Source organism: Ascidia mentula, chromosome 9 (assembly GCF_947561715.1).
Source record: "Ascidia mentula chromosome 9, kaAscMent1.1, whole genome shotgun sequence".
Taxonomy (NCBI): domain Eukaryota; kingdom Metazoa; phylum Chordata; class Ascidiacea; order Phlebobranchia; family Ascidiidae; genus Ascidia; species Ascidia mentula.
In genome coordinates, this window is record NC_138574.1 from 12,064,583 (window position 1) to 12,306,091 (window position 241,509).

Genomic DNA, 241,509 nt, shown 5'->3' on the forward strand with positions numbered 1-241,509 from the left:
GCAAAGTTTATTACACTTTTGGAAACCAACAACCGAGTCTATACTGTTCCTCAGACGAACAGTGGCCTTTACCGCTAGTGTTTAGGAAAAACGATACTTTGATTGACATAACGTAATAAAGCCGTTATGTCATGATTGACCAAATATAATGTTGAACAATACAAGACTTCCGTTTTTTTGTTTTCAAATGCGCTTCTGTATTTTGGTGACGAAAACCCGTGCTACGAGCAGCGCCCAGAACTATAATACGATGTTAGACCACCGGGATTTTGCTAAAATCGCAACGGTATTTTCGTCACGTTTTGTTCAATCGTGGTGATAAACCAATAGCAAAAACGACTACACCAGTTCTCGTAGCGTTATAAGCAGTGTGCTACCGTTATTGGTCATGCGAAAAAGACAAAAACTTTGGCGGTTGTATCACACAACCATATTATGCTTTAATAAATATTCGCATACGAATCTTGCGCAATATTCGGGTTAGCACGAATATGAAATCTGTGCTAATATTCGGCGAATCTATTTGGGTTCGGGTTCGCCTTGGCACATCCCTAGTTAAGACCAAGTAAACACCTTGAAAATGGGTATGAGTTTCACCCACATGAACAAGCCGATCACACTTAGTCCAACGTGGTAAAACGTTTCCTCACAATCTCCCACAGCTAAAACTTAACCCCTGTATATTTTGTTTCGGGTATTGTGAATTAAAGCGACGGAAATAAAGTACCATGTGGCATTGTAACAATTTAGTTTGAAACTGTTAATAAGTGGACATAGGAATTCACTGGTTAAGCTTTTTCTCCGCTGTTTTCACCATCAACAAGGGTCGTCTGTAAACTAAACCTATTACTTTCCGGTTTGTCTTTTGTTGTGTTATAGGGTGTAAAACTATAATTCCTTTTAGTGCTAGGATATTATACATACATATTTGAAAAAACGAATTCATGTCGAATAGCAGACCACTGAATCCAATTTTGAACGCTGCAACGCATTGTGTAAGATTGGATCGTAAAACGGTATTGAAACCATGCAAAGCAAACTAGGTAACCGCAAGGTGGGGCTAAAGTGGAAGGAGGGAGACAGCGTATTGGAAGATCCGCAAATAAAATTTTAATTAATTTAATCTTTTTGTTAGCAAGGTTCGGTTTTAATTAATACAAATTAGCGAAATTTCTACCCACCTTCGAAATGCTTTATGTACATGTGCAGTAACAGAGTGGCTGAACATAATATCGGCAATGTATACCTAGTTCGTGGCATTAGTTCAATATTTAAGCACAAATTATAGTCAATTTCGATTTCTTTTGAGGAAAAAAGAGCATTTCTTGTTTAGCAAATACAAAACCCTTGTCTTCGACACAAACAGAAAATCATGTATTTTGGTTGGTCATGGAAATATAATGTTTGGATAAGGTTGTTATGCTTGCTTGTAAACCAACTTTGTTTTAGCATCGATATATTAATGATAAATAGATCAGCACTCTCCGAAGTGGAATGTAAGATAGAAGGTTGAAGAAAAGGAAAAAAGGTATCGAAAATACAAGAAGATAAAGAATCTAGGACAGAAATCGACACAAAAACGACCTTTTTGTAGGTATCGTATATGTTATATTTACAATCGTGCTGTCTACTACAGCATATAATAAATTGTAGTAAACTGCAAAAAGTGAAAATTTATTTTATGCAAACACACCGAAAATTCCCAACCTTGCAAATGTTGCATTAAAAAAATTAAAAAAATAGAAACAGTAAACACCACATAACTGATGCTGTTAACATTTAGGTATATTCAATGAGGAGACTGCGCTTGAAAACGTTGCACTTTCTTGGCCTCATTTGTGTAAGCTTCTGTGCCCTCTGGCTGTTATACGCAACGATGCAAGTCTTCGGCTTCAAACAGGAATGTGGAACGCGCCGTAAATTGGGTCGACAGCACCCAGTGCAAGCGTTGTCACGTGACTTGATTGTAAGGCGGGAAAGCAATGCTGATTCTTTTTCTTCCTTTCTGCCGGCCTTCCCTTCTAAACGCATTTTCTAGCTTTTTTTCTACATTCACGTCGATTTTAGCTAAAACAAATGTAAAGACAATCATGTTCACGACTTTTTGGACATCCTCAAAATTATGCTAGTTAATGGTAATTATCAAATTATGCATTTGAAAGGTGACGTTTTCTAACTTTTTTTATACCTATTTGAAAGAATAATTCACAAAGGCTTTCATAAGCAATCAAATTTGAGCGCTTTTATATTCATTGGTTAAGTGCTTATCTAGAATTGACAAAAGTTCACAGATTCAGTGTAGATATTTTGCATTCGGAAATTCTGCAACACTAAAGAATGCGGACAAACTGCCTTAACGCCATTCTTGTGATACAGATTGATTACGCTTATGGCGGTATTCCAACACGTTCCTTTGTACATAATCAAGGCAGCGGCGTACAACTTCCAAACTATATTTCAGCCAATGTGCATTTTCTACTTTCATGCACTCAAATCAGAGGTAAGGTCCCGGAAACTAAAATTTAAAGTCAGAATCAATCATTACCTGCGGATAAATGAGTAACTTTTAGATAAACTATGTTGGTCATGCCTAATTTTCCGTTGATCGTTCTCCTACGCTGATTGCATTGCTACATTGAAATATGTACAATGTATTTTGATTTTTAGAGAAATTCCTCGAAGAAAGTCGGAACACTGGCCCGGAATGCCAGCTGTAGGTAATTCCAGCATCACTGGGAGCATCATTTCACGTTGATCGCTTCGACGGTTTTGTCGCTGTTTCCATGCGTCCTCAAAAAACGGGTGTTCGCTAAAGAATGCTATAAGATATTGGTGCCTTACATGTTAAAAACATGAGGTAATATTTTCCATACCAACCTCGTGGCAGTGATAAAGCTCATATTGCGAACATTCATTCCTCTGGTTTTCGTCATAGCTCAGTAGGCACAGTTCACGCATCATCGGTTTCGTGGCGAAGTCCTGAGAGAAAAGAGAAACACTACAAGAAGCAACATTAGGACCATAGGCTCCGACGCATTTGGAGGGTCGCGTGCACTCCACGCCAGAGTGCAACTGGAATGGGGGGAATGAGGCCCCCTTGGTGGAGCGCGACCCCGTCGCATTCTTCACGTTTCAATGGAAATTTGGCACTCCGCGTACTTCGTGCGTTTGCGTGTTTTCGTTCAAGGGCCTTGCGTGAAAACACTTTATGGAAGTCAACGTGGGGATTTCAATTCCCCTTCTAAAGAATTTCATTTGTTTAGTGAAGATCATGAGGTCAAATTCTTACTTCAGTATAGCTTTAAAGATTTACTCAAATCTGAATTTATCTAAAGCGAAATCTAAAGCGAAGTCAGAAAGCTATAACATTTAAGTTTCTGCTGATGATGAATGAAAAGCTTTCGATTTGCTTTCCGGTGTCTTTAATGAAATACTTTTCTACGTCATGTCATGCAAAGTATTTCTAAATTTCCTATGACATTACTGCGTTTCTGTAGTATATATTATCAAAGTTAAAAGCATTGCTGCACTTCATGTTGCACGATTTCTATACTGCAACAGCTAAATCATGACGTGGAAGCCGGGGGAAATCACCACGTAAAGTGTACGGCATCTTAGTACATGCATGACTGCGGAGAGGGTGTTTTGAAAAGAAAAATTGTCCAATTCAACGTTGCAGCCTTTCGCACGCGATGCCAAAATCCCCTTAAAAAAGAATCACAGGATAAAACGTCAACCTGGCCAAAACTCTTTTACAGACAATTCTTCAAAATGTTTTTGAAATCGAAATTGATGTATCGGATTTCCCGATGCTCAAATAACAATTACCACATTAGACTTATAAGGCAATTACTTAAAAATTCTCAAAAATAGCATCGAAAATTTCCGTAAAGTTTATAAATTGATTTCCTATGCTTAAAGACAACATCTACAAGAGCTTGAGTGATGGAATACATTTATTTTTGGATTGGATATCTACGTCTTAATCATGTATTGTCAGACGACTGCCGCTCCTGTTTTTTTTAAAACTAAACATATTAATTACACAGTGGGAAGCAGTGTCGTGTAGCAGTGAAACCACAACATTTTCGAAATAAAAATAAACATGAAGGACAGAGCTGTGTGGGAGTGTTGGTGGCTGCGTTGTTTCCAGACGTGATCGACAAATAAGCGCGGTATTTTTTACACAAGTACGCAAGTTTCACATTAAACAATAAGTTTCGGTGTTCAGAGATGTGGGAATGAACCACAGAGTTAAGTTTAAAAAGTTTATTAAACCACGAAAGCACGAACGAAGCTGACAGGCTAACATAAACAAGTATGAGGAAAACAGACAGCTTGCTGCACATAATCATACATTTTTACCAAGATTTACTTTCAGACAAATGCAAACATCTTTTAAGTAACCATGGAGACAATAATATGAATTTTGTAAGATGCATTAACATGGCCACTGTTTGCCACTGACCTTCTAGTTCGAAGTAGTGGCGATTTGTATACAAACATGTTTATGTAACGAACAGTTGAGTAAAAACTTAACGTCTGACAGTAAGATCATGTTCCTTGATTTTGAAGGGTTATAAAAAGTGGGCATCATTCCATGTCGAGTCGCTGCAACAGTCGCAAGCTGTGGGCCGCGCGTTAGGTGACAAGCGGCCGAATTGGTCGTCATGACGCATTCCCTTCCTGTCGGGCAAACCATCAGATCGAGCGCGCAACGCGCTTGCTCAGAGCGTTACAGCACTATGAATGCATGAATACTTTGGTGTCCTAAATTCCGGCGGCACGAAGCCATTTCCGTACAGTGCGACGCACACAATGCACACAATTGACTCGGGAAGAGATTACTGTAGCATTCTCATGTTGCAGTCCGCTTGCGTGGCGCCCGGTCGCACATAACAAACGGCGAAGTAGGGTTCCTGCGGCGTGTCTATTCATACGTGGCAGCTAGGTGTATGAATTGCCAGCGTGCAGTTTGCTTCTGTTTGATGCATTCCAGACGAGCACCGTATTGGAGAAGAAGCGTGCAACTGCCGAAAGGCTGAAGGCAAAAGGTACAAGAGTTTTTGATCAGAGTGGGCAGCTTGCCTTAGTAACTACATGGACTTCAGGACAACCGCACGGGTGGTGATTTCTTGCATTATGAATTAGATATGCCCAGGTTGTTTTTTTGCTGAGTTGTTAAGCGCATATGGAGCTTTACAATCGTATCTACATGCTGATGATACTTCCCAATGCATCAGAAAGTAATTACAACTGATATCATTCCACATAAATCAAAACACACACAGTAAATATTATTAAACTTCTGCATCGTTCAGGTGTACGTAGCTTATTAACAGGTCTGCTTTGTCTTGATTCTCGGAGTGCAGTCGCTATTGGAACTGTGACGTCACAATCAGCGTTTGCATTCTACAACGATGACGACGCGACTCGACCGCTTGCTCCCGCAGCCTAAATGGAACGTCGGGCCCGTGCGAATGCTGCAACGGATCCCTGTATGCAAAGTTCCTTACGCAGGTATTGTGGCTTCTTTTGTTCAACGGCGTTAACAAACGAACGTGCCTTATGCACAGGTCTGACCGAGCCTAGTTTGTATGTAATATACCGTCTGGACCGGAGAACGCAATTTGAATAGGCCCAGATATAGCTCCTCCCCATTCGCGTGTAGCAAATGTGTAGACGTGGTTATTGGAAATCGCCTATTCATGCGCGTTTGCAACAGTGTTGTTATGCAAACATTCTACTTTACAAGCTGGTAACGCACTTTGTTTAACTATTAGAACAAAAAATGCACACAATTTTATTGCAATATTTTTGTATTTACTACTGTGTAAAAGGCAGGTGTGTCTTTGTATATTTGATATTCTTGATTGATTCTGGATTTCAACTAATCCGTAACTATTGGAGAAATAAGGATAAACAACACTGTAAGCAGACCATTCACTGCAGCGAAATAACGGATACGTGATCCGATACCGACTATTGATTTTGACGATACCGCGGTCTATAGTGTCGCATGAGTGAAATACAAAATAGAGTTTCCCTTAAAACACCTAAATAAGCTGGTATGCAAGGCGCGATTTGTTTGGCGAAGTTCCATGGCGCAGGCATGCAATGGCAAGAGGTTCGAAGTCCTTTTGAACGATACTTTGCATTGGAGCACTTATGCTCATACTCACTGTGGATATGTTGTTTGCCAGTGCAGATAGAGTGCTGGTTCCATGCACCGCTTTATCGCATTGTTGCGTTTCAAAGGTCAACGAACGGACGTGGCCGTAAATTTTGGATGTTTTGTTTTGTCAATCAAAGGCCAATCGCCGGTTTTAGTTGCTGATAATTTCGAATGTGGAACTATGAATTATTGCTGTTGGCAAATCGAAGCGGTAAATTTTGTTACCACTGCAATTTGTTTATTTGCAATTACAAACAAACAAACAGTGCAAAAAAGTATGGGACCTTCGGCCAATATTGCACGCACTTTTGTCAATCAGAACCGAAAAAGTTATTTTTCGGCGTAGTTCAATTTTTCGCACCAGATTTTACATAATGTTTCCTCGCAGCGTTCCTGGCAACTGAGGCAGCGTTGTTTGCACTGGAAAGGTTCTTATCTTCTGTGCAAACCTTAAGCATTGCACAGCGATTAGGTTGTAGTTAATCATGTATCAGATCCCTGATCGGGCTTAATTAACTCGCGTTCGATAACTTTATATGGGAACTTCACGCCCAGTGCAAACAGTCGCCGATGTGCTCGCGTTTTGGGAAGTGGTTTTTATCACAGTCAATTCCTGTTTGATTTTGATTGGCGCAGCTGCGTGCTGAAAGTCGCGTTATTCTGGAGAGATGGCGTGATTTTTTTTGCAGCGCTTTAGTCATAGTAAGTCTTGGGATACTTCCAAATATTAATAATGATGAAGGAATTGTGATTGGTGCAGAGCGTTACCACATATCATAGCTTCGTTCTTATGCACAGGTTCATTTCGTTGAGAAGTTTTGTACTTTGTTGCATAAACGAATTGGATTCTTTTCAATCGCGTTTGGAAATCGAACAGGCAATAGCCATATACATATGCGTACAGGTGGCGATAAAAAGGTATACGAAGGCTGCGCTATACGTAACTGAGGCAGCTGTAATCATAAATATTTCCCACCATATCAAATGACGTAACAATTCCGCTTTTGCCTGGGTAACTTAAACAAGTACGTTTTTTGCGCTACAACAGGTCTTCCATTTCATTGGAACGTTTATTTTCTGTCTTGCGAGCGTCGGTTGTTGTTTGCCTCCGCTTCGCAGATCAGCGTCATACAGTTTATGAAGGCATCAGGAGGTCATTTCTGTGCCATTCCTTTTACACCAAGCGCTTGATTGGTCACCAGTATCTGCCGACAGGAATTTTGACGGAACGGGTTGCAGGTCGTTCGGCGCGCAATTGTCAGTAAGGTCGCGCGCTGACACTCCAGTGATAAAACCATTCGCGTCTGGTTAGTTCAAAAACCGAGCAATGTCCGCCTTTGAAATTTACCATCGATGTTCAACACTTGACCTCACTTAATTCAGAGGACCGGTGCCGCCCGACGCCGACGCCGACGCCGATCATCAAGGATTCCAAGTTGAAATTCCTTTATGATTACCTTGGACCACGTTAGCCAATGAGAAACGTGGATCAAGAATCCGCGGTTGTTGTACTACAGTCTTAAAATGTAGTCCATGTTTGCAACCTATAAACCACTGATGTATAGTTGTGAAAAGATCTAACTTCCGGTGCGGGTGTGAGCACAATTCTATCCTCGTATGGAAATATCTATAAGACAGTAGAACCAAACTTTCACTTGCATTGAAGCTTTTTGCTGCTGGTGTTGAAGTATTCGTGTCATGGAACGTAAAACGCAACGCAGATTTTCGATTGCCCTAAATTTACTCGTTATTCAGTGACAGGCATTACGTAAGTTTCCTGCGCCGAGCAGAACCTGGAGTTACCGAACGGAGAATTGCATCAAAAAAAGGTATTGTAAGCGCAACGATGGGCCAGCTCTGCGAGAGAATGGAAAGAGAAAGGCCGAGGAAAGAATGGAAAATTCGCCTCGCGCCGTTTGACCTCATGGGTCAAAGAACCCGGAAAAAAGGGCGATGGCTTCCCAACGAGAAGTCTGCCACACATTCCCTACAATCTATGGCAGGCACCTTTTGGGAGTAAAACCACTCAGTTGCGTAATTACGTCAGGTTAAGTTTAGTTATGAAACTTTGCTTGCAAGGTTAGCAGGAAATTAGCGGGTATTTGTTTGGGAATATCGTTACCGCAAAGTTTTTGTTGTGCAAACATTGCAAAGATCAGTCAGTCTCGACAATCGCATTTGATGTGAAATGCTTTCGAAATCACCACGATCGTGAAAATATGACAGCGCTTGCGCCCCACGTGGTGTAATTTTGTTGTCACACTGGATAGTTGTAATTGTCGAAAATAACGTAACACATGAAGTTTTTAAACACTTTGAAAAGTGTCTTTTTGCAGCTTGCGATTTTTGATATCGTGGCAAGCTGTCAAGGTCTTTGTACGCAAACAAAGTTTTTTGTAGACTTTAACGGTCAGTTTTAATTTCAACGTAGACATGATACGACACAAACAGAAACTGAAGTAATTTCATGTTCGTGGCATTTTATTTAAACTCACTGGAAAGAACACGATGTTCGAGGTTTTTTTTTGTTTCGTCCTTGGAGGACTTCTGCTTCGCTAATTTCCAAACTTTGTTGTCCCCTTTCCCTTTGCGGCGCGTGGAAACCAGCCTGCGTATTTGCCGGGACCCGGCATGTTTACTAAACAGAAGAAAACTCGATCGCAATCGATGGTCGGGAAAGCCGCGTGACGTCACTCCCTGCGTATGGAGTGTTACGGTCACCTGTCCGTGACGTCATATTGTCGGTTTCGCGACTGATCTTCGTAAGAGGGAGAAAGTCGAACAGACCTTTGTTTTGTATCGTTTACTTCCGATAGTTTGAAACGGTGAAAGAGGCGCCAAAATGTGATATAATTTTCTGTGCACTCAAATCAGTACAAAAGATGTAGGCATGACAAGTAGGAAAGGGCCGATATGGAGTTTTTTTAGCGCATCGGGTCAAGTACATTTGCCCCAAAATGGGCTCCCCCGACAGCAATTGTATCGAAGTATTGTGATAGTTGATTGATAGCATGGTAATTCTACACATTGGTGAGAAATTGTGATACCGTGGTAATGCTGCCGAGCGAATGTGAATTGAATGCGGAATATTAATGGATGTCTGCAGGACAAAGCCGGTTGATGACACCGCTTGATAAGATTGCGCTCTGTGGTTGAAACACTTGAATTGTCGTCCGTGGGTGATTGTTACATCGTAGAGATCTGCTCACAACTGTGTTGGTAAGGGTCAATGATTTTGGTGCAAATTATCAGTGATATTACCGATCGTTTTGTTGCGTGGATGTGCAAAAAGGCAGATTTTCTGGAATAGGTTTGACGTTGTTCAGAATTCCCATCTTGTGGTAATGTGCATTTTGATTTATGCCACCGCTGTCACTTAGTTTCGCATTAAAATGGCACACAAACGTATCGACAACCCAAAACGTTTTTAATTATGCGTTGTTGTGCAACTTCAACTATTTTCTGTTAGCCTGCAACTATACCTCGGCGAAACAATTGCAACTTCAAATTAACCTCATTATGAAACGCGAAGAGGCGACGCAATATCATCTCGAGTTCAGGTCTGCGTTTTCCAAGCGTTCAGGCCCCGAGGCTGACCGGAGCTGTGGGAAGACACGCCGCAATTTAAAAGTTCTGGCGTGGGACCAGGAGTTTCAGAAAGCGCTTCATCGGGTTGTGTTTAAAAGTTTTCCTCAGTGCTGTTGGCGGCGATGTTTTGTGCCTCAGCTCGCTGCTGCTGCTGCAAACCTACCATGCGTGCGAATGCGGTTGGGCGGGTTTAGGAATTTGCTCTCCAACGAGCAAAATGCCGTCGGGTTGCATTGCACGCAAGTACGACTTTGAGCTTATTGTAAGGCACAAACGCCCACCGCCTTTAATGAGACGCCACTGTTAAAGATCTGCTTTTGTTTTCAATTTAGGGGATGCATTTCCAAATGGTCTCTGAATTTTTTTCCTATTTTTCGCAATGCAATAAAGTGTTACGTTAGTTGGGGACCATTCCCCAACAGCTACCAAACAAATGCGTTAAAAAGAAGAAAACTTACGTCGATTACCCAAAAATCAAAATAAAACCAAACGTAATACAAGGGTATTTCGTTATCCTCTAGTTTAAACTCATTTTTATTGGCCTAATTATGTCAGAAGGGCATATTGACAAACTGTTTCAAAACAGTCCCAACTATTCAAATTTAATTCAACATTTGTGTCGCAAGTTTTCCAGCCACTCCAAAAACCAACTGCTGGATTCACGCGACCGCCGCACGCTGTTACCTGATCCGCTGTAATCGCGCCCAACCCTCGAGGGGCGAAATACCAGGAATGCGGCGTCTTGCTCGGGCCGGTGACCTGGTGGGCTGTTGCGCAACGGCCTTGCTTGTACTTGGAGCGCAAGGATACGCTTTATAGACAAGCTTAGTCGGAAACCGGGTCCACGCGTGCAGTGCGCGTTTGCAAACCGACCGAACCGGAATAGGAGTTGGAATGTCACTCCCAAAGATCGAAAAAAAGTAAGCTCTAGGGCTTGTAGGTTGGTACTGCTTCATGTCGCACAGGAAAGTACGATCAGATGCTGTCGTGCGCAAAAACGCCTAAAAGTTTTGCAGAAATTCACATCAGTCCTTTTGCCCATTACACTGTTTTGGAACAAGGCTTGGGTAGTGTTATGAATCGTTTTTTATTTAGTTTTATAAATCGAAATTGCGCTCCTTTTGCAAAACTTTGCCCAGGAATAAATAATTGTGATCAAAATGAACACCGTTATAAATAAAAATATATATATATTAAAAACTGAAGTTTTTGAAAAAGCAAAACTTTTAGTTATAATTGCAAGATACCATAACATGGGAATCCCCACTAAAAGTAGGTCAAGATACAGTTGTTGGTTTTCATGGTGAGCGATTCACCGCATACTTATGCGTTGAAAGAACACACCCTAATGCAAAGGTGCCGCCTCTTCAATTGTCTGCATAGAAATTTAGGCGCTCATTTTGTCCTAGGATGCAGGCCCACGGACTAGGTAAAACAAAAGCGAATCATGCACTCCCAAGCCAGTCAGTGGCATCCTGCGGGCCCTCGGGGCACGTCAAGCCCGGGCCGAGGTAATGACGCCCTTTTATTGCGTCCATTGTGGCGGCGTTGAAAAGCCAAACGTTATTTATTTTCGCTTTTTATTGCTGGAATCGCTCCGAGCCGTGCGACAAACCCTCGTTGTCGCTCCCATCGCCGGTCCAGGGTCGTAAGGTATCGTCGCAGAGGGCTCGTAACCGGCTATTGCCGAGAGTTACTTGCTTCACTACTGCCGGTTCTTCCAAGTCGACGACTTCTCAGTGACCCGCGGCCAGAGCATAAGATAGACAAGAGAGGCAGGCGGCGTTTGGAAAAAATGCGCACGCAGCGTTACGATGGTGGTGTGTGTGAGGTTTTCAACTTGACCTTGCGTGCTGCGGTGTGCAAAAACTTGGTGGAATGTAGTATGCAGCCGCTCACACTGTGATGAGCAAATTGGTGGGTAGATTGTTTCAGCCGTTGGATGCGTGTTTCTTGTAGGGTAAAGTATATGTGAAGTTCACCATGCTTTGTAACTTAGTTAATTTCCACATGATTTTAGAGAAAGTTGATATACTTTGTGAGAAAGATAAAACTGTAAAGCGTAATGTGATAGTATTAGATAGGAGAGGACACTTAAAGAAGGTGGCAGTACGTTGTTTTGTGGCAGTGAAAAGTGTGGCTTAGATTCCCCATTACTTCATCTGTTGTGAAGTAGTTTTTGCCGCAATAGTTAAATATGGATCGTTGCGACCTTTCGGACATGTCGTCATGGCATGCTAGGCATGTTGGAAGAATTTCCGGCCGTTTGATGCGTTCCAGGGCATTGAATCAGAGCCTCGGGGACACGCCATTTTTCCATAAGGGCGGTTAGCACACGTAAATACGAACTCTCATAACTCGGTTAGGGGTCATAACAGATGTGCCAGGGCCATGAATCGACAATTTCGCGCCGGAGTTGGGACTTTTGGGCGAATTAGCTTCAACGCGTGCCATGTTCCACGGCATGGACCCTCGCGTGACAATACTTAATGCCGTTTTGTGATCGTTTCGGGGTATCCATGCCTTTACTTTTTCGTGCCAGAGGCTGATGTCTTATTGTCGAGCCGAGAATCCTTCGTGGAAAAACGCATGCTCGAAATAGGAAGAATTCGCCACGGACAGATGGAATTGTGCGGATCTGATCTCCGAATTTAATTGTGGGATTTTCGAAGTCTAAAACGGTTGTTGATCGGTGATTTATTAATTATTTCTGAACCCATTTTCCAACATTTTCCGCGCTTTTGGATGCATTCTGTTTCCATAAACACCATAATGGCTTTTGTAACCAAATCGTTTGGTATTGAAATATATATGTAAACCTTGTAATGAACAAGGAAAATGTAGTATGTTACGTGCGAATCGCAACAACCATTATTTTTATAATTTCCTGTCTAGATTTTCAAGGAAAACTTTTCACAGTCCTGTGAACTTTAAGGCGTAAAAGGTTGGCACATTTGCTAAGGCCTCTCAATACCGCATCACGTCGTTCCCATTAAGGCGAAAAGTCGTGACGCAATATCTGTAGCTTTCCCAACTTCATCAAGCACGTTGCTTCCTAGAAATAGGACAAGGTTAATTGAAGGCCAACTTCGCCTTTATGGCCAAACAATTTAGGGAGCATTGTGTTTTTTTGTTTAAGAGCTTTCTCGAAAATTTTCGGTTAAAAAGTTGCGTGTGGTTGAGTATAGGATTCAACGTAGCATGAATTTCTGGTACAAGAGGTATATTTTCAAGGAGGGAAAAATATCCCTATATGACAAACTTTTGAAAAGGAAGCACAATTCTCACGCAAATCATACATGCACCATAGTTAACAGTACGTTTTAATTTCCTGCCGCTTTCTACTGCCAAATGCAAGCGCATCAAAACTTACTCTTTTTTTAATAAACGCATCTTAGCACTTGCAGCTCGTGGCCAATTCCCTTGTAACCATTGCCGGAACGGTTTATTCCTGTGACATTAACGTAATAGTTATCGGTTTCGGGAAACGGCGGTTCGATCGAAATCGTTTCATTATCTCCTTGCAATCCACGCCGTTTCACAAACTGCTTTGGTGCCAAATGCCAATTAGACCCCCAGATTGTTCCCAGAAGCAATTTGGCGCAGCGTCATAGAAATATTATCTCGGGCCGATGAGAGCGGACCCTAAACGAACTCTGCGGCCTTTTTTCCAACAGGAAGCTTTGACGCGTAACTTTGATACGTCGCTAGCCAGACAGGTGGACGCACATTAATTTAAATTTGCTTACGCATGTTCGGTCGTGCTATTCTGCTCGCCACACCTACAAAGTGCAAAAGGCTTCCGTAGCGGCGCAAAATGCAAATCGTTATCGCGCTTTAAATGCAACTTGGAAAGGCCGATAGTTCGCCACAGTTACCCGAAAGTTGCAAGCATGCATGCTGTAGAGACAGAGGGTTAACCGAGGAAAGGTAAAGTTTCAGCAGGATTAGTGGTCAATTTGATTGACCATCCGTTAGTAACTTACCAAGACTGACAGATTTCAGCCTGAAACTAAAATGTGTCGGATAATGGACATCCGTTAGTTGTCAATTTGTACAGACATGGAAAGTGAAGTGTCACATTTGCTTTGTGGGCGTGCACAGAAATATGTACTTTTATTCTCCCGTGGGGACAGTTTCAAATTAAGTGGCAGAGGAACGCTGGTGGAAAATGCGTTTTTGTGACAGCCTAAAAAACTGTTTTCCTGCATTTGTTTTTTTCCAACGTAAGCTATGGCAGCTGGGACATTCCTGTTGGTTGGTTGTTTTATCTGCCGTGGTTGGTTGTTTATAAGGCGACAATGTGTTTTAACGAATTTTGCCAACGCAATTCCGAAATCACGGGTTAATAAGATTGCACTAACGTTACCCTGTTGACGAAGCAGATCTGTGTATGTTTCGTTGCCGCTTCTTTGTGTGGAAAAACGATTACCGATTCCGATTATTAGCTGACCAATCAGAGCGCGGTTCGCGTGTGCGCCACGTCAGGGAAAAACCGGAACACCCTTAAACGGAATTTTCCCGAAGTAGAGCTGATGGTGCTTTGATGGCATTGTAGCGTCAGCTTAGCCAAAAAAGTAATTCCGGAAACCGATCGACAGGGAGTTGATAAAGTGATAAACTAAGCTCCTCGCCCCACAATTAAACCGAATCACTTTGAAGTTATTTTTAAACCCAGGATGCGTATTATTTGCTTGCGAGATATTGGAAATTTTTCTTTCAAAAAAAATTAAAAGATTGAAAGGTTGGAATTTCAAACGCCATACGAAAGTGGATAATAGCCATATCCGTATATATATTAAAGCCTATATACGTAAACTGACATTTGACGCAATTGAAAAGCATTGCGGCTGGGTTTACCTAGACACGCGGTGTAAGTTGCACGTAGATTATAAATCGCTATGCACACACACACTTTGCCAGTACAACGCCACCGTTTGAGTTGGACCAAAAATTGTCCCTTCGCCAACTCTTCGTGCCTTTACGCAGGGGCGTGTACGTCGTTTGGCTCCCTGTTTCCCACTAGAAGGCAGGCAGGGCGCCTCTTCCATCATATCCTGATTACCACGCGCACGATCCCCCGCAATCGATCTTGTCTCGTTTTTTTCCATCGTCGTTTCCTCCGCAGTTAACGTGAACGCACTGCATAGACACCCCATGCCCACTGTTTACATAAACTCGCGGCCAGCCGCTGATTATGATTATGCGACGCCCCGCGTGGACAGATTTCAATTGTGTCTCGATTGTTTCAACGCGCCACAGCCCATAAGCATTGTCAGCACCTGGCCAGCGCTGACCACTTGTAAGGGGACGAGTTGGAATGGTACAAGTTTTTTGGCTATGAAAAGGTAGCTTTAAATTGTGGCATCGCAGGGCGTGGCAATGTGGCTGGAAGGACGAGAATAAACATCTTCTATTTTCTCATATACCTCAAGAGGCTGCCCAGATTACAGCGAGTTTCGGATAGGCGGAAGGAATTTGCATAAAATTGTTAGAAGGAAAAATGAAAAGGGATTTGTTTTGCTTGAAAAGCTTATAGTTAGATGCTACGCATATTGTTTATCTATTTGACGCTTTGAGTCGCGATTTTAGTTATACGTATGCAAAAAAGAACGATTACTATTTTCTTAGTTCTTAAACATCAAAGGGACGTTTTTTTTTCATTTCTGCGATGTCGCTTTAGATAGTTCCAATTAATACGATAATGACGCCCGATTTTTTGCGGACAGAATTTACACCCATTGTTATTAAAGCATCCACCACAAGTATAAACAAATGGTGTTTCGTGGTTGTTTCGTTGAATCGTGTAGTCCCAGCACAAGAATCTATTTACAACAAACCCATGCGAAACTCGCGTTGATGACATAACTAGAAACCACCATCGGGAGAGTTGTTGCCCGACGTACCCAGAAATCGGTTCTTATACAGTAAGCTATTACATAACGTTTTTATCTCAAAACAAAATTACATATGGGTGCGCCCGCGTTGCCTTAACCTAAACTTCCCGCATGCAACTGCATGTACCAGGCCAAACCAAACGGCATATCCTTTTACCACGTCGAAGGTGATCTTACTCGCTGGCGGAACGGGCCTGTGGATGTTTCTAAGTTCACAACAAACAATGTTGGTCCCGCTGGCCGCTCATCCGGGATGTCGGGTTGTTGCGCTATGGACTCGCCGTTCGATCGCTGGGTGTGTGCTTTACTCACTACGGTGATGATGCCTTCTGCGCACGCACTGTAGTGTGGCTTCCAGACTTCATTTATTTAGACAGTAGTCGAAAATGACTTAAGTTGTGTAACCGACGTGAGAATTTATTGCCAAATGTTGACACTTTATTTCCGGTAACGCAAAAGCATTGATTTTGTAACGTGTCGGAAATTTTTTGTAAATGTTTTCGTTGAGCGACAAACGCATAAGAACCAAACCCAAAAAAATAACATTAATTTAAAGTTTTTGGGTGTCTCGTCAACTTAAATAAGATTGCAGTGTGCGGCGAAGAAAAAGTTTGTGAAACACTGAAATGTCCGCATAGCTTGACGTGCGATTGTCGGTTCACCGAAATGTCATTCCCCTTTGGCACTTGGATCACTAGTGGGAATTCGTGGAGGAAAAGGCGGCCTTCTAGGAATGTGCGCTTGAAGCGTGGTCGATACCGGCACGCATTTCGTCTGTAAAACCATTCTTGAGCCAGACAACTGGGGACAGAATGGGCCTTCCGGGCTCCAGCCCAAAACATTGGGCTCTTTTCCATCTCTTCTCACGACATTGGCTTGATTGTGTTCGTTTGGAAAACGTGCAATTCGGACGTGAGTACCTCGAAAAATAGTACTGACGACTTAAGTGAGAAAATAAAACATTCAATGCTTATATAATACAGTGTAGCCAATGTATCCGTTATCCCGTTTCGTGCAGATACATTGCAGCCGTACGAATATAGGCGTTTTTGTCCGATGACCAAATGTTCGCATGATAACAATAATTGTCTGTTTCGTCAACAAACCTCCATTCTTCACGTAAAATGCAACAGGAAAACATAGCGTCGTTCGAACGCAGCTCTGCTTCGTCACTCAAAAGCGACGCGCAACGAAACGAACAACAATCGTTCATGAGTGGTTTTGTGGCGTTTTGTTGTGCAAAAACCGCCTTTCGTGCATCCGTGCAGTGTCCAGACAGGCAAGCCTGCAATGCCGCGTTCTCAGAGGGCAACAATGCTTTGCCTGTAGAAGTTCAAAACTCCTTTCGATGAATATTAGGGGCCCTGAAGTGTACTTTCGGAGACCTATTTATTGCACAAGACATTGGGCCAGTTAGAAAGGCGGTTTGTGTCGCCACAGGAAAAGAATTATTCTTGTGCAGTTGCGGGGAAATGATAGTATAACAATATTTGCGTTGTAAATGAACCAAATGTACTGATTTACTAACAACGTCACTGTGAGCATATGACAACGCAGCCCTAAAAGGGATAAGCTGCCTTATAAAGCAGTGAATAGTATCCGCAGCTTATACTTTCGTATGTTAAATACTCGCATTATGCATATGCTCGTTAAAACGTATGAAGCGGTCATTACGAGTGTATATGCGCTGTGCTGCAGAAATACGATCGTTTGCCAACAGAAAAACGTTCTTTCCTTCCGTTGCGAAGTGTTTCGGGCATGCAACAGTTTGGAAATGCGCAATAATGTGCTCTGTGCCGCTCAGGATAAAGCAGCAATTTGCGGTCGTTATATTTGCTCTATGGGTGTGTTTTGCCTCACATAGAGTACCAAGTGTATTATCCTCAGTGGTGATGTTTGATGACCTTGTTAGAGTGTGTTTGTCGGGAACTTGTAAATGAAACAGGTGTTTCTGAGGCAAGTGAAATTTTCAGGGAAGAGCAGATGTTGCTTACTTTCTTATCTTAGAAAAATATGCCTATCATAAAACACAGAATTAAGTATTATATCGCATGAAATGTGTTTGTGGTTGAAGGGCAGCCCTGTTTAAATTGTTTTTGTAATTGTTAATTGGATTCATCAAAAATACCCTGTGTTTTGTTACATTTCACCTCTGAAAAAACAGCTATTGTAACCGTTTTGTCCTTGATGTAGTCTGTTGCAGCGGGTTTCTTTCATTCCTAGCGAACGATTCCCATGTTGGTGCTCTTTCAAAAGCCGGAGGGCGTGTTGTCCACCAATTCCCATGCATTTTACCACGTCGCCACGCCAACTGCGGGCGTGTCAGGCACCGCAGCAGCAGTTGGGAACATGGGACAAGAGTAGGGCTCGTGTGCAATTACAGAAGTCCCATAGTGCAGGTGCAAAAGGCGAGACGCGCTCCGCGACTACCCTCCGGCAATTCGTTGTTCGTCTTTCGCAATTTGCACAAGGAATTCGTTGGGTTTCCAGCTCTAGCGGTTTGCGGTGTGTCTCTTAGTAGGAAATTTCAATCTGGTGATTCAGTTTCATAACAATTTGTGTCGCTCATACGTGGGTGTCGTGTTTTTCGTCAGGTTCATACTACAGACTTGGATTGGGCATATGATGTGCAGTGTCATGAGAAAGAAATAAGAGTAGAGTATATATAAGTAGCTTCACATGTAAGCGTTTTCACTTATTTGAGGATGTGTTTAACTATTTTCGTTTCTCATTGTTTAGAATATTTCTATTAGTTGTAGGTATAGTAGGTTATTATTGTTTTTGTAATGTTCCACATTGGTGTTTGAAAAGGAAGTTGGATACATATATAAACTGGAAAGTAAGAAAACAGTTGCACGCATTGAAAGTATTCAATAGTTTACTAATCTGACATTTACAACAAAATGCCATGTTTCAATTAACTAACATACAAAAGTAGGCATTTTTGTTACAGTCTAGCAGTTAACGGAAAATCAAAATGGCGCTTAGCGCCAAGAGCCGTGCACCCGCAAATCTCTTTAAAAAAACGTGCCTTCTAAAGTATCGAACGCGGCCATTGTTAGGCATTGTTACTAGTAAGAAATGGCATTATGGCGAAACAATGGTCCTGTGTCTTATGTTGACAGAAGCCGGTGTGATGCCTGCGGCTAGCATGGAGGCAAGCAATCCTACAGATCCAAATGATGTCAATTCCGACTCCGCACCTCACGACACGTCACTGTCCAATGACCTAGACGCCTGGAAGGGCCCTGACAGCGAGGTGACGTCACCGCCTCGTGACACGCCGAACGCAGAAAGTAAGAAATTGTGAAAAAAATTAAGATGTCTTTAAAGAATTGCCGTGCTCCACAATTTGCTATTGGGATTTACCGTGTGAAGGTGCAAACACAATTTCTATATTTTATTTTGCTTGTGCCGAGCAGGCGTTGCGAGTTACTTGTAATCGAAGGGGATATGTTACTGTTTAGTGGTGCCAACTGTTACGTTCAAAAGTAAGATTTTTAAACGCGTATCTGGTTACTCGTCCCGTTTCTTTTCTTGAGATTAAATTTACGAGAAATAAAAATCTTGCTACGTTGCGGTTTAAAGGTAAGCGACAAAAACTTAGCTTTTTGTCAGAATTGATTCAGGGTTTTCATCACGACCAACTGTTTGGCATTGGCATTTATTAACGACTTTAAATGCCCGACCAATTTTTTACTTGTAGTGCGTCATGCAGTTCGTCCGCTCAATCGCGTTGCATGGAACGCATGCGGCGGCGAGCGCTGTTTTCGTGTATGATCGATAGCAAGTATCCGCTGTTCTATTGCTCGCATGGAAGTGCTCGCAGATCTAATCGATCACTGTAGACTGGTAGCGCAACTCCGTATTACAAAGGGCGGATAGCTGACTGAAGGTCGCTCGTTCTTGGAATCGACATTTTGTGATTTATTCGCGAACAACGACATGAACGCTCGCGTTAGACGCCAAACTAGGAACGTTAAAGTCGAGAAGAATGATCGGAACCGACTCCCAGCCCCTCTCTCTCGCAATCTCTGCCTAATTAAACCAACATGTTACAAATTGATTGCCTGTCTGTTGGGATAACTTAACCGATAATGGAAACGCCAATAACCTCTGCTTGGCATCTATCGCCTATTATTATTCCGAACGCCCTCGTTTAAGAAGAACTGTAACGACATCAGCCACGCGTTCTAATAGAGATTGGATTACTTTTGGGTCATGACTTGACAGTCGAGTTTGACTGTTTTTCATCCATAAAAAATGTAGCTGCCAGCGAGAGAAGCTCAATATTATAAATCTCTTCGTTGACATATAAATAACAGGGATAAATCCCCTTCAATCTGTTTGTTTCCAAATGAAAATAAATAACACGTCATGTCCAAGAATCACACAAAGCTACATAACAAAACACAAAAGTCCCTGAATTATGAAAAAAACCTAATGTTCTATTTCTTCCAAGGCGATGAACAGCAGGATTGTAAACAAGAGCAAGGGAGCCCCACATCCGAACAAACAGACCGCACTTCTGCCCCACGTTTCACCCAGTCACCAACAATGGGATCGCCAAGCAACCTAAACCGGTCCCTTCAAACCGCCAGCCCTTCACAACTCTCAGCAGGTGAGAGGGCATTTAGCAACTTGCACATAGGTACTATTTATACCGTGTTATTAAAAGAGTGCGGTATCTGATACAAAGACATGTTCCTTTTTACAGATTTCGTGTGGTATAGGTTTAGAAAACTGCTTGCCCAACGCAGTCCAATAAGCGATTAGGAACGCGATAGACCTATGTTCCCTAAACACTTTGGCATCAACAAAATGACAACACGCAACAAAAAACAGGCTTTTGCTTTTACGTAAACACGCCAAAAAACGCGCCGGAACTTCATCACTAATACGTATTTGTGGAGGACTCTGGCTGTTTAGGACGAGCTCCCCTATGTTATGATGTCGCAATTTTAGCTTCAAAACACGAAGGGAAGTTGTTGCTTGGATTAAGCGAACTTCCGCTCGTTCGACGCTCATCCATTGCAAGTGACGTCATCCAAAATTCCGCCCGCACAATAACAATACCTCTGCGGTACTCCAAAGTGAGAGGCTTAAAAGTTGTCCGCTGTGAAGTCATCGCAATTAATTTGGCGGCAAACTTGACCGATTGTCTGCGTAGTTGGGTGGTTTGCTGACGCAGGGGTGGCGCAAACTGACTGGTAAAGTGTGGTAACATCTTGTTTAAGAAAAATAAATTCGCAGACAGTTCAGCGTCGTAAGTGCTTTTAACACAAAACTTCAAAGACAACATTGGTTTCGTAATAATGGCCTTTGATGGTAGCGCAATTTCTGTAGACATTTTCTCGGCTATTGGAGCTTTAGACTTTTTTGGAAAAAGAGCGTCCCAATCTATGATGTAATATATATAATATAGTTTATTATTAGACTTTTCTGATCACCTGTACCTATATAGGTGGTTCGAAAATAACACAAAAACCTTCGAACCAGATAATTGCGGCAGGTAATTCCAGTTTGTCCCGTTACGACGAACCCCGCTTTTCTCGTGCCTTCGTGTATCGTCATGCAGAAAAACAACCATACCGGGAAATTCATTGTCCGTCCTTAATCTCAACTCAACAACATCTATTCGAACTCGGGCGGCACAGAAATTCCACCAAAACAGGCACTGACGCGTCACCTGATGCTATAGTTGCACCGCGGCCGCAGACTTAAATCCACGTGTAAAGAGAATGGAGGGAGAGCACCTGATTTTTGAGTATTGAGAATTTTCTCCAGTTGTAAGATCGTGAAATCATCGAAAGACGCCTGATAATTTCACGTACAATTCTCCCCGCCGCGTAATGTTGCAACACAATGCTTACGATAAATATACAAATATGTATAGATCGAATGTTGGATCTAACTTTCCGTTTTCGGTATGGTCTCGAATTTTCTGTCAATATTTTTAATTGTCGTTGACTGTGGCATTTCAAAACAAGGATGCAGGAATATTAATTTCTTGTCAGAAAAGCAGTTTGCTGCTGAACGCAACTTCTCACAGTCAATCCAACAGTAACCTAGGGGTATTTACACATTTTGTGTATAAATACATTGCAAATTAGGTAAAGTTGTAAGGATTGGCTTTCTTTCCAGTATGCTTAATAGCAAATGTGTCAACTCACGTACGGACTATGCAGTTTTTACACAACTTTTAACAAAGCAGCCACATATACAACCATTGGTACAATCCAGCAGCCAGGGAAATGCTCAGTAACTGGGACTTCATGTTAGTGAACCCGAACGTTGGCGCTGGCCGTCGGCGTCCTGTGCAGCAGTTTTGTCACTGTTTACGCTAAAGCGATGAGTTAAGGGAAGTCTTCCTACCCTAGCGCTGTGCCTTAATTAATTTGGGCTCTGCCTCGCTTTGTCGTCAGCCCAGTTTCTGGAAGAGGGCAGGAATGTTTATGTTTCGTACGTTAACTCACGGGAAATCGGCTTCACGCCTCAAGCAAGGGTTTGCAGTGTTGTTTTGCTTGCTCTTTTTGCGGACGCGGTTGATGCTTTTTTATGGCGTTTGTGAGTCGGTTTGTGCTGCCCATTATTTTTGTTGGGATATATTTAATTTGTTAAACCACTGTACCAAATGATCACTCACGCTCAGCTGTCAAACTTTACGTATTTGTGTGCCATCAAAAAAGCGCACATTGGCTAGGCGCCCAATGACTAACCAATGAAAACAGTTTCCAACCTGTCAGCAGAGTTTGGCCGGCGGCGCACAATGGTCGCAATGTATGTGATTCACCCTTCCTAACATTATATTCGCCCCGCTGCTGTTCCGGACTATTGGCGAGTTTATAACGTGTGCAAAGTCCTCCAATGTTGTTGTGAATTAATCAATCAACCAATCAACCTGTTTGGTCAACTAGGTGTATAACATGTACGTAGAACCAAGCTTTTAGCGTGCACAACTCATTTATTTTCAAAACAATCTTTTTTTTTTAGTGGAAGCGAAAACGTTTTGACACCATTGCCTTAAACAAAGCTTGAAAATCAGATCACCTGGTCATATCGGAACTCGCGTGAAATGAACCAAAACGTTTTTTTCATCATGACTATGGCATGAACACATTCAAAATATGACACATAAATAATGAAATTTGCCTTGATTTATTTTTCTATGTGGTTTTCCAGTATCTTTATGTTTTCCCATTTTGTTCGTTTTAATATCCAGCGCGCTTTTATGAATATTCAATTATTCAGTTACTAAAAATAGATTAGGCATTAGTGTCCTATACTTCTTGTATTAAACGCAATAAAACTGCAGCTTGCTACGTGGCAAGTTTCAATTGAGGCACCTGGAAGTAAAGGGCCTCGCGGGTTCAAAGTTGCTCGTCGGTGTTCGCACAAATCCAGGATTAACCCATGTCCTTTCTGTTCTCGTACAGGCTCGGCGACAAGCACAGGCACTTCTGAGTCGAAATCGCAAGCTAGGAACCTTAATCTGATCACTTGTGAGGAATGCGGCTTGATTTGTGCTGGCCAGAGTCATTATCAGGTCCACATCAGGTCGCACACTGGTAGGTTCCAAAGTTGCATTTCCTTACCACGTTTATTACGATTAAGATTGGGAACTGCTACATAATTATGGCTAAATAATTTAAATACAAAAGGAAAAGTGTTCTTTCATTTATAATTAATGGCGCTTAATGCATATATACATTTTTTAGATAGAAGTATTCAATGTTAAATGCCAAAAATTAGGCACAATTTAAAACTCTGCAAGATTCCATTTGAATAGGAAACTGATCATGCATTTTGTTTCATACAATTACGACCCAATGTTGCATAGTGTTGCTTTATGTTCACACTACACTATGCAAAAAAACAGCCTTGTCAAACGTTTAAAGTCAAATGGCTATTTCAGGCGAGCGCCCATTCAAATGCAACATCTGCGGCGTGGCGTTCACCCAGAAGGGAAACCTCCGGAGACACTACAAGATTCACTCTGAAGAGAAACCGTACCAATGTCCCGTGTGTTCGTACAGGTGCCGTCGAAGGGACGCGTTGAACGGCCACATGAGAATCCATTCAGGTTCGTTTATATCTAGGCCTAATTTAAACAGGGCAATAAACAGTCCGTCTGTTTAATCGGTAACTTGCTTTCTGAAACCAATCTTGAATTGGCAATGGAAAGAAATGTTAGTATTGTTTTAAAACATCAATTGATAGAATAAATTTTGACGTAAACGTAAAAGCATTATTTGTCGATACCCAAAAAGAACTATTCTCAGCCAAACAGGTATTGCGTTTGCAACATTTAACTTGATATATAGCGTTTATCCATTTAACAGTAGATTTCAAAAGGTCAACTGCTTCGAAAACGACTGTAGCAAACCAATAAGCACGTGTAAGACCCAAATTAAGTAGAAAACAACGTGGCTTCACATGAGGCGCTCTTGAGTGCGTAATTGGACCATATCTCACTGTAGCTTGGTCCATATTGTAGCATTGTAATGTGGACATTTATTTTCGCGTTTTAGACGTTCGTCCATACCGGTGCGTTTATTGTGCAAGAAGCTACAAGTCTCGGCAATCGCTGAAAGAGCATGAGTATCAATGTCCATACAAGAATGACCCTGTTTCGCAAGGTACGACGTGATAAAATGCTTATTATTTATCCAAGTCTTCTGTTAACTTAACTTGATATTTCAAGGAAGAAAAAGCCCTCATGGGTTAGATTAATTTGTTCTGGTACAATTTTGTTTATTACCTTTTTCAGGTCAGCATTATGATGCATTTTAACAAAAACACTGCTGTTTATAAACACCTGTTGACCTTATCTTTTACGATATTATCCAACATTTTGCGCTACGCCTTGTTAAAAGTTTTAAAGTATAACTATATAGGTGCTTATAATGGGTTGCTTAGTGAGTTTAAATCGTAAAGCATCGTTCATGTCACATTGCAAACCGCTAATTACACAATACATTGCAATTTTTATTCCACAATGTGAAGTGTGAAATTACACACTGCAGTCCCGCATTTAACCATAAAGGCTAGTTGCAGTGCAAATTTATGTGCGGGAATTTAAAGCCCAAAGTACTTCAGTTTGAAACAGTATTAATGCGCGTGCAGGCTTAGGCTTTCGGTAAACGGGAAACAAAAGTAGGGTCTTAGCCGGTTGCTTTGATGTCATTATATGCTGCACAGCAGGAAGACAGGTCGTTAGGCGGCCAAAATCCATTTGCGACCCTGTGACCATCCTATGTGTAGCTTTATTTAGCCTATAAGTTGTGGTCAACACACTGTGGAGTGAGCAACACTCGGTTGACATTATAAAGAGCTTTAATTAGGCTAAAGTTGCCCTATTAATTGCCACGGTTTTGATGGCGCTCAAGTGAGGATAAATTACTTTTTGTGGATAGGAACGACGATTTATGATTTGTATCAATGACGGCAATATTGTTAGTAGAACTAATTGCAACGTTCTTTTTGCCCGCTTAACTTGCATTGTGGGTTTTGTAGCAGTATAGTGAATAAGTGTACCAATGTTATTGTTTTTGCTTGGTTGTGTCCACATTTCCTTTCTTTGGTAGTTTTACGCCGCATCTCTTCGAATCTGTGACTCCATTACTGTCAATAAGTAGATTAATTCCCGTGTACTTACATTAGTCACAACCGAGGCAACCACCATCGTTTTTTTAACTTATTCGATTGATCATTACACCTTAAACAGCGAGTGTAAGCTATCAATAAAAAAAAAACACTACGGGATGGGATTAAAATATGTTCATTTACATGTTCAGGTCAACAAAGCAATTCTGCCTCGCCGGCCAAGAATACCGACAAAATATCGAACAAGCATTCTCCAATTCACTCGTCATACAGTCAGCAGGCACAGGCTTTACAGAGGATCCTTCCAGCCGTGATGCCTACAGCGTTGCAAAGTCAACAGCAACTGATGGGTTTAAGCGCTGCTACCTCCTTCATGCAACAAGGTTCTGGATCAGCGCCAAGCAGCAGCGGGAAAAGGAAAGCTTCCAACCCGCAGAAGTTTACAAGATTTCGCGAGACTCCAACTTCAACTGAGACGCCGAAGCCAACCAATCAGGGATTTATGGGAAATTCTGTTGCAAGTGCCCTGCAGTTTATGCCCTCGCTACTTAGCACCATGATGCAACAGCGTCAACTACAGGAGAACTTATCGAGACTCGATTCTGAGGTTGGTGTTTAAATTTAATTTTATGTCAGTATAAATACCGCAGAGGGCATTATCATTTATCTTTATTTATGTAACGCAGGAAAGAATGTCACCTCAACAAGATGTGGCAATCGATTTTTCGGCGAAAAGGCCCTACATTAACGGTAAACATCTGCCAAACCCTTGGCTATATAATTATTGCATGAATTTTGTTAACTGTTTCCGCCGTAAGAAACATAGAAATCTTACGCGTTGCACGCCTTCTCATTTTTTGCCTGACCCTTGACCCTAAGTTTGCTTGTGCACTCGAGCAGCTCCCGTCGCCAACTCCAGCGAAGCGGAGGCGATACCTAGCACCACCAAGCGGCCGCGCATCGACGGCGAGTTCGTGTTGGCGACCACGGATTCGAACGATCAGCAAAACGGCCGAATTACACCGATTGAAGCCGTGAAGAGTGCATTTACCGCTTATAGCAGCGCCAAAGGTTTCATTTACGTTGCTTTCTGCATTTTTGTTGTTTTCATTATTTGGTGACGTACTTGTTTTGTTGCTAGCTGCTGAATGAATGAGAATGTGATTGTTTTGATAAAATGTTCCTAAGATATTTGAGATAACGCAATGCTACATGTACCTATATTAGCCCTAAAAAATTAAACGAATAAGTACCACAGTTTATCTTCTGTAAAACATGCGTCCTCTTCGTAATGTTGTTGCCAATTGCCGTGTTTTGTGCAACAAACGTTAAAATTTTTACAAACACTCCTCAATATTTCCTTCACAGATGTGGGGAGTTACCTTAGCAGCATCTATGCGAACGCAGAGTCCAACTTTCAAAACAGCAACTATGGTGAAAAGCTCTCGGGCAGCGCGAAGCGAAAGCGTCCACGCTACATGACCGAACGTGTTCCCGGCATTAGAGAAACAAGCCACGGCCTGGATATAAAGGAGGTGCGCATAGCAAAGTCTTGATACTATAAATGAGTGCAAATGAACACTGGAGACATTAGTCTCAGAGACATTGAGAGACATTAGTTAACTTTCATGTAAACAACTGATGTGTTTTAGTAACATCGTATCCCTTTACACAGTTTAAGTGGTTGAGAAGGTCTATGAATCGTTTTGTCATATTTTGTTAATTCAGTGACGTATTATCTATGTGTAAAAGCAGTCTTGTTTGTCTCTTCAGACTGAGAATGGTTATTATAATTCCAAACCATCACCTGGAAGAGGCAACCAATCAACGGTTAGAATGCCTCGTTACGTCAGCAGCCCCGGTTCGACGTCACTTGACCTTTCGACCGAGAGATTGGGCAAGAGGGAGGAACTGATGTCAGGCGTGAAGCAGGAAGGAAGCAACGCTAGATCCACGGGAAACCTGAAGATGGGAGATGCATCCCGTTCCGGCATCAGCATCTTCATGACTCCTGAAGCAGACGGAGACATCCAGGAACTGAAAGCTTACGTGTGTTCCCATTGTCACTGTCTCTTCCTCGATCACGTGATGTTTGCGATCCACGCCGGTTGCCATGGTTTCCACGAACCGCTCGAGTGCAATGTCTGCGGATACCGCGCGTCGGACCGTTACCAATTTCAGTCGCATTTGGCTCGCGGTGATCATCTCATGTCGAGTCTTGGCGGCGCCAGCGCGGAGTCTGACGATCCCGACGCCGCGCTTTCGTCGAAAACAAGCGATGTGGGCGACAGAGGCGACGGGACGTCGATGGGAAGAGGAGAAGAAACCCCGCTTGCTCTAACCACGATGTCGAAGTCCGAAAGTCTTCTGGTGCACCGGTTTCCGACCAAGGCGATTGTGAGGTAATAATTCGGTCGCCTTTGTGTTATTGTTACGTCATATTGACGCAAGTGGACAGCTTTGTTTGTATCCCTAGGACGTTTGAAGTGGGGCCATGAAAACCTTGGCCCAAAGCTCGATTGTAATTTAGCCTGATTATCCCATCATACGTTTTTACATTTGGTTCTTTTTGATCGGTACATTTGCTTTTGAACGTTTTACGCATTCAGGCATAAAACACTGATTGTGCCCCTGTAGTAGCTGGTACATTTCCGTGTTCCTTCACACCAGCCTTATTTCGCTTATTCGCAATATCCTATTATTCCAGACATTGCGTATATGCTTTGCCGTGGTAACGACGTTACCCCAGCCACTACATTACCGCTCATGTATGTTTCAATTTACGCGTCCAGTGTTGTTAGCACTCAAACCTACCTCCGTGCACTTAAGTATCCGCGTCATTTTGTTCCGTGGAATATAACACTTTTTAGGATATGCGACCCATAGCGGACCACGCTCAACTGTTGGACATACGAGTACATTTTCAGTAAGATTTTGGAGTCGATTCTGAAGGTTCTAGAAAACAACGAAGCAAACACTCACTTTCTATCTGCCGTGTGTAGTTGTATGGTCTTAAACCTTTGTACGCTGCCCACATCTAAGGTACTAATCACGACCAATAAATATGAAATAAAACGGTGGGTTGGTCCCCCTTGACGTGCTTGGCATCTTTTACCTACGATCTTTTCCCGACCCCCTAACCTATTAATACGTCATTGACGTTACCTTATCGCAGTCTCGAATATTTTTTTACCCATCACTTCACGCAGTCTTATGATCAGCTCGCTAAAATTGGCTCTGCGTCGCTAAGTGGCAGATATTTTTTAGTCGCAGTAGTCGTTGTGTGGCGCTCTTTGCTACCAGGAAATTCAATAGTTTTAGACCTCTTACATGCATCATGCTCATAATTTATGCAATCAACAATATGCAATCACCGCGTCCTTGCCCACCACAAGCAGCCTTTAGTTTTTCGAGCGTGAAGTTTTTTGCGCCAATGCAGTTTAACTGCTGAAAATTGTTACAGGGGTCTCGTAAATGCTCTTTGTGCATTAGAAACGTGCGTATCGGTAGTCGAGTGTTGGCAGTGTTTGATCAAGATAGTACATTCGCTACCTACGCGTATTTGAATGTGTTGCTTTTTTATTATTTAGTTTCGTATTTTTGATGACTTCGTGTTAATTTCCTGGATAGTAATTATATATGTTGTTGGATTAGCGAAGCACCAGTTAACACGCGTGCTACCGCTGCTGAAAACACCACATGTTTCTCCTACGAAACGGTGTAGACCAGATGGTAATTGTGTTACGTATTTGCTTACACTTTGTGTAAATCAAATACCTAAAACTGGCAACTGCACGTTTTGTTGGGGTGCGATTAATTCCCCTTTTTATATACCTTGGCGCTGTGCTTTGGCCCTTTTTTACGTCGAATATTAATTGGTGTATTATTTTTATGGCTCCAAGTGCAATTTTGCTGCGACGAACGCTTGTAATTTTTTCGCATACCGTCCGATACTCACGCTGCGACAGTCAATTAACGCACCTCATCTAAAGAGCCCTTTTGCTATGTAACCACGAGATTGGCCTTTGCCTATTTAACCCTTTGTTATGTGTTTTGTTTATTTTCTGATTTTGGGCGTCAGCACTTACAAGCTCTTGCATAAGACAATCCTTCGTTCCCCTGTATTACGCAACCTAGTACAACAAGAATAAGGAATGGTAGCGGATAAACATCTGCAACAATTTTAGTCCACTGTCGAGAGACTAGTACAAACCTTTCCACTATTTCCTCCCGTGAAGTGTTTTTCCCAAACCTTTTCAAACAGTAGAGAAAAACATCAAAGTTTTAATTTCAGTTAAAAAGTATTAGTACACAAGACAGTTGTTGTTTTGGGTAAAAAGTAAATTATGTGTGTTTAGAATTGGATGGATTTGGCCTGGCATCTACAAATTATTATTCACGTAATTGTGCACAAACTTGCCCATGTGACATTTTTCTTCATTCCGACGAAATTTCCTCACAATGCGCATTTAATTTTTGCTTGTTTTTTGTGACTGTCATTGTAATAATACAGTGCCTTGCTTGCAACAAATGTGTTTCTTGGAACGAAAACAAATTTTCACAGTATTTGTTAAAACCATTGTTAATTTCCACGATTTATTGTAGCAATATTTATGGCAAAGCATTGGGCCCTGACTGATAAGGAACTGTCAAAGATTAGTTCTCAGTCCATACTTTTATACTAAGATTATGGATCTATTACAGCATCCTGGAATGTTGAAATGGCGAAAGGCTATGCCCCTTGTCCATATGTTTGTGAAGTCGCTTTTGTAACCTCAAGGAGTTGGGTTTCACGATTGTCCGGAATCAATTGTGCTTCTTCATTGTTTTGTCTCCTTGTAAAACACGCCCAATTGCAAAAGGTGAAATGAATTGGTTTAGTGCGATACTATGTTCAGTAGACAGATCACCATACTTTAGATGGAAGTTTTTGTAATAATGCAAAACATTTTCAAAGCTCTAAACACATTAGAATTAAACAATATCACAGTATTATTTGCAAAAAACAACCTTGCACAAAAGGATAAGTGTAGGAAGAAATATAAAAACACATGGTGCTTTTGTGTACATATTTTTGTTAAAAAAAAATATGTACAATAAACAGGCTCTCATACACTTGGGGAACTTCTAGATGAAAACATGCCATTACGTCCTATCAGTAACTACTTTTGAGAGGTACCATAATTAAAAAAACTAGCAATACAGGGAACCACATACGCCTGTTTACTCTGTGGTCGACTCCGAAATGGTTTTAAGTTGTTCATTGAAGCCTTTGGTTGCATGTTTTCCCTTTCGTTTTGCCAAATCAGTGGGTGCTGACTGACTTGGGTCATGTTTTACAGTGTCATTTACATTGCCTGCAGTGTTTGGTTCATTAGTAGCAGCAGGCTTTCCAGAACTCACACTTTGTCTGTTTTCACTAAGACGCTGTAGCATTTTGACCACCTTGATCTGTTCTGAAAAGTGCTGGTTTATCATGTTCAACTTGTCTATGTAAGACATTTCAGAAAGAGGTGGCCAGTGTCTTGTATGGCACGAATCGGACAGGTTGTTTATTGCCATTGTAATGCGACCTATTTCACCCACTAGGCTGCGATGGGAGAGAGATGTGTCACCAGCTTCTTGTTCAAGACGTTTTACACGCTGTGTCAAGGACTCCTGGTATGTCTGCAGCTCTGACATTTGACTGTTGATCACAAGTTTTTGCCTTACTCGTTCTTGTTTCATCTCCTCAAGTTCATGTTGTCCACTTTCAATCTCTGCAGTCATTTGCACATTTCGCTGCACTAAGTTCGAGTGAGTTGCAGCAAGACCCTCATATCGCTGAATTACACTCTGTATCATGTTGTCTCCAGTCATTTCAAGGTAATTTTCTGGTAGAACATCAATGACTCTCATCATATAGTCTTCGTATTTCTTGTAGCTTTCCAACTTCTTTATTAAAGCAGCTTTACTGTCTTTTGTTTTCTCCAAATCACCCTTTATCTCTTGGAGTTCCTTGGTTTTAACTTTGTTATCTTTGACCTCCAGTTGATATTTGCGAAGAGCCCGGGCACGTTTAGCATCGTTTTCTTTCAAGAAACGATCAAACTTTGTCACACGATCTTTGATTTTTTCCTGCCTCTTTTTTAAAGATTCTTCTTTGGCCTTGTTCTCAGCCATTCTTTTTCTAAATTCTTCCCTCTTAATTGAAAGTTCCTGATCAATTTCCTCAACTTCCACAGCTTTGCGGAGCAGTGAAGTCTTCTGCAAGGTGTTAATGCCTGTGTGCAGAAGTTTATCTGCAGTTTCCTTGACAACTGGAAATCGTCTGATATCATCATCTACAAATATTAAGTATAAATACAGCATATCTACGGAACTTTACTAACAGTATAATATTTGTGTAAGGCACACAAAATCGATTAAAATATTTTTAATAAATACATGTGTTTTAATTTTTAGGACTTAGCAATGTGGCTGGTACCAACAAGAGGTGATTTATATACCTTCAATGGGTTGTTCATTGAGCTGAGTAACAAAGACATTTCTCTTTTGCTGATCCAGGTTAAGTTGGTATGAACGATTTTCTGTGCTTGATAAAGGCATTGTTACCGATTTATTATTTCCTAATTATTCCAAAGCCTGCACAATTTTTGCATATTAAAGGGAATAAATAGGTATTGCAAATAACATGTTATGTCGGAATTACATGTTATTATGTCACAAATTCGGAGATATGATTTTTGTGGATCTGTATATTACACAACAAATCTGTCAATTCTATGCCAGTAAAACATGTTAGTTTTATTTGTGAACATGATTGTACGTGTTAGATATGCAGTAATAAATCTGTAAAATTCACACATTTTCTTTTATTCAAACATCATCATTCTTTGGTTTTGCAGACCTTGCATAGAGTACAACCATTGGTTTGCCAATAAGTTGGTAACCATTGACACATTTTAATGCCTGTTTGGCCTTTTCAATACTTGGCATGCCAACAAATGCTTGTCCTTTCATGCGGCCCTGGGTCATCACACGTACATCGAACATATTCGCCTCCTCCTCATTGTTAAAGTCAATAAATCCACCAAAAATATATCTGATATCCTTGTCCGTTACCTTTTTTGAAAGGTTTTTAATGTACAAGCGACAGGATGGCTCTCCGGGACGATAGTTTGTAAACAATGAATTTGATGACATTTCTTTTGAACTCAACCTTCCAGATTCTAGTTGTTTACGTGTCATGAAGTCAAATGATACATTGTAGTCACCACTGCCTTGATTTTCTGCTGAAGATTCTTCCTGGTGCTTTGGCATAATGCGACCGAATCCAGTATTGTCATCTTCATTTGCAACATCTGACTGTACAAAATTGTCTGGGTTTTCCATGGTTAAAGGCAGTTTCATCGTAATTGATTTACCAGCAGTTGTATCAAACTTTTCAAATGGTTCTTCTGAAGATATTTTGTTATGGCTCACGCTGACAAGGTGGGTGTCTGGATCTTTAAACCTGGCAAGTTTCCTCCTTGGTGATTTTGAAATGGACTTTTGTTTTCTTTTCAAAGTCTTTATAATCTTTTCTGGAGGCAAAATGTCTAGATTGAACCCGTTCCTTTCATCTTCACTGCTTTCATACTCTGATTCATCATTTATAGTTTCAATATCTTCTTTGTATTGCATAGCAGGGTCAAAAGTTTCAACACCCAATGAATGTTTAATGTGTTCAACCAGTATGGGTGGTATGTTCGTTGCAGGAGAAAATGGACAAAACATGTTTAACTTGTTCATCAGATGCAAAACCTGTGTGTAAAACTTTGGTACAGTTACGAGGGCTGCGCAGATGTTCAAAAGAATGTTGGAGTTTGGCTCGGGGTACAAGTATTTTAAACCAGGATTCAATGGATATTCAAGTCCATATTCAGGTGCAACCGGAGGCAATCTTTGACAAAACTTACATCTTTTGCTGATTTTTGAGGCAGTTTCTTTAGAGTCCTCAGATTTCTTCTGTTCTTCTGATTTTCTTCCTTCATTATCTGTGTCAATTTTTAAATAACTGTCGTGCGATTTTTTTGCAAATTCGACGCAAAGGACGTAGTCTAGTATTTCTAATTGATGCAATCTGGTCAAAGCCTCTTTAGTATCCTCGGAAGAGGCAAACGTGACGAAAGCAGAGTTCTTAAAGCGACCATGGTCTGGCATAATTCGAATATCTTTGGCACCAAATAACTCAAACAACCTTATCTTCTCTTCGCGATTAAGTCCTGGCGGTAGATTTTTCACAAACAGTGTATGTTTTTTTTCAGACATTGCTCGTAAATGAATTAAATATCCGTTCTAGCGTAAAATTAAACAACAAAATTGCGACAACTTGCCGCCCCAACCACTTTACTTTCATTTGAAAACAATTCTCTCAAATTAGTCTTGTTTATATTAATCCGTTGCATTTGACTCAAAACTAGCAAACATTTTCTTCTACATACACCACAGTGTGCATTGTTTTAATGATAATGTTAGTTTATAAGCCAAACGACATATTTTAAAACAAACGTAACATAAAAGGTCAAGTAAGAACACAAAAGTTAAGTGAAAAGTTGCGGATTAATTAAATATTTTGATTGATTTATTTTTCACAAGGGGAATTTTGTTCATAGAAATCAAAACCCGTTTACCATGACAACAGAATAGGTTTTTATTATTATTTATTTATATGCAATAGACAATTCTATGTATACATTTGATCTACATTCTATATTATACATTTCTTTATTTTTTTAGTTGCTGTAGTTTAAGTAAAAGGTTGACTAAATCATTTGCAATGTTTTCCTTGAAAAACTACTGTTTTGGAAAAAATAACTTACTGGTTGATCAAAGACATAACGAAATATAAATTGAAACGAAAAAGATTTAAGAAACAACAAAAAATAAACATTTAAGTGGTTCAACTGCGGGCAAAACCTAGGAAATTAACTGTTGAGCTGTTTGTTTGATTGAACGCACCCAGCAGATATCCGCAAACGCCTCGGTTGATCAACAGTTTTTTGAACGTGCTATCGATAAAGTTCCTTACAGCAGATTTGTCACGTCTGGGTGGAGGCAATTCGTCACCGTGGCGCAACTGAAAATTTTCGGAAACTTGTGTTTGCCTACTAGAAGCGGGTTACGAGCCTGGCAGGATGTACGTTTTCCTATTATCCTAACGTCAGGTCCGCAGGCGGCAACAGAGGGTTTCATTTGCGTCCAGTGGATTTTCCAGAAGGTTTAAGAAGTTGGTGTTATAGTTTTGTTTTAGGGTGTAGTAAAACAAATGGCCCGGATTTTAAGCGTACTGCGAGGTATGCAGACCTATATGTTGCACTGATCGGAGGTAAAAGGAAATACATATTTGTGGTCAAGGACCTTCTGATTGAGGTGCGTTCTTAGCTATAAAATCTGGCTAATTACACAAAATATTACGCTATAAAGAAACTATACGCATGCCACAGTTGCACGTGTACAATGCAGTCAATTTTAATTCGTTCTAATCTTATACACTTAACACATTCCTTACGCTGAAGTAAGCCTTCCGCAAGAGTGCGGTCTTTTCCTCGTTGCTTTAACTTCTGGGAAAGGTTATGTAAGGTCAGGAATCAGGCGTGCGTGGGTAACATTATACGGTTTGGAGCCAAATAACCTGAAACTTTAAGGAATTTCTTCCTGTAACACGTTGCCGTCTAAACTCTTGTGAACTCGCACAGTTTGTGTGCGGTAAGATCGCTTTACAAACGTGCAATGACGATGTTGTGTTTTTATTATAAGGCAAACAACCGCCTGATTTGAAGACCAAATGCAAGCTGACGGGTTGTAATTCATGTAGGGTTCTGCCTTTTAAATGCCACATAGAAGTATTTTTACCGGCTGTGGTCACAGTACCTATACAATATTATATACATACACTGTATACATCGCATGAAATATAACTGAAGGATATGTGCAAAAAAAGCCATAATATTGCAAAGCTGACACCCTGTCTGCAGCTTTGCAATAACTGAAGGAATTTAACAAAACTTGTAACCCGAATAATTTGTGACAAAACGGTGCTGATTTTGAAAATTATTTTTCGAACAAATTTTTGCCGGAAATTCGTGACTTCGGTCTTCATGATTAAAATGTCAATACCTTTCGAGAAACCTCGTTTTTTGCCAATGACGTTTAGTTTGTTTTGACAATGTGAAGCTCCGGGAGCCGACAATATCTTCGCCCCCTACGTATAGGAAATGCTCTTTTGCGACAGTTGGATGTTGTGATGAAACGGCTCGTGATCATATTGACGACAGTATATACGCGCCAAATGGAAGTTGCCGCTTAACCTACGCAACAAGTCGAATTTAATTTCCCATGTATAGTTTTCTATAATGTGGCAATGTGCTTGGAATGAAATTAAATGTGGGCACTTAAATCTTTTTTAGTTAGGTAATCTGTTTTGTCACAGCGAAAAAATCCGTTTTAATTTTTGTATGTACAGCTTTTTAGACAAACGGTAAACCAATCAAACATGTAATTACTAGTGACAGTGGTGCGCATTGCTTAGCATAATTACAAGGGCTTAAACTAATTGAGAACTGTTCAAACATTGCGGGTTACTCCAGAATTTGCTTGGACGATTCATTGTTGGCATAAGGAAGTTAAACTTCTCACGATAAAATTGCGTTGTACGACGGCTAAGTCCTAACTGCCTTAACTAGGCTACCGACCTATTGTCCGGAAGGATCAGTTTACAATATAGGCGAGCCCATATTGAGGAACGTTGTCTCAGTTAGCATACATGTCCTGCAGGGCTGGTCACATATTAAAAGATACGCATTATTCATTTTGTCTTCTGTCGCAGTAAGTTGTTATCTGCTATATAAGAGTTGGTGAAGAGACGTGTCTTGGCACACATCAAAAAACTTTGTCGAGACTGACAATAATAAGACTATGCCACATTTCGCTGCCCTGCGCTGTTAATGAAATAGCATATGCGACGTTGCCCGCGTTTGGCAGGAAAATTTTAAGGTAGTTATGTGTTTACTACATATCCGGGTCGAGGGGATCTAGCTGGGGTGACCTCACAGTCAGGAAGTTAGCTGCTGGTCATTTGGCTAGCATAGGCTGATTCATAGCGTTACACCGGAACAGGGTTTATGTGCTGCAATTACTGCACGCAAGAGTATGACAGCAATCTGCAAGGGCCTTAACCACGTATCAAGGAACCATCGGAAATAGGAAAATTTGTTAAATATATTGCAGAAAATGTTGAGACAGAACCAGTGTTGTTTGAATATTTCAGATAATGTTAGAAATAGTTGAGGTACAAACAGTTGTAGAGGGTGAAAGTGCGATCTGAGGTCACGCAAAAGCACGCGTACATGAAAAGGCAACATGCACGCTCAAATCCGCTGTGAAGCTGTGACAAACACCATACTTCCCTTTTCGAGGCATTTCAATCGCGACAGAATATGTTTCTTTCGTTGCTCTCTTTTCTGCTAACAAATCGTACCTGCTACGTTTGTGCAATGTTTTTCGGAACAGTTCGACCCTGTGGTGGCGGTTACCATTTTATTGTTTATGATTGTGTCGACAAGCCCGTATGACGTAGTTTACCTCTGTTTGTCAAGTAGTTAATGGACTGCATTGGGTTAGGCGGTCACAGTTAGTGTTTGGCAGTGTATTGGAAAGGCAAACTTTCACTTCGGAACGGACCGACATCGTTACACAGCCTCGCAGCAACCGTTGTGTGGAATGTGTGTGATGCCAAAGGCACGCACTTTAACGCGAAACCTTGAAATTTGCGGAGATAAAAACAAGGTTGCAAAAAAAATCTTATCACAACTGCCATCTGTTGCGCATCAAGCAGTTGACGTCTGTTGCGTCACTATGATCTGACCGAAGCGGGACGTTGTATTGCTTTGTACCTTGGGGTAGTAGTGATTCATCAAAACAGCGCTTTCGTTACTAGATGGCTGCATTTGCAGCGAACTTTCTTCGCTGCTTCCGGCGCATCGCGAAGTACTTCTGCCTGCCCCGACTGCTGGGGTTTTCATTGAGATGGAAACGAGTGGAGCAAGTTCTGCTGATACTGCTGGTTTTAAAGTTGTAATAGCTGGCAGCTGCTTGTATGGAATCGCCTACGTATTGGTTCTGTTCCTGTGTTGGCAGCATACGTACGGTTTGTTGAGTTCCAAGCACTGTGGTTTGCGGGAAGCAAGTGCGACGTGTGTGGTATCCTGTCGCTGCTCAGGCACCATAGATATAGTACACTGTTTCTGGTTAGACTCGTATATGCAAATGTATGTAGGTATGTATTTTTCAGACAGAAGGCGTTGGGCGCTCCTAATTGTACAGTGTTCGTTAGAGTGAGAAGCATTTACACAAATTTAATGGTGCTTGCCTTGAACGCTCCATGTTGACACACCATTATCTGTCTGTGACTTTAGCGTCGAGGGAATTCAGTGACCACAGGGTCAATGACCACACACCGTGCGCTGAACGGCTGAAAAAGGTATTGTCGGTCCGAATCTGTGGTCTTTATACTGCGCTTGTCTCGGTGCGTTCACAATCGTTCGTTTGTCAACAACTGCTTCAGTATTGTGGGTAAAATTATCACTCACTAGGGGAGTGTATCAAAACAGAATGACAGTGCGATATCGCCGAAAGAAGCAGCGCCGCTGCAAAGTGGCTGCAGTCCAATATTTGTGGTTGCACCCTGCAGTCAAATATTACCCCATTATTTAGAGTGTTCATCAAAGGTTTTGCAGGCACCTAATACAAAATACATTGTATTGAAGCGTGCCGGTGACTAAACCAATTGCTTTTTAGTAGGCCACCGGACTGCGTGCAGCGCGATGCACACAGACTCGCGGTGCGCAGTGCAGTGTTTCTGTTTATCTTCTCATTAACGGCGATATATTTTCTTGTCAGCCAGGACTTTTACCAACGCAGACGCGCGCTAGCGTAAATTTTGATGTTTGCCCACAAGGTGAAACTTTAACTGCTGTAAAATGACCACCGCCGTAACTGAGCTGTTACTAAGCCAGCGAAATCAATCACAGCTGGGAACGTATGAAGGATGTCCGTACAACTGCACGAACTTCAACGAGTCAAACCCGTACGAGGGCCAGTGCAAATGGAATGGCATGAACACTGCCTTGATGTCATCACTTGTCATAACTCTGTTGTTGAACGTCTTTGCATCGGTGATTCTGTTCCGTGTTCCCCTGGTAACTGTACGGGGGCGCAGCAACCCAGTTTACCTATGCATACGATTTTTGAACATTAGTGACGTTGCCCAGGTGGGTTTTGTAATTGTTACATTTGTGTTACCATTTCCATATTAAACTACTCCTATTTTCTATTCAGAATTACCCAATGAACATCTATCTAGTAAAACCCGCTTTTTGTGTTCACTGTCCATAATTTAGACAAGTTTGAATGTAATTGTAGCAAAACAATTTTTGTAGAGTTTGCTGCTTCTCGTAATGCCTGCATTTGCCGATCCCGATTGTAACTGGTTTGGAGGAAGTATCAGCTGCAGCATCATGGGATTCATGGCTTTGTTCCTACTCCTGGCATCACCGCTCATCACCATACTTATGGCATTTGACCGGGTAATAGCCTTGTACCAGCCATTCAAGTACAGAAGCCATCTGGGCCTTAAGGTAACGACACAGGGTTCGGAGTGTTTATCAAACTAGGATTTTGTATGATCTAAATAATTTAGTGTCCCCAATGATGATTTACCCTTTAATGAACACGAAGCTGTGTTTCATGGGTATCATATGTCCGTGGCTTTTAATGTTGCTGACATTCCCAAAACGGTACTCATAGCCATAAAACAATCTGGCGGTGACAAAGCTTCCTACAAAGTTGGTTTGAATCCGTGTGGGTAAGAAATAGGGGGGTGGCCCCGTGTGCGGGGACTAGTTCGCCTCTCAGTAACCGGTTTATTAGCTAACGTTTTCCTGTTGTTTTTTCGCGCCATTTGTGCAGCATCTGGCACTCGGCTGTGTGTGACGTAGTATTAATATTGCAAAGGTATTGCGAAGTTCCCGTTTAAAGTTGCTCAGATGCGCTGCAAGTAGTTATATTCGACGTTGTAGTATCAAGCGAATCGCTGTGGTGTAGGAGAATATGCCGTTTGCCTAAAACAGGCATATTTGTGGTAAACTCGTGTTTATTAATACACTTGCAAGGGCTTTGGTCCTTGTAACATAACGCATTATGTACGTTTCTCCTATCCAGCGTAAACAGGTTGACTCTTGAATGCGGCACAAAGCCAAAAGTTTTGCGACGGTGACCGGTGTATGTTCTAAGGTCACTGCCGGATGTCTGACTTTAAATTGCCTTCCTTGCCTATGCATATTGGAGGCTTCAAGATTTCGGTTTTTCAATTGTCCCTTCGCCTTGAAGACCTTATCTTGCAATTGTGGGTTTTAAAAGAAAACTAAACTTCGGGTATTTTAATGAAGCAACGAGCCTCGGTTTGATGTCAGCTGATTTATTAATTGGAAACCAAGCTATAGGTCTGATAACTCGGAGGTAACTTTGGATGTCCATCGGCTTAAGAACAGAGTCTCTTGTCATGGGCAGAAAACAAGACAACACGGTTTCAACTTTGATTGCAAACGAAAAAAATTTGATAAGCAATGTAGAGGCAAAAATATGAATTGTGTAAGCAGCAAACAGATGGCCACTGTTTCGACCTTTTAGGTCTATCAGACGACTTTGCTGACCAAACGGCCAAACAAAAAAATTTACATAATTCGAACCTTTTAACCTCAAAAGGTTTTGCACTACGACGACCATAACTACTAATATAACAATACAAAACATCCCCAGCATGGTTGGCGTAGATGCATATGCGATAGGCGGCAATACTTCATGCATCCTTGGCACATGTTCGCTGTCCCACGCCCCGACACCTCACATGTCTCTGGAAGGAAGTAGTTGTGCGATTTACGGGCGCATTTCGGGCCATTTCTGTCAGGGTCGCGGTCCTGGTGAGTGTGAAAATCTCGGCCCCCCTGACACCTCGCACCCGCCCGACGGCGGATCGGGTCGTGGACGCCGTGTTGGCGCCCGGTGCAGCGCGAAGGGCCGACGCCGATACGTGTAGTTTTTCACTAGGTACATGTGTTTCGGTGTGTCATTGGAAGCAATTAGCGTGCGAGTGACCCTAAACTTTACCAGAGGGAAATATGTAAAAGATCACGCACGTTATGCACTCTATTTGAATGTGAACAAGTTCGAAATAATTTCTTTTCGAACGCTGTTGCTATTGCGCAAGGGAATTCTTTGCATTAGCATCACAGCTTTGCGGCGAACCCCAGGGTTTACAGACACAACCGCACATTTACACCCAACAAACAGATGCAGAATCCATTACCTTCATCCCCTTAAATAACTCACGCGGTCACGACAACCAATTTCCAACGACGTGAAAGATATTGCCGCCCGCAGCCGACGACGGTTTTGACCGGACCGACCACATTATTACTCGCGATACGTCGTAACGCGCAATATCAAATATGCTTCGATGCCGCAGAGGTTCTCAGCTGATCCAAGCAGAAGGGCTGGTTATAATTGCTTCCAATGAGACCGTCGCCACCAGCTACGTGTCCGGGGAAAATCTGCCTGCCAAGTCACCGCGCTTTTTCGTTTTGTTCTCCCACGGTTGAGCCTCGTCGTGTGACGTTCAGTGCTTGCTTTGAACTTGCTCCAAAACGCTAGTCGTTGACCTATTGTCTTTTATTGGATGGACGCGCTTTTGTAATTACGTGCATTCCCCTGGAGATGTATTACGTACGTATGTCGTGTAAGTCATAAATAATCTTCGATTTCTTCCAAAAAGCGAATAGGATTGTGGTTTCTTTTGTATTGTATTGCAACATATAATGCCTTTGTCAAAAAATGGAAGCAAATGTAGAATTCAAATGTAGAATACTTAAGTATTTTTCTTTATTGTCTCCGGCTCTTCGTTGATATGTAACGCAAATATTAAATCAGGTAAAATGATTAATTCGACGTTATGGTAATTGCGTGGGGTTAGTAGTACCATATAGTGTAGCGACTTGTGTTCCATTAATATCAATAGTCTTAATTTACTATCAGCAGTGAAACGTTTTTTGGTAATTGACATTAGAATTAAAATAAACGGAACATCGCTCTAATTTGTCAATTAATGCCTAATTCTGCTTTAAAAAAGATTGCTTAAAAGGTTGTGCTTAAATGGTCGTGCCATTAAACTTCCTCACTGTTACTACACCGTTGATCGCGTGCGTACTCCAAGTTGTTGCACTCTCTGGGGCGTGGGAGTCCTTCGAAACATACGATAACTCGATGTAACCAAGTCGGCGAAAGCTGTTCATTAGCCGCCCGATCAAATACCCTCCGGATACGACCTACAAGTCCGGGGCCGCAGAATTGGCCGCCGACAGGCACATGTGGGAGGCATTGTCGTTCAAAACGAGCGGGAAGCCTTTCTAGGTTTGCAGTAACCGAAATTGCCACAATTGACACGGGCAATGTTGGTGGCACTGGGCCATTTATATAGCTCCAAACTGTTGTTATACATTTGCTGTCCATATATGCTCAGATACTTTTCAATTCCCGTGGCTTTGGGCTTTGTGTTGTTTACGTTGTAAGTGCATGCAGAAAAACAGTGAATTTGTGATTGAAAAAGGTTCGCTAGGCTGAAGTTTTTCTCGCCGTTTAAATGAACCAAAAGTTTCGCATGTCATTACGTCACGTTTTTCTCTTCCCATAAAGACAAAACACTAAACAGCCACAAACATGTTGACTTGGAAAACCGCTCGAACACCCCCTGAGAATGCATCACTCGCTAACATGTGGCTATCTTCAGTGTGGTTAGCGGGATAAGGCCCAAACACCATATGAAGCTGATTTATCAACTGTCAATCAACGGCTGTTTGTGTGGTCCCGATGTGTGGGAAGCCTGTAGACATCTCTGTGTTTATTTATAACGTACATCTGGCTAAAACTGCCACAATAATTGCACAATGAGAAGGGGGACGCAAAGCTGCAAAGCTGCATATTCTACACCAGTACTTTACCGTTTTGTTGATATTACCAGCACAAAAACCGAATGGATAAAGTAGGTGCAATAATGTCAACAACTAACTGAAGTTTCGTATTTTATGAGGGAAATGACGTCACTGGCTCCCAACGTTTAGTTTAAACTTAAAAAGAGAAGCATTTAATTCCTTTTTGTTTCTTCATCCTCCAGATGCTGAAGGTTCTCCTCCCGTCTGCTTGCGGTTTCGTCTTTGTCATCACTATGCTCCCTATCTTCGGGGTCGGCGAGTATCACGTTGTACGCGGAAGACGGATGTGTCTTCTGGATACCATAACCGGTGAGTAGGGGAGGCTGACTGGAAAAAGGTGGCGGGGCTATTTCTGCATAAAAATTAAGTGTGTTGTTAATGTTGCATAAAAATGTGTCGGAAATGTTCAATTTAGAATTTGTCTTTCATTTTTTGCAGTTGGTCCCTCACATTCAACTAATATTTCTAGTTGTTTTTAGGCTATTAAACTTGTCTTAACGTTTATAGACGACCCTGTGGACCAGGTTTACGTCCTTGTGGTTCATTGTATCTTCCTCGTCGCCCTCGTGTTCATGGCAGCTTGCACCGTCACATTTCAAATCAAGCTCTTCCGCATGTCGTTTGACAAGAAAGTAAGTTAAACCTTCCTTGACTTTGCGCTTATACCTTGTAAGTGTCGCGAGAACGTTGGCATATTACATGTAGCTAATACGTTATCTTCCATAAGCTATCAATCAACGCCAGGATACAACGTTTTCAGGCCAACTCAAAGTTGTGTTGGGCATTTGACAAAATGTTACGTTGAACCATCATGGTTACAAACTTCTATAGTACTACTCGAGTCCCTTACTATACGCTGTGACGACGGAGACACAAATGTTCCCCTTGTTTATTTCAACGAGACGAATTTTCTTGCTTGTTGGGAAATAACAAAACGAAAAAAGTGACGTATGTTTCTCTCCGCGATGTTCACCGATATGAAATTTAACTAAAACGATTGTGACAGTGCTTATGCAGTGCCGATTCATGTTGGGGCATAGTATAGTAGGCCAGGGTTTTTTCAAACCTGTTGGTATAGGCATATTACATTTGAAGGTAATTTTCACAGCATTTAACACATTAAGTAAAACTACAACGAAAAGAAGCTAAATCCAGCTTGGTTGCCTGGCTCATTAAACCACGCCCACGTTGACTGGGACGCGCACGTTTCTAATCACTTACTGTCCCCCACAGCCAATTACTCCCCAAGTAACCATGGCAACTCTCGGATAGGTGACGTTTTTCGTGCGTCACTCTGATATACCTTATCGCCGAATTTGGGGTCAAAGATGTTTTGTTTTAGTCGCAAATGGGTTTGCCAGGCAGGAAATGGCTGGTGTTTGTAAGCAGTAGTCTTACTGCGCACGAAACCACGTTGTGGGTCGTGAATTTCCGCGGTCTATTGTTGCGCACGTGTTTTGGCATCTTTCCGGTGTTGTTGTTAATGGTAATAGCGCTGTATGCTTATAACCAAATCATGTTTCTTATCCGTCAGATTCCACTGCCTTCTGCCCCACGTTAGATATGAACGCCAGTCAATTAGGAACCGTTTAGGGTAACACGCAAAATGTCCTAATAATTAACTTAGTTAACATCTCCCAGATTACCAATGATGGTGTCCAGTCGCTAGATTCCAGCAAGGCGGTAAACTGGTTGCTCCAGTGACGCAGCGCATTTTCATTTGCAACGCCAGAATGCATGTGGTTGCTCGTCGATTGCTTGTACCTTGACGCGCCAGCGACCTCCCCAATCGTATTCGCGATTTCGAAAATAGAATCGCGTGTCTCGTCAACACAGAATAGGGGTCGCGACGAGGGTTCCTACAGTAAACAAGATTTGCATGTTCTGCTCTACGTGCGTCGCTACACACGTTAAGTACATGGGGTTTTCGCGTATAAAGGGGCGTGGCACCTTCTATTGCCTTGCATGCAAATGGCTGTGTCCTTGGCGAATTGATCGTTAGTATCTGATATTTCATTTTTGGGGGCTTTTAACAAGTTCGACCGGGCCTACTCGTGCTATTGTGGCAAGTCCGTTTCTTGGAACCTTGTTTAGGAACTAAAATTAAAGGACACTTTTTATAGATGCCTTGCATCGTATTTCTAAGTATCGAAACATGCGCCTGCAATGCGTACGTCAGACCTCGTGTAAAATTCTCTGTCAAAATGTCGACAGGTTTGTGAAATTTTTGACGAAAATCGGTTTTATCACAAGAGGCAAAACGGGTAAACCGGATCACGAACGGCATTGCAGTATTATTCCTTTATAATATCTCCCTCTGTAAACGCGCGAATCCATGTCCTGAGGTGAAACATTATAAAACGAAATATGAATTGGGGCCACGAGATGTTTCTACTCACAATTATAAACGATTTGTCTCCGAAAAAAGGAAACGGGTGACATTTTAGTCGCACAATATACATCATGCTCCAGCAACATGCGCATACAATGTAAACCTCTGTGTAATTTTGTCGCGCGTCAACAACTTGCGGGGGTGGGCTGTGTTGTGTCCCTATAAACAAAACAAAGTTCTGTAAAGAGTGGCCTCACATCCTGCAATACACGTCGAATGACCAAAAACATTGATCACCGACGTGATAAAACGTCTGTAAAGTTGGGTCTGATATGGTGCGGTGTACGTATCCAACTCATCGTGGCTGCCATACAAATTTTCGCTTGTAGATATATGTAACATTCGCATTTTTTCATACTTTCGCTAACCAGTTCGAGTTAAAAGAAAATGCGTGGTTTTAATACTTCTCGTAGCCAATTACCACATTATGTAGAAAGTATAAAAAATGCGAATGTTTCATATATCTACAAACAAAATTTTTATGGCAATATACAGCACACAAAATTTCTCCAAATTTGGCTGTATGTTAACTCGCCTTGAATTGGATTTGGGTTAAGTGTGTATTCAAAGCAAAACTAAGAATTAGTGAACTTCAACTTTTGGTCTCGTCACTCCATCGAACACCGATTGTGCAAGTAAACGCGAAAAGGTTCGGCAATAACCATTTGCATAGCAAGCTTTAAAACTACTAAATGTCAAGCAAATTGACAAGTGTCGCTACAAATCGGCCAGCAGGGCAGTGAGCATCCCGACTGCATCAACACGTATACCCGAGGACATTTGGCTTCGAGTCAATTGACGAAGTAAGCAATCGACGAACTAATGGAAGTTATCTTCATGCTACGAACAGGACGTTCGGAAGCAATACGCGCACTGCACCGACAATCATCGCAGCCCATTCATTAACTTGAACTAGCCAATCAACGAGCGGTCATGTCGTACGATGCACTTTTTGTATAGCCACTGACGTATTGCTTTTGGCTCTAGGACCTGTTGTCGATCTGCAGGCATGATATCTAGCGCATGATTCTTAAACAATTTTATCGCTGTGGAACGCGATAGATTTTGACATGTCATTTTTGACGATTTTAATACTTTTCTTTAAAGTTTCTCCTACGAAAACACCAAAGGCGCAGACCCAGTTTAAGCGTCCATATTTAACTTGTCGTTGTGCTGATTGTCGATTTGTCAGCATGGTAAAAAGTTTGATTGATTTGTTTACGGGTCCGCACTTCAAAGTGCCAAGTAAAGCCACCTTTGCAATTGATCCACGCCAGAAAAACAATACCGGGAGGTGGGTAGGATCAGGTACTGCGTGGAGACAACTTCCGTCATAATACGAAGAAACAAACGCACAGATGAATTAACAATTAGGCAACCGGACGCAAAATGCCGCAGTGCGCTAACGCTACAAGCAAACAACAAAAAATCTCTGTCAAACTCGTTTGGAAAATTTTTGACTCAAATCGGTTTTAGCACACGAGACATGCACAGGTCAACCGGATCACAAACGGCATTGTAGCCCTATTTCCTTGTACTTTATCTCCTGTCCCGAGGTGTTGCAGTATTAACAAGAAGGTGCATTGGGAGCACGAGACGTTACGCGATTTTAAACGATTTGTCTGCAGAAAGCGGAGCGGTATTTATGTCGCGCAATACGGCATACGAAAAATTACATACCATATCCTTATCGATTAGTGTGGCAAAAACATGCTATCTACTACAGTAATTTAATAAACAGCGAGTTGTGTTGTAGGAAGTGGCTAAATAGGGCGAGTAAAACTTGCCTTGGGTGCAAAATAAGTTTGCCTACATGTGGTATCTTTTGGGCAGGAGCACCAGTCTTGTAAAGGGCGTTTGTGGTGACCATTTATAAATTCCCAGTTTATGCAATTTAATTCATTTTCATTACTTCCTCGCACAAATTCCCCATGAAAATCAAGGCGTCGCAACCTTCAAGTTTGTTCATTTCCCAACCTCGGGTAGCAGACGTTCGGTCTACTTTGCCTCCTAATTTTCCACAACCTAATGTGAGTCATTATTGTCGGCCACGACGACAATCTGTTGCAGCCGTTTATAGAATGACATGCGGAAAGCGGATGACAGTCGCCTTGGCGTCGCCGCAAACTACCTTCCTCCATTAAAAAATTATGATTTCGTGACGATTGTTGCTGCAGTTGGATTTTCGTATCGCTACCAAGCTGTTTGTTGATGATTTCATGCGACTTTAAGAGGTCGGGTGTTGGACTAGAGCAAAATGTCACGTGGGAAAGCTATTTTTATCAATTACTTATGTATGCATGCAGTAAATGTACCCCAAGAAATTGAGTTGACAGCCTTTGCGATGTACCTATTGTATTTCTACTCTTAAGTTGGTCTATCCGTTTGCGTACCCATTTCAAACTCACGTGGGTACCTATTTCTGACACACATGCGTACCTATTCCAGACTCACTCGTTTACCTATTTCAACTTAGCCGATCGTATTTCGTGGGCAATGTCGTGCCCCGGTTTATACTCTTGCTCCCAAATGTAGAAATAGACGGCGTTGCGGAAGAACCACTATTTAAAAACTGTATCTTTTTCCAGCACAAGTCTGCGACAAGGAAACGAGCCTCAGGAAGACGAACGAGGAATGCTACGATCACTACGATGGCCGTGTGCTGCATATTTGTGTTTTGCTATCTTCCTTACGTGGTAAGTGGCCGCCTTAACACAAAGAGACGATTCGCGGGTTGTATACATTTCAGCAATTTGTCAGAAGTTGAGCAATAAATCATTTGTAAGCTTTAAAACGTTTTACGTCTGACTGAGCTTATCTAGAGTTCCCTATTACGAATTGAAAAAGGTTAAATCCGATATCGACCGCCACCAAAACCATGTACCCAGGTGTATTGGTTGGCAAAGGCTCTGGGTTGCCAGCTCTGGGTTGCTCGAAGATAAAAACGTTCACAGGACCTTTGTCAGGCTGCGACCTTTTTCTAAGACCGCAACACTGACATATTTCTCCGTATGCAACCACAGGCTCGCGTGCTGAGCGAAACTTCGACGGGAAACCGTTCTCCGATCTTGCTCACTTGGGTGACGTTTGGCCTCGCCTTCCTCCAACCTCTGCTTAACCCGGTCGTGTATGTGGCGACTAACGTGAGGTACCGGCAAGAATTCCAGGTGGGTTGCAGGATGGTTGAGTTGTTATGATGTGGCAGTTTTTGATTGGCCAGTATTTTTTTCGGGTGGCGCGTGCGTGGCAAGCGTGTAGGTTATGTGCGATATAGTTGAAATGGTAGTGCTATGTTTTTTGAAAACATCCGGAATAGGAATAGATGATTTTTCTGAAGAGAAAACTTCTGTTCTTCCTATTCAAAATTTGAATATTAGTAATCTAACAGAATGTCAAATACGGCCATGCTTTGACACCTAAAGCCTATATTTCTGAAACCAACGATATTGTCTGAAACGTCTAGTAGTAACCAATTGAACAGCGGTGAGTCGAAAAGCCATAAATAAATTTTGGTGAATAGCAAATAAGGTGTCTCGGTGATAGTGTGTTCGAACCCATGTAGCAATATTACACGTCACACGCTGTTTTATTGGTTGTTTTTATTTCAAACATTAAAATCAATTGCCCGCGTTACTCAATTGGGTAAACTTATGGTAAAAACCTGCACACAGAATGCTAATACGTCTTTCAGATTTTAATACGAAACATGAAGTCGACTGACGTGGACAGCTCCACTGATAGTCAAAACGGAACCTCAAAAGGAACTTTCTCTGGGTTTCGAAGGAGAATTTCAAGTGAGGAAATCTAAAAAATTATAATAGAAATTCATAATATCCGACAGTACAAGACTGGACAGCATTAACTTTGCAAAATACAAGTTAGGTTTTACATAAAATCCGTTTAAATCCCCTTGTTTGCTGGTAAAGTTCTATCTGTTGCGTTTACCAGTTGTCTAAAGCGTTTAGGGCTTGATCAGCATCGGTTAACACCTTATACTCATTTCGTTTTTCAAATTCCAAAATAGCAATACTACGTGTTTCGACTTTTGACATCTGTCAAACTTTGTAAAGGTCATCGTGGCAGCGGAAAAAGGGGCAGCCATAAAGCGAAAGGAAGTCAGGGTTCGTTGACGAGCCCGAACCCCGCCAAGCCCCACAAAGGGGGGAGTGGCAGGAAACACGTGGATCGTTCAGCGCAAAAGTGCGCCCCCAACCAGATGTTGTCGTGTTCTGACCCGCCGCAAGAGGTCAGTAGTGTATTTAATATTATTAGTTAAAAGCGCGGTTAAACGCCCGAACTATGTACCAAGAAGAAAATCTGAGCGGGATTCTTGCTCTGGGCGAACTGTGTTTGATTTAAACAATAAATCTTGCATAAATTCATTCTAAATAAAACGTTGAACTTCTCTTTGTACTAAATTCATTTACAAAATAATCAATAGTTTTCCACAATAATATTTCATGCAATGGCATGATAGGCAGGATCGCCCCACTGCGCAGGTCCTTGCTTGGCGATCACAGCTAACGTATCGCGATCATGAGGTTTTCAGGCTTGGCAGCCCAGGCAATGCAGCCCAGCTGGATCAGCCACTTTTTCCTGACAAGTCGGAACAAGATTTGAAAAATCAAGCTCCCGGTGAGGTTTGAACTCACGACCCTGGGCTAACCAGGCCCAACGCTCTACCAACTGAGCTACAGGAGCTCAGTGGTTTCACGGGGTATATTGTGGCCAAGGTACACTGGTGCGCAAGCGCACAACTTGCCAGGCAACCTTCACATATACGTAGGGGATCTCTACCACCGTATCAGATGACGCAGTGAGTTCAAACCTCACCGGGAGCTTGATTTTTCAAATCTTGTTCCGACTTGTCAGGAAAAAGTGGCTGATCCAGCTGGGCTGCATTGCCTGGGCTGCCAAGCCTGAAAACCTCATGATCGCGATACGTTAGCTGTGATCGCCAAGCAAGGACCTGCGCAGTGGGGCGATCCTGCCTATCATGCCATTGCATGAAATATTACTGCGTCATCTGATACGGTGGTAGAGATCCCCTACGTATATGTGAAGGTTGCCTGGCAAGTTGTGCGCTTGCGCACCAGTGTACCTTGGCCACAATATACCCCGTGAAACCACTGAGCTCCTGTAGCTCAGTTGGTAGAGCGTTGGGCCTGGTTAGCCCAGGGTCGTGAGTTCAAACCTCACCGGGAGCTTGATTTTTCAAATCTTGTTCCGACTTGTCAGGAAAAAGTGGCTGATCCAGCTGGGCTGCATTGCCTGGGCTGCCAAGCCTGAAAACCTCATGATAGTTTTCCACAATTATTCAAAATATACTCTTTTTTTATCAGGAACCACTCCCGAAGACAAAAATCGTTAAGCAGCCTTCGTTCGAGCAACGCCGCACGGTGGCGACAGTGCGCCGTCAACCCTCTTCGAGCAGCGGAGTTAAATCTTTCGACAGCCACGAACAACTCACATCGCCGCCGAGCAACTTCAAAAAGCAATTGGGGACTGGTTTTGGCAGGCTCGGTCGTTTCAGTGAAGAGGACCCGTGCAAACTGACATCTGACTCGTCGATTCGAGAACGAAGCAACACAGTTTCTGGTGAAATTTCTCCCTCTGCTCGTCTGCCTACAAATCGATACCCACCCAGCGCATGTAGTATCAGCGTGCCGTTGCTAACTCAGGACTTGGAGATTGAAGTTTCGACCGAAATCCGGACTCTTGAAAAAAGTCCGGGAGTGCTGAGACGGAGTTTCGAGAGAAGTCGTGACGACCCGGATAAATTGAACCATAGCGACATGGCCAGGAAGGCCGAAAATCGCTCCAGCGAATACGTGTCCTGTAGCAACGATGATAACTCTGCGAAGTCAGTGAGCGGAGCGAGTACATTGACCGGTGCTGTTGTACTCGAAAGCGATGTTATCGCGCAAATTTACGGCGAGAAACCGCGCCACAGGGATAGCGGCGTCGGGGAGACCAGTGAAACTATCTAACCTATGTTCCGTGAATGGCAATTGAATGGCTTGCATTAGGTTGTCGGCAAAAAAGCCTTTATATGTTTCTTGCTCAGTGTGGCATTCAGTGGTTGAATCGTTGATCTTCAAATTTTTTTTGTATCTTGTAAAACGTACGTTTTCTTCAACAAAGCCGGTGTACTGTTGCAGTGTTTTTTCATAGCACGCTAATGCGCTATTCGTACGTTCTTGTGCATGAATACCGTGAAATGTTAACGTTTTATTGCATTTTCACCAGAAAGTATCGATTTTATAGCCATTAATGTGCGATAGTGTCTGGACTGCTTAAATCTACTTCTACACTGGCCATTTTGTACCTACACAAGCCGGCATTCTCACTGATTTATAGCGCAATAGACTGAGGTTTTTACCTGCATGCTGTGATGTACACCTGAGAATGTTACTGGAAGCTACCTTGGCGGGATTCCGCAATATTTTCGTTCAGTGTTCCATTTTCTTTTCATTTTTGTGACAGTAAACTATGTGATGAGGACACATGGGCATGCACATGTATTTCAGTGGCGCAAAAACCAGTGCGAGTAACCAATCCCACGTCCCAACTTGTAGCCTATAGTATTCTTATGAAACAGGTAGTGTTTAAACAACTTTGTTGTTTATTCAATGAACTTACGGTGGACTCGATTTGATCGAGATATGACAGTCACACAAAGTGATAAACAACGATACATAATTCGTACAATGGGAGCATTTTGTCAACGCATTCATTACTCCGAATTCACGACCGACTTGCTGAGGTTTGGATACAGTATTAGTAAAGGAGAAAAATACAGTTATCACGTTCGAGTTTCAGCAAACATAAATTTCACTGTCGTAAAGTTTCAAATAACTGGATTCGACGCTAAAACCCCTGTATACGTCCAACCAACAACGCAAATAGGCCACTTTTGATACGCAAAATGAAACAAAAAACGGTCCTTCCGATCAACATTAACCACGTGTTTAATACGGAAAGCGACCATCCTTGAATCCTTCGTGGTCTTCAAAAGGAAAGGGCCGACTCACCCGGTCAAAGGGCGGAGGTCGACTTTGACTTTCTCATTGAGGCTAAGCATGCCCACGGCGGGGTAAAAACCCCCCTTGGGCATCATGACCTCCTTTTGACCGATTCTGCGACCGTTCCGCGTGAAAAACACCTTTCAAAAATATTGAGTAGAATTAAATTATACAAAAGATGAATATTACAATACAAGGTAATGGAAACGTGGTTAATATTTATGTTTCCAAAATATATATGACCAGCAGTGAAACAAATGCTTGCGAAATTTCACTTACTTTCACCGTCATTCCCTTGCCCTTGCGCCCATATATGTCGGCTGCATGGCGTGGCATCATTCCACTTAACTTACGATCATTGAACCATCTCTGAAACATATACATTGGTTTTTATTCCTTGGTCAGTTTGTGGTACGATATGTGCGCACTGAACACACTTCAAGAGATTTGATAAAGATTCGCTGCCCGCTGTTTTAGCAATTAAAGAAAAAAAGACCCACTCAAAGAGTTTTGTGGCAGCATGTGTTTGACATAAAATCCTTCTTCATGCCAGAAAATGACATTTGCAGTATTTTTAAAAACACTAATTAAAAAAGGATTCCGTTTACACTGGTGGCCGCAAAAAAAAACGGACCACTTGAATTAAAGAATTCTGTCAAAACTATTTTGGTAACACACAATAATGACAATTGTAATTTAAAGGTGCAATTGACTGCAATTATCAAAAAGCCTCGTTTCATGATATGATAAAAAATTCAACTCTGGAGAAATTGACATATTTGTTCAACCTGCCCAACATATTTCCAGGCAACAGCCTACAAACATGTAAGAATAAACCTCCATATTGTTTCTCCTGAGAGCACGCACTGGCATATCTAGAGGATGATCCCCATCTATCCCAACTCTTCCTCTCAGATGGGGGAGTGCTTTTCCCATATGCCACTCCAAGTCATCTTCATCATCTGATCCATAATCCTCCAAATCATCGAGAAGATCGATAACAATGTCGTTTGCATCTTGCATTTGTCCTCGTACATCTATAACAGACATTGCCGTTGGTTGAACATCAACAAGAGTGAATCCTGATTTTTTTGGGACAAAGACAAAGCATGTTGGCACACCTGGCATAGGAAGAGGTTTCACATCATCCTCTTCCTCCAGCTCCTCATCATCATCATCTTCCCCATCACTTGGTGTCACATAATCACAAGGAAAATGGATTCCACATCCCATGATATCGCCACGGTAACACCTCATGAAGAAGTACAGTATAATTTAGATGTACAGATATATTGTCAAAAAACAAGGGGATAAAAACACAAAAAATGGACAGAAAATACTGATTGTGCAGAAAACGATCGGATAGTGTTTAGATTTTAAAATACCTTGGGCCAAATGGAGTGCCCTGTCCTCTGCCTAGGAATATTTTCCCATCATCAGCGTGGTACGCAATTGACCCAATGTTCCAACCAGGGTGTCGTCTTAAAGGATAATTCTACACACAAATATTGGTAACATATCCCAACGTAAACAATGCTACATATGTAACTGGAGAAAAAACTATTTTGGCAAACATGTCAGTTGTTTCTACAACCATTCTCAATACAGTTTGTAGAAAGTTTGCAAAATCGTTTTGTGATTCAATGATTTTTGTCAAAATTCTACAGAATATTTCTGGAGTACCTTGTGTACAACACCAATCGCTATGTAGCAATTTTGACCAGGCTCCAATATTTCTATCTCAAAGTAGTGAGCTGTGGTTGTAAGTGGTGACTTTGCTTGGGCCAATCCAACATCGTGAATGTGAAAACCATTTCCAATATATTCAATAACCTGAAAGCATGTTATTGCCTTTGGTAAATATTTAAACATGTTGGAAAAAACTTGTTATCTACACTCCAGTTTATTTTTGTAAAAAGTTAATGTGACGAGGGACTGGTTAAAACCACATTTAGCTATATTTATGAAACCGATCAATATTAAAAATAAACTAGTGTGAAAAGAACTAGTTTTTTTCCAAAATGTTAAAATATATATTAAAAAAAAATTTAGCTAAACATACCTGCCCATTAATTCTAACATCGTGTGTTTTAATCCACTCGTCATCAGCACCATCAACAACCATAAAATCATCAACTGAAGAGACAAACTGAGAGGCAGATGATTTTTGTGGGCGAACTACTATCTCTACCATTTCGCCAGGTGAATGCATTCCAATAGCCGGATGCAAGTGTTCAGTGTGGACGGGAAAGACAATTGACACATGACCAACCTTAAATATAAGATTTATCAATAAACATACATACTCAAGAGTCTTGAGTCAAGACTCTTTCTGCAATTAATTGAGGTTTAGAAAATACACAAAAAGTCAATGTTGCATTGTGGCAAATACACTGCAATGTTCGCTTGCGTGTAAAAGCTGTGTCGCAGTTGCGGTCATATAAACACTTGTTTCGCCCCTGACTTCACTCAACTATAAATAATCTAACATCGACTGCATACAATGTTGTCAGAAGCACTTGATATGATTTTGGCCAAAAAATACAATTACGACACTTTTTCATGATGGAAGTGTACATTTGAGCAGATATTGCAACAATTCATTGCAACATTAACCAAACCAATTCAAATGAACATGACTCTGAACATAAACAGAAACAATAAAACTTGCCTCCTCGCCGTTTCTTGTGAAGTAAACTTGCACTACTTTAAATGGGGAGGGAACCATCATCATGGGATACTGAGGATCCAGATCCTCCTCATCAACCTTCCTTATTCCACATCCCATCCTGTCTCCTGCTTTACATTTGGGCCCAAATTCAGCACCAGAGCCCGAACTGGAGAACAACCTGTAAATACAATTTTGTTCAGATATAGTATTTTATAAAATTATTATGTGCAGAAACAAAACAAGAGAACAAAACAAGAGAACAATTGAGTGATAAATGATTATTTCTTTATAAGGTTACATGGTCAATGGATTTAATCAAGTATTAGTGAACAGAAATTATTGTAGGTTACACTTACTTCCCATCATCCGCATGATAACCAACAGACCACAGATCCCAGCCCGGTTGACGAGTTAAATCATAATTAAAGGGAACCAAACCCACAGAGATGTAACCTGAGAGCAAAAACCCAGACAATTCACTTTAGGAAAAAAAATATTCACCACATGGAATGTTGGGGGGGGTACCTCCCTGTCCAGAATCCAAAATCCTTATTTCAAAGTAATTTGTTTCTTCAGTAAGGGGGTTTCCCATGATGAAGCAGCCTACACTGTCATCATTTGGATCAGCATCATACCTTGAAATATAGATGTGCCTCTTTAATAAAATGCATGTGCTTGTTCAATAAAGTAGGCTATGTAAGTTAGATTGGTTTGAAATAAATCTATTGGAGATCCAGATGTGAAAATTGCAACATTATTAACTAAAAGAAATAGAAAATTAGGCAATAAACTAAGTCAGGATTTTTGTTTTGATTGGTATCCTAACAATTCCATGTGATGCATTTGAGTTTTATCAAACCTCAATCTATCTCCTTCAACTTTAATTCGCGCAGAACGATTTCTTTTGACTTCATCCATTTTGAGTTATTACATGTGCCAAAAACTTGACGCTTTTGCAACTTTTGCAAAGAAAATGATTTACACTCGAATGTTTATGTTTTGGAAACACAGCAAAGGGAAGTAACCATGTCGCTTGTCGCGCAGGAATACCCCTGCAAACGAACTCATTAAATATCTGATTGTAGAAATTACAACTCTTAATTGTACAGCAAATTTACAAAAAAACAATTACAATGTCATTATTAATTATAACAAAAAATTACTTTTATATACTATTTAGTTAAATTTAGTTTAACTTTCAAAACGACATCCGACATTTTTGGAATAGTTGATTAGGTACAGCTAAAAACAAATATTGCGTACAGATTATATTAATTTGCGTGCACAGATTACCTTGGATACAAGCTTTTTAAGATCGAAAAAATATATTTTTTACTTAAGTAAAGCGCCCGGTTCTATAAGTTTTTAAAATCTTGTTTGCAATAGATTTTTCACAATCCATTTTGATACTTGTGAAGGGTACCTTTTTTTCATTGGTAAATCACAACCCAACATCATGCTGTCAATCAATCCCTCGCGTGGTTCCCCGATGTAAACGTGTTTGTTGTACAGAAAATATTTTATCATGCCTCCCAAAAAGCAACAAAAAGCAAGTACTAAAACTGATCAAAAGAAGAAGGAAAAAATTATCGAAGTACGTTTCTTTCTAATAACTACTGTAAAAGAGTGCCATGTTGATAGAAAATAATGTGATTTTAGATAGCTTAACGTTTTTTCTTTTCTTCCAGGACAAAACTTTTGGATTAAAGAATAAAAAAGGGTCAAAACAACAGAAGTTTGTAAAGCATGTCAATCAACAAGTAAAATATGGTGGAGATGCATCAACCAGAAAGGTATGTAATATAACTGCTAAATCAATAAGTAATAATTTTTATGGCTATATTAAGTATTGCGGGTGTGTATAGTTCTAATGAGAACATATGCCAAAATATTTTATGTAACCAGGTCATGTACCACACCTTCTTGTTCAAATAATTGGCAGTGACACCATTTTTTCACATTAAAAACTTTAAAACCCATTTTGAAGATCTTGATCGGTTGAAATGAAAAATATATGACGTCCAAATTTGGCATGCATCCATGCATGCCCTGTGTTGTGTACTCCAGGACTACTTGATTACCTTTAAGTTTTTGCCAAAATGTTGAATGAACATTTCAATGCTAAACTACATTGTGGACTTGTCATTCTGTTCTCAGAAATATGAATAAATCCATCCACAATATTATAAGTGTTTTGTTACAACAGCTGGAGCAACAGCGACAGGATGAAAAAAAGAAAAAGGAATTGGATAAGAAGAAACAAGCTGAAATGGACAGTTTATTTCGACCTGCAATTGCTCAAACTAAAGTTGGCAAAGGTGCAATAAATGGGGAATTTCACTGGCATTTCTTCTACTGGATTCTGCTTTAATGTTACACATAATGTTGTATTGGTTTGCAGGGGCCGATCCAAAGTCTGTACTCTGTGCATTCTTCAAGCAAGGTCAGTGCACCAAAGGGGATAAGTGCAAATTTTCCCATGATCTTGCCGTTGAAAGAAAGGGAGAGAAAAGAAGTTTATATGCTGACGCAAGAGAAGATGGACTTGAAAATGGTTTGCTACCATACTATTTAATGCTATATTACAGAAGAAATAGTTTACAGTTTGACATGAATACTTAAGTCCATGATTTCTTTCCCTTTTTTAATAAAAGAAAGTAAAAGTAAACAAATATTTCAGATACAATGGACAAGTGGGATGAGGATAAGCTGAAGGAAGTTGTGGAGAAAAAACACGGTGAAGGAAACAAGCAGAAGATGAAAACTGATATTGTGAGTTTCAATGTGAATCCCCTATGTACGACCAGTTAATCTATCAAATAAGAACTACGCTGGTGCTGGATGATGAAATTTTATGCATCTTGAAATTAACTGTTTCATTGCACAAGGTTAATCATAAGTGTACAAATGTTAACACAATTGTCTGTGTGTTTTTAGGTCTGTAAGTACTTTGTTCAGGCTATTGAAGACAAAAAGTATGGTTGGTTTTGGAGTTGTCCCAATGGCCAGTCCTGTATATACAGGTTAGAGTATACAGATAACTGTAAATTCTGGTGTTGCTTGAAGGGTAAATGAAAAAAAAACACATAGTACTGGTTTAATTTCTTTCTTTGTCTCTAGGCATGCTCTACCACCTGGATTTGTTTTAAAATCTGAAAAAAAGCTCATGGATGAGCAAAAAGAAAAGATCTCAATTGAAGATTTAATCGAAAAAGAACGAGCTGCCCTTGGAAGCAAAGTCACAAAGGTTAGGTTTTTATGGTTTGATCTTTCTAATTTTTGTCCACTTTTCTTGATCATTTGAAACAAAAGTACATACAGTACAGCTATAGCCTCAAAATAGTAGAAAGGTGTTTGAAACATACTGGGTATATATTTAACTCTGACCATCAAAATCTGACATCAGTGTCCCAATACAGCTGTGATTGCCACAATCTTTACAATTTATTTGATAGGTGACATTGGAAACATTCCTTGCATGGAAGAAACGAAAGAAGGCAGAGAAAATCAAGGCAATGAAGGCCAAAAAAGATAAACGACAGAAAGACTTCAAATCTGGCAAATGTCTTGGAGTAAGCTTAACTAGGTTTTAGTTTGATTTCTTTAAATTGTCAAGATTAACCCAGATTCAACTACTACTGTGAAAGCTTTGATGTCTGGTCAAGTAATTATCATACTGGCCTATTTAAACTACCTATTAGTTACAGTCCTGTTAAACCTTCTTCTGTTTCTCTGCTAATATTTTTAACCAAAAAGGCTTACATACCTATAAATATACAAACTAGCTCCACTAAAAATTTGCCATATTTACAATCATTCATTCTGCTCAATTTATGGGACCTTATTATTTAATACCACATGTGTACTGCTTTTGTTGCTTTTTACTATGGCATTGTGCAAATGTATGACCATAGGTTTGTGGCAATAAGTATTTGGCTGACTCATAATGTGACCAACTTCTAGGTCAGTGGTCGTGAAGTGTTTGAGTTTCAACCAGAGATGGTGGGAGAAGATGACGCAGATGCTGATGGCGTTGCGTTAGTATTTTCAAATCTCTGTTTTTTGTGACTTTGCCAATACTGTAATGTTTTTTTTCTTTATTCTGTAACTGTTTGTGTAGATACACCCCAGAGGTAGAAGGCAATGATGAGGATGTTGCTGTACGGGGTGTTTCGGATGAGATGTTTATTCCTACTGAAGTGGATGCAAGTGGGACGCAAGCCAACACTGACCGGTTATCCACTCCTGCCAGCACAGGTATGTGTATTGTTCGGTCAACATTGTATTCATTACAAAAATATTGTTTTTCAACTTTTTAATTAGCTGTCAGCAACCTTTTCCTAGCTGCAGTGCCAGCCAAAGGTTTTCAGCTGACAAAATTATTTTTTTTCCAACAATTCTGTTTCCTAAACCTTTCTTTACGCTAAAGAACTCGACTAGCTGTGTAGTTGCCACAATTTTTAAAACCACTGCTTTAAATGCCAAATTTATCCCAAGAGACCATTAACAAGCATTACCACCAGTATATGTAGTCCTTTGGTGCCTCCAAAGTAACACAGTAACAAACATTTGGGCACACCCAAACCCACCACCAAAGTAACACTTCCAAACATATATTGCAAATAGATGAGGTTAAGACTACTGATGATCCTTCATCTGACGCTGCTGGAGATTCCTCTCAAACTCCGACCACATCCGGAATCCATCAAAATGGACTCAAAGAGCAGGAGGAAGAAATAGCGGTTGATGAAAACCTTTTTACAGACGATTTAGATGCAGAATTGGATGAGTTAGAGTTATAATACAGAGCACCACTCCCGAAATTTAAATTCTGTAAAAGTTGTTTTTTGAACTACAGTAGATATGTACAGTGTTGCAGGATTTAACATAATAATTTGACCAAGAAAAGAATTGCCTTTTTTGCTATTTAAGTAATAGTTTTATGAATATTGTTCTAACAATAGTATTAGGAAATTGCAGAATGGTTTTGTGACCCACGCACCACAATCTGTAAGCATAGGTGTTTGGAAACAATTTGAAATCGAACCCTTCCCAAGTACTAATGGCAATCTGACTTGCTGCTTTGTGCTTTGCATGTTTTAATATGCATGATATTTATGCATATCACCTTATCCTTCCAATGTATTTTCTTATCACCGGAGTTTGCAAAAATACAGAGGCTGTCAAATGGGTACCAAGGTTGAAATGTCTGCGCACCTGACATTTCACTGTACCCAATACATAGAAAATTTAAAAGATTTTTTTCGTGGAAGTTCGATTTTTTTGGTGTTTGCGCAAAATACAAAGTTCGGTGCTTGTACGGAAAAAAAGAAAAATGACCGAAGAAGTGAATTTTTGTTGGATTTTTTCAGCAGTTTGTCGAATTGGAAATGATTTCTTTGGGTTTGATGTCATATTGCTTCAGCATTTGCCTTGTTTGCGGGATGCCAGGTTTAAACTCTCGTCTTTTCTGGCAGAATTTACATGTAAGGTGACTTTTTGGCGGGTGCCCATCGACTGAACAATTTCAAATTGCAAAGAATGTTTGTGGAAATCGGGCAATATCGTATTGGAGGTACCGCTATATCACCAACTGTCACAGAATTGCAATGTTTTGGTGATTTTCTACTGGTATTACTTCATAAAACTGTCGCAGTATCATTTATTGCAAACTACACTATAGCACCAGAGAATACATTGTGCTTTTCAAAAATGGTAGGCAATTCCAGCGAAAATATTTCTTCATCATTCACACGTTTGTAAAAACATCAGTTTCCTAAATAAACCGACTCGCGTTCGCTGTGGGCAGATGTTGGCAAGGAAATGCTGTTTCAATGAAGCTGACGTTTTTTCTCGCTCACAAGACAAAGGTTTTGCGGAAGTAATACGTTTCCTCATCTGTCCACTGTTTTTTTTTGTCTGGAAAAAGTTCTTTGCAGAACGCTTCTTGCTGTTAACACCCAAAGAATGTCTTCAGTTATTGTAACATAATGTTTGTCAACACGGTGTTGTTGAAGCCTGAATAGTAGAAGAAGTAAATATATAATATGTCAAGTGCTTCAGATAAGCGTTAAGTTGCTGTAAAAGAAACTGTCACATAGGAGTTGCAACATGTCTCATATGGAACTGTTATGTTTGTTACTCATGTCATCAGTCAGCAATGCTGAACTGCGAGGGCACTTACAGCAGCTCGGAAAGCAGTGGGGTGACCCTACTGTTGTCATACCAGAACTTGAAACTGGTAAGTTTGCAGTAAACATTTCAACTGAGCTTGTGAGTCTATTGAACATGAAACCCGGCAGCGTCAGCAACAAAATGAACTTGTGAATATTTACATCAATTTAAGCAACACTAGGCCTGTATTTACTTTGTAAGCAAAGTTTTAAATAACACCACACGCATGCATGCTTTATACCATCCTTTTGTGTATCCTTATTTGGGGTCGCAAAATAGTTCTGCATGTTTCATCTCTTACAACCTCGTTGTTTTGAATTATAGGTCCTGTTACGAGTAATTAATCTGCTGTCATTTGATAACTTCCTTTTTCGCGTTTTGCAGTCCCGCAGCCTAAGGAATTTTACAAGCAATTCGTCAAACCTCGACAGCCAGTTGTGCTGAGGGGTGCCGCTAACCCTTCTCCTGCTACCAGTTTGTGGACGCCCGACTATTTGGCCAGGGAGTATGGAGACCTTGTAGTGCGCCTTGAAGCAAGGTTCGCATATAATTTACTTCATACAGACCTTGTCCTGGTTGGCAGGGGGTTGCTGGTCCATCTGTATTGCTGGAACGTCCAGTTCTAACAATGACATCTAATAACTTTGATAGGCCAATGCAGTAATATTTCATGCAACGGCATGATTAGCAGGATCGCCCCACTCGCAGGTCCTTGTTTGGCGACCACAGCTATCTTATCGCGATCACTAGCTGGATTAGTCACTTGTTTAATAGATAATTTTTATTTTTTTATATTTGCGTGAGCGTTGAAGTAACTCATTTATTTACCGTACATTGTAACTAAAAGTATCTGTATTGCGGTTCAAACGACAACGTTGATTGTTGCAAATATAACTTTCAATCAATTCAAACCATACAAACAAAAAACCTCAAAATGAAAATCGTTTTCCGTTTCAAACTCTGCAACATTTTTACTCAGATCCGAACAGGATAGGTCCCTTCCGTCGACAGACGTGGGCTATGGAAGAGACACCATTCGACACTTTGCCGATAACTTCAAGCAGATGAACGCATATGTCATATCACAGATACCGCAACCCATGGAAAAAGATGTTGCAATCCCGCCTTGTCTTGCATGCGGCAACTTTGCCAAAAGTATTCAGGTGCTGGTGCTTGAGTACATTCCTTGCCTGTTTGCCTCAATAAATAACTGACTGGAAATAAACACTTGTAACTTAAGTGTAATTTTACATATGAGTGTGTGTGTTTGATCACCTGACATTGTAGGAGGTCCATATTTTCCTGACGGCCAGAGGAGGAAAGACTGCCCTTCACCGTGACCCCTACAGCAACATTCACTGCGTTTTCAATGGAACTAAGGACTGGATTGTTATAGGAAACGAATACGTATGTTAGGCCTGTAGACTTTAAGAAAACAGTGGTTTTAAATTTATGTGCAATGCTGAAAAATGCAACAATCACTGCAATTCGTTCAATCATTTTTGACCTTTTTAAAACGGAACTTGATTAATAGTTGATGCCAGGCATATTAATTAAAAGTAATTGCTTTTCTGGCACTTAAGTTTCGAAGTTTGAATAAAATATGTTAGTTTCACGTTTTTGTGTCGTAGGTGCAAAAAAAATTAAATTTGTAACCGATTTTACGGATCAATTATATCTAATATATAGTGCTGAATCAATTGTTTGTCTTCGCAATAATCAGCGTCGTGTTTCAACCAGGAACATCTTATATACCAAAGCGAAGAATCGGTTGACGAATTTGGCGGATTTTCCCTAATCGATGTTGATTCCGTGGACTTACACAGATTTCCCAAAATCAGCGAGGTTCAACATTCCCTGGTCACCCTTAATGGCGGTGACTGTATATTTATGCCCGGAAGTAAGTTTTATCCAAAAAATATATAATTACAGCACAAAGAACAATGCTGTTTAATTGGAATGGCATCTTTAACAATCTGTGAGAATTAAGATTTGCACGATTATTTTAAATGTATAAGATACAGATGTCATTTATTTTTGTGAGAATTGGAGATTGAGAATTTCATTCAAGCAAATTTTAGCCGTCTTTTTGCTTATGGATTTATGGTTAAGTTGTGCTTGGGTGGAATTTATTCGTGTACTTATTATAGTCAAATTTACCCATTTTTCTTGGGAGTTTCATCCCGAAAAAAAGACAGATTTAAAAGAAGAGCTAAAAAAGTATCCAGTTGTTCAAAACTTGCTGCAAACCAAACGGCCAAGCAAAGACTTCCGCTTTGTGGTGACTATACAATCACCGTCATCCGTTGAGCACCAAACTAGGTGCAACCTGGCAAAGGTGCAAAGTCGTCTTATAGTCACACCAGCTGCACTGATGAGACCTTAAGGTCGAAACAGTGGCCATCTGTCTGCAGCTTATACACAATTCATATTATTGGCTCCACATTGCTTATCTTATGTTGTTTGTAAAACTGTTGATTGTTTTTGTCAGGTTACTGGCATCAAGTTAGAGTGAACGGGGAATACAACACGGCAGTTTCCATATGGTTTAGCCGTGACATGTCCGTCGTACCACAGGACTGGAGTGACTGTACCGATGAGAAATATCCTTTTAAACCGATGTCTGAAGTCTTGGTGTTGTGGAGATTTTCCGGGGGCAACGAATCGCTAAATCAAGGCCACATGGACATTCATTTGTTCAGGTTTTTTAAATGCTGTTGTTGTTGTATAGACTTAGTTTTTTGGTTGCGTTGTAAAGGAAAATTGTCAAACGGTCATAAATCATATTGAAAATAACAGCGTTAACAACCGAAATTATATTTTATAGAAAGTAAAAACCCATATTTACTTCATACAACGCCATTGTAGTTGCAATTATGACCAATATGTATGTGAAAACAGTGGTAATTGTAATCCTGCTATTTTTCAGGGCGCTACTTCTGAAACAAGTTGATTCGAACAACAATATAGACATTGAAAAATTCACCGATTATTTTATCGATGGTCGGCGTGAAACCTCATCAGAAATACGTCAAAGGGTTATTCATTGTGGTTTAAGCAGATAATGTTTCATGCATGCAAACGCACAACTGAACAAACAGTACATTGGTTTTAACTTTCAATATCGCCTCATATTCGAAATACAGTTTAATTTACATTTGACCATCCGGCAATCAACATTTATGTGATAACTCAATGGCAAAATCAAGTGGCATGCATTTTTTTCTGTAAACGCTAATGCGGGAATATTTATGCTGCATGTCACTTGATTTTTTCATTTGAGTTACCACATAAATGTCCATTGTCATGTTGCACACACATATATATATATAAACCGCATACTCCTAGATGCTGTGAGAAGAAAATTGTAATGTCTTATAATAGCTGGCGCGTATTCGTAGCTGATTGGGGCCCTGGGCAAAGGGAGGAAAAGCGTGACTGCGGATTATGTTCGTGGATTAACGATAGATCAACTCAAAGATTTGGTGGAAGTTTTCGATCCCACTGATGTATCGAACACTCAGAATTTTGAATACAGTGCTATACCAGCGATAGATATAATGTAAGTTTCTTTATTACGTTTAGTTGTAACTTTCGAGTTCAAGCTTTAACGGATTTAAATGAGTTCAATGGAGAGAAACAATTAAAATATTGTTGATTTGATTTATCCGCTGCTTTTAGTTATAGTTTCACCGAGCATTCATAGTTTGTCTTTATTAAGAAACAAAACTACGTGGTTTAGTAAAAACATTTGTTCACTAAAAGAATAAAAAACACGTCTTCCAAAAGCATAGTTTATCAACCGTCGGTCCACGTTAATATATTTTTAATCGATCCAAATGTATGTGCTTTTCAAATTAAGTGGATTTCTTCCGGTGCGAAGTGAATAATTTCGTCATATCGTATGAACCACTGCTTTAAAATGTTCAACCAACTTTTTAATAACATATTTTTTGGTGAAAACTGCATTATTATCACCGCCACCTTTCCTTAGAGATCTGGTGAAGGATTTGATCAAGAAACACTCCGGATATTTGAATAGGGAGGATTTCATAGCGAGTTACTTATCGTTGCTCGGCGGAACACAACAGTTTGGAAATAGGGTAATGTAAAAACAAAACCCTCTAAAACCTCAATTTTTGTAATAATTTAGTTTCCTACACAGCAAACAAGGACATTTATTTTCCTATATTTTACTGGCATTCTACCCCTGTATAGGAAACAATAAAACAAAAAGGCAATATTCCTAAGCTTTTAGCTTCAGCATAATAATGGCATATAGCGTCCCATCAAAGTGTTTGCACTACGCAATAGAATATGATGATTACAAGAGCACCTGTATACGGTTTGGTCTCAATAGGAAGCCTAAATTTAAAAGGTATTTGCATTCTTATTGAAATATAAAAAAATGTGTGTGACAATAGAAGTGATTTACATAGGCTCCTACTATCTTGTATCAGATTTACATTTAGTCTGAATATAAATTTCAGAGTTTAACAACAAAATATATTTAAATATAATTATATACAATATTCTGCACCGAAGATTTTTTCCTATAACTATTCACTATATATTGGGCTGGTGCGGCCATGATTAGTGTAATCTACATCAATGGACCTTCTGGCACAAATATGAACGTTTGCTCTATTTAACCCACGTTTAATTGATTGCCATGCGGCGTAACTTCAACTTCAGGGATATTTTAAGTAGTTTGGATTCCTTGAGCTTGTTTCGTGTGTGTCACATCCGCTAGAGTGTGCCAAAGTGCAATTTAAAGGTGATAGTTGGTTTTGCACGCGTAAACGTCACGAGCAGGATGTGGCTAAATATAATGAGGTTTACTGAGAATATGTAAATTGCAGATATTCGATTCCCTGGATAGAAAAAGAAATGGGCGTGTCTCGGAAACCGACGTTCGTGATGGGTTAAAAGAAGCTCTGCATAACTTTACCTCGGCACCACAGCACGACCCGAGTAGCGAGAGAGCCTGGGTGCGACATTTACGACAAAGAGACGAATTGTGAATGAACAGTTTCGACCACATGGGAATTTTTGTTTAAAATAGTAGTTTTTCGAAAAGTGAAGCGTTTTCTTGTGTGTTGTGGAGGAATTTTTCCCAGTTATGACCATCTGAAATGAGTCCGAAAAATGTTTTCTTTGTGAAAACTGAGCGCTTGGTACAGTGGTTCCCAACCTTCTTATAGTTATAGACCCCTTTACGAAATTTTTAAGTCCGCGGACCCCTACGTTTATTTGCCTGGACGTCTTGTAACGAACCACGTTGTACATGTCTTGAGACATGACATGTTAAGAATCAAACATGAAATTACTTGAAATTATGCGTACCTTTATCCCTTGAAATGTATCCCTCAGCAGTCCTCTAATAAGCCGCTAACCCCAGGTTGGGTGCCACAGGTTTGGAGTAATGGCCGGTTTTTGTGAAAGGTTTTTGACAGCTTATTTGTATCGGTCGCTTAGGCCCACTTCGCACAGCAATTAATTTTTTTTAGTCTAAATCGTGTTTTGTGCAAATTGTGCAAGAAACAAAAAGTTCTGAAGCTTCTGTCATCAATATGTTATATTCATCACATTTTAGCTTAGATTTTGTATCGTCACCAAACCGTAAAAACAGCGACACTAACTATAAACTATATGCGGAGCTCAATAAAGCTGTCAGCCGAAGAAAGGCGATTAATCTCAAGTGCAATAAACAATCACATCAAACAATCACAAAAACCGCTGGTCTGGCACATATTAAGCTGACTCGGTATGTGTAACATAGCTTTCAGTCCGTGTTGTACAGACATGGCCGGGAATTTTTTGACGTAATTTGATACTGAAAGCTCTCGAATGTCTTTGCTCCGCTTGGGTTTGTCTCGTGTCTTGAGGCCACGATTTTCCGCGGCAGGACAAAGGCGATCGTATGCGGTTGAGGTTTATCGCTTGAATCCGTGCACGTCACAAACCACGGGTTATCCCAGTGCATTTGTAAAGCAGTGCCGCTTTAACGCGTAAACAAGACTTAAATGGGAGTGCCACATTATAGCATATGTGAACAAACAAACACTCCGCCAATGTAGGAGTAAAATACCAGAAGTGAATGATTGAAACAATTAATGCAAATGTAGATATAAAAACGAACGTTTTGAACACTATACTGCGCTCATCGCCCTTGCTAAAGGTTGAATCAATGTATTAGCTGTGCCCAACACAGGACAAGCGAGTACAGTAGGTCGACAACGAGAACAAAACAATCCAATCACGTGACAACAGCTCGCCTGTGATCTTGCACAGAGCAACACGTCACTAAGTGTAGAGTGTTTTATATATGCTGCAACTGTATGGGAGCGTTTGTCCCATGCACGTCATAGGCGGAACAAAACGTCATGAATCGTTGACATGTTTTGTAAGTAAACAATTTATACATAATATGATACCGGTTACGGCACAAGGACAATAGAAACAACGTAATTACTGTAACTGGTGCCACATGTGAATTGTTAATCCGGTTTGTGCACAGAGCAACATCCCTTCTGACACCGAGCCCGCTATTCACGCTGGAGGCAAACATTGCATAACTTTATACCGCATAAGTCGTTCTTTAGTGCTATGGTAAACGTTGTTTAATAAAACCTGCACATAACGGGCAATTGGACGCAATTCAACAAATAACCTATCGGGATATTGCATTTGCTTAGAATAAAGGCAATAGGTGTTAATTATTAATTTTACGTCGAAAAAAACATGCTGTACCCAAGGCGTATGCTCTTCTAGCTCGTTTGCAAGTGACTTCAAGTTGCGCAGCGTTAAATCAAGCGTGAAACCAGCATAAATCCACTCCCTGAAGCCAGGCGAGCATAAAGTTTCAAGTCAACCCCGTTCAAGCAGCAGTTGCGCAGAATGTATTCAGTTGTGGCCACCGCTTCGGAAAAATGGGTCTGGGTTTCGGATTAATCTACCTTTTAAGCACTGAATATAGTATTTAGTTTTAACAAGAGATCAACAGTTTGTTTGTTTCGCCGAATTAACCCTTCCAACAGTTGGAAATATTACAAATACTCTGTTGCCCATATACTTGCTGATACATATATCGTCAATTGTCCGTCGAATTTCGTCTCAGAATCTGAGATTTCTATTTTATTTATCCGTATTACAGACGATCTTTACTTATTGTTGTTGTAGATTATATCCACTACAGTTTTCGGGACTGTAGTGGTGAAAAGTGATCCGGAACAATCCGGAATGTCCTTCCGTCAACTATATCTTGCTGGCTCTGCGTTTCGGTGGGAATTCAACGCCTGGTGTATTGAAAAGAAACTGAAACTTATGAATTAAGGAAACTATAGTATGCGAAAAAACAAGGGTTTATTTTTATCTGCAAATACAATCGTTTCAGTAAGATTTTTGTTGCACTTTCACCACTGGAGCTGCCATGTCATTGGTATTTAGATCTAAATATGTGGCAAAACACTGTCAAACATGGATTAAACCAGCGTTGCGTCAAAACACCTTGCTGATACTCTTTTGACGTAGGCTTTTATTTGACAAATTCTATGGGAAACAATGAATACATTTTGGTCACACACATACCAACAAAACAATGTAAAACTGGGCCAATGCCAGCACTAATCAAACTGAGTTACAAAAATAATTTTAGGTACATGTTCCTTTCGATTGGTTGCCATTTCTGTACATGATGTGGATAATTGGTGCAAGAAGTATCAAAGAAAATCGTTGCCATGAAACGTAGCAAAATAAACCGTCGTTTCCGATACCTACCAAATGGTATATTGCTTACATCGACACTTTTTACAATTTGCATGCCAATTTAATGACCGGAACTGAATGTGGTTCAAACCTGCTCGCAAAAATTACAACGTATATTTACGTGCGGGAATATTTGTAACTTAGTGCGTGTTCACCACCCCGTAATTTGGAGGAAACCGCTTATTTGTGAACACGCCTACGTTTAAACGCGGCCACATTTGCGTCAGACCAATTTAATGTTGTTGATTTCAAATAGTAAATGATGGACCCAACGACAAACGAAAACTTTAAAAAACAATCCTGAAAGTTGGCATTTCGATGAATGGAAAATTGAGCAATAGTTTGCACAAGAACACTGATTTGATCGGTGAGGAACCCTTAAATAAGATCACAAAATCACTTAAACATGTTAGATCGGTTACAACAGTTACAACATTGCGATGGTCAAACAGTAACTACAGTGGTTATTCGCTTCTTCCGCACAAACATATGTAAACCTTTTTTCAGCACAAAAACATTGAAATTATGTTGTTATTCCCAACTTCACGCTCATTGCTTCAAGCGACAATTTGCTTCATACGAGATACAACATATATAATGTCATTTTCACTCGCAAGTCTTCTTTTGATAGGGTCTGTTTGGGACGAAGCGGTCGATGGCATCATTTGCTCCTGTGTACTCGTAAACTGCTGCCAGAACCTTCATCGGGGCCCAAGACGATAAGTTGTAGCTGAGATACATGGTCCGCGGGACTGCCACAAACGGCCGTTCGGTGAGCACGCTGTGCATTATAGCTTCCACGCATTCACCAGGCGTCAAACTCTTGGCAAAGAGATCATTATCCAGTGCAACGCCCCTGAAGAAAAACAAAAACATCGTTAATTGTCGGCTGTCTGAAGTTTCTATTCGAATTTGGAGGTGGGCACACAAACTGTTACCATTTTTATTGATGAAATAAATTTTGTAAGATTCTCCTGAGATATGTTTGTTTTTGCGAAACACCAAATCAAGTTTGTGGTTCTACTATAACATGAGGTTTGCTGTCAACACTGGAATTAAAATTAAAGCTCACATGTAAGTGTGATGAGGCACCCGAACTGCGACTCTCCTATATCATTATTTTGTCGCTGCTGTGAATTTGATGATATTTTTAAAACATTAGACGACAATAATTCGATTCGTGGTCTTCACAAAAATTGGCGGTCAAATAAGAAATGTCCGTTAAAAATAAAATTTGTGCCACAGGTGCTATGTGTTTTGGTAATTGTTACTTTTGCGTGCATTCCCGAGAACTGTCAAACTTAAAATGCCAAAGTATTTTTCCCTCATGATGAGTCTGCATTATCAAACCTAAACGGTCTTCAACCAACCCCTCATTCACAAAAACATCGCAGACTTTGAAGTCGAAAAAAACCTGCAATTTTCCTCACTTGAACATTCCTGTCTTCACGTGATAAGGGCACACCAGGGTGGTTTTAACCCCATCATATTTCTTCTTCTGCAGGTCGAAGTAAAGCGACTGATGTAACCCAACCGCAGCGTGTTTGCTGGAGCAATAGTCGGGCATTCCGGCCGAGGAAAACAAGCCTTTGCAAAACAACAGACAAGTTGTTACGACCGTTGCGTTGCGAGGCAAATTAATTTGTTCTGTTGTTTCAATTAACATCGTGTACGCTGTAAGTGTAAAATATATACACTTCACAGGACACTACACATGTAATATATGCACATGGTGCTACGTCGCGACCAGATGTAACGGCCAAAAAATACCGATTAGGTAATGTTTAATGGATACAGATAATCTCTACTTAAGGTGTGTTTACGTCGGCAATGGAAACCAAATACGAGTACTTAAAACTTGAAATGGCGGCAGACAGAAACCAGGCGATTTCAAACGCTTTCAGAGTACGTAATTCTGTCCTTTGTCTTTAAACCGCCAATTAATCGCAATGAACCCAAATATTAAGGCGTGGTTGTATCTGTATATGGTAATACTCATGCAATGTTTCAATGTACTTCGTATATGATTTAACACAGCACGATTTTTCTGTAAGAATTGGTCAGTTGCCGAATCTACAGTTCGTATTGATGCACGTTTAATAATGATTTAAAATTATAAACTCGTGGTAACCAAAGTTGCTCACTGTTGGAGCCAAATGTACACAAATCGTTTACGAAGGTCAAACAATTTCCGACAAACGTAATATCTCTCACAATGTTTTGATAAAATCAATTAAAGTAAATCACGTGGTGTAAAAATGCATATAAAACACTGTTGAAACTATAGCTTGTAACCAACGTACCCACAACACTGGCGACAGTCACGATGTGACCGTGGTTTCTTTTCAACATTGGTGGTAAGAATTCTCTTAATATCCAAAAGTGTGCAAGTACGTTGACCTTAAACGTGTGTTCAATCTGCCATTCAGTGAGTTCCAGAAGATCCTTCGCAAAAACGACGCCTGCGGTAAACAACAATATTTGAAAGCCGCGCTGCCGAAGTTCTCCGAATTGAAACATATTGCCAACGGCAAACTTGCATTTTAATATGCAAATTACGTTCTTGCACAAAGGTTTCTCCCGAATTCTTTGTTGTGTTCAATACCTTTTAATGGCCAGGCATAATCATTTTTTTCCTGTTGTGTCCTGGTATTTGCTATTGTTTGGAGCAACATTATTTTGTAAACAATTGAACTGCTTGTCAAAATTACACAAATATTGCTCCTTTAAAAGCCAAGTCATGTTTCTACACGCAAACGAAGAGATAAGCAATACGTGTGAGGATATATGTTTCTTTATGTGGCTTGCACTAAACTTTAAAACCAACCAAGAATGCTGCATGGTGAAAATCTTGCGTTGAAGTTTTGTCGATATGACTCAGATTTACGATCTATTGAAAGGTCACGTGACATTTCGGTATATAGGTCAGCGAAAAGTTATGTTTGTATTTTACGTATTGGTTATGTCATCAGTAATTCTGTTACTCAGTGCACTCGACAATATTACCATCTCGTTAAAATGTCTTTTACGTGTTTTTATAGCCGCCATACAGTAGTTGTGCGACATTCTGTGTGATTCGTGGAGGACCTGCACTTTTCGCCGCATGGGATAAAATGCAAAGATACCTGCGTTGTTAACCAGGATCGTTATATCTCCAAAAGCTTCTCTGGATAGGGCGGCCGTTTTCTGGACGTTTTCGTGTTTTGAAACGTCGCAAAGCGTGGTGAACACTTCAGCCCCCGTATCGCGGGCCAGTCGGGCCGTTTCCTCAAGGCCTGTACAAACACAATGAATGCTCCTTTACAATATATATCACATAGGTCGTTTGTATATAACAGTTAGAGTGTTTATTATGCGTGCTTAAGGTTTGACTCGATGTCGGTGTTTTAGGCGTACGAAGGAAACTAACTTTCGTCAAACATTTAATTGTGGCAACTTTTAAGGTCTTTTGCTTTTTGCTTCTTGTATGCTCAAAGGGCAATCGAAAAGTTCAAGCTAATGCGCACAAAAATTTACATATAATGAGTCAGTACGAAGCGAATGTAAAAAGTTTCTCCTTTTTTTGGCCACAAAGTAATTTTCACCGTTGTATACCAAAAAGCCGCGAGTGATATTTTAGGTCAGTCTTTAAATGCCGTTGTATAAACAAATGGCGACACACGATCCATATCAGCAAAATTCGACAGCAAAACGCTCATAAGAGCACGAGAAGTAAACGCAATGCGCAGATTGGCCAATGTTTAACTATGGGTGCAAACAAGAATACCTTACCCGCCTTATCCACATCCCAAAGCACTAACTTTGCCTTACGCTTAGCAAAGTCCAAAGCGAGCAATCTGCCCATCCCGTTGCCTGCGCCAGTTATGAGACAAACTTCGCCCTCCACCGATTTGTATTTTGGCGGCAGAATCCATCTAGTGAGAGCAAAACGAATAAATTTACAAAAATTATAGAATATGTTAATATGTCAACATCATGCTGATTCACTCAAGACTGAACTTAAAAAAACGCACCGTACAGAATCACCTAATGCAAGGTGATGTGAAACTGAAAATTCGTCAAAGTTTCATTGCGTCGCAACTTACTATACTGGATTCTACGTATCACCCCCCATCGGTGCTGGTTTTGTATACGATGCGGCACAACGTCAAATTTGCAAGGCGACACACTTAAGTGGGCATCAATAGTTTCAATATCAAGGTATCTTGTCGGAATCATCAGTGGTACACACCGGATAAACCGTATCTTGAACATTCCAAGCAGAATGCAACGAAAGATGCCCAACCCCGATAAACACATACTGCGGTTTGAACAAATGTGGTTCCATTGCTTTGTTCATTATCGTACGATTTTCAGCGACGGCGGTATGCGTTATAGGTTATACGTAGGTTGCCATATGACCTAAACTACAATCTACAACACCACAAATCAGGCGTCACGATATGTCAGCAGTAGTCTGACGTTGTACATACACCCGATACACGCCCTTGCATACCAGTCAACAAGTATCTCACTAAAACCCATTGTGATGCTTTGATGGCTGGAAAGTAGCGACCAAATGAATTCAATTTTATTCTGCACAAAAAGAACTTGAATACGTATGTACAATAAAGATGCAGAACAAAATGGCATTGGCACCGATAAAACCACTAGGGTTATCGAGTCAGGTTCACAAATGGAAATTAGGACCTAACGTGCAACGACCCATTTGCTGGAGGTCAAAAATTTACCTTTATACCAGAGCATCGTCTATTTTTATTTCTTCCCACTGTTCGTAGAAATGAACCCACGCGGTTAAGCTTGGTTCCGGCAAGTGAACACAGTTTATTTACATTGGACAAGCGCACGAGTCCGTCAACAAGCTAGCCTATTTCCACAAACCGCGGCAATGTGTTTGCGCTGAAACCCAAGCCTACTTTACAAGGCACTGAAACTTAACTAGCAGCACTTACCTAAGAATTGTCTCAACCAAGGATTTCAGAACAATCCACAGTAGTTCCAGAAAGTTCATTCTTCCGCTGTTATAATGCCCGAGTTCACGTAGTAAAGAACGCTAGATACAACTCAACCAGCGCCGCGTTTTTCTTCACACTGGTTTGCGAGTGACGCTAAATTGAACGGCGTGTGCCCGGGTCCTTTTTTCTCAATTTGTTTCTGAGTAGCTACATACTACCATCTAGCGGGGACTGTAACTTGTCAACAGACAATTTCCGGAATTAACGGTTTCTCGTAAAGGAATCCTGCATGTTGCAGACAATCAGTTTAGTTAGGAAATGTTATTTTTTATACTACTTCTTTAATTTCGTTCTTTCAATTTTGCAATAACTCACAAAGTTTTTGCTATAATTCACAAACATTGACAGATTTTTTGGAATAGTTTGCAGGTCAGAATTTTAAATTTTGTTATTTATGGCAGGAAAAATACATCATAGTATTTCGTTTTCAATGAAACCGCCTCTGTAAACCAAGATACGCAAACGAACAAAGCTTGTTTACATTCTTCTATTAATCATTGACGAAATAAAGGTGAACAGATGAAACCAGCAGTGCAAATAACTGGCATAGAACAATTAACGGCACAGTGTTTGATATTGTGGAAGGTTTATTTACTATGTTATACGTTACAGTTATAAAATAGTAATGCTTGGGTAAACTGCAATTTTACATCACAAAATTGAAAGGTATGTATAAGAAATAGTGACAGTTGGTTCTAGCCCACTAACTTGTTCTGTTCAGGTACCAACTGCTGTAGAACTGCAGTCATGTCGCTTCAAACACTCTGATATTATAGCACGTTGGCTGTGTTAGCAATAAAGTAATTCAATAAACGTGCGCCCGGTGTAATTCAGCAGCCTTTCGAGTGCTCTTAGCTATTTCAATGACTGATTTACTATCATCCACAGTTAACTCAACGTTGTGCGGGCAGAGAACAAATTGCCCCTGGTACTTCAAGGCCCTACAGGCTGACAGTAGTTGTCGACGCTCAGAAATGTCAAACCTGAACTTATTTCTGTTACTTCTGTTGTCAGTTTTTGCGTCACAAAGCACAGTGGTTGGAGCGTCATAATGCGTTTCGCTTTATTCGAACTAGGATTGAAATATTGCTTTGTGCTATTTGTCGTTTGTATTCAGTCGACCTTTCCATTTCCCACAGAAGTGTTGCAGAATATTTCCGAGTATTGAAAGCCGCAAGTGCTTGTCGGTGGTAATTCCTGTTACCGCCGCCTATTCCAATGTGCTAGTTACCCGGCAGCCAGCATACTTGGACAAGAGTTACATTTGCATGTGGTTGACGTTACTGATTTGCATGTGTATAGTGTTTGTTTTAGTTTTAGATACCGTTTTAATCATGTAGTTGTTTGAACATTTTGTGCTGCCCTAAACCAAAGAACGGATAAAACTGGCAAAAAATGAGGCGATCTTCCTACCAAAGGACCTTGTCATCTCCGGGCATGAACAACAATAAATCGGCATTGTTAAAAAGACGGCCTTCGATCACAAGTGAAATTGAATTGCCCAAAAGCATATCGCGAGGAGATAAGGAACGATTGCCAGCTATTCCTAAGTTTCTGGAGCCTGTTAAAAGTTTGGAACTGTCTGAAGGCGATACGGCCTACTTTGAATGCAAGGTAGGCTATGTATTTTCGCACATAAGAAAGAATTTACATCAACATTAACTGTTTTTGCTGTGTAATCTTAGAAAAATCAGAAATCCTACTAATTGAAATAGTCGCTTTATAGAGTAGTAAAAAATCTACATGTATTTAGTTGTTGAATCAATACTATGTTTTGTAATTGAGTAGCCAGGTTATAGTATGTATCTAAACAATGAAATTCTATCAAAGCAATAGGTGAGAAAACGCAACTGATATATGTATCTAAATTCTAAACAATGAAAATTGGTAAAGCAAAATCATAACCCATTACTTGTGTTTGGTTGCAGATACAAGGCAACCCGGCGCCTTCAATCTATTGGTACAAAAATGGCGTGTCAATTGCTGTACCGGATCACAGGATGTAAGTGTTTAATTCCTATATTGTTGAACTTGAGGTAATGAAAGTGTGTGATACTTTGTTGATGGTAACATTCCTACAAATCGTAAGAGTTGCTTTCTTTAAAAAGATGGACTGAGACGTCAAGTAATGGAGCTCACGCGCTTGTGGTAAAAGATATTCGGACTAGTGATCGTGGCAACTACCATTGCACTGTTATCAACCGTCTTGGCCGTGCTACCTCGTATGGACTCCTTAACATTCACAGAGCACCAAACCTGCACAGAAGAGGTAAGTTAAAAATCTTTGAGCCAGTCTTGAAGGAAATCACCAGTTATAGCCAAGTATGGTTTGCTTGGTTACTTCTATACCCGAAAACTGCATATAGATTTTATTCATATATGGTCTACATCTTTATTCTTCAATACTTCAAATTTTCTTCCTTTTTCAACAAAATTTTTACAATGACGGTGACTGTATAGTCACCACAAAGTGGAAGTCTTTGCTTGGCCGTTTGGTCTGCAAAGTTCGTCTTATAGTCACACCAGCTGCACTGATGAGACCTTTTAGGTCGAAACAGTGGCCATCTGTCTGCAGCTTATACACAAAAATTTTTACAGTTCAGAACGTGTGTACAAATGTGAACAGGCAACACATTATTGTTTTAACGACTTGGTAACGTAAAAAAAAACATTTAATGCGGAAAACGCTTCGTTGGCTGCTGGATTTTGATTTTGGAATTAATCTTGTAAAGCAAGTTTCAAAGCAATTAAACTTTTAAATTAGTTGTAAAGGTTTCAAAGCACAACAGCATTTTGTACAACAGAATTGACCTTCGCCAAGCGTTGTACAAAGTTGTAAATTGGTCTTAAAACGGCACGCAATGTGGTTTAAGCACCAGTCTGGTCCATCACGCTGGAAGGCGCGAATAGCAAACATACACGGTCGTAAAAAGGAGTTAGTGAGCAAACGGTTTAGGCTACGAGAAAAAAGCGAACAAATGGGGGCGAATAATAGTTTTGCCGCACATGGAAAGCTTATGCGGATCTCAGGTTTTTGATGGTCTAGGATGAAGGCATTGCCAAGTCGTACTTACGTTGTTTTTACTGTTGTGATATTGCTGCTATGCTTAAACTTTTGGCTAAAACGTGACAGAAGATTTCGTGACAAGACGTTTCAGTTTCATCTGTTCACGTACAATCCATACCATGTAACGATTAAGTTTGTTCGTGTGTACTTATAGGAACGTGCAAATCGTGCGCGCACATTTCTTTCGTTGCTTTAAGGCCAACGCGAGACTTGTGTGATGGATTTACTTGTGCAGATAGGCTGACCATAAAACCACATATCTCAAATTCATGTTTGCTCAAGGGCAAAAGCCGGCAGCAAACACATTGCAGACGTTTGGTCGCAGCGATCAGTCTGACGGAGTCGACTGTAACTAACTTCTTAACGTTAGCGTTTATCTTTCGAAGTACCAGAAGGGACAATTTAGTTGACTGGATAAGGAGAAGTATTGAAAACAGTGTTTAGGGAAAATAATAGTTTCAAAGTGGCATGTTCTGCTGTTTGCAAATTGTAAAAGTATGAAAATGAAGAGGGTTTATCGCAGATGGACACTTGTCATTGTATGACGTAGTTTTGTACTGTTAATGTTCATGTTGGAAGCCTTAACATGAATACGGGGTACTGTCAAACACAAGAAGAAATTATGACCACTGTTTTGGCATTTTCTCTTGTTCAGATTTACAGTAGTGCGTTGGTATTACAGCAGTAACATGCAATCTGTTATTTGTAAGGAATAACTCTGAATACAGTCTGTAAAGATTCGGTACCAAAGCATTCCCAGGAACATTTTAAATACTCCACGCCACAAGTAGTTCACCGAAAAGGAGGTAAGTGACTCGCTAGTTATATTTTAACCGAAACTTAAGCTATCGATCTGTGGACACTTGTTTGCCGCATGGCACTTCTCTTCATTCCGACCGCCTTGTGTCAAGCTTCGTATTGTTTGTTCTGCTCTCAAGTTTTCTTTTTGCTTGTCTTACTTTCCATGTGTGCATTGTCCACCGTTCGTGCTGCCGAGAGCCGAACAAGTGGGTCAGTTGCTCGCACAGCTTCTTGTGGTGTGTAATTAGCCACTACCACGTGACTCTGTTCAGTTTAGTCCCATTTGGAATTACTGACCCCAAAGTTGACCTGATTTTTTACTTGCATCGAGGAATTGCCCGCGCCACGTAATAACAAACGATACGATTTGTTGCACTCGCGAGGAAACGGGAAAAGATTCTTAATTACATTGAAGCGACGCGTGAGTTGCACACAGGCCAGACACTAAACGTCATTCCCACATCATTAGCCAGGAACAGAGTGGTTGTAGTTCTGCAGTGAAAGCAATATATTACGTCATTTCTCTTTACCGATAACAATCAAAATCCCAAAACACAACAATCAAACGCGTCAGAAAAATGTGTTTCTGCGCGACTTCAATCGCGATTTGACAAACGTCAAACTATGTAGAAGAAAAATACGTTCAGCGACCAAGCGCTCCGAGCGAGCGAGCCAACCGCAGCCTCACATAGCATTGAAGTTATCACGCACAAGCTGCAGTACTTGTAGCCATAAATGGCCAACAAATAACCCGGCTAACCGACGCGCCTCTTCGTTTTTGCGGCGTCAATTTAACGATGGGCATTTTCCTTGCCCTTAAAGGTAAAAGTGATCAAGCGAGAACGCTCACGTAGTGTAGGGAAAGGCACCGTGAAAACTAGACAGAAAAACAGTTCGTTCCTCGGCTGTATAGATAAACATAGGCGAAGTTGGTTATAATCATGGACGTACAACAAGCAGTTTGCAAAAGTGTATGTTTCAGCTTCGGTATAAATTACAACTTCTGCATAAGTTATATCCTCCAATTAAACACCAAAATTCGTGTCGTGACTCATTCTGGGATGTTTTGTTACAATCTTGCCTTTGATGAATTGCTGTTAAATCCATTTTTCATCTGCTTACACTGTGTAATCCTTTTTGTGTTATACGCGCGAACAAAAAAAAAATTGTTCGTTCCCAAGTCTGTCTCCTGCAAATCGAGGCAATTTTAAAGCGAGTTTTGACGTGTATTGCTTCGAAGCCATTGGCAGTAAATGTCAAGATTCACAATTCAGCGATAAACCCCTTATCGCGGTGACATGTTGGGGCACAATGGCGTGTTGGTCTAAATAAAGAGCAATTTAGTTGTGATTATTTCCCTGAGGCGAACAAGGGTGTTTTGTGGTCTAATGTTACGGCTGAATGAAAAACATTTCTTTGTTAGAAAGTTTCGTCTGTTCCAGTATGTAAACTATTTGTCGTACAACACTCATGTACTGTGTAAGGGCAAATAATGCACAATCATACTGTTGTTGGGTTTCAGTACAATTATAGCCAGAACAAGTCTGCGCTGTATTGCTTCATGATTTGTGTCGATGATTTTGAAATAGTGAGAGTACGTCACTGGTATTCCCAACAACTGCACTTTTTCAACTGCACATTTTTCTGTGAAAATACACTTAAAATTAGTTCTGCTAGAGGGCGCTGTTTCATTACTGACTGGTGGAACTTTTATTGGAAAAGTCTGATCGTAGTTTTAGAATCTGTTTTGAAAATAACACTTTTCTGATAATAGTATCTGTTTTCAAAATTAAATTTGCTGATCATTAGTTCAGAAAATAGATATTTCGCAATTCAAAACACCACGAAAGTTTTGTATTTATCCAGATTTGAATCCAACTATTGATTGTATGTTAGCTGAGGTGACCAAGTTCTTAACCGTGCAACTATCCTGCTTTGGCCTTCCGAAATAATGGCCGATTTTTTTTTAATGCTAAGTTTTTTGTGTTACTGTGTTGCTTTGGCATTTCTTTTTTTTAAAAAAAAAAAAACATTACAAAAACAATCGTGTCCATTAACACGTTACTTCTATACGACCGACTACAAAACAAACTTCAAGAAATATAAAAATATTTGCTTTGAAATGAGTAAACATCGAAATATTTTGAATTCCGCACGACATTTGCATTCCCTCCCGCACAACCGAAAAATCACGTTTAAATTATTCGTGAAACCTTCGCTGCTGACGTCAAAACAAACATCGACCACACGCGCGCTGGTGACAAATCACCTCCCTGTGACGTCACAATTACGTCACGGGAGTTCGGAACGTTTGCCGAGCGTTGATGTGCCTCCATCGTGGCTGGCAAGAATCGAAGTTGTGCAAACGTTGGCCTTTTCAGCCCAAACCATTTGTGGTGATTGATGGCAAATAAAAAGTGGTCACACGAGGGTCACTGTTTCTATTATTTGAGCAAAATTGCACCTACTGTGTTATGTGGGTTGACTGAGTTAAAAAAATATTCATGTGCTCAAGGGGATGTGTGTGGCGTTATGTTTTTGCAAAAGATTATTTCAGCGAATCTATTCTATTAGTTTCGAAATAATTTATTTTTACCATAACGGTAATATTTGAATACCTCAACACTATTATGTAATTTTCATGTAAGAAAAGTTTATAATATTTTCACGATATGTCTTTCGTCTCGGTCCAACGTATATTAAATGGACATGTCAAGGCCTGAACATCGATAAATCTTTTCCTGCGAATGCCGGACATTATCTGGTCACTTTTACGGTCACCACCCCGTCCGAGATAAGTCAAGAACAAACACAACCATCGCCATGTTTTTTAAAGTCATAGAGATGGGAAGGCATGCTGGGCTGGTCAATAGGATTGCAGGGAGAAGTGGATTTCTAAGTAAGGTTGTTAAATATCTGCGGGGGTGTGTCGTAAACCTGTCTGATTGCATTGGGATGTTAGAAAACATGCCTGACTAACGAGAGCAAAGCAGTTGTAGGAGAAGTTAACCATTTGAATTAAAGCTTTAATTTGGTTTATTTTGTTTTTTGGATCAGCACGTACAATGCAAGTCGTAAAGGGAGTCAAGCTTGTTTTGTAGTTTACGTAATTATTATCGCGATACAACACATTTGACCGAGTGTTGAGTTGAATGTTAGGAGTTGTCAGTATACTATTTCTAAAATAGTAATACATCGAATATTCCATTTAAGGGTATATGGGTTAGAAATATTAATTACCGTCTGCGCAATATACCAACAGCTGTAACTATGAAGTGCCGTCTGACATATTCATCAATATCACTCTGTCACGCACACCACCAATACTTAAAAAAGTTAAAGTAAAACCCGCGGTACGTGGTCGTCATTCAATAGGAAATGGCTACAGCAATATAGGGTTGTTCTAACTTTTCATCACCAAAGTACCCCTTGTCTTTTACCACAAGCACCATCGAAATCGATTGTGTTGTCCGCTTGTCCTGCTTTGCTGTCCGTTAGTCTCGGAATTGTTGCCTGTTTTATGTTTTATTTGCGATTATTTTCCTGTGAGTTTAGTTTAGGCCAGAATTTAAAAGGTTTTCAGGTCATTTCTAACTTCAGTTGAAAGCTGATCAAATGTTACATGGAAGCGTTATAGATGACGTTGGTGTGAGAATGTAGGTTTGAACTCGTTGTTGTATTGATGTCTGTTTGGTTGCCCTTTTACAGATGCCGACTTTTTAAATTTGCTTTACTGTAAACATAAAGTAAAAGTTCGCAAAAAATGCAATAGGTTTAAGCGTATTTGGATGCAGGTGTAAACAAAATTTAAACGTTTCTTTTCTTTGTTCTCAACGTAATCGCCATGTTTTACCCCGTTTTCACAAGGTACATGCGTAAAAGGGAAAAAGAAACACTGGCGCAAGTGCAATATTTTACTAAACGCGATCTGTCAGTAATCCGGGAAACTATTTTATCAACTTCCTGCGCTTCCGTTCCGTCTTTTATTGTCATATCTTGTGTATCGATGACGTTTCGCCGAACAAACTTGTGATTTTATCGTAACTTTAAGCCGATTTGGTTAAGATTTTCGGATGCGATTACCAAACTTTAAAATACATTTTGTCAATCAATTTTGCTTTCTTCGAAACTACTGCAACTTTCGGTTTGCTGAGATTCACCACAGAAAAATATGTATATAAAAACAGTATTGTTCAGTCATTGCAAAGAAACTTGTAAATTAAGATTAGCATACACAGCTCTTATCTGAGCAGAAACTCGAACGCTTTATATAAAACGTTCAGGGCTTTGACTCGGTAGAATCGAATGCAGGCGGCAATACTTGTTATTTGCAGCAGAGAAAGCAGAATCTGCTCGCTCAGCAGCCGATGACGTAAGTTACCTTTTAACGCCGGCCTAATCCCTGTGTGACGTAATTCGTTTGAAACTGTTTCGTTTCGGTTGAGTGGTGACAGAGCGTCCGGAACAGGTTCCCTTTTGATCGGATCTTTGCCGCCGTGCTGAAAAATTAGCGTCGTCAACACCGAAACGTCTTTTAGTCGCTCCGTTCCTCATGACTGTTAATTCATGGCAACACTGCTCTCCTATAGATTATTTTCCCTTACCTGTTTATATTGGGTTGTGTCGTAACAACGTTTTGGATTGTTAAATATCAGAAACATATTAGAGAACCCAGTTTTGCTTTGTATAACTCGTATACTATTCCTGTCTAATCTCGATCGACACCCAGACTAGAAAAATACTTCCGTGCCCTGAGGAAAGCTCCTAAGCTGCCTCCAATCCGTCGTCACCTTGGACTAAGTGGCTCATGTAAACAAAGTGGGTAGGGTCGTACTATGGTGTTGACAACTTGTTGATGTTTCGTCGGTTTTGCCGATGACGATTTCTGGGTGACGTAAATGTTTATGACAGGTGTTCAGGCTTTTTGGTTTACCACGATTTTTTACGGGTTTATGCGTTTCTGTTCGATTTGGCGTATCGAGGAAATTCAGTCTTACAAATATACGTTTAAGTACAATGCAAACGGAATACATAAACGTTACAACATCACAATGTTAACCGAAATGTTTGCGAACGACAACCAAGTTTATATATTCAACTCACAGTAAACTAACCAAACTCTCCAACGAATAAGAGATCCGGGAATACATTTGGCCCAACCTGCACCGACACTAATGGACAACTTGAACTTAATAGTGTAATCCACCCCTATTTTCCTCCCTTTCTCATGAAATTTCGCATGCTTTCGCACCCCGCATACTCGATCCTTCGCACCTCGAACGTCGTTAAACCTCGTCCAGGTTGACACAGACATGCGCCTTAATGCCAAACACCATGCCTCCGTATCGTGTTGCTGCTTACATTCTGAAAGCCGAGTCACCTTGGGTCGCTTATTCGTTTCCTCGTTTTTGCTGAACTTCATCTTGGTGGTAGTCTTTCCGCCTCTTGTCGGGGAATTCAATAAACTGCTTTACTTGGTGGGTGGTCGCAATATACTCATACACGGCCTGAAGGCTGTTGTGCTGATCAAAGTCTTGTTGGCTCTGTTGACACCTGTGGTGCATATACCTTGTCTCTGGGTCAAACTCAGACTCGAGTTCATTCGCTCATTTCAAAAATATTTGATCTTATTTTTCATTCTGCTTGTTTGCGTCTGTTGTTTTTCGTATTAGTACTTTTTTTCAAACAGTTAAAAACTTTCAATAATTGCCTTTTTGATACATGGTATCAGCGTCCTTGCTTACCCAAACGGGGTTACACATGTGCGCATATAATAGGATACTAGTTCGCATGTATTAAGCGTTTGTATTTTACGTATCCACAACCCCCGTGTCCGCCAACGGGAAACAATGCCTCGTTTGTTTGCATTGTTTACTCGCGCGATTCCGATTTCAAACCGCGTCTACATGGGTGAGAGCCGAGGTGCAGACTTTTGGGGCAAAAGCAGTTGCCAGTGAAATTCCCGATATGGGCCGATTGATTTTCTGACCCCCTGGGTACAGTTACACTCCCCTGGTGTAGTTAAGAAGACAAGTCCGTGTTCTCTGGGCTAGAAGGTGGCATTAAGACTGATCTGTGTTTCCATGTGTTGAAGTGTAGTAAACAATGCGCTTGTGTGGAGTTACGTACGCTGGTATGCAGTTTGCTGCTCGTGGTATGTGTAATAGGGTCAACATGAATGTCGTTTGGGTGCATTACGAAGATCATCATTAGTTCCGCTTTTGTGTTAAAAAATATTTTATTGAAAAATATTTGGCGAAGTTATGCGAGTTGTGCATGCTACAACCCCACAACTTCCTAATTTGTGATAATTTATCACTGTGCGAAATTGTAAAGGTAGCTGAAAAAATTTCCTCACATTTAGAAATGTATAACAACCGAGTAAAATAATTTAAATATGTTTTGAGAGGCTTGTAGCGCAGACTTCTCGCCGTTGCTGTTCAGAAATACTTAAAACGTTAGCCCATGCACGGTTTGTGTTTTGGTATATTTCTGTTGTAATAACTTTAACCCAGAAAGAAAAGGTTCTTTGTATTGTAAACAATACAACATGGCATCGAGGAAAATATTTTCATAGTGCGGCGAATAGAAGTGAGGTCGCATCACGTCCAAGCAAAACAAACCTTGCTCCCCCCAGCTCACCTTCAGTTCATTGACGCCAGTTTTGGTTTTTCTCACGTGCTTCGCGCGTTTTTCTTTTGCGAAGTAGGAGCTCGTCGTGCAGCTGCAAGGTTTAAGTTCACAATGAAAGTCTTACTTCTGTGAGTTTGTGCAAGATATATATAACCTTCAAAGGTTTAAAAACCAGGACGCAGGGCTGCAAACATATTTTTTTTTATTATATACATTGTGAAGGGTGGAATGTATACGTCGTTATATTTTTGCTTTTGTCAGAGTGTAGCCAAACATTTATGGATGGTCAGACTCGTGCGTTTATTGGAATGTACCGTGTTTCGAAGTACTTCTTCAAAGGATGTTGATTAGAAGTAGCAGAACGTCTTCCAATGCTTGACATGCCTCTGCCACGAAAACGTGCTTGTGCTTCTTGTGTTTGTAAACACAGATTCGCCATCAAAGCACCAGCAGCTTCTCTGTTAAAAAAAACACTCGGTTGTAATCTAATTGTCTTCTTGGTTAAACGCATTGCGTATTAAGTAGCAGGCTGCCATCATTCCGCGGTTTCGTAGCGAGCGTTTGACGTAGGCAAATATTTTTACAACGTTGTGCGGGCATCCAGCATTTACGATACTGACCTTTGGTTAAGTGCCAAGGCATTTCATAAAGGGCTTTGCAAACTGCCCATCCTAAATTACTCAGCTTATTCATTGGTTGTCTGTAGAATTGACGATAGGCGGTCATTGGTTGTTATCATTCTTATTCTGTAAAAAACAAAAATTTAAACAACTACTGTTAAATTCAGTGCTAGCTGATTAGTTTCGACATGTACAATGTTGGAACAGATGAGCCAGTTCGTTTCGTTACGTACTGGTGGTATTTTCGATGTGTGCTAGACGAGTAAGGTCACAGGTAAAATGATATCAGTGAATTTAGATATTGTATTTCGGTTTGTTGAGGCTGTTGCAAAACGTGAGTTATTTTTTGCAGTTTAAACGTTAAGATTGTTGGCTGCTGAAATTCGGTTGGTAACAACCATCGGTGTGTGACATGTTATGTAAAATAATATGTCTTTTGCTAGTATAAGAGTATGAAGGTTATGAACAAAGACTAATGTGTGGACAGAAGTTTCGTTGGTAAACAGAAATATTGTTCCTAAGAAATATTGTTGTTTGATCCGAGAAGTACTCCTTTATCCTCAAATAATAGAAATGAATCCAACATCAATTTATTTTACAAGAAGATGTTTATTGATTTGAGGCACGACGAACAATGCTTCCAAACACAATTTGCGGTGAAGCGAAGGCCGAGACAGGCAACTGGCTCCTGTGGCCAATGTTTATCGCCAAATATTTAAGATTCCAGAGCAACGTATACCGGAAAACGTTCGACTTGTATAAAGTCGTCTCGAAGCTCCACTTCAAAGCCTATAGAAAAAAAAGCAAGCCTCGAAAAACGTTTACGGGTACCCGCGGTGAATTTACATAAGACACCTTTGATCGTAAACGCGAGGTATTTATGTAACAGCTCCGAGCTTTTCCACCAAGCTTTGTATACTTCGTTCAAGAGGCCGTTTGAGTGTGGGAAAGTTGGGCGCTCTGCTTAATTCCCGTAGATTTTACCACACTTGGTGCGGTGTGCTTTACGTAGATATGACAAAAGTTCTGTTATGATTTATTTGCTACTTTCGAGGTTCTGATGTTCAAACAAACTCCCATAATCTTAACTTTAGCAATGTCATCTATCTCTACACACACAGCGTATTCCCATATGCATTTAAGTTATACATATATTACCCTTTAAACAGAAAAGCAATCAAAGAATTTCAATTCGGTGAACATATTTACATTATTTGTAGAAATTGCACATTGGAACCAAACAATTCTCCCAAAGTTCCAAATATCGAAGTGATTTCAAACTCTTCTAATATTCGAACCTCGGGATACGGCTTGTGCAAATTTGAGGCATTTTTTTGTGTGCAAATGTTGTGGCAAAACACAGTCGTGCTGAAGACATAGCAGTCCGTTATCGACACGTCCAATCCACTTTCTGACGCATGGCCAGAATTCTGCGCTGATCACTATCTTAATTTGATGAAGTGTCCGCCAATTGAGGTGCTGTCGATTTGAACTAGATAAACGAGTGTTAAGTCTCCAATGCTCTTGCAACTTGTTCTTTCGTAGTGAAGATACTTAGGTAGACTCTTGAGATGAGTTTCAGGTGATTAGACTTGGAACCGGATAGATTAGCCGTGAAGAACAATGCGTTGTTGCGAAAGGCAAGGTTACTGGAAGCCTTTGACATGATAAATCGATTGCTTTGTAGGCGTTTTCTACTAATTTCAGTGAAGTGTTACGAGCTGTGATGTGGTGCATTTAGCATGAGATTGAGTTGCTATGTGTCGTTCAGTTGTGTTAAATTTATTTACTTCTATGTGAATGTGAGGATGTTTGGTAGTCATTTGTGTGATGATAATTGAATTACGTCACCCTCTTTTCCAAATTGCATTTCATCGGATAATTGTTTTCAATAATTTGAAATGTTAAAACTTGCCACAGAAAACGAGTCAAATTTTCGATTTAACAACATAGAAAAATTTCTAAAAACAACTATAAAAGCGTGCTTATCACGAACCGCACGGACGCGTGGTTTCTTTCCTTCACCTCATTGTTGATCAAATCTAAATACCATACCATGTGAGTATACTGCTTCCCTTATCGTCGGTCTTTATTTTGAGACGATAGCAACTGCTGTTCATTTGTCGTTCGTTACGAAGCGAAACAAAACAATTTCTGAAACACTCCAGGTCGTTGGAGGCTTTTCGGCTTCCTGCCATCGTGTGCTTAGTTGTGCTTCACTGAGCTGTGTTGTTTTAATTACAAGACAGTCACAAGTGGGCTTAGCGTCTTGCAAGCTTTTTTGCGCAATTTAATTTGGTCTAAATATTTTATTGACCTTTTAACTACATTGTATTGTAAGTGCGCTTTGAAGGTTGTACGTGTTTTTTAAAAAAAAATTTTACACAGTCTGTTTATGAACAGCTAAGGTAAGTTTTTTTGACTGGCATTACCGGAAACACCAAAATTCCCAAACCACAATATCAAACTTTCGGGTAAGTGCGTCAACAGCACGAAATTGAGTAATGCTGTTTTTTTTGAAATACCTCCTGATCGTTTATCCCGCAACCTATTAGCTTACAACCAGTAGACAGCAACCGAAAACCGACATTCTGTAAACGTAGGCGCCGCGCTTAAAATGTTTACGTTCGCCCACAACAGCGAGAGAAAGTCAGTGCAAGGGGTAGGTTGGCGGCAATGTGCACTTCAAACTTTGGTCAGGGCGACTGGAGAGTCTCGATGTGGGAAGCTAAAATGTTGGCTTAAAAAAAACATTATGTATGTTGTTTTACTGTAAAAGTTAGTCAAAGTTTAAATATCTTTGCTGTTGTGCAGTTTGTGTTGAAAGGTGGTGACATGACATGAATGAGCAGTTAAGGCTACGCAAAGAATGCCTTTATATTGTGTGATAGCGCGCTGTAGTATGTTCAACAACGTTAATGATTAAATTGTCATGATGTGTCAAGTAGTTGGTATCAGTTAGCTGCAGTGTTAAGCCAAAGGAAATTGAATTAAAAGACTGTTTCAGTAATGTGCGCATCACTGCGAAATATATATCAAAAAAATCTTACAGCTCTTGTGTATTGATACCGTATTTGGTATTCGGGACGCAATTGCGACGAAGGCGCATTACTGCGGGACACCAAACCGCGTTATCTGAATGTAATTAAGGGTTGAAACCCTGCCAGGCCCTTCTCGCCAAACGCGAGCGAGCCTATAGGCTGTTTACGTCATTCGGGCAAAATTAGGATTTCGGGCGACGCCATAAAGTGCTTGCGGAAAGCGGGACTTGGATTAAGCTCCGAAGGCACGATAATTATTTGACTGCCCTCAGATGCCACACGCGGCGTGTCACGCTCGAGTTGCTTGACCTGAAACAAGCTCGATTTTTCCCCAACAAACAAGCCGACCGGGTGAACTGGGAAATTGGAAGTTGGCGCTCTGGTTTTAGCTGATGCAGGATTTGCGGTTATGACGTGGTAGTAGTTGTTTTGCCAGCGTACATGATATTCGTGACGCAAAATGCACGAATCTGTTTTCGGGATAGATTTACAGCCAGTTGTTTAAACACGTATGGGCGTAATTGTCTTAAATTATCAAGTTAGGCAAATTTGCTTTGTACTGAATAACAAATATGCAGCTGAAAGAAATATCGCCAGCAAGTCAGCCCAGTTCAAATTTATTACCGTATAATAAAGTCTGTTGGAAGTAACTTAACGTGTGAGTTTCTATGTAGTTCAGATCCTAGGGAGTTATCTAATTTATCAGTAGTTTTCAGTAACTGACAGCTATAAACAAATGCTGCCTTATAAATTGTTAGATACCAGCGCGAAGTTCTTGTGTTGTATAAATGTGCTACGTTATAAATGGTTTGTATTGCTGTGTTTGTGGAGCCCATATTTTCCTCTAGAAATAAATGTGCTGGATTGTTTTCTATTCCATTTATCTTAACTGTTCTCAGTAATACACCACATTCATATTGGTGTGTAGTTAAAAGTTGAAACCAATTTATTATTCTTCATACCATCAATTGCAGCTGGTTGTTTAAAATTACTAACAATATGTCCGGCTGGTCGTGCACCGGTAAAAGGTGGTTGTTCTCGTGCACTAGTTGCGTACATCCGAATACACTGACCCGTGATGAAGTCGCAAGCAACAACATTGTAAACATAAACAATAACCAGGAAAAGATTACAACACCCTTGATCAGCCACAAGTTTATCGAAGAAAAGATCGCCCCCACTGATGAACTAATAGTTGTTCCTGATGTAGATGGTAAGACATTTGTTCGTCGTGTCTCAGTGATCTTGAGGCGTTCCAACCAAGACTGCGTGTTTTGCGTGCAAGTATATTCTTCCTTAGTTTTACATATAGGCACTTCTCACAATACAAAGCACTGTGATGAACCATGTTGACAATTTTTAACCATTTATAGAACGTACTGACGCTGCTTTTTATGGAATTGTAGTTGTCTTGTATGAACGCAAACAGATTTTAACCTCCAAATACATATTTCCATAAATGTGGTTAGGAAGTATAATTCACCAAAAAAATATCTTCAATTCTGAGGATATAAGTTCTTGCCGAAACGTTTTTCGTATGAAACATGACAATGTTAACAACAGTATAGGCCAATCTTTTTATTCTCAGAATTATGAGCCGTTAATAGTGATCCTAAATATCTCCAAAGTTAAGAACATTTGGCCAACGTTGTATATGGATGATAGTCAACGGTATAGCGCGGAATTGTATCTCGCTATCGCATGACCAGAGAGGACCGCCCCACTGCGAAGATATAGTTGAGAATTACCTGTAAAAACTTGTCATGAGGGTCGGTATTTTTCATGACCAAGTTACGACAAGTCGAGTGGTCGGACATAAAAACGACTCAAGAGGCTCTCTAAACCACCCGACACTTTCCCTTCTAATGGCGTGTAACTCACCGTCGTTTCGTGTTGACAAACGTTCCGCCCACTCCTCCTTGATGCCGGGTCCCAATGTCGCGTCGACGTACAACGCTTTCCAGAGCACCTTTCCAAATAACCTTAGTCACCCAGTCTTTTCTTATGTTTCTTACTCACTGGTTCATACATATCCTTTCTGTTTGAAGTCACGCAAGTTGGTTTTGTCGCAAGCTTAGTCGGTTCCACTCCAAATGACGTCACCCCGGCTTTACAAATGTGCTGTCATTGTGTGTTAGTCATTCTAGCGACTTTTAATATCGTTCAACTTCATTTATTCTTACGTTTAAACACCCAACAGTAGTTTGCCGACAACTGATGGTAAAATTTCACTCATATATATCATGTCAACCATACATTGACAGAATCACCAATCAGCAACGGTGTGAAGTCACGTGTTCTCAGCCGAAAATCTTCCCACAACTCAGCGCCGGGGACTCCCCTTTCGCAACAGAAAGCCAGCACACCATTGTAAGTGGTTTGATTAAGTATAAAATTTGTTTAGATATGCGTGCAATACGGACAAATAAAATATAACAGCAAACTACTCACATCTTGCAGATGTTCTTGGTGCCAAAATTAATTCATGATACACTTTTTGATATTCAGAAAATATATTTCAAAAAAACGAACAGTTTATTTTATGTAATTTTGGGTAAGCTGATGTTTGTTGTTCTCAAAATAGTAGTTCTTGTTTGCTAAAGAAATAAGTCTTGTTTAAATGTGTTTAAAGTCAAAGGGCTTGATTTTGTTTCTGAGAAAGTGAATATGTTTATTGCCAGTCAATCACGTTCAAGTATATTGACATAGAGAAGGAGTTTCGTGTAAACTGTCTCGTATGCGCTTTCTGAAACCGGTAAGACAACAAGACAGGACAAAGGGCGTTGTTGTCTTGGGTTGTTTGATTCCAAGTACAAACCTACACAAGTTCAAATAAATGGGCCGTTTTGGTGACTTAGTATGTATTGTGGTTTTCCCAGCGTTGTACTTCTCAAAGGTTTCTCAATACGCTGTCGAATTGCATTTTAGTCCACTTCCGTTGATTTTTAATTGCATTTTTGTGTGTATTGAAGTGTTTGTGGAAATTTTTTAAATTTTGTAGGTTATAGTCGGCATACAAAATGTCCTCTGCCGTGTTATGGGACTAGTTTGGTTAGGTTCACTCTCCTTGGCCTAACTCAGGATGTTTTGTCAGGATGATGACCGTTTTTAGAGAGGGTAACGACAGCGATAATTTGTAACTGGATTTTAGCTGCACTGGTCCTTCAAACATATAGTCCACAACCGCGCAACGTAACTAATAATCCGTATTGTAAAAATATAACCACGTTTGGATGCGAAAATATGACAAACGTGCTTATAATGGAAAAATTTCCGTTTCCTGCAAACATTAAAAGAAACAACTTCTCCGTAATTCAATTAATACCCAACAGCTGTTATGGTAATACGATTGGTTTAAATCTCCGTCTTTCTAAATCATGAATAATCATGGTCGTCTTGACAATGATTGACTATCATTTCTGGGCTGCCAAAGTTTAGTGTGGTTCCCGTAATCTGGCGCAAAACCCCATCACCCTACTCGTAATCTACGACTCAAAAACTAAGCTTGAAGATTACTGCTAGGTTTGGCGATGTTTGAATGAACAAAGTAGATATTGGGGCCTGTTAAAAGTTTGTGTAAGTGCTATCTTCTGGTGTGTAGATTTTTCATTGGCAATAGCGTTTTCCTTGCAATTTGTTTAAACGTTATAGATAGCGATTTCGCTGAATGCAAAACAATTAGACCCTCCGGTTATAGCTGAAGAGATAGGTGGGATATTTCCGAAAACCTTTACGAAACTCCTATAGCCAAGAGCAGATATGTTTTTCTTTGGTTGTCATCAGTTCCAACTCACCCGGCGATGTTGTTTGGTTTGTGAAACCGACAGTTCCCGTGCCAACACCGTCTTGAATCGCAGGAAAACAAATAAAAATCGCGTGCCGATAACTACAGGCCGTTTGCCCGGGTCAGTCTCTACTTTGGCCGACCGATGATTTATTATGCAACTGCTCCACATTTCCATTAAAATGACAAACGCTCTCCTGCCCGAAACCGTGCTGGGCTTAGACAGGAATCCCATGTTCGTACGTTAGATTTATAACCTTCGCCATATGTGCGTGTGGTAATAGCGACTCGACGATAAGATCGTTCCGCCATGCTTTTGTGGGCGCTTGTATGTTGTTGATGATTTTGGTTTCTTCCCACTGTTCAAAACGTCCCAGTGAGGTTGCCTTAAACTTGGGGTTCGGGCGTGTTTCACGCTGGGTGGCATCACGGGAGTAGTGGCGCGGTTTGGCGAAGCAGGTGCTGTTGTTTAATATTTGATCAACGATAATGTTTGTGTTTTAACACGTTATTATAGCTGTGCTGGAAATATTCGTGCGCATATTCTTAACATTATTGCAGCGACTGTGATATGGTAAAGATAAACAATAGTAGTGGACTTTTTCGTTTCTGGCTGTGATCTGAAACAGGACTTCTCATACTTTTTGGTTCGTGCACGATTTTTAAAACATAAATTCCTATGATACACCTTGATGGATTAGCCTTCACGTTAATATTATTGCGTAAACAACTGGCAGCGCTAAATAGAGAATTGCCCCCTTTAAAAACCAATTAGTTTCGCCACAAATCGTTTCAGAAACCATGCTCGAGAAGAGCTCTTACCACATAACTTCGTTGAAGACAGTAACTTTTAAATGTGATAGATATACCTTTAAGTCATTTGTGGTTATGTTGTTTCTGATATATATGCAACATAAAGACAAATGACTTAGGTTTTCTCTTTTATACCTTGTTAAAAAATCCGATACCAAGTGTTTGTTGCCCATAAGACTGTAGGGGGTGATTCCTTTACATGTTTTACATATTGTGGATATTGTGTTCAGATAAAAGTCCCATACATATAGAGAGATTAAATGTTCAACGTAAAAATATCCAGCAACCGCAAAAAAGCTAATGCCTTCGCGGTTATTACAGTTTAAACGTATCGTTATTGTAGCTAATGTGGACAACTTCTCACTGTTACGTTTTGCCCATAACAAGCTTACCCTCGAAAATTGCCGCCAGTAACGCGATCGAACGGCTCCTGACAAAACAAATCCACCAACGCAATCAGTCGTAACTTTATGCCACTTCGCTTGCCGTAATCTTCCTGATCCGACATCGGTCCTAGCTTCAGTCCCGCCGCTCTGCACTGTTAGGTGCTATGGGAAAATCGCTATCAAAATAAAGGGAAACTGAGACTTTTCGTCGTTTGACAGAGGTCGAATCCGATCTTGGTGGGGACGCTAATTGGTTTGCGCCTCTACGCAAGTGCTGTATCTCTCTTCGGAAAGGGACTGGCAGTTAATTTTTGTTTGCGGCTTTAAACTCTGCTTTCAGTCAGCAAAATAAGCCTTTCCTTACTCACAACCTGAGCAGCTTAAACCGCTTATAGTTCAATCCAACAACACGCATGAAACTAAGTAACTTGGCATTGTCAAATTTACAATGGGAGTTGTGCTGCTTATTTCCGCCAATTAGTGGTTAAATGGCGTATTATTTGTCGACAAACTCGTTGTGTCAAGAAAAGCTCGATTTTAGAGCTTTGCCATTGTTTTGTGTCGCATACTATTTCAACCAAAATTGTCAAATCGCTGCTTGTAACGCCCCTAAATGACTCACAACATCGCCAGTGTTGACTCGTCCAATTGTTTCATCAAATCCGCATTAGGAGCATCCGACATTGGCAGGAACTTACATTCGGCTACATGCTGACGTAAACTCTGGAGGTGCCAAAATGTCGGAAATTAATCGAGCCACCGACTTGTTTATAAATGGATCTCCGCCGAGGTTGTCTCATTGCAAGACGTTGCTGTTTATGTTAGTTCGTATTTCTCTGTTGAAATGTGGCATTTGTACAGCTGAAATTCAGCATTAGGCTTGGAATCAACGTTGCTTTGAAATTTGCGTATGAACGGCGAGGTTCGATCCTCTAGGGAATTTAGTTTTTAATCGACATGAATGCTTTAATTTTGAATTGGAATGTATGTTTTTATTCGTAAAGGTGGATTTGCAAACGTTTGGCATCTTGCGTACTTTAGGTACAATATGTGGACTTTCTGTGCAATTCAAAATTTGACGGTTAAGTTCATTTGTGCACAAGTGAGAAAGGCCGCCTTCTTTACATCAAACCCGCATCCCAGACAACATGTCTCGTCGCTTACACAATTTTATTACTATGCTTGTCATGCTTGCTTGACCGGATAAAACATATACATATACTTGGGCGAATGAAGTCATCAATTATGGAGGAGGAAATTGTGTGTCTGAAATGTACATGCAGCACAGCAGAGGAGTTCTCTTGTTGCGAGAACAATGGCTGAAACTTTAGTCTGAACAATAAACTAATGTTTAGGTCGAATGTAAGTGTATATGTGAGCCTTTAAGACAGTTATTTCACCTTCTTTCCAACATAGTTCTGCATGGATTCTATTATTAAACAAAACTTGGAAATATAACTTACCACCAAAGGGAGCAACGAAAATCGCCGACCGCAGAACCTTTCGAGCGGGCGCCCTGAATGGCAAACTCGGAAAACCTCCTCTCCCCAGTCTAATTATAGCAGAATGTCGTCATAGCTCGTACAGCGCAAGCTCAGAGTCGTACACAGGCTTGCTGGTAAGGGGCGTCATTGCCATTAGCGGTGAACCTGTTTTGCCAGGGCGGGCGTACCTTGGCTTAGAGCTCGAGAGCCCATATCCGACATACTTGAAACCTACATATTTTTACCCTCAACGCGGTAAACTTGGCTCGCGGTTCCATGTCATCGCCAAATTCTGGTGTACTAAAAATACATTCAGAAAAGCGGATGGAAATGTCAATCTAACGTGGTTCCACTAAGGTCATTTTTTAACACCATTTACAATGAAAATGTACAGAAGCACTAAGCAAGGATGCCAACAACAAACTATGATGTTTATCAGCCTTTCGATACCCGGGAATTATCGTGGTCTAAGTAGCGGTTGTGTTTGTGCAAGCGACTTGCTTCAAAAACAGCCAAATGCTGTCGAAGCGCAAAAACAAAGCACAAGACCGTGTTCACTCACACGCTTGCTCGAGCGGAACCAAAATGACGTTCAGGTAACGGGCGCAGTCGGGCGTGACGAGATATTGACGCATTATTTGTCGAAGTGAGTTAAAATCTCCGACACTGTTTAGTCTGTTCGTCTTCACGTTTCTTAAAGAAACGATCGGCCGTAGCATGCCATAGGTTGTCAGTAGAACTCTGCTAATTCAGTAACATTTAAGAACATTTGAGTAGAATTTGTAGATCAGTTTGTAATAACTTAAGGTTTCGTGCTACCTATGTCGTTGTAATGAAAAAAGAAACATGGACTTTGAAGTGCAGGCATACTGTGTCATATTGTTTGAACTTCCCAAGTAAGAAATATGCAGTACATTTGTAGGCGGCTTTTGTCAGTGTACACGCGTCAGTTCGATTCCCTAGATTCGTTTGCTTGTAATTTTACTGCATTCATAAGGTAACGTTCATGGTGGAATGAAAAATAATTTACTGCTGTGGTTCTCCCGCTTAAAATTCAGCGCTGGCGCAGCAACCGCTGTCGTTTTGGGAATAAACGCGAGCCAAACTGTGACTCATACATTTAGAAATAGGAAATCTGAAAGCTTCGAGGTAACTTTTAATCGCAAACCTCTTACCATTTACGTCTCAGTTGAACTTGTTGTTCTGCGGATGGCGAGATAAGAGCGTGTGGAAAGCAAGTTTATGCTCCGAGCACGTTGTCGAGTGCCGCGAAGAGCTTTGTGATGTACGAGAAAGCCAATATCTGTAGGATGGAGGACCGCTTGTTGTTTCAAACGAAATGGCGAACGGGTTTTTATGCGCAGTGTTGCGACCGCAAGTTTCAAGCAGACTTCTAAGCCCTATACGCCACATCGGCATATTGTGTTTTTCTGTTTCAAATTGTCTAATTTGTAAGTAGAACTAAAGAGTTTTATTTACGAAGCAGTGTGTTATGAGTCCAGTTCAAGGATATTACGAAAACAAAGCACTTACACAAACGTGTGACAATGCATGTCACTGGTGTTTTTCAACCTGTATATTACCTTAGCATGTCAGTAGATTTTGTTAAGTCAGTACATGATTTTATTTTATGCAAATGTATGGCTATACACAATGAAATAACATCGTTGGCTTCTTAGTGTTCTGACCATGTATCACGATTGCAGACGAGAGTGCTTTTCACGCCATTTGTGTCGAAAATATTCAAACGAAAACTTGGCATGCAGCTGAAGGCGTGTCAAAAAGTTCAGGGTTGTCTTCTACAGGAAACAGGCACCCAGCTATAAATGGTTTGTTGATTTCCTGTATTACGGTTCTGCAGTAAAGTTGCGTTGCAACTGAACGTTGGCGGTTTCATGCATCTTCAGACCAAGTGGCTGCGTGGTTCTGTGTTTATGGCACCGTTGGTCGGGCAGGAATTCCAGGTCGTATTTACGTAACATAGATGTACTTATCCGAGCTTCTTGGCTTTGTATGAGTTGTTCATGAAAGAAGGAAGGAATACTTATATTTCTACAGGTAGTGCAGTTCTACAGATACTGTTTTGACGAGCAAGGTCCCATTAACATAGTTCTAGTTAATACATTCTGGGAATCATTTCTAATTTTATTGCAATCGCCGTGACGACTTTCATCTCTTATATCTCATACTACAAGCATGGAAACGTTAATTCCTGGTTAAAATCTGTCAAATTTTATGAACTTGACGGCTTCCTTGTTCCGTTTCTTAGGATGTGCTAAAATTTTGTGACATTTCGTTCCCACGTATTCTGTCCACTTGTGGAATGTTGCGCCCAGTGAATATAGGTCGCCGAGCACGTGCGAGCTGTCATACGCACAATTAAGCCCCACTTCCCAATCCAGGTAACCTTTTGGCTTTTCTGATTTACACGCTCCTCTGCTCTTTAATGTCGACCTGAGCAATTTGTACAGAGGTAGTTGTGTTATAGGGGTTGACGCGTGCTGGCTTTGAAAGCTTTTGCAAACTATTCGCGGCTGTAAGAGGTTTCAGCTTCCAAAACGTTTTGATGTTAAGAAGGTGCCAAAGATTTTAATGTTTGCTACTTCATAATTCACTATGTTGTTATGTTTGGTTTGTCTTTATTCATGAAAGGTTCTGTTTTGTGACTTGTTATTTTATTTAGAGAGGAAGTCCTGAATACCTACAACAGTACACATAGGCTATGTGTGGCATCGGACTGTTGTGCTGTCCTACGCAGATTTTACAAGTTCTAGACATTACCTTGCCTTATGCACAATGATAGGTATTAGAGAAACTGTTTCTAGAAAGGGATGTAGCACCTGTTTGTGGTTGTTGGTTAATCCAAGCCAAAAAGTTGGTGGATGACCTAACAATACCATATAAAGTTAATAACAAATCGTAATTACGATTTGTTTAACTTTCGCTGTTTCTACAATTTTTAGAAGCCACAAAAAATCCGAAATAGGGAAAAGTTCTGAATCTCTTACTGGCGAAGCGGCGCCATTCAAGCGGAACAGTTTTGTGTCAACCGCGTCTTCAGTTACGTCACGTACTACGTCGGAGGGTGACGTCTTCTTTCCTGAACCTGGTGAGTTAACATAGTAGATAATTGTTCGTGAAAATATAGTTAAAAAACTTCTGCTTGCCGAGAAAATCCAGGCGTGAATTAACATTTTTTATTGTCTTAATAGTGTTTTATTTTTAATTTGCTGTTTTTTGTTGTAAATGCTCACTTCGAAAACGCAGCTGAAAAAATTCCACATGTTTCAGTTGAGGAAGTCAATGCAGACATGAGCATTCGTTCCATGAAGTCGCCCCAGTTCACATTAAAGCCACAATCCAAGGTTGTGGAAGAAGGGAAGAGCGTTTCATTTAAATGCCAAGTCACTGCGACCCCTATGCCCACCATTGATTGGTACAAGGTGCGTAAAAACTTGTGCAACTTAATGGCACTTTCTACACTTTAATATTTGGAATTGGTCGTGTGAACATTGATTTCAAACAAATAAGACGTCCTGCTTTACTTCTTTTGTATGTTTGTGTTATTTTTTATAGAGCACATGTTGCCATTTACTATGTTGCTAAAAAATTGAGACACTGGTGGGTCACCTATGAACCTGATTTACCAGTACACAGATCTGATTAAATCATAATCTGTGTTGTTTGGGGAAAACCAGTTAAAGTGAAAGCAATGTTTCCTATTTGACCATTTTATTTTATGATAAGACGCCGCTTCTTTAAACTATCAGTGAGAAATCTCCCCACTCTTGAATAATAGACCTTACTGGGTGGCCCTATATAACAAGCAATAACTAAAATGCCAACTGTCAAAGAAAGGGTCCTGCAATTTTACCTTTAAATCTATACTGACAGGCCTTTTAAGCGTCGTCCATACATCACATAAAACCATTCCAGCCACAGTGGGCGCAATTACCTTATCAAGTGCAACCCAATAGCGGGCGGACGGTCAGTGGGCAGTCACACGAGTACGCAAAGTTCACAACTTCAAAGCGCCTGTTTACGTTAGACGCGGGGAAGTCCCTTCGAGGCTTTGCGCCATGGTGTCACGTTACCCCATGTTGATCTAAGCGAATTTTTGAGAGAAGTTATCCGTGGCTGTTGGCCAACATTTTAGGGAGGCGCTAAGCTTCGCATGAGCAATAGGCTATTTGAATTTCTGGGGAAAATGTACGACTGATGACGTAACAATGGGGCCTTGTGCGGTTTAAGGGCGTGGAAGTCGACAAGGCTCGCTAATTGGCCAGCGACATGGACGACAGTACAATAAGCCAGTTGTTTGTGGGCTGAGAACACCGGTTGCTACTGACAGATGTAATACAACCGCGTAATTGATCGAATTGTGTTAAACTGCATTTTTCAATTGCTCTTATGGCTAGGGTTCACTAGGATTGCTCTTATGACCTTCAGCAACAGGTTTTTTGTTTTGTCTGTGCGTACATGCGTGTGTATAGATTATAGATACCATCAGCGCCGACTTGGCACATAAGCATTCAAGGAATTTAAAAATTCAGTAGAAAACCTGGAAATATAAGCAACGTGGTTTTGTGACTGGCTATGACAAAATGCATAAAGGCTAAGTTAGTACACAAGGATTGTTTGTCTTACGTCACGCTTTATTTCAATAAACTTGAAACGGGTGAATTTCACAAACAGAATGTATTTGTTTCCTAAAAAGAAACACGGTCGCCTCGAAACTTTTTATTGTACTTTTCGGCAGGAACTGTGGCGACGCAATTCTTGCTCCTATCTCCGCAATGCGGCGCTAGAGCGCTTTGCGTGTGCATTCTTTTAAAAACTGCATTTAGGGAGCATTTGCAGTAAAATTCTTTGTATCTTTTCTATCAGTTCCAGTCAAACTTTGAAAAAAAACTCTCATTAATTTCGGGTCTTCGACAAATTCAGGTAACCTAGTCACAATTTCGCGGTTTTAAAAGAACGGAAAGTCGAGTGTTTAATTCGTTGATTATGTTTCATACGTGGTGTGCATGGCCTAAACGTGAATTGACGTCTGCGCAAAACCACATATTCTCCACCTTGTGATCAATATCACTGCAAGTCAGCAACGACCTCATTACTGGGAACTGTAGCCACACTGCGCACTGATCCGTGCAGTGAAAGTGCACTGTGATTGGTCGAGACGCGTCCCGTGACCTTTTCGTCATCGCAAGTTGACGAGGCGCTCACCTTTCGGCCCAACGCTGTCGCGTGTTTGACATTTTTCTGGAGGTTTTTTTGGCTCGGCGAATTGCAAGGCTTGCGTATACTTAGTTGGGATTAGCGTGGAGTCTGTGGCGGCCTAGCGACTGGCAGCACGCGAAAGATTGCACGCTTTATCATTTTTTCGATGCACGCGGCGTGTAATTTGCTTGGTGCACTTTGGGGCAAATCCACTATCTGATAAATTTTTGCACGCAGCACAGTCACTTGGAAAAGTATGCCAATGTTCAAAACAAACTTACCGATATCATATTGAAACAATATTATTGTGCAATTTGTTGTCATGTTCATATCTGCAAGAGTGTTTTGCGTCTTATCGTTTGTAAAATCGATCAAAGTTGGAAATCCCACAGCGCATAATCTGATATTTAAGCGGTAAGCAGACATTTGACACTTTCCGTCAAACAAAACGCCGTTGGCTTGCGCAACATGTCAAAATGTACATAATCTTGTGATAGGTTTCGCAAAAAGAGATTTGTTCCGGATTCCAGTTGTGGCAAATTTCAGTACACAGTGCCCAGGCACATTGTATGCGTAACGAAATGACTTCAATCATATAGAGATCATTTAAAGTACACTTTAAAACTATGACATTTTCAGAGTCGCATATATGCAGCCTATAATTACTCAAATATGAATAAATAATTAATTATGCTGTTGTGTTACTTGTGTGGCAACAGATAGGGTAATTTTGGAGCGGTTTATCTTCCTAATTGCGAATCACTTGAACAGACAATTTTTTTTGGATGGTTGAAACCTTTGGAAAATCTCTCTCTATTCACAGCCATAAAGCGTATCTTCTCCAGCCATCCACACCGCAATAAGTCAATCGCATTGAATACTAGGAGATTAAGCAGAGATTGAAGTGTTTTGATAAACACGACCGCCTGTGGCGCAAACCCCAAGTCCTTTTCCCTCCAGTGTGGCAGCCTCACCGTAGTGGTGGCCCAATATTTCTCAATTGGACAAAGTTTTATATAGGATGTTGGTATTGGGTTCGTGGATGCGATTTTTGTCAAGGTAAAAAGGCCACTCTGTGAACGCCGCCCGACTCTGAGAGCGACAAAAGGGGTGTTTACGGCAAAATATTGAGCCAGGGCGTGTGGTTTGCACTGTCGATTGCGGCCACGGTTAGGAATTTATATTACAACCGATGTTTCGCATTAGCCAAAGGATGGCAAACTTGGGCTGACAGAATTTCCCATTACTTTTATTCATCATTTATCAGTGGGAACGCATTCATGTTCCCTTAAAAACACCATAATGTCAGTATTAGTTAAAGTGCAGTGTGCTCTTGCATGATAAACACAACCTTTCGCCCGATTCAACAAACGGGCATCCAGTGATGTGTGTCTATACATGGACTGCACCGTGTCGACCTTGTTTGTTCGATTCGATGCTCCGTTGTGTTGAGAAAAGGAGGTTGACTGCGATTATCTTCGGCCAGTCACCAGTCTCGCCATGTAAGGTACTTTGTGAAGGAACATGCGCACGTGGTGAATAAACTTGGGCCGCAAGAAGTGCTCAGTTTTGGGCTTGGTGTTGCACACATCCGTCTACGGTGTTTCCGTGTTGGTTTTGCGGCGATGCCCCGCCAAGTTTAAATAGTTGTATCATGTTGTTCCATATAATCAAGCAGATATGCATTTTGGCATAGAAGTGTGTGTGGAACGTATTTTATCGTGGGGAGAAATAGAATGCAAATTTTATTGAAAAGCAGATCTGCCTTATTTTCGTTTCACTTTGGCAAAACTTGGGAGTTAGCCTACTATGTACCACATCGATACGACAAGTTGGATTGTATCTGAAACCCGGTGGCATATTCAAATGGGACAATCCACACGTTAAGTCTCGCTTGCATTTTAAAACGATTTCCCTTCAGGCCTGCATTGCACTTTTGCGCCCAACGTCTTGAGAAATTTTTGTTTATTCTTAAAAACAATTGAACTTAACTAATCTAACCAAAAATGAAGAACCTCACAAAAAGTCTTGTACTGGTAATCCTTCAAATAGCACCAAAATACTTCGGACCATATTTTACATGAGGCTGTAATCTTGCAAAACAAACCTGGGTAGAATTTCATTTGCTCGATTTTCACGTGTAAATCCGCGAAATCGCCTGTTTGTTGTTCGTCCCGGTACTCCTCAATCAAGCGTTGTACACCGAAACGCAGGCTCTATAGGGTCTGCGTGTGGCCCAAAAACTCCTCACATCGAGAATAGAGTGGTTCCTATTGTGTTGAAATTGGCCGTGTACGCTTCCCTGTTTAGCGATTGATATTTTCTTACGTGTTATGACACTTGTTGGGTTGAAAGCCAAGCGTTTAAATTTGGTCTTTAAGCAAATGCTCTAAATGGAATAACAGCTAACTTAAAGTAAGAAGGAACTTGGATGCCAACTCTGATATATTGTGTATCGCAATACGGTGCCGACGCGGTGATGGCCCACGTCTATTTCCTTATGTTTATAGTCTAAGAAGGTTTAAAATATCTTCTCATATGAAGTCTACAGTTATTTGAATAAAAATGCAAGCATGTACAGAATAAGTGACATGCGAAGGTAGTGTGTTATTTCCAACCTTTAGTCGAAACAGAAGCGTTGCATTACTATTATCAAATTTTCATACTCACTTTTTATTGGAGTAACAAAAACGCATTAGGTTGTTTACGTTTTGGTTGGCAACCGATGTACCAGCGTGAGGGCCAACATTTTAAGCTGTCGTAGCCCTTTCATATTTGCTCGAAACATTCTTGTTCGTGAAAACCGTCAGACGGGCGAAGGCGGTGGAAAGGAATTTGGGCTTTACACGCTTCGTCGACAACGAAGACTTTTTCGTCTGCGACCAAACGGACGGTGCCCCTTCATTTTTTTGCTCAAAAATGTCAGAGCCGGGTGCGCCGACAGAGCATCGTTCGTGTTTCTTTCTGCTTTGCCGGTGAGCGCGCGATACGCCAGTTGCTTCAGGCTCTTGTGCGCGCACGTTCAAATAAGTTCGAGTATTAATATATCCGCTGCAGAACAGGAGCATTAATTGCACGTTACGTTATGTTAGTGGCTATTAAATGAGTCCAAGTGAAGTAACTCTTAGTTCTCTGTTGGTTTTTCATTAGACAACGCGTTCGCGCGGCTGTTAAAGTAGTGCAGTGAGTAAATTGGATGCTAAGTGCTTGCTGCTTTTGTACTTGGATGTACTGAACGAATAGAATTGTGAATATCGAAAGTCAATCGTGCATGAAAACATTGAACCAAAAGTTTAGGTAAGATTTCATTGTTTTATGGCCATGATTTGGTATCTATACGCAGGAATTACATCCCTATTTACGTTTTGGTTGATTTTTGCCACTGTATTTAAAACTACGTGTGTGTGTGTGTGTGTTTTACATTAAGCATACTTCATATTTGTATAGGCGTAAGGTATGTATAATTTGTAGTAGCGATTCCAAATCTAAATCAAGATCCTGGTTGTTTATTAACCTTCTGATCCAAGACGCACACGGTAATGTTCCGTATGATAGCGCTTGTATCGTGTATTGAAATAGTGGGTGTTGGCATAAAGGCCGTGATTCAGCAAGGCCCGTCTTCGGTTTGTCATCACGACGAAAAACGAAGGCTGTGTTTTAGTGTTTGCGCAAAAGCACCGTGTTTGACAAGTTTTTCATTGTGCATTGAAAATGATTGCAAATGAATTTTACACCCCCACCTATAAGGACTAGATTGTTTGTCCTGAAATTTTACATTACTAGTGCTTGTGATTCGTAAAAGGCGTGTCTTCCCGTCGGATCGGAATATGTATTCAATGGTTTCATAAAGGGTTCTCACAAACCGTTCACAACTATGGTTGAAAAAGCAACTTTATGTAAAGGCAAACGTGCGCAAGTGCTGAGATTAGGGGTTGATCGGTGACGCGTAAAGAGAAATATGTTCAACGCCCAGCTCACCCCGTAGCCCGTACATCATTCCTCCTGCCTTCTAACGTGCTCGATCAAGCGAATCGCCGACTCGTTGGCCAGGGCGGAAATTTTAACCTGTGCAAACTGTGTTTACTGACTGTCACCAACCTTCTAGTTTATGGTTCTATGGTCTAATACGTGGCATTGCGAATATAATATTATACTGAACGCGCATGTTGCTTTTCGGGCTTGTTTGTGTAGAGATACGTGTATGTGAATTGTGATACCACCGCTCATAAACAACTTCACACTTTACTGCTGCGTGATTGTAAACAAGTGTGTGCTTTACGCTTTTAAGTAGAATGGCGTTTAAACAACCGAATATCGTGCTGCTAGGTTGCCAATAAACCGTGTGGGCAGTTGTAATGTATGCCTATAAATAGTGTTATAAATTATTAGCAGGCTTGCACCGGCCAATTAATTCTTTGACAGGTGGGTCTTTCATCTTCATGAGACCTCAATAAAGCTTGATTGTGTTGTAATTTAGTTAGTTATGGATTAACGTGTTCCTGTAGGTTTTGTGGTTAAAACTGCAACTGCCCCCAAGCGCCACAGTTTTATAACAATGGATAGTTGACCACCATAGCAGTTGTTTGTATACAACCCGAACTCCGTGCTGCAGTCTAAAACCCAACAGTTCGGCAACAGTATCTATGTTATTAAGTGAGTGGTTCATCGGTTGTCGTTCGGAGTCGCCTCGGGCGTTAGCATCGCCCTTCACCATTCCTGCGGTTGTGTCGACTTACACACGGCCGGTTTGCATTTGAAAGCCTTCGCAAGAGATCTGTGGCCTTGGTGAAAGCCGAACCCGTCATTAAGTCCGCGCTTTCTCCTGTACTTTTACTGGAAACGCCACGTTTATTCGCCGTTTATCGGGACTTAACATGCAAACCCTTGTTTCTTTATGCGATTGGTCTGGGAATAGGGTAGGGCGTGCCAAGTATGTAATGCGTTGATGTTTTTGCCAGGAGCCAGTTTAAAACCTAATTTCGGCATGGGTTTGGTTGTTGGGCGCCGAAAGGTGATCATGCAACATGAGCGCTTTCACGCCCATTTCCTTCAATTAACGTACACATGTAGTTGTTGCGCAAACACTACACATCATTTTTGATTATTTTCTTTTTCTCTGTGTTGTATTTCATCGTATTACTTTCCTAACTTGCATTTTTTTGTTTGGTTATCTGTTATCAGCTATTCATATGTCCAGTGGTACCAACACTTAAAGTAGGCGTAACGATGGAAATAATTCGAACAATTACTGCAGGATGTTGTATGTTTAGACCAGATCATCTGTCATTTAAAAATAGGCGTGTGGCAGTTGGTAAATTTATGTTTGAGTGATATTTTAAAACTTAAACAAGATAATAGTGTAATTGTTAAAGGGACAGCCGAATTGCAACACGCCGATTATTTTTCACTGCATGAGAAGTTAATTAACCAGAAACTCCTTTGTTTGCCAGTGCTTTATTTTTAGTAATCATTTGTATAGAATTTGGCCACAAATAGATCCTGTGTTAATATTGGTATCGTCCCACATGGTGTACCTCCTCCGTTTATTATATCATCATTTAGTTGTTGGTTTTGTGGATATGAAGTTCGGGCGTGTTTTTGGTGGTATTGATGCCGGAGGAAGTGGTCAAATCAAATTAACAACGTATACGTTTTGACAAGGTTAACATCATTCATAGATGGCATCTTCTGAATTATGCTGTATACATATATAGGCTAAGTTTGAAAAGGAAAGCCGAAGCTAATAAAGCTACTCATAGCGAATCCAGCATATTTTCTTTGGCTTTCTTTTGCAAACTAGTAAGTTTTTTTCACCTGTACATAGGCCTACTGGTACATAATATGTATAGCCTATGTACCCTCCAGTTTTCTATAAATGTGGCCAGGTTTATTGCAACATGTATGTTATACGAAGCATCTGGATGCTTTCATATTCGACCAAAATAAGGGATAAGAGTGCCAGTCTAAACACAACGCACTGGCGGCAATCTCTTCTAACATCAAAGGTGCAATGCTTAAGCCGACCATAGCACAACACACCTATTGTCGCGGCGAGTTACGCACCGTCGAGTATTAGCGAAGAGCAGAGAATAATTGGGTTACTGTTCTTCTGCTTATGGCTTTGTTTTGCTTACTATTCTTGTGATGAGAAGGCCTACCAATACCGCCCTGTGTAACACAATACGTATTGCTATTGCGTTGTTTAAAGTGCACAACGATCAAATGTCCTTTGTTCGTGCAGTTGTATGCTCAGTCGGCCGTATGTACTACACTAATCGTAACTACTTAGTGAAAAAAATGGCGTTTGTGGCCTTGATGATTTATCGGTGCAATACGGTTGCTGTTTGTTTCGACTGTCGTGTGTTCGTGATTGACAACCGACTTTTAATTACAAGGTGAACTGCAATTTGGGATAATCCGTCTTGCAACGTTTAATCCAGAAGCATTCACTATTAATTAAAAAGAATTGGCATTTGGCAAGGAAGTGAATAAAAATTGGTATAACTCCACGCGTTTGTTACCTAAACCAAAACAAAATACGACAATCAAGCAACAAATATGATGAATAGTAGTTTAAACATCGTGGTTAGACATCAATTACGTCAACAACAAACTGTAATGATAAAAAAAATTACCTGATGTGATTTAATAGTTTAACCCTAACTTTCAAAGGCCACATTAGCATGTAGTGTTTCAATCGACAAACGGAACTGACGTAAAATCAATCAAAACAATTATATGCTTTTTACCAAACTAAATCAAACGGTGGTCACGTTTTACCTACGTAGAAACTTTAAACATATAGGGTATAAAGATTAAATGCAGCGTGTTCTGAGCAAACACACTCGCGTCGACCTTTGGGGTCTGAGAGACGCATAGTTGGCATTGTGGCCATGTAATTTGGTCGCCCGTGGCGGTCATGCTTTGACCATATGTCAGGTCTTCCCAAACAGAGATTCCCTTAGTCGGCACTAACACCATTCGCCACCCTCTAACACGATTTACCGGGCCGACTCAAATCGCACTCCTGCCATTCTAAATTCCTTACAGTAAAGGTTCATGCCCCTTGTTGTCAATATTGCTGTAGTCAGTTTTTGTGTGAGTTTATCGGGCTTTGATTTAAACCTGATTATTCCTGAACGGCTTTGCCTGCAACGTATTTTAATGTGAAATTTGTTGCTTTGATATTTGTTTAATTTGCTTTGTATATTATTAGTTGTCCTAATAATTTTTTTAATTTCATAATCAATTTTCCCAGCTATTTACTGCGAACAACGAATGTTGACCATTGTCTGCAAACTTTTAACTCAAAACCAGTGATTTGCCTGTAAATTTTAACAAAAAGTTTAATATATTTTTTTCTTCAGAACAAGCAAAACCTACACATTCATAAACTACGTATATTTTTTCCGCTACAGGGCGCTGTCAAGCAACGAGGCTCTGATCGCGTAAAAGTAGAAAATTTACCCTCAGGAGAATCCCAACTTGTTGTTGAAGATCTGCGTGCAACCGACGCTGGAACTTATCGCTGCGTTGCGAATAACTGCGCTGGAAAGGCGTCGTGTTCTGTCGAACTTATATTGACAGGTAAGCTGATATGGAAACGCAATTATGACCAAATAAAACAAAGGAAACGTCGTTACTAAGTTGTCAAGCAAAGCATTGCTTTTGCTGGAGAAGTGTTCTAATATTTCAATCTTTGTTTCTTTGAATGCTGTAGCTAGGGTTTTCGCAGCGTATTTAACACGTCTCTTTATGTACTGTAATTGTGCAGCAAACTGCAGCATTAGATTCTGAAACACTGATCCGGTGTTTGTGTTGCATAGACCTGGTGTTTTGGCACCATGGGTAAAGTTTATCATAATTACCGGAGACAGTATATCGCCATAATGGGTAGATTATTCGATTAGCTTCATTTGGGGGTTTCGAGTTTGTGTTCACAAAACAAACCGTGTAGGTGGGTTTGCCCTCAACAACCTGTTGTAACTGTGCGCTTTCTACAGTGGGAACTTGGCTGCTTTCTGGAAGTAGTTAAATGATTGGATTATTTCACAGAGGTAGTTTTTGCCCAGTCCTGTGAAATTGTTATTCGTGCATGTGCAGATACCAAGAGCACAACAGACCGGGCGCAACATAAAGGGCTTTTAAATAACGTTTTTTTTTGTCATAAATGACACCACCGTTGGTTTTGGAACTACATATCTTATGTCATGGGTTTGCTGTCCGGGGTAATATTGCGAAGCATTTCATTTAGTAACTGTTTACTAAGAACCCATAATATTTCCAGCGAAAGAAAACGATTCACACTGTCGAATTTATTACATATGAGTTGTGTATTGAAATCAGCGTGACGACTGAAAGTTTAATGCTTCTAGTATTGAATATTGGCCTCGTTGCAGCGAAAGAAAGCGTATCCCAGATGGCTCAAGACCGCCCTCCAGCGTTCAGCCAGACGCTGCTCCCTGCCGAAGTGAAGATTGGAAGCAGAATTCGCTTCGAATGTAAAGTGGAGGGGAGGCCAAAACCCACAGTCGTTTGGAACAAGGTTTGCATTTACTTTTGTATTTTTATTAAATAAGGTGTTTTTTAAGTACGAAATCTGTAGTGCAGAGAGACGCTTCAGAGACGAATTTGGGAATTTTGTAAAATCAGGGTTGATGTCACGAGGTAGTATCGCAGTTAAAGAACTGAGGGATTTTTCAAGAAGTGTTGAGGGGAAGCATCCTTGTTGCATTTGTCATTCGTTTTATTGTTTTGTTGTGCAGTTTTTCAATGGGTTTAGGCGGTAATCGAGATTGGATTTTAGGAAACAAACGCCTATAGAGCAGTGGTTCTCTTAGTGGAAACTCCGGTGGAGCGAGATAGAATTTTGTTGCAGGGGAGCTTTCGAACATTTGCTACTTGCTAAGAGAAATCAACCTAACAGAAACATACAATTAAAGAACTGAAACTGACTAAGCTGCGATCTAGACGTAATACATAGTGAACATTTGATTCTGGTGGGGCTGAATCAATAAAGCTTGAAAACCACTACTACAGGGCAACCAGTACGGTAGGAAAAGCGTACTCGACTCTACCAGCTGTAGACACCGAAAACAAACGTTTTTAGCCGCTAGTGCGCTCATGTACTCTTTTTCGTCACATTCCAGTGAAAGTGTCTCGACTTTGGTGGTTATGGCCGAGTTACCTGTTACAACATGCCCCAAGCGGTACAGGTGTGTTTCTCCAGCACACAGACATCGGTCTTAAATCGCTAGCGGAAGTGGGGTGACACGTACAAGTCCCTATACTTATGCTCGACCCGCATTAGTTGAGCCTAAATATTTGCGCAAAGCTGTACAAGGCGAGTGTGCTTCACAGCCGGGTCAGCGTTCACCACATTAGCTTGGTGACAAGACCGAGGTTGGCATGTGAATGACGTTGGCGCTGTGACACTAAACCCGGTTCGTTTTCCGCATCACAACAAATTGTTTCATAACAAACTGCTTGTTATGGGGTAAGCAGTGACACTCTATCCTCCGTTTCCTTTGGTGCATCTGACGTCGTACGTTTTGAAGTGCTGGAGATGGCTTGTTAAGTTTTGGTGCATATTATATTTATACTTAGGTATCATGATAAATTGTAGCGATGGACAAGCTGCTTGACGCACGTCCGAACTTACTATTTAGCTAATTGAGTTTTTTGGAAAATAGCTAAATGTGAGAATTACGAAAACGAAAAGAAATGATCAACATTTCATATGAGATAGCGTACAAAAGCTTAGCTAAGTTTCTTATTTCATACGTACCAAAACTACCAACGCACCAACTTCATGAATCATTTGCTGCCGTACCGCCACTAATCTACCACTTAAGTAATCTACTGCAAGATGTGTAGTTATTGTTTGCTTCACTGCGCGGCATTTCACAACAAAACCGACCCATAATTGGCAGCAGCTTTCACATTGCCGCTAAGCAACTGCGCATCGAGGCCAGTCAATGACTCACCGGGCGAACCAACCCAGATTGCTCGCAGGTTGATGAGTAGGTGACCGCGGGATCACACCTTGGCCCGCCTCGTAATAGTGTCTGGTTTCCTGATCCAACCGCCAGCCAACCTCGGCTTGTGGGAATATTTCGTTTTGACGCGAATTGTCGTAATGGTTTTTAGAGACACGGAATAGCAAGCCGAAGCTAATATGCTGTCAATTACTAAGCCAACGTTTCGAACACTGCAGTTTTAGAGACATATAACGCTTTCAAACACCGCTCGACGGCGTTACCCAAAGTAGGTTTAACGGATAAAAAAAGTTTGGGAAACACTGCTCCATAATATAAAGCAATATTTAGTGCAGTTATTTGCTTTCCTTACGGTGTTATAAGCCTTTTTTATGACTGTGTTATAAACTAGTCAAGGATTGCACTGATGGGACCTGAAGTGTAAAAACACTGTTTCTTTAAATTAAATGCACAAGACCTTTGTTAAACTGCTTAGTGTTCACGTATGTTTGGAATTGCTGTCGCGTCACTTCCCAGAAAAAAATGAATCGACATGAAGGATCCAAGTACATAATTTCTCCTCCCACTTCAATAAAATCGCACAAAAGCTGGGCAGTCTGTATCACTTTCAGAAAATGCAGATCTTGAAATTAAACCGAAGCCTTGTCGTATGATTTACGACACAAACGTGACGATATGTTCAGCATGCGCTCGGTCTTTTAAACTCAATACCTTGTAATCCACACTCCTCAAATTCCTGTCTTGTCCATATTATATACCGGACCAAAAGTTCTTTTGCAGGCGTTGCAGAAAAGATGCGTGCAAGCTCATACTGGCTTGGTTTCGCGGGTAATGACTTGCGGTTACACGGAATGAAAGACTCGCAGTTATGGTCCTCAATAAATCAAATCGTGCTGCTTTTTTAGCATTTGCTTGCATTAGCAGTTCCACACTTTGGCCTTTGGCCATTAACCTTGTGCAACCTTGAGTTTAGGTGCAACCATCTAAAAATGATTTCGAATCAACTTCCATGGTATTTCAAGCAAAACTCAAAAATTTCGCTGCGATATATCACGAAAAGGATGGCATGGTGTTGATAATTTAATCAATTGCTGCGTTTTTCCTTGGCACAGCTAGTTGTCAACAAAGCACACACAAAGATGGAAGAAATTTTTAAAGTTTTGGGAAACCCCTCCCCCATTGATCAGCCGTTCCTAAAAGATAACTAATTCCTCCAGAATTTACCTAATCTTTGCCACCATTGTTATCTCGGCAATTACCTGACGTAAATTAAACAAGAATCAGGAGTTACCGAGCAAAAGAGATGCAATCTTATGTCATCTGTGTGGAAGAACGCCTTTCCTACTGCCAGATAACGTTTGATAGCCTACCTCGATTACCTTATCTACTTCCGCTCAAATTCAACCGAGAGCTCAGATTTAGCCTCAAGCTAAATGCATTGAGATGTTATAGGCTATCATACAAAGAGACTAGAAGCGTTTTGTGTCATACTTTATCTGGAGCGTAGGAAGTGGAGTCCATTTAAAGTTAGTTGAAATTCAGACGAAAAACTAAGGTCAGAAAAACAAACGATGAAAAAAGGTAAATGCATTTAGGAACTTTTATGTACAGTCACAATATACCAGATAGCCAGACTTGCGACTTTTGAAAGTTCGAACACATTACTTGCGTCGTTGGTTATTTTTGCGGCATTCTGGATCCGGCAATATTGGTTGCACAACAAACTTCGTTTGTGTGAATGCCAAGTTTTGCAGCAAAAGTTATAAAAGATGCCAGTAAAAAGCATGTGGCCTAACCATACAATCACACTTCCTCAACTAGTGGGCCACAGGGCTTGATGAAACTTATGTTTGAGCACCAGAAAAGATGACAGTGTAGCCAAGCTAAGGAGATAGTGGGACACGCAGCCTTTACCAACATAAATCTGGATCATATAAGGAAAATGGTTGAGAAACACTGCGTTGAAATCATTTCTTTATATCCGCTGTTTCCGTGTGTTTAAAAAAATAAACGTACATTAAGCTGTTGTCAGTGATAGTAGGTTATATGAACATATGCTCATGTGAAGTGATGTAGGTGCCATCTGTTGTATCACGGTTAAATAAAGCTGATAAAAAGGAATGTTGTTTGGGCAACATATTTTCCATATACTTCACATTTACGTTCATAACCGTGTCCACATTTTTCGAGGTAATGTCACCAAAGCAAACAGTCAATATGTCGGCAAATTGTGCGGTTGTGTATAACTCTTTATATATTCGGGTCTAAAAAACTGAAAAAGCAAATTGGTTATTTGCAATTAAATAGGTCTCAATGTAATAACAATATTTGTCAACGGGACTTGCCTGATTTTGTTCCTGTGAAAAAACAAATAATATATTTCGAGCAATTTTGCTACTTCAGCCGCAAAATTGGTTTGGTAGTACCTCGGGCCATAGTTTAAACCGGAAGGCTCAAGATCGTATCGGGAAATATCCTCTTAAGCTCAGTGCACGTTTCGGTGCGAATATTTATCTTGGTTCCAGCCGCAAAGTTGTACTTACGCGGGGCAAGATTTGCTTTTGTCTCTGTGACTGGCAAAGCGTTGCATATCAGTGTTAAGACTCTTCACGCAAGCCAGGCGAACGCAATTGTGTTTAACCGTCGATGCGTTGAGCAAATCGTCCCTCCGCAGGGTCGAGTGTACATTTGGCGCGGGGCATAGCAAACATTCCGCGCACCGAGCAAGGAGTAATTACACAGTCACATTCGCAGTGTAGCGCCAACGATCGTTTGGAAGCTTAATTCAGTTGCGTGCTAGTCTGGTGCGCATTCAGTCAGTCTCAAGATTCGATATTGATAACTGATTAGGTCTATGCCGGACGTTAAGGTTTGCGGAGGTGAGGAGTTTTCCGGTTGGCCGCTTGAGCCAGTTTTCTGGACAACTCCTGTTGTAAGGGTAAGTAGAATTGTCTACTTGAGTGGTAAATTTCAACGTTTGTTAGTAGGAAGACACTCTGTAGGCTACCAGCTACCACTTACGCTGTAATGCCCGAGAAGCATTGCAGCAACCTGTTATTGTCGAGTCAAACCAGCTCAGTGAAAGCTTTTAGCCTCTTCAGCCACCGTATAGCAAATACACTGTCATCCAAGACGAAGGTCTTTAAATTTTGAACAAAAGCCTAATCTGTTGACCACTCGCTTTCCAAACAAAGCGCTCCCGTCGTTATTGGACAGGTTGGTAAACAAATGCTAATGGCGATTGTAAATTGCTCATGGGGCATGTAATTGCACTTGAAACCGTCCTGTGGCAGACTCCAATCTAATGGCCCGGTTTGGTTTATTGTGACGCTAAGTCGGGAAACAAATAAGGACCCCGGCCGAGTATTGACGTCCGCGGAATCTGTAGGCCAAACATTCCGTTACGGACGTCCAGAGATAGTTTAGATGTTTGTTGCCGAGTTTAATTAAAATCTGAGCTCGCTTGTGGTCGCAGAGTTGTGTTTCAACATGCTATGGAGTGACGGTCTTGAAAATGATTTGCCGCGCAGTAGCTTCACGGTTGTTATGCATTGGCATGTGGCGTAAGATCAGAAGGGAAATTGCGAAATCAGATCTTTTAATGGTGTTAACCTCACTGTGCAAATATGCAGGAATTTGCGGCATATCGCGTAAACAATGCGTACGGCTAAAGTGAGTAAGGCTGTTTGTGTTTAGACGAAACTTATGTGGGGGTAAAATAATAGAAAGACCTGTTTTGTGTTGATATCGTTGCGTAACTGTGGAAGCATTATTTGACTGTTTACTAAAAGCAAAAGGTTGCGGTTGGTATTTGAGTTTGGGGCGTTTGCCCAGCGGCATCCGTAAAAGTCTAGAATCTCGTTATTAATTTCTTTGTGGCGTAACAGAGCGGAAGCGTCTATCACAGTGGGTTCATTGTTTCTTCGCTGAGAGATCGAAAACGTTGCGGGAAACCCAGCAAACACAATGGAATCGCTATCTTGGTCTGACACCTTGGTTTTACCTGATCATGTAAATCAAACTTGTGTGGTGATTTATAGCTCTGTAAACATGGTTTTCTGTTGCTTCATTTGCTTGTGCTGCGAAGAGGTAAAGGGGGACATTAAGTTGCTGTATTTTCAACTTTATTGATATCACTTTACCATCTCGTTCAGATCACTAATTGGTTGTTGAAGATAACAATTTTGTAGTAAATATCAGGGAATTGATATAGCAACAAGGTTTAGGACAAAATAGTACCGCCTAAAATATCGTTTGGGTAAGATCGGCAAAACAATGGTAGGAACCATCAAAAAGCAGTTTCTGGTAAGTGAGTTTCATTGATGAGTAAAAATATAGTTAAACGTTTCTGGACATTCAAACAGGAGCCACACTTCTGCTCATGCAATAGAACCTACTCAGTAGCGGAATAGATCCCATGGCATATTTTTGTTCCAATGCATTTCCAACTGTATCTTTGCGTTGCCCCGCAGGCTATCTCCTGGTAGCCCAAATCCTGCTTTGTCGATTCCTTTGGCTTAACACGGAGCCAAGCGCCAGACGCGTCCTTATTTGGAAACGGTCACGCCTGACTGAGCGTGACGCACGATAGCAGGTGCTGCATCTCAATTCTGAGGTTTAGTTCACTTTCGCCGAGTGAACGCGTCGGAGAGGCCGCAAAAGGCGAAAGAGTGATTTTTGAGTCGCCCAAGCATTTGTTTCCAAGGAAAAGTTTTGTTGTGATTTGGGTGTTTGTTACAAATAGTTGCCGTTATTTTGAGATGTTTAGTGTTTTTTTTCCTTGATGCGCAGAGTTAAGTTCATTTTAATTTGCAATTTCAAGACAAAATGGTCGAATCAGTTGCAAAAGTCAAGGAGTGCTTTACATTAAATCTACAACATGTCGACATTGTGCTTGTACTCAAAACCGCGTAATGCAGTGCGAACATATCGACCGATGTGGAACGCCTGTTAAACTAAACATACCTACACCGAAACGCGCATAGGCCATTAGCAGACATAGACTTAAGCTCGATGAAGGCACTTTCTTACTACCAATTAACGGAATCGAGAACCCGGCCAAAAGCACGTTCCGCCTTCGTAAGTAAACAGTCTGTTCGTTGGGTCTTAAGCGTGTCGGAATGTAGATTGGCATTTGATAAGATTCCCGGCCGGTCGATTAAGTGCTTCAAATCCCTCCTGCCTGTCGATATGAATCCGGAATCGGGCAATTTGCATTAACGCTATTTTAGGTTTGAGCAAAGTCATCGTTTCGAATTCGCCCGAAATCTAAACCTATTCAGTAGATTGGAAGGAGTGGTTTCCGTGCAATTGTGTGTGGTCTTTTTCGTACAAGTCGGGGGTGTTGGATGCACATCAAGTCTGGAAAACTGACGCGTTCTCAACAAGTTGTCAATTGGAGAACACTGTGAAAACTGCTGTTTTGTTTGTAGCGCTCAATTTGCATTCGCGGCCAAAACCTGCAACTGAGACCAATAATGTATAAAAGAACATCGTTGTTTTATTAAAGATCATAAAATTTAAAGTGGCAGTTCACTGAAAGTTTTTACGCGCTGTCAAAACAGGGTTGTTGATTTGTTTTTCTGTTCGTGCAGCACAGAATGAGTAATAGTGTCTAAGACCTGAAGAATGTTAATAACCATTCGGACGGAGTCACCTTGCTCTCGGCCCTTATCCGGCGCTATGGGGTGACCTCTCTTAAAGCGACGATTAACTGTCATTTACTCAAAATCCCGGCTCTGCGGTATAGGATTTGCGTCTGCAGTAATCGGGGTTTTAGCTGTCGCCGAGTTGGGTCGGTTTACGCCGGCATAGCCCTAAATCCCATGGCTGGTTGAAACGGCCTTTGATTTTAATACCAGCTGAATTGAGGCTCGTGTGGGCGTCAGGATTTATGTTTCGTTATTACTTGTGTCGGTTCTCGACTGTATACATTCACATTAAATGTTTCTAATTAGTTTGATTTGTATGTTTAATTGGCTATTCGTTTATTCATCGTGGCGCCATATCTACGTAACAAAAACTTGTTATTGTCGTCACCAGTGATCCGCTTTTGTCCGTTCAGGTTTTCACTCTATTCATAAATCTCATACCGGACTTGTCGACTTTCAGAAGAGCTTAAGCCTATCTTTTAGTAAAATTTAGCCAGGAATTGGAATACCAAGCCATAGTATGCAACAATTTGTTGACAGAAAACCTCGAATACCGCAAGTGACGTACGGTTAACTGGAAATGTATCGTGCCATGCCAGGGTGTTGCATACACGGATGCAGATCCATATCTTTGGCCTGATCAGCTACAAAACTCAGTTGCGCGAAAGTTTTGATTGATGAGGCGTCAAATTTATGTTAGTAGCATCGGCTTGGGAATGTAGAAGATTAGCAAACGAGACTTTACATACTCGAATAAACGTGGGAGTTGGCTAAAGCAGTGGTTGTGATATGTTTGAAAAAATCCTGGCTGTGGTTTTGTGACAGCTTTAGTCAAGATGAAGAAGCACATATTATTTGCCGGAACTAAATAATTGCTGTATTTTGAGTGCCGTATATAGCAGCTGCACAATAGTCCTAATTAGTTCAACAAGTATCATAGTTTCTTGGTTGTTTCCATGTTATCTAAAAACAATTTGTGGGTAAAGATTTTTGTAATGTGCGACTCTGTGTCGATTATAAGTTCACATGATTCTAAAACAAAGCAAAGAAATATCCAATCTTTTTACAGGACGGTAAGGTTGTGAGCGCTTCCAGTCGTGTGCGGATAATGGAGGTGTACGGAACCCACAGCCTTGTGATATCCCGTACGGAGGCAACAGACAACGGAGTTTATTCCGTTACTGCTTCTAACCACGTCGGTTCCGATTCTTGCTCGGCGCAGCTTCACGTACAAGGTAGGATGATTTTCACACCAGTGAAACATATTTACCGACTGTCATTTACGCAAGCTTATTATATTGAGCTTAAATAAATTATTACTGATGCTAGTAGTGCCAGGCATGTTTTATAGGTGCAATGCGGATTTTCTGGCGATAATTTTATTGTATCGACGTGTGCCGCAGCGTTCATCAGGATGTAAACATGCGAACAATACAACGTTTGCAGCAACGATGCGCTTATTTATAAGATTTGCACCTTTTTAGATTTACATACTTAGTTTATCACCAATTCGGCTTGTCTGTTTTGATAACGGCGATCAGGTTTTACTTGCCTGGTTAAAAATATGTCATCTTTGTAATTGCCACCGTTCCTCATTTGTTGCAAATTGCTTTCTTCCGTTTCGGAAGCGAACGCAATTACGCAGTCATGTAAGCTGTCAAGAACCAATATGTAATTAACAATCTGTTTAGAATGATAAAATTCCGCATACCCTGCAATTAACCTTAAAGCTGCCTGACTTAATATGTCAAGCCTTAAATTTTTTCTCGAAACGATGAAAATGCTTATATACTGAAATAGTTTTGCATTTCCACAAGACCTCGAAGAATTTGAGGAATGTTGTCACACTGCGTGTGAAGGTCCCGCTACGCCGCTTGATATGACTCGCCTATGTAACCCGAAGGTCGAATTGCTGCCTATCTTTGTTTAGTTAAGCGAGTGTAATCCATCAAAACCATTCAGAGAAAAAATGGTCAAGGTCCTCGTAATCTTGGGTATTAGACTAGGGATTGTCTTGAAACCACCTCCAATAAGCCTATACAATGAAAGTTTGTGTTGGCCCAGATTATCATGGCGTTTGAGTGATAAGCGCTGCACGTTTTCTTCTTTAAAAGCCTCTGGGTAACAAATGGTTGAGTATACAATGCTTGTCGGGACATTCTGGAGCACAAAATCCGTCCAAGCAATCCAGCGGCGTCACGAGTGTAACATATAAACAGAAGCACTGTTTCACGCAACTACTCGTATCGCCAGTCAATATCCCACCGGGCATTCCTAACCACCTCCTGTTTGCATACAAACTTAACAGAGGTCACATCACGCGGTTCATCGAGCAGTCAGCACTCTGGCTACGGCATTTCAACCAGCTCTGAACGAAGCAGTCCCAACACATCAAACTTGAGTTCCCCATCCTTGTCGCCGAAACTTCCTCGATCAGTGACGTCATCGAGACCCGTGTCCGGGAACGCCTCGCCCTGGGCGTCCGGACTCAAGACCGGCGGTGGGGGCCCGCCCCCGAGACGCCGCGGCCCCGGTTTTATTCTGCGGCCAAGACCGCAGACTTCGGAGGCTGGAGAAAGGTGGGTGAAGTGTATGTAATTTTGTCATTTCCCAGACTTAATCTGAATTTTTTTCACGAAGTTTTGACTAATTACTGGTTGTTTACCATTGGTGCGCAGGGAATACATGTTTTACGTGATTTACGCCCTTATAGAGATCTGGAAAGTATCAAGTTTTTTCACAGTTTTGACATCACATCTTTCGCCAGTGCCTGTGCGTTACTACTTAATTTTTCATGCTTGGCTCTTGGTTAGGCAACACTAGAATATTTAAAATCCATTGTGGTCAAAAATCTTTTCCGTCCAATGAACACATCTTGGCCAAAATTGCGGTGTCCTCACTTGCGGTTTCATCCCATGTATTGGTAGTTCGTGTGCTTTGCCTCTTCTATCACTTCCCCTCTCACGAACGCATGACATTTGGAGTTCAAAGCATTCCAGCAGCATTGCTTCGGTTGCCTTCCCAAATTAGGGGCTTCGGGCTTGACACTGGCCTTGTACGTATTGAAGTGCTCCAACCAACAACCAACATAACCTTCTGCGCACCTGGGAAAAACACAAAAATCCCAATGTTTTTTTCACGCCTGTTTGCTTCGAAAGGAAGTTTCAACTGGCGAATTTCCTTTGAAAAGATGTGATTTAGTGAATCCTTTTCCCTCGTGGTGAAACGTGTGTGTGTTATGATAAGGACCCTCCATGAGTAAATTTGACATAGTTTATTGTGAATTATTCCTTTACGGAACAAACATTTATTGATTCGTCTTGACATGCGCGTGGCACAAATGACCTGAAAGTTAAGACATTTTTGGACAGACAACCACGTTATACACATACTGGACTGTGAATCCCACACTCAGTACTTCCTATAATACCTAACATGTCAAACAACCTTTAACGAACATGTTGTTCAAGCACTTAATGGTTGCCTCCGCAGACTATGCCTCAAGTGCACGTTGCTTGGCAACCCGAAACCTACGGTCACGTGGGAAAAAGACGGCGAATTAGTGGACGAGGAAAGGACAGAAGGACACATTCGGACCCGAAACGATGGCAACGATTACTTCCTGGAGATCGAGGAAAGTTCGCCAGAGGACGCGGGAAAATACACGGTCAGCGCCCGCAACTCGCTGGGAAAACAGACCGCCTCTGTGGAGGTTACCATAACAGGCAAGTCGTCATGTCATGATGCAAAAATGTATGTGACTGAATGTGGTCAATATGATGCAATTACTTCATATGGTTTGCCTTCTATATTTTTTCTACACTTCCTCACTATTGTTGTTAAAATCATCATATGGTTGATCCCAAACTTGCAACCTGTTTTTGTTATCGACAAAATTTCACCGGGTATTCCTGGCGAAGGCAATAAATATTCTTAGTTTAGATGAAAGAATTGTTCTATTAATCTTTTTAATTTAGGTGCTTCACCTAGCGGGAGGGCCCCCAAGACGAAATCCGCCCCTGTGAGCAGCAACAACGCCAAAGTCAATCACGTGTCCAACAATGGCACACCACACGACGGGGTCCCCAACAACAAAAACATTAGCTCTGCATCGCCATCGGCCGGCGACGATGAAAAGCGACCTGCCCGCGTCGGCGAACTGATTTTGCCCGCGGGCTCGAAGCTGGACGACAGCAAAGATTCGCCAACTGGGTCGATTTCTTCCACCATATCTTCGCACTCCCGGATGTCCACGTCATCGTCACGGTCCAACGCATCAGCTAAGCACGACCATGAGGCTGAGGAGAAGGAGGAGCCGGTGACTTATAAGAGAAGCAGCAACCTAAGAAGGACCAATTATGTCGCCCCCACCTTCACCAGGAGATTGTCGAGCACCCAAGTTTTGGAAGGCAAGTTCTTGAAACCAAAGTTTTAAATTGTGTCTAAAATCCTATTTTTGTAACACTGATTGACAAGTTCTGCTTAGTAGCCTTAAGATAAATTTGTTTAAAAGTCTTGAAACATTGTTTGAATATTTTTTGAATTCTCTTCCTAACAGTGCAATACAACTTTCAAAAACCTTTAAATTGAGCTTTCTTTAAAACAATTTCTTATTACTCACAGGAGAAGAGCTCCTCCTGCAGTGCGAGGTGTCCGGAGAACCAGAGCCGGAGCTCAAATGGATGCGGAACGGCATTGAGGTGGGGATCGACGAAGATGAAGTCTTCACCTCTTTCAGGAACGGCATCGCTCGTCTGCGACTTCGGGATTTGCAATCCAACCATGCGGGCGAATACATTTGCAAAGCCCGCAACGATGTCGGGACGATCCAGTGCAGCAGTCGCGTTACAGTGAAAGGTAAATCCAACAAATATGAGCATTGCGGTATATAGCTAAGTTAGTATGATTAACCACTGCTGTGACAGGATTTGGAAGGTTTAGTTATTTACAAATGTGCAAACGCAATTCTTATCGCCTAAAAATTCTTGGGGCGAAAAAAACAAGTTTTTTTTACATCACATACATTAAATAGCTTATGACTGACGACTGTCTGGCCTGTTCAGAACGCAACGTCTGTTTATGTCAGCTTTTGTTGCTTTAAATGCAGGAAAGGCCTTATCACCGCATTGTATTTTTTAGCCAAGCCAGTTGTTACCCGACCCCGCTTCGCGAGGAATCTTTCTGACGTCAGAGTCACGGAGGGTGAGACACTGACCTTGGAAGCCGAGGTTGAAGGGACTCCAACACCAGAGATCCTTTGGTCGCTCGACGGGGAGGAAATCTCGAATGCGGAATGCACTTTCAGCAAAAATATTGCAAAGTGAGTTTCAATGCTTCCATTGTTATGAAAAGAATGTGCCGCTCAAATTCCTCCCAACCAAAACAACTGACAAACAAAGCGTGGAAACTACCGAAAACAAATGTTTTTCGTAACCGATAGTTTTGACATATATGTATACCCGTGTCCAAGGTATTGTTCTTGTGTAGCAATGCGGTATCTTGTATTTCTTTTATTTCCAGACTGACTGTACATAATATGACACAAACTGGAAGTGGTCAATACATGTGCAACGCACTCAACTCGGGCGGCGAAGATTCAGTTGCATGTCGTGTCAGAGTTAAGCGTAAGTTTTTGGTGGTATTAGAACCGCTTTTTAGAAACCCCAACATAAACATACAAACTGGATAAAGTAACTTAAAAATAATTCATTTTTTAACTTATTGGTAGTTATATGAAGTTAGTCAAGATAAAGTTGCTTACAACACATTTATATTTTTAGAAAAGAAAAGTGAAATTGCACCTGAATTCACTGCTGGCTTGAGTGACGTAAATGTTTCTGAAATGGATGACGTATGTCTGCGTTGCATGGTCACTGGTATTCCAGAACCGACTGTGAAGTGGATGTATAACCAAGAGGTTAGTGAAACTTGAATCAATAACAAATTTGTTAGTTTGGTACTTAGTGAAACCATATGTAAAACACTATCAATAATAACCAACGGTCGATAGCGTACAGATTTTTTAAATCAAAATTGCCGAAATCTTACCCAGTTCAAAATGGCACCAAGTTAAAAATGGTACACATCGAATACCATGGTGAAAGTAACACCTGCGCGTTTGATAATACTAAAAATTCCATTCTTTCATAAGATAATACGTTGTATATTATTTAGTTGTTGGAGGCGGAAGATGGGATTGAGATCACGTACCAACATGGAGTGGCAGCTCTTACTCTTGAACAAGCGACTGACGAAGACACGGGGACTTACACGTGTGTTGCTGAAAACGTAGATGGTCAGGCAAAAACCTCGTGCAAAGTTACAGTGGAAGGTGGGTTTCTTACAATCTAGAAGTTACTGATTCTCTTAGTGTTTTTTTATTAACTTTATGAGAGCCGTTTATAAAAAGGAGTTGTTTTCTCAAATAGTGCACGTGTTGCTTGGACATGCTCATTGTTGCCAAGTGCTATATGACCTGTTCAGTATGGTAATAAAACGGCCTTTTTATTTAAACCCGCACTAATTACATCTACTCACAAGTAATAGCACAAAATATTGTGCTGAATTGCCGAGGTTCGCACAATTATTCACATGTTGTTGCAAAACTTTCGTTCACAGCTGCTAAGAAACCCGAGAAGAAATCTGCTCCCTCATCTCCACCCAAATTTATCAACCCCTTCGACGAGTACATTCGAACACAAGAGGGCGACACACTTGCCTTCGAGTTCACGATGTCGGGGACTCCCCAGCCAACGGTGAAATGGACTGCACAAGATCAGCCGTTGGAAAACTCTACAACGGAAATAGATGTTAGTTTCTCATGCTGTGTTCCGGTAGCTTTATGTGCAAAATGACTTTGCAAGTTAAAATTTGTGGTAACAATGAATCTAATAAGTTTTGCACTCAATTCAAACCTTGGTGTTTTATTTCTGGCCGTGCTGTTTACAATGCGATTATTGGCTCCGTAATTATTGACTATTGTTCGCAGGGTGACAAGGTAAAGATGACCCTCGACCCGGTGACGTCATCACACAGCGGTCACGTGAAATGCACACTTCAAAACACGGCTGGATCTGTATCCCATGAGGCGAGAATATATGTACGATGTAAGTGCCAAAAAAATTTATCGCCATGAATTGACCAGGAGACTTGTTGCAAAGTTTTCAAGACAAACATTGACCTTCTACTTTATGTCCAAAATTTTTTTACATCCGGTCACTCAAACTTTCCTCTTTGATTTCTAGCTAAGCGCGTCGCTCCATCATTTGAAAACGACTTGCCAGCTACAATCGAGGTACAAGAGGGCGCTGAAGCGTCGTTTGATTGCAGGGTCACTGGTCATCCGCAGCCACGCGTTACGTGGACACGTGACGGAAGATCTCTAAGCATTCTGACAACAGAGACAACATACGAGGACGGTAAGTTCAATTGTAATCGAGGATGATGGCTGTCAAAAATGTTTATTGTAAGAGCGCCAACTTTGCCATATATAGAAACTTGGATGTAATTAAGACAAAATATTCCTTGGTTTGATATTTTGGATTGTGAACTGATTAAATGGAGTAACTTGTTTTTTTCCTGCTTTTTCTTGCAACGTTACACAATTTCCAGAGCAACAATGCAATCTTATTCCATTCATAGGCGTGGCAGCAGTGCGCATCCGAAAGGCTGGCCCTCGTGAGGGCGGCAAATACATCTGCACTGCACGCAACTTGTCTGGTGAGGCACAATCTGTTTGTACGGTCGAGATCACTCCGAAACAGAAGGAAGAGACGCCTAAGAAATCGTCGAAATCAGCTCCCGCCTTCACAAAACAACTCGCTGACCTAAACTTGGACGACGGCCAAGATTTGAAGTGAGTTGCCGTAAATTGTGACTAACTTTTGTAAAGAAGGTTATAAGTCTGTTATGTTCTTTTTTATTCAAGTAAGAAACTGTTTTCTGTCGTGATGTGTGATAAAACGTTTATATTTATACATGTAAAAGTAAATAATATCACCAAATTTGCCAAAATTCCACAGTAATTGTATTACCGTTCAACCTTACAATCCATAGTATTAAGTGTCTAATGCAAATATTTCAAGGTATGGTATCTTTGTACTTAATGCGACACAATCAGGTTGCATCGCGAAAATAACAATCCATTTTTTACCAATCGTTTAGACTTGTCTGCAACGTCAACAGCGACCCCGCCCCCGAGATCACGTGGTACGTGGATGGACAGCGCCTGGAAGCAGAGGATGGGGATGCTACTTTCAGGGATGGAGTCGCCATGATGGTATTGGAGGATGCGATGCAAGAGGATTCGGGTGTTTACAAATGCGTTGCCAAAAACGAAGTTGGTTCCGCCGAGTGTGCGTGCAAAGTCGTTGTTAAAGGTATGCAGCAGTGTTTCCAAAACTATTTTGCCCCATTAGCGCACGTATGAATCGTATAATCTATAAATCAAAATAGATTCATTTTTAAAATTTTCCCCGATAAATTCCAAATTTTTTGCTGCATTTAAACACAAGTTGAGTCTATTTTAAGGAAGGTTTTTGGCACGCAGGGTAAACTTTTGTATCTGATACATATAAATTCAATTTGTTTTTTCCGTTATCGTTTAGCACCAAGCAAGGAAACTGAAAAGACGACTAAGGAGACTTGTCCTTCCTTTCCTATCGTTCTTGAGGATAAAACTATCAAAGAAGGAGCGGATATTCTTCTCAAGTGCAAAGTGGTCGGAGAACCAAGGCCCAAGGTAAGATTATTGGTGTATAAAAACGTTCTTGCAAGTACTTGAATACAACGACAATGTTATATTTAACTTAGTAATTGGTTGTTGTCGTAGAGCAAACCTAAGTGTCTTTCAGTTGTTTCAGATATATAAATATTTCCCCTATAATTCGGCATCGTCAATATAACTCAAAACAACGCTGTTTACACAAAACAAAATAAATAAAACAATACAAAGAAACTGACGTGAAGGTTTTGGGTCTGTACACTAGATAGATACATGGTCCTTGTTACCATAAGACTGTCAGGAGATTCCCATACATGTTTTTAAGAGTTCTAATGGGTTAGGATTTTTAATTTTCATTTTTGTAAAATACAATTCACCACAAAATACAACCATCTGCTAGTGATAATATGTAAGAAACTGACAGAACGGCTTGAGAATTTTCCTTCAATTTTAAATTTTTTGTAGATCAAGTGGCTTCTTGATGGTGAAGAGATCCAGGACGCGGAGACAAAGTATGAGGAGAACGGAAATATCGAACTCTTCCTGCCCGAAGCTTTGCCGGAGGATGAGGGAGTTTATACATGCATAGCCGAAAACCCACTCAAGCGTGTCATGTGCTCATGCACCGTGACCATAGAAAGTAAGTTGGTGAATTTTTGTTTCGAAATACAAGAGTTTCATTTGTGGCAAATTTGAATCAATGGTCGGTATTTATATTGAGTTGTGCATTTACTGTATTGATAACGGTGTGTGACAATGTACCTTTATTATAGTTCCGCCAAAACAATCCAAAAAGAAAATGCAAGCCTCGCAAGCCGCGCAAGCCACGCAACAGGAAGTGACAAAAGGTACTTCGAGTGTTCTGACACTGATTTAAAAGTATATACGAGAGGTTTTGTGATAACATGTAGACATTATGTGTGTCTTAGTCGAAGCAGCCTCGCCGAAAAAGTCGTTCACTGCAGTGAAGCCAGCTTTTATTGATGGATTAAGTGATGTGACTGTGGCGGATGGAAGTACCAACTTCAAACTCACGTGCAAAGTTGAAGGTCTTTAATTTCCTTTTTTTTAAATTCAGTTCAAATCGTCTTCGTAAACAAAACTGTTCATATAATAAGTGATAAGTGTTTTCTGCACTTTAAATGACATGTTACGCAGAATAATGCAATAAAATTAAACTCCAGTTGCGTGCAGAAAATTTCCTGACAGATAGCTTAACCGTGATCACATTTCTGATCAATTTGGTTTTCTCTGGTATCTTTTTCCCTATAGCGTAAAAATCTTCTCCTCATCTTCCATTTCCCTTCCAGGAAGTCCTCCACCCACTGCTCGCTGGTTCTTGGATGACGAGGAGAAGGAGAAGAGCGAGGACTTCGAAATCATTTCGGAGGGCGACGAAAGATCACTCGTCTTTATGGAGGTTTTTCCGGAAGATTCTGGAATTTACTCTTGCGTCATCAGCAATAGTGCAGGAGAGGCCACGTCTAAATGCAAAGTATCAGTCGAAGGTAGGATCTGTTTGGTTGGTGCTTTAAGAGTTTTTCGACACAGCAAGCACTTGCAAATATGTGAATAAATACGATTGTACGGTTGGTTGTTTTCCTAAGTATTTTGTCGTGTTTGAGTATTGGGTTTGCTTGTCTTTTTCCAAGCTATACTTAAATGTGAGCTTGAAAGAGTACTGCGCGTCGTTTGCTGCATTTCATGCAACATGTAATGGTCGTGGACACCCGGAAAAGATTATCATAACTTTTATTGATTTAATGGATCTTATTCAAATATGTTTAAAGTCATGGAGGTACAATTTTGTGTGGGTACGGTTTTTTAAACTTTATTATGTGCAGAAATCGACGGTGTTGCTCCATCTTTTATAATGAAACCGAAACCAGTGAATATTAATGGAGGGGAGAAGGCGGTCTTTAGCTGCCGTGTTGATGGAGACCCACAACCCTCAGTGCAATGGCTGTTCTGGTAAGTTTTTTATCTGATGCAGTTTGTGGCTGAAACTTGACAGCAATACTTGCTTTTTCCGTAGCAACCGACCAATCGAAGACACGGAACGCTTCCACGTGATCGAGGCCGACCAATCAAACAACTACACGCACTCGCTCGAAATCCCGATCGTTTCGCCGCAAGACGCCGGCCGATATTCCGCTTGTTGCAGGTAAAAATTAAACCAATTATGTTGAATGCGATAAGTTTCATTTGTTGAACTCATGCCCTTGTAGAAATTTGCTCGGTGACGTCACTTGCACCGTTTCCTTGATCGTTAGCGACGCCAAGCGGCAGGAGTCACGCACAGACTTTAGAGACTTACTGAAGAAATCGTCAAACCCTAAGTCGCCGACTTCACCAAAGTCTGGTTCGGAAGATCAGGTAAGACTGAGTGTCAAGACGTATATAAGTAGATATTACCGCACAGACAAGCACATTATTCAGAACAACTTTGTTTGTTGTTGCAACACAAACTGCGTTGGCGTTACTGTGCTGACGTATGCAAACGGTGTGTTCCAACTACTAATGTCGTCACTTTCCTAACATACATAAGCCAGATTCATTCGGTGCCTACACAGAGCGCTTGTTTGTTTATTCGGATACTCGCACAACTTTCCAGATATGAACTACTTGCGAATCTTCCACATTGTCATAACTCGTATATGTTCGCCGCGCTCCACTTTATGACGACATAAACGTGCGCGTAGCCAAGTGTTCGAGCACTGAGCGGAAGTGAATAAAACGCTATGAATTAACCGGGCTAGGACACCCTGACGTCATTTAGGGTTGGGTATGGATGAATAGACCAATGCAGGTATGAATAGAAGAGGAAGCAAACAGTTTGTTTTAAGCATTGTAGCGCAAGGCTTTTGGTGAGACTTGCGAATGCGCTGGTCCAGCATATTGCAGACAATGAAAAAGTAGGTAGCTGTTGGGTAGGAGCATGTATGCTACATACCTCATTGCAAAATGTTGCTTTTTTATTTTTAATTCAAAGCAAATTGTGTATAGCTGTAAGATAGGTGCAACTGACACTGTAAGCTGACAGCAATGCGATTATACGGGCGTAAGACGCGCTTTGCAAATCGAATAAGCGGTGCTTGAAATGCAGTGGAAGCAGATTTTAAATTACCTGGGATTTTGCGATGGGGAGGAGAGGTGGTTTATCGGAGGTCTGGTGTGCTGTTACGCCTTTTACAACATCGTCAAGGGTTTCAGACAAAGAAACAGATTTCCACCGGTATTTTTGAAATGAAAAAGAAGTTAAAATTCTTTTGTTTATGACTGTGGGGGAATATATTTGCTTGTCAAACCACGTCTAATGATATAAACAGTATTTACAGCGTGATACTCATCATGCAATTAAACAACCATTGAGTGCTGCAGCATGATGCAAACTTCAGCCACGAAACCACTAAAATTTACTTTTCCCAAACCAAATAATGGGTTTTCCAACCCAAATTACGGATACTCCCGCAGTCACATTTTACTGAATTTGACAAACCCATCCACACTCGAGGCTACCAATTTCGGGTCATCAATAACTGCTTTTAACCCCCATGTAACCTTTTGTATTCAGCTGGATTTCCGATCGGTTTTGCGGAGCACTTCGGCCGACAGGGATTTGGGCAAGAAAGGAGAATCAACTGGATCCGAGGATGCGGGGTGAGTAAAAACTGTGTTGTGATGACAAGGGTTTGGCAAAATAGATCCGTTGTGTTGTGAAGTACTTGCACACTCGACGCATTAAACGACTTCACATCCCCAATCAAGTCATTGATTTTCACTATTTTTAACAATGGACCTAAAACTGAAACTGATATTGCAGTGAAGATCCCGGCATGATATACAAGGAAGCGCTCACCACCGCGGTAAAAACAAAGGCCCTTACTGAAGAAGAGAGAAAAGCGAAGAAGGCTGAACAGAAAGACTTTCGATCAAATCTCGTCCGCAAAGTCGGTAAGTATTCGTTATTGTAGTGTGATTAGCTGGTAAAAACAAAATTGTAGATGTTAGTTGTAGCTCTCATTAGCAAATGTAGACTTGCTTCCTATTTTGTAATCTGTAATGTAATGTTTTCTTGCTTGCCAGACCCTTACAAAATGTTTTGTCAATCTAGTAAAAGAGTTGAACTATAGGTTTAGCAACATTTAGTTTGCCAGCAAATTGTAGCTGCCATATATGGTTTGTACATGTAGACTCATTAATCTGTAGGTAAAGGTCCTCGCTTAACTTGCATGAGCAGTAAGATTCACCCTTTGCACTTTTTACTCACATTCAGTAAATCCTGAACACGCAGAGACGAAACAAGATGCCAGAGCACGCGGGCCAGAGCAAAAAGACTTTCGCGAGGAAGTGCTGAAGACGAAAGTTCAGACAAAAGCTCTTGGTCAGGACGACTACAGGTATATGCACGGAGAGCAGAAAGATTTCAGATCCGAAACTATCAAAAGCAAAGTCACTACCAAGTCCTACAACGAGGATATTGTCAAGGTAGATATAACCATATATGGTCCAAGCCATGGTTTTGTCGTAAGTAATACAGTTTTTGTCCTTGTTCGTTTCTTTTGTTTTCACGAGCTAATAGTTTGTACCAAAAGCTTCTAAAAATATTTGGTCATGTTACAGTAATGTGACTTTTATAACTGCTATACGCTGTAAAGCGAAAAGCACTGTCTTACTTTACGTCTGAATATTTCGGTTTTCACAACTTGGCGTTAATAAACGTCAGTCAATTATCTTAATCGTTGTAACGAAACTTGCAGTCCAAGCGTGCTGAACAGAAGGATTTCCGAAACGTTCTCTCGCCAACGAGACGCGACGCAGAGGAGGGAAAAGCTAAGGATGGGGATCAGAGTAGCCTCAAAGTTAATGAGTTGCCGAAGGGAAAATGGAAGAAGGATTCCACCATGGATCACAACACGGTGGCCACGAAGAGGTCGAGACACAGGGCAGTTGTTCCTGAGAGGAAGATCCAACAGAACGGGGAGGAGGAGCAGGAGGAAGAAGAGGAACCGGCTGGAACGAAACCTGAGTTTACGAAGCCGATGGAAGATATTGAAGTAAGGATTTTATGCTGTTTTGTTAAATGCTGAAGAAAAGGTGTATTTTGCGCGTAAATTATAATTTTTCAATTTCCGTCACCTGTGTTGCGTTTAAAGTGGTAACCTACACTTACCCTGTACGTCATGCAATCATCTTAAAATTTCACAGATCAAGGATGGACAGCCTTTTGAACTTGTGTGTCACGTGACGGGTGAGCCGAAACCGGAGATCACGTGGTTTTTGGAGGACGAAGAAGTGAAAGCTGAGGCTGATATTGCAATAACGTTTGAAGGTGGAACTTAAAAGCTAAAATTTCTTAAACCAAAGTCGAAATGTTATAATTGACAAACATCCAAAGTTTCCGCCCACATTATTCTTTACTGGCCTGGAAAACTTGTTAAAAAGTTTCAAAAATACATACAGTAGATAAATATTAAATAAAATAGCTTTTTGCAAAAGAGTGTAAAGCTAACTTGGAAAAATCGTTCAGGTGACGAGTGCCACCTCTCAATAGCCGAGAGCTTTCCGGAAGATCAGGGTCGTTACAGCTGCACGGCAAAGAACGACTATGGCCAGACCACATGTTCGTGTTACGTCACAGTTCTGACTGACGGTGAGTCGGCGTGAACTCTAGCGCCGCTGCGTGGAGCCCCTGCCGTAGCGAGACAAGGAGAAAAAACTCGAAAAAACTGTTTCTGAACCACAGCAGCGCGCATAAGACAGTTCAGGCACTCGTTTTTATTCAATTTATTCCTGCTTGTAACCCACAAAATTCCCCCCATGGATGCACCGCTTTTACCCCCCACACATCCCTCGTATCTTATCATTCATATATTATTCCACTTCTTATATTATTATTACTATTCATATTCGTGTCTTTCTGCGAGAAAACTAATTACGCAACCCCAGCCGCACGGACAAGCAATTAACTGTGTATTTAATAGTGCCTTCGCTCTTTCCAGCGCTTCCCATTTTGGACAAGCGAGTGTCCATAAAAAACAAACCCGAAATTTCCCGCGCGCTCATCCGTTCGTCTGTTGTAAATTCAAATCGTTTGCCTTTACCGACGTCAGCACGCACGCTCTCGCTCTCCCATCCATTTTCGTTATGTGCTGCTTCAACGTGGTGGTGACGCGTCAATAAAGGGCTTTATGATGTAATAACGCGTGCATGTCGTGGTCAGAACATCAGGCTAGTGTCAGGTTTAGCCAGTCGTAAGTGGGCGTCAACGGCGGGCCCAAGGGCAATCAGGCTTCACGCAGCGTGCTTGTGTGTGTTGTTGGTTCGTATGCGCTGTATCGCTGCAACGCGCACACTGCTGCAGACGACATAATGATAATAATAGGGTTGGAGCCCGCCGCACGTCAAATTATTGATGGTCCAAAGGTGCGTGGAGGTTAAAGTAATTCAGCAGCTTTTGGAGCAGAGTTGAATGATGGCTTTACTCCTTCAGGGGGCATTGAATGTTTGGCTTCCACGCGGAAGTTACGAATAATTTGTTACAGGTTTTAACAGGGACTCCACTAGAACAAAAGACTGTCTTGTTCAATGCCCGCTAAACAAAATATAAAAACAGTGTTGGAGTTGCTGTTATCACTGATTAGGTTACTTTTAGGCCTGTAGATTGCAGTGTTGCTTTGCTCGACAAAAAACTGCCCGATTAAGAATCACAAAAATTGTTTATTATAAGCAGAAATGTTCCCAAATTGTTAATTTGTTAACGAATGAACGGTTCCAAGTCGCCGGGAGCACAATTAAAGCTCGCCTGGCTCCGAATTTAAACGGATTGCAACCTATAAGCATCACAGGAATTAAATCTTTTCGTTTTTGTGATAAGTGTTCACACTGCGTCAAAAAATGTAGCAGTTACAAAGAAAAAACACGAACTACAAGTAATCGATGCTTATTGGTAAAATCCAGACTGGATAGAATTTTGCCGACAAAAATGTAAATGGCTGTGAACAGCATTTCTGGCTATGTAGCAATTGCAAACATAGAACAAAAAGTTATGAAATGCAGTCGGTAGATGACTCGCTGCAGCAGCTGGACAAGTGCATTCAAAGATACATCCAAGCGCGTGACCGAAATTCGTGCTATATTCGTTGCGCAAATCGTGGTGGGCCGCCAGAACGGACGCCACACAGCCGCCCTCGCAAAAATGAACGGGAGTGGGCCAAGAGCAAAAAAGAAAAACTGCAGGAGCATTTAGGAGCGAGCCAAAGCAACATCCGGGGAGAACACAAGATTTATCGTCGATGGCTAATTCGTTCAACTTGAAATGAATGGTGTGATGCAGTTGTTCGAACAGACGCAGTGGTCATGACAACATAACATGAGCTGGTACAAAGTTAGCAAGAATTATCATTGAATTGGCCAGCAGAAGGTTTTAATGCTGGCAATATGCCCTGGTTGGAACCAGTTGCTGTGGAATAATCACGAGTGTATTGTGTTGTCCAGTATTTATCTTCGTGTGGTTTGGAGTTGAAATCATGCAGGATTCGAACCGCACTGTGCAGCTGACAGGTCGTTGTAACACTTTCAAATATTTCTGTTGGAAAAAGTTTTGGCCGAGGCATTTTAACGATAACTCATTTCAAGTAAGTTTAGCGGTCAGTTGCTTTTTCTGCTTGGAGTTTATGACATAACAGTGTATAGCTGAAACTAGAAAGGTGTTTTGTTAAATGGTCTATTTTACTGGGTTTTATTAAGTCAAACACCTAATTGTTTAGATTCTTAGTCAAAACAACGACGAAGCACTGTTCGCTAACCCGTCAATTCACAAAATATGCGTTTGTTGCACATGGAGCGCAACAGGAAACTGTCGCACGCGAGGGTTGAAGCCTAGCACGGGCCACAGTAAACCGCAACCATATGCAGTAGCTCTGTTTATATTGTGCTCGGTATGAGCGGTTGGACTCTGGATGCATTTAAAATAGCCTTTGTTGGCGAGAGGGGAAAATTGACTGGAGTTTAGGCGATACCTTGTGATGTTTATTTGGAAAGCGAATGAATATGTGGTCCAGAAAAAGGTTTTGATGTTGAATTTTTGAACAGACAGACGTAGAGGCCAATTGCAAGTGCTGTAGTGTGACACGTAAAATACTCATGTTATCAAAGTTGAAAAATCTGACAATACATAGCCTGTCAACATAAGTCTATGAGCATCAAGTTAACGTGGAAGTATAAAAACAGGTGTTTAAACTTTCACACGTCGCCCCTAATGCAGCCTATGTCATGTGATGATGTAGGCATGCAACCAAAGCCGGAACTAGATCATCTATTTTCAAATGTTTTACACAATGCAAGGAGAGCGGAAGCTTAGTTTTGTCAGGCAATTTCTTGTTTGTGCAATCCGTTTTAAGTGAGTATACAATTACGAGGAACTCAATAGTCGTATGCATAATTTCATTTAAGTCCTGATATATTGGTTGTGAGGAATACTGATAATTTATTTAGTTGGTTGTTTGACCTCAAGCCAAACTTACCTCGCTGTAATCAATATCACGATTTTGCTGAGCTTGTACGTTGCAGTCGTTAAAGTCTACTGCTGGCCATTGATGATCTATGGGCTGTTAACGATCTTTCACACACCTGGTTGCAAAAGAATAGGTAAATTACACTCTGCGTTGTTAGGCGCCCGTAATAGGATCCTGATCACTTTTTGCGTCGCATTTCTTTGGTATGAGTCTATGTTAAGTTTGGAATACGAAAGGTTAACGCAGGGCAGATTTTTACCTTATTGATGTCCACAGCCTCGTTGACACCAACATACAAGACAGGATAGGAAACGTGTAGGCTGTTATGTTCCAGCAAATCATTTCATGGTTGATTATATTTCATAAAATAGTAGAAAAGGGGGAACGGCAAACAGTAAACTTTTCACAGTAATCTTGTGAATTTGATGAAATATTTAATTAAAAGTGTCGAACGTAATTAAAGTTGTTACATGAGAAACAATGTTATGTATTGCGTTACATGTCGCAACACCATGGTTCTTAAATTATTTATCTGTTACGAAACATGCACTCCGCAATAAAACTATTCACCTGCGGATTCACTAAATTAAAATTTCATGTGCTGTTAGTTTTTGCCAGTGAATTACAATTGGCCTCGACCAATGACACAATGTATCAGGATTGCTTCTAAATTTCAGTAATTTAAATCCCGTATCGGATTACATAATGACAAACACATTACCATACGTAGATCCCCAGTTATGGGTCAACCCATAAAATGTTCTCTTTTTTGCGATCGCGTGCCGCTTTAAGTTGCAAGAAGCACGGCGTAAGATGCTTTAGGGCCAGGTGATCGCACACGGAAAATGCAATAAATCAATATGTTTCCACTAATTTGACACTTTTCACTTTTACGAAACCCATCTAATCGTGCATGTAACAGATGTACATGGCCCTTAGCTATCCAATCGATAGCTTTCGAGAAAAGATAATGTGTGTACTACGCATCCAAATCTTATATTGGCCCGATATTGACCGTGGACTGAATTGTAATCCACAAACATACGCCTGAAATGGTCACGGACATTGTGCGAATCCCAAGTGGATTGGTTTTACAGAAAAATAATTGTGTTTATCAAGTATATATAGGTATTGCATTTCCACAACGCGACACAACGTTTTGTCGCTATCAAGGCACGCTGAAAAGTTTATCTCTGCGTTTAGGCAGCACCCCTATCGTATATTACACCACAGCTGTAAATTTGGATCATGTTAAAAAGGGTTGATGCCAAAGTTCTGTATTTGAATAAAGGTCGGAATCCGTTACCTTGGATGTACTAAGTGTTGATGTAGTGGAATTTAAATTGGATTTCAGGGTAAACTCTGTGTAGGAATTGTCAGTAGGGTGCATTGTAAAATATGTTTATTCAAACTATTTATCAAAGAGGGAAACATTGCAAAAGGTTGTTGGCGCTATTTGTGTATTCATAGCACCACCGTGTTACGTAATTAAACCCATCTCATAGATAAACGGATATTTTCACAACAACCCAACAGTTCTAAACATCGCGTCTTGTTTGTCGCAGCAACTTTGTCTGTTAACGTGCGAGCAAGGACTTTTTGAAGGACGAACCGATCAACAGTAGACAGAATACACGACTTGATTAATTGAAACTGCACACGGCGTTCTACGAGCGCGTGACTATTACCGTGTCCGCTCTAAATTTGTTGGCAGATGCGCGCTTTTCCTGGATGCGTTGTTTAAGCTGACTCTGCAAGAATGTGGGGATTTTCGGGATCTTAAATTACTTTTGCTCGAAAATTTTTTACTTGTGGTTGCTGACCCATGACGCTTCTTTTTTAGTGCGTTTGGTTTGGTAAAAAATTGTCAATGTAAGTCTGGACTGAGCATGTAGTGTTTCTGTGTTAGCGTGGATGTTTTTCAGAATGTTGGCTTCAGGTTAATTTACTGCCAAGGATCATACAGAATTTTTTAGAAGTTCATTGTTCATATAAAACCATGCATGAGTCAACAAACGTCTGCTTTCCTGGTGTCTAATGTCAGTCTTACATATATATGTATATTTCTACGTTGCAAAGTTGGTTAGATGCGTGTTTTGATTTGAGTTCGTGGCATGTATCCGTGTTAGTATGAAAGGTTAAATTGGGTTGCATCAAACAGCCCCTTTGTCAAATACCATACTCTCACACACAGCGCCAATTCGACTTTCATGAACACAGGAAAAAACATATTTAAAAAAAAATCGTTGTGTCTAGGTGCCGTTAGTGGCAAGTTTCTTGGTATACAGCGTAACGTTAAAAATTGCTGACATGCAGAAGAAAGAAGCACAGGCTCCTGCAAGTTTCAGTTGAAACAGGAAAAACAAGACCAACAAAAATGGATACACTGGTTTCCGCACTCAGGCGTGACGAACTCGATCACGTGATGGCCGTGCTCAACCGTGACCGCGGCCTTCGCGACCGTGACAACGAAAGGCTAGTGCGACTTCGAATGGAGTTGGTGCGTGAAAAACGTAATGGGGCCTTAGTCGTGGGACAGAATTACTCGAGCGACCCCAACTCCCGTTGCGCTCGTTGCCTCGAGACTTTGGATTTATACGACAGGTGGGACAAACAGAAAGCTCGATGTTTTCTATGTAAGCACCTCATCTGCAAGAAATGCCGTGTTACAAAGTGGCGAATGGAGTGGGAAGAGGATAATTCCAACGGGAAGAATATAAAAGAGGAAGAAAGAAAAGCCTCTCCAATTAAGCCGCAGGCAAAATCGTATGCTGACGCGACCACCCAGACAATTATAAGTTGTGATTCAGATATGATAGACGCAAGTTGTCCACTCTGCGGGAGTCATAAAGTTGATCACTCAAGGCAACTTCGACGTCGCAAAGCAACAAAGGATTCAAAACCGAAAGTTTCAAACTCGGCGAAATCGAAAAAGAACAACGTAGGGGAAGTCAGTTCATCGTTACCCAACCTCAGAACGGTCAAAAACACGAAACCGAAACGCCCTCCCCGGGACAGTGCAGAAACTCTGAACGATAATTCACTGCTAAAGTCACCAGTCCAACGTGAGAAGCGTTCCAACACGTTTTCTGGGGCTGACAATTCGTCGGAAAAGGTTCCTACGTACTCGTTTCGCGACAGACGACATTCAACATCACCCAAAAAGGATTCAGTTAAGAGTGCAGATCGCCCCGAAATCAATAAAAGCGGAAAAGTTGCCGAAACTCTTGTTCAATTGGCTGAACTCCATCCTGTTATTTCACGACGAAACAAGAGCCCGTTGATCAAAGGAAGTTCGTTTACCAAAGGTGAATCGACCTCAAAGACTTCAAATCCTTTCGAAGAAGGGTATGAAGAACCGTTGTCGCCAGGTAAAGGAAAACACACGAAAAATGCAAATCCGTTACACCAGTCAACAAATTCTAACATACGTCGACAAAGTTCTGATTTGCGAAATCCTTTCGTCAACGGCAATTTGGATAGCACTGCAAAATTTAAAAGAATTAGCAGTGCAGATTCGATGAACCCTTTTTTGTATGAGGAGGCTACAACTTCCAATATTGAGGAAAAACCCTCCGCAAAAAGTTCCCCTGTCTCTTCCAGCGATCTTTTCAAAAAATCACCCTTTTCCAGGACCCGAACTGCTTCTTTGGATGCTGCAGGCAAGGCAAATAACACCAGGAGTGTGGTTACATCCAAACCTCCAGCATCACCGAACCCGGCTGCCCATAAGTTTCTCATGATGGCCGGGGTCACTCCACCTCGGAACATTCCTTCAAGTGAAAAACCGGCTCCCAAAAAACCTTTCTTGACCCCCAACCTATCTGTAAGTAGAAGACTCGATTTTACAAAGAATCTAACTTTGAAATCCAACTCTCTGTCACGTTCCGCAAGCGACCGTAGACGAGTGTCCACCGAAAGCCTCCTGTCTTCCAGTTTTTCTGATCTCAAAAGCTCTCTTAAATTTCCATCACTCTCGCTCTTGTCTCGCAAGCAGCAAGGTGACGGACAAAACGCTTCCGCAATCAAGGAACAAACCATGGAAAAGGAACCAGAAAAAGTGGAAAAAGTATCTGAAGAAACTGTTCCGATGGTGGAAGAAGGCGAAGAAAGAGATCTTGAAATACAGTCGGTTGTTTTTGAGAAGATGTCTGATATAAATCCGGACAATGAAAGCAAAAGGGAAAGGGAAAGTGATACTGCTACTCTCTCGTCCGGGGGCAAAAGTGACGAAGAGGACGACACAGACTTAAGTGATAATGACAGTTTGGTTGAAGTCACAGCATCTTCCTCATCTTCGTGCGTTGAAAGTGATGTAGAGTATGTATACGAGAAGGATGTGGAAGAGGTTACACAGGATCACCACCGGTTGTCCGTCAAATCGCCCATTGAAGACATGATTCAACAATCCGAAGTAAAGGAAAGGAAATCTGCCGGGAGATCTCTTTCCGAATCCGCCGTTTGTGCCTTGCTCACATCAGCTCTACCGTTACCCACACAGAAGAGACTCTCTCAGCAGTTTGGGAGCGCCGAGGACCTCGTGGGAAGCGATTACAGCTCCGAGGTTGGTTCCCACGTGACCAGCGATGCGATGGAAGCTGATCTTGACGACAGCGATGCATCACCAATGAGGATAAATTTGTACAACAAGAATGCCCGAAGGCTTCAACACCAACGCCATGTGGACGAAATCTCTGAGCCCCCAAGCAGGAAAAGCACACGGGATAGCGGATATATGACTCCCGAAGAGATGAAGAGACGCAGAAGTCCAACTCATCAGGGATCCAAGGCTTGGGGTCCGGTTGAGCGCAGGGCTATTAGGAAACAAACATCGGACACTAATTCCTGCTTGTTGGCGGATTTTGAAGACGGTGACAGATCGGACACGGAGTCAGTTAAGTCAGATTTAAGCAACGCATCACGTCTGAGCTTGCCAACATTGCAGTCAATTATCTTTAGCAGTCGGCAGGTCCCGGGATTCGTTCCGCCCGAGTGGATCTGTCGTGTCTGCTTCAAGACATTAGAGATGCAGAAAAAATCGGGAGAATGGTTTCGCTCGGCCGGCAAACGAGATGTACGGAAAAAGTACGAACGAAAACCCAAAAGACAATCTTTGACCTCCGCAACGCCTCCAGTGGTTGCCCGTGCCCGTCATAAAGAGCGTGTACACAACCCCTCAGCAGCACGCCAAACTGGAAGCAGCACGCTTACACCTACAGCAAAAAACACCAAGCCTGTTGCAAGAAGTGTCTCGGCATCTCATGTCAGCCACAGGACCTATAAGCCGCGTTCACAGTTATTCCATGCTGCGTCGCCATCAGTCAAAAACCAGGTTTATCAGGCCGTTACCACGGAGGCCACCAGAAAAAGGTGGATTCCCGCCGATATGAAAGCTCCAACGTCGGAAAAAATACGCGCTGAGCTTGCCAAAATCGTACCAGGTTGTTTGTCTTTGAAATCTATGTCGAGTTTGTGAAGTTGAATGCTGTCCACTAAAAAAACCATAACAGTTTTAGGCTATTCATAGTACGTCAGCGAGTTTTCAGGTTTCAGTTTCAGTTTAAACTTCAACTATTCATTCAACATCATAATACAACTTAGTTCTTTACTAAATTAGAACTTATATCTGGGATTTTACCTTTAACCTGGTAGTAATATGTATCATACCATGGTTATTTCCCATTTAACACAGCCCATGGTTAACATACGTTTCGAATACCTATCGACAGAACCTCCACCGGATACCTCCCAACACGGTTTGTCGAAGTTCTCTAAAAAGAAATCGTCTATTCCGACGTCATCTACGAAACCAGCAGAGATCACAGACGGGCCACACGACTCCACCGTTGTCAGGGGGAACCCGATCAGCTTGTGTTGTGCGCTGTCCGGGACTTCCCCACTTAAGGTGATTTGGAGGAAGGGTCGTGATGAGGTGAGAGGACCTTGTATTTGTAAATGTTGTGAAAGTTTCATTCCCAAGGACAGTCAACGGCAAATGTTTACTATTCGCTTTGTGTGCTCGGAAGCCAGAGGTCGCCAATTAATATTATTTCTTCCGGCTAACGAAATGTTCCTCTTGACAAGTGTTAAGCTATCGTGACGACATTGTGTGCCCTAATATTGACATGGACGTGTTTCGGGGTCACCAATGTCGCACGGATTACATTGTTTATGGTTCCATAAAGACACGACCGTTTTGTTACCCAGATAAAACACAGCAGCCAGTGCAACATCGAAAGTACGCGCACATTTTCCGCCCTCACAATCGCCAAAAGCGAGAGAGATGACTCAGGTTGTTACACGCTTCAAGTCACGAACCAAGCCGGTGTCGATCAATTCTCAGTCAGCGTAAAAGTTGTTGGTAAGGAATTTATAATACAACAATTTCCTTCCGTTGTTCTGCTCGTTTGTTTTAGAAGCTACAGGACACAACTAATGTCGCGGAATTTTCCTGTGATTAAAGAGGAATCAATCACTTTTTTGTTGTTGTTTATGTTAGTGGGAATAGCAACTCCTGGACTTTTTTTTAATTTAATTACGATAGAAAACCCATAAAACAAAACCACAAAAACTGAAAAATCTGGCCTGTAATCCTTGCCAATAGGTGTATCCCTTCACCAAAATTGTGACAAACTTTTCCCAACGCTATGACAATCAGGCATTTTTTTATTTTAATAAGCAATCACGCATGTATAAAAGCATGTTCGTTGTACATACAGATGTTCCTGATCCGCCAGGCAAGCCATTCGCGCAGAGCGTTACTGGTGACGACATAGTGGTGTCGTGGTATGGTAGCGGCTATGACGGTGGCAGTTCCATTAAGTCCTATACCCTGGAAATGTGCAAGGTACGTTGGTATTTACAAAAGCCAAATAGTAAGCGGTGTAATGTTTGTGACATCTGATGGTTGCTTGTTGTTGCAGGTTCGGGAAAACGGTTCTGGTAGTAAAGTTTGGAGCCGGACGGCATCGACCAACAGCACTTCTCACACTGTAAAGAACCTGGAAAAAAATGCTGCTTACATGTTTCGGTTAGCATGTTTTAATGTTCTTATAATCTTTGTCAGTTGAAGGAACATTTTTGTCGTTGTCGCAACCACTGTATAATTTTAGTTCTGCGTCAAGAAAAGAATCAAAAGATTTTTTTTTTAAATCAATGGAGGTCAAAATTTAACATTTGTTGCACGAAACACGATTCATGTATATGTTACTTTCTTTCAAAATATTATTTTTACTGCCTATAAAACTGCTCCTTGCTGCTTTTTGAACAGGGTATGCGCCGAAAATATGTATGGGGTTAGCAAACCCGGACCCACCTCCGACATCGTCCGTAACGTCCAGGTTAAAATGGAGAACGGAGCAGACTCGTCTGATGAGGAAGAAGGTAAATAGATACTAACATGTGGATAGAAAGATGAGTAGTTTCACTGTTAAGGATATTGTAGTTTTCTTCGTTTTTGTTGCATTGTTGCATCATGTCCAGGGTTCAAATCCCGGTGTGGTAAAAAAAATAAAAAAAATATGTATTTTGATTTGAAGCTAAAATGATAAAAGGAACAGTTTTATTGTTGTTGAAAGTTTAGCCTTTTATGGCACGTATGTTAAACGCATATATTACTAAATCAGGCGGCGAAACTGCTTTGTTTCGTCTAGCCTGTTCATTGAATAATAATCGCTTTGAGATAGTTTTGGCGCTGTATTGAGTGACAAGGTGCTGACAAGGGGGTCGTCGTTGCGACGAACTGCAGCAAATGCCATTCGCTCGAGCTCACACCGTGATATGAACTGAGTCATTCGTCAGTTTGCCGTTGCGCTCGGCCGTCACCCGATCAAAAATGATCAGCGTAAATGTTAGTTTAGATATGGTTGCAGTCGATCAATCTTTTATGCATAAAATCGATGGTATTTTGCCAAACAGCCATAGGCGAACCCGAACCTAACCATTTGGACATTATATGCTTGTAGAGTGTATTAGATCTGGCAATGTATTAGTTATTGGAAAAGTTGTAATATACAGTGACAGAGTTGTAATTTATCCAAAAAATATGGATAGTCCACAGTTAACAGGTAAGCTGACAGCGTTTGCGAAGTGAGGAACATTGCTATATGTTGTTGTTATGCACAAAATTTCTGCCATATCTCGTAATATTATCTATCATTTTCGTGATGTCGAGTTCCATGGCGTGCACAATTTTCACTTCATATTGTTGTTAACTGCAGACGAAAGCACATTCGTGAAATACGAACCTGTGAAGATTCGACAGAATCAAAAGTTCTCGACGAAATACGAAATACACGAAAAACTTGGACAGTAAGTTGGATGAGTGCAGTCGATATTTACCTTATTGCTTCTGTCTGAATGAGTTTTTTGAACTGTTTTGAGTTACGTTTGCGAAACAAGACAATTACAGCTCTTTCAAGCATTACCCTCGTGCGTACTGAAATGGCATTTTGCTTTATAAACAGTATTTACCCTGCTGATATTCTTAAATGTTTCTGATACTGCGTTGTTTTTACCCCTAAATTTTGATTCTCTGGGGGAAATTTATGTGAATATCCGTTATAGGACTGCATGATTCATTAAGTCTAAGGCGTGTCTATTTGTGGCTTAGCTTCACCGTAATCCATTGCTACAGTTTAATTAGCTACATTCATTATTAACGAGAGTGCAGCGAAGGTAAAGCTAACCTTTTCAACTCCGCGTTCGGTTGAATGCGTGATTGCTTATGATGGGTATTTTGATAATTTGTGATATCGCTGGTATTCGATGATCACTTAACGTAAGACTACAATGGTTCACAGTTATTGTTAGTGTGTGATAACCAAGGCGCTTTCCACAAAACCCAAATATCTCACATTATTATGAGTGACCATTTGGTCAATATTCCAATATGCATTTGTCGAGGTTATAATGCATTTGTACATGCCACATATGCGAAAATGTTTACATTGTGTTCTGTAGAGGTCGTTTCGGTAAGGTTCACCGAGTAACTGACCGAGCAACTGGGAAACACTATGCCGCCAAAATCATGCGCGCCCTCAAGGTCAAAGACAAGGAGGCAGTTTCACTGGAAATCGAAATCATGAATAAACTTCGTCATCCGAAGTTGGTCCAGTTAATCGACGCATTCAGCTCTGGAAGGGAAATCACGATGGTCATGGACTTGTAAGTCTAGACCTTACTTGTTCTTGTTCAATCCAATCAATGTAATTTTTTACACTTCGGGTAGGTCGGAAATCTAAACCTAACTTGATGGTCTTGTTCAAACCAATCTATGTAAATGTCAAAGTTTTGGTTTTTAAGCTTAAACGTTTTGTTTGTTTTCCTATATTTCACATAACCAATGGGTATGGCAATGTAAAAAATACAACCGCATTTAAAATTAACTTATTTGTGCCTTATTCCATGTACGGTTAAAGAGGTAATATTTTCACTTGAAAGCACGTCCGAAGTTGTAAACTATAATGGGCGGCAAATAAATTGCAGTAATAACATTTCGTAGAAAGTTAAAACCTCATTCACATAATAAATTGTTTGCCTCGGTTAACTCGCTATCGAATGTCTGCTTATTGTCACGTCGCAAGGGAGACCTGTGCGTCGCAGCGAGAGTATGACGTCACGCCAGATTGGGGGTGTGACAAGAATGCATTGCGTCACATCCGATCTCGATCAAAATGTAGATTTCTGTGTTTTTTCTTGGTGGCTTTGACCATAATTTTTTTTCTGTTGGTGGAAGGCAAATTTATGTAGGTAACTAGAACGAAGAGTACGATAAAAAAAATTGCGATATAAATACATGCTGCCACTCTGTTCTATGTCAAAAAGGTTGTTGTTAAGTTTTACTTACATTTAAAGTTATTTGTAATTATATTATATTGTAGTACTGTTTTAGCTGTGTTTAGATACAAGAATCACTATTTTCTTAACGACGTAAATTTGTCTTCTGAATTCAAAAATTACCATTTATAGTTGACAAAAAACTCAATGGGTTAAACTTATCACTGCTCTTCGATGTTCACTTAATCGTCTGTCGCGTGGGTTCCGCTATTGCTAATTAACCCTAATTGTTGTTACATGCAGAGTGGCCGGAGGGGAACTCTTCGAGAGAGTCATCGACGAAGATTTTATCCTCACTGAAGCTGCTTGCATCAAGTACATGCGCCAAATTTGTGCCGGTGTGCAGTTTATGCACAACAGCAATGTAAGTCACTTTTGCCGAAAGTTTAGTATAAATTGGTGCCGGCTTAAGTGTTTAAAGTTCCTACATTGTGAAAATGAAGGCAATAACAAAATTACCTGTCTTTTTTAACAAACAAAGTTGTACATTTTCTCCTTAGTAGTATTTGTTTTAATTAAGCTTTGTGCATTTGTCAGATCGTCCATTTAGACTTAAAGCCGGAGAATATTATGTGCATCAATAAGACTGGAACGCAGATCAAACTCATCGACTTCGGCTTGGCGCGAAAGTTCAACGCACAAGAAACCGTCAGGGTGCGATATGTTCTGAACGTTTGAGTCTAAGGAGAATCGTTGTTACAACATACAACTTGTTGTTTGTTTAGATCACTTTGAACGTTGCCAAATATTTTATGCATTCTGTTTAATTGCGCTACGTAAACAATATATTATGTATTGATTTGACATTCGTTTTAATGCTACCAATTCTTTCGGGGCGCATAAACTGTATGAGTATGGTCGTATAAACTGTTCAAATCAATTTGTTTGAAATATTGATTATTCTGTCGATTTGACCATGATTTATTTAAAGGCACAAACCATAAACTTATATTAGGCGCCGCCGCAATAATATCTCAAATGTTTCGCCTTATTCACATTAGATTTACAAATATATTCTCTCACAGGTCATGTTTGGAACACCAGAGTTCGTTGCCCCCGAAGTCATCAATTATGATGCGATCGGGTTTCAGACCGATCTGTGGAGTGTAGGGGTGATCTGCTACATCCTGTAAGTCAAAAGGATGGGGGTGTTTGGTGGGGTTTTAAACGGACGGTGATGCCGGGGAAATTTTGAACGTCACCGGGGGTTTTGTACATGTTTGACCTACGGGAAACTAATGTATTTAATTTAATAAGTTGTGACATGAAGCGGTTTTGAGTAATTTATGTTATGTAGAGAGCATTTTTACAGTATTAACAAATTGACGTTTCACACAAAATTATGTGGTTTGTATAAACGGTATTTCCTTGAAACCTCCTCATAGTGCACAATATCCCCTCTTGAAATCTTGAAATAATGTTCACTTGCACAGACTTTCTGGCCTGTCCCCGTTCTCTGGTGATGCGGACTCGGAAACACTTTCCAATATTACGGCAGTCAAGTGGGATTTTGACGATGAGGCTTTTGACCAAATTTCTGATGAAGCAAAGGATTTCATCAGCCACCTTCTTGTCAAGTCCCTTAAGTAAGTGCTGCGTCAAATATTATATGTAACGATGATTGTATTTTATTAGGCTGTCCTTCTGGCACAATAAAAAAGTAACTTTATTGACCGACGTTTCGCCTGTTATCCAACAAGGCTTCCTCAGGGTAATGATGCTGGATAACAGGCGAAACGTCGGTCAATAAAGTTACGTGTTTATTGTGCCAAAGGAACAGACCAGTAAATTACAATATGCCTAGCGACAACAGAAACATTATATTGATAATTGTATTTGTTTGTATAAATATGTCGCATGCAGACAGTTGTACAGATTGTTTCGAGCTGTAAGGTCTCATCAGTGCAGCTGGTGACTGTGGCACTGGGCTAGCACATGGTCCTGTTGAACAACAGTACCTAAAATACAACCCAATTGTTAACTGTTGGCGTGCGCTCATTGTGTGGCAAGAAATATCAATTCTTTTGCAGGAACCGCTACACTGTCGACAAGGCCCTCCAGCATAAATGGCTGAAGAACGATGTGAAAAAGATGTCGAAGAGCCAACTGAACACGAAAAATCTGAAAAGATTTCTGGCGCGCCGAAAATGGCAGGTTAGCGGCACTTGTTTTTTGTAATCATTATAATTTTGATCTGCGTATTTCTTTTGTGACACTTTTTGTTCATGTTGGGGTCAAAGTTTGCTTGATGCTAATACGCCGATAACGCCCCTCTGAAAAACCACCATTTTATTTATTAGATGTGCAATTGTCTTAATGTTTGTATTATTTAAAGCGGAAGATGGTTGTGATTCCTTACACGAAAACCGTTACCATGCGCAAAGCTGTCGAACAAAACCGACTTTTTCTAGTTTAACCATTTTTAACTACCATTAGAAAAATGCTTTCTGGCATATCTGTTTGTTGGTTTTTGTGCTTTAAGAAAACTGGTAATGCAGTTCGTGCGCTTGGTCGCCTGGCTTCCTTGGCTCGTCTTCCCACATCGTCCTCTGGCGCCTCCAACGGCCAAAGAGAATCAGGGTTTCTTTCAGCTCTTAAAGCCCAGCTGGTACGGGAAAAGGAGAGTGGAGAGGTAATAGCATTAATGCGATTTATTCCTAATTCCTAACTGTATTTTTTGACGTCATTATTACCTATTTGCAAGTACAATGTATGCAAAAATTGCTCTAAACGTTAACAGGCGACCACAGTCAAAGCAAGTCCTGCATAACATTAAATAAAATGTTGTTCCTCAACAACTCGTTTTACTAAAGTCATGATCGTTTCAGGAGCAAGAAAAACGTAAACCCGATTTTCTTCGAACCTTCGATGACGTCGAAGTGGTCGTAGGTTCGGCTGCAAAGTTCGAATGTACGATCTCTGGCTGCCCTGACCCTGAAATAGTGTGGTACATGGACGGAAAGCCAATCAAGGAGTCACGGCACTTTAGGTTGGTTGAACAAATAGGTAGCGTTCACCCTCTGACCCTGAAAATAGGTATTGAACAAATTATTCGTAATTGACTACCAAAATCAAAACCTGTTATTGGTAAAACCAATTATGACGGGCAAAAGTAAAATTTTAGGTAAAAAATTAAAATATGACGTGTCACATTATAAATGAGAAGAATATGATATCCATCGCAATTAACTCTTTTCCTTTGCTGTAATTTACTGTGACTCACAGATCAGTCTCAAGTTTTCAAGCTTATTGAAATATTGTCTTGTGAAATAAGTGTTAATCATCCTTAATACTTCACCAGAATTTCGTACACTGAAGATGATGTCTGTACGTTGCTTATTACCGAGGCCGGTCCGCACGACGAGGCGGAATTCACGTGCAAGGCGATGAACAGCGAGGGTACAGTGGAACACAGCGCCGAGCTTATCGTTATCACTCCAGGTGTATGACGTAATCACATTTGCACGTCATCACTGGTCTGCTGCTTGAATTGTGACACCGTGTGTGAACGCACAGTTTGGTTATGACATGTTGCTGTTTTCTATTTTTGTGAACTGCTAGCTTTCTTGTTGTTGTTTTTGCTTCTTCCACTTCTTCCGTGGTTATCTTGCCGTCAGGTGGTACTTGTTCTGTTTTTTTTCACTTTTAGGGGGTTTAGGACACAACTTACTGGTGTGCGATTTATCTGTACCTGTGTTCACTCTTTCATAGTAATTATCTCCAAATCTGGACGTGTTTTAGGTGTTTTTCTTTCAGTACCTATTTCAAAATGTGGATAAGCCAACATGACATTGGTAAATTTTGCTCAGAAGATCAATATTGTCATTATCACTGCCATTATCTGCAGCAAAATCGTCCGTTTTGGTAAACCCAATGTTGGCATGTAATAGCACAGCTTTCATTTGACATTATAAATTTAAAAACGTTTTCTGGTACAAACTCTTCGAAAAAACGACCTCCATCACAATTAACGTTTCGTCCATACTGTGATTGACCGACTTGGTACACTTGATGCCAAATCAGTTTCAAGTTTCTTCTCACATCCAAAAGTTTCTGCGGTAGTCATTTGATTTGTGGTCTGTGTAATTCGCGTCTAAACTTTTTCCTTGCTTCCACTACGTGTCTTAATGAGTGTAAACCTTAGATTCTATTTTGTAGCGTTAGTAGTTTCTCTTGTCGTCTAAAATCTAAACGTTCGTTCTCGTTTTGCAAACTTGACTGTTCTCAATAGGCTGTGATTCATTGACAACGCCAGGGCGGTTTCCTGGTACTCTTTGCTAAACTCATTCATCACACATGCACTGTTTGCCACATTCAAATTGGTTTCCATGGTCACGTATCACTGGTGCAATCATCGCTCAATGGTGTTATTGTGCACAAAGACACACAGATCTGTACACAGTAAAATCAAACAGCATTCCAGACACGAAACTCCAGTAGTTGTCGTAATGTGCGCAAAGGTCGACACAATTTGAAATCATAGCTTCGCTTGTAGTGAAATAATATACGTAACGTTAGGCTTCAACTTACTTTCTATGGTCTGCCATATTGTCATCAATAGTGTCTCTGTAATCACCGTGAACATTTCGTTGATCCTATTGTGTGACGTCACTACTGCAATAACAGCCTCTTTTTCTCTTATCCTGCGACGATTTTGCCTCCTAGCTTTCTTTGTTGAACAGTAAATGGCCAACACAAGTTGATTTTTGGCGTGGCGCTAATAAAACTGTTGATCAATGATTAGTAATAGCCTTAATTTTGTATTTACCCAAGCTATCCTTTTTTAATGGCAGTAAAAAAGCGCCGCTTGAATTTTTAATTTTAATGTAAAGAAACCTGCATATTTGGAAAGGAATACAGCTCCTCGTCAGTTTAAATATCGGCATGTTAGTTACATTTTTTTAGAAATAACAGGTCCTAATTATTTGCATATATATTGCTATCATCGTGCAAAATTTTATTGCAGGTTTCTATAATTTTCCATATTTTTATAACTTTTCTCTCTTCCAGCTAAACGAACTTCATCCTCCTCTTCTTCCTCATCTACATCCTCTTCTCCTTTAATTTTCCAATCACCACTTTTAACTTCTTCCCCAACCTCTGAACGGAAAATCATGCTTGACGATGAAGACGTTCTAACAGAATGCTTTAAAGTCGACGAACCTGTTTTTCTTACCTTTCAAATATGCACCCAGAGTCTTGAAAAGAGTTTGTCGAGCGTTATTGTAGGAGACCCAACCTTCCAGTGGTTTAAATCCGAGAAACCCGAAGATGAGGATATGTTGTTAAATGAGGAGCATTTCAAGCAAGTTGTTCCCAATAAAAACTGCTCAATTCGGTCATTCCCGTGTTGTAAAGATTTGGATCAAGTTGAATCAAGTGTTTTGGTTTTACACTCACTTTCTCGTGAAAATAGTGGGATTTACATGTGCAGCTATTTTGGAAAAGACTCCAAGGCAACAAAGAAATACAGAATTGTGATAGCAGATGGTGAGTATGCTCAGTAGCAAAATATCAGTATTTTTTGTTTCACATGTTGACAAAATGTTAGAAACTAAAATTCCGGATTTGGTCATAATTCCGATGAGAAGTAGACATTGAACCAACTCTTGCCCATTTGTTTTTTTTCCGAAACGTCCAAATATATCAAACATGTTAATCTTTTCGGCACTATGGGATGACAAATGTTGTGTGTTGCATGAACACATAACGCGATAAGCCCGCATATCTGATAAGCTAAAATTTGCTTGAGGAGTTACAATAATTCTCCTTCAGTAGTTGTTGCTTACTCTATATTATTGACTGTTTTTAGTATACATATTATTGTTGGTATCACAGAGCATTACATTGTTTCGTAGAAGAAACCATTCACCGTAAGACCAAATGCCTCCCGCCACGCTTTGTGAAGATATCCAGAAATCAAACGGTGCCCGAAGGCAGCGACGCAGTGCTAAAGTGCATTGCTTTAGGAAAACCGGCTCCACTAATTTATTGGTATATGTATGGGACAAGGCTATACCAAGGTGAGAGGCACAGGTGAGTTATACATTTACAGTCGCTGTGGACAAATTTGCCATAACACGCCATTGCTTATGTAAGATACACGGCGTTCATTACTTGCATAAAAAATTGTTGCATTATTTTGTATGTTAAAGATTTGCAACGGAGGGAACGGATGGAACCTTATCGGTTTTAGCAACAAGATGGTATGACAGGTAAGCATCAATCTTACTTTTTAAGGGGTCAATCTTGCGGACATAAAAATTCAAAATCACTTACTTACTGGTAGGCAAGGTTTGTTTTCGGTGGCTGCCAGAGAAAATGTAAAAGTAAAATTTATACCATTGCTGTGCCTCATGTCATAAGATCCACAAGCCAGGAGCAATCAAAACATAATTTTAAATATTTCTTTTTCGTAGTGGTAAATACGAATGTCAAGCCGTCAGTCCTCTTGGAAAGGCAACGTGCACAGTAGATCTCTGTGTTCAACCCGCTGAACACCAGGCGGTGGAGTTTGATGGAGCTCCAATGTTTCTCTTGCGAACAGAATCAAAGATCATCCAAGTGGGATCCAATGTCACATTTAAATGTACCATTGCTGGAACTCCAAGCCCAAAGGTATCACGTTTCTTTTATTTAAAAATAATCCAGGTCCCTACTACCTTCTGCTAATATAATATGATGTTGGTTCTGCTAATATAATATGATGTTGACTTGAAATGAACAACAAACGTACATGCTTTTCAGTATTCAAGTAAACCAAGCACCTAAACTACATTTTGAAACAGAACCTAAAGTACATCAAGAAGTTGTAACTCTTTTTAAAGCGGCTATTTTTTCTAGGTTTATTGGAAACGCGGTGATCACATAATTTCTGCTCGGGAATCCTCGCGATTTGTTCTCACGCAGAACCCTGGTGGAGCGTTCAGTCTCACTATCAAGAAAGTCAGACTTATAGACGATGGCAAATACACCTGCGTAGCTGAGAATACTAGAGGGGTAGCCTTGTGCGGAGCGTTTCTTATGGTGGAACTAGGTGAAATAGATTACCTTGACATTTATTTGTCAGCCTTAAGTAACTTTGCACTTAGTAAGTAAACTGCTGTATGCATTCTATACACAACGAGCTTCATATTGTGTATTCAGCAAATGGGAATCATTCGTTTGGTTCCTACGACGTTTTGCCTCTCGCGCCTGTCTTTGTAACACGACCATACAGTGCTCGGGTGAGATGTGGTTATTCAGCAGCTTTCCAGTGCACAGTTCACGGTGTTCCCCAACCCACATTAACGTGGCATGTAGCCAATGGTACCAAGATCTCTTCCAACGGACATTACACGGTAAGACTTGTATATGTTCCTCAACCTTTGCGGAATTGTATAACTGATCCGACCTATATGTCTAGGTGGAAGATGTCAAGTCTCATCACACTCTACGCATCCCAAAGACGAAGGAAACAGATCGTGGATTTTATTTCTGCACCGCCTCCAATAGTGCAGGTACCCAAACTTTCAAGTTAAGGATATGACCAACTTTACTTCTTTGCCTTTGCAAACATTGAATAGGAAAACTGTGTGCTGCAATAGTTTAAACCACATACAAATGCATATAACAATTTCACTTCATTAAACGCTCATTGAAATCTATTCTCAAAAATGTCTCATAAGTTTGTTTCGGTTAAATGTTCGTGGAAAAATGTCCCGACTAGGTTAACCTGTGTTGGTGGAAAATTAAACCTAGCAAAGAGTTTTAAATCTCTATTTCAGCAGTTTGAAAAACTAACTGTGTTCACTTACCAGGCGAGGTTTCCTGCAGCGTGAAGCTTGCCGTCACAGTTCGGGAAAGCACCGTACCGCCTTCGGTAAACTTCGGATCCGAAACTCTTTGTTTAAACTCATCCGACTTAAATGCTGATCAACTCCCGGTTAAAGCATCGACCAAATCCTCGTCGAGTTCCAAATCTGTGACATTAACATCGGGAAAGAATGCGAAAATCAGTCTTACTGTTCGCGGGGTTCCAAAGCCAGAGGTCACGTGGTATAAGGAAGGCAAACAACTGCGAACCGGAAACAGGTGATAATGTAAAGAGCTGCGCATTAATTTCTTCGTAATTAGTAGCAAGGAACAAAAGTAAAGCCAACTCTGCACGGTAGTTTTGGATTAAAAATATTTGCTGAGAAATATTTACAGGCATGCATTGCTCGCAATAAATTATTTTCTTTTATCTCTGGGACGAAACCATTATTTGTATTTGTTTGGATAACATAAGTGCAAGCATTTGATGTGTATGTAATGTTCGTATACAGCCACAATGCTAAAATACATACACGTAACAGTTTCTCTTTTACCCGTGAGGAATATTCATTTAACAATTCCAGAATTATCCATAACTTTTATTTTGTAATTTCCTAAAATCAGGTTTAGTCTTCATAACACGGGAAATGTTCACCAAATTCGAATAGCCAGAGTTCATAAAGACGATGCGGGTTTGTATTCCATGTTGGCCTGCAACGCTGGCGGCCTTTTCACAACCGTGATCAACATATCAGTGAGAGGTATAGAAAAAGCAGTAAAACGCGTTTTTTAAAAACAAGTTTTTTAAAAAATGTCACGGATTTTCCATGATTTAATTGCCAAGACTTGACTCATATGTTTAATGCTATTCAATCATCGCTAAAATGCCTTCTGGTATGAAGAACAAACATACATTTTGGCGATATTTTTATAGCTTTTATCCACATATAATATTCCGCCGTACAGGCAAATATTGTAGACTTTCAATACAGTAAAGAGCAAAACTATACCTTATGCAGAGGTTCGCCTTCCGTCAGTCTTCACAAAAGATCCCGAACCAGTAACGACTGCACATGAAGGGGCGGATGCAGTTATTCAATGCAGACTGAAGGAAGACCTGAAACCTTCGGACGCCAAATGGTGGAAAGAAAATGAGGTTCTCTCCGGAAAGACCGGAAAATACGAGATGACAACTGATGGGTAAATTTTTGTGTTCGTAAACTAATTATAGAAGATTGCTTCGTGTAAATGTCTTTCATAATGACGATACATATCATTCCATTTTTTATGCACTTGCCTGTGGTTTACCCAGCGTTTGATTCAGTCGTAATATTGAAGGTTATCTAACAGATCAAATTTAAGCGATGTTGTAAAGTGTCGATAATATGTTGCTGTTCTTTCCTAAAGTACTGAGATCCTATATGCAGTCAAACTTAATATCCTACATTATAGAGCCCTCCGGCAGCTCACAGTGAAATCAGTTACTTCTGAAGATAGCGGCGAATACAAATGTAAAGTTGGTGCCCATACCACCTCTGGAAAACTGTCAATTCTCAAAAATCAATCAGGTATAAGAATTGTATACCTTTTTATTTTTGGATTTGCGTCGTAATCGTTTCAGTAAAACACAGTTGACTGTACATAATACCCAGGCCCTACGGAGGGGGGGGGGTGCAGCTGGGCCCACGTGGGTCTAAAGGCGCCCACGGATATCATCAATTGCTTGAAACTAAGAAATTCGTACCACAACGGCTAGGAGTTCCCAGCTGTAAAATCTGTCTCCTAAAAAAGTCTCACAGCGGCACATTCTTTTCTCTCAAAGGCTCCAACAGTAATGGAAACAACCAAACATGTTTTCTACAGAATCCACTTACATGCAAAACAAAAACGAAACGAACGAAGACAAAACTTCGATCAAGATATTAAGTCTCCCAACCCCAGCCCACATGGAAGTACCGGAAAAGGGCACCCTTATATTACAGCACCGCATATCGGAAGATATTGAAAACTGTAAATGGACATTAAATGGAAAAGAATTAAAGGAATCAGAGAGATGCAAGGTGTGTGAAGAGTACATATGTTCTGACTGGTGTTCGTTATGACATGGGTTGCGAAAAACGGCATTCGTATTGTGGGCTGTAGTAGTTGGGTCTTCGACATCACTTGATAACGTTTCTTCGGTTGCTTGTCTTTCATAAACATTAAGAGTCTCCGAAACATATGGTCGAAACAGTAGTCCTGTTTACAGCTTGTTTAATTATTTTACTTTTCAAATATTTATTGCTGTTGGTGTCAAACATATAATGCAAATTTAAACTAAAGCAGTGAAACCGAGGCTGTTGTTTCCTTCCATAGATAAAAGCAAAGGACGGAAAATATTCTCTAATGCTCATGAACATGACACCTGGAGATGCGGGCGACGTGGTTTTTACGGTTCCGGGCACTAAAATTGCTATTACTACCTCCATACAAGTGCAGGGTAATTTCCAAACAACATTTTCATGCTAAGATTTTAAACTTCACTGGATTCGAAACGCAGTGGCAATTCCTTGAAGATATCGCCTTGATGTTTTCCCTTTTGTTTTTAGCTTTACCTGCAATTCCAAACGTTCCAAAGATTGAACTGAAAGGTGATAAAGATGTTCTCGTCTCCTGGCAACCTACCGCCAATGACGACGATATCGATTACGTTATTGAAGCTTGCGGCGAAAAATGTGAAGAGTGGAAAGAGGTGAAAACATATTCCACCTGTTTAGCATTACGCCTCGTTGGTGAAAGCTCCGCTGAATTGAACCAAGTCTTAAAACAGTTGGCTATCGATGGGGGTTTCCAATTTGCAAAAAAATTGTCGAAATAAATAAAAAAATATCTTTATTATGGAAAAATATATTCTATGGTCGGTCCTTATCCCTGTTTTTACTGTATTTCTTAGAAAAAAAGACAATATTTCTTCAATGCTTTAAACAGGTCGGCTGCGTTTGCGAGAAGGTTGGACACGTCACTGCTCTTGGGCTGGAACCTGGATTGTCGTATCGGTTCCGCATTAAAGCTCAAAACAAAGCCGGTGCAGGAATGAGTTGTCAACCAACTGAACCAATAATAATACGTGAGTCTGGCCCCTGTTGCTATTAGAGTAGTGGGGGAAGAATGGAACATAATTTTTAAATATTAAAAAATATCTTTATGAAAGATAGTTTAGATTTATTAATTTGAAAATTAAAGCATGGTACGGGAGTAAATGTAGAAAACTTTCCGTTCAATCATAACACAGGCTTTGGCGAATCTACATAATTCAATTTAAAAGCTTAGTTTAAAATGCAAGTTTGAATCTCAGTGAATCACTTACATTTTCAGCTTCAAAGACATACATAGTGCAAGGTTTGGATGACGTGGCAATCTTGGAGGGCGAAACAGCTCGATTTAACGTGCAGCTCAGCAGCAACTCGTGCGAGGGGAATTGGTTTCTTAACGGCTTGAAACTCTCTGAAAGGTGATAAACTACAAACGAAACGTTCACGAACCTTGACACCAGTCTTGTGGCATTCAATTTTGTTGTCCGCAGAGGCGAAACATGTCAATTGATGACGTCAGGATGCGCTCATTCACTTGTGATGAGAAATCTGACCAAGACTGGAAGTGCAACCGTCCAGTTTGTGTCACGTGACGGACGTTTGATGACGTCAGCGCAACTTATCGTGAAAAGTTTGTGATTTTTTTTATTTTTGGCAAGATTTACATGTATTTGCATGTCATTTCCCCTGTAGAGGTGCGTAATGCGTCCTTCATGTGCTAAGGAGGTATTTTGGAAAAGATCTACCAGATATATTTGTTAGCTTGGTCCGAATTTATTATGGTTGAAAGTAAATATTAAATAAACGTTCAACGCCATTTGTGACGCACCTTGTACCATAATTTTTGATTTGTTTCATCTCGTGTTGCAGGAAAATCACTTTCGGTTGTCCAAAAATTAGTCGATGCAACTGTAACAGAAAACGCTGATGCGACGTTTACAGTAGCGCTATCTAAGGCAGTCAACAAACTGGGAAAGTGGTATCATAAGGTTTGTTGCTGCTAAGTATGTTAAATACCCGAAGTAATAAATGATTAACATTGCCGATAAGTAATAAATTATTAAGGTTTAAATGATTAACATTGCCGATACTTATGTGACGCATATTATGTTTTTTTACAGGGCTTAGAGCTGACGCAATCACATGACGTCATAATTGAAAAACGTGGCGAGTTTCAAATGCTTCACATGAAAAACATCAAAAATACCGCGTCGGGGGAAATACGATTCGTCATGCCAGGTATACAATCAAAATCATCAGGGGTTAGGATAGTGTACATTTTGTTCTAAATTTGCTGTTTTCTGTTCTTGCAGCTGTAAAAATAATAAATAAAGCCATGAATGCGTGATGCAGATGTTTGTAACTAACCTGTACCCGAATGCACACAGGTGAACCCCAGACAGGATGCACTGCACAGCTCACCGTATTGGGATGGTTCGAAACCGAACCTTTTCAAAAAATAGCGGCCCCAATGCCCGAGACCACCAGCGTACGCCCTGGAGAGGACGCCGTATTTGTGGTGGGCCTCTCATCCGACGGAAAGTGCAATTCCACTTGGTCTCATTGCGATAAACCAATACCGAAGAAAAGCAAAAAGTAAGCTTTAAGTGACGACGTGTATAGAATATACAAACTTAAAACAACGACTTTTGCATTTTTGTACAGGTACAAAATAAAGCAGTACGGAGATGAAATAAGGCTGACCGTGCGTAACGTCACTATTGATGACGTAGGACCGATTCAATGCGTTGTTGACAAGCAAAAAACCGTGACTAATTTGATCTTGGATTCGGCGTCATTTGAAGTAATTATTTTCACATCATATTTCCTAAATATGAGACGTGTACACTCAACATGTCGCCTCGAATATTGCGGTAATCATTTGCCCGACTAATGTGATCAGCCTGATTAAAAGCGTTTACTTGCAAAACTATCAAAATATCAAAGGATTTGTGAAACAACATAGGTTGAAGATGGTAGGACAGAAGAACCAACTAAACCGAAGTTTCAATTTCTTGACGACGACGTCGAAAAATCCAAAAACTCGGTTCGGAGCTTTTCGGAAGGCGATTGTGACGTCGCCATCACGTGCCGGGTTTCGGATCCCGTGGTAAAGGTCGAGTGGAGAAAAAATGGCAAGGTTTTGGATGTCCATGATGGCAATGTAAAGGTAAGATCGAAAGTTTACTATAGTTGCAGATTTATTTATAACAGCAACAGTTTAGCAATACAAAATCAAACGAAAAATTTACAATGTTATGTTGCCACAGGTTGTCGACGAAAACGACGAACGAAAATTGATTTTCAAAAAAATGACGCCACAAGACAGCGCAACGTATGAATGTATCATAAAATATGGGGATGAAGAAGTTGCGAAGAAGATATTTGACGTCATCGTTCGGGGTTCGAAGCATTCTATATAACATAATCCTTTCAAGAGTGGAATTAAAATAATAATAGTATATTTTGCGGTATTACAGCAATTTAATGCCATTCTCGCTAATAGCATACACTCTTCACTGTATAGAAACGCCCCAGCGCATCACAAAGCAACTTAGCGGAAAACAGCAGCTGACTGAAGGCGACACCATGCAGCTGTCCGTGCGCGTGGAACCACCCAATGCTGACCTCGTGTGGCTAAAAGATGGAATGAAATTAAAACTTTCAGACCAAAAAGGTAATCTTTCAACAACGCTTTGTCCAGAATACGTTTGTTTTCATTCATGTTATAAACTGACCCAACTTTGTAGGTTCCCGTCTAAGTGAAGAAGGGCAAGAAACGTGTGAAAGATGCCTATTGGTCAAAGTGGTCACGTGCCAGGACAGCGGTGTCTACTCATGCGAGACCCTCCATGACTCATCAACTATTGAAATTAAAGTTTCGGGTCAGAAAATCTTAATTGTAGAAATCCAAGTCAAATTTCATGAGGTTTTTTTTTGTTATTATCAGACAGTAACCTGTTACTGACCATAGTATATGCATTTTCTTGTGTAAATCTTTCTTGAATGTGTTAGAACCGGTTGTGAAAGTCATCGATAAGCTGAAAGACTGCGAGTGCGAAGATTGTGGGACAGTGAGTTTCCAAGTGAAGCTGTCGCGTAAACCGAAAACAAATTGCCTGTGGAAGTTGGAAGGAAAAAAACTAACGAACACCGAAAATTGTTCGGTGAGCTAAAATACTTGTTGCAAATAAGTACTAGTCTCCTGGGGATGAGGCTTTAGTCTGAGAAGCCCTTTAACCCAAACGTTATGTTTATGATATATTTGATATATTATATTTTATCCACGTTAAAGTCCGTTTATCATTTGGTTGAATTTAGATTACTTTTAACGATAATGTTTACTGCGCTACTCTTCGAAGTCTTGTGGCAAAAGACAGTGGACGCTTGGAGTTCGAATGTGGAGATCTCAAACAATTCGCCAATCTTGTTGTTAAACGTAAGAAAAGCATGTGGTTGGTGGCGTTATGTATGCAGAATACTGTCTATAGCGCACACAAAGCTAAGATTATGGCGTGTTTTTCTTCTGACCGATATTAGCATACAACAGCGATTTATTACGCTCGAAAGTATTTTCCCCTTTTGCTTACTCGTGTCACTCACAGCGCCGCCCATCAAGTTCACCAAAAGATTGGGTGACGTCACAGTGAGTGCGGGATTCGATGCCGTGATCCTTTGTGAAGTAAACGAGGAAGACTCAGTTGTGCAGTGGTTTAGAGGTGAGAACGGGACAGATGCTACGTAATATAGTGCAATAAATGAACCAGCAGAGCGATAAAATTTGTGTTTGAAGATGGACAGGAAGTTGACCCAAGTGGGCGTTACACTTTGATAAAGGAAGGTAGGATCCGTAAGTTGAAGGTCAAAGATGTGACTTTTGAGGACTCAACGTCATCGTTCAAGTGTACAACCAGGAACGACACTACTACGTGCACTCTGTTGGTGCAAAGTAAGTTAATCATAGGCATGCTGAAACTATGGTATTGTTTATCCTGATTAAAAATGAACATGTGCCCGATAGAATTTTGTGAAAAGGTAGTGACTACCAAGAGCTGTTTTGAGAGACTCTTATAATACATTTCAGAGTCGGTTTTAAGCGTGGTGGAAGAACTCGAGGACGTGACGGTTGTTGAAGGAGAAAGAGCCACTTTTCGGTGCAAGTTGTCCCTGGCTGATATAAAAGTCGCTTGGCTAAAAAATGGAAAGATGATGAAAGACGAAAAACACAGGTAGAAATTATCAATGTGAACAGACTTTTTAACATAGATATTATCATAAAAACTATAACTCCGAGTTATTATCATTCGTATTGGCACGTATGTATGTTGTAATGGTAGATAAAACACTGAATGTGATTACGATACTTGTGGTTTAGGTGTGAGGTTTTCAGCGAAGGATGTGTTCACGAATTGCGCTTGCGCAAGCTTGCAACCACAGACAGCGGCGAGGTGAAACTTGCTGTCGAGTGCGATCTGCTCGACTGCGCCACCCTGCGAGTTAAAAGTAAGATTTCCATCCATTTATACAGTTTCGTTATATCACAGTTATGTGTTCTATAACAACATTTAAAAAACAAGTCAATGCTTGGGAATTGCATTATCTCCGATTTATAGAACCACCAGTTCAGTTCACTCGTGACCTTCGCGACCAGGTGGTTGACCTCAAGGTCGAAGTTGAGATGTTCTGTGAAGTTTCTGACCCGAAAGCTGACGTCACCTGGTACCGAAATGACGTAACTGTGAGTGACATCAATGGTTAGAGATCGAAAATAAACTGTAAACTATAAGGATCAGCGTTTTGTTATCATTTGTAGGTTGAGGAAGCACAGAGGTCAACAGACATGCACATTAAAACCCATTCGGAGGGTTGCAAGCGCACGCTCATCATATCACGTGCTCTAATGCATCACGAAGCACGTTATTCATGCGTGACAGAAGACGGCAACCGCACATCAGCAGAACTTTTCGTTAAAGGTTGGGCGCACTTAATTTTTAACTTCGTCCTCCCGCTAAATTTGTTCTTGCGCAGTGCCGCCTTTGACGTTTGTGCGACCCTTGAGTGACGTCAGCAAATACGTGGGCGATGACGTCGAGTTTGTGGTGGAGCTTTCCATGTCGGATGTGGAAGGAGAGTGGTTACTGGACAGTGAACCAATAAAGAAGGGAAAAAAGGTTTGAAGTTTTTTGGCATATTTTACAATTACGATTACTGCAAACACTTTGAAATGATATTGACACAACATTTATGCAATGTAGAGCTAAAACTGATTTATTTGTTGGGCGCGAAAGAGATGACTTTCTAAAATAGATTACCCTTTAGAAAAGGCAAATAATAAACACGTTAGGTTTCTTTACTTGTCACTTATCCTGGTCAGAGGAAGGCCACAATGATAACCGTTGTTTTTATGTTGTAGATCTGTTTTTTGTTGTATATTAAAACGTCCTTAAAGTATATTAGCCCTTTATTGCTCTTCGTGACGTAGGCTGAAATCGTCATTGCTGAAGAAAGAAAGGCCTTGCGTCTAAAAGATATCCAGCAGTCTGGAATCATTACATACCGTGTTAACAAACACGTTACATCCACTTGTCGACTTGATGTCCGTGAACGCCCGGTGGCGATAGAGCGTCGCTTGTCAGATGTCAAAGCACGCGAAGGCAGTGACGTCACTTTCGAGTGTTATTTTTCCAAACCCGATTTGCAAGTAAGAATGAAGCAATACTTTGTATGATACCAGGCGGGCCAATCAAAAACCTGATTCAGGTCACGTGGTACATTGATGACGACGAACTTGAGTCGGACGCAAAGTTTCAGATTGATTCGGATGGCTGCACACAGAGATTGCGTGTTCGTGATGTCAGATATGACGATGAAGCCAACTACTCGTGTAGATACAAACATAGAAGGTATGGATAGATTCGAACATCTTTGTGATTATTTTGAGGTTACTTCCGTTGTTCTAAGTAAAATAACCAATTATCTTAAAAAACACAACAATTTGAAAGAATAGTGTTGCCAAAAGGTAGGGCATGTTTTGCAGGCAATAGTCATTTTATGTGGCTTTTCTATTACTTGAAAAAAGACCAAATCTTTTGCAGTATTAATATTTTTTTGAAGATTTGCAAAAAATTAATGTATATCGATAAAAAATTTTAACATTTCGCAGAACTTCAGCCGAATTGACAGTCCTCGAACCACGTATTGACGTCATCAAACACTTACGTGATTATGACGCATTTGAAGGCGATTCTCGCATGCTTGAGTGTATTGTTTCTTTGCCTGTGGTGCCGGCGTCATGGCATAAAGACGGAAGATCCCTTATGGGAGCTGAAGCACAAATCATAAAGGCAAGCACTTACAACTTATTTCTTTATGGGGCTTCAACGTTTATCCGTCTACACTTTTTTAAAATGTAATAAAACCGTAGCATTGTGTACAACGTCGGATTGTCAAAAATTATTGTAATTCTATCACATTTTGAAGGGGGATGAGTCTGTTACTCACATGCTGGTTTTGAACAATTTGTCACGTTCCTCATCTGGCTCCTACTCTCTGGTTGCTCTTAACAAGACTCTAACGTCGTGCAAGGTGACTGTTGTTCATCTGGTGATTCCATTGCGTAGGATTAGAATGATTTATTTTTAAATGTTTTTCCTTTAGGCATGTCGGTATGTTACTTAAAACTTAAGTGTTTCTAAGTTTTTTTGAAATCACTCAGGTGCAAGTTTTCCCGAGACCCGTCTCTGTGACACGTCATCTCAGTGACGTCACTGTACGAGATGACGAAGATGAATTGGTGCTCGAATGTGAGTTCTCCAAATGTTGTCCCAGTGTTGTTTGGACTTGTTCTGGCGTTGAAATTGAGGTGGGTGCAAACAAACAGTCAATGAAATAGTTTGCAAACAACCGCAAGTGAATTCATTGCTTCCACATAAAACGTCAATGTTTCCACACAGAAATCAAGTGATATCGAAATGGTAAATTGTGGACAAGTGCAAAAGCTGAAGATCCATTCACCCCACTTAACAGACTCTGGTCGTTATGCTTGCATCGTACCCAAATATTGCGAAACATCATGTGTAGTGAAAGTCGAACAGTGGAGAATTAAATTCGTACAAAGCCTTCCACAGACACTCGTGTTTTACGAGGGTAAGTAGTAATCATGCTTAAAGGAATATGGGGACGCAGGTGAACAGTGATGTTATGAAATTGTACAGTAAATATAAAATTTTGTGTCCACACTGATTCGTTGCACAAACAAGTCTAATAGAACCACCTTAATAGGCAAGGAAGGACATCTTGCTGTAAAGTTCTCTGAGCACGTAGAATCCGACGAAGTGACGTGGTTTGTCGATGATGTAGTGGTTGATGACGTGTTCACAAGCCAGAATAATATATCTGTTTCATTCCACCATTATGGATCTAGTATGGTCATAGAAAACGTTCACCTCCACTGGAAGGGGGCAGCTGTATCGGTTACTTGTCGAAACCTCGCCGCCAGGTGAGGAAGACTGTGTAACTGCCAACAAAATGATGTCATAATTTTGTGCATTCAACAGTTGCGTCATCGACGTCATCGGATTGCCAAGGCCGCCACAATGCATTGGAGGATCCCAAGACGGTTTGCATGTGAAGCTTACCTGGAAAGAACCGCATGACCTAGGAGGCTGCGACGTCATCGATTACGTCATCGAGAAAAGAGCCATCGATACATGGGAGGAAACGGAGTGTTACATTACAATGCCACGTGACGATAAAGATTGCATCGAGGCGCTCGTGAAGGGCCTGAAAGCTGGAATCACTTATTGGTTAGTTTTGTGAATCAATCAGAACGCATCTGGTTAATTAACTTTGACTTCACAGGTTTAGAGTTGCTGCTGTTAGCGAGCACGGAATAGGTGAGTACGGAGAGTTTGAGGACACCTTTACTCCGGAGGAACCGCTTATCTTTAACAGTGAGTTAAGGGACCTGGTAGTGGAGGAGGGAGAGACCATGGAAATGTGGTGTGAAGTGAGCACAAGTCTCAATACATTATCATATTCTTGTTGATATTTAAGGAATGCAGAACAGATTTAATTCTGCTTGATCATGCAGCTGTCTCGCCCAAGCGACATCGAGGCCGTATGGACAGTGGATGATGTCATAATCGATGACAAGGACGAACGCGTGAGCTTTTACTCCTATGACGACACAAGAGAAATAGTGGTTGAAGGAGCAATGCTAAAAGATGGGGGGACATATAAGTAATTCAAGTTTTTATTTTATTAGTATATAGCGCGTTTTTAAAAAGGTACAGTTTAATCTACATAGAACAAATCTAAAATAAAAGCTTTCTGTTTATGGCTCGAGTCTATTTTCGTCTGAGATCGTTCATCTTAATTTTAGGTGTGAGATTGGAAATCTTACGTCAACCTGCCACGTCACCGTAAAGCCTCAACCCATCACGTTTGTGCGTTATCTAGATGACGTCACTGCCGTTGAAGGTAACGAGCTTGCTTTGTCGTGCGAGCTTTCGGTAGCTGAAGGAAAAGTTGAATGGTACAGGGAAGGTGAACAATTGCGTAATGTAAGTTCAATTTCTATCACGTGTATTATAATCATAGTAATGTCATATTGTATTATTCAGTAAGTTAGGATTATTTGCTGCAAAATACTTTGTGTTACAAATTGTTTGGATCAAAAATGCATGGCGCTACAAGACATTCCCTCTTGTTTCAGTCTTCCAAGCATCAGATTATTGAGGATAACTCAATACACATGCTCATCGTCGATGAATGTGAAAAAAGTGACGCGGGAACTTACACGTGTGAAATTAGAGATTCTAATTGCGAAGCTTTCACCACACAAGCCATTGTTCGCGTGTTTCCTTGCGCTGTCCCTGATGAAGGTGCACAAGGAGGAGTCAAAACGCAACAGACAATCGAGGATGATGTTTTCGTCTCGGACACATTTGATTCCGACTCCCTAGGAGCGGAGGTGTCAATTTCCGCTTCCTCGGAGGATTCAATCTCAAACGAGATCGAATTGGACGAGTGTCGTCTTGGAGTGATCAAGAGTGAAGAAAAGTGTGATTCGGAAGACGAGGAGGAAGAAGAGTTGGTTTCCGAAGAGTGTCTTCCAGACAACACAGAGAAAAATGCGGAGGTTTTAGAAAGTCCTGACGAAACTCCCCCTCCTGATTTTAGTGACGAAGGGCTGATGACGTCATCGAGCGTTGAAAGCAACTTGTTATGTATCAGTGACGACAACGTTAAAAAAAGTGTTTCCTTCGGGCACCCAGAGCTGTCTGAAAGGTTAGCTGTTTGAAAATAACATAGACCTCACGAAACTTTATTTTTATAACCGATAATATTTTCAACCGTTATATTGTCACACGTTTTTATTAAGAACACTTTGCACTTTGGCAGGGAAGAACAAACTGATGACGACAACAAATGGAAAAGAATGAGCGTGGCGTCGGCATTCTCGGATGTGTACGAGACAGCTAACGAATCGTTCATTACCGACGACGATGCGTTCACTGATGCCAATGAGGATACTGATACAATAAGGTATGAACCTTTTAATCAAAAACGTCTTTATTATCGTGTCAATCTAACACGTTTTGTTTATAATTTTTATGCAAATGTTTTCAAATTTCAACCAACAAATAAAACCGGTTGGTCAAAGAAACATTACCAAAATGTGTGCTTTTAACTTTTGTTTGCAATGGTATTTTATCAATAGTGACCAACGCTGCAACGAAGACCCAATGGCGAGTAGCCCTGTGCAAAACCAAGAACATAGTTTAAACAACTCTGATGTCTGCTCAACGGTCGAGGACTCCGACTCCGCTTGTACAGTATCTAGTTTCAACAGCGTTGATATGAAAGTCCTATCTCCAGTTATGGAAGAAGATGAATGTGAAGAAAGAGAGAACGGACATTTGGAAGGAAAATACCAGGATGGTGATGATAGTATCGTCCATGATAATAATGGAAGGACAAACCTTATAATGGACTTGAATCAATTGAGGGAGGCCTTCCTCCGTGAGACAACACCTACACCTCTAAGACAAATAGTACAATCAAACCAAGAGACTCCCAAATTGATTACTGAAGCTTTGTTGTGCCAGGAAGAGAATGATTTGCAAAAAGGAGAAAATTATCCTGAAAATTCTCATTTTGAGCAAGATAGCAAAGAGGAGCGGCTTACAACAAGTAATTCTGTTTGTGGAAGCGACAATTCAAAAGCTAAAAGTGACGATGGTTCCCAGGGGCTTGTCGATTGTTTGCATCACGCCTACGATGCCAATTGCGTCATTAAGCAGCTTGTTCCTCCTGTTGAAGAGACACTTACGACCACAATCGTCGTGGACGCAAAGACCGGAGAAACGGTTACCATGAGCAGCAAGAAAATGGAGATTGTGGCTACTCCTTTCCTTTGCGATGAATCACGTAAAAGTCTTGAGAAGATTGAGCTTCCGCTAGACACGACCGACGACAAGCTTGCTAGAATGTTTGGATCCTCATCTTCTGAAGAGGAGGTCAAGGATGAGAGCGTCAATCATGAAGAGCACCATATTACAGATGAAGGTGTTTAATGCACAATATATTAGGTCGTGTCAACATTTCAAATGGTTTAAATTTTTGTTGCAGTTTTTGAGAAAGATGGCGATGGTTTGTTTTCCTGCTCTGTCCAACAGGTAATGATTTCCCTTTACTTTTATTGCCCATAAATTTTCTGTGAAATCCACTGGTGTGCCGAAACAACCTCCTATATGAAGCTAAACTTAGGTGGCATTTACCGCATAATATTTGAAAATAATTTTCTAAGAAAACATAAATATACATATATGAAAAGATAATCCTAATCTCGTAAATTCTACAGGTTGTTTCGCTGGAAACCACACACAGCGTGCCAGGATACGATGACATCATCGAAAGTTGTGTGCAAGCGTTAGAAACAATTCAAGAAACAAGTGCAGTGGCTTTGTGCAGTGAATCAGAGGACGAAGACTCGAAAAAATTTATCACAAAAGGGTATAAAAAAAATATATGACTTACAGTTGCTTGCTTTATCGAAATATTTGCTCTTTTTGCTTGTGATAAAGCACGCAAACTCAACTTGTAACAATGTATTATTTAGTAACATGTTTGTAACATGTTTGGGATTATTCTAGCAGCCAGTCATTCCACACACAAGGCCTGAGTCCTGGATTTAAGGAGGGACTTCACAACCAACAAGTTCTTATCGGAAGTACGGTGTTCCTTCAGTGCTTGGTCACAGGTATGTGATGGACATGGTAAAGACGTTTAGTACTATTTTTATATTTACTTGTTTATAACCTGCTCTCAGCTCGTCCTGCTGCACTTATTGTCTGGAGCAAGGAGGGGAACACTGAGGATGTCATGCGGTTGGATGAATCAATGCCGGGCATCAGTATGACCTGTGTTGAAAAGTTAGCTGATGAGTTTGTTATGATCCCGGCGTAAGACAACAAACTTACCAGTGTTTTCAAATTTGATTAGGACGGATCAGCTTATCGAGTGTACGCTGCAACTAAATGACGCAACATTACTTGATTCTGGACTCTACTCTTGTCAAGCAAGCAATGCGTACGGCAAAAGTTCATGTTCAGCCGTGATCCAAGTCTATGAAGAAAACGATGACATCAACATAAAAGCCGTAAAAAAGAGAACCCCAAAGCAAACTTTTCAATATTAAACATCGAATAATGTTTCCTGTAGAGCAATGATGACATCCAATCGGGTGATGTCACCCCCACAGGTGATCATGATGACGTGTACACAAGCGACGATGATGTTTCCATATCAATACCGCCGCCCAGCGAAAATAGCTTCTCGTTCCAGAAATGGAAATCGGAAGAAACACGGAGCATGTATTCTGAGAGGGCTGTGCAAGCTGTTGTCGATAATGCAGACAAGATGAGCATGGCTTCAGGTATGACACAAGAGGAATTTTAACACTATAGAATGCATATATTTTTTATTGTGGGCTAAATCAGATTTATCCATAGGAGTTAGTTGCCTCTTACGGATCTATAGGAGTTAGTAGTTTCTCTATGTGAATTTGTTATATCGGAACGTTAAAACTATTGTAATGGAAATACAGCATGCCTTTACACAGCCAAACATGCCTACACCAGATAACTGTAAAGCTAATGAGTATGTTTACTGTAATGATTTTCACCAGCTTCTACCAAGCCAATAAAAATTCACGTGCTTGAAAGCATTGTTGTTCGGGAGACTTACCAGTCCACAGACAACTGCAGCGATGACGAGAGTGATTCCGAGACTTCGAGTAGATCGCCCATCCACTCGCGGCGACATACACCAGGCGGCCAATACCGCCAGGTGGCAGTAAAGCGCACGTCAAGGCCAAATACGGCCTGCTTGTCAGACACGGAGAGTGAAAATGAAAGCTTCTGCTCTTCAGTGCCCCCGGTGAGTTTTCGCGCCGTTTTTGCAAAATAGGTTCATGATGTAGTCTCGAATGGATATTAGTGCATGATACAAAGAAGGTTACAGCGGAAACCAAGAACGTTTGGTTATCCGCCTCTCTGATCATGTGTTAAACTCAATTGTAACAAACTATGTTTAGACTCCAGAGGTATATTATGCTGTACGAGGATGTGGTGCATCTGAACTCGACAGTGCTACACTTCAGTTAAACACTGGACAAGCGGTTGAATTAATGGACGTTAGCAACAGCAAAGAGTGGTTGGTCAGAACCAGGCCCAACAAACACAACACTGTGAGGTTAGAAAAGCAACAATCTATTGTAGTGCGAAAAGTTATTATTTGATTAAAAAAAGTTAAATTCGCGAATAGCCAAAAAGAGATGAAATTTTATCATGTAACTCGATCGCGGGGCATTTAAACAAGGCTTGATTTAACTGCAACCGTATAAGGAAACAAGATGAAATCTTTTCATTATTTTAGAATGGGATTCGTCGACCCAGCATTCCTTGCTCCTCATCAGTTCACTGCGTCACCGGCTCCTCCTAAACTGGTAAAAGAATCTCTTCCTTCGGCGACAGTCACGACCGAATACACACCGAGGCGGGAATCGATCGGTTTGGATGACGATACATTTGAATTCCCCAATGACGTCGCCCAATTCAGTCACGTGATTCTCAGCTCAGAATTGTTGACGTCCAAGTGTTCAAATGCTAGCAAAAGGTCAAAATGCTTCTCCCAGTGCTGGGTTGGTCTTCTAATCTAAAGAGATAATTTTTTGTAGATCTCTTGTACCAAATTTAATAAAAGAGGAAGAACTTTACGTAACCGGCTTACGCAAGGCTATATACGTAATGAAAAATGCACCTGACATGCCGTCCCCTGTTGAAAGTCACGTGCAAGAACTGTTTGGTGACTTGGAGGGGTTGGAACATTTCCATACAAGGTAGATGACATTTTGCAGAGGTTAAAAAAGTTTTTCAATGCGATCGTGTTTGGAATTTTAAAATAATACGCCTACAGACAATTGGTAAAAACGTTAAATGTGAGGCTTATTCAAGACTATACCATCACCGTACTCTGTTCCCCATTTACGTTGTTACGTGAATAAGTTGTGTGTGACGCTATTTTGGTATTTTAACACGGTAACAATTTGTCATGCAGCACAATGCTTCCAGCGTTGGAATCAATACAGCAAAATCCGCATCTTCTTCCCCATGTTATTCTGCAACACCACAAGACATTTGAGGTGCCTTTGATTTTTTAACCATAATGTCAATTGAAAAGGCAAACGAAAAAATACATGCATTTGTAAACTATTTTCTGCAGCAACTTCATTTGTCCTACGTTATGAACACGAGCGATTCCATGTCGCTATCGCGAGATGACGAAACAATAGCTGATGGTTTGTTAGAACTTTCCCTTCAAACCGGTCTCCCAATGGGGGAAATCCCTCAAACGACACTGCAGCACTTGGTCCTCTATCAGTACTACCTCAAGGTATTGCAAAGCGTTTTATAATGCATTGCAAAACGATAACCAACCTTAAACGAAGTTTTCCTAAAGCCAACACTTTGCTTATATTTTTAACTTGTAATAATATATTATGTAACATATTTTCAGCAGTTTTTCTTTTAATACAAGAAAAAAATAACATAGCTAAAAACTTATCTGCAAATTTACCCAATCCAAAACGTCTCACACTCTTCTTTTCATTCGTTCAGAAACTTCTGCATTATGACGACACACCGCACGCCCACGTTCGACCAATCAGGGACGCCGTCCAACTTCTTACCGATATTCCAAATAAGGCGAGAATTAGCAAGCTGTGGTATCGCATGCGGGAAAAACCCACGCAATCGGATATGTTCGGAAAGTTGATAAAAGAAGGTAATTCACACAGAACATTGTAGAAATGTGCTTTCAATTGTATTAGCAATGCAAACGGACAACAACGAAAATTTATAGGGTGCTAATTTCAATATCTAACGATTGTACTATGAGGCCCTGTTCGTCTAATACAGTTTCGCGTGCGTTTGTTTATTCTCGCGATTCCATTTTATCATGTAAGAAAAGTTAATCTTTTCGTCTGAATATTGTCCAAAATTATTACCTTTGCAAGATTCGGTTGACAACATATTAAAAAAACGGTTCAAATTGATACATTTAACTCAGATGTTGTTGGAATCTCCCTGAATCACGACGAGGCAAAAGGAAACCCTCGGTGGCGATTCCGTCGAATATTTTTATTCGAAAACTGCTTGGTGGTCGCAAAAGTGCGCAATGTCACTTCAAGGTCTTACTCTGACGTTTCGGATTTCGAGCAAATTTATCAGGCAAGGAACATTAGGAAAGAACAGATAGTTCTTGTGTATTATTAGTTTTTGTGACCATATTCATAGGCATGTAGTTTAAGCAAGGTCATATGTTTCAATGTATATAATATTTCAGTTACTTTCCTTACTGTTCGGAACACACAAAATTGAATTGTGATAAATAATCTTCCTTTAAATGAATTGACAACGTAGCTAAAATGCAAAACAACTGTTCAAGTTTCTGTTTATTGCATTTTATTAACTCAAGAAGATAGTTTTTCATGTACCATGGTTTGTCCCTCACGGCCGTGGTTACCAAATAATGCTTTTGTTTTGCATTTTCAAGGGAGCCGCGTAACAATTTATCCTCCAACACATAGGGTTTAGTTCCGCCAAAGTGCGACGAATGTCATAATTCTTCTTTGCCTTGAGAAATCCTTAGCCACTGTGTTTCACTTCACTTTTTCACTCCAAAAGTAGAAAAGAACATCCATTGTAATATATATATTTACATAAAGATCACTCATTGAAACCACACAGTTTCTCAACAAAATCCACGCAATTTATTACAGACTGATAGCATGATAATGGATTTGGATGAGAGCAGTTTGCAGTCCAAGGTGATAACACTGAAGTCCAGTGAAACGGGATTTGGTGAAGCACTCTGGCGATTAACACTAAGGACAAAGACTGAAGCCGGGAAGACGGCGTGGATTCGGGAATTTCAGAGGGCGATACATATGTCAATGGGACCGCCTTTACCAGGTAGCTGTTCACAACTGATCCGTGTAATTTTTTACCAATTTTCTCATTTGTTTCAGCATTACCAAGATTCACAGTCCCAATTTGTGACGTAACAATACACGCAAATGAAGAACTTGTACTTTACTGTTACATCACAAACAAGCCTAAACCGGGAGTGCAATGGAGCAAAGACGATCGTGTGATTAACAGCGATGCTCATAGAATATGCACGGTGGAGCGTGACAACGGCTACTGCGCCCTCCATGTACGTCATGCGACGTCAAAGGACTTTGGTGTTTACCGATGCGTAACGTATTGTGGTGGCGTGAGTGAAATTACTTGCTTTGCGCAAGTTGATGTCCGTGCAACAGAGTGAAAATTTATTGCAATTATGTATATAACACGAACATGACTTGCCAAAAATGAGCTAATTGAAAAATTTGCTTACGCGCTACGGCATCGTTGAAGCATTGCATTTTGTACAAAATACCTCCAAAATGTGGAAAAACTATGATTTGAAATCATTGACAGCGTGGAAGTTGGTTTATCGCAAATAAAGAACAAGACCACTATTGTGGTGCTATTTATTATCTGCAACTATTGGCAAAATCGTATGGAACCCAGTTGGATGCCCGTCTTTGAAGACTGGATAAGAGTTATGATAATGCAACACAAGAAAATATTTTGAAACCGGAATATTCCGGTCAATTCGGCCTGGAACCGGACATTTTTGTTTTGGCCCAAATCCGAAAAAACGGAAAGGGGTTAAGCCTTGGTGTTTTTTCGAAAATCGACCGAAAATATAATGTCTCCGATTCCGGTTTAAACCGGTTTGGAGGTTCGAGAGGCTGCTGAAACCGGCCCCAAACGGTTTGGAACCGGAATATTCCGGTCAATTCGGCCTGGAACCGGACATTTTTGTTTTGACCCAAATCCGAAAAAACGGAAAGGGGTTAGCCTTGGTGTTTTTTCGAAAATCGACCGAAAATATAATGTCTCTGATTCCGGTTTAAACCGGTTTGGAGGTTCGAGAGGCTGCTGAAACCGGCCCCAAACGGTTTGGAACCGGAATATTCCGGTCAATTCGGCCTGGAACCGGACATTTTTGTTTTGGCCCAAATCCGAAAAAACGGAAAGGGGTTAGCCTTGGTGTTTTTTCGAAAATCGACCGAAAATATAATGTCTCCGATTCCGGTTTAAACCGGTTTGGAGGTTCGAGAGGCTGCTGAAACCGGCCCCAAACGGTTTGGAACCGGAATATTCCGGTCAATTCGGCCTGGAACCGGACATTTTTGTTTTGGCCCAAATCCGAAAAAACGGAAAGGGGTTAGCCTTGGTGTTTTTTCGAAAATCGACCGAAAATATAATGTCTCCGATTCCGGTTTAAACCGGTTTGGAGGTTCGAGAGGCTGCTGAAACCGGCCCCAAACGGTTTGGAACCGGAATATTCCGGTCAATTCGGCCTGGAACCGGACATTTTTGTTTTGGCCCAAATCCGAAAAAACGGAAAGGGGTTAGCCTTGGTGTTTTTTCGAAAATCGACCGAAAATATAATGTCTCCGATTCCGGTTTAAACCGGTTTGGAGGTTCGAGAGGCTGCTGAAACCGGCCCCAAACGGTTTGGAACCGGAATATTCCGGTCAATTCGGCCTGGAACCGGACATTTTTGTTTTGGCCCAAATCCGAAAAAACGGAAAGGGGTTAGCCTTGGTGTTTTTTCGAAAATCGACCGAAAATATAATGTCTCCGATTCCGGTTTAAACCGGTTTGGAGGTTCGAGAGGCTGCTGAAACCGGCCCCAAACGGTTTGGAACCGGAATATTCCGGTCAATTCGGCCTGGAACCGGACATTTTTGTTTTGGCCCAAATCCGAAAAAACGGAAAGGGGTTAGCCTTGGTGTTTTTTCGAAAATCGACCGAAAATATAATGTCTCCGATTCCGGTTTAAACCGGTTTGGAGGTTCGAGAGCCTGCTGAAACCGGCCCCAAACGGTTTGGAACCGGAATATTCCGGTCAATTCGGCCTGGAACCGGACATTTTTGTTTTGGCCCAAATCCGAAAAAACGGAAAGGGGTTAGCCTTGGTGTTTTTTCGAAAATCGACCGAAAATATAATGTCTCCGATTCCGGTTTAAACCGGTTTGGAGGTTCGAGAGGCTGCTGAAACCGGCCCCAAACGGTTTGGAACCGGAATATTCCGGTCAATTCGGCCTGGAACCGGACATTTTTGTTTTGGCCCAAATCCGAAAAAACGGAAAGGGGTTAGCCTTGGTGTTTTTTCGAAAATCGACCGAAAATATAATGTCTCCGATTCCGGTTTAAACCGGTTTGGAGGTTCGAGAGGCTGCTGAAACCGGCCCCAAACGGTTTGGAACCGGAATATTCCGGTCAATTCGGCCTGGAACCGGACATTTTTGTTTTGGCCCAAATCCGAAAAAACGGAAAGGGGTTAGCCTTGGTGTTTTTTCGAAAATCGACCGAAAATATAATGTCTCCGATTCCGGTTTAAACCGGTTTGGAGGTTCGAGAGGCTGCTGAAACCGGCCCCAAACGGTTTGGAACCGGAATATTCCGGTCAATTCGGCCTGGAACCGGACATTTTTGTTTTGGCCCAAATCCGAAAAAACGGAAAGGGGTTAGCCTTGGTGTTTTTTCGAAAATCGACCGAAAATATAATGTCTCCGATTCCGGTTTAAACCGGTTTGGAGGTTCGAGAGGCTGCTGAAACCGGCCCCAAACGGTTTGGAACCGGAATATTCCGGTCAATTCGGCCTGGAACCGGACATTTTTGTTTTGGCCCAAATCCGAAAAAACGGAAAGGGGTTAGCCTTGGTGTTTTTTCGAAAATCGACCGAAAATATAATGTCTCTGATTCCGGTTTAAACCGGTTTGGAGGTTCGAGAGGCTGCTGAAACCGGCCCCAAACGGTTTGGAACCGGAATATTCCGGTCAATTCGGCCTGGAACCGGACATTTTTGTTTTGGCCCAAATCCGAAAAAACGGAAAGGGGTTAGCCTTGGTGTTTTTTCGAAAATCGACCGAAAATATAATGTCTCCGATTCCGGTTTAAACCGGTTTGGAGGTTCGAGAGGCTGCTGAAACCGGCCCCAAACGGTTTGGAACCGGAATATTCCGGTCAATTCGGCCTGGAACCGGACATTTTTGTTTTGGCCCAAATCCGAAAAAACGGAAAGGGGTTAGCCTTGGTGTTTTTTCGAAAATCGACCGAAAATATAATGTCTCCGATTCCGGTTTAAACCGGTTTGGAGGTTCGAGAGGCTGCTGAAACCGGCCCCAAACGGTTTGGAACCGGAATATTCCGGTCAATTCGGCCTGGAACCGGACATTTTTGTTTTGGCCCAAATCCGAAAAAACGGAAAGGGGTTAGCCTTGGTGTTTTTTCGAAAATCGACCGAAAATATAATGTCTCCGATTCCGGTTTAAACCGGTTTGGAGGTTCGAGAGGCTGCTGAAACCGGCCCCAAACGGTTTGGAACCGGAATATTCCGGTCAATTCGGCCTGGAACCGGACATTTTTGTTTTGGCCCAAATCCGAAAAAACGGAAAGGGGTTAGCCTTGGTGTTTTTTCGAAAATCGACCGAAAATATAATGTCTCCGATTCCGGTTTAAACCGGTTTGGAGGTTCGAGAGGCTGCTGAAACCGGCCCCAAACGGTTTGGAACCGGAATATTCCGGTCAATTCGGCCTGGAACCGGACATTTTTGTTTTGGCCCAAATCCGAAAAAACGGAAAGGGGTTAGCCTTGGTGTTTTTTCGAAAATCGACCGAAAATATAATGTCTCTGATTCCGGTTTAAACCGGTTTGGAGGTTCGAGAGGCTGCTGAAACCGGCCCCAAACGGTTTGGAACCGGAATATTCCGGTCAATTCGGCCTGGAACCGGACATTTTTGTTTTGGCCCAAATCCGAAAAAACGGAAAGGGGTTAGCCTTGGTGTTTTTTCGAAAATCGACCGAAAATATAATGTCTCCGATTCCGGTTTAAACCGGTTTGGAGGTTCGAGAGGCTGCTGAAACCGGCCCCAAACGGTTTGGAACCGGAATATTCCGGTCAATTCGGCCTGGAACCGGACATTTTTGTTTTGGCCCAAATCCGAAAAAACGGAAAGGGGTTAGCCTTGGTGTTTTTTCGAAAATCGACCGAAAATATAATGTCTCCGATTCCGGTTTAAACCGGTTTGGAGGTTCGAGAGGCTGCTGAAACCGGCCCCAAACGGTTTGGAACCGGAATATTCCGGTCAATTCGGCCTGGAACCGGACATTTTTGTTTTGGCCCAAATCCGAAAAAACGGAAAGGGGTTAGCCTTGGTGTTTTTTCGAAAATCGACCGAAAATATAATGTCTCCGATTCCGGTTTAAACCGGTTTGGAGGTTCGAGAGGCTGCTGAAACCGGCCCCAAACGGTTTGGAACCGGAATATTCCGGTCAATTCGGCCTGGAACCGGACATTTTTGTTTTGGCCCAAATCCGAAAAAACGGAAAGGGGTTAGCCTTGGTGTTTTTTCGAAAATCGACCGAAAATATAATGTCTCTGATTCCGGTTTAAACCGGTTTGGAGGTTCGAGAGGCTGCTGAAACCGGCCCCAAACGGTTTGGAACCGGAATATTCCGGTCAATTCGGCCTGGAACCGGACATTTTTGTTTTGGCCCAAATCCGAAAAAACGGAAAGGGGTTAGCCTTGGTGTTTTTTCGAAAATCGACCGAAAATATAATGTCTCCGATTCCGGTTTAAACCGGTTTGGAGGTTCGAGAGGCTGCTGAAACCGGCCCCAAACGGTTTGGAACCGGAATATTCCGGTCAATTCGGCCTGGAACCGGACATTTTTGTTTTGGCCCAAATCCGAAAAAACGGAAAGGGGTTAGCCTTGGTGTTTTTTCGAAAATCGACCGAAAATATAATGTCTCCGATTCCGGTTTAAACCGGTTTGGAGGTTCGAGAGGCTGCTGAAACCGGCCCCAAACGGTTTGGAACCGGAATATTCCGGTCAATTCGGCCTGGAACCGGACATTTTTGTTTTGGCCCAAATCCGAAAAAACGGAAAGGGGTTAGCCTTGGTGTTTTTTCGAAAATCGACCGAAAATATAATGTCTCCGATTCCGGTTTAAACCGGTTTGGAGGTTCGAGAGGCTGCTGAAACCGGCCCCAAACGGTTTGGAACCGGAATATTCCGGTCAATTCGGCCTGGAACCGGACATTTTTGTTTTGGCCCAAATCCGAAAAAACGGAAAGGGGTTAGCCTTGGTGTTTTTTCGAAAATCGACCGAAAATATAATGTCTCCGATTCCGGTTTAAACCGGGTTTGGAGGTTCGAGAGCCTGCTGAAACCGGCCCCAAACGGTTTGGAACCGGAATATTCCGGTCAATTCGGCCTGGAACCGGACATTTTTGTTTTGGCCCAAATCCGAAAAAACGGAAAGGGGTTAGCCTTGGTGTTTTTTCGAAAATCGACCGAAAATATAATGTCTCCGATTCCGGTTTAAACCGGTTTGGAGGTTCGAGAGGCTGCTGAAACCGGCCCCAAACGGTTTGGAACCGGAATATTCCGGTCAATTCGGCCTGGAACCGGACATTTTTGTTTTGGCCCAAATCCGAAAAAACGGAAAGGGGTTAGCCTTGGTGTTTTTTCGAAAATCGACCGAAAATATAATGTCTCCGATTCCGGTTTAAACCGGGTTTGGAGGTTCGAGAGCCTGCTGAAACCGGCCCCAAACGGTTTGGAACCGGAATATTCCGGTCAATTCGGCCTGGAACCGGACATTTTTGTTTTGGCCCAAATCCGAAAAAACGGAAAGGGGTTAGCCTTGGTGTTTTTTCGAAAATCGACCGAAAATATAATGTCTCCGATTCCGGTTTAAACCGGTTTGGAGGTTCGAGAGGCTGCTGAAACCGGCCCCAAACGGTTTGGAACCGGAATATTCCGGTCAATTCGGCCTGGAACCGGACATTTTTGTTTTGGCCCAAATCCGAAAAAACGGAAAGGGGTTAGCCTTGGTGTTTTTTCGAAAATCGACCGAAAATATAATGTCTCCGATTCCGGTTTAAACCGGTTTGGAGGTTCGAGAGCCTGCTGAAACCGGCCCCAAACGGTTTGGAACCGGAATATTCCGGTCAATTCGGCCTGGAACCGGACATTTTTGTTTTGGACCAAATCCGAAAAAACGGAGGTTCGTGAAAGGGGTTAGCCTTAAACCGATCATTTTTGACATTTTTTGTTGCAACCGATTGTGAAGTTTTTGTACGCATATTGTTATTTCTATGAAAACAAGTTGCGGTGGTGGGAAATGCCCAACGTGTAGACCTCTGTCACAATGGAAAGTTACGTCACAGAGCAAACTAGAAAGCCCGTTGGCATGATCCGTTAATCCAGTTATTTGAGACAAAGTTTGATCTGCCTGTCTCCAATTTGGATCAAATAAAAGCCGAGCAAGTTTACGATGATTTTCGGTTCATTTTAAAGCACTTTTGGCGAAATAAGAGATCACACAGATGCAAATGTTGAATTTCTTGCAAAAAGTTATGTTGGCGAACCCTTGAAGTTAAGTGACTAGCCAAGTGTAGATGCAAGAACTCTGTTATTTTTTTTCAGCAGGAAACCTGGCTTTCAAATGTATAGTAATCTGTAAATTGCAATTTAGCTCAGATGCATGCAACAACACTTAAAAACGATTTGCATTTTCAGGTAGTAGGTCCCAAAACAGCTTCTGAGGTGCAGAAAATAAGCACAAGGACGTTTCTTCTGATGGTTTTATTTGTTGTTTTTTTTTCTCATTTGCTTTATATGCCCAAATAAAATGAATATATATTTGAAAATTATGCATCATCATCTTTTTTTGGTCTCTGAAATCAAGGAAAACAAACTGTCTAATCAAAATCAAATCATCCATGAGCAGAGGCACTATTTATTAAAAATGTCCAAATTGGACCATTTTTGCAAATTATGAGAGAAATTGATATCCAAAAATGTTCATTGCAGCATGATAACATTGTGAATCACACAAAAAAAACAATATAAAGGAATATTGCTTGTAATGTTTTGTTTTCCTATATTGAAGGAAGCATAGTATTTAAATTTACCAAAAGGAAGTTTATATTTCCTTCCCTTTTTCTTCATTTTTTTAACAGCCAACTGTACAACCACTATAAACATGAAGTCAATCTTCCAAGTGTTTGAAACCAGCAAAAAAGCTTTTACGAAGAATAGTTGTTTACAAAATATCCAGACACTAAGCTTGAAAGTATAAAGTGCTGTATTACACCTTTACAAACAAACTGTTAAAACTGTCCACACTTCTAAAAGTAGAGTTGTGTTGTGTAATATTATTAATAATATTACATCTTCTCTTCTCTATGCAATGGCATCAAATTTAGTTGCCACCCTAGGCCACCCTAGGGCTGTGTATACCCCGCTGTTGGTCATAAGGTCTTCCAGGAGGCTCAACAAGTCCTTGCTCTGTACAGTCTCATCCAGTAGCAAAATGTTTGAAGAACATTAGAGCCAGCAACAGTCACAGTAGCCAGGTGTATTATTGCAGAAGGCCTTCAAAACAGGATTTCTCTAATTTAATACCCATATAGGTCCCGGCCGTAATCTGTTTTGTGGGTATTTTATTCTTCGAAGTTTTTTCTCAGACAGCATGGGCAACGACAAGTTTTAAATTTTTATTACTTTCTTCGAGGATAACTTCAAGATTGATCGCATCACTTTATGACAGAAATGCGTGAATGTGAAGAATGTCTCCTCTGACGGTTCACCAAACTTTGTAATGCGTTGTGCTCTGTTGCTTTTCTGGGAGAAATTTGTGGTGATACCTCAGTCTTTCCTTTGGTTATGTCTTCAACAAACTCCAGCATGCTGCATTCTCTGCACTCTAGGGAAGTATTTGTAGTTTTTCACTTGGATCAATGGTGCATTTTGTAGGGTTAATCTACATTAAATAATGAGATTCTCAAGCCATCACTTACCTTTATATTTGGCATCACAATATTGATTTTGGTTATGTCCAGTCATCAGATAACTGAAAAAGAGAAACGATGTTATACCTGTATCAGTTTGGTCACCTATGATACACTGCTCTAAAAGTATCTGCAAAACAGTAACGAGTCAAAATCAAAAAACCTGCAAAACAAAAACAAACGAGAGCGAAATATGGAGTCCAATAAAGTTGCACTATAACATTAATAAACTAAAATTTTAAATTAAAAGCACAATTTAACAAGGAGGTTCTGCGAAAGGAAAAATAAGTAATAGTAACACCTGGAAAAAATAATTAAAATTGAAAAACAAAAATCCTAAAAAAAAGAGTAATACCTGAACAAAAAAGGCATTAGCACTAAAAGCCTATAAGTTAAACCTGAAAAACGAACAAGTTACAAAGATGTAATAAACCTGGGAATGTGCTGCAAAAATTACAAACCTGAAAAAATAAAATGTGAAAAAGCAGGTTTACAAACCAACTGTTAATTTCCACAAAAAGATTTCAATCCATTGAAATCCACAAAACGTAACCCAACAGGAAATGCTGTAAAAGAAAAAGGACGTTAGTTAGGAATTAATTTGCGGTAATGCAAAACATTTACCTTTTCCATTTTGTAAATTCACTAACCCGGTCTTGACATTCCTGTTCTTAACTAAAACCATACTAAAAGCTCGGCAAACTGACGATGGCGGACCAAATACTTTCAACTGGTCGACTGATATAAAAGGCACAACACCCCCCGAGAACTGGTCTAACTAATATTGGAAACAAAAGGATAGAAAGATCACGACTTTTACTAGAGGAAGGCGTTAGTAAAAATAACAATGGTAACGGTTGATGTGAATCATTTGCCAGGCGCGCTTCTTTGCGTGTCGATTGCTGATTGGTTGTTCATCTGCTTCGGCGAAAACAAACTTATGAAACACAAAACAATGCTTGGTACCGCCATCGTCCCTGCTACCATAAGATGAAACACAACACACCAATTTCTCACTTTCTGCCTCAACGAACTGAAACTATTCGAACTCGCATATGATGAGCATATATGGCTAATAAACAAAGTAAAAAGTGAATCTGCCGTGTTTTTCAACCATTCCAACATTAATATGCACGCTCCGACAGCAGCAACGCTTGTCAATATAGAACGGCCGAGTCAACCAGGATTGCGGAATCGATAACACAGTTAATCTTATAGTCAACAATAAAAAAGGGCAAGACCAGCATGATTGGGGGTCAGAATGGGGTCAGCATGAGTGACAAAATTGGCCGTTGCTTATGCAACTACATCAAAATTAAAATTTCATAAATTAATTGCTGTTGATATTTTTTGCTTGGGGGCATAATGGGGCATCCAATGCTTGATACTCAAATCGCTTTGGATAAAAAAGCTGGTCAAAACCCAAATTCACACAAACCCTAATGTTACAGTTAGGACAGGCGCAAAAAAGTGTTTGAAAAGGACAGCCATGTTTAAAGCGTAGAACTCAACATCAATTAGTCGCTGTCCTTGCCCGGGGTCACCCCCTCCCGAGTTAAATGCGCAGTGGTGGGGTTATGTTTACACAATTACTGATTGCGCCCTACGGGGTGGCTCGCGGGCCGTTCGGGAGCAATGCTATGCCGGCCCCTTCAACACGAATGTCGTCGGAGTAGCGGGTGTCCCTACTAAGCCCACCTGCACCGCGGCCGCGCAGTGCGGTGGAGGCCGTGTCAATCGTGGTTCTAAAACGCATCCTATATTAAATCTGAAGCCATTTAACAACGCGCCACCCTTAGCTAGACAACGTTGTAAGTAAAGGCCCATCGTGGCGCGCGGATCCCAAGTAGTCTGTATTGCCTCACCTAACCCTATTTAAGTGCTACTGTAGTTCTAGCCCTAAGCGAGATAGCTGAAAGTAGTAGCACTGATACGAACTTGGGACTTCTTTCGCCCGACGAAACCCTTCCATCGGGATTCGATGGCAAAAGAAATCCACTCACCCTATGCGCCGCATGTTAGTTTAGAGTTAGGCCTAAACAATTCCGCCATCCTGGTTGACGCACGACAGACTCTTTACGTTCAACCAACATGTGAAAAGTTGCAGGTAGTCTACGGACGTAGGGAGTGGATCAGGTCTTCGGATATCCCAGCATTGAAAAAGTGTTTCAGTCTGCAAAAAATATGACCATATAACACCACAAGACCTGCATGTATTTATTTTAAAAGTATAATATATTTAAATGTGACATGGACAAATTGTACACTCTACTCTTCATACACAATCCGTAATATTATTTAGGCATAAAACCTACAAGATAGCACAAAAAGCGAAAACTTACTTCTTATCAAATCCCCCTCCTTCCGCGTCCATCACCAAACTGAAATGACCTCATGTGAATGCGGATAAATCACACCACACAAAGAAGTCCATTCTGATTGGTGGAGAGTTAAATTACGTAACAATCAGCTCCAACCATGCGTGCCAGGCCACGTCTTTGAAATACGTTGGAATGCAGCCTCGGGAAGGAACACATTTTCTTGATTGTTCTGCTGAATGCTCGCTGCCCATTTTTGCGGTCAATTGAATTCAAGAACGCGTTTCAACTTCAGGCAGTTATTGTGTTTTTATTGCCTGTGACATGGGGGAAACGTGGCATTTAACAGTGCTAGGGAGAAGGTTTGAACACGAGTTATGATGTTCAATAACTGTTATCTTTCTATAATAATGTATTAAAATCCCAAAACAGCGATCTTTAGACAGCTCAGATCGATTTATTTAGAGAAAAATATATTTCGCCTAAAACGGCATCATCAGTTTCTCCATTTACCAAAACTTATTCATTCTATTTGAATAAGTTTTGGTAAATGGAGAAACTGATGATGCCGTTTTAGGCGAAATATATTTTTCTCTAAATAAATCGATCTGAGCTGTCTAAAGATCGCTGTTTTGGGATTTTAATACATTATTATTGATACGGTGTGCGATCGACAGCCTGCCAGGGGCCTTTGGTTTTTTGATCCAGTTTTGATTTACTAATCACATTGTTATCTTTCTAATTTCATTAGCAGCCGGCTGTATAGTACGTCTACCACAATCAGGTTCATCGTTTTTTCGCCTGGTGGTTAGTCACATTTTTGTCTACCTGCAGGGATATAATTTTCAATAAATTGTTACCACGCAGGTTAACAACATTAACGCCATTCGTAGACCTACACAACTGCGCAGTTACAACGTCGACAAAACCGAAATCGTTAGGGCCGAGTACACTACGTAGTCAGGCAACCCCCTCTAGACCGCCCGACCGACCGGAAGTTGTTTTTCTACGTCACATCCGGGCTTCGGGCCAGGTACAACGCCTGAAAAGTGGTCATGGAAACATTGTAATTTACTTGTTCAACGAACAATATACAAATGTTGATAGCATGCTATTTGGGTCGAGGCATTTTGATTGTCGATTCATTTTGCGGTGCTGTCGCATACTTACTTTTCTTGTTCCAGAACAACAACCAACTAATCAAATCTGTTGCCTGTATGGTAGGATATCGGCCTGATGTTTTGTTTTTCTGCCTTACTCATAAACTATGACGCAAACATACCGTTTTTTATAAAGTTCGCGGTTATGAATGTGGCCATGTAGATGATGTGCGAAACAAAAGCAGAACCACTGGTACTTAATAGCTGTTAAAATGAATGCGGAACGCTTTAAGATAAAGTTTTCTCTAGTGCTGGTAGCCGTGGGCCAGATTGTGGCGTATCTTAACTACACTGACAAAATGGGACGTGTTCTTCCAGGTGAGACTATTTGGTCTTTTGGCTTTTTCTTTGGTCGGAAATATGAGTATGTGAGGTTTTTGTTTTGGCAGTTATATCGGTAAATTTTGATTCAGTATAAACGTCAGGTGCATCGAACAATTCAAGTTGTGAGTCATGAACTTCTTAACAGTTTTTTGTTTAACCGTTAATCAAATCAGTGTAATACAGTGCAATGATTAGTAATGCTCTTTTGCTTCCATGCAAAAGCAAAATAATGCCAAAATTTTAAAGGTACGCGGCTTCGAATTGGAAAACTAAGATCAAGGTTTCCAATAGACTTTAACCCGCCACCCATAATGGTAAGTATTATCGTAATAAAGGCCGTACAAATTTGTAACTTTCATGCCTACATTAAACCACAAAACGCAACGCGACGATAACAATTACTAATTAGTCTAACCATACTTTATGTCAAAACATCAGCAAACACTAAAGCAAAGAGGCAATTCGGATATGACATTTGCCATTGTTCTTGTGCCGGGTGAGTCATTTCGGGGCTTTGACAAACTAAAGTGATTGTTTTTGCAGTTTGTTATCAGCTTTGCCTTTCACATTCAATACATCGCACTGGGTCTGGTTGTCTTGTACCGCATGGCTGGAAAAATGAAAATGTTTGGCAACGTAAGAATATTTTTTCCTGCACGAACAAAGAAATGCATTTTTAAAACATTTTTCATTTTTATGGCAATATACTGTTTATATAGCACATGGCTAAATCACCCTCCACCTCATGCGAAAAACATGTTTGATTTGCACCTTTTGCGGATTTCGTAAAGCGAACATAAAATAATCTAATTGTACATCGACAAACATGAATAATTTTAAAAATAGATTATCATGCGTTTTTTTATTGTAGGGTTTTCATGTACATGCCATCAGTTTTGGCCTAATGAGCTCATTGTACGTTGTTTTCTACGGATTTGAAACCATTTCTATGGCGGCGATCACTACAGGAATTTTTACTCTTAATGCCTTGGCGATGTTTGTCATTGCTCTGAGAAGAAGAGTATCACCAGAAAAAGGGCTTCAACCATTGCCAAGTATTTCAGCTTTAATTTTGTCTATTTTGATTTAAGGAACACACGTATATTGGGAAATGTATATTTGTCCCTGGTTTACCCACGAAAAAAGGCATGCTGGTGTGATTTAAAAAGTATTTTAAATTTTACGTTGAAAACAATTATGCAAATATTTACAAAGGATTACAACTGCCCAGATAACATAGTTTTTACTCAATAAATATCGATCATTTTACCTATTTGATAGATGTTAAGCCTATGCGTAAACCTACATCTAAGCTTTAGCAGTATATTTACTGGTGCTTTAGTTAATACAAATGGGTGTTTGATTCTTAATGGGTGCTTCTAGAATCGTTTGAATGGTGGTACGACACGATGGTGATTAACTCATACCCACCATTTATCGCTTGGTATACTCACTCCACTTGCTGGGTAGGCACGGTTGCTTTATCATATGTGGACAGACCTGGGGAAATTGCATTCGAAAGAGGTTTGTGAAACTCCAAATGCTCAATTTTAACCATGCATTAGTTTTGGATTAAATGTGAATATTTGACTGGTGTATTAAACATACATATATAATGTTTTTGTTGCAGCCAGGCATATTGTAACTTAATAATCTGTTCTTCTGGCATATATAAAACGTAACTTTATTCACCGACGTTTCGCCTGTTATTCAAGGCTTCCTCAAGGTAATGAGACAGGTACAGCACACAATTAAACATACGTTTAAAGGTTGGTGCGGTATCCATACATCAGGGAGCGTGCTGCTGCTTATTATGCTTGCACTTGTCATTCTTTGGGTGGCGTTGGATCTTTACTTTATTCCCAACTACACAAGGCGTGTAACTACGATGCACCCCAAAATGGTTCTGATCGGGATGGCTGTGTATATTTACAACTACATACTCGGCCACGGTGAGAATGCTGCAATGTTATTGGTTTGTAAGCATTTCTGTTGTAATACTTACCAATGTAATCTCAATCAGTATTTCTTATTTCATAAACGAAAATAACCTGCTGTTAGTAAAACTAAATGCAAATAACCGGGGTTACTTCAACAACAAAGAATCTTTGCAGGGAAAAACTTCAATTGTCTCATTTATCTGGCAATCGCTGTGATTGCCGGAACCGGTTGGTTCCTCAGAGGAAGATTTCATTCCAAACTGCCACCAACAAAGTGTGATTAATAAGCATTGTGATAAACCTAATTAAATGACATCAGCATGGCAGTGCGAATACGTCTTTTATAATAAGATTATTTTCGTACTTCCGTTTTAATATGTTGGTTTGTTTTCTTCCATCATTTATACTCAGAAATATCGTGTGATTTCTATGCATTTTTTGCGTATCTCATGGCAATTTTTACACAGAACAATTAAAGAAAAACTACAAGTACTGCATATTTTTCGTAGAACAAGCAATAACATATTTTCGATATTTAACACAAAAAGTTATAGCATTCTTGAAATATAACTTTTGCTGCTATGAAACCAAGTACAAATTAATAACACCAAATGCCATAAGTGTAAGGGTTTGTATATAGTATCAAATGACCATAAGGAAATTGACGCTTACTGAACATCCGGTTTGATGCAAAACACTTTAAATCTTTTTAAGGGAAGAACAAAACACAAGACAACATCTTTGTGTTTCTAAAAGCAGCTATGTTTGAGTATATTTTGTCCTATGAAACATTTGTATTTAATTAAAAGTCCGTCTGATCAGTATTTCGGTTTATAAACCTCCCAATCTACAAAAAAAAATACCATTTTACGTCACTACATGCGGCCGTTTGGTTTATCACAAGGAACCGCATTACACCCGGACCGGACAATATTGTAACGGCTTATTACACACGGAAATCACGATGTAATAAACGCATGCTGCCAACAATATGGACCGCTGCAGTAAGGAGTATCGGCGTAAGTGTTTAGATCATTTGACACAATGTCCTGCTTTCTCCCCTCTATAATCGGTGGGTGGCAGGCAAAGTTTCGTAATTTTGGTTTACATGTTTTGTTATTTCGAGATACGTGTTATGGAACTCATTTATGTTACTTATTAGGTCTATATTCTATATAAGCGAGTATTTTAACTTGGCAACTACGTTTACGAGACTTGCGTATAGATTAGAGATGTTTAACGATTTGGTCTGCGCTGTACTTCTATCTTTCCTGGTACGCGGTTGCCTTGGGCTGTCTGAAGAGGTCATACAGGTAAGATACTGAACATCAACATGTTGCAACATTTCTTTTGAGCACATCACAAACTTTGAACGCAAATCATTGCATTCTTTAATTGCTGATGAAATAATAGTGACGTTGCATCGGTACAAGTTTTGTTTTTTCACAGGAATGTCAGCAATGCAAAATTAATTCATATATGTTATAAAAACGTATCTATTTTGACGACACTACGTTTTTTCTCTCAATCACTTTCTTTAGGATGCCTTCAATGTTGAAGAGAACGTATCACCTGAACTGAGGCACGAAACCCGATCCGCTGTTCACAACCTTGCGTATTCAATCGCATGCTACGAAGGAAGGTCTTTAAACCTGGGCAACACTCTACGTGTGTTCGGCAAATACGCGAGATATGGATGTTGGTGTGGGTTCGGAGGTTCTGGCAGGACTGTTGACAAGATAGACAAGTACGTAATATCTTCGCTCTTTTTACAATTTCACTACTTGAGTATTTTTTAATGAAGGTGTTGCAAGGGGCACGACCTGTGTCTTATAAACTATGCTGGTTGGCGTGGAAAACCGAATGTGGATTTCAGCCTGAATACTTTCTACAGCGCAACGTGCAAAAACCGTCGAACAACTTGTGGTAAGCATGTCAACAAACGTAAAACTCTGAAACAACTTTTTGTAAAACTGTACCTCAAGCCCGTAACTGTGTAAAAACTTGGGTTTCTTTATAATTACAGCTGCAACAACCACGCTTGGTCTTAGGACTTGCCAATGCGATCGAACTTTCGCTGCGTGTGCAAATAGACACAAAAGAAGCTGGAGCTTTTTCCACAGCTGGATCTTCGCAAGAAGAAACTGTTAGACACGAATGAGGCAATATGTGTATTATAGCATGGAACTTTCAAGATAACATGGCTTAAGTTAATGAGCAAATATAATCAAATTTTTGCTAACTTTTTCGATTCCCCCTATAGATCATGCAATAATATTTTAACCAAATTACATTTCTATGGTTTTGAATACTTTCAGTTGTTCATGCTTGTTTGGAATTAACAAATAAAAAGGCGTGTGTTAAATTTGTAAATGTCCTATCATATTAGTTGGAGAGACATATTCCCCCTATCGAAGTAAACAAATCCTATTCTGTAGGGCAGTTATTTTGTTTTCATGACAATGTTTTCCACTTTGTGTTTATTACTGTTGCTACTGGTTAACAAAAAAACACACAATTCGGAAGTATAGCGCAAAATATTACACTGGGGTTTTGCTGACAAAACAAATTTTCCGTCGATATATTTACATCAAGTGTAATATCACGGCGAAAAGCATGATTTGATTACGGGAAAATATGCAAGCAAGCCACACAAATAAAACAGACAATTATGTATGACACGGTCAAGTCAATGTCGTTACTATTCTGAGTCACTTTGTACAAGATATGTCGTTTCAAATATCTCCGCTCTGAGTCGGCGGAACGGTAGCTTTTGGGACAGCAGCAAAAGCGAGGCGAGAGCGGTCATGATGAAGGGATATGCCACAGAGGCAGCCGCCCCGGATTTGACGAGCAAAACTCTACCAATGATCGGGTAAGTCAGTCGCATGAAACCCAGACCTATTATGTTCAGCATAGTAACCTGTAAGGCTGGCAGTGGGTAAGTTACCTCCATCAGCAATTCGAAAAGCGACACACAAGCAGCTCCAAGAAACAAGCCCAAGGCAATAGTCCCCACATATATCAATGGAAGTGACATTGTCTTAATACCGATTATGCCCAACAAGCAGGATGCACTTTCCATTGAAATAGAAACCACGACAACGGCCCTGTATCGTTTAGTTTTGGTAAGAATCGGCCCAGCAGCAAAACCACCAACAATGAACAACAACCATGCGCCCATCAACACAAAACCACTTGCCGAGTTCAAGTCTTTGTCTTTGGAAAATTGGTTGTTCAACAGTGACGCCAACAGTATGGTGTAATTGCGCAGGACCGGATTCACTACACCAAATACAACCCAAACTATCAGGAAATGACGATCGGTAAACAAAGCTTTTAACAATGCGTTGAACTGTAGGAGGCCATCTTTCATTGACACCGCCATGGCCTTTTCCCGTTCTTGGCAAACTTGTGCTTTTGACTGCGCAATGCTTGGCGGCAAATCAGGTTTGTCCTTGACAAACAACATCACCAGTACAAATACCACAGCTAAAATCCCAGAAATGGTGCCAAACACGTAAGTCAGTTTTAAACGAATGGCACTTGTGCTATCTGAGATGTACAACAAATTGGCCAATGCTACTGCACCACCAGCCTCGCCAATCCCACGGCTGATGGTCATGACAGCGGTTGCAGTTGAAACCTCGTTGGCAGGAAACCAAATAGCTGCTGTGGCAGATTGTATTGACAATGACACGACATTACTTAAGCCGGTTACTGCCTGTCCAGCCAGTGCTAGGACATAACCTGAAGGTATCCAAAAGGATGCTAAATTTAAGACAAACCCAAGAAGCAGAAATCCGTTCATCATCAACGTGGCGGATCTAAACCCCACACGTGTTGAAAGGAATGATATTGGCAATGTGGCGACAACGAATATAACTGACTGTATCACAGTAAGCCAGTCGATCTGCCAAGGATGAACTTTAAAAAATTTGGCTAAAACACTGTTGGCTGATCCGAAGCACGATTGATTAAATCCACGGATGCCAATAGTGAAAAACATGAGTCCAGCCACCAGAAATCGACGTCTGTAAGACTTGATTTCGTCACTCTTTTCTTCTAAATTCTGTACACTCTGGGTGCTGACACTATCACTAGGTCTTGATACTGCTTTGTCCATTTTTACAACGCTGGCATCAAAATGTGGCAGCAATTTAAAAAGTTTATATACGTTTGAAAAAGAATAATTTTATAAATTGGAAATTTAAAAAAAATAACAACGATGACTACTTGTGGTATTCCGTACTATGTGCCACAGTGGATACAAATAGCAGTAAAATGTTGTTCATGCAACTAAAGTTTATTTAAACTTGCAGTATGCTGGTAAAACTGCTTCAAATGAGTGATAAATTAGAGCAGTCAACAAGGATATAGTCAGGAAGTCGTTAGAACGAATTGTACGAAGTTCACTGGCGGATTTTGAATTCAACTGCAACAACATAACATCCACTCCATGCCTTGGGTAGATACTGCAAGTTGTTAGCGGCCTTTCCATTGTGAAAATGCTGAGAGAAATAAAATCCTTTCATTTTCTATGAAATCGTAATGCATGTAGTAATACAACTGCGTGAACAGCACCACAAAATTGTTCGCTGAAACTTTTTACTTATTTCCTGTTTATGAAAAACATATCTTGGTGTAAGCTGGCGAAGTTAGAGTGCAGATTCTATTGAGCTGTAGACGTGTTTTAATCGCACGCACAACATGCTGCAAACGCCGAAGGATAATAGCAACATTCAGTCAACCCCAAAAAGATTTTTGGTGGTTGGGATCATTTTTGTCACTGGCACATTTCGCGGATTTTGTCAAGCAACCTTCGGCACAGTAAATGATGTTATTTCCATATACTTCAAAGTGCAACCCTGGCAAGTCGACTGGTTGTCCAACATTTACGCTGTTGTTCTCGCCGTCGCAGGCATTCCGTTGCTTCTTCCCAGTCAGAAATTATAGTTGTCGTATTACCGGGCCTTGCCAGAATTAATCGACAAATACCCGGGCTTTCCTTGACATTCGTAACACAGAGATATTTGTCAAAATTAGCATAGAAACATGCGTGATAAACAAAATTCGCTTGTGGTGTATCAAAAACACCGCTGGAATTCGTGTCAACTACAGTTGAGTTACCAGAGGCGTATGATAGAAATGGCCGTATCTGCATAAATCGATGATGTATGATAGATTGGGTTGATAACCCCAAATATAATGCGGGTAAGTGGATTTATGCCGTCCTAGGTACGCAATTTGGTCATAGCAAAACTATGATCGGCTTAACAGAAAAATAACTGAGAACGGCTTTTATTACACTGTATTTGCAATTTCAAGGTAATTGCGTTAGCAAAACTGCTTTTGCTTTGCCGCGAAGAGTTTTTAAAAAACTTTCTACGTCCGAAGAAGTATACATTTCACATATTTTTTTTGTCTAAAAAAACACATGCATTTTCTTTCACAATTCGTAAAACAACGTTTACGAAATAATGAAAGAATAATAATGATGTTGGAGGACACCATGTAGGTACGGATTATTAGAACGACGGCCAAAACGACAAGGAGATCATTCATGCGCAAAATCGGTCTTTTTCGAATGCGTGGCCTGCAGAAGACTGTAGGCGACTTATATCTAAGGCAACCCAACTAGTATTAGGTGACAAGCATTAATCAATAACAGTAAGTGATATAAACGTAGGTTTATTAATTAGGAGGTCGTTATGTTACGCACCAAAACGAAACGTTCGTTTTACAAACCATACCATAAACTTGCAAGAACACAGCGATGGAAACGTCGCAAAATTGCCGATGTGGCACACAATGTATGTGAGACATCGATGACTTCTGTCAGTTCAAATGAAGAAGTTGATGATATTTCCTTAGATAGTAATGACAATAAATCTGTTTGTAATACTTCGTCTACTAGTAGTTCTGCACTTCATGACCACTCACAGTTGGAATTTTTGGAAAATCATTTTAGTGATGATGAATGTGACACCGGCATCCCTGCTATGTTAGATAATTCCATTGATTGTGCAGAAAATTATGATGTTGTTAGTGCATTGACCACATGGGCTCTTTCTGAAACAAATGTCCCTAAAGATTCAATTTCAAGACTTTTGCAAGCTTTGCACCATTTTCATAAAGAACTACCTCGATCATACAAAACTCTCATACCCAATCCCAACCTTACATATAGACCTATGAATGGTGGAAACTATGTACATCTCACCAACTGGATGTCTGGTTTGAAAGATCTCTTGAAATATTCATTTCAAGGCATGTCAGGAAATATTAGTTACTGTTTGCTCATTAATATAGATGGCCTTCCTCTTTTTCAGCACACACAAGATTATAAATTATATCCTATTTTATGCTCCATATACAAGACTGTATCAAGGCCCCTTTGTGCTGGGATTTATTGCACAGAGAAGTCTACCAATCGTGAAATGCCTGAAGGCGATGTATTTCTCAGGGAATTTTTAAAGGACATTGATTTTCTCTTTACTCACCCCATTTCAACAGGCAGCCAAGTTTTCCAAATGGTAAACAAAGGTATTTACATTTGCGATGCACCTGCAAGGTCTTCACTCAAGAAAATAAAGGCCCACAGTGGATATAATTCTTGTGAGAGGTGTCAAATCACTGGTCATTATGACTCAGTCTCACATCATGTATGCCTGCTAGGTTGTGAAAAGACTCCAAGAAAAAATGAAGATTTCATTTCTCAATTTGATAAAAATCATCACCGTGGAACATCAATATTAGCTGAATTTGGAGTAAATATGGTGCATGGTTTTGTATTAGATTATATGCACTTATGTTGTCTTGGAGTTACAAAACGATTGCTTAATTGGTGGAAAGGTGTCAGAAGGTGTAATAAATTGGTAACTTTTCCAATGAATATTCCTCAATTTTTAAACTTCTTCAGACAAAACCAAGCAAAGCTGTCAGCGACTGCTGTACAAAAGATGGATCAGCACATTAAACAATTCAAAGATTTCATTCCTGTAGAATTTAATCGCAAAATGCGAAAACTATCTGAAGTGGCATACTGGAAGGCATCAGAGTTCAGACTTTTTTTGTTGTGCACTGGATTTGTAATATTAAGGCACAAACATGTTATATCACCTACAAAATATAATCATTTTCTTAAGTTCTGCATTTCTTTACGATTCCTTGTATATTCACAGACAAGTGATCGTAACTTAAATTTATGCACACAGTTGTTAAAAGGTTTTGTCACTGAGTGTCCAACTTTGTATGGAAAAGGTTTTGTGTCTTATAATGTCCACAGTCTTGTGCATTTGGTTGATGATTATAAAATGTATGGTTCACTTGATTTAGTAAATAGCTTTATGTTTGAGAGTTTTCTTGGGGTGTTAAAACACTATGTAAAATCTGGCTTTAAGCCATTACAACAAGTTGCTTCTTACTCTCACCATGCAAATAGTAATGCTGTAACATTCACCCAGGCTAAATATAATAAGTTAAAAAAGGGTGGAGTTAGTTCTGTTTTAAAAACAATTACTACTATACCGATGCCTTATTTTGAAAATGCTGTTTATTATAAAAAGGCAAGACTGTACAGTGATTGTTTAATTGTGCCAAAATCCTGTGGAAATTCCACCATTAAAGTTGGAAGTGTGATTGCACATGTAGTTAATATTTGTGTCAAATCTTCATGCAAATATTTCATAGTGAGAAAATATGAGAGTGTCCAACCATTTTTTACGTCACCTGTTTGCTCGACCCATGTTGGAATTTTTGAAGTTGATCACTTAAGCTCACAATTGGAGTCATTTGTATTTGACTGTTGTGTTACAAAATGTGTTTTACTACCGTACAAGAAGAAGTTTGTTGCAATAGAAAAGGTTCACACCACTTGTTAAGCATAACGTTATGCTGCAACCTTTATCTTACCAAAATTGTTTTTTACAGGAATAAGCAAATTTTAACAATGAAAAAGTACTTGTGTGTACAGTTTGCAAAAGGAGGGAAGACTGATATTGTTTATAAAAATTGGATGTTGAACGACAACCTTTGCAAGTGGCCAAATGAGGGTCAAGTAGAAGAGCTTGCAAGAAGTAAAGCTCCTTGTATGGATGACTGGAAGACATACAGCTGCAGCATTTTATGTGCATCTAGTAATGATTTTTTTTGCTTGCTAAAATTCTGGACATATGGTGCTCTAACCATATTTTTTTCAGATTCATACGATCGCTGTGCAACAAAAGCGTACACTACAAAAGAGGTAGAGTCTTCATTTTCAGAGAGTGACGACAATGAAATGGTGGCACCTCTCCTTAGAACAGACAGTTTTTCAATTCCTTCAAATGTGCCAAAAATCTTTACCAGTTCACCACCAAGGTATGCCCAAATAAAAAATAAAACGAAAGCTGCTATTAATACAAACTCTGTTTCAGCCCATTTGCTATTCCGAAAAAGATGTCACCTCGAAAAAAAAGAAGAGTGGAACAAGACCATTTAGCCAACATTTTTCATATGGTCATGAAAAACTCAAATGAGTTACAATCCATTCAAGTGAAGCTCATTGCAATGGAAAATCAACTGGTTAAGCTAGTAAACAAGGAAACAAAAGCTGCACCCTTGGTAATTAATTTCAAATCAGCTAAAGAAGAACAGGAATTGGAAGTTATCATGGAGAGCATCAAGGTAGTTAAAAAAATGTTACTTCACGGCAGTGCATCCCAAACTTTATTGGCTTACAGCACAACACAAAATAAAAACATTTTATATTTTGTGTTGTGCTGTAAGCCAATAAAGTTTCAAAAAACATTTAGCATTCAGTGGCACATCGAGGAGCATTTACATTACAATGTTACCATGAATATAACAAACTTGCATACTGAATACATAGGAAAAAGCTTGCAGTACCCTTTTGAATGGCACCCTGGTTGGGAATTACTTGTTGTCTATAAAATCTACAAGGTATTTTGTGTTATAGAACCATGGTCGAATTGCTGAGATTGTTGAACGAGATTCTTTACGTGGGACTATACGTTGTTTTTTGAAGCTGTTTCTGCACCGTGAACTTGCAATGAAATTTTCTTGGACGGGCATGGGAGAAAAAAGAAAGCCAAATTTAAAGATTTCTTTCAAGGAGCACAAGCTCTACTTGTTTCTGTTAAGTAAGTATTTCATATGTGACTATTAATTGCTACTGCATGTTGCTTTTAGCTAATTATTGTGAAAGCTTATTTTGAGAAAGTTGTGCTTATAAGTTCTTTACTTTTAGCATTGCATTTTGTTCAAAAAATTGTTTTTAAACTTAGATGTTCTACATCACACCAAACACGAAAACTTCGGGCATCAGCTGCCAAAGGAAATTCAAATTTGTTTGGCCAGTGCCGCAGATTGGGACGGAGGCAGGGAGCGGCGACGAAAGCTCAGTTACAGCAGTAGTTCAAGCAGTGACACAATTCCTGTGACTGATGTGTTTGTGTAAACACAATAAATATTCGTTAAAACATATTGTGGTGGTGATGTTCCTGTTACCAAACATAGATATATATATGGGACATGTAAAACATTCAAGCAAGGTACATCACTGACGGTCGAAGTTAGGCCGGATGTTCACTTTCGTGTCATACCCCATGTATAGAAGTACGGGCAATCAATGGGAAGCATTTCTTGGGCCAAGCCTAATGCTTTGAAAATTCGATTGTGGCCCGTACATAAATTTCTGACTGGGTTATAATCAGAAGAGTTGGTTTAAAATCGGCACTGTGTCTGACCGTTCTTTCTGTGGCGATAGGTTCAAGTTGTTCCTGTATTGCATTTTTGTACAAAGGGGGATTTGCAGTATTATTGATTGGACAGACGTTATGCGGTGTATGCGTAGTTACTTTGATCTCACTACGTGTTGAAGCTGCTGCTGTGTGGTTTCCAGCGAACGAAGTGGCCCCTGCCCTTGCCTTTATGTTGATTGGAAGGGAGTTAGGTGAGGTGTCAGGGGCAGTTGTAGTCCCAAATTTGGTCTCGCCCGAGCAGAAACCTTCAGAGGTAAAGTTAAAGATGGGTATCTTTTACGGTACCCTTTCGATTGTCATGTGGTCAGTTGTGGCGATTTCTTGGATATTTTTAGAAGACAGACCGGCATTCCCGCCAAGCGTAGCCGAAGCCCAAGCAAGAGAATCAGACGAAAGGAAATCAAGGCAAAACCTAAAAAGCAAACTTGAAAACTTCAAAAGTACACAAATGAAATTAATGGGCAGCCCGTCTTTCATTTTGCTTCTCGTAGTCAAACTAGCTTTGGCCCCATTGCAAAGAATAAATGTTACTCTCCTAACTTCAGTGTTGAAACAAAACTTTCCTCGTGGTAATGGATTGGATATTCACGGTGGATATATGGTTGTATGTACAATGCTTGCGGCAATAGCTGGCAATTGTCTGGCAGGCTTGCTACTGTCTAAAACCAGGTGGTACAGGGGTCTGTTTGTGGCATCAAGCAGCGCTCAAACGTTAGTTTTCATTTTAGGTATGTTAGGTTTGAAACTTCAATCCATCTTCCTGGTGTACATTTATGAACTGCTGTTTGGTTTTACTGTGGGGGTAAATGCTGTATGTGCAGTCGAGCTTGTCGTAGAAGTTACCTACCCAATTCACTCTTCTGATTTGTTTGTGATTTCTGCATCAGGTATGGGTTTGACGTGGATCATCGGCAGCGTTGTGGCAAGGGCAGTGTTAGACGCTTTCGGGTCTGTGGCTTGCTTGGCGTATCCTCTTGGCATCTCGGCTTTGTCCACTGCTTTGCTGAGTTCAAGAAAAATGAAGTTTCTCCGACAGCAAGCAGAAGATAAATCACTTACACCACTATTGCAAAAAGATGACGAAACAAATTAGAACGGATTAATTTTATTGATTAGCCGTGAAAGTAACCAGATGGAATGTCATTCCAAGAACACAAAACGAACTAAAACAGCTATTCTGCAATTTACACCCTTTTAAACCTCGTTAAAAAAGCATTACATGGGTATGACCATCAGACAGTCTTACAATAAAATTTGTGTGTTATTGAATGTTTGTTTTCAAATAAAACAACTTTGTGATTTTGTTGAGACTTTTTGGTTGTAGATTTGACAAGAAGTCGCCACCTGCGGTTTAGATAGACATTCGTCGACCACAGTTCTTCTTTCTCTTAACTAAATTGTGAGAAAAGATAAGTTTTTTACTTGGCCTAAAAATAAAAGGTGGAGATGCCGGGGATCGAACCCGGGGCCTCACACATGCAAAGCGTGCGCTCTACCACTGAGCTACATCCCCATGCGACGAGGATGGGATTCGAACCCACGCGTGCAGAGCACAATGGATTAGCAGTCCATCGCCTTAACCACTCGGCCACCTCGTCTTGCTCAAAAGACGGCCAGGAAATCGGTAATGTTTCAAGACACGCTATTATGTGCTGTACCAAAGAGCTGATTAATGATTGCCAACACAAACGGTTAATAAAAGAAAATTAGTTACATGCAGACACGTATAATTTTCATTTAATGCGTTCATAATAAATCTGTATTCACTAAAATGCACAGACGATTTCCATAGCGAGAAAATCAATACCCCGGGGACAGTTTAGATTACGTTATTGCGAAGTACGTAAATGCTTTCAATCTTATGCAATCAAAGTTTCTAATCAAGATTTGACTTAACAACTCTTAATTTCTAAACTTTTTCTGTTGGTGACCTCTGCCGTTAACCTTCAACTCTCCATAGAATACAAATAAAACCATAGTAAACACAGTTGATAACCGAGCGATGAAACCAGCGGATTTTTCGCGTTGTCGTATTTTTTTCTTCACGGAAGGTTGTTTAATTGTTTCGGAAAACCTCCCACAAAACTTTATACGTGTTGGCAAATTAGTCATAAAATGAAACAGAAGAAGGTTTTTGACAAAAAACTATATCGTTGCATCTAAATTCGGCATGTTTACTGCATTAGTGCACTGATTGCAATGCTTTAGTTGTCTCGAAAGCTCTGTTTACCAAGTATTAATAGTGGAAATGCAGGTCCACAGGTAACGAAATAGAATGAAAATTCAGCCCTGCTAACTCTCATGTCTAGTGCGGTAGTTCTGTGCAATGCCGCCAGCAGGTTGTGTAACCCTATATAGTCTAGGAATGATGGATAATTACGCACGAAGCAGCTGAGTTGACGAAGTGTGCGCTGGACGCTTGATCTGAAGGTTATGTATAACGCAAGAGCGTTTACAGTATCCAGAAGCATGAACAATAGAATTATAGGCCTCAGACTTCATTCTACTGCACTACCATGTGTAGACATGCGATATCACCAGTCTATTTTAGTGATTAAGCTGACTGATTAGATGGACTGGGCCAGACACGTTTGTTTAGGTACCAAGTATTGCGAGGTTTTGATCGATAAAAGATATATTCCAGGACTTTGCCCGCTTTGCGAGATGGAATATTAACACCTCGCTGCAAACTTGTCACAAGCATTAGGCATTGCGCTACAATTTATGAAGTTAAACTTTGTTGATAATTTTTTTGATTCTCTGTTCTGAAATGTGGGAAAAAGTATAGTTTAAGACGGAAGTTTACATTCCACAGGGGTAAGGGGCTACAGTTGTTAGGCTAACATGACGTAAGAGGTAATTCATTTTGTTTCGCCCGACGCGCTGAGGATTTTCGTATTTTTACGCTTGACTTGACGTGCGGGAAGGGTTTAAGATAGGGGCCATACACAGCTTTCAATCAAATCTGCACTTTGTGGGGCGAAAACGACGACAATGCACGCTCGCTTTTGTATGTGGTGATGTCAATTTTACGTAGAGCAAATAAACTGATCCGCCATCGATACAGAGGAGCACGCAGCAGGGTAGGCTTATTGCTCTTTTGCCAGAATAAGTATGTTTTATCGCTTTAAGTTTACCGATACATGCTTAGTTATATATTCAATACAGTTAGCTCAATCGTCTGGAACGTGAGTAAGTTACTGCGGATTTTGTTCTGGAAATCGCGTCAGTGTATTTAGCTATCCTCGAATCACTATGTATTTGGTTGGTTAATGTTTCTGCTCTTGACAGTAAATTATTTTGAAAAAGTTGTTGAGACAAAAGAGGAGTGTCAGGATCGAAGCACCTGCATCGATTACGCATCGATTTAGCGGCGACAGCGGGGCGGAAAGTTAATCCATTACATGCTTTGGCTGCAGTTGATGGGATAAATACTTTGTGCTTTTCGCATCAGCGCCAGAAAGAGCCAGAAAGTCTCCACAGGGCGAATTGGGCATTTCACACACATTTCTGGATCGTTTTAATTTATAAATTAAGCGAGACAAATATAGCTTAATGTTGTCTTAAAATATCGTATATTCACCGTGTGTTATTAACTATGAAGACCCAGGATAAAAGTGCTTTATAAGTGACCTCTTGGACCTAAACTACACCAATTGTTTCGCAAAACCCATACCTACCTACCTAACAAAACTATAGCTGTTGGCGACAAACCATCACTTTAATCACGCCTATGTTGTTTAGGTTTAGTTAAAGTTCTGAGTTACCTTTGTAGGTGTTTCGATTGCCTTCGGGCGCTAACCGCGGTGGGAAGATACAAAAGCGGTTTATTCAGGAGTTTATGGCAGAGGTGAGGAGTTGCGTGTTAAACGTTTGCAGCTTCAACTAATTAGAGCAAGCAAATCTCTTGTTCACGCCAGGGCGAACCTTAGCGATAACAGATCGTATCGCCGCCAAACCTTTAACATCTTTTCGAACGACTCCCTTGAAACTTGGTCGGCTTCACTCGCTTGTTTTTCGCTTTTTTTCACAATGAATGAAATTCATTCGATAAAAATCAAACACACAAATCGCTGCGTTCGTAAGTCAAAAAATAACAAAATGGTTGACAGAAGACAAATAATTTTTATTTGCTTCAAGAAATCGCAACCAATTCGGATTATTCAGTTCACAGGATCGGCGTATAAGACGTATTTATTCAATTTGGCTTTTGCAGATAATCCCATAATTAATTTCTAGGTATTGATTCGGAAAGCGGTTATGTCAGGCTCGGTAAGACAAAGGTCGCCCCATTGGAAATGCTTTAATCTTGGGTTATCTCCGTAATCCAAAATTGGGAATAATTCCAATACCCATCAACACAAGAGAAGCCATTGCTCAGTCAAGAAGTGAAACCCGTGGCACTGCTTTCATACACATGTTATCAAATTAAGGTCATGTCCTTTTGTAAAACGTTATACAAACATAAGTGAATACACATCGCCGTCAATGTTCCACCTGCCTTGCAGTAACTGGATAGGAATTTTGGGCCGTAGTGACGTAACCAAGGTATTTAGTTGCAAGGTTATATAGACGATGAGAAAGAGAATTGCGAGAAACGGTCACAACACTACATAGAAAACTATACTAAGGTCAAATGAGTTCAATCAACGTCAATTTTGAGAACAACGTAACAACTGATAAGTAATACCTTTTAGGACGAATCAGTGACCATCTGTCTGCAGCTTACACAACCTAACAACTATTATAATTTAATCGGGACACTGTTTGTATTACCATTTCTTTTAAGATACTGTTTTTGTTCTTGGGTCATATAATTCAGGAGGCCAACTGGGAACGGCGGGACTACAAAAAGCCCCTGTCATAGTTTTGCCGTCATTTATAAACGGTTAATTATTAATGCTAATCTTAAACAGCAGTCAATTACGCCACTCGCGAACGGAGATCGAGCAAAAATGATTAAATTGGAAGACGGTGATGTGGTAGGCGTGCCCAATAGTACCGAATTCTGTTAAACTTGTATGGCGTTAACTAGTTGTATACACCTATGTGGCGATGGCCGGCGGTTTAAGACTACTGTTGGTAAATTAGAATGGCGCATAACTAAATTCTGTATACACCAACGCTTGTGATTTCATTGCAAGGTAGTTGTATATTGCCTTTTGTATGGCATTGGTTGCCAATAGCTGGTATAAAACACAATATACCAGACATACAAAAAAATTCATTAAGTCAACAGGAAAGCCTATTCTCGCTAGATGGTGCCGACAGATCTGTTTTATCTGTTAAAATTACTCGCAAGGAGTGATTGATGATCAGCGTCAGTACGATCCATTACGGCAAAATTAATATTCTTATGAGATTTTAAAACATAAAATCACACTGACACTGATCGCCAATCACTCTTTGTAAGTAGCTTTAGATATACCAAGCAAACTTGCCAACATGTGGGTATATGTGGCTTCTTCTAGGTGGAGTCGGTCAAGAATTCGCCGGCGTGTGTGGCACACAGTGTTGAAAACCGCAAGGCCACACAAAGGGTGTTACCGTCACTTTCGGAATTGTTTTCAGAAAAACTGGAGTAACGTAACTATAAAGAATAAAGTTTTATCTAAATATACTTTCCATGTTCTAAACCAGTGTTTATTGACTATATTGTGGAGGCCAAATTATGATTTATTCATTATATTTATCATCGCAACAATGCAAGGATTCCATCTTACGACAAATATAGAATAAATTGACAATAGAACACATGACTCAGCTACACTCAATTTAGAATACTTACTGACATTGGCTGTAATCGACAGGCCAGTCCAAGACCCACGCACAAGGCAATAAAAGGATAATCAGTGAACAGGCCGTATAGACCCAGGGGAATAATCAATTAGGTTAAATGTAAGCCTGGCTATGTTGGCATTAGACATCAGGCGGGAGTGACTATGGCATGGCGCGTGGCGCGTGCAGAGTAACCACAGTCAATACGGGTGCCAAAGTAGAGAAACTGATAGAGAAAGGGGAACCGACAATTTTGAGGAAAGGCAAAATACCAGCACGTGTACAAATACTTGCACATAGACAAACTCCCACTTCTTGTTTATGTCTTTCAATAGATGGTGAAGATTTGTTGACGCTTTGTAAATTTTTGAAAGCGCTTCAAAGGGATAGTTGATCGCCTGGGTAGAAAGTAAAAGTAAAAGTGTATCTTTTTTCAGTGACACGTGACAGACAGTGATTTCGTATCCGCAACAGTGATTGGTATTATTTCTGTGTTGACAAGGGCTTAAGGATGCTTCAGACTTTAACTTTCCCCTAACATTACATCCATTGCAGGTGAAATGCATTTGGTCGTACATGTTGACTTACCACTGCTGTTGTTTGTTGCAGACTTCCACAAATAAACATGACAGTTGCCGTAAAATAAACATTGTAGCAACAGAAGCTTATATCACCGCTTTGCAAAATGATCAGATTTTTGGTTACTGTTTGGTTGTGCGTTTTCACTTCTGTTCCAACAACTCGCGGAAGCCTACGCGTGAATTCTTCAACAACAGGTAAGATATAGAACTGATTTATCAACAAGTAGCTTTCGTACTGTAATTTGAATGCGTGGCATAATACTGGCAATGTAGCAGCACGAAATGTTTGCCCGTTGATACTTTATATACTGTTTACACTGAAAAGCTCTTTTCTAAAAGGGTTGCATGTCACCAAAACTACACTGTTGAAGATTTGACAAGGGAACAAACAACGCATTAAATCTTGTTTTATTGCTTCGTATTTGCACGTAGTACACTACATGTAGGGGGTGTTGTCGCTGATCAGGCGAAAAGTGGATGGAAAGAATTTGGTCCGAGCGTCTTTGAATAGCTTTACAAGCGCAAAACACACAAAAGAAAGGGGCGGTTGGGATTTAATGACTGAAAGCATCCACAAAACAACCAATAAACGTATGCACCTAGTAGGAAAAAAGGTGCGCAGCGACGTTGCACAAAACACATCGATTGTGTCTTTGTCAAACAAACGAAAACCGTGATATTGTTAAAGATTGAAATATATGTGGTTAAAGAACACCGAAGATGTTCAATCGATTTATTGATCACGCTTATCTAGTTCGTCTGGTTAAGCGTCCACCTAATTTATGACCGGTCGGAGGCCAGCCAGTGGATTTGCGACGATTTCGGAAAAGTACAATTGCATTATCCTTTCCAAAATACGTTTTAACCCGCTTCGCTCTTTTGCGAACCTCATATCGATTTTGGGCCCTGTCCGATGATTTCATGTGAGATGAAGTTTTCTTTGACAGCCATGATCTTTAAAGGTTTTGCAAAACTGCCTAAATATGTTTGCAAATTTTAGCAAAATTATCTTTATCATGTTATTACAGCAGACTTGCTGTATAGCGATGTCGTACCAAGGCTCGGAAACATGCTTTTCTCTTTAAGAGACAAATTAAGTTAAATTAAATGTTAAGCGCCAGGGGAATTTTGTTTCTGAAATCCTTCTCACCACACGCAATACACAAAATATATGAATAAGTTTCTAACAAGGCTCTGAATTTCAACCTGGCACGTACGCCTGTTGGCATCGCGTTTGTCGGAAATTGTTGGTTGAAATTTGAGACAGGCGTTCCTACTCTTTTCACCGAATGTTTGCGGATGTCGACTGAACTGCAGTCACTTAGCGAACGTCGGTGCCGCGAGAGTCAGGCAAGTGGGATCCTGCTGACTGTGATCTCGAAATGGCCTTAAATTTAAACCCTAAATGATTCAACGTGTGGTGAGTATGACCGTGGCTCAAAATCCAATTGAAGTGTTTCAAGTCATTTCCAAACGGTATTAAGGAAACTATTTACGTGCAATCAATGCACTGACGAAACCCTTTAACTCGTACAACCCCAATGGAGTCTGATAGCTTTGACTTGTTGGAAATGCACAACTCAAAAGTAGTGGATGCCTATTTTACGATTCACTCAGCAAACACACAATATTTGAAGAGACTCGTTTCCAGTATTTTGATATGCTATCACGCTAAACCGTAATCCGTGGCAACCTCTAAATACTTTATTAATAACCCCTGCTGTCGAAATATGGTTATGCATTGTGCAATGAATCCTGAAAACACGCAAAGTTATACAGAAGCATGGCATAGCGTTGTTACAACGCATATAAAAACACATTGCGACCTGCAACCTAAAACCTAATCAGTAGGAGCAAAATTCCGAAAACTCCTGAGGTGTCTGCGACTTCCCTAACTTCATTACATGGGGTCCTCCAGGGCAAAGATGTTAAGAACCACTGCGATAAGCCCTATAGGGGTATTGATTCTTTACCATTTCATTGGAAGGTGTTCAATGCAGCCGAAGAGTGTTCAAAACAGTTCAAAAACGAAGCAGACCCCGGTAAATTGCAAGATAGACATAAAACAGGGGAATATTTACCTACAATCATTTATGATTTATGAGCGACCGTCTCAAGTCAGTTGAGAAAACCGACATGAGGGTTTAGGCGATGACACAGGGAAGCCCTTGAGTGGCTGCTCGTCAGCGATGAGTTACCCGCCAAGTAAACACCAGGCGCTGTTGAACGGTTACGGTCCTTATTGTAAGCAAACAGTTATGTGGGTGAAACCCCGTTCATCTACGAATTGCTTTATGGCCTTTTCTGTTTAAGCAAGTGGAATGCTATTTCGAGTTTTGGGGTTTTGTAATTTTTTCTTTGATGCGTTTTTGCGCGTGATAATCTTGCTTGAGTTCAGCATTACACAAGTTCCGCAAAGAAATGAAAACGTGCAAACAATAAAATTGGGCCACCTGCCGCAAAGAGTGTGTTTTTCATGTTTGAAGTACAACACAAACGTTCTTAATTAGTCACCATAATCGACAAAAAATCTCGGTGAAATTTCCCCGAAGCTTTCAAAGAAACGCACTAATAGATCGACGGAGAAACGCGTGTTTGCTCAGTCTGACGAGTATAATCTACCACGCGCAAAAAAGTCCCGAGATTTTGATCAGTTGTCATTATGTATCCATTAAATTACCCACATTCAAGTAAACTAATTTTCAATGCAGATACGCCACCCGCTGCTCCCATGAGTTTCACGTCACCGCAAGTTTTCGCCAACGCATCTCGTACTCCATTAACACGATGTGGCCCAGACCTATTCCAGTGTTGGGACGGAACTTGTCTGCCCCGTGAAATGTTTTGTGACGGGTACACGGATTGTGAGGACGAATCGGATGAGGCGATGTTCATCAATATCGAAAACCTGGTCATGGTTCCGTGTATTCCTATCGACCGACCAGACGGCCGCAGGTTCCATATTGCGAAGTTTAACGAGCCGCAAACATGTGGTTCCCTGACCACGATAAACCATACAACGAGTTTGAAAAAGCTTCATTGCAATTTTAAAGACAAAAAATAGATCTTACGACATTTAAATAAAACTGGGGAAATCTTGTCTTATACTTTCGCGCCTCCTAGTAAGCTTAAATTTACTCGAATAGGAAACAACAATAAATAGAAAATTAAAACCATATTGTTGTTAAAACATAAAATGACTCTTTAAATAAATTGTTACAGACGCTGTCAGGCATACTTTATTGCTGAATACTGCTCTCCTGGCAAACTTTCTTTTCTCGACGTTTCTCGACGTTTCGGCTGTTATACAGTAGCCTCCATCAGGGGGATGAAGTTTGCCACAAGAGCAGTATTCAGCAATAAAATCACATCTGACTAAAGTGGTATTGACACAACGCCACAAACAAACAAATAATCTAGCGAGCCATGTTATGACAACAATATGTTGTTTTTTCTGAAGCTATTGTTCGTTGTGGAACAACAATTGGATCTGCGACGGCCAGAGCCACTGTATTGATGACATGGATGAAATGTGTGCAGACATGTGTCCGGATTTACCGGCCGCTTATGTGTGCAACGGTTACCCAAACTGTCCAGGTAAACAGTCATTTTCATCAGTAACCTATCGAGACATTTCTTATGCTTTGTCTTTGTAATTAGTCCAAGGTAACAAGTTATGATCTAAATTTTTTACGTATACTTGTTTAATAACTTTCTTTTGTAACAACTGTTTTCATTGTTTCGTGCAAACAATCGGCATTAATGGGTTACGTCGAAATATCGATGTTTAGTTATGTTTTAGAAAACATATTTCGCTGACAAGGCATTATTAACTTCCAATGCTGTGAAGCAGAAACAAAAAAACTAAGTTATGCTCCCGCAAAAGTCTATAGGCACGTACACAGAAATTAAAAAGTAAAACGTATAAAATGGCCTGCCAATAAAACAACACTGAAAAAAATTAAAATCAATTCTGTCAATTAAAACTTTGGGTCCTGACAAAACTCTTGTGATGACACTGAAGTGAGCACAAAATAAAAAAACATTGCAACAAGAAAGGTAAACGAACGTCGCGGGGCCTGCAGGCGAATGCGGTGCAAACGATAACACTGCGCAAATGATAATACCATGCAATCGGGAAGGCATGAACAAAAGATTTGCAACGCTGCATCTTTTGCAACGAAAACAAAGAAAACCATAAACTGTACGGGCAGAAAAAAAATAAAACGACTGTAAATCTTTAAACAGGAAGGCCTTCCTTAGTATGTCGCAGATTCAGATTGATTTTATTATTCTGCAATACATTATGAACAATCGCATTGACAAAGAAGGTGTTTACATTGTTCATGTACCGAGAACCAATTCATGTACCTAATCGTAACTCCGTATAGCACAAACGCATTACATAAAGGATGTAGTTTCTTTGCATCTTATCTTTGCATTTATGTTTAGTAGTTCATTGGATTTTTGAGTTACTTCTGTTATTATTGCAGTCTTATGTGATATATCTGAGAGTTAAGTATCAAAAACTGTTAATCGAGACAGAAAGTACTGTTTTTCACCTAGTGGCGACAATCTAACAGTTTTACTTGTCGCCAGATGGCAGTGACGAGGAAAACTGCAGGGTGTTCTCATGCGGTGAGGATTCAAACGTCACGGTACTCGCGGGTCAACTTTGCAATGATATATTCGACTGTCCTGATTGGAGGGATGAGTGTCTTCCAAGCTGTAAAGACTGCTCATATTGCGGTGGCGTAAGTGTTGCAAATAATTGTGTTACTTTGCCTTGGCTAATTTTTCTTGACCTCGGTAAATGGCAAGTGTTTTCTAAATAACACTTCCAGAACCGAGATTTTTTAAGTAAAAATATTTCGTCGACAGTTTGTGAGTTTACCAGGATTTTATTTAGGTTCAAGGTTGTCTTGGCGCATATATGCAACAATTTCATTACGCGCATGTTAGCAACAAATTTCATTACGCGCATGTTAGCAACAAGGCAGGGTCACACCCAAGCGAGAGTCCTTAATTGGCGGTTATCGCATATAGATCATTGCCTTCACTGCTTCAAAGTCATTTGGCCACAATGTCATGACTGCGATGCCACTGGCTTTATTAATTTTAATAGAAAGTGCATTGGGCTATTGCAGTATTACACTAATTTTCTGTGAATATGTGCGCAACAACAACTTGCGTTCTTGTGTTTGTGTTAGAATGACAATTTTAATCCCAGGTATTCGATATTTGCGAAAACAACGAAATATGTCAGACCGCGGGACCTTTCTGTAAGTTTTGTGCCGACGAGCAATCGCTCTACGAGGTCGGAAAGGTAAACAACGATATACTGTGTATGTTGCTTCACCGACGAAAACATCAGATATCTTTTGTTTTGCACACAGATGTGCGACGGAATCGTGCATTGTCCAGATGCGAGCGACGAATTGTTCTGCAACCGAACTTACACGTGTGGAAGCGGCGAAACAGTGAGTTTCCGCAGCGATTGAAATGTATATGAGGTTTCATTTGTTTAACCCTTTTTCTGACATAGATATTCCTTGCGGCAATATGTGACGAGTTTCCCGATTGTTTGGACGGAAGTGACGAAATGATATGCTCATCATGTTCAAACAACTCAAAGTAACCACCAATAAAGTGCATACAAATGACTTCTAGAATTTTTCTACAGGAAAAAAACTCAACAAATCTTATTACCTGTTAGCAATAAAGTCAATGATGTTTTTTAATAAGCTAACTTGTCCACTATTTCGACTTATTAGGTCTTATTGGTTTAGCTTTGAAAATAGGTCGGAACAGTGACTCTGTCTGCAGATCAGTAAAATGATTATTGGTTTTATTGCCTATGCATGATTTTTGTGACGAAGGACCTGGCGCCCTCTTGATTTTAGCATTTGCTTGACTATATTGTTTTCACCTTGGCTTGTCTCCGCAGGTTTGCACCTACTTTGGTACCAACTTCATTTTGCGGCGAAAAATGGCCCTGTCAGTTTGCAAAATGATATTTACTGCCATTTTTAGCTGAATATCGAAGTTGTGCAATCTGAAAATGTATTTCTGCACAATAACTACCATGGTCTTTTTGACAGAGTTATACCAAATATTCAGTTTTGTGACGGAATCAACGACTGCGGTGACCATTCCGACGAATGTAGTAACCAATGCCCGTCCAAATGCAAGTATGTTTCCGTGTTATAGAGTTAGAATGGTTATATGTGAATATGCGTGCAAACGTGTAAATGTTTATTGAACTTCAATAATGCTGTATAAACCTAAATATTAAAAACTGGCCAGAAATTCAGTCGCGTGATGTTGGTGTTAGATTTATTTGCGGATCCGGCGAATGCATCGCCAGAAGCAGCTTCTGTGATGGAATAATTGATTGTGAAGATGGGAGTGACGAGAGATCAGGCAACATAACCTCCACTCCTCACATCATGTGCGACAACATTAAAAACCACCACGAAGCCTCGTGTCTTCTGCAACAGGTAGACCAATATGTGCTTTACACGAAGGTTTTACCGACCTAATGGTGTACACTGTATACATGCCAATGTATCGAGCACAAAGGTTTCATCTCTAAGATGACACACATACGAAAGTGACATACACCAATAATTATAACTTTTAAACACTCCAAAACACAATTTATCGCGGTTTACGCAAAATTTGTCGACTTTGCATACGTTTTGTGGTCAATTGGTTTAGTTCGATTACACACCGATCATGCGATAGGGTTGATAAGCTTATTGCACAGATAACCCTAAATGCAATCCAACTATATCTCTCACTAGTGGGGTGTGTTATATTGACGGTTATAGAACAATTACAATCGGACTATTGCAACGACCATGTAGCTGTCGTTTTGTTCACTCGGTGAAAGTGTGTTGCACACTTGTGATAAGTTTTTCTCGCACAAACAGGATTCGTGGCTCTGCGACCTCGTTGATCACTGCCACGGTCGTGTGGACGAGTGTCAGCCAGATTGTCACAAAGCATCATTTTGGTGTGACGACGGAAAGTGCATCAGCGTCGAGTCCTTTTGCGATAACTTCCTCGGTGGGTATTTGCAATTGCATTTTTGTTTGTGACAGATAACAGCTGCAGAGACAGTTGAAAGAATTTAAGACAAACAATACCAAGCCGCAGTACGAAGAAAGTGTATATGATGTTCTTACGGTTAAATATGTCAAATATGTTTAAAACCTTAATGTTTAGAAATCATGTATTTGCCTAATATTGAATTGCGTTACCATACGCGAGGAAAGGGTTTCAAGACCAAAGGCTCAAAACACATAGTAACACCGCTAACTGTTTGAATTATGCCTACAGACTGCGAGGATGGCACAGACGAAGCGCAGTACACCGGCAGTTCCGACCAGTTTATTTGCGAGACTCCGTTTCAGTACGGGCACGCATGTGCATTGGACAACAACCACCCCTGGGTGTGCGACGGACTCGTTCATTGCACAAACAGAAGCGATGAATGCCTTTCAGATTGCGAAGCTTCGTTCATATGCGGATCCGGAGAGTGCATAAAGAGGGATTGGGTGAGTTTGATTGGTGACTGAACCTGGACAATTCGCAGGATAAATCCGACAGAGGGTTTGGATTAGAACGTGAAGTTTGACACCACATCATGTGCAAGTCCTTTGTAGTTTTGTGTGTTTAAATTCGGTTCGTATTGAAACCAAGTGTTATATCCACAAGATGATTTCCTAAACAAAATCAGTGGAAAATCCCAAGTCGTTTGTCTTACAGTGTTTTTTGACATATTAATTTTGCCTACTTACAGGCATTATAGGCACACTAAATTATTGTGTATAAGCTGCAGACAGATGGCCACTGTTTCGACCTAAAAGGTCTCATCAGTGCAGCTGGTGTGACTATAAGACGACTTTGCTGACCAAACGGCCAAGCAAAGACTTCCACTTTGTGGTGACTATACAATCACCGTCATCCGTTGGGCACTAAACTAGGTGCAACCTTACGGAGAAAACAAGGTGGAAACACTACGGCCAAGCAAGCTCAACCAATAGTGCCGTCAGGCCCCGTGATGAGACCTTTTAGGTCGAAACAGTGGCCATCTGTCTGCAGCTTATACACAATTCATATTATTGGCTCCTCATTGCTTAACACTAAATTATGTCACCAGGTCTTTATTGGCCTTAAAGCTAACAGGAGAGTCTTGTAACGTAAACTTTAACCTATGATTCCTTAATATGTTTTTTTAAGTCAAATTGTCACAAAATGACAATGAATCAGTTAATCAGCGCGTAACCGAGTTTCTTTGCCGTTTACCAACATCAAACGGGCGTTTTATGTACGTGGGTCCGAAATGTAAATATTAGCAACTGATTCATTGTCATTTTGAGGCGAATTGACTTTAAAAAGTATGGTTTTCGCACTCATACATCTAAAACATTATAAAATTGATACTTTTGCCGCGGAATTTAGGATGCGGTCTGATTCTCAGAATTATTTCGCCCTCAGGCAAAGTATCGACAAATTACTTTCTACCACCAGGACACTATTTTACTTGGCTACATTGGCTTAGCGCTCAAAATCTGCAAATCAGTAGGGAAGTAATTTTGATGCAACAATGCTTGACGCGTAAGTGCTGGAGGTCGGACGGAACAGACACAAAAATTAATGATAACTCGTTTTATCTCTCTAATAACCAATCTTGTATTTGTTAAATACGATGCATTTGAACAGATATGCGACGGCGACAATGACTGTGATGACGGTAGTGACGAACACACAGACAAGAGCGAAGCGTTTTCTTGCACGAAAACACGCCATCCACTGACAAGGACTTGTCTGCTTCCTTTGTCGATTGTTAAGGACAACGTTAGCGACTGCGACCGCGACATGGATTTGTTTGGACGCGCGATGGAGCTAGAGGGCGACATCGACCCGGTTGGTGAAATTTGTTTGACTCCATTTAACTTTGCTTTCGTGATTTGCGAGAACCTATTATTATTGAAAATAAGTATTAGGTATGGATGGACAAATTAAACTGATTTCCTTTTTAGGTATTTTTTTGCAATACCCAGTAGCATCTTACCTTATTTCTGAAAAAGTCTTTAGTTTGTAGGCAAGGAAATTGGCTTGCGAAACCGTCCACCATTACCACATGGCAAGTTAGACATATTTGTTATTGAAAAACACAAAATGTTTGTTCAAAAAAATGGCGAACGTCGCAACAACCCAGCGGCAGTTCTGGCATATGAATTCTCAAAAACTTTCATCGCCCAACTGCGCAACATAAACGCTTCGTTAGATGGGCCGTGCTTGCGTCGTGACTCATCAAGGTCAAAACGCGAGCAGCGCATCACACGTCTCTTATCATCGGCTACATGTATGAGTCAGCCGACCAAGTAACATTCAACTCCAGGCAGATGACATTAAATAAGCACATACGGGGGCGTATAACAGAATGCATCTCACTGAAATGCAATATGGAAAACACGCGGTTGACGTTGGCAAAAAAATTCAACATTGCGGTCCTGTACGTTTGCAAAATCCCCGTAGGCCGTATAATACATTATGATTCATCGCGTCTTTGGTTTGGAAAAGGTCGGTTGCAATCGGAATTGCACAAGAATAGCCCAAAATTACAGATCGGTCAACATTAGACTTTTCGCACGCATTCCAAAGGTTAAAAAACTGAAAGATGTCTAAACATTGCAAAATTAGCATCACGGGATTGTTTCGCAAATCTGTTTGAAAACCAAAGCGGCGCGTGGGTGATTTCCAAATTAATTAGACCAGCAATCACGTATGATTCAAAACATACATGAATCACATTCAGAGCGAAAAGCAAGTAATCCTCACATCAACACAAAAAAATCCAATTATAATCGCGCTCTTAAATCATAGGAATTTTTACATTTAAAATCATAGCAACCTTTTGCTTATCTGTCATACGTTTTGTCTGCAACAATTGCGGAGGAATATGTTGTTTTTAGAACCATAGAGATTTGCGTCTTTGCCACGTCGTAACGCAACCGCACATACTCCAGAACTACCCGGGCAAGTGTCCGCTCGCTAACAGGTTGTGCCGGAATTCCAGAACAAGGCAAACGACGCGTGATTGGCTGGCTGCGTTGCACTGCAGATCAAGCGATAAGGACGCTTAGCGGCAGAAGTGGATCGTTGTCCGGTCCGCAACGACTATCGGCCGAAAGAAGATCGCGGCCACCCCCCGAGGCCATCATTGCGGTCCACGATAGGCATCGGCGCCTACTGGCCTGGCCCTGAGATCTGTTGGGCAAATTTGACCAAACCACGCTGACCCCAGGATCAGTACGAAATTTTTCGCAACCGTTTTTAAACGCAAAGGCGCTTGTTCGGCACCGATTTGACGGTTGAGTTGGTCGCTTAGGTCGCCCGAGCACATCAAAGACTGCTTGAGCGCCGTTTGGGAATGTAATATTAGAGAAATTGCGACGCCACGGGCGTAAAATTTGCCCACAGTGTCGCGCTTGCTGACATTTCCTTCCCTTGTCAGCGATAATTTGAAGACAATGATTGGATTCGGTTGTCAGTGTACAACTACCTGTGTCCCAACCATTACAGGTTGATTTCTGGTATCACTTTTTATACAGTTCACTGTGTGACACGCTCGTTTACACATTTAAGCCAAATTTGGAAAAAAAATGCATGTTATGTAGTTGTGGCTTACTGTTTACAGACAAACGAGGTCCTTTCAAATCCTGATACCTTGACTGGACATGCTTACTTTCGATGCAAGGGAGAGAAAAGGATTATACCAGGTAAATGCTAACGAAAGATCGTTGACGCCATAAACTGGTTACAATGATCTATGCCTAATATCATTAGCACTATACTACAGTAAGTATTATTTACACGTGTGACTTGTTACATAAGATTTGTGTCAATTTGTTTGCAGCATACCTTATTGTCGTGCTAAAAAATGTCCTAACATGTAGTCAAAAAAACATTTGGTGACAAATTGAAAGTAATTTTTATGTTACATATTAGGAGAGAAGCAATGTGATGGCAATTTTGACTGTCTTCTGCTTTCGGATGAGTGCATGTGCGAACATTCGCCACAGCTTTGCTCGAGGCTTTGTTACGGCACCGATTCGACACTAGTTGGCGACAAAGAACCGTGTCAAACATGTGACGTAGGCCAAGTGGAATGCGGCGGCCAATGCATTTACAGGCATCAAGTAAGTCTGCTAATCGTGCTTCAGGTAAAAGGTATTGTGTACAATAAATAATGTTTTTGTGTACCTAAAATCGTATTTTTTAAAAAAATGGCTCTCTATTGAGTACCGTTGATGCTAATATGAGTTGCAATTCTTGACCAAGTTTCTGTATCTCCGACATAATGCCTTCGCTTTGTACAACAGGTTTGTGACGGGCAGCATGACTGTGCAGACGGTTCTGATGAGAATGCCTGTATGTCGGTTATCCAATGCGCAAGTGGCGAGCAAGACCACTGCAAACCAAACTTTACATGTCACTCCGTCAGTAAGTTTTCCTATTTTTTTGTTACCCCGAGGCATGTTTGATCGAATTATCGCATGCCAGTAGTAAGGACAACGACAAAACGGTTTAAATCCTTTTTGGACCTTATATATAGTTTTATTTATGTCATCTTCGGAATTAGATGCTTGATTTTGCGAAATATTTTTAATTATTGCCCAAGATAGTATGTTGCAGTCGAAGTGACATACTATCAATCAATCATTCAACGACAACATGATTAACTTTGTCAATTATTGTCTGTTCACTGGAATTTTCCCATGATGATGCTTAATTTTATCCAGAAAAGGATAAAAACCAGAACCAAACTGCACTGCATTGCGATGGGAGGCCCGAATGCAAGCACTATGAAGACGAATGTGATTCTTGTCCGGAACCTTTGCCCGCATTTTGTCAGCGCGTTAATCACCAACCACTGCTTGGCCTGTAAGATTGCTTGGAAATGTGGCTGCATTTTGCAAAATAGATGGCCCCGGAATTCGCAATTACTAGGATGAAGGGATAACTGTGTTGTATCCTGCAGACTAAATTATTGGAATGTATTTTTACTTAAGATTATATCAAGAGTTCCTTACTGATAACGAAAAAAGTCCTTCCGTCCTTAAAAATCATGACAGTGTTATCTGTACCACGGGGACAGTCTTATTACACCTAGAGTTTATTTATTGCATAATATTTTCAAAAAGATAGATCCAAATATTTTCAAAAGATAGATCCCCCAAACACTACGTTTTAACAACAATAACAACAACAACAACAACAACCTAAATACTACGTTTTGGATTCAAAATGTCAACGTATGTTGTGGCTTTCCAGGAAATTCTATTCCTGTGACACCGGGGGTGTGTTGCTGCCTGCTTCCGACGTGTGTGATGGATTGTCACTCGATTGTCCGGACGGAGGCGATGAACTGGATTGTCCCCATCGCATTTATTGCAACAGCTCGGCTAAACTTAAGGAATTAAGAGAAAATGGCGGCCCTGTACACATTTCCATGTCGCAGGTAATTTGCGATTAGTTGACTGTCTAGTTTGATTTAAAAACAATAGAATACCTTTCAAAAACAAATGCAGTGAAATCGTATTGAAAACAAATAAAGTGTTGTTAAATTTACGACCTCAGTTATATTTCTTAAATGGTCAGTTGCCCTTTGATTTGAAAGTGGTGTTGCGATGTTTGCAATGGGTCAGTTTTATATATAACACAAGGACACACAAATTAGTACCAAGATAATGTTTGTATTCATCACTATGGCAGCGATTTGACTATTTGAAAGTTGCAAGTTTAAAACAATGAAAGCTGTTTGTTTTGAAACCAAGATCTGTGACGGCAAGATCGACTGTAAAAACCAGATGGACGAGGCAAACTGCAGTGGTCACTTCTACTGCGAATCTGGTAAACCAAACTCCAACCCAATAGCAACTACCTTTTTTAACAAACAACCAAAATTCAGGCCAGCCCCTTTTCGTCCCGATTCGCAGCAAAACGGACGGCAAAGCCGACTGCATTGACGGAAGTGACGAGTGCCCTTCTAGCAGCTTTAGTGATGACGTATTTGCGTCACGTGAACACATGATACGTGATACAGCCCTGCGACACCTTATATGGGTTATGGGCGGCCTTGCGATCATTGGTAAGTGCTGCTTGTGATCTGTTTGATTAAACAGAAAGCATTTATCAAGCTTAACGAAACGTAACTTACGGAAAATATGCTTGCTGGCATCAGGATACGGTTTAAGTATGTTTTTACTGGAAAGTGTATGTCAAATACTTAAGTACCTTTGGTGTGGCCCAGTACAAACTTCACAAAACACATCGAATTTTTTTCAAATTAACTTTTTTTTTCAGGAAACCTAGCTGTGCTGGGCGAAACACTCTACGATCTTCTGCTGTCGAAAGACCGCTTTAAAAACAAACGACCTTTCGCCAAGGTCAACCACGTGCTAGTTCTCAACCTAGCCACAGCTGATCTTCTCATGGGCGTCTACCTTGTAATTCTCGGCTCTGTTGCTGCATCCACCTCCGGGAGCTATTGTTTGGAGGACAAGAGCTGGAGGAGTTCGCTGTCTTGTTCCGTACTCGGAGCCGTTACCATAGTTTCCTGTGTGACGTCTGTTCTCATGTTGGTAATCCTGACGTCATACCGGCTTTACGGTGTCGTCCGACCATTCAAGGGTCAACACGTCAGCTATTTGACGGCTTTGATGTTTGCTTTTCTGGCGTGGTGCGTCGCTTTGCTGCTAGGTATAGTTGAAAAAGTGGTGCAATCAAAACAGCAGCGGATGTGATTCGAATATGTTTGTTTATTACAGCACTCCTCCCTATTGCTGAACCTTTGTCGTCTCGCTTCGTTTCACACGCTTGGATACGTCACAATCCATACTTTGTGAGCGACGTCGTGGATCGTCCGACTCTTCGGGAATTTGCAAGAAGACTGCCCCTGTTTTACGCACACGACGTCGAGACTCTTGCCAATATCACAGTTTTAAATGAGGTAAGGTCCCAAACTTACAGGCACACCAATGCGATGATTGTGGCGCGTAGTTAACGTTTTAGGGTTGCGTGCATGACAATACTGAAACAGAAAATAACATTGGTAAGTTTTTGTTGCAACCAATGATCAGATAAATCATACCGAAAAATGTTTGACCATTTATCACGTTAGCACACAATGTGGAGTGCTGAATTGTCTTTGTCGCATACAAACAGGTCTATGGCAAACACAATATAGTGTAACGAGAAGGCGTTGACTATTCGTAATCGGATAACGAGGGCAAACAAAATACATGGATTCTAGAGGAAACCGGCAAACCCTAGCCAATGAGAAACAACTTAATACGTAGGCGAATTGACATTTGCTTACGCCATAGTCTTGAAACGTTTAATCGGTGGCGTACAGTGGTATTAGTGGTCTTCGTTACACCACCTTAAGGTCGGGAATACGGCTAGTTGGGAATTTTCACCTCGCCGTATTGTCTCATCACGTATTGGGCATACGCAACAAAAGAGTAAGTTCTCCCACTCAATATGCGTCACTCCGCCGATTTGCGTCTGCGTTTGCCGGGAGCGTTACATTTGGCTTTATGGTCTCTGGGCACATTTAATGAAACCGACGTAACGACGGAAATAGCTGCACACGTAGTTGTGACCAATGAAACTCTGATTTCCAATGAAACAATAGTTTCGTAAAACGGACAATTCGTGAACCGTATACTTTCACTTCAAGGATTTCAACGACAGAAATCCTTTTCGCGTAACCTGCATAAGAAAACATGTGACAAAATAAATAATAATAAAACAAAAAATTACCCATTTCCATTAGCTCAACAAAAATCACAGGTTTCGCGAAAGTTTTGTAGTTTAGCAACGTTGCATGTTACGCAACGCTTACAATAGTGTGACTATAGTTGCTCGTCCAAACATTAGGTAAAAATGTAACTAAACAATGATTTACTTGGACCGAGTTACTTTGATTTATTATATTTATGCGGCTTCTTAAACTTTCGGGGAGCGCGACATTAAAACTATTTCCATCAACCAGATGAAAACAGTCGGTGCATCGTGGAAGGAAATAGAGGCAACGATGCAAGCAATATTCGGAAGAGATTCGATTCGGGGCGTATTCGGATACTACAGTGCTCATAGTGTTTGCATACCTAAGCTCTACGTCACCAGCGATGACGTAGGGTGGGTACAGTCGATGGTAGGCATTCCTTTTGTGGATAATTTTGTTGTAGGTTTGGATAGAATTCTAGCTGTTTAGACATGGTATTTGAAGCGGAATGCAGCGTATTTCTTGGAATTTTGATGTCATTTGTTTTGGTTCAATTCACACATCCCATATTTTAATTTCACGCCTCGGCTACTCAAACCACGGTCGTAACAAAACGGTCACTTATGTGTGTCGCTGAAACTCCGAATTAGAGAAACTGAATGCTTGAAAAAAATCATGCGAGGTCAAAGATTGGTTACTTTTCGCGTCGGTCAATAGTGACAACCCAGCATCTCACGCAAATCAATAGGTTAACGGAAGAAAAATCTTTCACGCTGCCCATGTTTAATGCAATTGTGCGAAACGCCGCACAGTGCAGTCGCCGTTTTGTCATTGGTAATATTACGTACGCCTCCTTAACTGGAATGTGGATCTGTTTCGAACAATCCTATACCGCTTATGACTGCCCAAAGTTCAAACTGATCATGCCTTCTTGGCACGACTCCGTTACAACACATTGGGTTGTAGGCTTCCGACCGTGGTTAAATAAAAATTCCCACAAATGGCGATGGGGAGGCAACTGAAATGATCAATAAACGTGCATGCCAACAATGGTTCGAGCAAATTTAAACATGCAATGTCATGCCGGCTGCAGAGTGAGTCCCGTGACCCTCTATGTCATCAATCACTTGGTTTACCCCGCACGCGAGAGTATATTGCATAGCGGCGACTTAACCAATGGTCGAACGTGTGTCAATAATGGCAGAGTTTGGTTCAAGTAAGGCAAGTGGTGTCCATTTTTCCAACTGTGCCGGTACAATATAATAGTTTTCTTCGTGGGAAACATGTGGCTCAACACCAGAAAGACGGCGATTGATGTAAGAAACATTTCAAGCACAAGCGGTGTCCACATAACAGTGCGATATTACAAACACAAAATGATAGTTACACCCTTCGTTAAACACGTGTGTTTCTCTTTGACAACACGATACATTTGGTCAATACATTGACAGGTGATCATCATCTTCAACTTTGCTGCGTTCATCTACATTGTTGCCTCCTACGTATTTATCTTCTACAAGACGAACGCGACCAAAACAAAGCGTAGCAGGTGGGTAGCATTCCATATTGTCAACTAAACAATGCCAAGAAATTTTGATCTAACCTATCTTATTTAACTAAATTTAAGCTAAAGAACATTGGACACTGTAAACTATTTTAATTGTGAATAATGTGAGCTGCAGACAGATGGCCACTGTTACGACCTGTTAGGTCTCATCAGGGCAGCTTTCCCGGCAAACGGCCAGGCAAAGATTTCCATTTTGGGGTGACAATACAGGTCGAATAGGTCGAAGCAGTGGCCACCCATATTAATTTCGTATATTGCACGTTGCATAAGTATGGGGGCATTCGATACATATAGAATACATGCATTTGCAGACAAAACTCAATGCTTCGACGCATTTCGTATCTGGTTGCGAGCGACCTTGCGTGTTGGATTCCAATATGTGTCATGTCCTTTATGAACTTGGCTGGGGTGCCTGTGCCCGAAAATGTAAGTGTTGTGGCTCTTTCTCAGATTAACGTTGGGATTATTCCTTAGTTACACATGTGAAAAGGTAAGTAATAAAGTCGGATTCTCGCTAAAGCGCGTTTGCTCGGAAGTTCTAAAGTACCGACACCATAAGCTTATAAGCAGGCGATACGTAAAACTTTGGGAATTACACATTAGATAAATATCCTGGCAGTGCACATAACTGGGCGGGGAAAAAAAGCTGCCAAGTTCGTGTACATCAACAAGCCCAAAATCAGCTTTGGTTTTAACGTGCGATACGTCATAGCAAAATCAGTAAACAACAATTCATGTCCGTAGTTACGTAATAGGCGATCAACAGCTTAACTCGCATTACGTAAACAGTGGCTTAGCTTTAAATCCCCGGGCAAATAGGCTTCCGACAGGGTTGCAAATCTTTACAACTGCCGCTAGTCTAAATCGGTCCCTCGTTGAGGTTTGGTTGCGTTAAAGGCGACCTTTCCTGATGTCTTAACCAGCACAAAGCATCCGCGCCGTTGGCGGAAGAACGCCATAATGTGTAGGAGAATGATAATTATGCGGGGCAGCGCGCGTATTTAAACCGGTTAATTTTTTGACGGCATTCTTGACCTTCAGACACCCGCGGTCAGCTCTGTGACGCGATAATCGCACTCTTTTCGTGCGTTGTTCGTTCCGTCGCACGCGTCATACAGAGTTCTGTATAGAGAGGTTATGAAACGTGTTCATCATTCAACTTCCGTGCTTGATACGTTACAGGTCTACGCGATATCCGCGGTGATACTTCTTCCAATCAACAGCGCCCTGAATCCGCTCCTTTATTCCAACGTCCTTCAGCGTATTGCGTTTAAAATTGTCACGTGCGGTAAAGGGTAAGAAATAACTTTGACAAATTGCAAACATCAACTACAAGTTCTGATGTGTCCGGTGTGAATATTGGAAGCCACTGGCACAAGTCTCATTAATAATTGGCTGTATAACTCTCAAAATATTTTATTTTCTCAAACAAACAATGAGGCATGCAACAAATGGTTTCTTGTGTCGTTAAATGATGCAAATGAACAATAGTGATCTCTTTAACAAACTTAAATGATCTGGTTATGAATTGCGTATTATGAGAGACAAATCAATATAATTTCTATTAGCATCAACTGCTGATTTACAACGACTGTACATTCTTCCGTATTACCATAAAAACATCAGCAACAAAATAAAACCACTACGTATGTTTAGAATGTACGATAATTGTTTTTCTAAATAAATGCCCGACAGAACGCTTGCTACAAGTGAGGTGACGAAACCTCATGACACCAGAGATCTGCGCAGAAGTTCAGACAAGGCTTCCTCTCGTTCTGGATCGCGCGAGCCCTCGCTTAAAAGCAAGAAGGCGCAGCAGCAGGAGAGACTGCATCTTGCCATGAGTGTCATCAAGAGTAACCGCACCGAAGAAACAACACTGACTTCCGTCAAGTCGACTGTACTGAAAGACCACGAAGCCACAACACCAATGCTTTGAGTCCATATGAGGGCGGATAAACAGCGAATTTACCTTGAGGGTAAATTACAATAGGACCCCATACACCGATAATCTTCAACACTTATTCTTATCTAACCAAAGTGTCGTTTCAGGTGTGCGTGTATGTACACAGTTGTTGCGACGTTAGTTTTATGTTTAAATGGTGGTAAATTTTATAACCGCATATTTTGGTGTGCATTTGCATAAAATCTTTTACGACGAACCTTTATTAGTGCAAAAATATTACCAGTGATTAAACTTGACATCAACATGTACAGATTGTGAAGGACAATCGTCGCAATTACGTTTCGAGATATTCATTATGCAGTCCATAGTTTACCAACATTCACTAGTTAAAAACGTGGTTTTATACAAAGGTGTTCCACTGCCAGTATTTTCTTTGTTTGCGTTCACTGCCACTTTAAACTCCAAATAAAACGTTAAAGCGATACCTATCTAAATGCATGTTATAAAGATATGTCATGATCAAGAAGAAAGCTGCGTGTTGTTAGTATTTTTCGCCGAAAACAAAACTGAGTTGATGTTACATATATATGTGGTTCAGTATAACATTCGAAATACAATACAAATACTATGAGTTACATTTTGAAACAGATATATGTTTACTAGAGTATTAAGCGATGTTGCAACTCCATAGCCTTTCAGTATTCACTCCCAAAAGAGTAAAACAGATTACACAAGGTGGTGATTATAGCTACACATAAACCCGCCAAAAATCCACGTCGCCCAGATAGCGATCCGACAGGATACGATAATGCACATACACGACGGACCGCATACGACAGGTTAATCTGAGTGCCTACTTTGGCGATGCACTTTCGATGTTAGAAACATAACGGTTTATCCGTTGCCGGCATCAAAATACAGAGAGTTTTGCATAAAAATGGTTCGCAGTTATTGTTGATTGTTAAATTATGGTGTTTTTTTTTATAGCACAGAAGCTGCTAAAGTACATGTACACAATATATAAATGTGTGCCCGAAGCTGAACAAGGCCGTTTAAACCACGGATGTCCGCAAACTTTTTTCCATTCTAAACGCATCAAGGCACAAAAGGGTAAGCCGTAGCAGCAAAAACAATGTGCATATAAAAAGAGGGGAATTTGTACAAAGAGTTCCTTATTTAAACAACATGCGACAGTCCAAAAATAACTTAAAAGTAATGGAAAAGTCATTGAGATAATGGAAACATTGCCCACGTCACCAATTCCACGTGCAGCAACCTCTCGATCGACTCCCGACGTAATTGGACTCAAGGCAAAAGCGAAACCACACACCGGCAAAACACCACGTCACGGATAGGTGCAGTCGCCCGTGGCATTGCCAGATGTTCGCATGCAGTTCTCGTTGCTGTCTTGTTTATTTCGCATCAAACGCCATCACGTTGTGTTTTCCGACAGTGTTTCTAAGAACTATTGAGAACCGTCTGTACCGGTTTGCGAAATCAAATCAAAAAATCTTGCGAATAAAATTGTCAGAAAAATTTTTTTATACAAAAGCGTTTGTGGTTTGTTTGACAAAATAATTGATTTTAAAAACTCTTTTGTTAAAAAAAAAACATAAAAATTTCTTGCTGTATGAAGCACATTTTTTATCGAAAACATTTTTCATTAATTAAACAACAGAAAACTAATCCCAGTAATACAGAGAGAGTAATTTCGTCATAAACCGAGTTCGTCGGCCTCGGTCTCAAGGCAACTCAACCGCAAATCTCCACATCAACGACTCCCGACCAATACAAAAGACCGGAAATCCGTTTCAGGTACACACGTAAATCTCAGTCTGTAGGTATTCCCTATGTTTTTCCAGCAAAACCAGCGGTTTTGGCCATGGTGGGGGTGACGCACCCAGAGCTATTTTTGCCATCCCGCTGTTGTTGTGCCGCATACAAGCCACAGTGGTGCTACACACAAATTTACGGTTCACCCAACTGCACCATCACTCGGGCCCCAGCTATTTACTGACGTCACACTACGTCACTGCGGGTACTCAAGCGAGACGCTGTCTGGAGTATGCTTGCTTGCCTACGTTTTTCGCCCGTCTCGGTAACGTCAATGGCATCGGAGGAAGACCCGATTGCGTTCGCGTTTCAGCTTTTGTGATTTAAATTTTGTATTTTTTGTTCGGGATTTTATTTTGTAGAAATTTTCCTCCAAATGTCATGTCAGTTTCAGTTGCGAGGAGTTTTTTGTGAAAATTTTGCAAAAAGTTTTGCCCTCTATATACGTTGAATGTCATCTAAACTTATAAAGCATTATGTAATGCCTCCAACCAAGACTTAGTTCGCCTTTTTGTGTTGTATATAACATTATGGCGATTTGTCTTCACTAACTATCATTGGTAACATTTTAATTAATTTTTTCGTAGACATATTGCCAAATGTTCACAATTACACCACGTTTTTAAAGAAAATTAAAAGGTCAAAATTTCGAGGCAAATCAGTGTTATTACTGATAATACTTTACAGCGACGCCGGATGTCGACCAGTAGAAACAACTTGAAAACAAGCAGCATGCAACAACGCCCAATCGTCAAACGGAGGAAACCGTTTTAAAGCTATGTGTTGATGTGCATTGGGAGCACTAATTCCCCGTCCTCCGACCCTAAAACTCGGGCCGAAAGAACGACTTTCGCCGGCGTATAATTCGATTTACAACGGCGTGCGAAAACAAACGGGCATAAAAATAGGCGCGAATCGGCGGGAAACGCGTGTTGTCGATCCACAAAGTTATAGCTGCTGCGGCTGCGACCAAAATAGAGTCTGCGGCAAGACCTAAACCCGCGGTGAAACCGGTAATGTCTCGCTTGACGCAAGTTGGGCAGTCGCCTGGCCCAGTATCCGTTTACCTATGTCTCTATCACAACCGCAATCGCTAGTAAAAGAGACTAGCGCGCGTCCCAACCGTAAGTCCTGATTACAAGGCAGCGCGGGGGGGAAGCGGTGCCAGGTGCGGTGAAGCTGAAGATTCCTGTGGCGTCGCTCCGGCCGGAAAATGTGCCGCATCCGAGGTAATTATCACCGACCACAATGAGCGCTGTGGTGACAATAATTGTCGCGAAATTGCTGAGGCGACACCTGACCTTAGAACGACCGCCGCTTGGTGGCGCTCATGCATTGAAGTACACGTGTTTTGGAAGGTGTTGCGGACTGTAGGTAAAGTGAGAGCCAAAATGCTCTTTCTACATTTTGCTGTAGGATGTCTGGTATTTGCATTTGAGCTAATTCCACGTAAATCTCTTATTTCGGGAAATTCATGAGTAAACAGAAAATTTGCATTGATTTTATAATACGTTGTCGCTACCCATTCAGAATAAACTGACATGGTCAAAGTTTATTATTACAACGCAAAAAGCATTTATATTTAAATCTTTGCTTGATACAGCATTTCCAGTTACGTAGATAATTTCCATGTTAAACGTTGCGTAAAGTGAAATAATGTTGAACCCTCGCCTAAATGCGATACAGTGTTTCGTCACATTGGCAACAGACAACACAAAATGTCAAGAACGCTAGTTGTGAGAATAATAAGACTAAATTCGGGACCCAAAGCAAGCAAATACACACGGCACACGCCCATACACAAACCAGGCGTGTTTGCTAATCGGCTTGCGTATCCACAGCAGACAGGGTGCTGACTTCATTCAAAGCGCGAGGAGAAAATTTACGCTCGGCATCCGCGAGTACACAAATCGTTAAACTGGCGACTGACGTACGACCAGTCGACATGCGCCATGGCCCGGAACGACTGGAATGCGATTCATGCGGCGCTACCGTCTATTTTTGTGCTGCGAGCGTAGCCACATTGGCAAACATACCAGAGTCCATTGAAGTTATATGGCGCGCCAACGACAAACAGGACGCGGTATGTACGTGGCTTTGCGTCGCCTACCCTTGCCTTGATTACAGAGTGCGTCAACCGAGCGCCAAGGATTCTCACAGTCCCACTCCAGAGTCAATATTGTCCCGACGAAAAGGAAGTTTCTCATGGACATTCCGCGCGTCCCTGGTCTGTGTTTTACTGTCCTGCTACGGCTAAATTTAACACACAACTATGCAGCATATTTTGCGACAGCAGCAATGTTGGAGAAATAGATTTCTTATGTGTGTTGGGTGCCGCCCAACTTTCTATTTTGGAACCTATATGTTTTTGTTATTTGCGTTGCTATACTCGATAAGTTTTATACGCCCTTTGCATCATTCGTTTAAACAAATTTCTGTATGTCGGCGATTCCCACATTTTGTTCCGCTGAACCCGGGATATAAAGGGTTCCATAAGCTACTTTTATTATCTAGTATTAGACAATAAAAAATGAATATGTTTAAAAGCTTTGGGCAACAAACGCATACGAACAAAACTTAAAAGAGGATTTGCAGTGGTGCGACCCAGCCTTGTCATGGTATAGCGGATATCATGATACACTTTTGCGTTGCCACATAAAAAGTAACAAGATTTTAGTTATCAATTTGGAATGCGGGTTCATTGTCAACTTAAACGATTTGCAGTGTTCTTCTTCCAATAAAAAAGGATTGGGTAACACTGCTGTGTGTTGAATAAAAACCTAATAAAGGAAACGAAACATACATAGAAAAGAATTATAAAATGTTTGAATAACATTTTCGTATGTATACCCTTGGGATGGTACAGTCGAGGTCGTGTGGGTATATGTAGTATGGTATTGACAACTAACGAACATCCGGTGTACTGATGATGTAAACCAAGTTAACTTGTCGTTAATTAGCAAACTTGCAGAAACTGCTTTTGAGTTTGGTGTACTTTAAAAAAAAGCATGACGTTATCGAGTAATTGTACGCAAATCTATGGACGTAAATGTCACAAGCGCCACAAGCGTTCATAACACAAATATAAAGTGGTGACAACGAATGGAATGGTTCAAGTGCGTCTGCGTGAATCACAGCTCGTCTCACGCTCCCGGCTTTGACGCAAGCGATTTATTTTCTTAGCTAAATTGCCGACGTTCGCCGGAGGGAGAAAAAGAAGACGGATTCCTGTTTTACGCGTACAGTGTCCAAAAAGAGTTTTTACGACATTTTTAACTCTCGTTTCTCTCATCCCGAACGCAGCATGGAATTTCATCCAAGCGGGTCGGGTGCGGCTTGCGTCGCCACGCTATGACACTCGTTACGTCGAATGACGTGTTACGCATCCCAGTTAAGCTTAGAGCGAAAAATCAACAAGCAGGATGTTAAAATAGCCTGCTAGCCGGCATTACATGACTATGGTATTAATACGAAGTATGCTTGCAGGAATTCGTGTTCGGCTAAAGGCCGTTGCCTGGGTTAGACTGTGCATATTGCGTGCTATCGTGAAGGGCCAGTCGCGCTGTTCTATGTAACTATACCACGTATATTGTAATGAATACTTGCTAAGTGTCTTGTTTTCTTTTGTTTTCGTTAGGGGGCGTGCAAAAAGGAAAATATCACAGCCTCAATCTGAACCCGAATGTAGTAAACTAAATTAACATGTATGATCAACTTCTGATGCAATGAGATTCCAGGTAAAGTTCGTGTTGGGGGTGTAGAGTGTATTGACAATTTACAGCTGGTTGTTTTTTTAAACATATATTATTTACATACTTTTTACCACAAACAACTACATTTGGTTGTCATCGGCACTAAATGTGCTTTGGCCGCGCACAAAGACACAAAGTAGAATTGGGTTGATTTCAAAACATAGTGTGTGATTTTACACAATCCAAGATATGCTGCCACATTAACCCAGAGAAAATTGAAAGTCAAATATGACGCTTTATAGTAGACTCAAACCTTACCAGAAAACATTGAACAAAATATCATTAGGCTAAACTTTCAGTGTCGTCCCGCCACTTCAATGCGTTTGAACCTCATTGCCATGTGCCGTTTCATTTTAGAAGAGATCTATTTGCCGCAAGTCTAAAAAAAGCAAAACCAGCACAGGCTAAAAACGTGGGGAGCGTAACAATTAAAAACACAGGGGCAACTGACATTCGGGACGCACAAAAAAAGATGAACCGGGACGCAAAAATGCCAGCCACGCAAGAAGAAAATATAGCAATCGTCGCATTTAGATATTATGTATAGGCTTCCCTACTGTCGCAGTCACACAATGGAAGCGACAAAACGTGCAGCCCCTGCTCTATACACTGCGGTGGCGCGAGCACATGGGATGGGAAATTGGTCTATTTACGGGCGGGACGCGACCTCACCTGTGACGTAGGACGCAATTTGCGTCGCTCTGTGCGGTCTCACGTTCCGACGCAAACGCGGCGTAAATATAGAACAGCGCCGCGAGGTCAGATCTTGGTGTGGAAGCTTCGCGACACAGGTTAGCCATATGACGTGCAACGCAACGAAAAGAGAACTACTGACGGTGGCTTAATGGAAAGGCAGGACTCTTCTCTTTGAGCGCGCGGAGCGGAGCGATTGATTAGACGCACACTCGAAGGAGAGGCAATCATTTGTGCCGGGACATCGGATTTTGGTCGATATCTGAAACAGGGAAGCGCACTGAAAGCTTTACTTAGCGATTTTTTTCGTATCGAGGACACTTAACACACGTAAAATATTTCGACATTTTTTTGTAGTTTTGCGCTTTTATTTTGTATTATTCTGAGTGGAGTTATTCACAACTAAAGGCACCTTAAATTTGGGAAAGGCGAAATCAATGAAAGTACAAAAAAAAGTTTTTTCTGTGAAAAATATTTTCGTAAACACAAAAAGTTGAAGTAAGCGTGGGTTCAAACAAACGATTTTATGCCTAATCTCGTTGCAATTTTTCCAAAACGTAGATCACGCAACACTCATGTGGATAAGATAACTAATTTTGAATTTGAAAAAGATGAACGCCATATTTAGCCCCGATGTTGGCACGGTTTTAATAAAAATGCTAAAAAAGATTTACCAAAAAAAATCTGAAAAAGACCCTTAGGCCTTCGAAAAAAATTTAACCTCATAACAACGAAACAACAAAAGAGCCTGGCCCACCCAAAGACCCGGCGGTCAGTGCGGGATATAACAATTTTGGGAAAGACCATCGCGGTTAAGCATTTCAACGAAACACCGCTAAATGTATGCAGCAGGTTGCCACCCGCATGCCGACTGATCGTGTATCATTGCGGGTGCCCATTCATAAGTGAGTAGGAGAAATTTACATTAATGCGGTTTTCGGACCTCTTGACGGCGCTGGAAATGCGCTAACAGCAGATAGAGCTTTAAATACTTCTATCAGTGTGTGTTGAGGTCTAAACAGAGGCGCTGTTCCTCGGTACGGCTCAGGCTTCCTGTGTTTGATGGACGCAACGTAAGGGACAAGAGGGACAGAGCCAATAGCGAGCTTTGGCGAATATAGCAACACCAAATGCGACCGTACCGAGCTATACGTGTGGAGACGCACAGGCGTGGGAAAGGCCGACGTCCTTGCGTTGGAAGCGTCCGCTATTTCGGGAGCTTTGAACTCCGATACGACGAGCCGATTAAGCCCCCCTATGGCCGGCAATACGCAAGCCAACTACTACCGGTACGGCACGGCGAGTGGAGCGGTTTTGTACGTAATTAGGCACCGCATAGTGATGTTTATAGTTTGCCGAATGACCGAAAACACTTGCATTGATTGGACGCCAACCACGTTGGAACATTGAGTAAGTTTGAAACTAAATCATCGGCATCTTGTGAGCTACACGAAAATTTCTTTGCCAACATGAGGAGGCAAGTGTTCTTACAAACAAGGTCAAAACTATTTGTAAATAATCAACGATGGAGTGATGAAAACGCCGCTATAAACCGGACGCGACCGGCGATACAAATGCGATCCTTTGAATGGCTTCCATTCCACAAGGCAATCAACCGTGCTTTATATATTTGTGACAGCGATCGCGGGCCTGTCAATATATATAGCATTACGACGCCTGGCCTGGCGCTGTCCGGGAGGAAGCTTTCGGTTTTAAATTATTTTGGGCGCAGCAGTCGAACGTTGACGCAAAAACCAGCTCACGGCTCTGGCGTGGGAACTGATGAATGAACTGATTGACGAATTTCGGCGGAAAGAATGGAAAGCGCGAGTATTTCGGGAGCTTCCATGCATGGTTTCTCATTTACTGGAATTACGCACCCATGTACTTGACAACTCAAGACACCGTTACGGATTTCCTGTGAATGAAATAGAACAGTGTAGCCTTCATTTGCTGTGATTTTAATGGATGGCAGCAACAACAATAAGCCCAAAAGGAACATAAAACCAGCACGGAACTACTACGAGTACAGACTATTGCCTTCATACATTTGTACGTACAGTGTTACGTAAATGTTGCGGAAAGAAATTGCTTTTGTCCTGTCTTCTAGTATGGTTACATTATTGCGTGATTTTGCGCAAGGAAACAATCATAAGCGCAACAGTGTCGTTCCTTGAGTTCAAAGCGCTTTACATAATCCTAACGCCACTAATTACATGCTAGTATCGGATATTATGGCGCGTCAAGCTGCCCGACGCGTGCTCCCCAGAGCCGTTCCAGGCCGGCGCTCAAAGTCAACAATTAAGCGGTGCCTGAATCCAAGCCGCCACGACACAATAGCGCATGCCTGAAATCCGCCGGCTCGAAATAGACGCTTTGACGTCATTCGCGCGGCGTCGTACGTCACTCCTGCGCGCCTGGGCCTCCCGTTTCCCACACCGAGATGCTCTCCCGCTTTTCTGCCTCACTGTGTTTCCTTTTTTCCTCACACTCCCAGCACACCCAGGAGAGTGGCCTTGAGTTCTCTGCTTGGACGAATGACAAAACTTTCTGCGCCGTTACGCCGGCGACGATCAAATAAACGGAAACGACGGTGTACAGGTTTTGTGTACTCAGCAACGGGGGACAGAGCTATTTTAAATCACATACCAAGTCGCTTTTATTGGTGCGCGCAAACATGCCGCGCGATCCTTGGCCGCATATAGCCACGTATAGAGAAATTACAACAACTATGTTTGCTGATTTGCGATATTCCCAACCAGAGTTTGCGTAGCCATAAATTTACCATAGGAGCAAATTTACCTAATACATTGGTTAGACAATCTTTACGTGAATTTTTTATGGACGCCTGAATCTATGGTTTTTAAACCGATGATGTGTGACGGTTGCGGATGATAAATCCACCTAATCTATATGTTCAGTCTGGTGTGAAGCCAGATTCCGTCTTGGCCATAACGTAATGTGCTAACCAAGATGGCCATGAGCTCATATGTTTTCGAGTCGATTCCTCTCTGGTTTTCAAATGCCAGCGCACAACCCGTGGGCTTTTGTATCACTGTGACGTCACGGACCTATTATGTTGCACGCGCGGGGACGACGCGGCGGCACAATCGTAAACTCCAAGCCGCAGAGGCTGCCTCCATCTGTCGAGGCTCGGCTTTGACCAGTCGCTTCTCCTTTAACGCCAAATAACGTATTATGGTTTATTCAATGATTAACCACCGCCCTTCAATGCGTTGCTCTGGCGTAGCGTGGATAACACACATAAACGACACACCGGACAACAGTCCTAGAAATCCACGGCCAGGCCACTTGCTAGTTCCGGAAAGCGGATTATGAAGATCGGAAGATATCCATCTCCAGACTATACGCCCGGGGGAACAGATGTGTTGTTCGCGTTTGGTAACTTGCACAAAATATACACTCTGCTACTCAACAACTTTTCCCCGCGGCAATATACTGGCAAACGTTAACTGACAAATATCGCAGTGGTAACTGTAGCAAATAGACACACAGCACAACACCCGCTATATTTATGGTTGGCAAATATCAATATATTTATACAAGTACACTAAAGATGCAACCATTTTGGTCTTGCGAAACAAATTCGTTCCTCTTACAACCACAACACACACGCGACCGACAAAACCACCTTACCGCTACGACAAAATCAAGTTCCTTCGTCAAACAAACACTTCCACAAATCTAACAAAAACAGCGGTTCAACTTGGCCTTCTCGCTGGGTTATTTTTAGCGCGTCCGCCTCTAAAACTAAACCGGTGTGTTGGCGACCCATGGAGGAGAGCGAATGATCTCGAAATAACGCAGTTGACGTCAATACGCCGCCGCCGTACGACGAGTGAGAAAGAGATGAGCGCTGCGAGCACCGGGGGAAAAAATGCGCGGAGGCATACAACTACGCTTTGCCCGCCTAAATCAAAGTTGGAGGTCCCGCTCGGCGGAGGGTCGAGTACTGTATATATGTGTCAGGATTCGAAAGTATTAGTTATACGTTTAAAGAAAGTTGATCTTTCAAGGTGAGGACAGAAGAAATTTGCACTAAGATATCGTGTGATAAAAAGATATAATAATGTAGAGGTAGTACCATGCAAATAATGTAGTGTATGTTTTTTGTTAAGTGGAACTTTAACATAGCATTGCATTTCGTCCTGTAAGTGAAATTTAGGGCAGTTATGTTATCTAGCATTACTAAAACATTGCTACCTTCCACTTATTCCGTAACTTTGGTTTGTGTTTTATAGACTATTGTTGCGCAAGTTGCGTAACGGTTTAGCGTCATTTCCAACATAGAATAATAGTGTTTAATCCGAAGTTCGGCAACAGTTTCTGTTATAAAATGCAGCTTTTCTAAGTTTGCCAATTGAATAAACGCCAGAACTTCTATAACTCGATAACTGCACGTGCAAAACATTCGTGTATCAAAATTATGCACTATTTCATGCATGCCTATCTATAACCAATTGAATATAGCTCGCCATTCGCATATGGTACAGAGAACATGCCTATCATTTTTTGACTGTCGTGATTCTATCATTTTTAACCGCATTGTTTCAACAGCTTGAGGCTGTTGCACTGTGGCAATATTGTCCAAGTGACGTGGGCAGGTTTAACGTCATTTAAGTATAGAAATTGTTTCAAATTGCCATTTGTATGCCTGCATTTATGTAATGTATGGAAGTAACCCAATCGGATAATATTGGATTTATACCCAGGCGAGCAGCGCCAAAGAGCAATAACACGAATCGTGATGACAACAGCGACATCAACAAAAACAAGTAAGGGAGTAAACAACGAAAGTCTTTTGCAATCCGTGGCATGTAGCATGTGATTTAACTTGCACGCCCCCGAAAACATGTTGCAACAGGCCGAGGGCCAGCGGCGCGAGTCCAAAACTGAACCTGCGCATGTCATGCAGCGGCCCATGCAAGAACTGCAACATGAACTGTCCGTTTTTAAAACGATGACGTGTCAACTGATCGTGATTGACGCAGCGCGTTTGGTGAGATAGCACGCAAATGACCGCACCGTGTGCACATATGCGTTGCTGGAAAGTACATTGCCCGTTGGTTTGCCCACGCTTCACCGAGCACGACACGCACGGGAGAGTCGCGTGTATTACGTCACAGCGGCCATACTTTTTGTGCAGTGTGGTTATCTGAATCTTCAGGGAATATGGTTTACGCATAAAAAGCACTTTGCTTCTTGGATACAACACTTTTGTTAGGTGTTCCGTTAGGCGCCCTCTACTGGTTATGGGTGAAAGTTCTTATTCACGGGTAGTAACTTGTGGTAAATTATCGTTTGTCAGTGAATCTGTCACTCGGTGTATCGCGTTAAAAGTTTTGGAACTGCCCAAATACCGACTCAAGCTCTCATGTATGTACAAACCTGTAACGTTGAATTATGGTTGATACACAAGTAAACTTGCCATTATTGCGTGACAAATCTTTCTCTAATGCTTAGTTTGAGTCGATTTGAATTTATTTAAAATAAGACCTTTGGAAAATAGCTCATTCTAACAACAATTGAATGCAATTACAAAACCGTTTGTATACTTTTTGTGCAGTGTGGTTATCTGAATCTTCAGGGAATATGGTTTACGCATAAAAAGCACTTTGCTTCTTGGATACAACACTTTTGTTAGGTGTTCCGTTAGGCGCCCTCTACTGGTTATGGGTGAAAGTTCTTATTCACGGGTAGTAACTTGTGGTAAATTATCGTTTGTCAGTGAATCTGTCACTCGGTGTATCGCGTTAAAAGTTTTGGAACTGCCCAAATACCGACTCAAGCTCTCATGTATGTACAAACCTGTAACGTTGAATTATGGTTGATACACAAGTAAACTTGCCATTATTGCGTGACAAATCTTTCTCTAATGCTTAGTTTGAGTCGATTTGAATTTATTTAAAATAAGACCTTTGGAAAATAGCTCATTCTAACAACAATTGAATGCAATTACAAAACCGTTTGTAAAGCGTTCCGCTTCATGTGGTAAGCGAAACGCCCAATGCGTTCATTTATTTTGACAAGAGATGGCTATTTGTGATAATAGTGGCGTTAACGCCATCGTCTTATGTCTAATATTAGCCCACGCCGTCGACGTACGATCAATAGGCCGTGACGTAATTGTGCGTCGCTACGCAGCGTTGTGCGTCGGCGCGTTAGTCACACAATACGTGTGCAACTAACCGGAGATTAGGCATCGCGACAATAAGGAGAAAGAATGCGCGTTATGGAGGACGTTCGCGCTACGTAACGACGCACGGTCTTGCGTGCTTGCGTCCGTTAATAATGAATGAGATGTCATTGACAGCACGCCATCAGTCTGCCAGCGCGCATAGGCCAACCCCCTGGCGAGGACAGAGAAGAAAGGTCGTTAATAAAAGCGAGCACATAGTTCATGATATGCATAACAGGCAGATTACCGTGCCCGCGCGTGTATCGCAATGTCCATGCAGCATGTAGTTGTTCTTGAGGAAAGCGAAATCGCAAACGAGAGTATTTGTATGCACATCAGGTATATGGCGCAACTGTTTTGTGTCGTTCGCCATATTTGGCTTGGTGCCCAGTCGGGCTTCTTGGTCCGTAATGGATGCGGTTAGGTTCCAGGAATGGGCATAAGGTGCCTCTCACGAAGCCAGGTCACCCAGGGACGACCTCGTCGCTACGACGAAGTTGCAGGGTGTGATTTCGTGGACACCATTACTCAAATCCAACGCAGTTTGCTGCATCACGGCATAAGCGCGGCTGCCACTTCGAAGATAATTATTTCAGTGTTACAGACGGCAGTTTAAAAGTTGAACTTCAAAGAAAAGGCTAAAAGTTGAAAGTTGGATCCTCCAGCCATGCATAAATGAATTCATATGTGTGTAAAGCGAACACATCCACCTTTCACCTTTACCATATTTTTAATGTGCAGTGCTTTTGTCCAACTCAAGCAAAATGCCTTAATTTTTTGCTTAGGCTGAGTTGCCCTAAATCGTTGGGTCGATTTCAGACCTTTGGCCACGTAACTTGCACCACATACTATACGTGGTATAGCTGAGCGCAAGTTTCAAGAAGATGCGTGCCAAGCACTGGCAGTTCGTTTGCTTAGTTTCCGGCCAAAAATGCTCGCAGCGCGCCTGTTGTGTCCCTGTGACCCCTTGCGTTTGAAAACGTGTTCGAATATTAATGACCTAGTTGCTGGGCGCAGAATCTCTAGGAGAACTTTGATGTTAGTGAAAAACAAGCACAGTGAAAATGCTAAGAATTAGTATTTATTTTGAGTTGATTCTAAGCGCTTCTAACTCGCTTATGTTACCAAGAATATCAATTCTGTTAATTGTTTTGGTGAACTATGTCTCTTTTGTTAATTATTTTGACGCGTTACCATCTCTTTGCTCAGAGTTTTTGTAAAAGGTCGATGATACTGTTTGCTGTAAGAGACACGGCGTTGATATTGAAAGTCTCAGTGAAACTACAGAGTTATTTTGTCGTTTGAAAATAATGATCCTCATGTCACAGCATAGATAGTTTTTAAAGGTTTTTTCAACTTACAATTTGTTACTCGGGTAAAGAAATTAAAATAATTCATTAAGAAAATAAGTTTTCGTTTACATGTCGAGATTTTGGGCTTGAAAAATACCAAGCACGCAATCGTATTTTTAAACGTTTTGTTTCGTTTTGATGTAACCCAGCACTGTTAAAACTCAGCCCAACGGCCCGGCGTCAAACACAAGCAAAATACCAAAAATGGAGAGGATTGGATTTTTTTTCGCATTAGCCACGTAACCATTTCCGCCAGACCCAACCTTTATCGACAGAAAGGGCCAGATCAAAATAATATTCTTAGGTCATAAATTGGCCAGGCGCTATTGCGTACCGCGTGCAGTTCTTGGTTTGTTTCTTGCACAACGCACGAAAGCGATAAAAACGGAATATATCCGTACGTTAGAGCCGCACGCATTGACGGGTTACGTAATGACGCACCGAGCGTTGCCCTGACGCAAAGCCGTGATCAGATTGAATGGAGTTTGAGAAAAGCAAAACTTTCCAAAACGCTTGCGTGTAGTGCGTCATCTCAAACCGTCCAATTACGCACGGTTTAGAGCCGCTAACCGCCACATGTATATTCTCCGTAGCTGGTAGCACGGGGACAGGCAATAATGCACGCTTGAGTAATGAGTTGCACCTGAGCGGATAATGACTAAGGTTAAAGCTATTCCTCCGTTGCCAATATACCTATTGAATTCCAAACTGTCAGAGTGGCTTTGTTGCGTGGTTATCAAGCTTCATTGCAAGTTCGCACATGATGGTTGGATCTAGAGTATAATTTGCCTGCCGGGGAGATGGTTTGAAACGCAAATAGTCCGAGTAGATTTCGGTTGGAAAGACCAAGCTTAAGTGGTTCAAGTAGTTTTTCACAGCAAGTATAATTGACTATAAGTCAACTCGTCAACGTATTTTTGTATTATTTATAAAATGGCGTATTTTTTTTAAATCGACGTCCTTTTTTCGAATAAAAAATGATTTTTTCCAAAATAAATAATTGTTGACAAGAAATTTGTCATATTTAACTTATTTACGGTCATTTGCCATCGCCAGGGGTTTCTCTTTGATATGGGTTTTATTTTACAAAGACAAACTGCACTTTTTCTGTGAAAAATGGCATTTTATTTCCAATCTGTTATGTCATGGCCCCGCTGGTTCAGAAATAAGATGATTGTGGTGTTGCAAAGTAAACTCATTGTACCGTTTATATATAAGTCGAAGTTGTAGGACGCATTGTGCGTCCTGAAAAGATGTATAAATATAATAGTAGCTTGACAAAAGAGCAAACTGGTTGTTAAGAAAAACATTGCTGTCGCCGCATTTATTTGTTGGTGCAGCAATTTTACAAACACAACATTAATTTTACATAAAAGATTGTTTATTTGTATTAGTTAAGCATTTAAGTCATAGACATGTTTGCCAGATTTTCGTCGACACAGTGAAATTAAAAAAATGGCTCATTGTTAAAACAAGCTTAGTAGCATCTGATGAAGAAAATTGCCGCATATTAGTTAACCTGCATTCCAATAACTTGTTCTACTAAATTTTGTTTCGAAATTCAGCACGGTTTACAAATGTGTCGCCATCTAGCAGATGTAAATATCTGAGAAATTCTCACAACACTTGCTGGCAAAAGAAATTATATCGCAGAATCAACGTCATTCTTGTGAAAGGCGCGTTATTTATACTGTAAATCCATGGTGCATTTAATGGAAATAATTGTCTTGATAGGGGTGGAATGAACGCACGTGTAAGGTTTATAGCTATTTGAACAACGCTAAAGCGTCCATACGGCAATTTGACTTCGCCGTAAAAATTTACTGTGATGTAATAGTGCGATCGCAGACAAAATGGCGCGCGTTACTCGTGAAGGCTTCACGCTCCGTAGGGTCGCGCGACGGCAACAAAAAAAGCATTTTTTGTAGTTGGAAGCAAGAAAGTTAACATTGGGGTGCGTATACTGTTGTGAACTCATTCCATTGATAACGATGGTATTCATATTCGTACCATGTTGAGCTATGATATGCATTTTTTGCTGTGGCTAATGTTGTTGTTGTTTTTTCTTCAGCAAATTTCAAATCAAGTTGGACGTCACAAATTCGATTAGCGGCTAAATAGGGCAAAATAAATATGATTACAGCGATAACACGACACATATATCGTTAAAAGACGATAGAATACCTTTAAACCTTGTGTCGATTGCGGTTTATAAAATTCAGCCCCCTATACGCGTACAAGACGAAATATTGTCAGAATCGACAAAGCGATGCCCGGATATTTTCTCAAAAACAGATTTTTTCAGGTCGCAACATGCAAAAAGTGTTAAACCTTGTTAACGTCAGAGCCTAGCAGACCGCTAACCTCGTGAGAAGAAGGCGTGTTGTGGCTCGCGGGGCGCCGTCCGCTTTATATGACTGCGGCAGAGCGCGGACCAAGACAGACTCTGTTTCACGGTGTGTGCCTTGCGGGTGCGGAATGTTAGGTAATACGGGTAAGGGTTAAGGACTTTAAGTGTGATACAAGACCAGAGGATAAAATGTTGAGATAAATGAATTTTTGTGGAAGAAAACTAAGGTTGTTTTACGGTATTGCGGAATTAGGTTTCAACAGATGCTATTTAACAGTTGTATCGGTGGCTGAAATTACCTGTGTGCGACTGAATAAAATATTAAAGATGTTTTCAAAACTCCCGTTTTCCAGGAGTGAGTACTGTATATTAAGTTTGCAGGTTGCATTGTCATTGGGTTGTCGTTTGAAGAAAGGTATAAACAATACAACCAACAGCAAGTTGCCAACGAATGGGTCGCACAAATTTCGTTCGGCCAACATGTTACGGAACAAATATTTTGTGAATGTCATTTTGTTCGAGCACAGGCAGAGCTGTTGACCGCGCCCAAACAATTAGCGCCATTTAAGGTTGCACGATCAGTTCTAGATTTGCAATAGAAGAGATCGTCAGATATAAGCACGCGTTTTGTCAGTCGTTTCAACAATCAAGACCGTGGTCGAAATTGGGAAAGTAGTCAGGCGTTCTTGCAGAAGGCAAACTATAGTTTTTTGAGCTGCGTATCCGTCGTTTCGCGAACGTTTTTGCATTTGTCGTATCTCAAGAAACTACTACTTTGAGTCGCTCCAAAGTGCGCAAGAATAGTAAAGTTTCCTGCTGCAAAATGCATGGTATATTGGTCGTGGAACTGCTTGTCGTGTTGTGAAAAAGAAGCTGGGCAAGTATCGCGCAAATCGCAAAACAAACAACCTCATCTGCAGAGTGCAACACTGACAACAACCTTCAAAATATCCACATGGCCTAACAGGCGTATTAAGTCCGAAAGCGAGTGTTTACAATCTGCAAGCTTAAGCGCCGCAATTGCCCGTCTTCAGCTTGGGAGGAGCAAAGAGAGCGCGCACGCCGGTCTAAGTGTGCCCTAACATCCCCGCCGTCATGACGTAACAAGGATGGAAATAGGCGACCTACGCAAATGGCGGACGTCACAGCAGACGATTTCGGCGATAAACGTCAAAACGTTGCAGAGTGTTTCTTTGTGAAGAGCGCTCTGCTCTCGCGCGGAGCCTCCTCCGAGAGAGCGCGCTGCAGTTTTTCTGCCGCCGCTCGAGTATAAAAGCGACTGTTAGCGTTTTAGGCAGTTAAGCATTTGTTGAGGCCGGCGCCATTGGCAGGGCACTTGGAAGCTGCTAGCAATCTTGCAAGACAACTTGTGCACATCTTCAATATTTATCAGGTTGAAGTGTAGTAGCGTGTACATTCATAGTACTATTATACCTAATGCACAAAGCAATTGTGTGGAAGCAATGAGTGGCAATAGAGATAGATGCCCAGTTCCTTTATTGCAGTCAAGCTTAGGAAAGTGACAACGCCGCATTGCGCCTGAATTAAAAACTGTCCGGCAAGGGTTTGGTTTACGAGGTGCTAATAACTGCAAGTGAACAACAAGGCTTGCTGCGGCAAGTTTATGACACATAGACGCACGTGCGGACAATCACGGCATTATAGCAAGAAATGACAGCGGCAAGACGCATTCACGCCGTAAACGCGCTAGGGCAATTTGTCGTGACTGCTTTACAAGGCGACACGCGCTAGGGACCTGGTGCAGCTGCGTGCAGAAGTCCCGAACCTCGCCGACAGGCAATAATTGACTCGGTTATTGCTCTATGCTCGGTTGAATCTGACTGGCATTCTTGGTTTGCTCGCCCCAAGGCCCCTCTGGTTCCCCTTCCTTTTCCGACAAAGAAATCGTAGATTTAGTCTTCTATGTATTTAGGCAGGCTTGCGCAGCAGTTGGATGCAGGGACAGGGCAGAGGCATGAAGCAACTTACTTGCATTGCGGGGTAGAAACATCTTTGCTTACTAAATGTGTTTTGTACACAGGTGTTGATATGATAACAACCTAGGCAGACTTTGTTGCAAGCAAATAGCAAAGCATTGCATTGGCAATTCTTTACCCATAATTGGCCAGAGCTGCGCATTCGGAATTTTCAAGTCTGTTTGACCGGGATCGGGTGACTTCTTTCCCGTCGACCGTCTGTAAACATTCCGAGGCCATCGCCCTCGACCTAATCCTTATGTCTACGTGAGTCACAATTGCTGTATGATTGATAAAAAGAAAGTGTTTCGAGGGCAGAACATTCGAATTTCTTAATAAAACATTTTATATTGTGTTAAACCAATGCCAATGAGACATTGGTTTAAAAAAGATAAAAATGTATGTGTTTGGTAACCAAAATGTTAGCTCAACTATTTTTGCAGATTGTACTTAAACTAAACGCATCTAAGCTAATTCATACTATTAAAAAAAATATATATATTTATGTTTACTCTACAACTAATTCCTTGTTTTTGTCTTTTTTAGTCTCATTATGCCAAGTGACTGTTTCGGTACAACAAACAACGAGTTGCAAGCTATCCACGCCGCCAAGTTAGAATACCAGCTTTCATCCACATCTGATCTATCCCATCCCTTTAGCTCTGTCACATTTGGTGGCGAACTTGCCGAAGAATCCTCAGACGACTTTGCCTTGGTGTCGCTGTTCGACAAAAAACCTTTTGCCCCGGACTCATCAGCGAACAGCAGGTATTTGCAGTATTTTAGACACACCACTGCTTCGTGTCCCACGATAAGAATGTAATAATAGGCCTACGAACGCCAGCGTTTATCTATTATTTAGCTCCGAAAGTAGAACGTCTCTATATGCGCAGCCAAAAACGATTTGGCCGCATTTTAAAAAACTCTTTCATTTTTTGCAGCGAGGGTTTTCAAAGCGAGGAAGACAAGTATTCTGACTTAGAAGACATCGACCCAGTATTTATGACGTCTTCGCAACATCGCATTGCACCAGAACCAGCACCCCTCTCGATCGTTTGCGACCAGCAGACCCGTCCAACCCAACCACAGACTTCTATTCTTTCATACGACGATTCCACCGCTATCAACCAGGCAAAGGCAAACATGACCGCAACAGCAGTGTCCAACTTCCTCGGGTACCAACAGGACTGGGCAGCGGCCAGCGGCGTTCTTGGCGACAGCAACGCCCGGCAGTCTGTTTCTGCCAACAGCAACAGAGTTGAGGCATACAACGGCTCGCCCCCAAACGGTGTAGTTCACACTGGGGGAAGATCTCCAATTCCTGGAGGTAATACTTTGGAAATTATGAGCCGACGTCAGAGCACAGCAGGTTTGATAGATCATGAAAGTGCTCAACACTATGTGCCACAGATCGACCAAAACATGCTTTCACCAATGTCCAAGAAGAAGAGTAGCCTTGTACCACCAAATGCTTTATTGAGCGTCCCCAACACGCCTCACACTTGCGGCAGCCCGGCATATTCCAACCACTCCGAAGATGTTCAAGCTGATTGCCTGCCTTCCTTCTCCAAGACACCGCAGGCGAGTCCTTACAATGTAGGCAACAGTGGAGGCTACTACGACGATTTTGCTTTTGCTCAAGGCAAGCTAAGCAACGACGAAATAGAGCAAGGCTTTGGCATGGAACAACAACAGCAGCAGCAGCAGCTTTCTTACCAACAGCGAGCCCAGTCAGTGCAGAACGCGGGCAGAAGGCAGTTTCGCAATCAGTCGTACACTGACAGCAGGCGAACGTCCACCGTTACACCGCCCTCTCCAAACTCGGTCGAGGATGTCTTTAACGGGAACAGAAACCAAGTTCGCCGTGATTATTACAGCGAGAGCATGTGTAGCAGCTCCCAGGCGGAGCCTCGCCACATGGATGGATATCAGGTCTATTCGTCAAGCCCCACAGAAACCAAACCTTACATAATGCAGCACGATATCAACGCAAATCTACTGAAGAAGTCGCTCTCAGTAGGTGTGACAAAGTCCAGTGCCATGGCACAGTCGGCACTCACATCGTCAGCTCTCTCAATGCCGTCTCTCATGACAGGGAATGCTTCTCTTCTGTCACCACAACAGAAAGGCATGCGCGCCTTCGACCAGCAGCAATTAACCGCTGTGGAAGCCAAGAATCCTTTCACGTCGATGCTGAACTCGCCGCTGCCCACCACTAGTGCACCGACGTTCAGTGACGCCGATCAGTCCCCGCGCCAGAGTTCGCAGCACAGTCCAACTGATCTCTCTGTGACCCGCTCACGTATGGAATACGAAAGTTACCAACAGCAACAGCAGCAATTCGAGGGATCTCGTTTGTCGAGACAGGTTAAAGAAGCGCCAGTGTCTGGCACAGCCTCAGCGGCTGACATAGCTGACATCTTCGGTCATTACCGCCAAGAACGTGACCAGTTCTCCTTGCCTGACGTAGGCAGCCACATGCAAAGCAACGCGTTTTCCAACTCTCTTTCCGCCGGGCTGTTGAAGCAGCAAGAGGCCGACTGCGTCTACCCAGCACCGTTGCCTTACAACGGCCAAATGTACTTGACCATTCCCAGCACGCACAACAATCCTTTCCACCCGTTTCGTCCACACTATTCAGCTACACAGAGACATCATCCCTATCAGAATGACCGCTTGGTGGGTTCTTCTTCTATGACACACACACCTCGACCATCTAGCGAAGGGTTGTGCGCAGTGTGCGGTGACAACGCTGCCTGTCAACACTACGGTGTCCGCACCTGCGAGGGGTGCAAGGGATTCTTTAAGGTAAGAGCCATTCAGTTGTAGCTTTTTAAGGACAGCGTTTAATAACGATTGACTGTAACTATTACGAAAACATCCACTGACACAAAAAAATGAATAAAATCAACTTAAATTGAACACACAGAACGAACCTTGTCTTGTCATTTTTCAGAGAACAGTGCAAAAGAAATCGACCTACGTGTGCTTGGCAAACAAAAACTGCCCCGTGGACAAGCGACGACGCAACCGATGCCAGTTCTGTCGCTACGAGAAGTGCTTGGCCGTCGGAATGGTTAAAGAAGGTGAGAACGTGATCCCCGCACGCTCCGCTTATCCAAACTGACCCCACAATATAGCGCAGTCCAATAACCGCCGTTTGTTTTACTTAGTGGTTCGTACCGACCATCTCAAGGGACGCCGAGGCAGACTGCCGTCGAAGCCAAAGGGCCCACAAGATCCGGTCGCGCCGCCGTCTCCGCCTATAAGCTTCATCACTTCGCTCGTTCGCGCCCATGTGGACACCAACCCGGCGTTGACAAACACTGACATTTCGAAGGTGAGTTTCGGAGCCAAATATGTGTAATCGGATGTTCAACGAGTGTCGGGTTTAAGTCTTGAACCGATGTCTTTTGTTGGTTGACGTGATAGTATTTTCTTTGCCAAACTTTAAAGCTTTTAAATTTAGCTAAATACACTTAACCACTGCGTTTCAACCAACCACAGAAATTAAACTATAGATTTTTCCACGGTCGCAATCAATTTAGGCAAACATTCCTTAAATTTATTGTTAAAACGCGTGCTTTTCTTGCAGTACCGACCACCGGGCATGCAGGCGTGTTCGCCCCCTTTGACCCCACAAGAGGAAACACACAATTTCTACGAACTTCTTGCCTCCTGTCTCACAGTTGTAAGGCAATGGGCTGAAAAGATCCCGGGATTTGGAAATCTTTGCGAGGAAGACCAAACTATTCTCATCGAAAAAGCTTTTCTTGAAATTTTCCTTCTGCGACTTGTCTACAGGTACAATATATTTTGGTCCTTCAAAAAAATGTGTTATAGTAAAAAAAGAACATGAAATGTTTTTGAGTAAAACCCACATGAATAAATAAAAATCATTCGTTTCAACACGCACTTATGACCTTGAATATTTTGCACAGATCCGAAATACAAGAAGGGAAATTGGTTTTCTGCAATGGTTTGGCGCTTCATCGCGATCAGCTATACCGCAGTTTTGGCGAATGGATCGACTCCATTATCTCATTCGCCTGCACCTTCTCCGATCTTAACGTGGACATATCATCCTTCAGCTGCATGCTTGGCCTTTTGCTCTTCCAAGGTGAATACGATAGCGACATCCGCCATTTTATTTGTTAAACTAATCGCTTTAAGGCACGCGCACAACCTTTTGTTCGCAATACTTTTTGTTGTTCTTTGCACATTCGGCGCTGAATAATTAAATTATTGAGCCATGCCGTTACACAATAACACAACAGCATTTGTTTATCGCCCTTTTTCTACTTGTAGAACGCCCGGGCTTGCGTGACACCAAAAAGGTTGAGGAACTCCAAGGGATGGTGGTGGATAGCTTGAAAGATCATGTCACCAAGAGTTCGATCACCGCCGACCGACCCAACTTCTTTAACAAGCTCCTAGCGGTGCTGCCTGACCTTCGAGCCCTCGCTACTCTTGGCATCGGTCGCCTGTACACTCACAAGGTGGAATCACCGAACATGCCGATGCCTCAGTGCCTGCAGAGGAGCTTGGAGATTCCCGCAAACCACGTGTGAGCGTGTTAGCCGGAATCGGACAACGTTTTTCTTGATCACATACCATCGTTGCTACAAAATGGAGGCGACGCACTCCGAGAAGCACCACGAGATTATCCAGACTAATATTTATTGACCAGCGCGCTTGCGGCGACTTCCCTGGCAGTTACAACAGCTTACCGGCGTCACCCAACGGTTAAAAGCCCAGTGACTTCCGTCTGCTTGCGGCGCTGCAACCATGAGTAGCTGAGCTACTAAGACTTTTGTCAGTCACTGCCCTTTTGTGATGTGTGCAACTTTTTCCGATAGCAACGCCGCTTACTTTGTCGTTCTTTGTCGAACATAAAGTAGGCTAAGTCTGAGCCTATGGAGGTGTAAAGGACCCCCTGGGTTGCGCTGCCACTTGATGTTGTGCTCACAAGTTCCTGCGAATTCCCGAATACAGATTTTAACAGAATCATCTGTTGATATACATCTATAGTTTAGCGCACGCGAGAGATCTTGTACATAAACGCCACGAAGTAAATGTACATTGCGAAATAATTTAAGCTCATCGGTTTTTACAATCGTTCGTTTACCGCTATCACGCTCAAAGCAAATCTTTCCATTCTGCATTTTTTGTTCTCCCGTTTCTTGAACCTTAAACTTTTATTACACGCGCAGCGCGACAAGTGCCCAACTGCAAACTTATATTGCACTCATCATGCATAAGCTCGCAGCAATTCAACCAATACCGGGTTAGGATGATGACGTCAGGCTACGTTTCGTCACCCGAAAAGCCCCGTTTTAGTTGTATTGCCGCCCTAACTACACTGCAGTCAAAATGAAATCGCTCAGTGAGATTAACCCCATATTCCGCCTGTGTTACATTATTACATTGTGACTTACCATTTTAATCGATTTGGCAAGCAGACGCGTTGTTTTGCTTCAAACCGAAAAATTGGCAGGGCCGATTTGACATCACCGAGCACTGCTTTGGGCCTTTCGCAGGGGTCACACTTTAAACGCGCCACGTGCCGCCTAACGTCATCGCCTATTAACCGATTCATGATCAGTATTTTCGTACACGTGAACGTGCAGTACTTTCGGAGAAATTCAGCTTGTGTTATACGTGGTGCGCGTCCCTCCAAAAATTGTTTCCCGCCTCTTTTCTACCAACGGTACAACCCTATCTTTTATGTTTGCAAAGTAAAGTATTATTTCTTAATAAATGCACCTTTTTGTACTCACGCAAGCAAAAGTTGATTTTTTTCTGTCCGGATGCTCCAAGAAGTTTAATTTTTCCTTTTTATACAGTGCAGTGTTGTCGGTATAACATGTTGAACTGTAAGCACGCTTTGTTCACAAGAAGCGGCTGCCCACCAGAGGCAACCACATTTTCCACTTTTTACTTTTTACGTTGCCGGGTTTACATATTTTAGTCACCTTTTTCTCTCTACTCACTGAATGCCTTTTGTCGGTCTCTTCCCATTACAACAGCACTCTGCGCGGGCATATAAATAAAATTACAACTACGGAAAAATCGCTCTTGTTTTACTGTCAAAGACATGTGAATTTAGAACTTAGGAAAGTGATATATAACTTGCTGCATACGGCAAGGAGTTTTTGCCTAGATGTAAAGAGAGAATGACATTTTATCTTATTGTTGTTCAAGAAAGCATTTGGAAAGGGCAGCCAGCTACACTCTGTGTACACGTCAGTCATTACTATTCAATAAAATAGCACTTTTTAAGGATGACATCTAGTGCAAATCTGTTTATGCCCTCGGTTTTTGAGTAGATTTTGCGCTACAGGAACCAATGACTAGCGCGATAATTTGTGTGGCATGTCGGTCACGAGCCTTGACCTGGCACTTATTGGATCTCTGTCTCTCTCTAGCGAATAAAATAATTTACAACAACCGACGGTTAATGGCAGCAGCGGGGTTTTACGGGTTGTGCGGTCTTACACCAAGAATTCGTCACCGTCTTTCTCCGCTGGATATTGTCGACAACCTAGCCCTAATAAGGGAATACATCATCACGATAGCGTTGGTTAAAAACGCCGGATAACAAATGTACCTGCTTTGTGTGTGGAAACAGATATTCTATCGTTGTTTACAACGCTTGAACCCACGAAATTGTAATCGTATACGAAATACATGGCCATTTGCAGCTGGATTGATTAAAGTGAAGAGTAGTTTATTGCTTGCATGACAAACTAAAGTGAAAACAGCATCGCTCTCGGCGGCCATTTTGTGATGTAGGAGCAGTTACATAAAAAGCGCCTCCATTTTTGAATATTTTTCAATTGCCACGAATTTGATTTGTCATCTGTACAACGAACTGGTACAAAAGCGACAGAAGGCGTTGGTCAA

The 241,509-nt window shown here is 41.0% G+C and overlaps 17 protein-coding genes and 2 non-coding genes across 22 annotated transcripts; 12 read left to right on the forward strand and 7 right to left on the reverse strand.

Annotated features, from left to right (window-relative positions):
* The first annotated feature begins 18,397 nt into the window (after positions 1-18,397).
* On the forward strand, positions 18,398-29,791 carry LOC145913298 (ikaros family zinc finger protein-like). Of its 2 annotated transcripts, XM_083000907.1 has the most exons (11): positions 18,398-18,499; positions 18,786-18,956; positions 20,123-20,281; positions 23,097-23,228; positions 23,576-23,743; positions 24,192-24,299; positions 25,458-25,873; positions 25,953-26,016; positions 26,167-26,337; positions 26,635-26,801; positions 27,040-29,791. In XM_083000907.1, exons 2-11 carry the CDS (start codon positions 18,797-18,799, stop codon positions 27,670-27,672), a joined length of 2,178 nt encoding a protein of 725 aa, XP_082857033.1. In that variant the 5' UTR covers positions 18,398-18,499; positions 18,786-18,796; the 3' UTR covers positions 27,673-29,791. The 2 variants fall into 2 exon arrangements, with proteins under 2 accessions (XP_082857033.1, XP_082857034.1); XM_083000908.1 differs by lacking the exon at positions 26,167-26,337.
* A 437-nt stretch (positions 29,792-30,228) lies between these two features.
* On the reverse strand, positions 30,229-31,892 carry LOC145913417 (coiled-coil domain-containing protein 42 homolog). Its single transcript, XM_083001067.1, has 2 exons — positions 31,755-31,892; positions 30,229-31,589 (listed from the first exon to the last, which is right to left on the reverse strand). The coding sequence occupies exons 1-2, from the start codon at positions 31,852-31,854 to the stop codon at positions 30,490-30,492; spliced, it is 1,200 nt and encodes a 399-aa protein (XP_082857193.1). The 5' UTR covers positions 31,855-31,892; the 3' UTR covers positions 30,229-30,489.
* A 198-nt stretch (positions 31,893-32,090) lies between these two features.
* Positions 32,091-33,636, reverse strand: LOC145913416 (RNA-binding region-containing protein 3-like). The gene has a single exon (XM_083001066.1). It carries the CDS (start codon positions 33,556-33,558, stop codon positions 32,125-32,127), a length of 1,434 nt encoding a protein of 477 aa, XP_082857192.1. The 5' UTR covers positions 33,559-33,636; the 3' UTR covers positions 32,091-32,124.
* Positions 33,637-38,195: 4,559 nt separating this feature from the next.
* Positions 38,196-51,119, forward strand: LOC145913551 (uncharacterized). Its single transcript, XM_083001262.1, has 9 exons — positions 38,196-38,558; positions 38,727-38,924; positions 42,512-42,638; positions 42,837-42,961; positions 47,310-47,417; positions 47,745-47,888; positions 48,413-48,515; positions 48,792-48,967; positions 50,064-51,119. The coding sequence occupies exons 1-9, from the start codon at positions 38,268-38,270 to the stop codon at positions 50,709-50,711; spliced, it is 1,920 nt and encodes a 639-aa protein (XP_082857388.1). The 5' UTR covers positions 38,196-38,267; the 3' UTR covers positions 50,712-51,119.
* Positions 51,120-51,250: 131 nt separating this feature from the next.
* Positions 51,251-55,401, reverse strand: LOC145913374 (SPRY domain-containing protein 3-like). Of its 3 annotated transcripts, XM_083001005.1 has the most exons (11): positions 55,277-55,401; positions 54,943-55,052; positions 54,774-54,870; positions 54,418-54,595; positions 53,809-54,018; positions 53,430-53,579; positions 53,132-53,241; positions 52,868-52,998; positions 52,584-52,783; positions 52,026-52,115; positions 51,253-51,886 (listed from the first exon to the last, which is right to left on the reverse strand). In XM_083001005.1, the coding sequence occupies exons 1-11, from the start codon at positions 55,333-55,335 to the stop codon at positions 51,752-51,754; spliced, it is 1,470 nt and encodes a 489-aa protein (XP_082857131.1). In that variant the 5' UTR covers positions 55,336-55,401; the 3' UTR covers positions 51,253-51,751. The 3 variants fall into 3 exon arrangements, with proteins under 3 accessions (XP_082857130.1, XP_082857129.1, XP_082857131.1); XM_083001004.1 differs by having other exon boundaries at positions 51,251-51,886; positions 52,614-52,998; XM_083001003.1 differs by having other exon boundaries at positions 51,251-51,886; positions 52,584-52,998.
* Positions 55,402-55,894: 493 nt separating this feature from the next.
* LOC145913534 (zinc finger CCCH domain-containing protein 15-like) lies at positions 55,895-59,753 on the forward strand. The gene is made up of 11 exons (XM_083001240.1): positions 55,895-56,011; positions 56,106-56,210; positions 56,624-56,735; positions 56,819-56,971; positions 57,098-57,189; positions 57,355-57,440; positions 57,538-57,664; positions 57,873-57,989; positions 58,381-58,454; positions 58,538-58,674; positions 59,044-59,753. Exons 1-11 carry the CDS (start codon positions 55,943-55,945, stop codon positions 59,217-59,219), a joined length of 1,248 nt encoding a protein of 415 aa, XP_082857366.1. The 5' UTR covers positions 55,895-55,942; the 3' UTR covers positions 59,220-59,753.
* A 612-nt stretch (positions 59,754-60,365) lies between these two features.
* On the forward strand, positions 60,366-66,295 carry LOC145913871 (tRNA wybutosine-synthesizing protein 5-like). The gene is made up of 10 exons (XM_083001634.1): positions 60,366-60,658; positions 60,976-61,129; positions 61,571-61,754; positions 61,879-61,998; positions 62,332-62,491; positions 63,083-63,293; positions 63,521-63,629; positions 63,993-64,153; positions 64,586-64,694; positions 65,454-66,295. The coding sequence occupies exons 1-10, from the start codon at positions 60,529-60,531 to the stop codon at positions 65,613-65,615; spliced, it is 1,500 nt and encodes a 499-aa protein (XP_082857760.1). The 5' UTR covers positions 60,366-60,528; the 3' UTR covers positions 65,616-66,295.
* A 1,667-nt stretch (positions 66,296-67,962) lies between these two features.
* Positions 67,963-73,597, reverse strand: LOC145913352 (retinol dehydrogenase 10-like). The gene is made up of 6 exons (XM_083000974.1): positions 73,311-73,597; positions 72,130-72,272; positions 71,484-71,633; positions 70,662-70,820; positions 69,789-69,945; positions 67,963-69,214 (listed from the first exon to the last, which is right to left on the reverse strand). Exons 1-6 carry the CDS (start codon positions 73,367-73,369, stop codon positions 68,965-68,967), a joined length of 918 nt encoding a protein of 305 aa, XP_082857100.1. The 5' UTR covers positions 73,370-73,597; the 3' UTR covers positions 67,963-68,964.
* Positions 73,598-74,768: 1,171 nt separating this feature from the next.
* LOC145914603 (titin-like) lies at positions 74,769-168,814 on the forward strand. The gene is given in 115 exon segments (XM_083002424.1): positions 74,769-74,987; positions 75,302-75,375; positions 75,482-75,642; positions 89,800-89,905; positions 96,969-97,111; positions 97,294-97,445; positions 106,641-106,809; positions 107,622-107,767; positions 115,941-116,106; positions 117,180-117,450; positions 118,364-118,596; positions 118,849-119,280; positions 119,495-119,728; positions 120,011-120,191; positions 120,392-120,495; positions 120,652-120,788; positions 121,046-121,202; positions 121,490-121,680; positions 121,860-121,977; positions 122,116-122,289; positions 122,513-122,726; positions 123,035-123,249; positions 123,478-123,611; positions 124,059-124,233; positions 124,367-124,441; positions 124,523-124,642; positions 124,904-125,101; positions 125,438-125,564; positions 125,629-125,757; positions 125,822-125,969; positions 127,168-127,253; positions 127,417-127,547; positions 127,870-128,081; positions 128,354-128,650; positions 128,802-128,925; positions 129,124-129,246; positions 137,839-138,041; positions 138,317-138,470; positions 138,829-138,956; positions 139,033-139,139; positions 139,380-139,492; positions 140,329-140,419; positions 141,071-141,274; positions 142,190-142,310; positions 142,484-142,600; positions 142,972-143,075; positions 143,380-143,532; positions 143,977-144,100; positions 144,429-144,578; positions 144,775-144,935; positions 145,248-145,387; positions 146,957-147,436; positions 147,805-147,982; positions 148,102-148,161; positions 148,366-148,564; positions 148,790-148,982; positions 149,093-149,286; positions 149,352-149,445; positions 149,746-150,019; positions 150,365-150,501; positions 150,760-150,940; positions 151,193-151,308; positions 151,604-151,800; positions 152,096-152,219; positions 152,329-152,471; positions 152,708-152,846; positions 153,095-153,230; positions 153,303-153,442; positions 153,682-153,800; positions 153,933-154,050; positions 154,200-154,407; positions 154,477-154,615; positions 154,778-154,981; positions 155,082-155,214; positions 155,339-155,488; positions 155,562-155,696; positions 155,827-155,978; positions 156,133-156,250; positions 156,417-156,530; positions 156,605-156,760; positions 156,896-157,040; positions 157,187-157,314; positions 157,425-157,549; positions 157,625-157,784; positions 157,840-157,982; positions 158,294-158,512; positions 158,572-158,714; positions 158,975-159,155; positions 159,292-159,396; positions 159,527-159,673; positions 159,765-159,957; positions 160,093-160,309; positions 160,368-160,616; positions 160,672-160,819; positions 160,904-161,052; positions 161,195-161,375; positions 161,528-162,102; positions 162,217-162,360; positions 162,536-162,713; positions 162,792-163,427; positions 163,679-163,830; positions 163,974-164,077; positions 164,147-164,249; positions 164,320-164,476; positions 164,539-164,752; positions 165,005-165,255; positions 165,413-165,570; positions 165,754-165,993; positions 166,055-166,216; positions 166,435-166,519; positions 166,600-166,770; positions 166,995-167,160; positions 167,446-167,606; positions 168,158-168,350; positions 168,407-168,814. Coding segments are annotated over 115 exon segments (19,659 nt in total). The 3' UTR covers positions 168,706-168,814.
* Positions 168,815-179,994: 11,180 nt separating this feature from the next.
* Positions 179,995-182,330, forward strand: LOC145914605 (uncharacterized). Its single transcript, XM_083002425.1, has 7 exons — positions 179,995-180,100; positions 180,353-180,420; positions 180,650-180,742; positions 180,978-181,161; positions 181,490-181,630; positions 181,876-182,058; positions 182,221-182,330. The coding sequence occupies exons 1-7, from the start codon at positions 179,995-179,997 to the stop codon at positions 182,328-182,330; spliced, it is 885 nt and encodes a 294-aa protein (XP_082858551.1).
* Positions 182,331-183,238: 908 nt separating this feature from the next.
* Positions 183,239-184,297, forward strand: LOC145914197 (basic phospholipase A2 APC-D49-like). Its single transcript, XM_083001987.1, has 4 exons — positions 183,239-183,359; positions 183,588-183,793; positions 183,851-183,972; positions 184,073-184,297. Exons 1-4 carry the CDS (start codon positions 183,279-183,281, stop codon positions 184,195-184,197), a joined length of 534 nt encoding a protein of 177 aa, XP_082858113.1. The 5' UTR covers positions 183,239-183,278; the 3' UTR covers positions 184,198-184,297.
* A 450-nt stretch (positions 184,298-184,747) lies between these two features.
* Positions 184,748-186,172, reverse strand: LOC145914606 (putative MFS-type transporter C09D4.1). Its single transcript, XM_083002426.1, has one exon. The coding sequence runs from the start codon at positions 186,170-186,172 to the stop codon at positions 184,748-184,750; it is 1,425 nt and encodes a 474-aa protein (XP_082858552.1).
* Positions 186,173-188,090: 1,918 nt separating this feature from the next.
* Positions 188,091-189,929, forward strand: LOC145914607 (uncharacterized). The gene is made up of 2 exons (XM_083002427.1): positions 188,091-188,911; positions 188,969-189,929. The coding sequence occupies exons 1-2, from the start codon at positions 188,241-188,243 to the stop codon at positions 189,927-189,929; spliced, it is 1,632 nt and encodes a 543-aa protein (XP_082858553.1). The 5' UTR covers positions 188,091-188,240.
* A 68-nt stretch (positions 189,930-189,997) lies between these two features.
* LOC145914608 (uncharacterized) lies at positions 189,998-191,506 on the forward strand. The gene is made up of 5 exons (XM_083002429.1): positions 189,998-190,184; positions 190,248-190,407; positions 190,464-190,713; positions 191,006-191,189; positions 191,334-191,506. The coding sequence occupies exons 1-5, from the start codon at positions 189,998-190,000 to the stop codon at positions 191,504-191,506; spliced, it is 954 nt and encodes a 317-aa protein (XP_082858555.1).
* A 569-nt stretch (positions 191,507-192,075) lies between these two features.
* Positions 192,076-192,903, forward strand: LOC145914609 (choline/ethanolamine transporter flvcr2b-like). The gene has a single exon (XM_083002430.1). The coding sequence runs from the start codon at positions 192,076-192,078 to the stop codon at positions 192,901-192,903; it is 828 nt and encodes a 275-aa protein (XP_082858556.1).
* A 348-nt stretch (positions 192,904-193,251) lies between these two features.
* Trnaa-ugc (transfer RNA alanine (anticodon UGC)) lies at positions 193,252-193,323 on the reverse strand. Its single transcript has one exon. It is a non-coding gene; the product is annotated as a tRNA-Ala (tRNA).
* A 3-nt stretch (positions 193,324-193,326) lies between these two features.
* On the reverse strand, positions 193,327-193,408 carry Trnas-gcu (transfer RNA serine (anticodon GCU)). The gene has a single exon. It is a non-coding gene; the product is annotated as a tRNA-Ser (tRNA).
* A 2,235-nt stretch (positions 193,409-195,643) lies between these two features.
* Positions 195,644-217,019, forward strand: LOC145913280 (uncharacterized). The gene is made up of 27 exons (XM_083000880.1): positions 195,644-195,660; positions 198,198-198,364; positions 200,881-201,124; positions 201,630-201,766; positions 202,769-202,923; positions 203,400-203,495; positions 203,566-203,649; positions 203,715-203,803; positions 204,271-204,360; positions 204,504-204,669; positions 205,105-205,240; positions 205,514-205,731; positions 206,900-207,103; positions 208,881-208,962; positions 209,192-209,382; positions 209,566-209,686; positions 209,986-210,127; positions 210,518-210,704; positions 211,021-211,096; positions 211,155-211,334; positions 211,550-211,945; positions 212,014-212,195; positions 213,243-213,404; positions 214,427-214,524; positions 214,854-214,968; positions 215,725-215,837; positions 216,238-217,019. Exons 2-27 carry the CDS (start codon positions 198,274-198,276, stop codon positions 216,479-216,481), a joined length of 3,999 nt encoding a protein of 1,332 aa, XP_082857006.1. The 5' UTR covers positions 195,644-195,660; positions 198,198-198,273; the 3' UTR covers positions 216,482-217,019.
* Positions 217,020-234,645: 17,626 nt separating this feature from the next.
* On the forward strand, positions 234,646-240,675 carry LOC145912976 (uncharacterized). Its single transcript, XM_083000456.1, has 8 exons — positions 234,646-234,870; positions 235,150-235,371; positions 235,545-237,411; positions 237,560-237,689; positions 237,777-237,943; positions 238,199-238,407; positions 238,545-238,723; positions 238,912-240,675. The coding sequence occupies exons 1-8, from the start codon at positions 234,863-234,865 to the stop codon at positions 239,172-239,174; spliced, it is 3,045 nt and encodes a 1,014-aa protein (XP_082856582.1). The 5' UTR covers positions 234,646-234,862; the 3' UTR covers positions 239,175-240,675.
* Positions 240,676-241,509: the final 834 nt, after the last annotated feature.

Excerpts from the sequence above, each read along its gene's own strand:
- LOC145914606 (XM_083002426.1), bottom strand. The coding sequence starts at position 186,172 with ATGGACAAAGCAGTATCAAGACCTAGTGATAGTGTCAGCACCCAGAGT.
- LOC145913551 (XM_083001262.1), top strand. The coding sequence starts at position 38,268 with ATGACCACCGCCGTAACTGAGCTGTTACTAAGCCAGCGAAATCAATCA. Across the intron at positions 38,925-42,511 it reads GAAGCCATCTGGGCCTTAAG|ATGCTGAAGGTTCTCCTCCC; the intron begins GTAACGACACAG and ends TTCATCCTCCAG. Across the intron at positions 42,639-42,836 it reads TCTTCTGGATACCATAACCG|ACGACCCTGTGGACCAGGTT; the intron begins GTGAGTAGGGGA and ends TAACGTTTATAG.
- LOC145913298 (XM_083000907.1), top strand. The coding sequence starts at position 18,797 with ATGCCTGCGGCTAGCATGGAGGCAAGCAATCCTACAGATCCAAATGAT. Across the intron at positions 18,957-20,122 it reads TGACACGCCGAACGCAGAAA|GCGATGAACAGCAGGATTGT; the intron begins GTAAGAAATTGT and ends ATTTCTTCCAAG. Across the intron at positions 26,017-26,166 it reads GAAAAGGCCCTACATTAACG|CTCCCGTCGCCAACTCCAGC; the intron begins GTAAACATCTGC and ends GCACTCGAGCAG.
- LOC145914197 (XM_083001987.1), top strand. The coding sequence starts at position 183,279 with ATGTTTAACGATTTGGTCTGCGCTGTACTTCTATCTTTCCTGGTACGC. Across the intron at positions 183,360-183,587 it reads TGTCTGAAGAGGTCATACAG|GATGCCTTCAATGTTGAAGA; the intron begins GTAAGATACTGA and ends CACTTTCTTTAG. Across the intron at positions 183,794-183,850 it reads ACTGTTGACAAGATAGACAA|GTGTTGCAAGGGGCACGACC; the intron begins GTACGTAATATC and ends TTTTTAATGAAG.
- LOC145914605 (XM_083002425.1), top strand. The coding sequence starts at position 179,995 with ATGAATGCGGAACGCTTTAAGATAAAGTTTTCTCTAGTGCTGGTAGCC. Across the intron at positions 180,101-180,352 it reads AATGGGACGTGTTCTTCCAG|GTACGCGGCTTCGAATTGGA; the intron begins GTGAGACTATTT and ends AAAATTTTAAAG. Across the intron at positions 181,631-181,875 it reads GGAAATTGCATTCGAAAGAG|GTTGGTGCGGTATCCATACA; the intron begins GTTTGTGAAACT and ends ATACGTTTAAAG.
- LOC145914607 (XM_083002427.1), top strand. The coding sequence starts at position 188,241 with ATGAATGGTGGAAACTATGTACATCTCACCAACTGGATGTCTGGTTTG. Across the intron at positions 188,912-188,968 it reads TGGTGGAAAGGTGTCAGAAG|ACAAAACCAAGCAAAGCTGT; the intron begins GTGTAATAAATT and ends AAACTTCTTCAG.
- LOC145913352 (XM_083000974.1), bottom strand. The coding sequence starts at position 73,369 with ATGAACTTTCTGGAACTACTGTGGATTGTTCTGAAATCCTTGGTTGAG. Across the intron at positions 71,634-72,129 it reads TTGGGATGTGGATAAGGCGG|GCCTTGAGGAAACGGCCCGA; the intron begins GTAAGGTATTCT and ends GTGTTTGTACAG. Across the intron at positions 69,946-70,661 it reads GACTGTCGCCAGTGTTGTGG|GCTTGTTTTCCTCGGCCGGA; the intron begins GTACGTTGGTTA and ends TGTTTTGCAAAG.
- LOC145912976 (XM_083000456.1), top strand. Across the intron at positions 235,372-235,544 it reads GACTCATCAGCGAACAGCAG|CGAGGGTTTTCAAAGCGAGG; the intron begins GTATTTGCAGTA and ends CATTTTTTGCAG. Across the intron at positions 237,690-237,776 it reads CGTCGGAATGGTTAAAGAAG|TGGTTCGTACCGACCATCTC; the intron begins GTGAGAACGTGA and ends TGTTTTACTTAG.
- LOC145913280 (XM_083000880.1), top strand. The coding sequence starts at position 198,274 with ATGATCAGATTTTTGGTTACTGTTTGGTTGTGCGTTTTCACTTCTGTT. Across the intron at positions 205,732-206,899 it reads AGTGCATAAAGAGGGATTGG|ATATGCGACGGCGACAATGA; the intron begins GTGAGTTTGATT and ends GCATTTGAACAG. Across the intron at positions 211,097-211,154 it reads TCACTTCTACTGCGAATCTG|GCCAGCCCCTTTTCGTCCCG; the intron begins GTAAACCAAACT and ends ACCAAAATTCAG.
- LOC145914609 (XM_083002430.1), top strand. The coding sequence starts at position 192,076 with ATGGGTATCTTTTACGGTACCCTTTCGATTGTCATGTGGTCAGTTGTG.
- LOC145913374 (XM_083001003.1), bottom strand. The coding sequence starts at position 55,335 with ATGGATGAAGTCAAAAGAAATCGTTCTGCGCGAATTAAAGTTGAAGGA. Across the intron at positions 54,596-54,773 it reads TATCATGCGGATGATGGGAA|GTTGTTCTCCAGTTCGGGCT; the intron begins GTAAGTGTAACC and ends TTGTATTTACAG. Across the intron at positions 51,887-52,025 it reads GCAAGGGAATGACGGTGAAA|GTGTTTTTCACGCGGAACGG; the intron begins GTAAGTGAAATT and ends TATTTTTGAAAG.
- LOC145913417 (XM_083001067.1), bottom strand. The coding sequence starts at position 31,854 with ATGCCTTTATCAAGCACAGAAAATCGTTCATACCAACTTAACCTGGAT. Across the intron at positions 31,590-31,754 it reads CAATGAACAACCCATTGAAG|ATGATGATATCAGACGATTT; the intron begins GTATATAAATCA and ends TAATATTTGTAG.
- LOC145913416 (XM_083001066.1), bottom strand. The coding sequence starts at position 33,558 with ATGTCTGAAAAAAAACATACACTGTTTGTGAAAAATCTACCGCCAGGA.
- LOC145914608 (XM_083002429.1), top strand. The coding sequence starts at position 189,998 with ATGAAAAAGTACTTGTGTGTACAGTTTGCAAAAGGAGGGAAGACTGAT. Across the intron at positions 190,408-190,463 it reads TTTACCAGTTCACCACCAAG|CCCATTTGCTATTCCGAAAA; the intron begins GTATGCCCAAAT and ends ACTCTGTTTCAG. Across the intron at positions 190,714-191,005 it reads TTATCATGGAGAGCATCAAG|AACCATGGTCGAATTGCTGA; the intron begins GTAGTTAAAAAA and ends TTTGTGTTATAG.
- LOC145913871 (XM_083001634.1), top strand. The coding sequence starts at position 60,529 with ATGTCTCATATGGAACTGTTATGTTTGTTACTCATGTCATCAGTCAGC. Across the intron at positions 61,130-61,570 it reads GTAGTGCGCCTTGAAGCAAG|ATCCGAACAGGATAGGTCCC; the intron begins GTTCGCATATAA and ends ATTTTTACTCAG. Across the intron at positions 63,294-63,520 it reads ATGGACATTCATTTGTTCAG|GGCGCTACTTCTGAAACAAG; the intron begins GTTTTTTAAATG and ends GCTATTTTTCAG.
- LOC145913534 (XM_083001240.1), top strand. The coding sequence starts at position 55,943 with ATGCCTCCCAAAAAGCAACAAAAAGCAAGTACTAAAACTGATCAAAAG. Across the intron at positions 56,211-56,623 it reads GAGATGCATCAACCAGAAAG|CTGGAGCAACAGCGACAGGA; the intron begins GTATGTAATATA and ends TTGTTACAACAG. Across the intron at positions 57,665-57,872 it reads TTGGAAGCAAAGTCACAAAG|GTGACATTGGAAACATTCCT; the intron begins GTTAGGTTTTTA and ends TTTATTTGATAG.